The sequence below is a fragment of the Solanum verrucosum genome, unplaced genomic scaffold (assembly GCF_900185275.1).
Source record: "Solanum verrucosum unplaced genomic scaffold, falcon-dt-bn FXZP01000099.1, whole genome shotgun sequence".
Lineage (NCBI taxonomy): Eukaryota > Viridiplantae > Streptophyta > Magnoliopsida > Solanales > Solanaceae > Solanum > Solanum verrucosum.
The window spans coordinates 1-250,262 of record NW_026020338.1 but is presented as its reverse complement, the minus strand read 5'-3'; the positions used below and the strand labels follow the sequence as shown (position 1 = coordinate 250,262).

Sequence of the window (250,262 nt, the reverse complement as noted above, 5' to 3'; positions counted from 1 at the left end):
ATAGATGTACCCGAATTCATTAAATTCTAATATGAATACACCTAAATTAGAATTGTAGCAGAGAAAAATAATTCTGGAAAGATATAAATGTTTATGTGTTGTTGCGTACCTTATAATATTTCAAGCTAACAACCGAACCAATTTTTCCGATTTCACCTTCATGAATCTCAAAAATGCTTGACCCTACTAGGGCTTATTTGGGTAGATATGAGTATTAGTGTGAAAAAATATCATAAATCGATGTGTCCTCCACACTTCACCTCCAATGAAACAATCATTTTTGCCTTTCATACCCATATTGTCTTTTTTCTAGTAATAGCAATAAGTTGAGAAAATGTATAAAACTTATAGCTTTTATATATAGATGTTAATTAAAGAAGCTAACAATAAAAAATATTATCCACCACATATCTATATGACTATATCACATAGTGGCGGTGTTAATTCAATTATGTATAAGTAGGTTTTAGTTTGGTTATAAATTTATCATGATATTTTACATACTCATGATATTGAAATATGATGACAATACAAATATAAGTAATCAGGTATATTTATATTTATATGATCGCATCGGTCATGATATTCATAGCTTTGCTTTTTTTTGGATCAAATTCTAATTTCGTTTTGCTTCTCCCAATCGTCGAGCCTGATCGACTCGACTCTTTTCCCTGTCCCCGCCCTCCTCTCAATTCATTTGTTCTTCTTATGTACTGTCACTTGAATAAAAACATTTGATCAGCCCGACTTTCTCAAATATCCCCCACCGACCCTTTTCCTTTACGAGTTTAGATTAATTACTCCTGTAAAAATCATCTTTGCCAAACAAGTGAATAATGTTACAAACAAAAAATATGCATCATCAAATATATATTTCTTTGTCTTATTTTTGTTGCACACATAGGCATACAAAGATTTGTTATGGTGTTATATGCACTATACTTGTGCTAACCTAATTAAAGATTTGTTAGACAATTTTACAAAGTAAATGAGACTTTTTCAAAATCACGATGATAATTATTTCGTTATTATAACATTAAAATTTCAATAATATGTACATGTTCAAACATAATTAAATTTAATAATTAAACACAAAAATTAATATAAAATAAACCTAAAGAATGTTATACTTTGGTTAATTTTAAAATTTATCGATAACACACCTCAAATTCGAAGAAAACATAATTAAATTTAATAATTAAACACAAAATTAATATAAAATAAACCTAAAGAATGTTATACTTAGGTTAATTTTAAAATTTATCGATAACACACCTCAAATTTGAAGAAATTATAAGAGTTAAATTATTTTAAAATGTGAATATAAATAAATAAATTGATTGACATATTTCAGCAACACTTGATAATTGAATAACGATACACATTCAATTAAGCATTATTAAAGTTTGGAGCGATGTATTCAAAATCGTGAGAGACGAAGTCACAATTTTGAATACATCGCTCCAGACTTGATAATTTATGTAATATTATTTGACTTTTCAATTTGATAGTACAATTTTTTCGGTTTGATTTAAACACCTTCATGCTTAGCCTCAAATTTATAGGGTTACTCCTAATTTGTAATATATGGCACTATAGAACATAGAATAGCATGGGAAATTATAACCTCTACTCTTATTTATTTTTCTTCTGAGTTGTATCTATGAAACATCAAAATATTCAATGTAGGGGTCCATGTTGAATTGATCATTACTAGCCTTTTCTTTTTTTGGCTATTAATTTCTTCAATTTGTTGAGTTGTATCATCTTCATGTTATTAATGATGGTAAGTTGCACATAGTGAGATAACACATCTAATGTTGATGATGTTTATTACTTTCTTCGATTTATTTTATATGGTGTTTTTACTTTTTCATTTCTTATTTCTTAGGAGTGATGTTTTTCTTAAAGGGTGTGTCCAAATTAAAAATATCATATAATATGGACGGAAGGAATGAGTTAAGTCATGAAGTTTGAAACTCCTTACGAAGGTGAAACATGATTAAGGTGGCTAAGTTGTCGATAAACTAAATTAAGGTAAACCATAATAGGAGTGATGTTATTTATTATTTCTTTCTTGGCTAAATTAAAGTAAATATTTTAATGCTCATATTGATGGGAAGATCAACAATGACGCATATAATGAGGGAGGCTAACTCAATAGCAGATATATTAGCGGAATATGGAAGGAAAATTATGGATTCAAATATGTCTATGAACAAGTTGTTTATTTTTGAAGCATCTTCTTCCTTTACATCAAAAGCTCTTGAAAGAGATGCGAATAGAACTATATCGTTTAGGTCAGTTCCTTTTTGTATGGATGAACCTACTATTTAATAAATAAAATCCTTCCAGTTCCAAAGCAAAAAAAAAAAAAAAAACTTTCTTCTCCAATTTATATCTACTTGCTTAATTTCCTTTGCCTAATATCTAGATTGGACCATGCCTATTGCGTTAGCAGGAGATATATTGTGGAAGACATAATATCGTAGCCATATAATAGTGTCCTTTTGAAACATTTGTGTTTAACAAAATTGTAAATAATATAAAAAATCGAATTGTTAAGTCAGACATTTGTGTTTAACAAAATTGTAAGTAATATAAAAGTTTGAATCTATAGGTAGTTTCATGAAACTAACACTCTTAAGACAAGGGTTGGATACTGCTAGGGATGACAAAGGGGCGGTGTGGGTTGAGCTTAACCCGCTAAATTTTTAAGCCTCGCCCCGCTTCGCATAGCAATTTTTTTTTATTTTCAACCCGCCCTTCATAGACCCACCTCGCATTAATCTGCCCCTTATAATTTCTTTAATATTTTCTTTTTCTAGTTAAGTTTGATACTAAAAATATATTTCATAAAAATAAATTCATTTTTTCATTAAGTTGTATTAATTTAATAGGATAGTGACTTAAAAATTTATTTTTTAGAGGTCAATTAGAAAACATGTAAGAAATTGTATTATTTTTTATTGAATCATTTCATTTACTATCTTGAATATTTTAGCAGCTTTAAAGAAATTATCTTAATAAATAATGTTTTATCACTCTTATAACATGTAAAAAGTTAAAAAAAAAATTAAACCAACGTAAAACATATACCCGCAACCAGCACCGCATCCCACCCATCCCGACCCATTGTCATCCCTAGATAGTCTACAAGTTTGAATATAAGTACTTTGAATGAGAAAATACTAGAAATAGTCTATTATCTTTGGATTTGGATTTAAAATAATCCTATTTTTTTTCATAGATCACTAATACTCCACATTACACCAAAAAAAATCTTTAATGCGAGTATCACATTACACCAAAATGATCGAGAAATTTCTAACATAAGAAAAATTTCAGGCAGTTGATGGGTGGAACCGGTGGAGTTTATAAGGGACCATCTAGGCACTTGGATTGTAGGATTTTCTTGCAAAGTAAAAGTTGCTAATGCCCATCATGCGGAACTACTAGCTTTGCTCCATGGTTTGAAACTAGCACCGAAAATAAACATTAATCATTTGCTCGTGGAGACCGACTCTCATGTATTACTTAACACCTTAGAAAGTGCTAAACCAATACACTCACACATTTATTTGGATTGCAGGTCAATGCTCCTACTGATGGGAGGATCAACAATGAAGCATATAATGAGGGAGGCTAACTCAGTAGCAGACATATTAGCGGAATATGGAAGGAAGACTATGGATCCAAATATGCCTATGAACAAGTTGTTGTTTTGAAGCGTCTTTTTCCTTTACACTAAAAGCACTTGAAAGAGATGCGAATGGAACTATATCATTTAGATCAATTCCTTTTTGTATGGATGAACCTACTATTTAATAAATATAATCCTTCCAATTCCAAAGCAAAAAAAAAAAACATTACACAAAAAAAAAATCTTTAATGACAATAATTAACGGTAATAGCTTAATTGCCGCTAAATATATTCTTTAGAGACAATTAACACTCTTTGTAAATGTGCCTAAAGTCTAACAAAAAATTCAAGATTTAGTATATAAAAAATATATACATGTAACACCAGAAGAAATACCAATAACTGATGATATATAGAACAACTATATAAAGGGAAGCTGCAAATGATTCTAGCACAATAAAGAAAAAACATACATATGATCACATAACATAATTAAGTCTTAACATTTTAAGTTTTGGCAATGGTGGAAGTTCAGACTTTGGTAATGTTGGGATTTTGGGAAATTCGAGCTTTGGTAGAGTTGGTAGCTCGGGTTTTGGGATTTCAGGAAATAATTTGGGCTTAGGCAAAGCTGGGATTTTAGGTAAATGTGGCAATGCAGTCCTTGATAGAGTTGGTAGCTCGGGTTTTGAGATTTCAGGAAATAATTTGGGCTTAGGCAAAGTTGGGATTTTAGGTAAATATGGCAATGCAGGCCTTGATAGAGTTGGTAGCTCGGGTTTTGGGATTTCAGGAAATAGTTTGGGCTTAGGCAAAGCTGAGATTTCAGGTAAATGTAGCAATGCATGCCTTGATAGAGTTGGTAGCTCGGGTTTTGGAATTTCACGGAATTCAGGCATATATAGGCAAAGTTGGGATTTCAGGTAAATGTGGCAATTTAGGCTTAGGAAACTCAGGCAAAATTACTTCAAGAAGATGGCGCGCGTCTGCTAGATTTATGTAGTTGTTTGTTAAAACAAAGTGACAAATAATAACAAGTAAAAAAGATGGGTTGTTGTGATTATAAGCCATTGTTGAAAGGTGATAAATGCTTCAAGACTAGTAATTTATGTTTTGGTTGATTATGCTAATATGCTTTATGTTTCACTTCAAACAAGTTTATATATATGTGTGGTCGTGGAAAATAAAAATTAGAGTATTAGGCTTTAATAGGAAAATTAATTGTGTGTTAGTTCATCTTCTCAACAATAACCTCCTAATTTAATCTGACAATAAATTTCCTTGTGTAACATATTCAAGCACATAAGAAAAGTCTCCCCCATGTACCTAGTTATTGTCCTTGTCACACCCCAAAACCGGATGTGATGGCACGTGTCCAACCCCACCGGACACGTCAGCCTAACACCCAAAAACCCGACGATACGGAATTAATAAAACAAGAATAAGATAGAAAGATAAGCGGAAGTCTTTAAATAAACTCAACATAACCCCAGAATTGGTTGTCACATGTACAAACCTCTAATACGGAATCTGAATAAAATATACAAGTCTCATAGTAAAGTTCTAGAATAGAACAAACAATAAATATAGATAACTTGAGGGCACGTCTGGAATGAACCGCTACCTCTCAAGTAAGTCTGGAAGCTCTAATCTGAAGATGAGTAATAAGTCGGATCTGATAGAGCTGTCAACCTACACAACTGTGTAGAAGCAAGGGTGAGTACCAAAAGCAACAGGTACTCGCAAGTAACACTAAACTAAGCTAAACTAGCAGCTACAAACAACTCCTTTCAATCCCAACCGAACCACCGAAACTTCATTCTAACAGCGAACCAACAACCTATACTACACAATTCATAATCAACAGATATATCCAACAGTGTCTCAACATCAACCTCATATCCTCATGTAAGAGCAAATAGATCATATATCACATGAAGAGGGGCAAATAGGTAAAATCCACACACCACAGACAAAGATGAAGTCAAATGCGATGCAAATGCAATAATATGTCATGTAGTCATGATGCATGTCTGTCCTACGATACACATCTGTTGACGTAATCAGTCTGCGCTGAATACTCAAATCAGAACCCATGGGGGCCACACATGGACCATGTATCACCGCCGGAACCAGATCCCATCGGCATCCAAATCGCTAGCCGGAGCTAGTCCATCTCATATATCTCTAGCCGGAGCTAGTCTCAACTGTGTCTCATATCCATCCATCCTCATATCAGTGTCTCAGAACTCATGCAACAGATAGTTCACACATGGGATGAATAATGAATATGCACATGTCATCAATCACAATCATATCACGATCACATCATAGTATTACACATTATCTGTCTCAATCACAACCATATCACGACACATCATAGTATTACACATCGTCTGTCTCAATCACAACCATATCACGACCACATCATAGTATTACACATCATGTCTCAATCACAACCATATCACGACCACATCATAGTATTACACATCATCTGTCTCAACATCAATGTCTGTATCAATCATAGCTACTCATGCTCTTCTATCCCCTCAATATCAGTTATCACATGACTTATTCAACAAATTCAAGTCACATATAACACATTAGCTCGTTTTATTCCCCATCTTTCATTACAACAATTTCAATCAACAAATAAAACCATCCTCAATCCCCATTACTCCCCAACACAATTAGGAAAGTAGTCATGTGTAGTCTAAGAGTTTAACAAAGTTTAGAAGTCACTTGCCTCAAAACACTTCAACTAGTAACTCAAATTTGAGTTTTACCCTTCCGAGCACGCTCCAAATCACCACAATCTATTCATAAATGGAATCCACAATCAATACGAATCTAACAACACCAATATCGTGAAATTTGGAGAAAAGGGTAAAATGGTCAAAAAAATCTCGTTCCGGAAAATATTCTCGAAATCTGGAAATTTTTAGTGAAAAATGTTCCCCAAGAAATTTAGAATCCAATAGTGAAAACCGTTTCGAAAAAGGAGTTGAAATGAGTTCACAAACTCAAATTTTCTATTAAATTCGGATTAGGCAAAAACCCCCAAATTTTACAGTTGAGATCTCAAATTTTGATGTTAAAATCCATAAATAATCGATGGAAATCAAAGATATAAGTTGGAAATAACTTACCCAATGAATTCCTTGCGAAAACCCACTTGAAATCACCTATTTTCGAGCTCTCAAAGTCTAAAAATGGAGAAATGGGTATTTTTCAAGTTGGGGGAAAATGGCTACTGTTTTTTGACTTAAAAAGGACTGCTATTGCAGCTGAAACACAACAATAACACCAAAGTTTAAGTCCCCGTTGGACCCTCGGGATTCGTTCGGAATCTCGTGCACACAAACTAAATATGTACCCCCACTAAATTCGACGTTCCGGACTCAATGGAACCGTCGGAATTTGAATTCGAGGACTCCTTGACCCGAAATTCAATAAGATGCCAAGAAACTAGTTTAACGCCAAAAAAATTCGAAACTCAAACGGAGCGTCTAAAAATTCAACCAAGACTCATTCTAGACTTAGAATCGCCTCCCGAAACCAACGGTACTCTCGGAATTTCAATCTGAGCCTCGGAACCTCATATGTTGACCAAAGTCAACTCTTTATCAAAATTTCACAACTTTAGCAACTTAGGACCTCAATTCTTCGTTTCAACTCCAAATTCAACTCCGTAACTTCACACAGACCCGTTTCGACATTCTAAAACTGCCGGAATCGACGGAAATCCGATCCGAGTCCCGAAACTCCAAATGACTCGAAAAAGCACCTTTTAACCAACTTTAACTCATAAAAAACTCAACTTCTCAAAAACTCAACTTTTTACCAACTTTTCCTCAAACCGACTTTACAACCATAAAACATGGGACTCGGGGCAACTACCGAAAGGGCAAAATAGTCATTTCCACGAAAAATCACCAAAATGACCTTTCGGGTCATTACAGTCCTATACTACTGTTATGAACCAAGTTCATTCCAATATGAATACCAAGGTCACACAAATAGTTATTGGACTAACAAGAGTTATTGGGCTGAGAACGAGCAATAAGGCCAGGTTAATTTGGAATCCGGATTGAATAGTGGGCATGAGAACAGTTCCATAAAAAATGATAGTGATATGTGATTTCGAAATTATGCAAATTCTTAAGAAAAAGAGTCTGATTCTTCTTATCTCTGTTTTTAGTTAGAGCTTCTCATCCCCTTCTATCAATCTTTGGATTTGTCTTCCCCTTGATTAACATTCTCTGTTTCGTTTTAAGGATCATTAGTTGTTACTTGCTTGATATTTCCATTTCTAAATTGTATTTTGTGTTCTCAATGATTATAATACATATCATTATTGTGCCGTAACTTCAGTTGTTACACCTACTTTGGGGTCTCAGAAGGAACTCGTAAACTTTAAATTTTGAATTTACCTTTCACTTGAATCAAGAAAACAGGACACAAAATATCGTTTGTGTAGAGTACTTATCTAATGATGCGTATTAGAGCCTAAGCTAATAATTAATGGAATATCAGAGTTCTTAGAGTAAAAATAAAACTGTATAAAATGCTACTTGAATCACAAATATATATTCTTCAAACATGACATTATATATAGAGGCTGGCGTACATAGTATATATATATTATTCTTCAAATTAAACATAATATTATTTATTTTACACGCTAGTTAGCACTAGCCAATGTTTTCAAGTACTCATCACATAAGAACAAACACACAAACACATAGATATATGTATGTATAGGACCATTGAACATCGTAGATTTTTTAATTTTTGAGAAGGTGACCCTCTATATCCTTGATCACACCAATGAAAAAATCCAAGAAAGCAATGGGTTCTGGAGTATCTTCAGTTTTCTTCTCATACACAAGTGCATATGTAATCCATTGATGTTCAAAGGATGTAATAACATTGAAGGAATTATACAGATCTAACAAATTTCCTTCAATTGCATTCCAAGTGGTTGAATTCTTCTGAGGATCGATGGCTTCAATCACAGTCTTAGCAAACATTTCTTTTCCATCTATTCATTAAAGATCAGAAAATACAATAGATGTTACTCCCAATTCAAATGTTCAAATTCTTTAGTTTATTTTCCCTCTTTTATCATTTTCATTTTAATAAAAATGATCTATTGCTCGTGAAGATTAGAATGATGGCTGAAGTAATTTTCCATGAAAAAATACATCAAATATTATTCAAAGTTCTTATCGTTTGACTCCAAAAAAAAGGAAAACATGACAATTAAAAGTGGACGGAGGGAGTAATCAACACCATTAACTAACTTTTTCATGGAAAAGATTTTGATGGATAGGCGAATTACTTTCGAAATATGAAATACACCTAAATGTGGAAAATTGATGCAATAAATATTGCGAGAAAGAGAGGAGAGAAATGTGTGTGCTACCTTCGTAATATTTCCAGCTAGCAATCGAACCAATTTTTTCCTTTTTCACCTTCATGAATCTCAAAATGCTTGACTCTACTAGGGCTTATGTTGGGTAGATGATGGCTATTAGTGTTATTAATATCATGAACCGAATGTCCTCCACACTTCACTTCCAATGAAACAATCAACTTACCTTGTACGCCCATATTTTCTTTTCCTAGTAATATCAATGAGTTGCGAAAGGCAAGTGGTAAGAAAATGTATAAAACTTGTACCTCTTATATAGATTTTAATTCATGTAAGAAGTTAATCAATGAAAAATATTATTCACCACATATCTATATCACATAGTGGCGGTTAATTAAATTGTGCATAAGTAGGTTTTAGTTTAGTTATAAATTTATTATGATATTTTACCATGATAATTGAAATATGATGACAATATTATTATAAATAATGAGGTATATTTATTTTTGGGTAACCGTATTTTAATTTTCTTCTTTATTGATGGTGATCAGTTGTGGTATCAACAATCTTGCTTCTTTATTTTCAATCAAATCTTGATTTCATTTTGCTAGCTTCTCCCGATCGTAGAGCCTGATCGACTCAACTATTTTAATTCCCTGCCCCAGACCTCTCACTTCGTTTCGTTCTTCTTCTCATGTACCCTCGCTTGAATGGAGACACTCGATCAGCCCGTCTTTCCCAAGTGCCCCCATCGGCCCTTATCCTTTACGAGTCTGGATTAATTATCCCTGTAAAAATTACTCCCCTAAAAATCATCTTTGCCAAACAAGTGAATAATGTTACGAATAAAAAATATACCATTGGAAAGTTATATGCACATCGGAAGCATATCATAGTCATAACTCATACTGCTACATGAATAATAGATAACCAATATATGTTTATGCTAGAACATATGCAATCATGCTGGAACACATAAACTTTCTGAAATTTAATTCAAGAATTACCTTTTGAAGCGTGAGCAAACACCTTCAAGTGAATCTACATGGTAGACAACAGTTCAGTGGTCTTCTATAGTGATCCCAAGTTCACATTCAAACTCTCTCAATACTTGGGTGGGCAAGTGTGTATATATATATTTTGTTCTTTTAATTATTCCATCCAATGAGAAAATCACAATATTTCTTGACATATATATGTCACAATCGAATCAAACCAAACCACGTTTAGTTGGATTCTTTTATCGATTTAATTTGACTTTTCAATTTGATACTACGATTTTTTGATTTGATTTAAACACTTATGCCTAGCCTCAAATTTATAGGGTTACTCCTAACTTGTAATATAAGGCACTATGGAACGTAGAATAGCACGAGGAATTATAAACTTTAACCTTCTTTATTTTTCTTCTGAGTTATATGCTATGAAAATCAAAATATTCAAGGTAGGGGTCCATGTTGAATTGATCATTATTAAGTTCTTCTTTTTTAGCTATTTATTTCTTCAATTTATTATTGTATCATCTTCATGTTATTAATGATAAGTTATACATAGTGGAGGATGAACCAGTTTATCATGTCCACTTATTTAAATGAAAGAGAGATAACACTGCTAATGTTAATGGTGTTTATTTTCTAGGAGGTGAATGTTTTTCTTAAAGGGTGTGTCGAAACTAAAAATATTATATAATTAATATGGATGGAAGGTAGAAATAAGTTTTTGAGCCAAGTGCTAAAACCTTAATTAATTATTTGACTTTCTTGGCTAATTTAAAGAAAATAATTCAATTATTTAACTTTCTTCTCAAATTTATATCTACTTGCTTAATTTCCTTTACCTAACATCTATGTTGGAGCATGCCTATTGCGTGAGCAAGACGATTATGTGGAAGACATAATATCGTAATTCGTAGCCATATAATAATGTCCTTTCAAACATTTTTGTTTAACAAAATTGTAAATAATATAAAGGTTTGAATATATAGTTTCATAAAACTATATATATATATATATATATTTCTTTTGAAAAGGGAAGCTGCAAATGATTCTAGCACAATAAAGAAAAAAACATACATATGATCACATAACATAATTAAGTGTTAACATTTTAACAATATTGTTACTTCAATGAAGCAAAGAGGATTTTATACGCTCCCTGCTCAATGCTTTTTAGGCACTTGAGGGATTTCTGACTTTGGCAAAGTTGGTAATTCAGGTTTAGGAATGACAGATATCTCAAGTTTTGGCAATGCTAGAAGTTCAGGCGTTGATAATGTTGGGATTACGGGGATTTCTGGCTTTGGTAGAGTTGATAGCTCAGGTTTTGGGATTTCAGGAAATTTGGGCTTAATTAGGCAAAGTTGGGATTTCAGGTAAATGTGGCAATTCGGGCTTTGGTAGAGTTGGTAGCTCGGATTTTGGAATTTTAGGGAATTCAGGTAAATGTGGCAATTCAGGCTTAGGAAACTCAGGCAAAATTACTTCAAGAAGATGGCGCGACTCTGCTTGTTGCACGGAGTGCCGGTGTCCATTGTGTCTGACAGGGGTTCAGTATTCACTTCTCATTTCTGGAGAGCATTACAGCATGATTTGGGTACTAGACTCAACATGAGCACAGTTTTTCACCCTCAGACTGACGGTCAGTCTGAGAGGACTATTCAGGTGTTGGAGGATATGCGTCGGGCTTGCGTGATCGATTTTGGTACTAGATGGGATCAGCACTTGCCATTGGCAGAGTTCGCCTACAACAACAGTTATCATTCTAGCATTAGGATGGCACCTTTTGAGGCACTGTATGGTAGGCGGTGTAGATCACCTATTGGATGGTTTGATTCAGCGGAGGTGGACTCCCTTGGTACTGATATTCTTAGAGAGGATATGGTGCGTGTTCGTGTGATTCAGAGTAGGCTCTTGACTGCCCAGAGTAGGCAGAAGAGCTATGCTGACAGAAGGGTTTGACCCTTAGAGTTCATGGTGGGTGATCGAGTTTGGCTTCGGGTATCGCCCATGAAGGGGTGTGATGAGATTTGGGAAGAAGGGCAACCTCAGCCCTAGGTTCATTGGCCCATATGAGATTTTGGAGAGGATGGGAGAGGTGGCTTACAAGTTAGCTTTGCCACCTAGTTTGACAGCCGTGCATCCAGTTTTCCATGTTTCTATGCTCCGGAAGTATGTTCCGGATGAGTCTCACGCGATTTCGGTTGAGTCGGTGGAGTTGAGTCCAGATTTGACATTTGAGGAGGAGCCTATAGCTATTTTGGACAGGCAGGTTCGCAAGCTCCGGACCAAGGACATCGTTTCAGTGAAGGTTCAGTGGAGGCATCGATCAGATAGGGAGGCGACTTGGGAGTCCGAGGATGATATGCGGGTTCGATATCCCCAGTTTTTCGAGGCTTCAGGTACTTTCTTTTACTTTATGTTCGAGGACGAACATGGTTTTTAGTGGTGAATGATGTAATGACCCGAAAGGTCATTTTGGTAATTTTTCATGGAAATGACTATTTTGCCCTTTCGGTAGTTGCCCCGAGTCCCATGTTTTGTGGTTGTAAAGTTGGTTTGAGGAAAAGTTGGTAAAAAGTTGAGTTTTTGAGAAGTTGAGTTTTTATGAGTTAAAGTTGGTTAAAAAGTGCTTTTTCGAGTCATTTGGAGTTTCGGGACTCGGATCGGATTTCCGTCGATTCCGACAGTTTTAGAATGTCGAAACGGGTCTGTGTGAAGTTACGGAGTTGAATTTGGAGTTGAAACGAAGAATTGGGGTCCTAAGTTGCTAAAGTTGTGAAATTTTGATAAAGAGTTGACTTTGGTCAACATATGAGGTTCCGAGGCTCAGATTGAAATTCCGAGAGTACCGTTGGTTTCGGGAGGCGATTCTAAGTCTAGAATGAGTCTTGGTTGAATTTTTAGACGCTCCGTTTGAGTTTCGAATTTTTTTGGCGTTAAACTAGTTTCTTGGCATCTTATTAAATTTCGGGTCAAGGAGTCCTCGAATTCAAATTCCGACAGCTCCATTGAGTCCGGAACGTCGAATTTAGTGGGGGTACATATTTAGTTTGTGTGCACGAGATTCCGAACGAATCCCGAGGGTCCAACGGGGACTTAAACTTTGGTGTTATTGTTGTGTTTCAGCTGCAATTTCAGCTGCAATAGCAGTCTTTTTTAGTCAAAAACCAGTAACTATTTTTCCCCAACTTGAAAAATACCCATTTCTCCATTTTTAGACTTTGAGAGCTCGAAAATAGGTGATTTCAAGTGGGTTTTCGCAAGGAATTCATTGGGTAAGTTATTTCCAACTTATATCTTTGATTTCCATCGATTATTTATGGATTTTAACATCAAAATTTGAGATCTCAACTGAAAAATTTGGGGGTTTTTTTGCCTAATCCGAATTTAATAGAAAATTTGAGTTTTTGAACTCATTTCAACTCCTTTTTCGAAACGGTTTTCACTATTGGATTCTAAATTTCTTGGGGAACATTTTTCACTAAAAATTTCCAGATTTCAAGAATATTTTTCGGAACGAGATTTTTTTTGACCATTTTACCCTTTTCTCCAAATTTCACAATATTGGTGTTGTTAGATTCGTATTGATTGTGAGATTCCATTTATGAATAGATTGTGGTGATTTGGAGCGTGCTCGAAAGGGTAAAACTCAAATTTGAGTTACTAGTTGAAGTGTTTTGAGGCAAGTGTCTTCTAAACTTTGTTAAACTCTTAGACTACACATGACTACTTTTCTAATTGTGTTGGGGAGTAATGGGGATTGAGGATGAGTTTTATTTGTTGATTGAAATTGTTGTAATTGAAAGATGGGGAATAAAACGAGTTAAATGTGTTATATGTGACTTGAATTTGTTGAATAAGTCATGTGATAACTGATATTGAGGGGATAGAAGAGCATGAGTAGGCTATGATTGATACAGACGATGTGTAATACTATGATGTGTTTGATGTTGAGACAGATGATGTGTAATACTATGATGTGGTCGTGATATGGTTGTGATTGAGACAGACGATGTGTAATACTATGATGTGGTCGTGATATGATTGTGATTGAGACAGATAATGTGTAATACTATGATGTGATCGTGATATGATTGTGATTGATGACATGTGCTTATTCATTATTCATCCCATGTGTGAACTATCTATTGCATGAGTTCTGAGACACTGATATGATGATGGATGGATATGAGACACAGTTGAGACTAGCTCCGGCTAGAGATATATGAGATGGACTAGCTTCGGCTAGCGATTTGGATGCCGATGGGATCTGGTTTCGGCAGTGATACATGGTCCATGTGTGGCCCCCATGGGTTCTGATTTGAGTATTCAGCGCGGACTGATTACGTCAACAGATATGTATCGTAGGACAGACATGCATCATGACTACATGACATTATTATTGCATTTGCATCGCATTTGACTTCATCTTTGTCTGAGGTGTGTGGATTTTACCTATTTGCCCCTCTTCATGTGATATATGATCTATTTGCTCTTACATGAGGATATGAGGTTGATGTTGAGACACTGTTGGATATATCTGTTGATTATGAATTGTGTAGTATAGGTTGTTGGTTTGCTGTTAGAATGAAGTTTCAGTGGTTCGGTTGGGATTGAAAGAAGTTGTTTGTAGCTGCTAGTTTAGCTTAGTTTAGTGTTACTTGCGAGTACATGTTGCTTTTGGTACTCACCCTTGCTTCTACACAGTTGTGTAGGTCGACAGCTCTATCAGATCCGACTTATTACTCATCTTCAGATTAGAGCTTCCAGACTTACTTGAGAGGTAGCGGTTCATTCCAGACGTGCCCTCAAGTTATCTATATTTATTGTTTTGTTCTATTCTAGAACTTTACTATGAGACTTGTATTTTTTATTCAGATTCCGTATTAGAGGTTTGTACATGTGACAACCAATTCTGGGGTTATGTTGAGTTTATTTAAAGACTTCCGCTTATCTTTCTATCTTATTCTTGTTTTATTAATTCCGCATCGTTGGGTTTTTGGGTGTTAGGCTTACGTGTCCGGTGGGGTTTGGGCACGTGCCATCACATCCGGTTTTGGGGTGTGACATTGTGCCCTTTTTCGAAGGGTTGCAACATTTCCAAATAATTGTAACATTTACGATAAAGCACAATAAACAGTTATTAACACAATTCTTTGTTGTCTATAAATAGAGGGATTTCCTCTCATTTTAAAATAATAAAAATTCTGAAACTCTTCTTCTTCTTCTTCACAATTAAATATTTGTGTACTTTGCTCCTGTTGAGTGGCTCACTGACATCATTGCTTATGTTACAGATCCTGGTATATTTTTACAGTCATTAATTTATGCTTATGTTATTAAGGATAAATGATAAGATGTAATAATTTTCATTTCCCTTTACATTATTAATGTTTGTTACTACGTAATATTGTATGTAAGAGAATATAGTGTTTTAGTTTTAATTACTAATAGCTTTAAGTATTATTTTATAAATTTTATGCTATTAAAGTAATTTTACTAGTTTCCATATAAAGTAAAATCAAACAATTTCTCATTTCACACGTTGAGTTATAATATAAACATGTCGTCTACTATCATTCTCTCTGTGTTTTGAATAGCTGCAACAATTTCTGTCTCTACGAAGGATAGATCTAAGTTTCTCCAACAGCTTGAAGAGAACACCAGATTTCAAGGGGATGCCAAATTTGGAGTATTTGAATCTAGAGTGTTGTAGGAGTCTTGAAGAAGTTCATCCTTCCCTGAAGTATTGCGGAAAACTCATTGAGTTCAATTTGAGAGAATGTAAAAGCCTTGAGAGGTTTTCATATGTTAATGTGGAATCTCTTGAATATCTGGATCTAAAATACTGCTCTAGTTTACAGAAATTTCCAGAAATCCTTGGAATAAGGGAACTGCCATTATCTTTGAATCTAAAAGACTGCTCTAACCTTTTATCTCTTCCAAGCAGCATTTGTAAGTTCAAAGGTTTGGTGAAGCTATCTGTGAAAAGGTGCTCAAAGCTTGAAAGCTTGCCAGAAGAGATAGGTGATTTAGAAAACTTGGAGAAGCTTGATGCCAGTTATACTCTAATCTCATGTCCTCCGTATTCCATCGTCCGGTTGAACAAGCTTAAATCATTGACTTTTAAAATTGATAAATCAGAAGATAATGTGTACTTTGTGTTCCCTCTGGTGAATGAAGGGTTACTCTCATTAGACTATCTGGATCTCAGCTACTGCAATATAATAGATGGAGGACTTCCGGAAGACATTGGATCCTTATCCTCTTTGAAAAAGTTGTATCTCAGTGGAAATAATTTTGAGCATTTGCCTCAAAGCATATCCAAACTTGGTGCTCTTGAACACTTGGACTTATCAGATTGCAAGAGACTTACACAGCTGCCAGAATTTCCACAGCAATTAGAAACAATAAATTTAGATTGGAGCAATGCTTCGATCTGTAATTCGTTGTTTCAGAATATCTTGTCATTGCAGCATGACATCTGTTCTTCAGATTCCTCGTCACTAAGAACGTTTGGGAGTTGGCCGTACGATATCCCAAGTTGGTTCGACTATCAGGGAATGGGAAGAAGTGTATCAGTCAATTTGCGTAAGAATTGGTATGTAAGTGATAACTTCTTGGGATTTGCTGTATGTTATTATGGCAAACAAATTAATTACATCAAAGTTCATTTGATTCCCTTATCATGTGAGGATGGGATGTCGTCGATGACCCAGGAATTTGCCTTATCCAACCATTCAAAATATCGTGATGGTGTTATTTATTTTTTGTTGGTACCTTTTGGTGGCTTATGGGACGCATCTAATGCAAATGGAAAAACATTAAGTGACTATGGGTGCATTAAGTTAGATTTTATTAGTGAAATAGATGATGATTTTGGAGAAAAGTTGAAATTTGGAGTTCGTTTGTTGTATAAAGTTGAAGCTGAGCTTCAAATTGGGATAAGGAAGAGCAGATATGAAGAAGAGGCCACTTGCTCCTCTTCTAAGAAACAAAGGCAACTCTTGCAGCTCTTTCCCAGAAGATTCGGATTATAGATTAAATATAGGTAGGTATATACCTCATGAAATTGTGTTCTCTGTTTATATATAAATTATTTCTTCTCATTCTTTCCTCTATTGGCAATAGGTGATGTAGTATCAGTAATCAGCAGCGAGTTTGGGGACACTGCCTATGAAGGGAACATGTACGTACAATTTGGGTTGGCAAAAATTCATTCTTTTTATATTTCATTTCGAAATATAATCACATTTTCCATTTCCTGACAAATACATAAATTGCAGATGGATGAAAGAAGTTTTCGAATCCAATAATTTCTCCCCAACCATCAAGTTCTACTGAAGTTGCATAGTCTCCATTGATATCTACTGTAAAATGTTACATTCTTATTCTATTTTAATAAGTGCAAGAAACACATTTGATTAATCATCTCTGAAATTAATGTAATCTAATTGGCAAAGAAACACTGCTATATAATTGAACCCCTCCCTATTCTCATTTCTTGTTCAATGTATTGCCAATGTCGAGCACGAAACGATATTTCACCTCCGATTTCAGAACACGTTCCAACGCTGTGTTCACATAGTCCATTGGCACAACTTCAATATCTGGTGTTATGTTATGCTTTGCCGCAAAATCCAACATTTCTTCAGTCTCTTTCCTCCCTCCTATGATTTGACCGTGTTTCCATAAGTAGTGGAAACACGGGCAAATCCACCGTTTTCTTTGGTGCACCAACCATGACAAGATTTCAATAACATAAACAATAGAAGAATTCAAATGTAGTCTCTATTGATGCACTACTGTCAAATTTACACAGTAGAAGTAGTTTGTGAATAGGAATCACTGAAAATGGTTAATCTATTAGTGTGTGATCGATCGGGTGCTGAAGTATTCTATGACATCTTGCCACTTGCATCATATCTTGTAATTGCATCATATGAGAGGTATTCATCATGCTTAACTCTAGCAATATACTTTTGCGGAGGCCATTTTCATATTTGTACCAAGATAACTATCTTATTACATCGGTTAGGAAGTGTTACTCTCAATGTGAGACTTTAATTTCGATGCAATTAAGTCATGCCCCTATGCTGGTGAAGGATACCGAGTAGAATTAACTCGCAATAATTTGATTCAACGGAGTTATTTTCCAAGGTATAGTCTTTCTTTGTAGCTTCATCCACTTATATTTTGAGCTGTCCATTGTGCTCATATTATTGTGGACACCATACCAATAATTCAATTCAATTGGAGTAGACCCCATCTTCCACATTTTGCAAGTGTGGAGCTCAAATATTCTACTAATGAAGCATAATTTCTATTCATATTCATAATAGAAGCAACTTATGAATCGGAGTTAATCCAGAAGGCGGATTATTAAGTAATTCAGAGCATTGAGTTTAGAACAACGAAAAAAAAGACGTAGTAGTAATAGGAGTTTACGTATTGTTTGTTTCTTATTTTAGATATACATTTCTTATTAACATATATCTGACTTGATATCTGAAGGAGTAAGTATGACATAATACACTGGCGTTAGGCTCGAAAACTAAGTGATCTTTGAAAAATGCAAACGCTACTTAACTGTTATTTGGAATATGCTAATAGTAATTTTATAGTATATAGATATTTAATTACATGATGTTATAATCTCGATTTTCCAAAGTCTTTGTACGGTAAAGTTTTTTTATATCTTTTTTCTTTTCTTTTTCAAATTTTATGATAGTAGTATTATCATCTCGATTATTTTATTAATATTTCCACTTGAGTAAATCGTTTTAATCAAGATTTTTACAAAAAGAACTAAATCACCTAATGGTTATTGGTATTTGGACCTAAAATATCATACCGACTTTATTGATATCCATTAAAACTCACATTTGGAACAAAATATTATTTCTCAATCGAAATAGACTAAATTTATAACGATAATCTAAATAAAATGGTATAAAATGAAACTTTTACCTAACAAATTGTGGGCCTTTTTTATTTGAAATTGTAATGTAAGGTTATACCTTAGTAATTTTTTTGTGACTGATCGACAAAGTATGAAGACTAGACTTCAAAACTCCAATGTAATATGAAACTTTACCTAACAAATGTGGACCTTGTTTATTTGAAATTGTAAATTATTCCAAGCAATTTCTTTGTGACCGGCAAAGTATGAAGAGTAGACTTTAAAAACTCCAGTGTAATATGCACACAATGGACCACTATACAAGTGGATAATGAAAGGTGCAAAGAAAAAAGAAGGGTAATTTCTTTGTCACCGACAACACGACTTGACTTATTCCATTCATTGTGATGGAAGATACCAATCCATCAACGATAGTAAGAAAACTATTTATTTACACAAACATTTTACCATAAATACTAACAGATATATAACAGATATATAGGGAGAGAGGTGAGTGTCACAACCCGATTTCTCAAGTCATGATGACACCTACTATAACCCACCAGCAGGTAAGCCAACCCGTAACCCGGAACAACAAGTAATGGGTCTGAGGGTAGAAACTAAACAAGAGAAGACAAATAATAATATAAACAGGCGGAAGCAAACCAAAAACATATATACAAATAAAGATCCCTCCCAGAACTTGGAAGTCACTAGTACAGAGCTACTAACAAAATGAGTACAAGTCCCAAAAGTAGACAACAGAGACTGGGCTGTCTCGAAAGGTAAAAGACAAGTCGATATATACAGATGGAGACTGAAATAGTACAAAACGTCGTGTGCTCACTCCCGTCTCCGGATCAGTCTGCTCCAAGCTCGATCAACGATGGCTACTAGTGCCCGGACCTGCATCACGAAATAGATGCAGAGCGTAGCATGAGTACCAAAACAACAGGTACCCAGTAGGTATCATAGGCCGACTGAACTTGAAAAGTAAAGGCAATAGGAAAAGAAGGAATAATACAAACGAGGGTCAAGAGCGAAAATCTAAGTAACGATGGAATGCACACGAGTGTACAAAGAACTAACTAAAGTAATCTATAAGCTAACTACACCTAACTGGACTCCCATAAGCCCAGAAGGTACACTCGTGCGCAAGTTAAATAAAAACCCAAACGGACCCCCATAAGCCCGACGAGTACACAGAATAACTATAACTAAAGAGAATTGCATAAAAGAACCCAAGAACGAAGAACATCGAACTAGAACCTCAACCCTAATTAGTAGAATCTGACAGTACGGAGGCCGGACCTCGAATCGGATGCTCACCAGAAGTACCCAAGTAACCAATCACAAGTAACCAGTATAAGAGGCCGGAACTCTAACCGGATGCTCTATATAAGTATCTGAGCAATAGAGGCCGGACCTTAAACCGGATGCTCTATATAAGTATCTGAGCAATAGAGGCCGGACCTTAAACCAGATGCTCTATAAAGGTGCCAATGTAGCTGCTGAAAGAGTCCCAATCGATCCATACTCTTAAATGTCCGTGAAACGCCGTCCACACATAGCCAATCAATGTAAGTCCTTGGAACCAAATTGAAAACCAAATTCAAAACGTGAAGCAAAACTAGTGTCGCTGATGTAACTCGTGAAGCCGTAACATCGGGGAAAATAAGAATAACTAAAGTCGGAGCAAGCGTATCACCTAACTAAGGCCCAAACTATCAGACTCAAGTCTGCTACACCAGTCTACAGGGATCTAAGCCGGCCGAGCGACGTCGGGGCAAAACTAAGGCCTATCGGATCCGAATCATGTATTTCTAAGGCAAGCCCTAGTCAAACCTAAACTAAGGCCCAAAATGCTTCAAATAAACAGTAACTAAGCATGCAAGTGCTCCACATAGCGAGGAGGGTCCATTAATAACACAAAGCATGCTCACAGTTACCCGAAATAGGTCAAAAACATGATTTCTTAACACCTATGCAGGATTCAATAACTACCCAACCCAAATCCCAACTAATTAACATGCATTCACACTCTCAAGCTCAATCTAAGAGAGGGAAACCATAGCCTACCTGAAAGCCGATCACACGCGCTCCAAAATCACTTCTCCGGAGCTTTTCCTTTCCGAACGTCCTCGAAACACTGCCCCGCTATCAAAATAGAGTCACAACGTTAATACGGTCGTTTAGACACCAAAATCACAACAAACGGAGACGGGTCAATTTTGGAGTCAAAACGGGAATCGTGGGACCCGCGCAGAAAATTTCGGAATTACCCCAAAAGTGGGTCCTAACCAGTTCCCCCAGCTCATTTCCCATAATGAGACACAATTTGGGGCTCAGGAACAACACAATATCAACATGCAACTAAAACCCAAATTTTCTCAAAAAAATAGAATGGGACAGCAGTTGAATCAGCATATTTACCAAAAACGGGCGATCTACAGTAAAATCTGACGACACCACAACGTTCTCCTCGAAAAACCACTCAAGATAGCCTCAAAAATCACTGAAATCGGACTTAAAACGGCTAAGAAAACAAGTCTCAAAAATTTCCAAAATTAAGCTCACAAAAAGGGTGCGGTAGCAGGTGTTTTTCGAAAATTACCTCAAACGGGGACTATAAATCACTATCCGAGCTCACCAACACGTTGTCCTCGAAAAATCTCACAACTTAGCCTTTTGAATCACCCAAATCGGTTGAGAGATGAGAGAGAGATGAGGGTTTGAAATTTGGGAAAATTGGCTGATTTTCTGCAATTTATTGCAGAAAATCTGCAATTTCCTAAAACTTAAAATTCCGACGGGGTGCTCCGAACTCGTTCGGAACCCCATGCACGCAAACGAGATATGCAACCATACCAAATTCGATATTCCAGACTCAACGGCGCAGTCAAAATTTTCATCAGAGGTAATTTCGATAAAAAGTGGGTCCCACTTCCAAAAGTCATTTTAAGTCAAAACCCACAAAAGGGCTTGGAAAGATATCGAAAACCTCCAGACACAAAAGAAGGGTCAATCTAGACCAAACTCGACATTCCGGAGCTAACCACGCTGACGAAATTCTCATCCGAGCGTGTTTACTCAGAATGTTGACCAAAGTCAAACTTAAGCCAAATTTCAAAGGATAAAACGCCTAATCGCACCGACTCACACTGAAAACCTCGGGAGTCATGTCGACCATGCTACTAGCCTAAAATGACCCTTCCGGAGCTGATGAAATCGTCAAAATTGGATTCCAATGTCATCTTCTCAAACTTTTGATCGAAAATGATCGTTCAAGGTTCATAAACTCCAAAACACAAAAGCTCACACCAGGACCAAACGAACGACCAGGTGACCGAACTATCAGTCCCAGCAAGTCATAAATGACTTGGGGTCGCTATAGGAACGCTCTAAACGACACACAGAAGGCAAGACACAAAAATGACCAAGAGGGTCATTACAATATCCACTACTAAAAAGGACTTTCGTCCGCGAAAGAAAGGATCAAGAAGTACCTGAAGGCTCAAACAAGCTGGGAAACTGCTCTCGCATCTCCTGCTCGGTCTCCCAGGTAGCCTCCTTGACTGGACGATGCCTCCAATGGACCTTAACAACAGGAATGGCTCTCGAGCGCAATCTCCTCACATCTCTGGCTAGAATGATAATTGGCTCCTCTACAAATGTCAAACGATCATCCAACTCGACTGCATCATACTGGAGCACATGAGACTCATCAGGAACATACCGCCGCAGCATCGAAACATGAAACACTGGGTGGATGACTGAAAATGCTGGAGGTAGGGCCAACTCATAAGCAACATCCCCAACTGTCCGGAGTATCTCAAAAGGCCCAATGTACCTGGGGCTAAGCTTGCCCCGCCTCCCAAACCTCATCACGCCCTTCATGGGCGACACACGGAGGAATACCCGGTCACCAACAGAGAATCTCAAAGGTCGACGCCTCTGATCAGCATAACTCTGGTGCCTACTCTGAGCCGTCCTGAGCCTATCCTGAATCACCCTCACCTGATCCAGGGCCTCCTGAAGCAAATCTGTACCACGCGGCCTAGGCTTTGTAGACTCAAACCAACCAACTGGAGAGCGACAACACCTACCATATAAGGCCTCAAACGGGGCCATCTGAATACTAGAGTGGTAGCTGTTGTTGTACGCAAACTCCGCCAAAGGCAAGAACTGGTCCCACTGACCTCCAAAATCCATAACACAGGCCCGCAACATATCCTCAAAGACCTGAATAGTACGCTCTGACTGACCATCCGTCTGTGGGTGAAATGCTGTGCTAAGGTAGACACGGGTGCCCAACTCCTCCTGAAAAGCCCTCCAAAAGCTAGAAGTGAACTGTGAACCTCGGTCTGAAATGATAGCAACAGGCACGCCATGAAGACGGACCACCTCCCTAATGTAGATACGAACCAACCTCTCGGCACTGAAAGTAGTATGAACAGGAAGGAAGTGTGCTGACTTGGTCAATCGATCCACGATGACCCAAATGCTGTCAACACCTCTAGAAGTCCGAGGCAACCCCACAACGAAGTCAATAGTGATACGCTCCCACTTCCACTCTGGAATGGGTAATCTCTGGAACTCGCCACCAGGCCTCAAATGTTCGGCCTTTACCTGCTGGCAGCACAAGCAACGGGAAATAAAGTCAGCAATATCTCTCTTCATGCCACTCCACCAATAAAGGGCTCGGAAAGATATCGAAAACCTCCAGACACAAAAGAAGGGTCAATCTAGACCAAACTCGACATTCCGGAGCTAACCACGCTGACGAAATTCTCATCCGAGCGCGTTTACTCAGAATGTTGACCAAAGTCAAACTTAAGCCAAATTTCAAAGGCTAAAACGCCTAATCGCACCGACTCACACTGAAAACCTCGGGAGTCATGTCGACCATGCTACTAGCCTAAAATGACCCTTCCGGAGTTGATGAAATCGTCAGAATTGGATTCCAATGTCATCTTCTCGAACTTTTGATCGAAAATGATCGTTCAAGGTTTATAAGCTCCAAAACACAAAAGCTCACACCAGGACCAAACGAACGACCAGGTGACCGAACTATCAGTCCCAGCAAGTCATAAAATGACTTGGGGTCGCTATAGGAACGCTCTAAACGACACATAGAAGGCAAGACACAGAAATGACCAAGAGGGTCATTACAGTGAGCAAAAGAGTCAACATATATCTTTTGATACTATATATATATACACACACCAGATATATTTTAATATACAGATACATAGAGAGAGGGTGAGAAAGAGAGTCAGTGTATCTTATCTGGCGAAGTAAATATGATGAAAAATATACTTTCAAATTTGTATCTCAGTGGAAATAATTTTGAGCATTTGCCTCAAAGCATATTCCCCTCAAGAAAGGAATGATTTTGGAGTTCGTTTGTTGTATAAAGATAAGGAGGAGCAGATACGAAGAAGAGGGCCAGTGGCTCCTCTTCTAAGAAACAAAGGTCACAAGTATATTAAATATAGGTAATCAAATTGTGCTCTCTCTTTAACAAATTGCAGATGAATGGAAAGATATTTTTTATTTTAATTAATAACTGCCACACTCTTTTTCTATTTTAACAAGTGCAAGAAACACATTTCTGAAAATAATGTAATCTAAGCAAAGAAACACTGCTACATAATTGAACCTCCCTAATTAATATTCTCACTTCTTGTTCAATGTATTACCAATGTCGAGCACGAAACGATATTTCACATCCGATTTCAGAAGACGTTCCAACGTTGTGTTCACATAGTCCATTGGCACAACTTCAATATCTGGTGTTATGTTATGCTTTGCCGCAAAATCCAACATTTCTTGAGTCTCTTTCATCCCTCCTACGCAACTTCCAGCCACTAGCTTCCTTCCTGTTTTCCACATTATATATACAAACTTTAGTAAAGACTATCTGATGCACTAAACTTTCACTATGTGCGGGAAGGGCCACATTATATATACTTTAATCTAAACTTTATTATTGAAATCATGCATAAGAAATTATTGTCCGATGCTTACCCATAAGTAGTGGAAACACGGGCAACTCCACCAGTTTTTCTGGTGCACCAACCATAACAAGCTTACCATGAGATTTCATCAACATAAGCAATGGAAGAATAGGGTGCACCGCCGAAACAGTGTCGATAATCCCATCCAATGTGTTCATTGCAGCCTGTTCGTATATTAATAATACAACTAAACAAAAGGTTAGCCCCCATTCTCAAGTTTAAATTGTTAAACTGGCATAACAACTTAAGCTTTCAGATAAGATTGTCACACACTTCAACACGGAATCAGAGCAGGCGGAGGTCGTGAATTCAAAAACCTCAACACCACCATTGTCAAAAAAAAAAAAAATCACGTGCTTAACGAATTATTATATTAACATTCATCTGCTCAAGATCGCGACTGATCAAGAAAGAGTCTGCGCCTAAACGCTCAATTGCTTCTAGCTTCTTATTAGCAGATGTACTAATGACAGTCACTTTGGTTCCAAATGCCTTAGCGAACTTAACAGCCATATGTCCGAGCCCTCCAAGACCAACAACACCAATGTGCATTCCAGGCTTATCGAGTCCAAAATATTTCAAAGGACTATAAGTAGTAATTCCAGCACATAACAGGGAAGCAGCGTCTATCGACAAGTTTTCAGGCCAACGAACTGCAAAATGCTCATCGGATACCATCATGTCAGAGTAACCTCCAAACGTAAGGGTTCCATCTAAGCTATAGCCGTTGTATGTAGGAATCTGACGAGGGCAGTAATTCTCGAGATCAACGCTACAATTCTCACATTTTCGACATGATCTTACCATACATCCAACACCTACTTTGTCTCCAACCTTAAATTTCTCCACCTTGCTTCCCACCTCAGTTACAACACCAACAACCTCATGCCTGCAATTATATTTACAATTAGTTACACTCACGAGTAGATCGTATCGACACAAATTCCGCTAGTTTTTACTCTCTGTCGCAGTTTATATGACTTACTTTCCTTTTTAGTCTGTCCCAAATAAAATGACATATTTAACTTTAAAATGTCTATTTTATCCTTAATGAAATGATTTATAGTCACAGTAATTTCTATCATTCATTTTAGTCTTCAAGTTTTAAAAGTCTTTCTTTCTTTCTTAAATTCCGTGTCGAGTCAAACTAACTCTTATAAAATGGGACGGAGGGAGTACCATGTCCCATCAACTCAGGATTTACTGAGGTATCAAGAGCTCAAAATGGCCAATTATAGACTAAGAACCAAATCAGGATTGCTTTCAAATAAAAAATATACAGTAATGTGAAAAATTGAAAAGATACAGAGAACAGGAAAACTAGCTAGTAAATATTCTTCGCTGAAAAATTACTTATGTGTATATATAGTGGATGTTGAATTCCATTAACTTCTTTGTGCCTTAATATTTTTGAATCTCGTTAATGAAAATTCTGGTTAGTATTTTTGGATCTAACAATTAAAAAAAATCTGAATTTTTTTAAACCAAAAATAAAAGATCAAATCAATTTACCCAGGCACCATGGGGTACTTGCCATTTCCCCATTCATTCTTGAGTTGATGAAGATCAGAATGACAAATTCCACAATACATAACTTTAAATTGCACATCTTTTTCACCTGTCACCCTGTAACCATTAACACAAACTGATCATCATAAAATTTACAATAAAACAACAACAACAAATTCAGTATAATCATACAGGTGGGGTCCGAGAAACTGAGTGTCACTAGAAAAAAATGATTTTTCTTAGAGGCAGTTGCAAGTGACAATTACATTTTAGCACTCTTTGTAAATGTTGTCGGAGCCTATAACGACATTGGATCCAATAACAAATACGGGTAAAAATTTCAACACTCTTTGTTAATTGACATATTTATTGCCACTAAAAACCATTTTTATTATAGCATATGTACTCAGATGTTACCCTACCTCAGCTTATAGAGAGTTTGTTTCCGATTGAAATGAAAAACACATCATCAAAATTAAAAATAATAATTTGTACCTTCTTGAAAAATTGAAAGGAGAAAGAACTCCAGAAGTGTCTCTAGTTGCCCATCCAAATGCCTTAATTGGATGTTCATTTTCAAATGATTTTGCCATTTTTTTCGTTTGAAAAATAAAAATATTTATGTAACGTATACATAGTATAAATTATAATAGAGAAAAATGTAGAACAATATGAATGATACAAAAGTGCTTATGTTATGATCCATATTTATAGGATTTTGAGTGAAAAATATGTGACGTTATCGATGAGGTGTAACAACTAATGACTTAAACAAATTGGATTTTGACTTCTTTTTTGTGGTCGATAGCTGTAGAGTCCTACTTTGCAGGACTTTTAAAAAAAGGTTTCACACTTTTTTTTATTTCGAATCTATCTAGAGTTTGAAGTTTACGAGTTTTAAAAATATTCTTCTTTTTAATATTATAATGTATTTAGTGAAATCTTATAATGAGGTCCACGAAAGTCGAAAAATGGAGTGTATACAAATCAGCTTAATCTTAATTTCCATGTAGAGGTAGAGAGATTGTTTTTGAAGGATCATTGATTCAAAAGCTATATATCAGTAGGTATGAAAAAAAGAAAACAACAATTCTTCCGTTAAGGTGAGAGCTCTCTTCCCATGACAAGCACTACCTCACCCCTTGCTTTGCAACCATCGTCTTTTATCTGAATGTCAAAAATAGATGTGTGTGTACGCTACATGGAAAAAGTTGTAAAGCATTGAATGAAGGGAGTTGGGAGGGTCGGGAAAGGTTGTGTAAACAAAGCAGCTGCTATGAAAACAATGACAATTACAAAATAGTGCAATAACTTAAACACAATATGTACGTTAATTATTTTTTTTCCTTAAATTGCCCCAAAAAAAAGGTTCTTGAAAAGCTTTCCAAACGTGAAAAATTTAAAGTTAATATTAGTGGCTAAAGAATATCCACGTAGATAATGTGAAAGTATAATTTAAAGAAAATAAAAACATCAAAGTGTGAAATTTGGACCAATTAATAATTGCAATTTCCGACTTATTCCCACTACATTTTTATCGAGTTATTTTCCCCTTTTTTCCCACTACTTTTTGTTTTCTTTTTTCGTCATTTTATTTGAACGGTATAATTTTAAATATTAGATACAAATAAGTTTTTATCGTTGGGGCGCTACCACTCTCATGTTTGGTATTTAAAATGTACATTATTTACGCAAAAAAAAATTCTATAAGAAAACCTTTGTCTGCATTATTATTTACATCAAATCAAATTAATTAACTTTAGCAATTAAAAATTGAAGTGAGAACATATATTACGTAATCAGGATTAAAGATTAATTTGGTATATAATAAACGCTTAACTTTTACTCATTGATTTGTCAAGCACTACACAAATTTACCACATAATTATCTAAGTAATATGTATTTTTATCTTGTTTTTTAATAAATTAAAGTTAAAATAATTTATTGATTTGCTATAAAAACACAGTGCGGCTAAGTATTTACCATAATTTGGCCAAACTTAACAATTTGATATTTCTTATTCCTATTTTTTTTAAAAATCCATTGGCATTATAGATATTGATTATTGCATTTTGCTCTGCTCACTAAAGAATGAGTTAATATCTTAAAAGGTCACTGAAGTATGAGAAATTATCTAGCAAAGTCATTAAACTTTGTTTTGTATCAATAAAATCACTCCACTTAAAGCACTTATCTTCAAAAATCACTTGACTTTATTTATTATTAAAATAAATTTAAAATGACAAAATAAAATATTTTTCATGCCATGTAATCATAAATCCGTCAAATAAATAAAATTTATAGAGTTTATTTATTATCATACCAACCCACCCTGAAACCCATATACCCGATTCATGCTCTGATTTTCATTATTTCCTCTAGCAAATTGTATAGCTGAAAAAATTGAAGTTGTTGGCAAGTTACAATTGTTATTTCTGATTAGAGAAATTAAATCATCACATAAAAAAAATGAGAAATCAACTTCTTCATCTTTTTGTGGTCAAATTACATCCTTCATTGTAGATATTAACTTCTTAAAAAACATTCTCTAACTTCATTAAATTCATGTCCAATCTTTTTTTGTTTGGTAACAACTGTAAAAGATTACCATACCATCAAAACCAGTACAAATAAAGAGCACCTATACCTTGTAACAGGGATTAGGCCTCCTACAAAGCAAAAAACTTAATTACAAAGTAAAAATTGAACAAACTCCTACAACTCTGTGTTTTCTTTGAACTACTAAGAAATTGTAATCTCTCTACAATCTCCTTTTTTATCTGTGTTGCCGCCTCCTTTGTATGCACAGACTTGCCTTTGAACTTTTTCGAATTCATGGCTCTCCATATGTGATATACGATTGCTCCACAAGTAGCCGCAATAGTCTCCCTCTTAACTTTGTTCCAGTGTTTCAACATTATTCTTTCCAGTGTCTGCTTGATCCCATTGTTTTGTAATGCTATTCATGTCCATTGTTCCAGCTCTTTCCATATAGCCTGTGCCCACTCACACTTCACGAATAAGTGCATTGTAGTCTCCATGACCTTCTTATCACAAAGGCAGCAATCAGTGTCTTCCACCTGAATGTGTAATTTCAGTTTCCTCTCCTGCGTGAGTAATCTTCCTTGTACAGCCAACCACATTATGAATCTATGTTTAGGTATAGCCCTAGATGTCCACACTAGCTCAGCAGTTCTCATATGTGGTTGTTGGCCAGTTAGTGCTAAGTAACTGCTAGTGATGGAATATTTTCCAGTTTGTGTGAGCATGTATCTTCCTTGGTTATACCAACCCTGCATTTGGACCGACATTGCATTTAGCTTCCTCCAATACCATCTACAATCTACAGGTGTTCTATGATTCCATATTGTTGCTCCATCTTTCATAAATATCCCATGCATCCACTTTACCCATAGGGACTCCTTTTCCTCAATTATTTGCCATAGCAATTTCCCTACTGATGCAATATTCCAGATACTGCTACTTTTGATGTTTAATCCACATTGTCTCTTTGGATAACAGATTTTTTCCCAAGATACTAGAGCTACCTTTCTCTTATCATTAGCTTTGCCCCACAAGTAAGTCCTACAAATCTTGTCTACTTCTTTAAGTATGCTTTGGGGTAGGATAAACACTGCCCCCCAAAAGCTATGGATGGAAAATAATACTGCATTTATCACCTGCAGTCTACCAGCATAAGATAGTTGTTTTGAATAAGTCGCGGTAATTCTGTGAGTGATCTTATTAATCAGTGAGAAGCAATCAGCCTTATTCCACTTCCTTGGCGATAATGGAAGTCCCATAAATTTAATAGGAAATTCACCCCTCGAGAAACCAGCTCTATCCAAGATCTGATCCCTTGTTTCCTCATCCACCCTAGCCATAAAAACACTTGATTTTTCTATGTTAGCCACTAAACCTGTGGCAGCACTAAAGTGATCTAATGCCTCCATCACTCTATTTACTGAAGGCAAATTTCCTTTACAAAAAATCAATAAGTCATCAGCAAATATTAGATGAGTGAGTTTCAACTCTTTGCACATTGGATGGAGTCCAAAATCAGGCAACAAACTCATTGTTTTAAGTATTCTTGACAAGTACTCCATTACTAACACAAACAACAAAGGCGATATAGGATCTCCTTGCCTAAGACCTCTCTTACCAGCAAAGAACCCATGATTCCCTCCATTGACTTTTACTGAAAACATTGTAGTGGAAACACACAGCATAGTCCACTTAATAAACTTTTCTGGAAACCCAAAACCCCCAAGTACTTCCTCTAAAAACTCCCAACTTACCATGTCATAGGCTTTCTTCAAATCAATTTTCATAAGACACCTAAGTGAGGCATTCTTCCTATTGTAGTGTCTTAGAATATCATGACAAATCAAAACATTATGAATCATTGCTCTTCCCTGGACAAATGCTGATTGGTTTTTTGCTACTATCAGATTCACTGCTTGCTATGACTTAACCATGATAAATCAGTATAGTTTGATGTAAACGCCATATGCAAATAAGTATACTAGAAAATACAATATCATATTTATTCTCTCAACTCCTTATTCCTTTTGATACACAAAACATAAGAAATAAACCAAACAGCAAAAACGTACAGGCTTAATACAAAATCATAACCCTACAACACACTCATTTTCTTGACCAAGATGTCCCCTTCATCTCAATTTTTGTTCAATGTGTTGCCAATGTCAAGCACAAAACGATACTTCACGTCCGATTTCAAAAGGCGTTCCAACGCTGTATTCACGTAGTCCATTGGCACAACTTCAACATCTGGTGTTATGTTATGCTTTGCCGCAAAATCAACCATCTCTTGTGTCTCCTTCACCCCTCCTATCGCGCTCCCCGCCACTAGCTTCCTTCCTATTACACACATTATATTAAACATACGTATCAATATTAAAAAAATGTATATACAAAATCGTCGATTTAAGACCAAACGTACCTAAAAGCAGGGGTAATACAGGCAACTCTAGTGGTTTTTCAGGGGCACCAACCATCACAAGCTTCCCATGAGTTTTCAACAAATTAATCAATGGAAGAAGAGGGTGAATCGCGGATACAGTATCGATGATGCCATCTAGTGACCCCGCTGCACCCTGCTCGTATTTAACATACAAACGAAAATTAGTATTATTCGTAAGTCACACCTATGTTATAAATTTGAAATTGAAACAGAGTTGATTGATTGATCGACCTGCATTTGGTCAGGGTCACGACTGACCAAAAACGAGTCTGCCCCTAAACGATCAATTGCCTCGTCTTTCTTACTAACAGCTGTACTTATCACAGTAACTTTGGTTCCGAACGCCTTAGCAAATTTCACAGCCATATGTCCAAGACCACCAAGACCAACAACACCAATGTGCATTCCAGGTTTATCTAGTCCATAATATCTCAAAGGACTATAAGTTGTGATCCCTGCACATAACAGGGGAGCTGCTTCCATTGGTAAATTTTTGGGCCAATGAACCACGTAGTGTTCATTCGTTACCATTATATCCGAGTAACCACCATAGGTGGGGATTCCATCGGTGTAAACACCATTGTATGTCATGATCTGATCGCGACAATAATTTTCAAGATCGTTGTCACAGTTTTCACATTTTCTACATGATCCTACTAAACATCCAACTCCAACTTTGTCTCCAGTTTTGAATTTCTCAACTTTGCTACCAACTTCAGTTACTACACCAACAACTTCATGCCTGTAAGCAACAACATATTCAATGTAATCTCACAAGTCGAGTCAGAAGAGGATAAAATGTAAGCAGAACTTACCCCTAACTACGTTATGGAATCCTAAGCTAATTAATCCGATTTAGCTAGTTGTTTAGTAACATATTTCATCATCTTGATTATCAAATTTACAGTTTTGTTGTCCAAACAATTAGAGAAAAGGAAAAATTACCCAAACTAACTACATATGTTGCAATGATTATACTGTTCAAATCCTAGCTCTGCCTCTGTATCTACATATAATGCAATTATAAGAACACTCTTTTTGAAACTTGGTGAATAATAAGTCTGTCATCTACCATTTTCCACTTAAATTAAATCAGATATAACGATTTTTTGTCTACGACAAAGTTTTAATTAAAGAACACAGTAAAATAGATGGATCAAAATGAAACTTACCCTGGTACCATTGGATATATACTATTGCTCCATTCATTCTTGAGTTGATGAAGATCAGAATGACAAATTCCACAATACATAACTTTGAATTGCACATCTTTTTCACCAGTCACCCTTCACCATTCAACAATAAAAGTTACAGATATATACTGTTCGGTCAACTAGTTTATCAATATGTTCGAAATTAATATACACAATATATACAAGATAGTGTAGATATGTTGTAAATATCTAATTCATATAAAATATACACTATCTGTACTGTCAGTTTATATAACGTAAATCTGAAAAGATGGTACCTTCTTGAGAAGTTGAAAGGAGAAAGTACCCCAGAAGTATCTCTAGCTGCCCATCCAAATGACTTAACATTTTCATGTGATTTTTCCATTTTCTTGATTTTTGTTTATTTTTGGAGATACTATTATTATTATTATTAGAACAATTAATTTGAGTAAAGTTATAGTCCAATGTATTGATTTTTTCATTTGAATATATAGTTATTTGAGTTGATGGCTAATGACGTAGTCGATGAGGTATAAAAACAAATGTTATCGTCATGGCTTGTCTGTACAATTTGCCTTTTTAATTATTAATATAAGATAATATTATATCTTATATTATATGATGTTTCTAGGAAAATGGTTCAGTAGTACGTGGCCAAGGTCTAGCCGCTAATTTTAATCTAAAAAAATTGTCTTTATATTAGTTAAAAACTATGTGTAGACTGTAATGACATGCTTAGTAGAAATTGGTTTCAATGAAATGTTTTAATATGATTGTATGGATTCATAAAAGATTTTGAAAAAATAGAGAAAAAACTCGACTTTATTGATTTGGTTTGATTTATGAATATATAAAACAAATGCAATTGGTTTGATTTGGTAAATGATGAATCCGAATCAATTGGTCTATGTATATTCCCTCAACAGAATCCAATAATTTTGATTATGAATCAGATCATATATTTATGTTTGAAAATTAACTTTATATATAGATCATATTTGGTTTTTTGTATGTATTAGTTTATGGATCAGGCTCATTTGGGGCACCCGATTTTTTTCCTGAAAAAACTATATGAGGACTTCCGTAATGAATTGGGAAAACATTACGTATAGTTCCGCCGTTTTTTCCACGCATATTTTCGCATTTACAAGTCAACTTTTAGTATTTACCCAACTTTCTTGATTTTTCGTGTGTAATGCCCAAGGATCTGGCGCCTTTGGAGTACCCGAAATTTTTTTCTAAAAAAACTATATGTGAACCTCTGTATTGAGTGTGGAAGCATGACGTATAGTCTTGCCATTTTTTTTAACGCATATTTTTGCATTTACGAGTCAACTTTTAGGAATTACACAACTTTCTTGGTTTTTTGTGTGTATTAGCCCGTGGATCTGGCTTCTTTGGGGCACCCGAATTTTTTTTTCGAAAAAACTATATGAGGACCTCCGTTATGAATTGGGAAAACATTATGTATAGTCCCGTCGTTTTTTCATGCATATTTTCATATTTAGGAGCCAATTTTTAGGAATTACCCAACTTCTTAATCTTTCATGTGTATTAACCCATGGATCTGTCGGCTTTTGGGCATCCAAAAAAGTTTTCTGAAAAAATTATATGAGGACCTTCGTAATGAGTTTGGGAAGCATTGCGTATAGTCCCGCCAATTTTTTCACGCATAATTTTGCATCTACGAGCCAAGTTTTAGGAATTACCCGACTTTCTTGGTCTTTCGTGTGTATTAGCCCATGGATCTGGTGCATTTGGGCATCCGAATTTTTTTTGTCAAAACTATATGAGGACCTCCGTAATGAGTTGGGGAAGCATTACGTATAGTCTCGCCCTTTTTTTCACTCATATTTTTTGTTTTCGTATGTATTAGCTCATGGATCTGATGTCTTTCGGCATCCCGAAATATCAGGTGGAATGCTATAATTTAATGAGTGAAAAACACAATAATTTGAAAAAGATTTTGTAGTTAAGGGAGCATCTATAATTTAGCTGTCGAAAATGATTATTGCGTCACTTTAATTTCGTTCTACAATAATTAATTAGGATATATGGTTGGTGATTACCTTTCCAGTATAGCCATCAGAGAAGATGGTGAACAATAATTTGAAAAAAATATTAGTAAATTGTGTGTGTTTGGTGCAACAGAAAAATATTTTCTAATTTTTCTACGTTTGACTGGTCGAATATTTTTGAAATATACTTTTTGCAAAATCGTTAAAAATCAGGAGAATAAATTTCCGACACAATATAAAAAACAAGTTTCATAAATAACATTTCAGATAGATTATTTTCTTCTCACCCCACCCAACTCAACCACCAAATCTCACCCTTGATCCTACTATTTTGTTTGCTTTTTTGAATATTCACAAATTTGTAAAAAGAATAAGAATCTAATATTTTAATCAAGTTAATTTCAATCAAAATACTAAAAAGAAAGTTAAAGTTTAGGGGGGTCTAGTAGAAAAATCGGACCTCATCCATTCTATTAAAAGGATTAAATACAAAGCTTACCTTATTCTAATCATTTGGAGGACCATCGTCACTACGTGTAAAGGAGAATAATAAATACAACATTGAACCTACCACTTGAGAACAATATCTCAATTCATTATAATTGGGGATAAAAGATGTCGGTTCATCTTTTTTTTCAAGAGGAAAGACATAAAGACACCATCAAAGTTGTCCCGTATTTGCATAAAGACACCTTAACTTTCAAAGTGTCCTATCACTCCACAGAACTATTTAATATCTTTGTAAATGGGCCATTTTTACCCATTCCCTAGTCTATGTAGTCGCGCGTGTTGCTCACTCCCTGTGATATAATTCAACCCGACCCGACCCTATTCTTTGAAGAAAAGTCGCTTCGCTTCAAAGGTTTGTCTCCTTCATATCAAGCCTATGCATTTTCCTATTTGCTACATCTTGAATGCTTATAACAACTTCTTCAACACAATCCAGTATTCTTCACTGCAATGTGAACGTAAATTTAAATTATTAGAGGGCATGGGCTATGTGCAGGAACGCAAAAGAAGCGGAAAGGGAAGTGATAGAAATAGAGAGCAGCAACGTTGATTTTGCTATGGAAAAAACCATGAAATTGAAAAATTAGGCGACCAATTGCTATTTTGGGTTTAAATTTGGGGAAGATGACATAAATTAATTAAATAATTAATAATAAAGAAAGAAAATGACACATGACACTTTTAAACTGGTCCATGGCAGTGAAAACACTGCATGATGCGCCTCATGTGCGTGGTAACAATGCAGACGAGGGAATGGGTAAAAATGGCCCATTTACAAAGATATTAAATAGTTATGTGGGGTGATAGAACACTTTGAAAGTTAAGGTGTCTTTATGCAAATATGGGACAACTTTGATGGTGTCTTTATGTCTTTTCTCTTTTTTTCAAATATAACTTAGTATAAGTCATTTATTTGTTTAGATTAATGAAAAAGGAAATAATATGGGTCCTCTATTAGGTCAATTCAGAAAATAAAAAAGCAAAAAACAAAACAAAAAAAAAAACCTATTTGTAATATCTAGTTGTGTCATTTAAAAAAAAAAAATCATGTTTAAATAGTTTTTTTTATTTTCCTTTCAACGTGAATATATATTTTTTTAAGTTGGTATTGTTACTCCATATTTGAAAGGAATATAGTTTTATAAAAGTAGTTCAAATACAACATACTTCTTAGATAAAAAGATCAAACACATATTTAAAATCAGAATATACCTATAGTTTATGGACCAAAAATGCTCTTATTCCTACTTTATACAAGAATTTAAGTTATGACATCAACAAGGGTTGTGGTAGAGTACTAATAAGTACTCCTCCATTTTTAATCAAAAGTCTCGGATTCAAGTCTCCGATCTGATTACAAAGTTGCCTTTGTTAGAAAGAATGTGGAATTTTCCGACGTGAACGTGAATTTTCAAACTTGTCCCGCCTCCTTACTCAAAATATCATAGACAACTTCATACACTAATAACTTATAATAGACGAGCCCTATATCCTTATGTTTCGAACTTGCTTTTGGTACAAGGGGAGGGACGAAAAATTCTAGCTATAGTTCTTCTTCTGCCTAATCTTTCGTACATCTTTGTGATTTAATCTTTAGAACCATGTGCCCAAGAGGGTGAGGGCCTTTATAGCCATAATTCTTCCCCCGGTTCTACATCAAAAGCAAGTCTCTTTGATTGCCCCACCGACCTTTTCTAAAAGCACCTTGGGTCGGAGGCTGGTTGTAAAGTAAGAAGGGTGGTGTGCTTTTGAATTTGATTTATTTTGATAGAAAGAAGAACCAGAATTGATCTTGGGTCATATCGTTTTTCAATTGTACGGTGGTTGGGCCCCAAAACAGATATCAAAGACTAGAAAATTTTGGGTAGCAAACATGTCAAACTGAAGTTGGGCAGTAACTAAATTATAATGCTACTGAAAAAGAAAATGTTATAGCTACAGGGGTCGTGAGGGCAGGGAGTGAACCTGATACAACAAATGATAAGATTGGGCTTCAAGAAAAGACAACTAATTCAAAGGCTTTTGTTGTTGCGTCGCAAGGCAATTGACCAAAGATGTAGCCATTAACACAGCTGCTACTTTTGTGGCGCAAATAAAAGAACTTGGACAGTCTAATACAGTTGATAAAGCAGGGGTAACGATTGATATTTGACCTCAAATTGGTTCTCCACGAGCCTCTCAAATTGAGCCTCATATTGCTCTTAAGTTGAATATGGTTAACTCTCATGCTCTACCGATTGTTTCAGTCTCTCAAGTTACTTCGACAAATAATTTGATCACTTCTAGTGGGCAAAAAGGTGTTACAAGTGAGAGTCGATGGGCCGACCGGGTGGAAGAAGAGGATGAACATGTCACAACTCATAGAAAATTGAGCCCCGAAGCACCAATTTTTGTGCTTACCAGTGCTTCATCCCCATTACATATAGGGCAACAATTGGTTTTAACAGGTACTAATGTTCAAAATGTTTAAGTTGGTGACAAAAAGCTCCTTGATGCATTGATGAGTTCTAATGTTAAAAAGTTGAATTCTCTTACGCCTATAACACAAACAAACAACTACAAGATGTTGGTAGTAGTTCTTTCTCCACAAATAGATTTACTAACTTACAAGATAAGGACACCTTCGAGGGAAGTGAAGAAGAGGATAAGTTGAATTATTGTTTTGAAAATGCAACTAGGGATGCAGATATTTCTCCTAGGCAACAACGCAACAACAAAAAGAAGCATGGAAGAAAAAATAGTTGGGATGGTAAGATGACTGAGGAGTTTGTTCGAAGGCACCTACCGATGCTACTGGCAAAGCAAAATCATATGACAGTGTCAAAAACTTTAACAAGATCTAATAAATCTAAGAAGAATTGATGAACTATCAAGTATTGTTAGACAGATTTGAAGAGGAAGACAAAAGGAAAACACTCCAGGTTACTTTAGAAGGGCAATCTATCTTTTTTAGTTCATACTTTTGTAAAACGAAGTTTGAGTTTAATTACTCAAATCTCATCATGGCTTTTATACTTTTGTACTACTTAAGCATCCTCATTAGTAATATCATCATAGAGTGTATTATAAACTCTATGATGATCATAAAATACTTAGTTCTCTCTAGCTCTTATTTTCTTCATGCATGTTAATTATTAGAGGTATCGTACCTCATTAGAATTGGTAAGGTAAGGTCTAGCCCTCCTTGCTTGTACTTATCCCTGTTGAGGTTTTTCTTTTAATTATATTATTAATAAAAGGCTGCTAGACATTGTCTAGTGGTATAGATTTAAAAGAAGAAAAAATGAGATATCAAAGACCGGATGGAAAACAAAAAAAAAAAAATTGTTTACAAAAACTTATTATCATCATATAAAATAGAACATAAGAGTAGTAGAAAGGAATGTTTAGTAATTCCCACATAAACTCACACCATTCTTTCTTGCTTAAAATACAAACACACAACAAGAAGAACATGTCCCTATATTAACTCTTGTTCAAAGTATTGCCAATGTCAAGAACAAAACGATACTTAACGTCCGATTTCACGAGACGTTCCACCGCTGTATTCACATACTCCATTGGCACAACTTCAACATCTGGCGTTATGTTATGCTTCTCCGCGAAGCTTACCATCTCTTGTATCTCTTTCACCCCTCCTACCGCACTCCCTCCCACTAGCTTTCGTCCTGTTTTCCACATTATATACTTGAGTTATTAATTAAATCAAACGGACATGTTAGAACTTAAATGAAGAATAAGATACTACGCGAAATGTACCTGAAAGCAATGGAAATACAGGCAACTCTAGTGGTTTTTCAGGGGCACCAACCATCACTAGCTTCCCATTAGTTTTCAACAAATTAAGCAATGGAAAAATAGGATGAACCGCGGAAACAGTGTCAATGATTCCATCAAGTGAACCCCCTGCAGCCTGCTCGTATTTACACATGCAAACGAAAATTCATACTTATGTCACATGAATATCATTGTAAATTTGTGATTGAAGCTAAGTTGATTGATTGAACGAACCTGCATTTGTTCAGGATCACGACTAACCAAAAATGAGTCTGCTCCTAAACGCTCAATTGCCTCGTCTTTTTTACTAAGAGATGTACTAATGACAGTAACTTTGGTTCCAAACGCCTTGGCGAATTTCACAGCCATATGTCCAAGTCCACCGAGACCAACAACACCAATATGCATTCCAGGTTTATCTAGTCCGTAATATCTCAAAGGGCTATAAGTTGTGACCCCTGCACATAATAGGGGAGCTGCTTCCATTGGCAAATTATCAGGCCAACGAACGATAAAATGCTCGTTGACAACCATGAGATCGGAGTAACCACCGTGAGTGATGGTTCCATCAGAGTGAGTACCATTGGCTGTCAATACCTATCTAGGACAGTAATTCTCGAGATCATTGGTACAATTTTCACATTTGTTACATGATCCTACTAGATATCCAACGCCTATTTTGTCTCCGATTTTGAACTTGTCTACCTTGGTACCAACCTTAGTTACCACTCCAACAATTTCATGCCTGAAAAATCAATAGAGATTGACATAAATTTTGATCTCATAAACTTAAAAACTATATTGACCTTCAAGGGCATAACTTGTTAATCAATTTCACTATACATTTGGATTTTGACTACACATTTCTTAGTTGACTTAATCGAGTTGTCCAAATGATCATTCAACTAGTAGTTATTATCACAGAAAGTATATGACTTTCTAAGTGATCATATGAGAAATCAATCCGCCCTCTACCCCTTCCATCCAAGTATTTTTAAATTTTTTTGTTTGGTGTTAAAGACAACATCCACTTACATAATCTTCTTGAAGTTCAAAATTGTTTACCACATAGTGCAAATCTATGTTGTTCGGATTCTTCAAAAATATTGAAGCACCGTATCATATTTTGGAGGATCCAATACGTACCGAAAGGTATGTTAGAAGAGTCTGACCAACATAGTTCCATAGTTCCAAGCACATAAGAGAAGGAAATTGGAAGTAGCTCAGATTAGGATTTTTTTTTCCCCCAGAAATATCAATATGTTTGTAGTATCTCTGAAAGCAGTCAGAATTCTAGTAATGAATATTCTTGCAGATTTTAATGGAAAAATGGATATTTGTAAGTGGCGTAGCCAAGAATTCTAATAAAAATATATGGAGAGAAGTATTGAAAACAATTCTAAATTCGGCGTAAATTATTAGTTTTATTTTTGAACTATTGACAGCCTTAAAGAAACTCATTTACTTGACTAACTGAACTTAAATACACTCTCAATCTTGCAACATGGGTGAAATACACTCCTAAGTTCTCGCCAAGTTTAGGGGGGTTTCAACACTTCTCTCGGCTTTTTATTAAGAGTCACATACTCCTACAAGAGTTTGAGACCACTTGCTATGTCATGTGACAGATCGTAGGTGTATCGAGAGTGTATCTAAGTTTAGTTAGTCAGGTAGAAGGATATTTTTAAGACTGACAATATGTTAGAGATGAAACTAATAATTTGATTGATTCAACACTTATTACATAAATAGGTACAAATTTTTGTTATCAATATACACAGGAAAATTAGTAAAACTTTCCGACGAATGCAAATATAAAACATTAAATTTTAAAAAAGAAATAAAGATAAGTAAACTTGCCCAGGTATAATAGGATATTTGGTGATGCCCCATTCATTCTTGATTTGATGAAGATCAGTATGACAAATTCCACAATACATAACTTTGAATTGCACATTTTTTTCACCTGTCTCCCTGCATCCATTTCAAAATCCAAATTAAACCTCAATAACAACGTATTCAGTATAATTTCACAAGTCGAAGAAATTAATAAAATTTGTACCTTCTTGAAAAATTGAGAGGAAAAAGTATCCCAGAAGTGTCTCTAGCTGCCCATCAAATGCCTTAATTGGGTGTTCATTTTCATGTGATTTTTCCATATTATTTTTTTTGCTGATTCTTGATTTTTTTGAGTAATGTATACTATACTATGTAGCATATAATATGTAAGAAAGAGAAAGCAATATTATTGGAGAGGAAAAAGAAGTGGTTGTCATTTCCTCATTTAAAGTATATCCTTTTTTGATTTTCGACTCGATTTTTAGAGTTCGCACTAGAGCTCTGACTAAACTTGAATTACGCACCATAAGGCTGAGGGTTGTTGGAGTAGAAAAGAAGTGATTGTCATTTCCTCATTTAAAGTGTATCCCTTTTTCTTATTTCCGGTTTAATTTTTAGAGTTCGCATTAAAGTCCTGATTAAATTTGAATTACGAATCATAAGTGTCACACCCCAAAACCAGATATGATGGCACGTGCCCAAACCCCACCGGACACGTCAGCCTAACACCCAAAAACCCGACGATACAGAATTTATAAAACAAGAATAAGATAGAAAGATAAGCGGAAGTCTTTAAATAAACTCAACATAACCCCAAAATTGGTTGTCACATGTACAAACCTCTAATACAGAATCTGAATAAAATATACAAGTCTCATAGTAAAGTTCTAGAATAGAACAGAACAGTAAATATAGATAACTTGAGGGCACGTCTGGAATGAACCGCTACCTCTCAAGTAAGTCTGGAAGCTCTAATCTGAAGATGAGTATGAAGTCGGATCTGATAGAGCTGTCAACCTACACAACTGTGTAGAAGCAAGGGTGAGTACCAAAAGCAACAGGTACTCGCAAGTAACACTAAACTAAGCTAAACTAGCAGCTACAAACAACTCCTTTCAATCCCAACCAAACCACCGAAACTTCATTTTAACAGCGAACCAACAACCTATACTACACAATTCATAATCAACAGATATATCCAACAGTGTCTCAACATCAACCTCATATCCTCATGTAAGAGCAAATAGATCATATATCACATGAAGAGGGACAAATAGGAAAAATCCACACACCACAGACAAAGATGAAGTCAAATGCGATGCAAATGCAATAATGATGTCATGTAGTCATGATGCATGTCTGTCCTAAGATACACATCTGTTGACGTAATCAGACCGCGCTGAATACTCAAATCAGAACCCATGGGGGCTACACATGGACCATGTATCACCGCCGGAACCAGATCCCATCGGCATCCAAATCGCTAGCCGGAGCTAGTCCATCTCATATATCTCTAGCCGGAGCTAGTCTCAACTGTGTCTCATATCCATCCATCCTCATATCAGTGTCTCAGAACTCATGCAACAGATAGTTCACACATGGGATGAATAATGAATATGCACATGTCATCAATCACAATCATATCACGATCACATCACAGTATTACACATCATCTGTCTCAATCACAACCATATCACGATCACATCATAGTATTACACATCATCTGTCTCAATCACAGCCATATCACGACCACATCATAGTATTACACATCGTCTGTCTCAATCACAACCATATCACGACCACATCATAGTATTACACATCATCTGTTTCAACATCATTGTCTGTATCAATCATAGCCTACTCATGCTCTTCTATCCGCTCAATATCAGTTATCACATGACTTATTCAACAAATTCAAGTCACATATAACACATTTAGCTCGTTTTATTCCCCATCTTTCAATTACAACAATTTCAATCAACAAATAAAACTCATCCTCAATCCCCATTACTCCCCAACACAATTAGGAAAGTAGTCATGTGTAGTCTAAGAGTTTAACAAAGTTTAGAAGTCACTTGCCTCAAAACACTTCAACTAGTAACTCAAATTTGAGTTTTACCCTTCCGAGCACGCTCCAAATCACCACAATCTATTCATAAATGGAATCTCACAATCAATACGAATCTAACAACACCAATATCGTGAAATTTGGAGAAAAGGGTAAAATGGTCAAAAAAATCTCGTTCCGGAAAATATTCTCGAAATCTGGAAATTTTTAGTGAAAAATGTTCCCCAAGAAATTTAGAATCCAATAGTGAAAACCGTTTCGAAAAAGGAGTTGAAATGAGTTCACAAACTCAAATTTTCTATTAAATTTGGATTAGGCAAAAACCCCCAAATTTTACAGTTGAGATCTCAAATTTTGATGTTAAAATCCATAAATAATCGATGGAAATCAAAGATATAAGTTGGAAATAACTTACCCAATGAATTCCTTGCGAAAACCCACTTGAAATCACCTATTTTCGAGCTCTCAAAGTCTAAAAATGGAGAAATGGGTATTTTTCAAGTTGGGGGAAAATGGCTACTGTTTTTTTGACTTAAAAAGGACTGTTATTGCAGCTGAAACACAACAATAACACCAAAGTTTAAGTCTCCGTTGGACCCTCGGGATTCGTTCGGAATCTCGTGCACACAAACTAAATATGTACCCCCACTAAATTCGACGTTCCGGACTCAATGGAACCGTCGGAATTTGAATTCGAGGACTCCTTGACCCGAAATTCAATAAGATGCCAAGAAACTAGTTTAACGCCAAAAAAATTCGAAACTCAAACGGAGCGTCTAAAAATTCAACCAAGACTCATTCTAGACTTAGAATCGCCTCCCGAAACCAACCGTACTCTCGGAATTTCAATCTGAGCCTCGGAACCTCATATGTTGACCAAACTCAACTCTTTATCAAAATTTCACAACTTTAGCAACTTAGGACCTCAATTCGTTTCAACTCCAAATTCGACTCCGTAACTTCACACAGACCCGTTTCGACATTCTAGAACTGCCGGAATCGACGGAAATCCGATCCGAGTCCCGAAACTCCAAATGACTCGACAAAGCACTTTTTAACCAACTTTAACTCATAAAAACTCAACTTCTCAAAAACTCAACTTTTTACCAACTTTTCCTCAAACCAACTTTACAACCACAAAACATGGGACTCGGGGCAACTACCGAAAGGACAAAATAGTCATTTTCACGAAAAATTACCAAAATGACCTTTCGGGTCATTACAATAAGGCTGAGGGTTGTTGGAGTAGAAAAGAAGTGGTTGTTATTTTTCCTGACCAAACAGAAAAAACTTTAGTATATTTGTAAGGCTGTTTTTTTGTCTTATATTATACTCCCACCATTCATAAAAGAATGTTTTTTTTCTGTTTTAGTCTGATTTATAAATGAACAAGCCTTTTCCTTTTTTAGAAATATTTTAATCTCAATTTTCACGTGATATGTTTAAAGTCACATAATTAAAGAACATTGTGATACATTTGACATAATTTTAATTTATGACCACAAAAATAAAAAAAGCTTCTTTATTTTCTTAAACTTCATGTCAAATCAAACTAGGTCATTCGTTTATAAACGGAAAGAATATATATTATGTGAGGTATAAAATGATTATTTTGTTTAAACGAAGAGAATTTTACCAAAATAGTGTACTTGTACTATTTACTGTAAATATACCCTTTTTGTTCCATATCAGTTGGTTGTATTTCGCTTTGTAATATATAGTATTTTTACATGAAATTGACAGGTAAAAAATTGTAACTTGCAATATTTTTAGTATAGTTTTAAAAAAATTGCAACTCGCGTAGTAATTTATTGACTTCACCACATAATTCCAAAAATAATCATAGATTAATATATACAACAAATAATAATGTGAAAACAAGAATATTTTAGCTCTTTCCATACAACTGTAAATAGGATGGTTGACAATAAATGGATCATCGACCCTACCAATTAAAAATAATATCTTTATTAATTGTATAATACATATAAAAATAAAAAAAAATACAAAATTAGGTATAATTGATTTGATTATTCAGATTTTTGTTGTATTAAATTTATTAAGAGGAAACCCATCCAATAAATTCATTAAGTATTTTATTTGATATTCTTATTCTTGATAGGTAATCCCACACGTCATTCGACAGAATCAATTTTGTCAAATATTATAGAATAACAATATTGCTTAAAATAATCACAATAAACAATAAAAAGAACATCAATCACTAGGTAATGTCATTCTTTGAATATGATTTTTTCTTTTTTAAAAAAAAACTAAGATAAAATATACATATGTGTCGATTCAAAGGCGGCTCAAGGGTGAAGACAGTAAAATATAGAGTTAATAGTTAAAAATGTGTTTAAACGATTATAACTATTTGATATTTCATTTATCTATCTAAACTATTATCTTTTTTATATTAAAATATACTTTAATATTGAATTGATCTGCTCACATTTATTATCGATTAAAAATAAATATTTGATCAACTTAACGTCAAGATTTGTTTTTAGCACAAATTTAGTAATAATTTAAATAGGTAAATAATACAATGTATCATTTTTCTTTGAAGTCTTCTTGTTCATACGTACTCCATTTCTTTGTTAAAACTTGTCTCACTTTAAGCATCTCATTTCAAACTATTTAAATTTCATATAGGAGTTGTAGTTTGTTTATATTCTCTGGTCTTATTATTTTTTAATAGAGTTGGTGAAAGAGTTGGTGATTTGGTGGTCTAAAGATATATATATATATATATATAACTTTGAGAATTTGAATTTTTTTTTATTAATTATAAATTACTTAAATCAAACACACGTGAGAATCAGAAGTAGAGGTGGACCTAAGATATGAAATTTACCATAATTCAATAGTGAACAGAACAATACACACAATAAATAATACAATAACTGAGTCAAGATGATGCTAAAATTGAAGAATAAGATAGTAGGAGAATGATTAAAAAACACAATACTAGTAAGAAAAACTAGATAACACTCGACAATTTACTAACCTTCTATCCTAATTTTCAACCTCTAAATCTTCCTATCTATAATCATATTGATCATGTCCTCGATAAACCAGCAAGCTAGTATAAGATAATGGCTAGTTATTAATTATAGAGATAATAAATTAAATTTAAGACAGACAAACAAATAAACAAACGAAACCAAAATACCAATATGAAGAAAGAAAATTTTATTAGAGTATGATGATAAAAATATTATTCTCTAGAACAATATTCATTCTATTAAAAAAAAATGACTATGAAAACTAAAAAAAAAATATGACTACCTACAAAATTAAATATAATCCCTTTTTTTTATTTTGTTGAAGGTCCTTCGAGACGAATATAATCATACATGAGTCCAGTAAAAGGACCATAAACTGATGCTTGCTTCACATATATTATATTTTCACCAATATAAAGTTGTGTCCCTGGAAATTCAATATCGAAAGTCATATATAATCCATGAATTCCATGTCTTGCTATTGCATTACTCATCCCAATTGGTGAACTATCAAACCATGGTCTTGGTTTGGATGGAGTATTTATCCACACCTATAAATATAAAAATTCAACAAAAAAGTTAGAACGACAATTAAAATAAGATTTTTGTCATGTATATTATTATTCAATACGTGTAACATAAAGCTATACGTAAGGGTAAATAACATGTTTGTTCCTTCTATTGTTAGTAAATTTGAATTATAATTTTGGTAATACGTGATTAGTTACTTTGAAATGTGCATTTTTGACCATTCCCTTACTTGAGAATATTCACAATTTTTCAAAATTATTAACTTTTATACCATTTACATGAGGGTAATATATACATGTAAAAGTAGTCCAAATATAATATACACAATCGATATTTGATTCTCTTTAATTTTTTAATTGGTGTTTTCCTCATAAATTTTATAAACTAAAATATGTTGAGTATTGAGAGTAGAGACGAAGATTCCATACTAGTAAATGAGCATAAGATGCAGAAGCCAAAGCTATATGAAGATGATAAGTGCCACTAGAATCCACATTTTTAACATCAAATACAATTTGCCATGTTGTTGCTGAAAAACTCCTATCCTTATTTCTCCTGCAATTAATATTTAAAAAAAATAAAAAAATATTATAAGTAATTATTAAAAAAAAATAGACAAATAAATAATTAAAAAGACATTATAAACAATTACCTATTTACATGGGCAAAGAACCAATCTTTTCTAAAATCACTAACACCAATTTTGTACACTAAATCTCCATTAGGATATAAATCAGTGTAACGATCCCATAAACCATATTGTCTAAACCTGTAATTAGCAACGTATCATGATAATCAAATTAGAAAAAAACACAGTCTAGTGCATAAAACATCTCACGTTCACGAAAGGTCTGAGGAAGGGTCACAGATGTAAACAGTCTACCCTAATACAAATATTAGTGACTGATCGACCCGTAGTACTTACTTATGTATAGTAGTGTTAGTGTACAAATAATTTTGAAGACCAGGCAATGGATCAGGTATAAAAAATTCATTAGCAGTTCTATCTGGAAATCCAATTTCCCATAATGTTGGACCATTTCTTGGAGCTTCAAAAATAATTTGACCTAAGTTTGTGTCCTTTCCTGCAAAAATTAAATTATATAAGTTAGAATTTTTATTATACTATAGTGTTTTATTAGTTTTGTATTATATGACACTTTTTCTTTTTAATTGATTAAGAAAAGACATTGCATATTTAAGTTCAAAAATTCTAAAGATACTATTGGTACATGTCAAAAGTACTTTTTTTTAAAAATAAGTTTATTCATTTAATGAAATATTATCGTATAAAATGAAACGGACAGAATACCTTGTGTAACGGTTATATAAGAAGAGAATTTGTAATCTCCCATAACTCCAGGGACCCAAGAATATACTCCATAAATTCCAGGTCTAACATTATTTATCTTAAAATTACCAGAATCATCCGTTTGAGTCCAAAATTGATAACCCTGTCAATAATAAATAAATAACATAATTAATTAATGATTTTTTAAATTTAACCATACATAATATATAATAAAATAAAAATATAGACAAACAAAAGTACATTACCTTGGTTTCACTTTGCCAAGATCCAACAAGTCCAGGTTCAGCAAGTCCAATAAATGCATTTAATGCAGGCAAAGCATCTACATTTATAGACCTAAAAAAAAGACATTTATTAAGTTATAAATAGTCTAATTAATTTATATACACTGATTATATAAAAAAACATACGTACAAATGCGATAATTTGAAGCATGCAAGTCCAAATATACCCACGGTTAGTACAAAGGGCATATTTGGAACTTTTATATTATTTATAGGTAAATTTGAGACAAAAGATAACGATGGAGGATTCTATGAGCTAGACGTCAGACTAACGAATGACAAATATAAGTCAAATCCAATAAGTTAAGGGTATTTCTTACTCTTTTTCCTTTTTTATATTGCTAGTGTATACACATTAAACTCGATTTTAGTTAAATCACTCACTAATTATAGAATTTTAAGAATTTTAAGAAAATAATTACCAGTCATGAACCATTAATTGACCACTAACTGAGCCACGTTGATTTGCATGAAGATAATCTATTGATGCAGGAAAATCATAAGGCCATTTATTTGTTTCTTCATTCATCTGCAAAAATTAACAAAATATTAGTTTTCACTCATAGAAAATATTTTTAAAAAAAAAACTAATTAAGTTAAATTAAAAATTAATTAATTAATTACCTGTCTTTTAGCATCTTCCCAAAGTATGGTATGATCATTGGTAGAATCTGAATTAACATAGAAAAATACAGGCCCAAAAACCTTAGTCCATGCTTCTCCATTTGTTAATGAAACTCCCAATTGTGGCCCAGCATAATGCCCACTGAAAAATATCTGTAAAAAAAATAATATATATGTAAATTACTCAAACATTTATAATAATTTATAATTTCGTTCACAAAACGTTTTCATTAGACTTTTCATCGAAAATCTCATATTTCTGATAGGACCATTGATCGAAACTTGAAAACTCACTCATTTTTAGTAGTAGTATCTAGTATGTATATCGTTTTCATAGAGTTTAACTTCTATACATTATTACAATAACTATAGCATACCCAATGTGACTCCACAAGTAGGGTCTAAAAAGGAAGATCGATGTATGCAGATCTTATCTCTACCTTTGTAAGTGACATTAGAGAGTGTTTTTGATGAAGTAAATCAAAATAGGATTGAAAAAAATAACAACATAACAACAAGTTGAACATAAAGCAAAATTTCATATTTCCAACAAGAACGTTAACAAAGTAAAAAATTGTTACACTGTCATTGTATATAAGTTTCATATTTCCGACAAGAATGTTCACTCCTTTTTAGTGGTACTAGTAAAATATACATGTCAATTCTAATTTCATAGAGTTTGACTTCTGTATATTAACAGTATAAAAATTTGATAAACTATCGATGTATACAAGTTAAACGTGTTTTTATCATTATATATATAAGATAATTGTAGCTAAAAGGATATATATACTTACAGCCATAGATGTTGGACCAACATGAGAGGTAAGATCTTGCTTCATAGGTCCACCATTACAATATTCATAACTTGGTGAAATTACCCAAAACCCCATGTGTGGAGTATCACTTATCCACCCATGAACTTTAATATTTTTAATCTCATCTGTATATTGGTACTTGTCATCAACCTAAAAGATTAAAAATTACTTAAAATTAGCAAAACATTTAACTTATATATATTGATAGTTTAAAAATAACACTATTCATACAAAATATTATCATATCAGACTTGACACAAAATAAAGACTATATTTCGAATATTTTATTAACTTGTATACACTAACAGTATAAAACGCTATTCATACAAAACTTTATCATATCAGATTTGACACAAGATAACTACTCCGAACATTTTATATTATCAGTGTACAAAACTTAAGCTTGATAAAATATTGTTACCTCATCTTTGAGTCTAGGGTTGGATGGATTTGTAATTTTAACAGCTTCTCTATAATCTAGTGTTTGACCACTAGCACGATCCTCTTCTGTTGGCATTATCCTTTGTCTATCGTCTGATATTGCCATAAAATGAAACCTAACAATAAAAATTAGAAAGAAAAAAAATTATACACACAAATTTAATATCCAAGATAGTAATTATCCTTTTAATTTATATTCGAATTTTCGGAAAAAATAAAATAAAAATTGTTTGTGGAAAACGTTTATGATAATTTAACGGCTCTAAAAATGTTGGTCGTTATAATGAAATTGTTATATGGAAAAATAATCCTCAAATATTTTAAGCACAGTCAAACCTCTTATATAGCAACAACATTTATTTGAATATTTTCTTATTGCTATAATAAATATTGTTATTTAAATTATATAACATTACATGAAAACCAGATTCCAAAAAATTGAATAAACTTACAGTGATTTGCTGAGCTTAATAGCAATTCTAGCTTCATCCAAATTTACAGCTGGCCATCCTTTTAAATGTTGAAATATTCCATATGAATAAAATCCAGAACTCCCACGTAGCATCACATACCTATATACATTTATTTTTGCTTTCATATAATTCACGACAGTTCAGTGCACAAAGCATTAAGCGTTATGATGCAGGATTCAAGGAAAGGGTCACACTCCAAGGGGTGTGATGTCTGGTCACACGAAAATAACTTTACAGTTGTTCCAAGGCTCTCGACCTTTCTATGTTTTTCATATAATTTCAATATACTATATTATAAAATCTCACCTTTTGTCAACATTTAGAGGAGGATTGTTACCATTCAAAGGATCATATATTTTTTGGAAAGAAACTTCAACTTTGTTATCATCTTGTGCTATCACACTAAATTTTGATGCTAAAAGCCTGCCAAAAAAATCAAGAAAAAATGTACATAATTTTTTTTTAAAAATATGTAACAAATAGAAGAAAAGAAAATTAAATTAATTAAAAATCTTACGTGTCAAATTTACCATTCCACATAGTATCCCAATATCTGCATGAGTTGTAATTAATAAATCAAATAAATTAATTTAATTAATTACCGCAATATATTTATTAATCTAAAATTATTTTAAAAAATTAGCTTACCCTCTTTGTGTTTCTTGTAAAGGTTCAAGGAGATTATCAATACCATTATATTTAACTCCAAACATAGAGCCAGTAGGATTAGTTAAAGAAAGTTGAACAATGCCATTATCAATTACCACCTGATAAAATAAGTTAATAAAAAAAAATTAGCTCATAAAGTAAAAAAAAAACTCGTTTAACTATCGAAATAGTATATAAAGTACTGAAACAGTCGAACAGAAAGAACATATAAAGAGATTTTTTACGTATTGACTTGTGACCGTCAGTGTGACGGGAGGAGAAACTTGTTGCAATTTTGGATTCTCTTTTGTTGAAGTATTCCTGTAATTTAATTACAAGAGGAAATTACAAAAATAAATATATGTATATATAATATAATAAATAAATAAATATTTTTAGTCGTTAATTATAATAATTATTATTATATTTTATAGTACGCACCGATTATCATGATGGTGCACCCTTGAACCATTGACGAGCAAGAAAAATTGGAAAATAATAGCAAAGCAATACAAAACTATTTTGTTTTGCATTTTGAAACCCATTTTTCAACACTGCAATTAATAGAAAAAAAAAACATCAATGTTAGAGAATATCCAAAAAATATTATCGTATATCCTTCATGCATGCAAAAAAAAAAAAAACCAATAGTTCTAAAATACGGATTCGAGCTTTGTATTGAATATGAAATCATCTTTATTAAATAACGTTTTACTCTCAATTAATTCGAATTTAATCAGGAGTGGGGTTCTATTATCGGGTGGCAAAAAAACCAAATAAAGGACAATATGGAGAATTTATACATCAATGTAATTCACTTTAACCACCTATATAAACATGATTTACTTTTTCAATTACCTACTATTGTAAATCAACTTAATCAAGGGTATGAAGTAGCGTGATTAGAATAATCCAAGAATAATTATATTATGCATACAGAAAATAATATTATGTATTCAGATTGAAAACAACTTTTTAAAAAATGTATACTAAAGTTTTGAACATCCTAGCTTCACTACTGATTATTTAATTTGTATGCTATACAAAATTTATACATTGTAGTTTAAATGCTAAACAAAATCCAATAACATTGAGAGAAAAAAGTGTGTGAACCTTAAGACAAAACAAGAACTTGTTTTCTAAATTCTAAGGAGAAGAATTACTATATAATTAGTAAAAAAAAAACAGGTACAATTTCTATGGGTATATATAGGAGCTTACTTGCCCTTAATATGTAATTAATAAATTGCTAAGTATACTACGGACATATTCCTTATTTAATTTCTCCAAATTTAACTTAAGGTAATATGGAAAGTTTAATTATTATTCTTTACAGTAAAATGGAAAGTTGAACTTTATTTATTTATTTATTTTTAGGAAGAAAAAAAAACACACACAGATTAGTACTCCTTTTTCAACCACAAGGCGGTTTCATGAAGAAGAAAAAAACTTACCATAAATGTCAATTTATTTATGTGAGAGAATATTTGTATTTAATAAGTAGAATAATTGTACATTTTATAATTAAAAGTCAAATATTAAAAAAAAAAATATACCAGAAGTACCATAAAGATTCAACGTTTTTTAATTTTGATTTGATGAAAAAAGTACATTTTAAAATGTCCATCAAAGTTTACATAATTTAACTCTTGAAATTAAGTAAACCATGATAATTAATTTCGGACGGCGAGCATCAAAAAATTACACCAAACAAGGAAAGATTTGTTCTATTAATTTATTTTTCCTTAGTTTTTTTTTTTTTACGTAACCAACATAATACTTTGTAGTTCCCAAAATACAATATAGACAAACTTTGTTCCAAACAACAAAAAGTTGGTTTAATTGGAGATTTTGACTTCAAACAATGTGGATGAAGAATTTCTCAGTATTATATGCTTTTTAAACCTTTGGTCGTCCTACTCGGTGCTAATTTTAATTAGTTGAACATGATAACTTAAACAGACAGGAAAAACTTTAATAATTATTTTGATTTTAACAGTTCAAGATTAGTAGATTAAGAAATAAATATCACTTTTTTTTTTGTTCTTCTTGATAATTCAAATTCTATCAGCATGTGCATCCAAAAAATTTGTCGTTCTATATCATCTAAAAGTTTAAGTCAAACATTAATTCCTTCAGACTAATCGCTTTCATCTGAAGGACCTTCGAGACGAATATAATCATACATAAGTCCTCTAAAAGGCCTATCACCTCTACTTTGCTTGAGATACATAATATTTGTTCCAAAACCAAGGAGAGAGCCAGGAACATTTATAGTATATAATCTGTATATTCCATGTATACCATGTCTTGCTATCGCGTTATCCTTCCCTATCAACCCTGTCGAATAGTGAGGAGCATCGATTTCTGGATCATTGAATCGAACCTAAAACGTTGGAACAAACATGCAATTATAAGTCAACAAAAGCTATGTAGAAATAGCGTTCACAGACCATTTTTAGGCCTTGTCTTTGAAATGTAGCCTATGTCATGATGTTACAAATTCTATAGACGAGACTTCATGACAATGACTATTTTTCAATTACATGACCAAAAAGTGGCTATTTGTTAGTCACAAATAAAATGATTGATAAAGATTATTTGTACATACTTGCAATTCAGCTTCATGTGCTGAGGCCAATGCTAGTTGAAGAGTATAGTTTGATGACTGATCAACATCTTCAAGATCAAATAGAACTTGCCATGTTGTTGGTGCATAAGTCTTGTTCCCATCATCACTATATACATCACCAAAGTCATAATCAAGATTCTATAAAGTCAGCGTTTGATACGACAAAAAATATTTTCTAGTATTTGGTTATGAGAATTTTTATTTTTTTTAAAATCATTTTTGATGAATATTGACTAATTGTATTATTCTAAGCACATTAAGAATTTTCACTTATTACGCAAAGGGAAAATTTTAGTGATAAAAGCTATATCGATTCAGACTCTTCAAAAATGTTGTAAGATACATAGTGGATCATACAAATATATTCATTTTTAGAGGATTTGATATATAGGTGTGACATCATTTTCGAAGGGTCTGAGCAACATAGGATAATAGATGCTAAAGCATGTAAAGATATAAAATATATCTATGATAAAAAATTATGTTGTTCGGATTCTCCAAAAAGTATCACCGGCTACATGTCGGATCGTACATTTTTGGAGGATCTAATATACAGGTGTGACAACATTTTTATAGAGTCTAGCAATATAACTACATAAGATTATATTAAAAAAAAATGCTAAAGGGTGTAAAGGAGTTGTGAACATACTTGTAAAAATATCTATTGAGATGAGCAAAGAACCAATCTGTTTGATAGTTACTTAATCCAATAGTAAACACCAAATCATCATCAGGGTATATCTCTGTATACCTATCCCATAATCCATATTGCCTATACCTGAAAAAACCAACAAATTACATTTCTCGACAACAATAACATATTCAGTATAGTAGGGTCTACGTAGACCTTACACGTACCTTAATGAGGTAGAGAGGATGTTTCCGACACTCAAATTACATTTTTCAACAACAATCACATATCTAGTATAGTAGAGTCTACGTAGACCTTACACATACCTTCTGTTAGGTAGAGAGGTTGTTTCCGACCCTCAAACTACATTTCTCAACAACAATAACATATTCAGTATAGTATGGTCTACGTAGACCTTACATGTACCTTGTGTGAGATAGAAAGGTTGTTTTCGACCCTCAGCTCAAGAAACCAATAAGAAATTGACACAAAAGTTAGATATTTAAATGGGATTTTTCTAACCTTTCTTGATTATGTACAACATATAATTGGTTCAAGAGTTTTGGTTGTGCATCAGGGATGAAGAATTCAGCAGCTGTTCTATCAGGAATTCCAATTTCCCACAATGTTGGACCATTTCTTGGAGCATCATATATAAGAGTTTCTACCCTTTTTCTTGATCCTGTTTTATACATAAACATACTAGATATGTAGATAAAGAATTTAATATTGCTTACAACCAATCAATAAAAATTTCAATAGACACAAAGATCTCAGAAAGGGGAGTCTTGAAGCAACAGTAAAGTTTGTGACATGGAATCAACAAGCAATTTACATCATGACACCCTTTAGGTATGGCCTCTCCATGACCTTACATGAATACGAGTTGCTTCGTACACTAGACAAGACTTGTTTTAGGTACTAATTAGATTTGAACCCATAATTGTTGAAAGCATTGAATTTAAATCATCATGGACTCTACTTTTCACCTATGTTGCTAGGGACTCTCCAAAAATTATGTCTCACAGTGTCAGATCCTCAAAAAATGCACTACTTTTGGAGGATCCGGTATGCAATCAAGGTAAAAATAACGGACTTAAGATATCACCTAACTATTTGATGTAAATGGAAGAGTAGATATAACATTACTCCCTCCATTTTGATTTACCAACTTTGAGAAGCTTACTACATATTTAACCCCACAAGTTTTTTTTAAAAAAAATTATTTTTTTTCTTGAACTCTATGTCAATTCAAACATAGAATGAATGACGTATTTCCTGACCTAGGGTGACAATAATGTACGCATCGTACATGTAATCTCCAACAAATCCAGGCACCCAAGCATATAAACTATAGTTCCCAGGAATAACATTCTTGATCAAGAAATATCCCTCACTATCAGTTTGAGTCCAAAATTGATAAGCCTAAAGAACAAAGATACAAAATGGTTAATTTTGCAATTCAACTAACAAGTACCAATTCACAAAAATGACCTAAAATAGATAAAAATTTGCAAAAATAGCCTAAAAAGAGATAGCAATTTGCAAAATAGAACCTTATTTACTAATTGCCAAGATCCAACATTTCCAGGAGCAGCCAGTCCAATAAAAGCTGAATTTGCAATCATAAGACTTTGGCTAACATATCTACAAAAAAGGGGTAAAATTTTTGTTAACAAATCACTCATTTTTACCAACATAAAATGGGCAAATTTATGGTAAATGTACCTATCTCGAACGAGCAATCTGCCACTTACAATACCACGTTGATCAGCTCGAGCATAATCCTCCGAAAGAGGGAAATTATACGGCCAATTTTCAGTCTCAACGAACATTTGTTCTTTTGCATCGGTCCAAAGTGTGAGAGTGTCTGGCTCATCAGGTGAAAGTGAGTTCATGTAGACAAAAACGGGGCCAAAAACTTTTTTCCAGGGCTCTCCATTTCTAAATTTTAGTCCCAATACTTCTCCAGCATAATGTGTACTAAAGAACATCTGTTACATAATTTAATAAGTTGATCCATTGATCGGTCAAGTCATATACATTGACCAAATAAGAAGATATCGCATTAAGAGAGTTAATGTCCATCATTATGGACTCGCATTTAGGCCAGCCACGGGCTAGTGGAACACGAGTGCCCATGACATCACAATGTTCCCAAAAATTTGGGCACAGTATGAGTCATTCTCATTGAAAAAATTTAAAAGCATACACGTGTCATACATCTATTGATTTGATGTGAACATAGGTACTTACATTTAGATTTACTGGGCCGGTATGAGAAGTAAGGTCTTGTTTGACGGGCCCACCAGTTCTGAACTCATCGGTTGGTGTAATCATCCAAAACCCGGTTCGTGGAGTCGGGCTGATCCATCCATGGACCCGGTTATCCTTGTTTTCACAAGAATATTGATATTTGTCATCAACCTAAAACAAATAAATAAAATTTAGGGCACAAGAAATAGGGATAATAACGGTTTTGCATGCTTCGGCCATCTAGTATACAAAATATACATATAATATTCATATATTATAATGTATATATTGTGTATATTTCAATCATACTGATAAACTGGTAGGCCGAACGGTATATATATTCGTAACTTCCCAATGTATCATGAATTTACCTCTCCTTTGATGAAAGAATTGTTTGGGTTTGTAAGAAGAACAGCTTCACTATAATCAAGTTTTTGGCCCACTTCACGATCATGGGCCGTTGGCATAATCCTTTGTCTTTCATCTGAAATTGCCATATATTGGAACCTGGCCCAACAATGAAAATTATCAACTTCAATTATTTTCAAAAACAAAAATTATAAATCATAACCCCACATCCCTTCTTTTTAAAAAAAATAATAATCAAGAAACCCAAATAGGGGGGGAGGGGGGATGGGTTGATAGGTTCGCAAAATATCTCGTGTTAGCAGGGTTTGGCGAAGGGCCCTCACTCTATTAGGAGTGTCATGTAGGCAGTCTAATGAAAACATTAGAGGCGTACCTACATTGATCCAAGGATGATCATTTGAACACTTATCATCGAAAAATTCATATTGTGCCTATAGGAAATAATATTGTACATATAAGTCAAAAACAACTTTTTATAAGAGATATATACTAAAGTTTTGAATATTCTTATCATTTCCTAACGTCGCAATTAGTGACTACTTTCACGGCGCGAACACGACAAATAGAATAGAATTTTAACAATAGGATAAGGAAATACATACAATTTTTCCTTGAGCTTGAAGACAATTCTTCCTTGATAAACATCAATATCTGGCCATCCTTCTAAACGTTCCAAAATTCCATAACAATAAAATCCAGAAATTCCTCTTAATATTATAAACCTACAAAAAATGGTGAAAATCAAATATTACATATCTTAAATAAATTATAAATGCTTAAAACTATAATTAAATAAAAGATTAGAACAAAAATTAGCACCTTTTGTCAATATTCATGGAAAGTTGTTTGGAATTTAAAGAATCCCAAGTCCTTGTAAATGAAAGCTCCACTTGATTTTCATCTTCCATAATAACCTTAAAATCCGTTGCATGAAGTCTGTATACACATGACATAAATAGTTTAGTTTTATCCTTCGTTATACTTCAAAATTACTAATAATTTTATTGTTACCAATCGTCTAGTATTTTTTTCCTGCCACTAATTAACGAAATTCTAATGTGAAATGAATTGACAAAATGCATCAAAATAAAAAGACATGAACTTATCCTAATTATGTTTGGATCAGCTCGACTAATTTTATTTTACTCTTTTCCAATTACATTTAAGAGTCAAAATTTGTAGAAATTAAATTAAAAAATATATACATATAGAGAACAAGAAAACTTACTTGTCAAATATCCCTTTTTCATCTGGTTTGTTCCAAACAATATCCCAATACCTAATTTTATTTTCAAGTATACAAAATTAAGTGAATATTATAACTAAGAAAAAATATTTAAAATGAAATAAATAAAAGGTTTTAAAAAAAAAAACTTACCCTCTGTTATCATCTTTATTTCCATTTTCCAATAAATTATCAATTCCATTATATTGTATTCCAGTGACCATTCCACCAGGAACAGAAAAAGTAATATTAAATATTCCATATCCACCACAACCTTCAAAAGAAAAAAAAATTAAATAAGAAATAAATAAGAATATCATATCAATATTTTATATTTCAACTTATGTTGTTTGGACTTTTGAAAAAATCTCATTAAATGTATATCGAATTCTTCAAAAGTACAGTAGCACATTTTTAAAGGATCTATACAAATATGATAATATTTTTGAAAAGTCTATACAACGTAAAAAGGTTTAAAAAGAGGAAAAAGAAGATTTTACATAATCATCATCCAGTCTTAGAATTTGCACTGGTGGAAAAGCTTGCTGGTCTTGTTGACTATTTTTCTTTAATACATTCCTGCAAAACAAATACCAAAAAGAAAGAAAAAACACAAAAAATTAAGAACCAAGTAAATATAGGAAACCTTAAAATTGGTCGCGACACCATCAAAGGATGTGATACAGTAGATGAGATTGTTTTTTTCTTAACTAAAGTCTCAGATTCGAGTCCTGAGTATGAAAAAAACTTTAAAAGAAAGTGTTTCCCTCAAATGGGATTCTACGCAACGTGAATCCTGAATAATCAAACTCCAATATAGATATCAGATATCAAATAGAAAACCCCAATAAAAAATTATCACGATAAATATGATAGAATGAATGAGATTCTTCTAGCTTTGATAAAAAATGTCAATTTCAAACTTTGAGTAGAAAACGCATCCCGACTAACCCACCACCCCATCTCAATTGGTAATGATATAATTATGTAAAAATAATTTTTATTTATATATCAAGCGTAAGAAAATAAAATAAGTAATAAAATAAAATAACTTATTTTTCATGAAAATATTTTCCGTTTCATAATATAGGTCAAAAGTTGGTAACATAGAGTCACAAGTACCAAAGAAAAGTTAGATTCCTTATTCACGGGTTCTCATTTAACTTCTACCACTTTCTTCTTTGTCTTTTAACCAAAAAGCACCTGGTTGTGTTGATTGAACAAATTCCTAAATTAGCAACAGAGTTAGAATTTTTATTATAATAAATTAAAATACAAATATATATATATAAACAATACCAACGAAATTTAACATAAAATATTGATAATTTTTAAAATTTATATACATCATGAAATTTTTTAGGGAACGAAATTATTTTCTAAAAATGTTTTTTTTCTTCTTTTTTAAATGTTTTTTAAAAAGATATGTTCACGAGATCATATTGTGTGGTGTGAAAAGTAAAACAAAAAGATAGGAATTTGGATGAATCTTTTTCATTAATGGAAAGTTGACAAAGTTAGCTCATATCATGAGAACGAAAAAATATGTGTGTGAAATATAATGGGAAATTCTTAGAGCATTTTTTTGTTTTTTTCCATCACATACAAACTTGACATGTGTCATTTACTCAATTTTTTAAATTATTTTCAACAACAATAATATCATACTTCGATATAATCTTACGAGTCGAGTCTCAATAGCATTGAGCCACAAATGATATGAAGAAAATGCAGAAGAGTATTTAAAAAGGTTAGTATATGTAAATTCACCCAAAAAAGATTTAAAAAAATTTCAGTTATCAATCATTCTAACTAGTGAGTTGCCAATTAAGATTAATGGCTTAGTGATAAACGAAGCGGGATAAAATTATAAAAAAACACAATTAAATTTCATCAAAACATTTTAGCGTTTAATTTTCCCATCTGTCTAAAGTCTTGATAACTGAGTCATAAAAATTTTATAGTAGCAAAAAAAAACCAATGAGATAGTCAAAAAAAAAAAACAACAATGAGATAGTTGATATGCACCAGCTAATTCAGACACCATAATTATATAAAATACAAAAAAATATCAGCTCAACTAAGACATGAACAAACATTAATTAAACATACAAATAAATCTTAGTCAATTCTTAAATTAAATGCAGGTCAACTAACAGAATACTAATTAAAATTAAAGTAAATAAAAGTAAAGAACACTAACTGTTTTGTTAATGAAGATTCAGCCAGCAAAAATAGTTGAAGCAGAATTCCCAATAATCCAAGAACAAAGCTCCATTCTTTCTTCATTTTCTCAACTTCTAAGCAAATTTTACACAAAAAAAGACATATATATATAAACATTATTTATAAAAGAATCATTTTCTCGTATATAACGAAAAATAAAATCGTAAGAAGAAACAGAAATATATATATATATATATAAGACAATGCATATACTTCTTGTGTTGTGTATATAATGTGAAGAAAGCAAGACAAGAAGAAGCAAAATATTTTTTTAAAAATAAAATAAAATAATTTTGTTTTTTTTTTTTGGTCTTTTTTTTTTACTAGGGGGTGGGAGTGGGGTGGGTGGGTAGGAAGAAGTATATGTGAAAGATTTAGTGTGAAATTCAAAAGAGTAGTAAAAGCGTTATAACTTACAAGATTTGTTTTGAGAGTAAAATTAGAGCTCATTTCTTGGGTTTATATAGAGATAATTATGGCATGTATTTCATGTTATAATTTGTGTTCTGCGTGGTATCTCACGTGTATTATGTCACATAGGATATGTGTTTACTTGTTTAATTTTAGAGATGAGTTTAATTAATATTTATTTGTTCACACCCAAAATTGAAAGAGGTAAATGTTAGTTGAAATCAAATTAAGCACCTGTTTGGATTGATTTTAAAAAGTAGATTTTAAATCAAAAATAAAAAGTCAAACTTAAATAACTTTTAAGTCAAAAAAAAAAAATAGGGGGGACTACTTTTGGCTTTTGACTTATTTTAAGTCATTTTTTACTTATTTTAAGTTATTTTTAACCTTGCCAAACACTTACTAATAACTTTTACTTTAAGTCATTTTTTTTACTTATTTTAAGTTATTTTTATGTTTGTCAAGCACAGAAGAAGTTAAAAACTGACTTAAAAGTAGGTTTGACCAAATCTTAAGTCAATCTAAATGACACATTTATGCATTATGTCTTAAATGTACTTATGTTCTAATTGATTAATTCCATTAAAATTTTCTTCTCTTGGAAGACTATCCCCCAACTTTCCTACCCCGTTATCATTAATTTAGCTTCACACCGCGTAAAACCTAGCTAAGTATTTTAGAGAAGGGCGTTTTTAATTGGGAATTTACTCAAATTCCAGACTTTTTATTAAGGATAAATGAATTTTATTTATCTCATCACATTCTAATTAGTGATAACGAAATGTAAAGGCAGATAGGAATCTCATTAGATATGTTAGGGATCGATTTCTTCTGGTAATGTTTTTTCAATTGAGTTCATCGCATCAAACTTACATATTGTAATTTACATCTAGCTCCTATGTAGTTTGGTAGTTATTACCATGAATGAATTTATCCAGTGCGTATCTAAAGTTAAAATAGCGGCTACAATTTTTTATGAGATCCAAAAAAAAATCTTTTCTATAGAAGTTTCGTTTGTGTAGATATCTACCTTTTGATTACTATAAAGAACATGTATTTTATTATAAAAAAAAAAAAACTAATTATTATAGTTAAATGTTATGAGTATCTAAGTTAAGTCCTTAAAGAAACTTTTATCTCGTCAGATTAATATTTATCTGATAAACTCTCCTTTTTTTTAGCTTAAATTAACTTTCCTAAAAGGAGATTAATGATATTAATTGAGCAATTTATGAATATTAAGTTATATATATATATAAAATAAATATTCAGAAGTGTAACCAATCCCTTTAAATCTTTGATCAAAGTCTATTTTTTGTGTTAATTATAAGAATGAGTATTTTGTCATGATTTAAGCTCATGATACTTATTGTTCATTTTGAATTAAGGCTCACATAAATTTTTCTTTGAAAGTGTGTACCATGTGAACTTACTTATGACATCTAAAACTTTTTACTTTCTTCTCTCATTTCGATATGAGATTAATCTAAGATATCATATGCATTTTATTATCAGAAGTTTGTAATTAACTTAGAAATTTAACAATCCTAATTGACCCGCCCTCTAACATCACTGGTTCACTTTTGGTTGTTAATTCTACTTATATTTAATTTGGCCATTCAATTATTTTGTCAAATACTGGAAGTTTGGGGTAGTTGGCCTTGTGGCTTAAACATTTGACTAAATTCACCTAATATTATGAGTTAGGACAACTAGCATAGGGACCAACATAAGAATATTTAGTATTGTCAAACTATGAAAGAAAATTAAACTATTACTCTCTCGTTTTAAAATATTTATCGTTCTTAATAAAAGTATTTATTTCAAATTACTTGTTATTTAAAAATGTAAAGTAAAATTAATTATTTTTTCCTACTTTACCCATAGGCCTTAAAGACTACAAATATTTCAATTATGACTCATAAATAGAGTATTCCGTGAAGACAAATATCTATTATAATTAATAGTATTTTTTTAAGAAATGTGTAATTAAAAAATATACATTTTTTCAACCATATTTTACGTCTAGAATTAGTAGGATTTTATCTCCATAAAGACAACTCAACGTTAAAATAGGCTTTTCTTGATTTTGTCAACCTAAACATTAATGTGTATTAATCTACTTATAAATATTGGTATTTTTAAAACAAAATTAAGTAGTCATTTATATCTCTTTCTGTTTCAAATTTATCCATTTTTTGTTTCATTTAATTACTTGGAGCACCAATTAAATGAGATCTCTAAGAAAAAAAAAATAACCGTGTGATTAAGATTATTAAATGTCTTTTGATGAGAAGGGGGTTTAACCAACAGTTCAACATATTCATTTAAATACAAAACATAAATAAAAATATAAAAATTCAATAATATTTGATAAGAAAATTGTGATTAGTTGTAAGACGAATATATTAGTTTAGTTTAAATTCTATATTCAGTTTTGTTAAAAAGTGTGTGAAAGTTGTAAAAGACAGATAATATGAACGGAAAAGAATAATTACCATGGGAAAAGGGACTTTAATTTTTTTGTCACTATTAAAAAACGGAATTTGTTGGTTTCGAAGCCAGTTCTTGGTTTTGTAACAAACTAATTTGTGATTATTATGCATATTAATTACAGATAATGCCATATTTAAGAGGTTAAGATTAGCATGGTCCATCGGTGAAAGCAAATTCAAAATTTAAATTGTACGTGGGTTCAATCTTTTAAGAACCTTAGCAACTAATTTATTATATTTTTAAAGTCACAGGTCACAATTTTAGTAAGTTTTAATACATAAACTAATTCTATAAAGAAATGATAAATATCTATAATTGAACATTTATATCAAACTAATTCAACTTATTTTGAATTTCACTTTTTAGTAAGTTTTATTTTTATAGGTACCATATAGAACCCCCACCTCCACCTTGAAAAAGATAAAATAAAAATAAAAAGAATGGACCCTTACAAGAATTAAAAATAATAAGAAAACTCAAATTTGCTAAATATGAAAAAAATTATACAACTCAATTGACAAAAATTGATAATCAAGAAGAGCATTTTTGAACTATTTAATACAAATTGATAATCATATAAAAAAGGAAAATCATCAAATGACGATATAAAAAACATTTTTTCTTCAAAAATTGAATTAATTTACGAAAATTTGCAATCACGAACAAGAATTTTATACTGTTTAATATTCATTAAATAAAAGAAATCAATTATTAGGGATGATTTATAATCTGTTAAAATGACTAGAGCCTAAATTTCATTGATATTGACTATAAATTCTGGGGAAATCTATCATTATTTCAAATAGTTTTCGAGTAAAATTCATTCTTTTTTGTTAAACCTGGAGCAATCGTTAGTAGGAATGACATTTTAAAACTACTTCGTTAACGTGGAGGATATTTTTAAGCTACGTAGTTCGAATAATATACAAGGCTCTCATTTTGAATAATTCAAAATTATTTGTAACCTCATTAACTCTTTTCAACTTCTATACCAAATATAGGTCATAGGAGGCTCTTTCTGACGTTCAATTTTCAGAAAAGTCAAACTCTATAGGTTATAATTAGGTCAAGAAACTTTGTTGTCATTCTCCTTGATTAAAAAAATTCGAAAAGTGACTCCTATTGATATAACTTATCTCTTAAGAAAACTTTGATTAGAATTAAAATAACTATTTTTAGTATGAGGATCAAATAATATGAAACAAAAGGCGCATTTTCATTGTCTAGTGACTTTAATATGAAATTACTTTTTATAGAAGTATTCAAAAAGTGAATATAAAATGCACTTTTGTTGCTAGAATTCTGAGGGATCAAAAGTGCTAAAATAAAAAAGTTATGATGAAGATGTGGACGTTTTTATATTTTTTGGGATCACAATTACTCGTGACTTTTAATTAAACTTATTATGATCCATAATAAAATAAAATAAAAAATTTAGAACCTTTTTGTGTTGCAAAGTTTTCACACAAGAAAAGAATTATGAAATGTTTTACAAAGGTTAGGCTGGAAAGAGAATAGAGTTATTAGATACCTATACTTGTAAAATAAAATTGGTATTCTGCAAAATTAGTTGAGGTGCACATAAGATAGACCCGAGACCACGATTATAAGGGTAAAAAGGGAAAAACAACCGATATTTGTGTTGTGCAAATGTACATGAAAATGAATAAATATAATGTTACTCACAATTGAAATAAAGAAATTACTCACTTTTAACACCAATAGTGGAAAATATATTTACTTATGTCACATAACGTAAATATAGGCAAAATTTTATGATAAACATTAATTGGTAACTTGGTAGAAGAATTTTTACGTTGTCAATGTATATACATATTTATCACTCTCCAAAACTCATTAATGAAATCACATTGAATATGTTGTCGTTGAATGATCATTTTATCATTGATGAGATCCTTCTAAACGAAGATAATCATACATTACTCCCTGAAAGGGGTTAGTAGCTATTGCTTGTGTAAGAAAAATTGTGTTTGTTCCATTTACAAGTAGATTGCCCTTTACTTCGATACTATAAAGAAAATATAATCCATGAATACCATGTCTCGCGATTGCATTATCTCCCCCTATTTTCCCTGTCGTAAAATGAGGTTCAACAACTTTTTCATCGTTGAAACGAACCTTAAAAAGAAAGAAAAAACAACAACAAAAGTCAATTTTTCATGTATCATTTAAACATAAACAAAAGGAATAGAAATATTAACTTGATTGAAATGAAACATACTTGTAGTTCAGCTCTTTGAGCTGCTGCAAGAGCCATTTGGAGAGTGTAATTTGATGCATTGTCAACAATTTCAAGGTTAAATATAATTTTCCATGTGGTAGATATATAGGTCTTGTTTCCTATGTTCCTGCACAAGGAAGTGACATAGTTATTCAACAACAATAACAACAATTCAGTATAATCTCAAGGCCTTATATTTTTTCTTATATATTTAGCTTATGGTTAGAGAATGATGCCTATATATATGTGTGTATGTCAATACATACATACTATGCCTTGATGGGTAATTTACAAAAAATAAATAAAAAATAAGTGGCATTCTGGAACACTGAGCTCACACTATGTGCGAAGGCCGTTTTCATGGCTTGAAAGTGACCTCTTGGTCACATGACGGCACTTCTTACCGTTACGCCAGATTCCCCTTCGTTACAAATTGTCTAGGAATTGACGACTTACACATTCAGTGACTTTGGCACTAGAAGTTCTCAAATTGAGACTATAGGGTAAATTCAATATAATAGAAAAGAGGTTAATTCACAAAAAAAAAGAGTAAAATAGCAGTCTGACGCACTAAGTTCCCACTATGCATGGGATCAGGAAAGGGAAACAACTTGAACTCGTGACCTCTTGGTCACACGGCAACACATCTTACTGACGCACCAAATTAAATCTCCCCTTACTTACAAAAATGAAAATAACTTCAAAAACAAGAATTATAGGAAACTCTAAGGAGTATAATACATACCTAGTAACATGAACAAAAAACCAATCTTTTGAATAATTGCTAGTCCCAACATTGTAGACAAGATCATTTTCAGGATATAAAACACTATATTGTTTCCACAAACCATATTGTCTAAATCTGCAAACCAAAAATAAAGTGAATGAGCTACAATATTTTCAGTATAACAAGAAAATATTCAGAATAGCCATTGAACATTTTTCGATCTTACATTGATTCAAAATTGTTTTGGTATATGTGTACGTTAAATTCTAGAGGTGGCGTTGGAACGAAGAACTCAGCAGCTATTCGATCTGGTACACCGATTTCCCAAAGTGTAGCTCCATTTCTTGGAGGATTATAAACCAAACTCCCTAATTCAATACTAGAACCTACATTTCGATACACATGAAAATTGAAAGAAAACGAAAATGAGTTCATAAGAGCATTGAAATTAACAAATATGAGTAGTACAATAGTCTCATTCTAAACAAACATCGAATCAACAACAACAACATATCCAGTATGATCCCATAAGTACTGTAGTCTAGAGCTAAACTTTGAATTAACAAATAACATAAGGGCTAAGTAAGAAATCAAAACCTGGAGTAACTTGTACATCAAAAGTGTATTTGTAATCCCCAATTATTCCTGGGACGGTTGCATACAAGTTATAAGTACCGGATATGACATTTTCTATGGTGAAATTCCCCATAGCATCTGTTTTAGTCCAAAACTGATAACCCTGAAAACAAAACGAAATAAAGTTACTATATTAATAATCTATATAATTAAAAAAATTCTTTAAATAATTTTATGAATCATGCAACTTTACTTTGTTTTCTCTTTGCCAAGATCCAACATCTCCTGGTGGTGCTAACCCTATATAACCGTTGGATGCGGGTATTAAAGTCGTAGTGCTGAAAATACAAATTATAGATGTTAAATATTAGTGAAATTTTATTTAATTACACGGGATAATGCACAAGTATCCTAGACTATGACCGAAATTTTAGAAACATATTTTAACTAAACTAAGGTCATATTACCTCCGAACTCATTTGTTTTGTAAATTTATACACCTTTTGGCTTACATAAGCACAAACCATGACTCCACATAGTTGAGGCGCGTGTGAGATGTTTGGATGCCAGTAAGTCAAAAAAGTGTACAAAATTACAAAAAAAAAAAAAAATGGGTTCAGGATATAAACACTAGACATAACTACCTGTCGTTAACAAGAAGTTGGCCTCGAATAATTCCTCTTTGATTAGATTTGATGTACTCTTCCGAAACTGGAAAATCATAAGGCCAGTTTGCAACTTCTTGATTCATCTGTAAATTCAACGTGGAACGTAAAAAGAATAACACATTTTTCTATCTTTAGAAATTATTTAGCTTTAAAATGTTCATTTTATCCTGAGATGATTTATAGTCAGACAAACATCTATAACTTGTTTTAGACTATAAGTTTACAAAAGTTTTTTCTTTCTTTCTTGAATTCCGTGTCAAGTCAAACAACATCACGTAAATTGAGATGGCAGGAGTAGCAAATAGTAAAAGATTAAATCATTACCCTTCTCTTAGCATCATCCCAGAGTATGGTGGGATTGTCCATAGCTGAAGAATTTGAGTTAAGATACAAAAATACAGGGCCAATAACCTTTTTCCATGGCTCTCCTTGTTGAAATTTGATAACAAGATCATCTCCAGCAAAATGTCTACTTACAAATATCTGAGATTATGAAGAAATATTAATAACAACTACTACTATTACTAGTACGTCTGAGTTTCAAACAAGTCGTATATAATTAATTCAAATGTACTTACAGATAGCACAGTTGGACCAACATGTGAAGTGAGATCTTGTTTGTAAGGTCCTCCAGTACGAAATTCATCATTCGGAATTATCATCCAAAATCCTACTGGAGGATTAGTGGAACTCACCCATCCATGAACTCTATCGTCTTTGTTATCAGTTGCATAAAAGTATTTGTCATCCACCTACAAATTTGTAGATTTAAAAACTTGTGACTTCCTAGTAAGTCACATGTTCAAGCTGTGGAAACAGACTCGTGCAGAAACAGACACTTGTGGTACGACCCTTCTCTGACCATGTGCATAGCAGGAGCTTAGTAAATCGAGCTGCCCTTACTGTTATTAATTTTATATAGCTTGCACTTCTCTATTTAGGACGAAGGACAACATGTTCATATGATAAACAGCTTCAATCTCCTCCTTAACATAGGTATTGCTGAAGATATAATTAAGTAAATAAAAGCGTCTCATATAACATATTAAGCTTTTAGATGATCTGGTCACACGTTCAACAAATACATGGTTTAGAATACGATGGATCTTACCTCTCCTTTTAGATCTAGATTAGTTGGATTTGTCAGAAGAACAGCTTCTTTGTAGTCGAGCACCTTCCCCGTCTCTTGATCCACTGGCATTGGCATGATCCTCTGCCTCTCGTCCGAGATAGCCATGTAATGAAACCTATAAATGCAGCTACATATCCAGTGTATTTTCACTGGTGGAGTCTGAGGAGGGTAGAGTGTACGCAGACCTTACCCCTACCTCGTGAAGATAGAGAGGTTGTTGCCCTCGGTTCAAAAACAAATGTACATCTTAAGTTAATGATGAAAAAACTTCAGACTAGTACATGTCCTGTTGAAGCTTGAAGACAACTCTTAAATTTTCGATATATACAAGGGGCCATCCTTCTAAACGTTCAACGATAGCATACGTATAAAATCCAGGTGTGTCTCGTAACATCACAAACCTGAAAATTCATCGATTTAGCATACGTATACAAAATTGAGATTTCTGAAAACAAAAATACGAAAAAATTGAGCTTTTACAGTACACTTCACCTTAAGTCACTGTTTAATGGAAGTTCATCAGATTGAGAAGCATTCCATGTACTCTTAAACGAAATTTCTGCCTGGTTTTCTGTATCCATAATGACCTCGAAACTATTTCCCAAGAACCTGGATTTTACGCGAAAAATGGACTTATAATTTTAGATGATCGAATTTCATGTATCTTAATTTGTGACTAGAAGGTAATGGATTACTTTTTTCGAGCTCTTTTAGACGTTGTACGATTCCAAAAAATATCCCAATACCTGAAAAATGCCATAAGTTAAGCCAAACAAGTTGAAATACAGGGAGTAAGATGTTTACAGGTTATATACCCTCTGTTTATTTCAACATTTTGAGTCACGAGTAAGTTGTTGACTCCACCATATGATATGCTCGTAACAAGACCATATGGTATTGATAATGTAACATTGACAATGCCATTGCTCATCGTCACCTAAAGGGTACAATAGTTAAACATGATGTACAATTAGACATATACTGTCTAGTTTAGGTAGGTAAACAAAACGATGAATAGTTAGAGGTATAAATTTACTTGGTTAGTTTGTATATCCAATCTAACAATCGGCGTTTCAATCAATCTTCGCCTGTTTTCAGAACAATAGACAGCAAATCAGTATGCAAATCTTCATAGGACTAAAATGCAGAAAGTACCTTACTTCAGATTTATACTAGAAGAAATATCTCACATAATCAAAATCACAACTTTTGTGATATTTCAACTTTATTTAGACAAGTTGTTTACGTCAAGTCAATGAATATATGACGAGTGTATTCTACAGGGATGTACCTTGGCTCTAATACCAAGTAAGAATAAAATAGATTGATTTATGATCTGCATTTTAGCTTATTTCAATCTAATCAATTTAAATTGAAGTAACTTTTGGACGGGTAATAACCCGCCCATTTATTAATTTGTTGATGAGTAAGTTATATGGATCAACTTACTCGCACCTCAATTATATCTTCGGATATATTCACTACCAAGTACATTGCTACCTCTTACGATAGTGTTTGGCTCAACTTGTAAGCATATTAAGAATTTACTCGACTATTCCACTCGATATCTACTATTTGTACACCTCATCATACTTGTTGCCACAATTGGATTTTCCCACTAAATCACACTAAGTTGTGAAAAAAAATTATTATAACACGTTAAAATACACTGATAGATTAAGAGTTAAATAAAAGAAATAGAGACTTACCCATCAACTCTCAACAACAATGTAAAAGCAACCACAGTAAACTCCACAACACATAATAAGCTTAGTTGCATATTCTTCCCCATGTTCTGCATTTTCACAATATAAATATTAATTGAGTAAGATAAATTAATTAATTAAATATATATGGTACATCTGTTAATTTGATGTAAATATAAGGTACGAATAATAATTTACTTAATTCATCTACTATGGTTGCTGAAGCCATTAAATTAATTAAATGTCACAACATGAGTTGCAAAAATTAGGAGTTAGTCACGGACGTATGTAGCATAAGGACAGAAAATGCAGTTAATTATGTTCCAACTCTTTTGACTTATACCTATATATAATTATTTAAACAAGTGATATTAGTTGTAATTATTTAAATAGTAAAGTACAATATTGTAAATAACGAAATTTTGTGGGGTTCTATTAGACAAGTTCAATTTTAGTTAGGATTCTTAGAGATTACTCTGTCATAAACTCTAGTTCAGGTATAAAGAAAAGGTAATATGTTTTCATGAAGAAGCATCTCGAATATTCCGTAAATTTTTGAAATATTCATTAAGAGATCAAGACATAATTCATTAATATGCCTATGAATTATGTGAAATAAAATAAATTTGCCCTTATTTTTTTAGGAGAGGAAGCTTAGAATTCAATGATATCATGTGTTACACAAACAAGGTCTAAGGATTTAAAATTCTAAATAGAGGGTAAATTGAATTTTTCACAAAATTCAAAAACAAATATGACTCTTTCAACAATCACCGTCTCTCTCTGTCACTACTATCATCATCACCTCTATCATCATCCCACCATAGAAGGAAATGTATTGTAAACGACTTTAACATGCAATATAAAATACTATTTTAATGTAAATGTATAACCTCACAAAAGTCAAAGAAAATAAGAAAAAAAGGGTGATTGATTATAGAAATAGTGGCACGAAAAGATAAAAGATGAATAAAATAATCCTATAGCGCCAAACAAAATGAACAAAGAAAAAAGAAACACAAACAAAATACCTCTTTGTGGATTTTTTGTTTCTTTGTTTCTTCAAAGTCTCATTTGTTTCTTTGTTTCTTCAAAGTCTCATATGTTTCTCTTGTGGCAAAAAATTGGGAGAGACTATTTCTCATACGTTTATATAATAATATCATATCATTTATTTAAAAGAGACTATAGAAGGAAAACTACATCTAACCAAAAAAAAAAAAAAAAAAAGGAAAACTACTAATTAAGTAAATTTTAAAGGTAAATATATTGTGATTTATATATATGATTTTTGCACGTATCTATGAGGAAGAAAATTAATCATTAAGCTATCGTAGCAAAAGTCATCTATTTTATAATCAAGATGCTAAATCTTTCTTTTTTCTTCAATTAGAATTATACCTTCCTTATTTGTCCTGCATTTTAAAAGGTATATATATATATACACACTCATTCAGGTCCATTTTAGTTGTCATGCTTATTTAAAAAAACGTTATTTTAAAATAATTGTTATTTTAGAAAATTCAAATATAATTAATTTTTGTTTCCTCCTTTACTCTAGAGATTGATATTATTAAATAATGTGGTGAAAAAAGATAGTAGTATAAATTTAAGCAAAGAGTAATCAAGGATAATTTAGTCAAATTACTAGTATTTTTAAAAAGGGCGTACATGGGAAAATATGACCAGTACAATGAATTGAAGGGAGTACTTTTGTTGTAGAGTTTTTTTTATACCTTATATATGTGTATTTCAATTTAATTCTAATTAATGGTGTATCCAATTATAAAAGGTATCTTTCAAATTAGTTATCAGTGTTCCCAAGTTAAACTCTTTCTTTATATTACACCTATTTTCTAAATAGGTAGTCAAACTTTATATTATACTATATTGTTTTCAAATGAAGAAAGAAGTAAGAAACAATTTTTTAATATTTTTGGTAGTTGAGTTGTTGGTTGGCTTGCAAGTTTTGAATGGTAAATTAGCTAACAATTTGTTGTGACATGCTTTAGGCCTTTTTTCTTTTGCTTTCAGTTTTAGTTATATCACTTTTTTTTTACTTTATTAAAATGCCGCATCAATTTAATTATCTCAAGTGATTTACTATTGTCCTTCTCCTCAACAAAATAATCAAGTTTAAATATTTCTAATGGATCTTATCGTTTTTACTTTTAAATATAACGTCTATAACCAAAAACAAAGAGATAATGAATCAAAAATAATAATTTTTTTATTACTGATGAGGTCCTTCAAAACGAAGATAATCATACATTACACCTTGAAATGGGTTAAGAGCCAGTATTTGTGTAAGAAAAATTGTGTTTACTCCATTGATAAGCAATTTGCCTTGTATTCCAATGCTATAAATCCAATATAATCCATGAATTCCATGTCTTGCAATCGCATTACTTCCCCCTATATGTCCTGTTGTAAAATGAGGCGTTTGCACTTTTTCATCGTTGACACGAACCTTAAGAAAAAAAAAGATCTATGTAAGTCATAACGAATAAAATTTATCTTGTCACGTTAGGCTAATTAGAGTTATAGTATTTCGTGTATTATATTATATGACATACACACATGTGTTGCTTGCACTATTCGAAAATATTGTCACACTCTTGTCAGATTCTCCAGAACTATATAACTTTTGAAGAATCCGATACAAATCAGATACTATTTTTAAAGAGTTCAAGCAGCATAACATATATTCGAAATAATAAGTCAAGCTAAGTAATCAAAAAGGGTATATAAATACATACTTGTAGTTCAGCTTGTGAAGCTGCAGCAATAGCCAATTGGAGAGTGTAATTTGAGGCATTACTAACATTGGCAAGGTTAAATATAATTTTCCATGTAGTACCTTTATATGTGTTGTTTCCTATGTTCCTGAAGAAAAAAAAAATCCACCAATTTTCTTGTGAAATCGATCTTTCATGTTATGTTCTATATAGATAATTTACTATAGCAATCAAAACATATCAAAGAGAATGTCATTATTATAAAGAAATTAGACCGTATAAACGAGCTTACCTAGTAACATGAGCATAAAACCAATCTCTTGAATATTTGCTAGTCTCAACATTGTAGACAAGATCAAGTTTAGGATACAAAACACTGTATTGTTTCCACAAACCATATTGTTTAAATCTGCAAACCAAAATAGATTAAATAAACAACAATCATTTTACAATTTATTTAAAAAATATAAAATATATAACAAGTAAATTTTTGAAACTTACCTTGATTCATAATTATTTTTGTATTTGTGAACTTTGAATTGTGGTGGATTTGGAATAAAAAATTCAGCAGCAGTTCTATCTGGTACACCAATTTCCCATATTGTAGCTCCATTTCTTGGAGGATTATACAACAAAACACCTAATTTAATAATTGAACCTATATATAGGTACACACAAAAAAAATTTTAAAAAAAGATTAGAAAATATTGTTTTGAATTAGGAAAAAAAAACAAGTGAGTAATTAAGTAAGAAAGTAAAATTAACCTGGAGTAACATTTACAATTGAAGTGTATTTGTAATCTCCGAGAATTCCTAGGACTGTTGCATACAAGTTATATGTACCGAATATGACCTTTTCTATGATGAAGTTTCCATTACCGTGGGTTTTTGTCCAAAATTGATAACCCTGGAGATTATAAAACGAAATGAAATTTAAAAGATTAATAAATATATATAATTAAAATATTCTTCATATTTTTTTTATAAATAATATAATTAATTAACCTTACTTTGTTTTCTCTTTGCCAAGATCCAGCTTCTCCTAGTGGTGCTAATCCTATATAAGCATTGGATGCTGGCACAATATGTTTACTGATAAACCCATAAAACAAAAACACAAAAATAAATAATCGATCAACTATGCTTCAATCTCAAATTAATTAAATCAATTATATGAATCATTTATTCTGATATTAAGTATTCTAAATATAGATAACTACCTTTAATCTCAATTAGTCAGAACTCGTTTTACTATAGATATGTGTATGGCAATATATTATGTCAAAAGAATCCTAGGTCTTATCGACACTCCTCGTATTATGGATATTGGCTATATATTATACAAATCAACCTAGTATGGGACGGCCATTAAGAGGCCGAAGCAGAACTACCATAGGAAAGCCTGTCCCCGCTATATATATATATATATATATATATATGGAAAAAGATGTACCTGTCATTAACAAATAGCTTGCCACTAACAGATCCTCTTTGATTAGATTTGATGTAGTCTTTTGAAACTGCAAATTCATTAGGCCAACTTGCAGCTTCTTGATTCATCTGAAAATTTTGTTAATGTGATTGGGCACAAAGTTTACGAAATATGTATAATGCATTAAAGTGTGACGTCCATGACAAAACACAAACCTCTAAAGAAAGAGTCCACGTTATACCTTAAGCAAATCTCACATCAGAATGAAAAAGAAAAGTTATTAAGAACCTTATTATAAAAACGAGTTCAGAATTAACAGTTCAGACTATCTTTTGGGTTAAAATCCAAGGGTCAAATCTAGGTGGAACTAGTCCAAAAGAGGACAATACCTGAACAGTTGGACCACAATCGTTACATATATATAAACATGTCATGTTTAATGTTGAGGTTAAAAAGAGTACTAATTACAGATAGTCGATTTTTTTCATAAAAAGATGGACCAGAAAAGAAAGTAAGACACGTAAACTGAAATCAATACATACTCTTTTCTTTGCATCATGCCAAAGTATAGAAGGATTTGCCTTGGCTGCAGCATTTGAATTTAGATACACAAAAACAGGACCAATAACTTTTTTCCATGGTTCTCCTTGTTCAAATTTAATTGCTAAATCCTCTCCAGCATAATGTGTACTCACAAATATCTTGCAATTAGGAATAAATAAAAAAATTAATAACAAGTTTCATATCATATAATATAATTTAATTTATTAATTAATTAATGACTTACACTAAGTACAGTTGGGCCAACATGTGTAGTAAGGTCTTGTCTAAAAGGTCCTCCAGTACGATATTCATTACTTGGATTAATCATCCAAAATCCTAATGGTGGATTAGTAGAACTAACCCATCCATAAACTTGACCATCTTTATTATCACTTGCATAGAAATACTTGTCATCCACCTGCATAATTAGGTGAAAAATATCATCATAAAAGTCTTATTAATTATATTGTTATCGACTATCGTTATGTACCTCAAAAATTGTGACAGGATGAATATGATCATATCTCTCCATCCTTAATATGAAGTTTAGGAATTTGGCATTTGGTTGTAGTTTTGAAAATTATAAGTTCTGAATTTGAAGTTCGGATTCTGAAATGGATCATATGTACATATTCAATTAATTTCTCAATAAACATATTGAATTCTGTCGAACATGTACTTTCCATGCTAGCTAGCTTTAGACTTGCATATAGTACTAGCTAGCTAGGGATTTAGTCAAACCTTGTAGCTTCGGATCAATAACCCTATATGTGTGTGAAAAAACGACTTGGTCGGGTATATAAATTTATACTAATTATAGAGTCGTACCTCTCCTTTTAAATCTGGATTAGTCGGATCAGCGAGAAGAACAGCTTCTTTATAGTCAAGCACTTGGCCTTTCTTTCGATCCATTTCTGTTGGCATGACACGTTGCCTCTCATCAGAAACAGCCATATAATGAAACCTATATACATAAATATACAGTTTCAATATACTATATATTTATTTTTATCCAATTCAAAATTAAAATAAATATTTTAAAAGAAATATCTTTCTAATTAATGATAAGAAATTATTTTAAATATACAATAAAAAAAAAAAATACGTACATGTTTCCTTGAAGCTTGAACACAAGCCTGAGATTTTGTATATACGAAATTGGCCATCCTTTTAAACGTTCAACGATCAAATATGTATAAAATCCAGATGTATTGCGTAGCATTATAAATCTGAAATTAATTCTCTATATATCAGTACATTGTTATAACAACCAAAAGATAGCTAGAGAAACAACGTCATTATAAAGAAGTTTGATCGTATGTTCGGACAATGTAACATTATTTTCGGCGCTATCAGAATCGCATAAAATATAATTTTGGTAAAATAAAATACTTACCTTTTATCAATGTTCAAGGGAGGTTCACTTGATTGAGAAACATTCCATGTTCTTTTAAATGAATCTTCTGTCTGATTTTCATTATTAATTATTACCTCAAAACTTGTTCCTGAAAGCCTGCAAAACCAAAAGTATATTGAACTTAATTTTCATTTTTTTACTATTATCTTCTATCCTTAATCATTATAAGTGTCGGGTTCAATATTAATGTCATGTGAATGATAAACCCCTGGTAGAGACTCTACGCAACATGAATCTAAACTAATAGTGTCAATATGTATCACAAAAAAATAGTACTACAATACTAACAAACACAAATTCTCAGTAGATTCCGTAGAAATAGAGTTATTGAAAATGTTCGTCGTTCTTGTATAACGTCCGTTGGAAATTCACATTTTTTTAATAGTGAAAACATATTCAAAAATACAGATAATAATGACTTTCAATTGTCCAAGACGTCAAGGATTCAAGCTATGAAACAATCAAGAATTTAAGCTATGAAACAGACTCTTGCAGAAATGCAGAACAAAACTGTATCAATAGATCCCTAATAAAACTTAGTACATCGAATTGTCCTTTAATAATTAATTCATCAATAATTAATTTGAGACAAGAAAGATAAAACTTACTTTGCTCGAGTTGTACGAGGTCCAATGTTATTCCAAATAATATCCCAATACCTGAAATAAACATAATAAAGTATTATAAGCAATTAATTTCTACGTAGATTAGATAAAAATCTAAAGTATTAATCGAAGTTTAAAGATAAATTAATTTACCCTCTATTGGTTTCTAAATTGTGGGTGGTAGTAGATTTTGGACCCCACCATATGATATACCAATGACATCACCATGTGGTTTTGATAAAGTTATATTGAAGATGTCATTGCTTATCGTCACCTGTAAAATTTAAATTCTGAATTAATATTGACTACCAGTAGGGAATGACAAAATTAATTAGCGTATTTAATACTAAGTATCTTATCTTATACTAAGATATAATTAAAAGGTGTAAACTTATACTTGTTTAGATTGTATGTCCAATTTGAGTGTTGGTGTTGTTGTCGATCTTCGTCTGTTTTTAGAACAAAGAAATAACAAAGTTAGGTAAATGCTTATGATTTGATTGAATCACTCGACTCAAGTGTCCTAACAATAGATCTTTATGTAACTATGCGTGGGAAGGAGTGTCACAACTATTATTAGGGTCCAATTTTGAGATCAATTTCGCAATTGATCTCCTACATTGCACATTATACTAAAAGGGGTTATGTAACTCTTGAAAGTCATCTTTTATATTGTACCAAGATTGCCCCTACTTTTGCCCTACATTAGATATTGGGAAATTTTATGCCCTTGTTGTGACAAAAGTAGGGCATTTATGCCTTCTTTCAGATTTCAACTAACAAAACTCTAAAAAAAACATTTATGTCATGTGTCAACATCACAAACAAACAAAAGATCTTATTTAAAACCCCTCAATTTTTAACGAAGAATAAAAATATTCATCGATACATAGCACAGGAGCAATTTTGACCATTTTCCATCGAATAAAAGCAACATAGACTTACCCATTGTGTGGATGACAATCAGCTACAAGGAAGAACAACAAAGCAACCATAGTCACCTCCAACACATGTACAGTTAATAATTGCTTATATCTCTCCATTTTCAGCATTTTCACTATTAAAAAGAAATTTAATAGATTCAATTAAAAATATAGAATTTGATAACATGCAAAAAAAAAAAAACTAGGTAATTGTTTTGTCTATCAAATCCTTAATGAACATAGTTATATCCGATACTGATGTAATAATCGAGATGTATAAAAATTAGTCCAGATCTCGCCGTCATGAGGAAAAAAACATGAAAATTGATCCATATAATAACAAAAGGAAAGAAAAAAATTAGAAAAGAAGTTGCATACCTCTAATTTGCTAATCTTCTGTATATGTAAATATAATATTTGTACTGTATTATGCTTTTATATAAGTTTTGAAATCGGTCATTAAATTAAATAATTTTCATTTAAAGCTAAATCTTAGAGGAGATAATATTTGGCCAATAATAATGAAAGAACAAGTCATATATTTTCTTAAGGAAAGTCAAGTAATTATAGTAGACAATAAATTAGCTTTAAAACAAAATAAATACTAAATAGTATTCCAATAAAATCCCAAATCAATTTTTTTTATTAGATTTCCTTTCCAATATGTTCTGCATTCCAAGAAAAAAAATATATTGCCAGTTCATGGATTTCAAAAGGGGAAATTTCATAAATAAGGAGTAAAATCAGAGGTGTCAAATGAGCGGATCGTGCTGAATTTAAGAAGGAATGGGTTAAAAACTTAAAATGGACCGAATTAATAAGTGGGCGGGTCAATTGTAACTTGGTCTGATATACAACTCATAATCTAACTTGGTTAATTCTTACTAAATTTTACGGGAATTTTACACAAACCTTATAGTGTTAAAAGCTAATTATATCTTCTCTCTGCTCTTTTCCAAATTACAAAAATCCTTTAAATTTGGTGCATGGAATTTAACTACATCCCAAAACAACCTGATACATCGCGTCCCGGCTTCGATACATCCCTCAACGTCCTGATATATTGCATCTCGATTTTCGGATACATCACTCAACGTCCCGATTATCGTGTAAAGTGATGTATCTGACCGATACATCACGTAAAGTAATGTATCCTAGAATAGGAAAGAGTAGGAATTTTTGTAATTTTTTTAAATGGTAGGAAATTTTAGAAAATATGATAAAACAAGTTATGTATTTAAGTAATTTTTTTAATTTTAAATTTCTTTGTTTCTACTTTTATATTTTTTTAAGTACATAATAAAAACTATTTTTTATTACAGCTCGATATAACATGTCAAAACAAAAAAATGAAAATAATTTAATGAAATATCTTATGTGTCAATTTGGGCTAGCACATCAAGCTAATTTCAATGAGCTTAAATGACCTAATTAAGGTGATAAAGGAACGAATTAATAACCCATCCAAATTTAAATGGGAAAATTGTATATAATAGCAAACTATTAATTCAAATTAAATGCTATAAATATAGTTTGATTTAATTGTACCCCATAGCAAACTATTGTTATTTAACCTCTCCTGGTGAATCTCGCTCGCCACTCTCGTTCTCTCCCTCGCCTCTCTTGTTTTTTATACAAACGCAAGTGTATAAAGTGCGTTTGTGTTTGTATAAAGCGAGAGAAAATTGTATATATACATATATTTTCGTTCCCCTCTCTCCCCTCTCCCAGATCTCGCTCGCCACTCTTCCAGATCTTGCTCTCTCACTCGCCTCTCTCACTTTATACAAAAACCGCAAATTGTATAAAATGCGTTTGTGTTTGTATAAAGCGAGAGAAAATTGTATATATACATATATTCTCGTTCCCCTCTCTCCCTCTCCTAGATCTCGCTCGCCACTCTCCCAGATCTCACTCTCTCACTTCCCTCTCTCACTTTATACAAAAACGCAAATGTATAAAATGCATGAAAATTGTATATATACATATATTTTCGTTCTCCTCTCTCCCCTCTCCCAGATCTCACTCGTCACTCTCCCAGATGTCACTCGCCACTCTCCCAGATCTCGCTCGCTAACTCGCCTCTCTCACTTTATACAATTGATATTTTTGTATATGTATACCAAAGTAGATTATACAACTGCTTTCTTTTGTATATGTATAGCGAAATATACATATTTATGTTTGTTATGGAGCGCAATTATGCAAAGTTTGCTATAACATACAAATATGAATTTTGTGTTTGCTATATGTGAAAGTTGCTCAATTTAAATAGCTTAAACAAATTATATTTTTATGAGCTAAAAATAATAACTATGCAAAATGTTGTGATTGAAGTTAGTTGATGATCTTAGAGAAATTTATATTATATGATAACTATTAGGAGTTGTGAGTTATTAGAATGGTGGTTGTATCATCATTATTTTATATATTGAAGGCTAAAATTATTCCAATAAATTTCCAATGGAATGTCCGTTAGGAATTGCCATTTTTTTCAATATAAGGTACACAAATGTTATATATTTTTGGGGCTAATTACATTTTATTTCGAAAGTTTTTTCAATTTCAAAAAATTCAGATTTTTCATTGATTTTGAATACATTCCTTGGTTGTCCGATACATTGTAAATGATACATTACTTAATGGGAGGATATATCTGAGAGGGGATAGGGTTGTATCCGAGAGGGGATTTTTGTAATTCTTTTAAATGGTAAGAATTTTAGAGATTATGATTAAGTTATAATTTTATATAATTTTTCTTTTTTTTTTATAATGACATTGTATAAATTTGAATTAATCGAACTAGTAAATTTCAGACTCCAAATAAGTAACAAAAAAAAAAGTTAGATTCTCAAAGGCCCGAAAAAAGTTGAATTGAAAAAGTATTCATCTTTATAGTAAATATTTATATATATATATATATATATATATTGGATGCTACTTGTCACATTTTTTATTTTAACTGATCTTATGGATCTTATCATTCTTTCACTTCTAAATATAGCGTTTATAATAAACAAATTTAAAAAAAGACAAATGAATCCAAGAAAATAACCATCTAATTATTGATGAGGTCCTTCAAAACGAATATAATCATACATTACACCTTCAAAAGGGGAGAGACCGCTTGATTGTACAAGAAAAATTGTGTTTGTTCCTTTGACAAGCAATTTGCCTTGTATTCCAATGCTATAAAGCCAATATAATCCATGAATTCCATGTCTTGCGATCGCATTACTTCCTCCTATATGTCCTGTCGAAAAATGAGGTTTTTGTATTTTTTCATCGTTGACATAAACCTTAAGAAAAAAACAACCAAAAATAAACTTTAGTTAGTTAAAGACATAATATGTTCTAGACTGCTCGAATTCTCTAATAATAATATCGTACTTATATTTATAAAAATATTATCATATCGATAATATTTTTAAAAATCCGAACAACATCACACATATTCGAAATAATAAGTCAAGAAATTAAAGGGAATATAAATACATACATGTAGGTCAGCTTCATGAGCTGCAGCAAGAGCCAATTGGAGAGTGTAATTTGAGGCAATATTAACATTGGCAAGGTTAAATATAATCTTCCATGAAGTACCTTTATATGTCTTATTTCCTATTTTCCTGCAAAAAAAAAACATCAATTAATTTTTTATTAAAATATTTTATCTAATGACTGTAAAAGAAAAAATGGTCGATATATATATATATATACACAGTCGGACCTTCTTATTATTAATTAATAATCATTCGTGTTAGGCTTTCTATGGAACTGATCTTTCATGTTATGTTCTATGTACATAACAACAATTTACCAGTCTATAGCAACCAAAACATATTGAAGCAAATGACGTTATTATAAAGAGATTTGACTGTATAAACAAATTTACCTAGTAACTTGAGCATAAAACCAATCTCTTGAGTAATTGCTAGTCCCAACATTGTAGACAAGATCATTTTTAGGATATAAAACACCATATTGTTCCCACAAACCATATTGTCTAAATCTGCAAACCAAAATATAGAGTAAATAAACAACAACAAAAAATTACAATTAATTAAAATTTTAATATATATAAAAAAATTATTTTTGAAACTTACTTTGATTCAGAATTATTTTTGTATTTGTGAACTTTGAATTGTGAAGGTGGATTTGGAATAAAAAATTCAGCAGCAGTTCTATCTGGTATACCAATTTCCCAAATTGTAGCTCCATTTCTTGGAGGTTTATAAATCAAAGTACCTAATTTAATATTTGAACCTATATTTTTGTTCAAAAAAAAAATTAAAAACTATTGTTTAGAATTAAGAAATAATAACAAATGAGTAATTAAGTAAGAAAGTAGAATTACCTGAAGTAACTTTTATATTTGAAGTGTATTTGTAATCCCCGATAAAACCTGGAACTGTTGCATACAAGTTATATGTACCGAATATGACATTTTCTATGATGAAGTTTCCTTTACCATCGGTTTTAATCCAGAACTGATAACCCTGGAGATTATAAAACATAATGAAATAAAAAAAGATTAATAAATTATATAATTAAAATATTCTTCATTATTTTTTTTATAAATCATATAATTAACCTTACTTTATTTTCTCTTTGCCAAGATCCAGCTTCTCCTGGTGGCCCTAATCCTATATAAGCATTGGATGCTGCCACATTTTGTTTACTGATAAACCTTATAAAATAAAAACACAAAAAAATTATTAATCGGTTAACAAATAGATATTATTATAACAATAATAACATGGTCAGTATAATCTCGTAAGTGAAAAAGACATACCTGTCATTAACAAATAGTTGACCTCTAACAGTTCCTCTTTGATCAGATTTGATGTAGTCTTTTGAAAGTGCAAATTCATAAGGCCAACTTGCAACTTCTTGATTCATCTGTATATATTTGGTTAATGTGATTTGACACGAAGTTTACAAAATATGTATAATATATAAAAATGTGACGCTCGGAATAGAAAATAAGCCTTTGAAGAAAGAGTGCACATCACATCTTAATTGAATCACACATCAAAATAAAGTTAGGAACCTTATTATAAAAATGAGTTCAGAATTAACTGCTGAACTAGGTTGTCTTTAGGGTCAAAACCCAAGGCACAAATCTGAATAAGACGTCTAGGCTCAAAGCAGACAATATCTTAACAGTTGGATCGTACCAAAATATAGATAATCGATTTTTTTATAAAAAGATAAACTAGAAAAGAAAGTAAGACACATAAACTGAAACCAATACATACTCTTTTCTTTGCATCATTCCAAAGTATGGAAGGATTTGCCTTAGCTGCAGCATTTGAATTTAGATACACAAAAACAGGACCTAAAACTTTTTTCCATGATTCTCCTTGTTGAAATTTAATTGCTAAATCCTCTCCAGCATAATGTGTACTACAAAATACCTTGCAATTATAAATAAATAAATAAAAGTTAATTAATATAATTCTACACTAAAAAAAACATTATAGAAATTAATTGAGTAATTAATTAATTAATGACTTACAGTAAGTACAGTTGGACCAACATGTGTAGTAAGATCTTGTTTAAGAGGTCCTCCAATACGATATTCATTACTTGGATTAATCATCCAAAATCCTAATGGAGGATTAGTAGTACTAATCCATCCATAAACTTTACCATCTTTATCATCATTTGAATAGAAATACTTGTCATCCACCTATATAATTATGTGGAAAAAAATCATGTTATCGACTATCGTTATCATCAGAAATTGTGACGGGATGAATATGATCATATCTCTCCACGTGCCTTGATCAAAGGCAATGGTCATGAATATATAGTCAAAAACAAAATCAGTATTTAAAGTTTATGAATTCTAAATTTGAAGGTCGAGTTATGAATTGGATCATATATACTTATTGAGTTAATTTGCATGATACGAATATAAATTAGTCGATTTATAAGTTTATTTTAATTACAGAATCGTACCTCTCCTTTTAAATCTGGATTAGTCGGATTAGTGAGAAGAACAGCTTCTTTATAGCCAAGCACTTGGCCTTTGTTTCGATCCACGTCTGTTGGCATGACACGTTGCCTCTCATCAGAAACAACCATGTAATTAAACCTATATACATAGATATACAATGTCAATATACTATAGTATTTATTTTTTGAAAAAAATATTTTATCGATGATTGAGAAAATTTAGATTAAAAAAAATACATACATGTTTGTTTGAAGCCTAAACACAAGCCTGATGTTTTGTATTGACGAAATTGGCCATCCTTTTAAACGTTCAACGATCGAATACGTATAAAATCCTGGTGTATCGCGTAATATTATAAACCTGAAATTAATTCTCTATATATCAGTATATTGCTATAACGGTCAAAAGATATTTAGAGAAATTAAACAACGAAGTTATTATAAAGAAGTTTGATCATATGTTCTGATAATGTAACATTATTTTCGCGCTATCAGAGTCGCCTAAAATATAATTTTAAAAAAAGAAATACTTACCTTTTATCAATGTTTAAGGGAGGTTGATTTGATTGAGAAGCATTCCATTTTCTTTTAAATGAAAGTTCTGTCTGGTTTTCATTGTGAATTATTACCTCAAAACTTGTTCCTATAAATCTGCAAAACCAAAAGTATATTGGACTTAATTTCAATTTTTTACTTTCACACAGATAGAATTATTCCATTCTTAATCATTATAAGTCTCGGGAACAAGTCTTGTGAATAACAAAACCCTTGATAGAGAACATTTCTTCCTTTAATAAGATCTACGCAACACAAATCTGAATGTATAGTGTCAGTGAGTATCTGACAATTAAAAAATACTATAGTAATAACAAACACAAATTTTCAATAGATTCCATAACAAATTGGCTTATTAGAAATGTTTTCGGTGGAATTTTCTACTATAACGTTCATTGGAAATTCACATTTTATAATAGTGAAAATCTATCCCAAAAAAGAGATAACAATAATTTTCAATTATCCATGATGTTACGTACGGATTCAAACTATGAAACTAAACTCTCGTAGAAATGCAAGATAAGACAACATACAGATACAATAAATCATTACATTGTGGTTCGTTCTTTCATCATACCCCAACATAACGAAAGCTTAGTGTATCGAGTTGTTGTTTTTAATTGTTTTGTCAAACATTAATTCGAGACAAGAAGATAAAACATTACTTTTGTGAAAAACTTGAACGAGGGTTAGTGTTACACCAAACAGTATCCCAATACCTGAAATAGTTATAATTAAGTATTATTAGTAATTAATTTCTACATTAAACAAATATTTAAATAATTAATCAAAGTTTATAGATTAATTAATTACCCTCTATTGGTTTCATCATTTTGGATGGATAATATATTTTGAACCCCACCATATGATATGCCAATGACTTGGCCATCTGGCGTTGATAAAGTAATATTAATGAATCTATTACTTATCGTCACCTGTAAAATTTAAATTCTGAATTTATTTCTGCTACGAGTAGGGGTCACAAAATTAATTAGCACATAATTAAAAGGTGTAAACATTTAGAAAAAAAATATATTTGCTAAACATAGGTTTTTACTTGTTTAGGTTGTTTGTCCAATTTGACTGGGGGCATTGTTGTCAATCTTCGTCTGTTTTAACAACAAAGAAATAATAAAGTTAGGTGAATGCTCGTGATTTAATTAAATCTACTTCATACGAAAAGTATAACATATAAATAAATCACATTATACTAAAAAGGTCATGTAACTCTCAAAAATCATATATCTTGTATATAGTGTCAAGAACATGGATTAAGAAATCGAAACGAAAAAAGGTCAAGGACAATTTTGACCATTTTCCATTTCTATTGGGGGACAAAAATGCTCCTTGGTCAATTTCTAACGAGAGACAAAAATACTTTTCGATAAATATTATAAGGATAATTTTGACCATTTTCCGTTGAATAAAAATTTAGAGACTTACCCATTGTGAGGATGACAATCAGCTACTATGAACAACAACAAAGCAACCATATATCTCCACATTTTCTGCATTTTCACTTTTAAAAAATTCAATACATACAATTAAAAATATCGGATTTGAATCATTTATCTAATAATATCACAAAAAGAAAAAACTACTAGGTGATTTTTATAATCTATCAAATTTTTTAGTGAACAAAGTCACTCGATACTGTAGGTTACATACCTCTAATTTGCTAATCTTTTGTATATGTAATAATATGATATGTTTACTGTATTAAGCTTATATATAAGTTTTGAAATTGCTCATTAAATTAGATAATTTTCCTTAAATGTAAATCTTAAAAGAGATTATAGTTGACTAATGAAAAGAAAAGAAGCAAAAGTAATTTATTTTCTAAATAAAAGTCAATTAATAGTAATTTACCTAAAAACATAACAGGAAATACTATTACAATAAAGATGTCAAATTATTTTTTTCATTAGACAATTTACCTTCTTATATGTTCTACATTTCAAGAAAAATAAAATATTGCAAGTTCATATATAATATCGCGATAAATTGAGGTTTAGTAATAGATACGCGCAAATACACTTATTATCTGCACAGATACACTTATACAAAGATATTGTATATGCAAAAATATAGTTATACATACGACATTACACGAAGCGAGAGTGCATGGTCAACACACACCTAAAGCGCCTACGTTCCGCTTGCAGCCAATACAACCACAACCTAACTTGCACGAGATTCAACAACCGAAGCTAAGTGCATGAATATAACGCGGGAATAATGTATATATTCACAGATACACTTATTATCTGCACAAATACAATTACCCAAAGATATTATATACATGAAAATACAGTTATTAAGTACACAGATACAACACGCGAATAATGTATATTTCCGCTATATATATATATATATAAATACTATATACCGCTTGATACAATGTATTCCTCTACATTTTAGAATCAAAATACTACTACGTTTCGTAATTAGTAAGATATCGAAAAAAAAAAAATCGAAAATCTAAATGCAAAAAAAAAAAATTCAAAAATAATTCTGACAATGGAGGTCTTGTCATACAAAGTGCAGGCCTGTGGATGAAAGGGCCTGAGCAAATTGGGCCCTATTCTAATGGCCCATTTTTATTTGTTGTTATTAAATCTGCAATCCATTAGATTATGAATATAAATAGATTGGACATTTTGACATGACACTCACTCATTAGCAGCCAAGTATTTAAAAGGTTCCAACTGACACACTTATCTTTTAAAAAAGGAAATCGACGAAAAGGAAATTCATAATCGTTATTCTTCAAGTGTACACAAGGTAAATCGTGTTTTTATGGTTAGTTTGTAAATTACATAGGAGAAGAAAAAGGTATTAGACAAGTCACGTGTGATGAATTTGATTCAGAAAACCAAAATTCTTAATATCGTAAGCAAGGGGTTTTAAACTTGAGATCTCCAAGGAGGAAAAATAGTAGTTTGCATTTTATAGAAGTGACGATAGTTTGTGTGAGGTCTTTTTTTATTTCATGAGTAGCTAGATCTGAATTTATACTATTGAATTCACATATACCGACTTTATTAACTTGTGAAATAAAATTTTAAAAAATATAGTAAAACACGGCTTTCATTTAGTCGAAACTTTAATATAGATATCGAATATTCGTCAAAAAAAAAAAGTTGTGACTAGCTCCTTGCATATGGACAATTAACTTGTGATGAGGATTGCGGTGGTTATATAACATTATTATTATTATTAATATTATTTATTATATGTTTTCGGTTGTAGGTGATGAATTAAAGTGATATGATGTATAGTAATATTATTTGTTGGCCATAACATAACAACAAACAAATTAATATAATGACGCTTTCACCCATAAGACTTTTTGGAATAGTGACGAAATGCTTCATGAAAAAATGATAACGATAAGGTTTGGTAGTAGTAATATCTTTGAATTTTATATAACTTCTTTTCTAAAAATAGAAAAGAAAAAAAATAACAAGAAACAATAAAGGTTAAGAAGGTAGGATTATATATAAATATATAAATCATATATTTAAAAACTATCGTAATTTATAAAGATCAAAATAATCATATTTCATAGAGTACAAAATTTTTCGAAAGAATAAGATGCTATGAGGTGAGAAGGAAGCTAAAATCCTCAATTTACAGAAATTCCAAATCTTTTTTTTTCCTACAAATAAATAATTAGTTAAATATAAAAAGATTTATATTTCTTTATTTATGATTTTGTTATTAGAATATGAGCTTCAATTAATTTTTTACTAAGAGCGAAAGAAATTGTTATCATTCTATAGTTTTACCACATTACTTATTTTAGTATTGTTTTTCACCTAATTAATACGTTTTATTTTGGATTCTGATCAACTATGAATAACAATACATTAGTTCATATAATCTCTTTCGATTTTTTATTTTTTTTTGACATGGATAACTAATTTTCTCCAAATAAATAATATAAAGTCAGCTACATTTTCTTTAATAAAAGTTTGGCCCCGCTACAATAGAAAATCCCTATTCTACGCTAACAATTTATCATAAATATTCTTTCCCTTAACATTTGGCAATGTATTAATAATAAAATAATTCAAACAAGAAACTATGTTTTATGATCAATTAAAAGATTCTTATATTTGTCACAGAATCTAGTCAAACTTTTGCTAGTGAAAATCAATGAAGGTTTCAAAGTGAAAGTGGCATTTTTTTATCTCGGGTTCGAGTTTTTGGGTATGAAATAATTCACCTCTCTTTGAACGGAGCCTTACGCTCTGCGAATACAAAATAATCGGACTTCAATACAGATACAGGACATCAAGTGGAAAAAAGAGACATTTAGGTTTTATTCTATTTTTTAGAATTGGTGTAAATATAGTCCTCGAGAAATTATTCTTTCGAACTGCGGTAAAACTGCTTCTTGTATTTACTCGTATATTAATCAACAATACTAATTTATTGCTTATAGACTATAATTGAATATTTGAAAATAACTTACAAAATTATAGATAATTGTCCAATGTTTACTCAAGAAACTATTAGTATGTTGAAAGCGAATTTTTAAGTCGCAATTTAAAAGGTTCATAAATTAAAATATAATTATTTCACCAAAAGGAATAGTCGATGAATATTTCACAAGTGAAAAGGATATAAAAAGAAAAATAGGAAACAAATATTTAATTAATTTAAATTTATGAAAAGGTCCTTAATATTTTCTTTTTAGAGGATTTAGTCACTAATGTTTTCAAGTAGTGCATGGAAAATGACGTTGTGATGGAATCCAATATTTGAAAATTGGAATGTTCGTCATATCATAGTCTAAATTAATAAGTGATTTGTAGACGTTCCACTCATAATTAATGAGTGTCACAATGAAATTATTTTTTAAAACTAAAAAATAAAAATGGGCCCCCTTTGTCCTTTCAGGAAAAATGAACAGTCTGATGTACAAATCATTCCATGTTATTAAAATTCAAAAAGAGCCGCATCTATGGTGTGCGATGAGTCGATGAAGACAACCTATCGTAATTCAAGTATAAATAGTTGCTTCCACGAGTCAAATTTGTCACCTATAAATCACACAGAGACAACTTTACTGTTCAACCAAATTTTTTTAAATTTAAATCGCTATCACTTCCATTTTCTTGTGGGTCAACTTCCCTATTATTTTCAAGGTGATTTCCTCAATCATGTCAATTTGGTATGTAAGACTAATTCATATATATTAAGTTATATACTAATCTAACATTATTTAATTTAATTAAATACCGTTTATATAGTTTAATTAATTTATTCACCACTTATACATTTGGTGGGGTAATCTCCTATTTATTATTTTATTTATAGAAGGCCCTGCCGGCAAAAATATTATTAATGGAACAAATTAATTATTAACAAGTAGGTTAATAAAATAGAATAAAGTAATTATTAAATTATAAAAGTCACATTATTAAATGATATGGACGTATACGTAGTTACGTGCATTAAGGCTTTTAAGCTAAGATGGTGATTAAAATTCTATTTTAAAGGGTTAATTAATAATTGATCAAATATACTTTTTTTAAAATTTATTTATTGAGTTATAAAAGGGACATCATGATACTTTCTCTAATTAAATTCTATTTAATTTCCATTAATAAGTTTATTTATAGGACGACAACAAAAAGGTAGAGTAAATTTAATTAGTAGTTAATTAAATTGATTAATCTAATTAATGTGGTTTGCCGTCCAGGTTAGGCCTGCTTTAGTACAAGAAACTATTTTTTTTCTACATATTTAAACATAAGTTTGTGTTGTATTTTTCAAGGAAGTTTGTAATTTCCATAAGATTTTTGCCTTTCATAGTTCAAATTTTAAAGAAAATATTATTGAATCGGATTCACTCATTAGGGTACCAATTAGGCAATTAGTTAGTTAATCACCTAAGTAACGTATTAGATTAATATTTATAAATATATCAGTATAGGTGTTGAGAAAAAAATATGTTTTTATCAATAGATGACGGATAACTAGGATTTACAAGAGAGAAGATTACCTGCATTTCTTAAAATGAATTTAAGTTGTGAAAACCAAGGATTTACTTTGTTTTTTTATTTTAAAAGAAGGCTCGACGAAGGGAAGGAGGTGTGACAGACAATGGAAAAGAAAGATGCTTTGAAAGATTGAGATATTTTTTCATCGAAAATAAAGAAGATCAAGGATGGCCTATATTGAGTGATATCCGAAGAAAATACACTTTTTAACTGCCTCAGTATAATTGTGGGGTCCAATGAGAGCTTGGGCCCACTATAGAAAAAGTACCTCTAGGCTTTCACGAATAATTGGAATAATTGAAGAAGCTCTTTATACGAGAGTAGTATCTTCATTAGTCAGAAGGAACTAATCTCCTCTAGTGTTAATCAAAGAATGAACAGTAAAAAGGTTATTGTGCAGGATAGATAGATATAGCCTAATGACTTTAATTTTATGATCGATAACTTAAGTCGCGATTGAAAAGTATTCGCTTCTGCATGAAGAAACAAGTAAATCTCCTAAACCAACAATTATGTTGAAATACTTCACCTTCCATAGAGGATTGTGTCTATGTATAACTTATAATCGGATCTTGAAATATTGCCTATGTTTAAAAAAAATTGTGACGCCCATGACATGACAGAGGGCAAATCTCTGAAGAAGGATACATGATATTTCGCCTTAAGGTAAATTCGGAATCTCACATCGAATCATGAGAAGAAAGTTATAAACAATCAAATATGAATGAGGTAAGAATCATTTGTTGAAATATCCAAGAAATAAATTTATACGGACTCATGTTCAAAGTAAACAATATCTTAACAGTTGAACCAGAATCGTTACGGGGGAGTTTCACTAATTTAGTCAAAGAATTAATAATGGAAAAGAAAAATAAAATAAAATTTATGACCAGCCTGGACTTAGACTTTGTGAGTCTTTGCTGGCAAAATAGACAACTCATGAAGAAATCATGGCTAACAAAAATTGGATAACGAAAATAATTTACACCATAAAGTTAACTTTATGAAAAACGAGGTCAAAGGGAAAATCGATTTTTTTGTTTGAAATTTCTTCGTTTGTACTGAATCGTTTGCCTAATTAAATTAAATCATGTTTCACAAAAACCTATATGAATTATACTATCATAGTATTATTATTATTATTACAACACAAATTGGTCAACTCATGTGAAAATTCAACATTTTTTTTCGTACAAAGTACAAATTTTATTGATTCTTAACTAATTTCACAATCATTAAATAGAAAGTTACACGTTCAAATATCCTTTAACACATTTTGGCGACTCAAGTCAAAGATTATTTAATTTAATTCTCTAATTAATTTCCTTTAATGAGTCATCTTTTATTCATAAATAAAAATAATTAATAACTTGTTTGGATGGTTATTATCTATTGTACTGTGTTGTTAGTTTAAATATGTTATTTGTTGTGATTGTTCTTTAAATTTTATTGAATCATATCATTTTTTAATTATTTAAATATCTAGTCAAATATACTATAATTTTGCTAGGAGGAAAGTGTAACGTCCATGACGGAGGACAAACATTATAGAAGGGGTATCATATAATTGGAGTTTTGAATCAAACAATCTTTTAATTTTTCATTTTAAAAAAAAATTCATATTGAACAATCGAGTCATTTTCCTGCCAAACCTTTTTAATTGATACATATTACACCATAAGCAATTTCCACATTCAATTGAACAAAAAAAAAGTTAGAAACCTTATAAGAATAAGTTCAGAATCAACTTTTAAGATGTCTTTTGAGTTAAACTAAGGGACAAGTCCGTGTGAATCTAAACTCAAAACAAATAATATCTTAACAGTTAGATCAGAATCGCTGCAGAAGAAACATAATATATATATATGAACTTCATAAAACGTTACTACTATTTAAGTGTCACATTCTAGTTGAAGTGAGATGAGCCATAACTTGAAGAAAGGTGAGGTGTCAAAATAATTATTCTTTTGTACTACTTTTAATAGATTCCTTTTATGTCATTTTCAAAATACGTATAAATTTATCGGTTCATATAAATATTATATGGAGTATATATTCTATTTATATATTTTCATTTTGATCATCATTACACTTTCATGCTTTAGCCAGCCTGTTATTTCAAAAAAATAAATTAGACTTTATTTTATTTTATATAACATTCTTTTATTTTAATTTAAAAGAAAAATAATTTTCTATTATTTAAAAAACTTTTGTAATTTAATATCCATTTTTATCCTAAAAGACATATTCTTAAAGTCACAAAAAATTTCATGAAATGTGTACAACGTCGGTTCTAAAACTATACTATCTTCATGTATATATTGAGTTCATTTTTTCATAAATTTGATTTTCCGTTAAATATCGTTATATAAAATTATTAACTGTATGAGAAAATCTCATATTTATAATTAAAAAGCTACATATTAGATGTAAGGATTTTATTAATAACGAGAGATTTTTGAGAAAAATTATGTGAACTTAGTCTGAAAAGAATTTTGATTGAATTTGCCTTAACAACTATTATTAGATCCAATAATAATTTATGTAACGAATAAAAACATGACAGATCGGTATTTGGGGGGATAATTCACTTGGTTTGGAGGGTGGTTATCCATATAAATGATTTGAAATATACTTTTTGAGTCAAGCTTGTCATATGAGGCTTGTTTCGTACCGTTTACATTCGTTGAATACACAATGGGGGGTTTGCCCAGTATGTCCAGACTATACCGGGGTTCCAAAAATAAATGACAAACTAATCGCATGTGATTTGCTTTTACCGTGAAAAAGTTTGACTAAAGACTCTATAATATTAGAAAAAACTATCTCTAAACTTCGATGGACTAAGATGCTCGATCATACAGATAGAACACAAAAATCTCAATAACAGACTCGTAAAAAATGATAACAACTATATGAAACTCAATTCGAATTAAAAGTAATATCACACTATATTAAAAGTATTTTCGATCTAATTTATTATTAAAAAACTATTTTTTATTTTTTAATATTATTTTATATTTTATATTTTATTTTAGGATAGTATTATGAAATTTAGGAGAGTAACATGGGAAGGAGGGACCAGAATGAAAGGGAAAATGGGAAAATAGCAGAATCAATCACATGGCTAAATGGACCAATATAGTGCTAGACGTGTCAGTACGGCGTCGTTCCCTTACTGTATTTTTCAGTGGGTAGTGGGATGTGGCCCCCACACCTTTTTTTCTTCTAAAAAAATTGATACGTCGTATAGTCGTCCATCGAAATAATACTGCTTCCGCTTTACTTTGTTTGTTTGATTTACGAATATAACAAAAATATCTTAAATTTTGTGGTATTTGGTATGTCGTATAAGAAAATTGAAATTAACGAATTGTTAAGAAGGGAAAAAAATTATTCTTATTGAGAGTGATTGTGAGAAGAACAAATTGAAACGAAATGAATAACTGATAAATATGACTGAATAGACCAATATGTATATGTGATACTGATTGATTTAATAAAAAAAGAAATAGTAAAATTTGTAATCTAAAATATTCTTTTGTCATTGTATTAAGTGAAAAAAGATTTTATTTTTTCTCTTAAAATGATTTTAAAAAAATATGTTACGTAAATTGAAACGAATATTTTTTTTAATGTACTATTCCAATAATATACAAGTTCACCGCCCTTGTCCAAAGGCTCAGCCGCAGGCCTAGGCTTTTTTATATTTTTGTGTTCATTAATTTTCTTTTTTCCTTCTTATATAGTATAGTACTATGTGGCCGACGTTATTTATATGAGAGATATATAAATGAAAATATCATAAAAATTGTTTTAAGGTGTTATTTTTAAAATTATGATATTAAAAATCAGATTAAACTCAATTCGTTATTAGTTCGATGTTGAGGTTTCATCATCTATTGTCCATGCTAAAAATGTCGAATTTTGAATATTCAGAGTGTTCAAATCTCACATTACAGCTCTTAGAGAGAGATAATATTTTTATATGATTTTGATCAGTTACTATCTCATGAAATAGTTTTTGTACGAAGAATTTTAGTAACTGAGTTAGTTGACTTAGCAGTGGCGGAATCAACATTTTTAATAAGAGGGTTCAAAATCTAAAGAAATAAACACACGAAATAATTGAAGGGGGTTCGACATCTACAATATACACCTAAAATATTATTTTAATTATATATAAATGCTATAATTTTCCGTCAAAGGAGGTTCGGATGAACCTCTTTACTGTTTAAGCTTTCACCAAGTCAATAAGAATAAGAATTTGATTTCTCTATCTTCTAATCCACCCTCTACACCCCCCCCCCCCACCCCCCGCCCGCCCGCCTTTTTTTCTTTCAACTTTCGACCTTAAATAACAAAAAATAAAGAGAGAATTATTGAAAATACTCATAAACTCAATGTAAATTATTAATGTTATCTTTAAATTATTGATAACTTTAAAAATATTTCTTTTTATTTGACTAATTATATTTAAATACACCTCCAATTTTGCAATATGAGTGCTATACACTCCTAAATTCTCATCAAATTTAGAAGTGTTTTTCAACACTTTCTCCGATTTTTATTAAAAACCCCCATATTTCTATAAAAAATTGAAATCACATGTCATGTCATCTAGCAATTCAAGAGTATATCTACATTTAATTAATCAAAGGAAAAAGTATTATTAAAACTGTCAATAGTTTAGAACGAAACTAGTAACATTTATGCTAAGTCAAGTTTTACTAAATCAAAGTCATCATAATAAACTGATTATCAAACGATCCTATTCGATCAAATACCTGGTCCATTTGATTGTGTAGTTTGTTAAGTGGTTGTAAAAAAGGTGGTGAATTGGGGGGTCAACAAACATAAAAGTAGGAAAATAGGCGTGGCAACACTGGAAATAAGCTTAAAAAAGGAGTTCACACCCCACAAATAGGTGCATGTACTTAACACACATCAAAGACAACTCATGGGTTCACTATTACTATTGTCTTAAATACCACACAATTTGTGGCCCCCTATATTACCTCATATATCATTTTATACTTTTTTTTTAAAACTTATATTTATATTAAAACTCAATTAAAATTAGATTATGTTAAAATATAATAAAATGATCTAGTTATGAGAATTCAAATTTGATAAAGAAGTATTTGTCATTTCACTATAATTTTCATTAGTTCATCATTTTATACTCTTCTTTTGAATTTTCTGTTCAGTATCTAATATTTAAGTTAGAGTTAGATTAAATGTAAATTCGTATTGAAAGTTTCAGATTGATAGATAAAATGAATCATAATAAAAATGATTTTATATTTAGTAGGGTTCGTAAAAATGTTGATGTTAAGGATAATTTTTTTTTATATTTGTTAAATTGGACAAATAGGTGAAAAGTTATTTTTAACTTAATGGGCAAGTATAAGTAAATGAAGGGGGTATTGTCTTAATTACATAAAAATCTACTCATTTGAATAGAGAAAAAATTGTTAGACAATAATTAATATTTTTTGACTATGTGAAGTATCACTTACTCATTTAAAATAGAGATAAATTTGAAAGAAAATAATTAATATTTTGTTGACTCACATATCACTTATTTAAAATTATTAAAATAATAAATAAAATAACTTATTATTAAATTAAATTGGGAGAGTAATTGTAATATTGAATAAAGATATTTGTAAAAGTTGTTCTTCAACTTTTTGAACCAAACTCCATTGAGACATTTGAGTGGGGAAACTGTTAAAAAGCTTTTCATAAAATTCTTTTTTTGTGAAAAAATTTCCATCACTTTATTATCCAAATGTTTCATAAAATAATATAATCAAGAGTAGTATATAGTAAAATTAGTACCATATTAACCGACTTAGATTGTAATGATATAATTACAATTCTTCTAATTTTAATAAGAAATTTTGTATTCGATTTTTGAAAATGATTTATTTTTAGTTGGAATTGTCGCTTTCATAAATAGATATCTAAAATAACTAAATTGTAAAACGAATATCAATTATCGGGCAAGAAATAAAAAGGTATTTCCTCTAATTCATATTAAGTGAATTGTTAATTTTGTTATAATTCGAAAGAAGGAAAATATTCAAAGTTCAACAAAATCATTGAAATCTTTTTTTATATTTCCACTTCATTCAATAAGATTCTTAACTATTTTTTTATTTTTTAAGAAATTAACTTGAAAATAATCAAAAAAATAATAGTGAAAAATAGCCTTTAATTTGTACCATACCCAATCAATTCACTTAAGTGGACAACTTTCGTTTTAATTTATTTATCCTACTCTTTTTTTTAATTCATTCCAAAAAATGATCTTGTTTGTTTTTTTAACAACTATTTTATTTTAACTAGACACATTTAAAATCACAAGATTAAAAAATCTTTTTTATTTTCTTAAACTATATGTCATGTATCATGTGTGAGTTATCACGTGGCACGTCAAAACAAGATAAACAAATTGCAACACAGATAGTACTATATTTTTGCAAATAAATCCTAAAAAAAGGCTAACTATTTAATTTTAACTTTTCACGTGACATTTCGATACATTTCACTATAACCACAAAACTTAGTATCATGTGTCATATAATACATGTCACGTTAAAATAAGACAAACAAATTGAAACAAGGATAGTACAGTATTATATATTTTTTTTTGTAAAACTAAAAAAAAAAGTGAATATTATTGCTGGCCTGTTTGCTCTTCCTTATCTTCTCCAGTTCCCCTCTGTGCCTCCATTCTTGAAGCTCGCGCCCATCTTCACGAGCACTTCTTCTTCCCTCACAATCCCCCAAAAAAGATATATTTCAAAAATAATTCAATAAAATAAACAGTCCCTAAAAATCTGAAACCTTTGATGCAAAAAACCAAGCAAAAATATCAGACTTTTTCCTTTCAAACTCCCCCATTGATGCAAAAATAATTCAGCTTTCTTGCTTCTCAAAATCCAGCTCTTGTCACTCTTACCCAATAATCTTTAATCTTGAAAAAACCCCATTTGTTAAAAATGAAGAGAGATCGAGATCGAGAAAGAGAGAAAAAATCCTTTAATGGTGGTGTCTCTAATGGCGGTTTTTCAGGTAAAGGTAAGATTTGGGAAGAAGATGAAGAAGAAACACCAGATGCAGGAATGGATGAGCTTTTAGCTGTTTTGGGTTATAAAGTTAAGTCATCTGATATGGCTGACGTTGCTCAAAAACTTGAACAACTTGAGATGGCTATGGGTACAACTATGGAAGATGGTATCACTCATCTTTCTACTGATACTGTTCATAAAAACCCATCTGATATGGCTGGTTGGGTACAAAGTATGTTATCTTCCATTTCAACAAACTTTGATATGTGTAATCAAGAAAATGAATTAGTCCTTTCTGGTTGTGGTTCTTCTTCTTCCATAATCGATTTCTCCAGAAACGAACAAAATCATCGAACAACCACCATTTCTGATGATGATTTGAGAGCTATACCTGGTGGTGCTGTTTTCAATTCAGATAGCAATAAAAGACAGAGATCAAGTTCAAGTTTTTCAACCTCTATGTTAACAGATTCATCAGCAGCTAGACCTGTTGTACTAGTTGATTCACAAGAAACTGGTGTTCGTCTTGTTCATACTTTAATGGCTTGTGCTGAAGCTGTACAACAAGAAAATCTAACTCTAGCTGATCAACTGGTTAGACATATTGGTATTCTTGCTGTTTCACAATCTGGTGCTATGAGAAAAGTTGCTACTTACTTTGCTGAAGCATTAGCAAGAAGAATCTACAAAATTTATCCACAAGATTCAATTGAATCATCATATACAGATGTTTTACAAATGCATTTCTACGAAACTTGCCCTTATCTCAAATTCGCGCATTTTACTGCAAATCAAGCGATTCTTGAAGCGTTTACAGGTTGTAACAAAGTTCATGTCATTGATTTCAGCTTAAAACAGGGTATGCAATGGCCTGCACTTATGCAAGCTTTAGCTTTACGCCCCGGTGGACCGCCTGCATTTAGACTCACCGGAATAGGCCCTCCACAACCGGATAATACAGATGCGTTGCAACAAGTTGGATGGAAGTTGGCTCAGTTAGCTGAAACAATCGGAGTTGAATTCGAATTCAGGGGATTTGTTGCTAATTCATTAGCAGATCTTGATGCAACTATACTTGATATAAGGCCAAGTGAAACTGAAGCAGTAGCTATAAACTCTGTTTTTGAGCTTCATCGATTGCTATCCCGGCCGGGAGCAATCGAAAAAGTGTTAAATTCTATTAAACAGATTAACCCGAAGATCGTTACTCTTGTTGAACAAGAAGCGAATCATAACGCAGGGGTTTTCATTGATAGATTTAACGAAGCTTTGCATTATTACTCAACCATGTTTGATTCGTTAGAAAGCTCTGGGTCTTCGTCTTCAGCTTCACCAACTGGGATTCTTCCTCAACCTCCGGTGAACAATCAGGATTTGGTGATGTCGGAGGTTTATTTAGGGAGACAGATTTGTAACGTGGTGGCTTGTGAAGGTTCAGATCGAGTTGAACGGCATGAAACACTGAATCAATGGAGGGTTAGGATGAACTCATCTGGGTTCGATCCGGTTCATCTGGGTTCAAATGCGTTCAAACAAGCTTCCATGCTTTTAGCTCTGTTCGCCGGCGGCGATGGTTACAGAGTGGAGGAAAACGATGGGTGTCTTATGTTGGGGTGGCATACACGGCCACTTATAGCAACCTCCGCCTGGAAGCTCTCGCCGGACTCCGGCACCGGCGCCGGAGAAGTTGAGATGTGACTGAGTTAAACTCGAGTGGTTGGGTGGGTGGGTGGAAGAGACAATGAGAGAGATGTGCCTAAAAGGGTCAAATCAATGTTTTTTACTTTTTAACCTGTTTATTTATAAGTCAGCCTCTTTATTTACTTTTTAACCACTTCTTATATTTTGTTCTAGTTTATTTTATTTTATTTATCTTATGGTTTATTTTGTGGTTGGTTGGATTTTTTTTCCTCCACTCATTTTGTATGTCAAGGTGTATCTAGAGAGTGATTTGGTGTTTGGGGAAAAAAAAAACTTTTATTTTATATTTTGGCTGATTGGGAGTTGTGAAATAAATAATTTATTTTCTAAGTTTTTTTTTCTCCTTTTATTTTAGTACTAGTGTTATTTACTTTTCTTGTTTTAATAATTTGAATATGTAACATACATAATGGATATTCACTATTTAAAGTTTGGTAAAACCGTAAAATAAACACATAGTATTATTATGTTCGATATATATTAAAATTTTAAAGAACTTGAACTTTAAAATCTTAAATTGAAATATTTTTTTTCTAACTATCCCACTACGATCCATGTCGATATGAAAGGATATATTCACTTGACTATATATACAGTAACAAGGAAGTTAGAAAGAAGTCAAATAAGGAGTAATATATTCCAAGTCTTGTATAGTTTGGTTGTTATTTATACTTCATTTAATATTACCTTTGTCAACTTAAATGTACTTATTTTCATGGAATCGTAGAAAACTTTATGGCTTATCAAAATCACACAAACACGCGCAAGAATGATATTATTTTATTTGATTATATTTTGCCTTAATTGTCAAACTTTATACAATTCTTAAAGTCCTTCATCAATCATATATAAACAGTAAGTCTTACCTTTCATCTTATTCTTTTCTATACGTCTAATCATTTGATATTCGGAATTTATTAGCTAAATTAATTATAATTGACATTGCTTAGATTTATTCAAGCAGATATACCTTTTTTTATTTATATCGTAAGCCAAATTCAAAGTCTCTAATTAAGATTGAAGGACTCTCATCTATTCATCGATATGTTTAACAATCAGTGGTAATACAAATGTGATAGTAGTGGAGTCTGAATTTTTATTTAAAATAATAATAAAATATATGAAGAAACTACCCCTACTCTGCCTTGATAGGTAGACATTCGATTTATCGAAACTCAATACTTTGAACATGAAACATGATTATTTTATGTATAAGAAATCACTAAAATTGCATCATATAGTAGGTTTGAACCCATAATTTTTAATATAACAAGTTCAATACTAACAAACTTAATAATTAAATCCATAAAATTCACCTTTATGTTCCCTTTTGTTGTATCTACTCACAAGTAAAAATATTTCACTACCAAAAGATGTACGTGATATGAGGCTGTACGATCAAAGTGTCGGATTTGAGCTATTGGTATTAAAAAAATCTTGTTAGAAAGCTCTACCTTTCGAATGGGCTTCTACACGGCACAAATTTGAACTAGTCAAACTCTAATGAGAATATTAGACATTGCGTTGAATACCAAAAAAATTTTATGAAAAAAATATGTCTCAAAGTTTTGTTTAAAAATTGAGAAAATATCATTTTGAGTTGAAAAATGAGAACCATTAAATTTGTCTGCCATTACATCTTGTATAATTATTGACATGTGACTTGCTTAATATAGAAAAATAACCTTGAAGATAAATAAAATTTCCATTTGTGTCATCAAGACAGAGAAATGTTCAGTATTATTGTTCAAAAAAATAACCATATTGGGTAATTTTTTTGTGATTAACAAAAGGCATTTAAACTAATTTTAGTTCCTTTTTTCATATTAGTACATCTGCAAATCTTGTTAAACTAAGAGCTTGATTCACTTGGTACTTCTAAAAGTAGTAAGTTTGTACCTAACAAAAGTGGAATATAATCACTTTTTCTTTTAATATAAAATAATTAATTAATTAAAAAAATAGACCTTTTTTTATAGTGTGCTAGTGCTACTATATATTCATTTTTCCTTTTTTTTTCATTTACTTTTGGACAAATAATATGATGAATTAAATCAAATACATAATTTGCAGAGTTATTGAATTGGTTTCAATAGTCAAATAGTGCATTAATTAATCTCAAATACAAATTATATTATACAAAATTATAATCTATAAAGATGCTGAAAGCTAGACGAGATATCAATTTATTTCTTTTTGTCATGCCATTGTGACATCGATAGCGTGTGATGGGTCAAATACAAGGATCGAAACACTTTTAAACTAACAAATTTCTGAAAAAAGGGTATGCTTGAAATATGAAACTAAAAATCTTTATAAGACATATACAACACACATTTATTTGGCACACATTTTTAGACTTGATAATATAATATCTCAAGAGAAAAATTTATAAGATCTATTAATAAACTAAAGCAAACAATACGTATTATGTGCCTAGACAGTAACAATCATGATATTAACTTTAGTTCTTGATAGGAAGAACTCTTTTTAGGTTTAGAGAGTTTGGTATTAATATTATCAAAATCACTTTTGCTTTTTTTTTGCAAGTTACTTTAGTCAATATCTTTCATTCATAGTTGAGAAATAAGATGATCATCTCTGTTTCATATTGATTTGATATAATTTATAAAAAATAATTAATTACAAACATATTTTACTAAACTAACCTTATTAATAATTATTTGAAACACTATACTTGTATGGTGGGTTTACATTATTTCACAAAATGAATTTTCACAATTGAAGAAAAAGAAAAGTAAGATGAAAGAGAAATAAAGTATGATATGACCTCATTTATACTATTTAGGTGTAACATGCCCTCCCAATAGGAATCTTCAAGGGCAATGAACCATGCTCTTCCCATGTGCACTATGTTTCCTTTGAGATAATTTATTGTTGAGACATCAAAGTTGAACATAAAAGGCATTTATTTCCATTTCTTTCTTTGTAATGTGACTTTTGAGGGCCCCTTCCAACAACAATAACAAGAGGTGGTGGGGTGGGAAGGGGGCACACATTTGAGTGTTGGACACTTGTAAAATAGTTTTTCACTTTTTAACTTGTTTTTGCCTTTTAAAAAATTTAGAGTATATAATCATTTCATTTTATGTGATATTATTTTTAAAATTTTAAACATCTTATTTTACTATTAATCGCATGTTTTTATAGCGAAATATATCTCATAGCATGTTTAGTATTATAAATTTTTAAAAAAATTCTATTAAACTTCAATTTCAGACATACATACTTCACATAAATTGAAATATAGAGAAAAAAATTTCCACATCACTTTAAAGTGGTAAGGGGTGAAGAATTTATTTTAGACAAGATAAGGGATGAAAGATCACCAACAAAATGTATAAGAGGTTTTTTGAGTCAAAACTTAGGGGAGGAGGAAAATATGTATTCTCCCTTAAAGATTAATTATTAGGTATTTTTTTTCTTTCTTTCATATTTCTCATCTGCGTTAGAGATCGACTAATTAGGTTTTGATTTGAAAAGTCTGATATTGAAGATAAAACGCTCTCTACGAAAGATATTGTTACCGTTTGATTAAGTATGAAGGACTATTTATTACTCTATCACAACTTTTGATAAGTCTGATGTTGAAGATGAAGCGTTCTTTACTAAAGATAATTTTCTTATTCGATGAGTCTCAAATGAAACCTCTGATTACATATCGAGAACTACTTACCACTCTACCTTGGAACCAATAATTTCAAAAAAAAAATTCCTTTGTATATGTGTCCCTTTTAATTTGAGGGTCCTCCTCCAACAAAAAAGAAAGGGGGTGGTGGGAGGGGGCACATACTTGAGTGTTCACTGTTGTCCAGGCAACATTTAGCCATATCAATAAAGAAGAATAAAAAGATATAATATAATGTGGAATGTGGGGCTCTATAATACTATTTTGGGTACAAAATTTGGGATATCCCCACATTAAAAAAAAAATTTGCACATGGTTCTACTTGTGTGATTTTGGACATTTGGGTCCTACTAACACACTATTCAAGATCTACATGATATATTTTGTTGCCTCCAAAAAAGTTTACCTTGATATGATGATTTTTGCCTACTTACAATAGGTAACAAGTCACATCTTGATTCACATTATTTGAAATTGTTCAAATACTTTGATATGATGAAATGTGAGTCATAATACATAGTTTATGTTATTTATCTAAAAATTAAGAAATGGATTGTCAAATATCACATTTAAGATTCTTATCAACTTGACCTTTGTTGAAATTTTTAATAATTTTCTATATATATATACCTATGTGTTGCGGTAAAAATATTGAATTCAGTTCAATTCATTTACATGAGCTTCATCCACGTGTTGTTAGCGAGTCATTTGGTTTTTTAATTGAATGCGTGAAATTATAATGTTAGAATTATTTCTTGTGATATATAAGCCTATAGATCTATGGATTCAAGACATGAAATCAACTACTGATGTTTACAATATTAAATAAACTGTTTATATCACACCTTTTTGCGATGTGGAGTTCAATTTTTTTTTCCAGATAAAACACAAAATACTTCATATGCTGAATTGTCCTTATTTTTATCATTCTTGAACATTCAAAGTAAAATTTGCATCCTGTAGTTACTGTGTTGGATCCAAAGTAGTTCTGAATTTGGACCTTTCAATCAAGTGGCTTGAGTTAGAAATTTTATTTAAAAATATTAAAATAACAAAAAGATATGCATAAAAATTAAGAGGAGTCAACATATAACATTTATATAAACAAAAAATTTAATTTGATTAAATAGTAGAGTATAATTTTTCGATGAAGAAACCCTCAACATAACACATAAGATGGCTTCACTACTGTCTTTCATTTACTTTTACCAAACCACCACTATCATCACACTCAACATAATCTTGCAAAATAATTTTTTTTAAAAAGTAGAATATATATATATATATATATATACTTTATTTTTATATCGAAGATAAAGAAAATTATTTTCGATAAACTTTATACTGTTTTTACCAAACGGAATTGCTAAATTCTTTTAAACTGTTGATGGTATGATAGGTAAACGATGAATGAATGAAAGTTGTCAGGAAAGTATAAAACTTTTACTCAAGTAAATTTTTTTAACTTCATGAAGTGTCAAAATTTTAGTGAAGTCACTTCTTTTCAAACTTAATTCTATGCCCCATCATACTTATTGACTTTAGACTTTGGACTAAGGGTGGCAACGGAACCGGTAACGGAACTACCGGACCGGGACGTTCCGGAACCGGAACGGAACCGGGCACCACGGGCCGGAACCGAACCGGAACCGGGACGGACCGGAACCGGTAATTCCGGAAAAAAATACCCGAACCCGTCCCGGACCGGTAACGGACCGGTAACGGACCGGACCGGACCGGACCGGAAACCGGGTCCAACCGTTATAAATTATATTTTTTTATTAAAATTAAAAAATTAGGAATATTACACTTAAAAATTTATACTTTTAAAGTTTTAAATACAAACTTTCAAACTTTTAAAAGTATAAAAGTTTAAATTTCACAATTTAAAACTTTGAAAATTTAAATTCAAACTTTAAAACTATAAAAGTTTAAATTTCACCCTTTAAAAGTTTGAAAATTTAAATTCAAATTTCAAACTTTAAAACTATAAAAAGTTTAAATTTCACAATTCACACTTTAAAAGTTAGAAATTTTAAATTTGAATTATAAACTTTAAAACTATAAAATTATAAAAATTTAAATTTCACACTTTAAAGTTTAAATTTTAAAAGTTTGAAAATTTAAATTCAAACTTTAAAACTATAAAAGTTTAAATTTCACACTTTAAAAATTTGAAAATTTAAAACTTTAAAACTATAAAAGTTTAAATTTCACACATTAAAAGTTAAATTTAAACTTTTGAAGACAATAATAAAAAAAAATTAAGGCGAATAGCCTATACTTTTATTAATATTAATTAAATAGTACAAGTTGAGTTACAAAATATTAGTAGAGTATTAAAAAATCTAATCTACACAGCCACCTTCTAGGAAGGGTTCTGTTTGAATTAGACCTCGAATTATTATACTCATACTAATAGACATTTAAATTTAATAGTTCATGCTACCAAGGAAATCTTTTTTTAAATCATTTAACATTTCTCTAGTAACATGCTCTGGAATTGGTTGATTAGCTAGTTCTTCCATTGCATCAATGCCATCATCACTAAAATCTAGCATTATTTCATCAACGTCATTTTCAAATTTGGTCGGTAGAGGTGGACGACCATAACTCCTTCTCTCGCCATTAATCCAATCTCTAAATAGTACGGATATCTCCAAGCTATCTGCTGCTAATGAATATCTATGCTCTCCAATTTGAAATCTTGCTGCACTAAAAGCGCCTTCCGAAGCTACTGAAGATGCTTGAATAGCTAACACATCTCGAGCAACCGGTTGTAGTTTTGGAAATCCTTTGCCGCGATTGCTCCACCATTCTAGAAGATCAATAGTAGTAGGTTCTGTATTTTGATTAATATATGCATCAAAATCATTTCTATCATTATGAGAAAGTTCAATAATACAATCTATCATATCATCAATTTCATCTTCATTATTATATCTACTCCTAGAACTTTGAGGCTCTTCGTTATGTACTACATTCCTTATATTAGAATTATTATACAAGTCGTACAATTTTCTAGCTTCAATTTTTATACTATCTTTAACATCTTGACAACTAGGTGTTTCATCATCTTCACTATCAATACCCAAATTAAAATATATTTTATCAACCATTCGTGCTGCACCTTCATCTTTGTAATGTGGGTTTAACAAACAAGCAGTTAAATAAATTTGAGGAATAGGAATAAAATATTTTTTAAATTTTTCAATCATTTTCTTAACAGATTGTTCAAATCTTGGTTTATTTTTAAATTTATAAAATTTATTAGAAATAGCACAAATATTAGGTAAAACAGAGCAAATAGTTGGATAATAAAGTGCAGATATTTTTTTTGTAGTTAAATAAAAAACTTTTAAGAATTCTATAAGTTCTTTTATGTCATTCCAATCATTATCATCAAGTCTATATGTCATATTTGAATTATGAGCATTCCAAACCATTTGTAAAGGTTTCCTATATTCATAAGCAACTTCAAGCATTTCAAATAAAGAATTCCATCTTGTACACACTGATTTTGGAATTTTTCTAGGTGGAAGATTAAATTCACGACAACGATTTTCAAAATCTCTACGTCTAGACTTAACTTGACATTTAAAAATAAAATGACATGCAGTTTCAACTTTTGTGCAACCATCGTCATATATTGCTATACCATCTCTAACAATCAAATTATATATGTGTGCAGCACACCTAATATGAAAACCATCAATATAAATAGGGCAAAGAGACGGTTTTAGTATTTCAACAGCATTACTATTATTAGAAGCATTATCTAATGTGACACTACTTATTTTATCACAAATTCCATAGTTTTGCAAAACATCTATAATTGTTTGAGCTATATAACTACCGGTTTTATGCATTTCACAACATTTATAACCTAAAATTCTTTTTTGCAAAGTCCAATTTTCATCAATCCAATGCGCAGTAATTGTGAAATAATCATTACCATTTACACTATGGCCCATATCAGAAGTAATAGCTATTTTACAATTGTTATAATAAAATAAACAACGAAGATATTGAAAATGTTGAGCTTGATAATCAAAGATAGCCTTTTTAATTGTATTTCTAGTAAAACCTTTAAAATGTGGATTATACACAATTTGAATATAATGAATAAAACCGGGATTTTCAGCAAAACTAAATGGCAAACCCATAACAACAATCATTTTAGCTAATTCTTCAAGATCTTTTTCTCTACTATATGACCGTTGTATACTAGAACCAGAAACATTAGAAGGATTTAATTGTGTTTGGACCATATTAGAGCCATCTACTCCTACATTTTCAGGAAGGGTGGTACCATTTTTTTTAGCTTCGGCTACAGCTTTAGCATGCAAAAATTCATTTTTACAACATGACATTAAATGATTACTCAAATGTCCCGTCCCACCCTGTTTTCCTACAGTTTTATGATTCATTCTATGTTTACATTTATTACAAATAGCTTGTGTTTTATCTTCATTCTGAGTCATAAATTGCCACACAACTGATTTTTTAGCGCGTTCTACCTTAGTCCTAGGATGCACGGGGGGAATGGGAGCAGGACAACGAAAGGGAGCGGGAGCCGGGGAAGAGGGATTGGGAGGGGGACTAGTAGCCGACGGTGGCTCAGTTTCATCATCATCATATTCATCAACATTATTATCAAAACTATCAACATAATCATTAACATCATGTTCATCATCTTCAGGTAATTCCTCTTCAAAATTACCAAATCTTCTTTGTAAATGTTCATGATAAGGATCTAATCCACTATTACTATCAATATTAAAAACAGTTTCATCAACATGCGTATAATCATCCGTATTTATTCTTAATTGAGAAGTTTTTTTAGTTTTAGATTGAGAAGTACTACCGGTTTTTTTATTTTTCTTGGATTTTGAGCTAGATAAATTAGTGAACGAATTAACTATGGTTGTTTTACCCTTTTCAATAATGTTTTTTCCAAAATCCATATTCAAAATATAAAAAGTGAGCAAATTATATATAATACGAAAATGATTAGCAAAGTTTTAAACAAATAAACAACTAAATAAGTAGAGACTAGAGATTAATTACTCACAAAATAAATAATTAAATGTAAACAAATAAATAACTAAATGAAAAGTGAGTTGGAACGAATGTACCAAACGTCTACTTAAAAAAGTAGACGTGTATGACCGGAAGGCGAAAATTGAAAGTTGAATTTTGAAGCTCCAATTTCCAAAGTTCAAATTCGTAATTTTAACGAGAAGTCGAGAATAAGAGAATTTAGAGAGTAGAGACTAGAGAGTAGAGAGATTATAAGATATTTTTGTGAGTGAAAAGAATGAAAGATTAGGGGAATTTATAGTTAAAAAAAAGGTTGAAAATGTAGTTTTAAGAAGTTTGGGGTATTAAAAAAAGTTTGGGGGGTAGGGAGGTGTAAATGGGGGGTTATGGGGTGAAAGAGCCGTTGGTGGGGCCCAAAACCCGTTGCCCAACGGCTCTCAACGGCTATTTTTTAAATTTTCTGATTTAAAAAAAAAAAAAAAAAAAAAAGTTCCGAACCGGACCGGAACCGGACCGGACCGGGACGGAACCGGGACTAACCGGACCGGGACGGACCGGTAAAATCCCGGTTTCCGTCCCGTTACCCCTCCCGGACCGGAACAAGTCCGGAATTAACCGGCACTATCCGGAACCGAGACGGAACCGGTAACGGACCGGAACGGACCGGAACCGGAACCGGAACCTCCCGGTTCCGTTGCCACCCTTACTTTGGACTAAAAAGTTGGTTTAGGCCATAATTAATACTCCATCTATCTATCTATCTATTGTAATTTATGTGATATAATTTAATTTCATATAAAATTTTATAAAAAGAAAGATATTTGTTTATAAATTATTTCATTAAGATAAAATATATATTTAAAAGTTAAATTATCACTACTAAATATAAAATCTCATTTAAAAATATATATTTCAAAAAATGAATCATATAAATTGAAATGGAGGAGAACTGCTTTGTTAAAAGTACACTACCCTATTAAGATGTGCATGTGTAGTTTAATTAAGTAGTTTCTTAGCATGCTAATCAAAGAACTTACAACTTTAATTATGGCCTAAGTTATCATAGGATAAGATCAATGCATCTCATCTTTATCTTATTTTATATCCTATTTAATTAATTGTGGTCATGGAGTAAAGTCTTTTTTCTTACTTGAATAGAGTGTTGAAAAAGTTTTTTTCATATTCAAAGTGAGATTACTTTTAAGGTTTCCAAGCTTGAAATAATTATCCTATACAATGAATCTTCAAAATTATCCAAAACTCATAATCACATGTTTAATAAAAATCAATTGATTTGAATGTGTGATATTTGTTGTTGCTTCATTTTCTTTGTATCTTATTATTTTGTTGTCGTATTTTTTTCGTAACCTTGAGTAAAAAAATATATTCTTTTAAGTTGAAGGTCTATCGAAACAGTCTCTCTATCCATCCCACATCTCCTAAGGTAGAAGTAAGACCTGCGTACATCTTATCATCAAGTTCAACATTTTAATCCAAATACGTAATAATTTATTGGGAAAATTGTATAAAATAGCAAACTATTAATTCAAATTAAATGTTATAACCACAATTTGATTTAATTGTAACCCGTAACAAACTGTTGTCATTCGCCGCTCTCCCTGAAATTCTCGCTCACCACTCTCGTTTTCTCGCTAGTAGTCTCTCCCTCGCCTCTCTCACTTTCATACAAACACAAATGTATAAAATGTGTTTATATATATATCTTTTCGTTCGTCTCTCTCCCCAGAGAATCTCGCTTGCCACTCTCCCAGATCTCACTCGCCACTCTCACTCGCCTCTTTCACTCTATACAAGCACAAATGTATAAATTACGTTTATGTTTGTATAAAGCGAAAGAAAATTGTATATAAAATACATATATTTTCATCCTATACACTTATAATTATACAAATACAAATCTTCCTCTGTCCAGTTTTCTTTTGTCTTTCTCTCTTCCTCGCTTTATACAAACACAAATTATATAATTGATTCTTTTGTATATGTATACCGAAACAAATTATACACTTGCTTCTTTTCTATATGTATACCGAAACAGATTATACAATTGCTTCTTTTGTATATGTATACCGAAATATACATATTAATAGCCATAACAAACATAAAATTTGTTATGAAACGCAATTATACAAACTATAGCTATAATATATAAATATGATTTTTATGTTTGTTAAACCTAAAATTTACTCTAATTCATTTATAAAAGAGAAAATTGATTTCAACATTTATCAAATGGGCTCATAATGGCGGCCCAAAAAAACTATTGGGTAGATAAAGAGATCAAAACATGATTGCCAGAGTGGACACAAAAATGAAAATGGACCTTTCGTATTAAGATGCCCAACATTCTAGAAATTCATTTTGTAGTTTGATACAAATTCTTTTACACAAGTTTTACCTTCAAATATTATTTTTTTCTTATTCGATATTCAATATCTGCTTTCGATTTCAATAAACCTGAATACATGAAAAAAAAAATTCTTTGAAGATAAAACACTTTATATAAAAAAGTTTTCAAATCGAAACACAAACATCTCTAGGTGGAATAATTGATAATCATGATGGTATATTTGTAAATATTCACAAGCAAGGAAAAATGCATGTGTTACTTAATTGAAAGTTAAATATATTTGATAGGCGTTTAACCATAAGTTTTAAATATTTTTCATTTTATGTAATAATTATGAAGTTAGATTTGATGATGAAACTGTCTATGATTCAAATTCAACAAGAGACAATTTTTTCTCATATATCCTAATCTTGGTCTTTTACTTGTTGGAAGGTGGGGAATTAGAAGAATTTAGAGAATGTTGGATCCAGAAAGGCTTAATTGAAATCGATCTACATCTTGTAACATTAGTCGAGATGCATGGAAGCTGATATTCGTGAAACACGTCGAAACTTAAATCTTAAAAGGCTTAATTGAAACCGATCAACATCCCGTGAAATTAGTTAAAATGCATGCTAGCCAGCTGATATCACATGAAATCAATCAAGATGCACCAGGATACCGCGGTTATCAAAGAAAGACGAAAATGCCCTTATAGAGATAAAATTGAATTCCACACCATATCTTGCACTCTCACCTACCATTTGCTAATTGCCACTCATCAAAAACAAGAGTGTCACCATGTCGACAGTAAAGATAACACCATCAGCTGCTTCATTTGCGACTTCTATCAAACACCTTGCGGGCATTCAACTACCTCGACTCCAAAACACCATTTTTAGCTCCAATTCCACTAAGTTTAGAGCACCCAGAAGAGCATTTACTGTATCAATGGCGGCTTCACTCGACACCCCTCTTGAAGTTTGCGTCAAACAATCAATCACAACACCTAACAAGCTCGGCGACTGTAAGTCTCTCCTTTTGAAAATTTGCGCAATTACTTAGCTTTTATGTCTTTGATATCTTTATATGTGCTGATATTCTTGGAGTACATTGTTTGATGCTTGTTCATTTGGGATTGTAGAGGCAGAGTAGCATTTCATGATTATACTAAAAGTTAGTGTTTTTTAGAATATTATCATTCATAAAGATCAATTTTTTACCCGTCAATTTCACCAAGTTTAGAGCACCCAGAGGAGCTTTCACTGTATCAGTGGTTTCAGTCGACACCTCTTTTGAAGTTTGTGTCAAACAATCAATTACAACCCCAAATAAGCTCGGTGATATCTCTATTAGTGCTGACATTCTTGAAGTTCATGTTTGATGCATGTTCATTTTGCACTAAAATTTAGTGTTTTTATGAGAATATTTTCATTCCCAAGAAAATTTTTGCTACTGATAATTTTTTTGGCTACCCTTCATAGGTTGTTTGGATGGTTGTTACATGTTTTATAACATATCCTATTTCCGTCCTTGCATAATGTCACATACCAGTAATATGACGCATAAACTTACAAAATTATAAAGAAAAGTAGTGTACGAGGTAGAGTTATTATAAAAAAGTAGTGCAAAGGATAAGTAGGATTATTAAATAATAAGCAAAGGTAAAATGAGAAAAAATATTAAGGTAACGAGATCATACCGAATCAATTGTTACACAAAATGAGACTTCATAATGATAAATGTAGTGATACAATGCAATAAAGTTAAAGTAATAATCAAAATAAATATTGTATTTAAAGTAATAATACTACACAATACTATGGGTAGCAACACCACTCAATCAATTAAGCCTTATTCCCTAACTAGTTGGGGTTGGATTTGAAATTTTGAATTGTCCGTATCCATTTAGCTTTATTCAAACGAGTATTCAATGATCTGTATCCATTTCACTTTATACTAGTCATTAGCCTACACAATTCTCCTCCTATATCTGGGTTTGAGAATGGGTATGCTTTGTGAAGCTCAACATAGATGGAGTTGGACCTGTGCAAGAAGAGGGAAATGAAATAGGAACTTCAAACAATTTTTCTGTTAGAATAACTCTTGCCGGTGGCAAGTGTAGTACATGAAGTGCTTATTGGGGGAATTGTAGTTTGAACATGTCAGTTAATTAACCTTTTCTATGAACTTGCCTATTAAATCATAGGTACAAATTATTGCACTGGTGGCATTAGTAAAAGAACAACATTTTAAGTGGAGATTTTGGAGTCACAATGCTTTCTTTTTCTCATTCAGGCCCATTCACTCAGAGGGTTTTACTTACGTTGGAGGAAAAGCACCTTCCATATGACATGAAGTTTGTTGATTTAAGTAACAAGCCTGACTGGTTGGTTTTAATACCCGCTCATCTTAGTCTGTTGTTGCTACAAGTGATGATAAATTAGTATTATTTTCAAGCTGCAATTTTTTTGAGTAATTGACATTCTTTTGATAACAACTTATCTAGGTTTTTGAAGATAAGCCCAGAAGGTAAAGTTCCACTTATTAAGCTTGACGAGAAATGGGTTCCAGATTCAGATGTCATCACACAGGCACTGGAGGAGAAGTTCCCTGAACCTCCGCTGACAACTCCTCCTGAGAAGGCTTCTGTGTAGGTTTTACCTGTTGCGATCATTGACATACAGTTTTCTCATTCAAATAGGAATGCATGGTTATATATAACTTCTTCTTGCTGAAATTTATTCTACAGTTTGATTTTGAAAATCCTTTCAGAATCAAGTCTTTTCTGTTCATTTCTAGCTGTTATATGATTATTTTAATCAATAACAGGAGTTGAACGTTTTCTGAATTTTTCATCATTCTTTCAAGTCTTTTGACCCTTTAAGTGACATATTTGTGTTTTTGTTCCATTATGTACCACACATTTTAAAAGCATTGATCTTTTAAAAAAGAAAAGAAAAAAAGAACTAGGTTGGGCACTTCTATAGATATGAAAGTATGCTTACGAAAGAAGAGGGGGGACTTTGCCTTGCCTCTTGTCATATCTGAGGATTTACTAGATAATTTCTTTACAGAAGTGTGCCTAACAAAGCTATACCAAAACTAAGTCCTTCTATACATATAATTTAATCTTTGAAGTTTTCATAGAAAGAGCTATCCTATCCTCTGGGCTATGTTAGCTTTCAAGGTACATGCAAGTTGTAATTCAAGCATAGCTGTCAAACAGGCCCTTCCTTGCTTTGGCTTAGAGACATGGCATCCCCTTCTCATCATTCTTGACAGAAGTTTTAATGTTCATCCACAGTCAAAAGCATTGTTCTTATTACATTGAATCGTTTTCCTGAATAAATAGGTTGCAAAATAACGTTTTTACTTCCACTGTTCCCAACCGAGATGTATGTATCTGTGATCAGCTTTCACTTTGTAGCCATAGTTATGCTGCTAATTCATTTTGTTTTTGCCTATGAAAAATCTAATTACTAATCATTTGCCAATATAGTGCACAACTGTTTCTCATTATCTTCCATATTCTTGTAGTGGATCAAAGATCTTCCCCAAGTTTGTTGCTTTTCTGAAAAGCAAAGACCCCAGTGATGGAACAGAGCAGGCTTTACTTGATGAGCTGACAGTTTTCAATGATTACCTTAAAGAAAATGTAAGTGATTGTTTTTGGGTTTTAACCTAATTTAATTGCCTTTGCCAAGATTCACAAATTGATCACTGCTTGGATCCGAGGAAAATGTGCATTGTAGTGATAAGCAAAGAAGTGTTGCGAAACAATGGGTTTGTCGCTTTATGTGTGAAGATACGTGGCGAACATTTAAATGAGAAACGGTCAATTCTAGAATCTCACTTTGAGGAGTTAGGTTAAATTATTATATTAAATGTTAAATTAGTTAATTTAATTGAAACTTGACTATTGTAGTACTAAATTCAAATATGTATGGGACTTCAAATTTTCTGTTGATTACGTGCTTCACTTTTAAGAGTCGCACACTTTACTTCTCGCTTTTCACTTCAAGCCTCACGGACCTTGTCACTGTGTTATGCTTTTTGCTTCTAAAACATTGCTGCTGAAGTTAGATAAAAGTGGTTTTCGCTCTTGTTTTAGTTGCAATTTGTTGGGTTTACTTGGATCGGGCAAATCTTAGATCTGCTTCGGCCTACTTTGACATTGCAGGAAATCAATAAATCAGTATGCCTGAAGAAATTGTGCTGAGACACACATTTCATTTTTCTTACCTCAATTTTTTTTCTTTCTTTTAATCCTCTCCAAATCAAAACAAAGCTGGCATCAACACTGCTAGTATCTCTAATAGTAGTATTGCAGGAAGAAAATAAGGAGAAAGATCAAAGACGAATAAAAGAACCCAAATTAACCTTGAGTTGATTGATCAGTACTTGACAAGATGGTGGCCACAACCTTCAACTATACTTGATGTTTTATTTTCTCCCTTTCGTGTGAAAGGCAAAACATCCTTTATTGAAGCCCTTGTTTTTGATGAAAAAGAATCTTTATTTAAAAATCTGAAAAGGAGAAACAAGTGTCTTGGTTTGTGGGAATTGTGAATTTGCTGAATTACACAAATGTGAAAATCCACCTTATGCATATCTTTCTCAAACAGTTTAATTTTAGATTTTTTTTTCCTTCCAGCTTCTAGCTACTGTTGACGAAGTTATTCTTTGTTTTCAACTGAAGGGTTCATTTATCAATGGAAATGAGGTATCTGCTGCTGATTTGTCGCTTGGACCAAAGCTATATCATTTAGAAATAGCTTTGGGGCACTTTAAGAATTGGTCTATTCCAGATTCACTTTCCTACGTGAAATCATACATGAAGGTATCCGAAGCTTATGCAGTTCCTTCTTTAGGTTATCTTTATTTGTTTATTCATTTATTGTTCTTATAACTATTCCGTACATAGAGATCCTTGTTCAGTTTATGCAGCAATTGCTTGCTGTGTCAGCTTTAGGATCCTTAACTTAGCTTCGTCTCCCAGTAATTCCTAAATAGTCTCTGTTACCCATGATTGAAAGATGATCAATCTATAGATATTTGAATCTTGACTTTGTTAGTTTCTTTTATTTATCAGTCTCAAAAGTTGAGATTTATGGCCTTCCTCAAAATTGTTGTCATCTCTCTTTATATCCTAAGAACTAGTTTCAATGTCTTGGTTCATAGATTTAAAAAACAAACAACAGGCAGTTGTCATAGTAGAAAATTGACCCCTCAGCTTCAGTTTTATGTAGTTTCTTTCATTTTTATTGGCTATGAATAATATCAAGTTCTTAACCTTCTGATATATCTGTGCATGTGCAACATTCATTAGACTTAGATGAGGATTTTCTATCTTATTGGAGATCCTAAAGGCCCACTTAAACCTAAAATTTGCTTCAGCTTTGACGAGTCAATGGAATTCTTTTTTGGTAGATAATAGTATACATGCACTTATCGGTCTGTTGAGATAGTTGCCAACTGGATAGTTTCTTATACCTGAACTTGTTTTGTGCTCAGAGTATATTCTCCAGGGAATCATTCATCAACACGCGGGCACTAAAAGAGGATGTCATTGAGGGTTGGCGACCAAAAGTCATGGGTTAGATAAACTATATCATCTTTTGCATTTCTGAGGATTAGGTTTTTGTCGCAAGGTATAGTAAGCTAGCATTTGGAAGGCTGTATATGACAGTTCTTTGCTATGCATATTGTTGTTAATACACATACTCATCCTTGTTTGCTGAATGATAGCCTGAGTTATATATGTAATACATACTCTTCCTAATGCTTGTGTGTAGCCAAAAGTTCTTATTTTTTCAGATCTGGAATGTTAATAGCAAAACATTAATGTTAATCACTTGGTGTAGTGCGATATTTTCGTGCTGCATAAGGTTTGTTTGCCAAGGGTAGTTTTGTGCGCTGCCATATTTTCTATATCGCTTGGGGTGCAGCCCTTTGCATGAATGCGGGATGCTTTGTGCACCTGACTACCCTTTTTATTTTTTATAATTATAGAAAAGAATTTAGAACAGATTAAGTAGTAAAAACCTCTTGTGTTTTATTTATTTTATATGTTGTAGTCATAGTTAATGTGCAATTCTATTGGGCGGAAATACTTCTGTTACAAGCTTTCGAGCTGATGATCCATGTTATTGGAATTACATAGATGTTTGAAAAAACTGGTGACTAACCTATAGTTGTTAATTAATATAGCAATGATAAAGGATACCTACATGATCCAACTTGATGAACTTACCCTATTTATATGGCATTTTTCATATTCTTTTACCTGTTCCCATAAGAAGAAATACGACACGAAGTTCAGTTCCATCACACTTACCTTTACTTATACAGACAGTTCAATAAGGTATATACATCGTCTTCGTCCTATTCAGCCTATCAATTCTGTCGATTTGCAATATAACTAGCAATATGATAAAGAGGTGCTGCCTTGGCAGAATCAAAGTAGCTTAGCTCATTCATGGCCTTAGCCATCAGCTCACTGGCATATCGCCGAGCCTTTTCTAGCCCCATCAACTTAGGATATGTTGCCTTATCAGTTATTAGGTCCTTACCAGCTGTCTTTCCCAACTCATCTGATGACTTAGTAACATCAAGAATGTCATCTACCACTTGAAACAACAGTCCAATGCACCTAGCATAGCTCCTCATTCTCTCCACATCAACCTCATTTCCTCCCCCCATTATTGCCCCACAAACCACAGCAGCCTCCAAAAGCTTCGCCGTCTTATGGTGGTGAATGTACTCGAGTTCAGTTAGGCTAACTTGTTTTCCCTCGCTCGCCAAGTCCACAATCTGCCCTGCCACGAGTCCTTCTGAGCCAACGGCTGAACCCAATTCCCCAATGGCTTGAACCACTCTTTGGGGTGTCACATTCTGAGTCTTGGTAGCCACATGTTCAAAGGCCAAAGACAAAAGTGCATCCCCTGCAAGAACTGCAGTGTTTTCCCCGAAAACCTTATGGTTTGTGGGCTTGCCACGACGTAGATCATCGTTGTCCATGCAGGGAAGATCATCATGGATGAGTGACATGGTATGGATCATCTCAACCGCGCAAGCTGCAGGTATAGCTAAAGATTCATCCCCTCCTACAACTTCACAAGAAGCCATGCAGAGGATCGGCCGGACACGTTTTCCTCCAGCTAGAAGTGAGTACCTCATGGCTTCATGAACTTTTATAGGCTCTTGCATTGGTATTGCTTCATCTAGTGCTTTGTTTACCTTGATTGCCTTCATTACCATGTATTCTTGAAACTCAAACTTAGGCAAGATGAATTTCTCTGCCTTGGATGAAACTTCTTGTTCCTTGACTTGAAAAGCTCGGAATGAGTTCGCGACATTGCTAGCCTGGATTTTCTTGTGAAGGAAACTGTAAGACTGGCTAGGTGGGAGCTTTCTACTGAAAGCAAAGTTATTGTTTAGGGTATTGGAAAGGAACAGATTGTCAAGGCCAGAAATGGTAGCTAAAAATGCCATTGTTATGAATTTTTAGGAATTTTGAAGAATATTATTATGGCAATGGTGTTGGTGGTGCAGGAACAAGCTCATTCTTATATAATATTTTTATATAGGTAAGTGATGCTTTTATTCCTCTTGCATAAGGTTTACAATTATTCCTTTAATTAAAGACTTGGACTTTAGTGAGTTCTATGCAGAAATACATTTCTTCCTACCTGTCCTAGTCTTAGCCTTGGTGTACAGAGTTATTTGGTACCTATTGGAATTAGTCGAGGTGCAAGAAAGCTGGTCCGGACACCACAATCATAAAAAATAATAATATATATTTCTATGAAGTTTCAACACAATTTACAACAGTCCATATTCTATATTCAAAGTTTGTTAAAAAGTTGGTGACTACTGCACCATTTAATATGATGGGACCAAAAACTTCAGTCTACTTGAATTTGTGTTTATATGTACCCAATTTGGCAGTGAATCTGGTGTTATACTTGTGGCCTGTGGGTCAAAAATTTACGGCCGCTATTGTATCCATTTTAAAATTCTTCTTGCACGTTTACCAACTTCAGAACGACTTCAGACCGGTGGTGTTTGAAGTTATATATAGCTGAAGTTCAGATAAAAATGGACGAACTTTAATAAATAAAAAAAAGGATTGAATCCAACCACATGAGTGAAGTCCATGCAAAAATGATTGAACTTTGATTATATATGTTTGAGTTTCAGCAAAAGCACAACTTCAAATATCACATGTCTGGAATTGTTTCGAAGTGGATAGACTTCAACTTTAATGATGGATGTTTACACTAACTCGATGAATATATAGCATGTCTTTATATATACTAGCATTATTATAACTCATATCGAATCGCTCCTTAATAATGATTAATATTAATATGATTTGATGTAAATATCGAATGCGTTTTTGTATGCAGCAAATTCCAAAGAGATTCCATAGCCTGCAGAGACAAACTAAATAAAGAATAGATTTAAATTTACAAACTCCCAAACTACAAAGATATTCCTTTGGAAGCATCAAATTTTAGAATCATATAAACAAGACAACATGAAAAATTAAGCATTTTTTTAAAATTAAAAACAAAGCAGAAAAAAAAGAAGATATTGTTATAATAATATGAATTGTAAGAAGTTCTTTTTCTGTCATTATCTCATATGAAGACAGACAACTTTGTTGGTATTGGGTACGTTGTTAAGAGGGAAATTCGAGTTGTCAGCAAAACACTATCGTCTATGAAGTTAAAATTTAATTTTTTAATTCGTTTTTTTATGATATTCTACTCCTCAAAGTAGGGATAAGGTATGCATGTATTCTACTTTCTTCAGATTTGATCACACTTATGGGATCATACTGATCGTTGTTGTTGTTTTTTTAAGTCATTCGAGTGATAATAATTCAAAGGTGTGAAATGAATCAAGTACTTTTAGTTATTTTACCTGCTTTTTATTATGAAAATTGTATTTTTCGTAGTGAAAATTAATGAAGGACGAGATGTGTGTGCTATTTTAGATTGATTTAATAGATAATCTAAATACTTACTTGACTTGTCCCCTTCTTTAAAAAAAATAAAGAGGAAGTCTTGCAAGCAAGCGAAAAGGAATCTATTAGAATAATATTGTGTGGTAGATCGATTATGTTTGCTAATATGCTTTACTTGATTCATGCATGGTCTATCGGAAACTACCTCTTAAAAAGATTGTGTACACTTCATTCTTTTCAGACTTTATTTGTGAAATTATACTCGATATGTTATTGTTGTTGTTGGATATCCAAAGAGATGGAGAAAGAATGGGGTGGGGGACCTCAAGAACAAGGGGGGAGGAATTTGGACTTTAGAAAATATTATTCATGAGTTTGATTTGATATGAATTTGTACAAGTAAACTGCATAATATAAAGTGAGGAACACATTATATTGAAAATTCAAAACTTGAATAATATTTAATCAAACTTTATGCACTATCAATATCAACTTGACTTTGTAACGTTGATCAAGATTTGTGGACAATAATAATCCACAATAGTATATATGTTTGTACAAAACTAGAATAATACTTGGAAGTTGGAACACATAAAACTAAAATATGAAAAAATAATAATAATATAACGATATGATAGATATATTTTTCCTTTTTTTGGATCAATAATGGGTCTGGCCCTTAATATTAAAAAGAAAAACAAATCTCTCAGACAAAAGCATCTCTCATATGGATATTTGAAATTCACTTATCTGATTAATTCGAATTTGTTATTGTGTATAATCTAGTAAAGGAAAACACTCTAGACATTATCATTCTTAACTAGAACTCAAACGCGATATCTTTTGATTAAAGAAGAAGAGATTTCATCTGTCATACTACACGTCTACACCATTTGATTTAGCGTTTATATTATTTCTCTGAGTTTTTTATTAATCATTGTTAGTGTATACATGAGGATGTGTTATCCAATTGGTTGATCTTATGGCATCTCCAACCCTACACTCTATTTTACTCTCTAAATATAGAATTTTTTATTTTTCCAGACAATCAACTCCAATCCAATTCTCTATTTTTCGCTCTAAAAAAGAATTTTTTTTCTCTCTCCTCAATATTATATTATTATTTCTATTTCATTCTTATTTTCTTATTTCATAATATAAATTTTTTATTTCTTTTTCTCAATATTACTTTATATAATTTTCTTGTGATATAAAATTTTATTTTTTCAATTTTTGTTATTTTAATATAAAATTATTTTTTATTCTAAATTTTAAATAACATAAATTGCAAGAAAATATTATATAATATACAAATTAATGGACAAATTCAAATAAAAGTGAAATACAATTACATAAACACTCAATTTTTGAAATTATTACGTTGCTCCCATAAATGCTCTATTTATGCATAATGGAGTTCAAAATGAGCATTTTTGTCCTTAATTTTCTCATGTCTAGCTAAAAGTTGTTCAAATCGGAGATTTTCATCTACCTCCATTTTTGTCGTTGTAGTTGGAGCCTCTACGACATCTTGAATTGGTGCATTAAGATCACGTTCATCCTCAATTATCATGTTGTGCAGTATAATACATGTAATTATTATATCATGTAGCACTTCATTTCTCCAAAAATGTGACGGTCCTGCAAATATTGCAAAACGTGATTGCAAAACTCTGAATGCACGTTTAACATCTTTTCGACATGATTCTTGTTTCATCGCGAATTAATTATTATGTTATGTATTGTATTTTAATTATTATGTTATGTATTGTATTGTTATCTTATATTTAAAATATCATATTTAAAATATCATATTATGTGTTGTATTTTTAAATTAAAATTTTCATCTTATCATTTTAATTATGTGTATTTTTTATAGTGAAAATTAATAATAAAATCAAATTATATTGTCGACGAAAATTAGAAAAAATTAAAATACTATTAATTCTGAATGAAAGTAGTATATATTAAATAATATATTTTTTAAATATTATATTACATTTAAAAAGAAGTAGGAATATTAGATATTTAATTAATGACATTATATGTAAAATAATATGTTAATTAGAAAGTAATAAAAAATAATAATAAAATTATTCAAAAAGTGAAATAGAGAGTGTGAATAGTAGTTCTCCAAATTTGGAGAACTCCTATTCACCTCTCTATAAATGGAGTATAGAGAATGATATGGAGAGGGATTGAAGAGTGCATTCTCTATTTTACTCTCCAAATATAAAGAATGGAGAGTAAAATAGAGGTGAGTTGGAGATGATTTAGAATATGCTTCTACTTGTTTATTAAGTTCTCATTGTATTTGTCGTAATATAATGATTAACATTAAATTATTCAGATACTTTTCATATATGTTAATTTTACCTATGATCATCAAACTTTGTCTACTTCATAGCTAAATAAAAATATTTTGTTACATTAAAGTAATTAAACTTCATTGAGATTTCGAATAACATGTCTAAGTTCAAGTTAATTCTATTTCGACTCTTCCTCATAAAATGACAATCACAACTCCTCCACGAAACATATGCTATATAAAATGGTGAGGACAAAGGGTCGCGATTCTCCAAAGGTGAGTTAACTCAATATTACTACTTGTTGGAACAATCTGAGACTAATAATCGAGTAAAGTTCAGTGATCATACGTGAAAGTAATGGCCCAAACTAATGTGGCTATTGGCCCAAAAACACTTTACAGCATTGGCAACTAGTAACACTTAACAATCTGGCTTCATATGTTTCCCACAACCTCCTACCTTCTCTGTTCAAAACAACAACAATAACATATCCAGCGAAATACAACAAACATAGTTTGGAGAAAGTAAAGAGTACACAAACCTTATCCCTACGTCGTGAAGGTAGAGAGGCTTGTTTCCGGAGGAAACTCAGCTGCCTTCTTTGTTCAAAAACACAAGGAAATTAGACAACTATCAGGAAAGTTGTATAGCACAACAATCTGTACAAGAGTGACAAGAATCTTAACTAGCAATATAGACAATGGTATGAAAAAAATAACACTTTATGCTAAACCATCAGACATCCTATTTCTCAATAGCTAGTGCAACTTGAATCAGAAGTAGAATACAAAGAAATATAGCAAAAGACATCTAGTCATATCAAACACATTGACGCATGCTGAGCATCAAAAACATCTAGTGAAGAACATATGCACAAAGGTACCACACATTTTTTACAAAATTTGCCAATTCATCCCTTGTTTTAACAAAACTAATTGACAACGGATAAGCATCAGTCTGCCTTCCAACACTCAAATCACAGAGTTATCCGAGAATAGAATAGCTCTGCCCTCGGAGAAGCCCTGGGGAAACGCATCAATTCTAAGGCAATATCAACGTCTATGTCTGCAACCTGGTCAATGCACATCTTTAAAAGAGATGGAGTGCGAGAAAGCAATAGCTTTACAAAAAGCAGTTCAGTTTTTGATCTCCTAAAAAAGTTGATGAAAATGTGCTCTAGCTTGTCGAGTGGTTGTTCCAGGCAGGATGGCGTATCAAGATTGCTTCAGCATTGTCACTTGTAGCATGGACCTAATATGCATATGAAGAAAATACCAAGCTATTTTAGATTCTCATGTTCACAAATATGAAGTGCAAAAAGGAACCAGATCGTGCATATATTTTCTTTTCTTACCGAAATACGGAGTTTCCTCAAATTGGGGGAACTCTTAATTAACTGCAGAACATTAGAAATCTGACCCATTTTGCTGAAGTCTACATCTAAATATAGATGCCACAAGCAGTTGAGTGTAGAAGGTTGCCCATTCGGAACAATGCGTGCACGCTTTGAAGAAAACACAATAATTAGAATCATACGAAATTGCCATCACTATAAGATATCAAGAGAAACAGGTAGTCAATATCTTACCTCAACAAAGAATGAATCTAAACGGAGTACCTCAAGTGAAGGAGAGCTAATAAGAAGCTTCTCCAAAGTTGATATTTTATCATTTGTTGGATCATCAACCACTCTGTTAAATTCAAGTTTTAACAGTCTTATATTCTTGCAGTTCATAAAGCAATCTAGCACGAGATATGAGTGACTGTCCCGAATGTACAAGAACTTCAGCCCTGGTGAAACAATGTTTAGGTATTGCGTACCACGACACAAGATCAAATCCAATCTGGCAAGAAGGGGAGCCTTGATAACACAAAATGATGTGGCTGGCACAAAGGTTGTCCCTTCCAGATGAAGGGTAATAAGATTCTGAAAACCAAGAAAGGGATTGGGTGGTTTGAAGACACAGTTGGAGAGGAGTTCCAAATATGTCAAAGTTGAACAATTAAAAATAGAAGAGGGCAGAGTATAGGTATCATCATTTGAAGTGCGAAGGGTTAGTATCTTGACTCCATTTCTGGTGACATAGAGAATCCATCTATCGATAATTGCATAGGAAGAATTTGCAGAAAAAATTCCTCTAGTATGAAGAACAAACTTCACAATGTCCCCCATATGCATTAACAGAATACAATCTACCGCTTCTTTGAAGTTGAATTCCAACTTTCCTTCAAAATTACGACAGAAGCGGTAATCCAGCACAAGATTTGGAAATGTTGCCCAAATATATCTCCAGTTTCGAGACAAAATACTAGTTCTTGCTGCATCTTCAACTGGTATGAGCTCAAGGATACGATCGATAACATTTCTTGGTAAACCACTGATTCTATCTTCACTATCCCCTTCAATGACACATCTTGTTCCATCTGTTAGAAGAATATGGAGAAAAAAAAATCAAATTAGTCCCTTAAGTTAAGCGGTGTCTTATCTTTAACGACCGTGATGTCCGAGCCATCTTGCGTGCACATCGAATATTACACTAAATACGTCGTACCTAATTAGTCCCTTAAGTTAAGCGGTGTCTTATCTTTAACGACCGTGATGTCCGAGCCATCTTGCGTGCACATCGAATATTACACTAAATACGTCATACCTACCACCAACACATGTATAATGTAATTCTGCGTCTCTGCCCACCAAATCCTAGGCAGATAGATAGAAATTACCTAGCATTTTCTTAACCTCATGATTCTCCTACTACTTCATTGACCACTAAGTCACATCCTATTGTGCAAAAAATGAACAAACTAAAGGTGCTTCTACAAGTGTTATCAAAAAACAAAAAGCACAACATGCTTTAAGCGTAAAGTGCAAATAAAGCATAGGCTTTAATGAAAAAAGGCGCAACGGAAGAAAAAATACAAACACTTATAATTATAAGCACGAATGCCAAATACATGGACAAAAAAATTGATTTTCTTTTAGTATAAATTTTAGGAATCACGTAGTTTTAATATGAAATTACAATCTATCCCTATTTAGTTTGTAATTACATTAATCCCTGAAAAAGTAAAACAAACCGGATACATAACAGTTAGTTCAGATACATTAAAAACTAGCTCGAATACATTATAAAATAAACCGGATACATAATAATATGTAGCTCGGATACATTAAAAACTAGCTCAGATACATTATAAAATAATTTAGAATTAGGAGAGAAATAAGGGATTTTAGAGGTTTTTAGAAATAAAAGGGAATATTAGAAATAAGGGAAATATAAGACTCTCTTAGCTTAGTCAATATCGTAGTATGAAAAAAAGGAAAATCCTTCATCTTATTTGATCTTTTAAGCTCTTTCTCAGATAATGATGATATTCTTAGTGTGTGAAGTCGATTCTTGCTTGACTTCTGAGTGTATTTTAGTAATTTTTCCTTTTTTTTTTAACCATAAAGTGAAATATCAATTGTCAATTGTTTAGTGGCGCCTCTTCGAAAAAGTATGTGTTAGAACATTAAGCTAGGTGAAGTGCTCAACACATTTTGAGCCTCACTTCAGGGCTCAAGTAAAGCATATTTTTTTCTTCTTTAGTGTCTTGTTCTTCCACTACATAATAGGAGTAAAATTAAACTTTTTTGGGATCAATTGACAGACACAACTCATAAAATGATGAATCTAAGTTACTTTATCAAATTTTAAGACTTCAAATTTCATGTATGAATAGTAATATTTCCACTTCAGGTTAGTAAATAACTGGAAGTATAGACACAAATCCACTTTCATAATCCAAAAAAAACAACAAAAGAGAGCATTTGCATACCTTGAGTCATGTTGATTGGGAAAATTAGAGAATTTTTTGCTGCAATGTGTGAAATTTTAGCAAAACTTAGGAAGGAGGAAAGCTTTTTTCTGTTTTTTTTTTTTTTTTTGTACTATTTTTATAATGAAGGAAGAGAGAGCTAAGTATGGGCTGGGCCTTAAAAATGGCCCATTTGGAGGTTATAATCAAAATTTATAGGGAAAATTGTGGAGAATAACAAACATTTAAATCATATTAAACGTTATAGCTATTGTTTAGGGAAATTTTCATTCGCAGGTATAGTTTCGCACAGTCTTGAATTTTGATATTCACCTGATTTGTATAAATCCAGAATGTGTATAATTCGATTCCTGATTGTATAAATTCAGAATTTTGTATTTGCTTATCGTAGCTATTTGTATACGATTTATGAAAAAATCATAACAAATTACTTTGTTGGTATATTGGCAAGAGAAATATACAAACAAAGTTTTAAAAAAATCGTAAATGTATAAATACAAAATTTGTAAATATTTACCCTATTTGTATATTCGCAAGCGAAATATACAAAGAGATAGAAATATACATCTGCAACCTGCATCGCAAAAGGAACTATAGTTATGTAGCATAAGTAACAATTTAAATTTGTAAAAAATTTAACAAGTACACACACGTACTACTTGGTATAATACACGTAGAACGCCACATAGAATACAAAATTGTCATGTATGACGTCACATAGGACGAATGTATCTATTTGTTCGATTTTATATAACTTTAAGTGTCTACTTGTACACACTCAAAATTGGAGGGCATAGATGCAAGTTGAAGCCAAGGTGAAAGACATATTTATGTACCATCAGAGGCGAACCCAAGATTTGAAGATATGGGGTACTACTAAGAGTGACTCAAGGGTAAGGCTAGGAGTGGCACAAGGGTAACGGTAACATTTTTTGGAGAAGTCATCATAGCATTTTTTTTAGCATGTTTTAAAATAACATTGTTCATATTCGGAAGCATTTTTTCAAGCCAATCCAAAAAACCTAAAAAATGGCCTTTATTTTTTGAGGACTCACTTTCATCATGACCTCAAAAAGACGATCCAAATTCCAAGAGGAACCTTGCCACATAGTAGAAGCCTCTAAATGTATTTGATGCCCACTTCTTGTTTTCTCAGATTGCTTGTTAAAAGCAACTTGAATGGATTGAGATTGATTCTCAAAATTTAGCATCTTGTTGAAACATCTATTGTGGACGCTATTTACTTCACCATAATGTAAATTGAATCGTTCCAAACTAAGATTTCAAGTCTTAAAACCAGTTTTCGTGAAAAAATCACATGCATTTCTCTTTACATAGTCTATCCGTCTCAAATCACAAGAAACAACAACAAATTCTTACAAAAAAAAAACGCTTAAAAAGAAGAGCTTACCAATTTATGCAGAGATGATAGGAGTAGACTTTAATTGTGTAGTGAAAAATACTTATAAGTTGTAGATTTTCTAGCATTCTTATATTTTGTTTAGAATTGTCAAGTGGTAGATTTTCTAGCTATCTTATATTTTATTTAGAATTGTGACAGGGCTTTTATTTGTGTTTAGATAAGGAAGTGGGTGGGACCAGATGAGGTGGCAAAATGAGTTTTAATAAAAGAAATTTTTAAAAAGGTTTAACTCTAAAGAAAAAATTGATTTTAAAGTTAAAAAAACATTACCTTCCACGGGAATCAAAATCGCGCAGCCGCGCTATGAGTGGGCAACTTCGACCAATTCACCCAAGTGACTTTTAGTTTTAAGAGTGCATAATTAAATATATAATCGTTTTATCAACTATTTTTTAAAAAAGTTATCGGGTGTATGTGAGTCCGCCCCTGTGTACTATACCAGAGGCGTATCCAGGATTCTGGTTAGATAGGTGCACGATTACGAAAAATGTATCTTAAATATAAATTTGATCGATTTGACTTTTAGTTCTTAATATGAACCATTAAATTTTAAAAATTATAGGTCCAAAATATATAATACTACTAGTTTTAAATTTTAATATACACATTTGATTTAATTATATAAAAAATTTACAGTGCTAAATTTTTTAGGAATTTTCAATGTAACACACTTGATATTTTTGAAAGATTAAAGAAAAAACAAAAGCAAAATTAGTTGAAACGTCAAAAGTGTAACCGATAACCACTTGGAAAAGTGTTGCTCAAAAAGACAAGATAGATATAAGATTTAAATTTCTATCCACACTCAGAGATGTGCACCCAATCATCATCGTATCATCGTATTATTATATGATACTTTGAACATGGGTTCACACATCTATATTTAATTTTTTTTTATAAAAAATATAACACAACTATATATGGCCTAGAGGGGGGAACATGGGTTCACATGAACCCACGGCTCCCCTCTAGATACGCCTCTGTACTATACCTTATAATAAAGTGGACAATTAATAGGAGACAAGGAGAATATTCTCTTAACTAGGGAAAGTGCACCGATAGCCATTTTGGGACTCATTTAAATCATAATCGAAGTTTATAATTTCTTTGTTGGAGGTTTAACCACTCATTCAGCAAAACTGGTGATTAGTTTTTGAACTTTCAGAGGAAGGAGAATTTTTTTTTAATGAAAGGATTATATTAAAGAATAACTAATTATCATTATTATTAAAGAGTGGATCGTTATAAAATTTGGTGTATTTGAAAAATTTTAAACGCAAATATTTATTTATAAAAGGAACACAAAGATTAGTGATTTAGCAATGCGGCGTCTTAGGATATTTCAATATCCTGATTATGAACTATAATTTGCTCATTTGGTAAGATTGACAAAAAAAATTGATTATTTCCACAACTTATGAAATTTTTATGTTTACAAGAAAAAATAGAACTTAAAATATTTAAATTGTATGTCTAAACAACACTTTAACTTTGTATAAATCATCCATCTTACCAAGATATGTGCGCCACAAACCAATGTGGCTATTGGCCCAAGAATGCTTTATGGCATTGGCAAAATAACAACACACCTAATGAAGTCCCACAAGTAAAATTTGGAGATGATAGAATGTAGGTAGACTTTACCCGTGCCTCATGGAGGTAGAGAAATTGTCTCTAAAAGACACTCAGAGGCCTTCTTTGTCCAAAACAACGGCAACAACATACCCAGTAAAATCCCACAAGTGTGGTTTGGAGATAGTAAAGTGAACACAGACATTACCCTACCTCGTGAAGGTAGAGAGACTTGTTTCAGAAGGAAACTAGGCTGCTTTCTTTGTTAAAAAACTCAAGGAAATTAGACCACTAGCAGGAAAGTTGTATAGCACCACAATCTGTACAACAATGACAAGAATCCTAACTAGCAATATAGACAATGTTGTGAACAAAATAGCACTTTCTGCTAAACCATCAAACATCCTATTTCTCAATAGCCAATGCAAGTTGAATCAGAAGTAGAATACAGAGAAATGTAGCAAAAGATTGCTCAAGTACTAATCATATCAAACTCATCGACGGAGACTGAGCTTCCAAAACATCTATTAATAAAGGAACGCCAACTTTTTACAGAATACGTTTAGAGCGTTGCAAGATAATGTATTTCAAGATGTTTCAATTCTAAGCTTTCCTTGATCAGCATATTCACATATCAACCTTATGTCAAGAATAGAATAGCTCTGCCCTGGGAGAAGCTCTGGGGAAACGCATCAATTCTAAGGCACTATCACTGTCAATGTTTGAAAACTGAACAATGCACATCTTTAAAAGAGATGGAGTGCGAGAAAGCAATAGCTTTACAAAAAGTAGTTCAGGTTTTGAACTCTTAAAAAAGTTGATGGCAATGTGCTCTAGCTTGTGGAGTGGTCGTTCCAAGAAGGATGGTGTGTCCAGATACTTCAAAGTTGCTTCGGCATTGTCCTGGTATCATGAACCTAATAATGGTATAGACAGACACCTAGGTCATTTTAGATTCTCATGTTCACAAATATGAAGTGCAAAAGTGAAACAGACCATACACATATCAAGTGCAAGACCACATAATTTTCCATTACTTACCAAAGTTGATATTTTATCATTTGTTGGATTATAAACCACTCCGTTAAATTCAAGTTTTAACAGTCTTATATTCTTGCAGTTCATAAAGCAATCTAGCATGAGATATGAGTGACTATCACGAAAGAACAAGAACTCCAGCCCTGGTGAAACAATGTTTAGGTATTGTGTACCACGACACAAGATCAAATGCAATTCAGCAAGAAGGGGGGCCTTGATAACACAAAATGATGTGGCTGGCACAAAGGTTGTCCCTTCCAGATGAAGGGTAACAAGATTCTGAAAACCAAGAAAGGGATCGGGTGGTTTGAAAACACAGTTGGAGAGTTTCAAATGTGTCAATGTTGAACAATTAAAAATAGAAGAAGGCAATGTATAGGTATCATCATTTGAAACGCGAAGAGTTAGCTTCTTGACACCATTTCTGGATACATAAAGCATCCATCTATCGATAACTGCATATGAAATATATGCAGTAAGAGCTCCTCTAATGTCAAGAACAAACTTCACAATGTCCCCCATATACAGTAACAGAATACAATCTACCAACACATGAATCATGTAACTCTGCGTCTCTGCCCACCAAATTCTAGGCAGATAAATAGAAATTACCTAGCATTTTCTTAACCTCACGATTCTCCTACTACTTCATCGATCACTAAGTCACATCCTATTGTGCAATAAATGAACAAACTAAAGGTGCTTCTACAAGTGTGCACAACGGACTTTAAGCTTAAAGTTCAAATAAAGAATAGGCTTTAATGAAAAAAGACGCAACGGAAGAAAAAATACAAACATTAATAATTATAAGCACAAATGCCAAATATATGAACAGAGAAAATGATTTTTTTTTTTACCTGAAATATCAATTGTCAATTGTTTAGTGGCGCCTTTTCGAAAAAGTATGCATTTTTAGCCTTACTTCAGGGCTTATAGCCTTGAAACCTAATTCTCAAAGCATCTTTTTTTTTCTTTCTTTAGTGTCTTGTTCTTCCACTACATAATAGGAGTAGAATTAAACTTTTTTGGGATCAATTGACAGACACAAATAATTTCACTATATACCCCTTTACATTCATATCCCACTAAATAATTTCACTATATACCCCTAACTAATTTCGCTTAACTGATGGTATCATTGAGGCTGGAACAAGAAACTATATATATAATACACACACTCTTATTATATTATTGACTAATGAGTAATTTTTGAACAAGAAGCCTTAATGATACCACAACAATATACATATACTCTTATAGTATCATTGACTAATGAATAATTTCATAACAAGAAACCTTAATAATAGCAATACAATATATATATATATTGATTTTGTATCAGTTAAGCGAAATTATCAGCTTTAATGATATCAATATTATATATGATATTGATTTAATATCAATTAAGCAAAAAATTATCAACCTTAATGAATGAGGGTATGGGCTGTAACTTTTTTTTTTTGAGATAATGGATATTTCATGAATTATTTTGGATTATGTTATGAACATGTAATTATTTTGAGCTTTATGACACAAATAGGATAATTACAAATATTTATGTTCTAAGTTACAAAATTAATTTGAAACTTGACATATTACTTGTTTAAGAAAATTTAATTTGTACTATTCAATGAGCGATGGCATAAATTATGCACGTGCATGATTCACGTTTGAAATTCATTTGTAGATTTTACCTATACTTTGAAAAATAGTACTTAATGTTTTCATATAGAAAAATTAAGAACTTTGCCGCTATTTCAATGACTATTTCTCAATGTCAACTTTCTTTTCCATACTATCCATCTCTTATTCTCCTTTGTTCTTGACAAATATCATATTTATATTCATTTTTTTTGTAAAGGTATTTTTGGGCTAAACTATTAATGGTAAGGGTATTTTTGGATCATGTATTGAAGGCAAAGATATTTTTAGATCAAACCATAAATGTAAAATAGAGTATTATTTATCTCACATAATTTAAGGACATTTTTTTTTTATCTTTTTCCGTTAATTGAAAGATCGACTCTAAATTCTGTTGAGGAAAAAGATGAAATAAAACAGAAAAAAAAGGACAGAAAACACTTTTTTGGCTAAATATTTATATTCAGTGCCTCACTTTCTGTTACTAGGTAGCACGACATTATTGTTAAAGCAAAAAAGTATAGTTTCTTTTAATTAGGACTTTTTTTTTCCTTTTATAGTTCGATCCGATATATACCATAAATTACAGTAATTCAATAACATATTAAAGAGAAAAATATGTTGACAAGATAAGTTGATAATTCATCCAATATTTAGCATGTTATTAGATAAATCAAACTAGAGGTCAGATCTCCATTCTCAAACTCTAATATAACATCATGAATTTAGTGTCACAACTCACATGTCAATCGAAACATCTAAATCACTCGTTCACTTGTTAATATTACCCATATATACATATGATAAACAATATATTTAGTAGGATTGATCGTTCGATAAGCTTAATTTTAATAATTTGAGTACCATATGAAACTTTTGAAGAAAAGATAAATCAGTTTGATATAATTCAATTTTCAATGTTTATACCTACCCTATTCTTAGATTCCATGCACTAGGAAAATGGAGAATAAATCAAGAATCCATAGGCCAAAGTGTTTGGACTTGATGTCATCATTACTTGTAGCTCACTTTCTTTTGTAGCCTTTTACTAACTTTATTATATATATCACATCATATTGTGGATGCACTTATGAGTTTTTTTTTTCATGAAATAATTTAGAATTTTGGTATAAAGTAAAATTTGAGTTATCATTTGTGATATTGTTCTTTTCATGTAAAATAGATTGGTCTGATTGACACATGATTTTTAATTCGCGAATTAAACGATTCGTAAAATTAAATTAAAGAAAGTACAACCTATAGTCTAATAATAATGCAATAAGAGATTAATATGAATTGTGATGCAATAGTGAAACTGTTTCGCCCTTAATCAAAAATATTGAATTTGACCCCAAGAAAATTCAATTTTAATCGAGACTTCGAACACTCAATAGAAAAAAAATAATGCAATAAGAGGAATGACCACTCTAAAATCTATGTGCTCTTTCATAAATCATATGGTCCAAAATAGTATTGGCATGATTGTCACATCTACATCCGAATTCAAAAGTACACTAACAAAAAGAAAGCGACTCATATAGTTGCAAATTAAAAGATCCATTCGATTCGTAGTATGTATTGAAGCTTCGAGCCTCTAACTAAATTTAATCATACGTTACAAAGTTTATTTGGAGATAACGCTTTCAGTAAAAAGAATTTCATATTTAAAGTTTGAACCTGCATTGCACTCCATATTTATAACAAGTCTAAATACATCAACAACCTCTCAACTTACTGACAAACCTCATTTAGACACTCACATTATAGAATTATTTATATATATATATATATATATATATATATATATATATATATATATATATATATAAAAAAAATAACTTTCTTTTTCTTTTTGACTATCAATGTAGAAATTTATTCAAACTCACACATCCATTACATTCAAGCAACTATTACATATAGGATGGGAATATAATAATATTATATTATAATTTACTTATATAGTATAGTATTCCTCCTCAAAAGTTTTAATTGTTTTTTGGTCTTTGGATTCCCTTAGATCCTCTTTTTGTAAAAGAGAACCCCGTATTGCTTAACTAATGTGTATATTTTTTGTTAACTTTTTACTGGATAGATATTATGAATTTTCAACTATTGTGATCATAGTTATTGTATATTTTATATAGATTTAGTGTGATTTCATAAGTGAGATATGAGGAAAGATAGAGAAATTCTATAAGATACCTCGATCGATTTAAGTAAAGTATAATAACAAGAAGTATTCAAATTATCTTACGTAATTTTTAAATAGATAAATTTATAATTAAAAAAACATATTTTTGACAATAATTACTAGGAAATGCCAATATGAAAGACTTATTTGAATTCTTTTGTTTCTGTTTTTGTTTTAAATTTGTCCTTTTCCCAATATTAGTATACTTGACAAATTTCTTTTTTTTTTCTTTTGAAAAAAAGAAAAATTCATTTATTAAAATTATATTAATCTCCCCCCCATCCCCAATTACAAACGGACACATTTCATTATTTTCCTAAATAGTTATGATGTGCATATCCACATCAAATAGAATTAAAACAAATTTTCCCTTTTAGGATTTTGTTTGAACAAATATTAATTACTCTTTTCCATTAAAATTGGTCAATTTAAAATTTCAAAATTCAAACAAACTTTAAATATGAAATTACTTCATCATAATACTACAAAATTCTAGTCACCTAACCATTAAATTCAAATCTATCTCAAAAGTAATTGTAGTCAAACTTTTTATTCAATTGATATAAGTGATATCAAAATATATGATTTACGAGAAAAAAAGAAGTTAAATAAAAGAATAACAACAATTTATTTAGAGCAGTAAATATTTTGGAGAAAGGTGAATAAAAAATATAAAATTAATATGATATGACACTATCAAATAAAATAAATGTAAATATATATCGACTAAATTTAGTTATATATTACGAGTAAATTACATAAAATCGCTTTCAATTTCTTTATTCTTTCCAAAATTTCCTTTTTTCTTAAAAAGAGAAAAGTCCATTGAATAAAAATTGAGAAAAAAAATATCACCTTTTTCCTTTTTTTTAATATATAAAAGGACCACTTCCTTATTTTCCTAAACAATTATGATGTCATGTCTACATCATTAATAAAGCTAATTTCTCTTTATAGAAATTTAGGCAATCTTTACTATTAATTACTCTTATTATTTTCCCTTAAATAGTAGACTTTTTATGTCATTTTCTTTATTTAATAAATTGCTAATATCATGAGATTTAATGAATTTATTTGCAAAAATTACTAAAATACCCTCACCAAACAATTAATTTCAAATTTATCTCAAAACTACTTCCCATTACTAAGGCCCCACAAGAGATGGGAAAAAAGTCTTTGCAAGTATCGAACTTTTGATCTTCCTGTTTTGTCCTTGTAATTTAGATTTATTAACAGAAATGCCATGGATCTTGAATTAGCCTTTGACTTTATTTTTACTAATTATTATTTATTAAAAAAATACAGAAAGTGGAGTGAAAGTGGAGATATGATATGCTGTTGAAGTACATTGTATGGTGCATGTGGAATAACTAAAAAAATGTGAGTTTTGTCCCTAATTATTGGATTTATTAAGACTCTAATCATGTAGATAACTAGTACAACTTTGCAATTTTGCATGGCCACTTGGCTAGGAATAAAAAAAAACATGATAGAAATTGAGAAGATGTTAGAAATTGAAATCAAGATATAAGAATTGTCGTTGTTGTTGTTAAATGTATTTTTAAGATTTCTTAACTATTTTTAGCGATTGTATTTAAAGACTCTATTGATATGGATTTTTAATATTAATTTAGCATCACACATAGAGATAACAAAGTGAAAGAAGAAGGGTTCATATCTTTATCACATGAAGTGTAAGATTTTGCTATAGGAGGTATTCAATATGATATGATCGTACTTCAAATAAACAATTCAAATTTATTTATTGAGGCATATGATTTTAATTATCAATAAGACACCCATTTGATTAGCGATCTAACACAAGATGTAATTTATTCATTTAAGAAGCATCGAGAAACAAATGAAGATGGGAAGAGGAACATGACGGAAACAAAATTGCAGCATAGAAAAAAAGGTAAAGACATAACGACCAACAGAGTCATTATCTCTCTACAGGGCCGGGGGAAGAAATAGGCGTGGGGAAGAGTCTGCAACAAAATCAATTGAATAGACAGAGAAGCCTGGTAAGTCTATCGATTCAAGCAAGTCCGACTAGTTTAGGTGCCGCCTTCCAGACTTCTAAAAACGGGTGGTTTTAAGTCCAGAGCCCTATTCTGGTTACAGAGTGCGGGTAGCCGACAAGTAGGTTAGCAAACTAGTGAATCAATAGGCTTTGCTCCTGCCTTCGCTTCCAGGAGGAATTCTATTATCCATGGCGAAGATATCGTATAATAAGAAAGGGCTTACTTTTCAGAGTGATCTTTCTCGATTTCGGAACGGAAAGGCTTGGTTGAAGGCAAAATACTGAGGGTGAGCAGTCTCACATTCTCGAGGAAAAGCAGATGGTGAAAGGCCTAGCAAGTACATAAGCTCGATCGGGCCTTACTCACTCAACAAGGGCAAAAACTTCACTCGCCGAAGAAAGAAAATAAGGAATTTTTAGGGAGAAGGATTTGGCCCTGACTGATAAACTAACAAAAGGAAAACGAAATGCAACTCATCTGAATAAGACCAATTGGCATTAACACAAAAAGAAGAATATTATGGTCTTTAAAGGAATGAAAAAAAGGAGAGACTGGTAGAGCTCCTCTTTGTCAACGGCATTCTACCTTCTATCTATTAACCATTTCATTATGAAACTTTCTCCCGACAACAATCATTTTGAAAATAATGTGCAATTCATAGCCCTCGATGATCAGGCAATTAATGTGATAGCAAATTTCTGCGATCAAGTATCTAGAAACATGGATGCAACTGGTCTTCAGTTGCCTCCATTCAGTCATTATCTCTCTCTTGCTTTGAAAGAAACTTGAGAAGAAAAATCAATGAATGAATTTTTTTCCTATAAAACTTATGTCTTTAAATATAATTTAGCACGGACAAAATAGTAAAAGACATTTGGGTCGGTCTCAAGGCCTCATCGATGAGTCCAGTATGGATAACAGAACTATAAGATTGCCTAATTAATAACCTTGCAGTAAAATCATATTCAACTTGTTATTAATTATCTGTCTTATCTAATTCATTATATTGTTGTTATCTTTACTACTTTTCAATTGGGTCGGTTTCAAGGCCTCATCGATGAGTCCAATATAGATAACAAAACTATAAGATTGTCTAATTAATAACCTTGCAGTAAAATCATATTCAACTTGTTATCAATTATCCGTCTTATCTAACTCATTATATTAGTGTTATCTTTTCTACTTTCAATTGACCTTTTCAATGAAATGATCCTAATTGACTACAAGAGTTAGGTTTTATGGTATATCAATAACTATGTCAATATTTATGTAACCTTCTCATTATCAATACATTTCATGATAGCTTTTCAATTCTTTTGATTCTTTCTTGAAAATTAAAGTCGTAAAGTGAGATTATTCTACATCATCTTAACCTAATTAAAGTTTTCATATTAAGTATGATTATGATAATTTGTGTTGTATATATCTAAAGCGAATCAATATTAGCAATGACATCATAAGTTGAATTTGGAGAGGATGATAGAATCTAGACAGACTTTATTCTTATCTTGAGAGGTAATTAAAGAGATTGTTTGCGCTAGAAGTCAACTCATTTTTGACATTTCAAAAAAAAAAAAAAACTACATAAATCTCATGATAAACCGTGAAATAAACGACAACTCATGTTTTCTATAATTAAAAACTTATATTATATTATTCCTATTAACATGTCAACAAATGTATCATCAAAATACATCAAAATTATTACAAACAAATGTGGTGCAGTTGATGAGGCTGCTCCTTTCTTAATGATAGATCTTAGATTCGAGCTCTGATATGGAAAAATCCTCGTACAGAGTGCTTCTCCCAGAATAGAGCCCTACGTGGTGCCAATTCAAAATAGTTGAGCTCCAATGTAGATACCGAACATAGGGCCGAAAAAGAAAACATCGAACTTTAACGGCATTGATTAGTTGGCGATGACAGCTTATTATGAGTGTCGCAGCAGCAAATCAAAACCACACTGCTAAAACCCAGCCTGACATATAATGACAAATAATGTAATTCAGCAAACAATCTAAGGGTAAAACAGGTAATGAACAAGAGGTGTCAATCGTCCACGTGTGAACTCTTTTCTTCTCACTGCCTCTTCTTGTCCACTTCTTAACCCGACCCGATTCAACACCCCCCCTATATAAACACCTCCTCCTCCGATCACTCTCCCCGTGATCTTTCTCCCGCCGGCGAAAATTCCGACGACCTTTTTTGGCCGTTTTCCTTTTAGAATTATCAAAGAGGAAAACGGAAAATTGATTTTCTGTTTTCCGCTTAATTTTCCGGTTTTCATTTGGTTTGTGCATTTTCACCATGGAGGACTATGAAACTTTTCTGATTGAACCTGAACAGGAATGGAAAACGGTGTCGTATCATAAGAAGAACAAAAAACAGTCAGGTAAGTCGAAGCAGGGAGAGGAGTTCTCCGGTAACTGGAACAACGGGGAGAGCTCAGGTGGTGTTTTCCGATCGATCGAACAACATGCGGAGGAGAGAAGGAAGCGTATAGTTGAGTCTCAGAAGCTCTATGAAGCTGCTTCCGGTGAAAGTTCTGCCGTCATTGATAAAAACGAGCAGGATAGCGATGGAGAAGATGCCGCTGGTGGTGCAATTGAGAATGACGGTGTTGTGGAGAAGAAGAGTAAGCCGAAGAAGGTGAAGAAACCTAAGGTTACTGTTGCTGAAGCTGCTGCGAAGATCGATAATTCTGATCTAGTTGTTTATCTCGTTGATATATCAGTGAGTTTTCAATTGGAAAAATCTGATCTGTTGTTTTTATTGGTGAATTCTGAATGTGTAATTGTGGAATTCCTTTTTTGAAATTTGCAGACATCGTTTGATAAGCAGGAAGATATACAGCTAATGCGATTTGCAGATTACTTTGGACGAGCATTCGCGAAAGTGAGTTCATCTCAGTTCCCATGGATGAAGATTCTTAGGGAATCTTCAGTTGAGAAGATGATTGATGTGAGTTTTTCTCTTTTTTTTTTTTTAATGTTCAATTAGATTTGATTGACTTGTTAGATGCATAAATGTGTAGAAAGCTAAAATTTGAGTCTTTGTACTTGAATGTTGAATGTTCCGGTCATGGAATAGATGAAATAAATTGAAACAATGAATTTTTATTCGAGAATGAAAATCGAGATCAATGCAGTCAAATTTTGTCTCTCTTAGATATTCGTTAGCTACCTATCATTTTGTTCTAGGACTCTTCTTCTTCAAATCCTACTTGGGGAGATTTGATTGATTCTGTATTCTTTTAATTCAGAATAAAGGGGATCTTGTACTTTTGTTTACACTATTCTATTGTGTGATATAGAAACTAGAAAGTATATAATTCTGCAAGGTTCCGTTTTTATAATTTCCGAATAGATTTTATATCAGTTGATGGATGTCCTTGAAGTGGGAATGCCATACATGTTATATAAAATGTTCTTGATCTTTAATTTGATTGTCTGAATGCTATCGCCTGCACATTTCAATTTTTGAGTAATCAATTTATTGTCTTATTGGTAATGCTGTTTCTTTTATTGTGTTGATTCTCTTGTTATTGAACAGATCCCTGTTTCTCAAATTTCTGAGGATGTTTATAAGACATCGGTTGACTGGCTTAACCAGCGATCATTTGATGCACTTGGTTCCTTTGTGTTATGGTCGTTGGATAGCATTATTGCTGATCTTGTACAGCATGAAGGAGCTTCGAAGGGATCCAAAAAGGTGGTTCAGCAAGTATCTTCAAAATCTCAGGTAATAACATTCACTTTCTGTGTGTACTTTGTCTTTTCTGCATGTTATTTTGAAAGTTTGTGGCATGTGTAGTGTAACTCCAATGATTGTCTTTTTGTGGTGATAGAAGGAAGAATCAGTTGCATGTACTATATTTTTGAAGAATGATCCACCATAAAGGAGAAAGGAAAAAGGTTGACTGGGAAGGGGGCAGAGGCGGAGCTAGGTGGGGGTTCATGGGTTCGGACGAACCCACTAGCTTTTTCGTAGACCCTATATTTGTATTAGAAAATTAAATAAATATATGTATATTAATAGGTGAACCCCCAAACAAAATTGATTTAGAACCCCCAAACTCCTAACCTTGGCTCCGCCTCTGGAAGGGGGCATGGATATCTGAACCTTTCATGTGTGGTTAAAGCTTCCCTGTATATGTATATCCGGGTTTAATACAATCTTGAATTTGAATCCCTAACTAGTTAGCACGTCTAATTGGAACCCATCCGTGATAAATGCGATCGTTAGTGAATTTTGTATTCTGTCCTTATCTAACTAAAATCTTTGTTAAGTGGTGATCCCGAGTAGCTCATGTTTCTTTGTTTTAGGAGTTGCCTTATGTGGAGTGGCGTTTCTAGAAACCTTGATTTGCATGTTTACATTCAACCCTTGTGATGAGTTAGTCTGGAGACCTGTCGTTTATAAACAAAAGAAAATCCGTCTAGACACATTTATTGAACTTTGAGTACCATCACTTTACAAGTGCAGAAACATGTGTTTCTGATAGAAGTGTACTGATATAATGAGAGACCCACCTATATGATTGTTGTCAGATTCAAGAAATATTTTTATAAAAAAATAGCATACAGCTGCCTGCATAAACATCGTCTCCAGGGAAGGGGGTTGGTAAAACACAGTTTGCCTTTAGTTCAAAAACTTTGTAGGTTGTAGTTTTTTCCCACATCTATACATTTGTGTCGTTCATGGACTGGTTCTGCTATATGATTGTTTATTTAAATGGTTTGGGGTTGTCCTGCAGCTGTAAATTTTGTCTTTTCATGTCAATAGATCTTCTTTTTGGGCTAGAACAATAATCTGATCCATTCTTCTTAAGAAATTTGGTCAGTTATGTTAATTGCAGAACATTGTAAACAGTGTATTTACTTTGTTTGTCTACATGTTCTCCATATCAACTTATTATCATGTTTTCAAATTTGATGTCAGCCCAAACATTTCGGAATATTTACCTTGATCATTGTGTACTTCAACCTTTTCTCTTGGGAGCTTCCTCTAATGTTCTTTCTGAACTCTCTAAATGAAATTTCAGTGGAGAAGAAATGTTTTTAACTCTGTCATTGTTTCATGAATCTGAATAACTAATTTATTCATTTCCTCTGTTCTGTTTCCTAAGGATACACCAAGTGCAGTTTTACATTTGTTTGCATCTGCTTTCAACATATGAAAAGGAAAATATCATGCCGATATGCTATTGCTTATTAGAAGACTGGTTTAAGTCAAACTTTATTCTGGGACAGTTTTTTTTTTCTTTTTGCTGTATATTAATCATTCAAAATCTGCCAAGAATTGATAAACTTGGAAATTAAGGATCTCAATAGCTGATACTTGTGACTTTATATGATAACGTAGTTGATATATGTCATTGAACTGCAGGTTGCCATGTTTGTGGTTCTAGCAATGGTATTGAGACGGAAACCTGATGTTTTAATCAGTCTCTTACCAATACTGAATGAAAATGGGAAATACCAAGGACAAGATAAGCTTCCAGTCATGATTTGGGCAGTCACTCAGGTAATAATCATCATTCATTCTAGATAATCTTTGGGATATTGCCATCATCTATCATTTCAATGCTCCCTCACTTATTGTTGTCTCTTGCACTAACTTGTCTCAATTCCTATAGGCTTGCCAAGCTGATTTAATCGTGGGATTGTTCATGTGGGTACATTTTCTCTTACCATTGTTAAGCAGTAAATTGAACAGTAACCCACAGTCGAGAGACTTAATCTTACAGTTGGCTGAGAGGTACATATACTCTTCTCAAGCTTACTGAAAAAGTGTTAGATCAGCCCGTCAAGTACTAATGTGGGCTCAATGTTCTTTCAGGATTGTATCCTCACCAAAAGCCCGTGCTATACTCATAAATGGTGCAGTAAGAAAGGGAGAACGTGTTGTGCCTCCATCAGCTCTTGAGGTTTTGATGAGGATCACCTTCCCAGCACCTTCTGCTCGAATTAAGGTGATTTTTACTGCTGTTATTATGTGTTCCATCAATATTCTAATTATAAGTTACTATAAAATATATATATTCTATATCGTAGTAGTTTGTGATGCTTGTTATGTTCAGGCCACTGAAAGGTTTGAAGCTGTCTACCCTACACTGAAAGAGGTAGCTCTTGTTGCTGCCCCTGGGAGCAAAGCAATGAAGCAGCTAACCCAGCGGATACTGCCTTTTGCTATCAAAGCTGTTGGGGAAGGTAAAGCAAAAAGTTCGACTCTATGTTGACCCTGAAGCTCCTTTGTTTTTGCATCTGATTTGTTAGTGATTGCTTATTCAGCTATATAGTCCTAAATATTACATGTTTTATAGGTGTTCCTGATCTATCAAAGGAAGCTACTGAGCTATCTGTTTGGTGTTTGACTCAGAACCCCGACTGTTACAAGCTGTGGGTAAGAAATCTAAGTTCTTGATTTTCTCTTTCCAAACTCGTCCCTTTTTTCTTTAAATTTCTAGTGACTGATCTGTTATCTTTCCCTTGTGATTGTAACAGGACAATGTTTATCTGGACAATGTTGAAGCAAGTCTGATAATAATAAAGAAGCTGTCTACAGAGTTCAAGGTGCATTCTGCTAAGGGACCTGGACTTGATCCATTGAAGGTGACCTTAAACAGTCTCAGACTTAAGGTATATTAATCTTTCTGTAGTTGAACATATCAGAATGATATCTATTGAACAAAAGATGAAGTCTATCAACTTTTACAAGTTATTGGTTACTCTTGTTATAGGCCTGTTCCAGTTATGGCTCAGTTTCCCTTTTGGACTTCTGTTATTGGTGGGGCGGCATTTGCATTAGAAAAAGAGCCAACAAGGCCAGACATCATTGTTCTTCTTTCCACATTTATATCAATGTTGTATTATCCCTGTGTTTATCATTCGGTCACTAATTGGTATACCTCAAGGGATGTGTGTCTTTGGCATGAACTATGACACATGAAAGTCCTCGTATTAATCTTTCCAGATTAGTCAATCAAAAAAAATCAATCCATCATATATGGAGTAGTAAGCTGTTGCTAATTCAGCTAATTTGTTTTTCTTTATGATACTGTAGAGTGAGAAGGCATTGGCCAGTGTGGATAATGCTGCCCATCAAGCATCCTTGAAGGAAGTGCAGAAGTACTGCAAGATTCTACTTGGACGTTTATCCCATGGTAACGGATGCATGAAAGCTTTCTTTGTCATCGGTCTAACAATGGCTGTGGGTGTTGCTTTTGTCTCCAAGGAGTCCCCGGAGGTCAAGAAACTGTTGGCAGATCGCTTCAATGACTTGCAGTCCCTGGACTTCAAGAAACTGTTGACAGATCTCTCCAACGACGTGCAGTCCCTGGATTTCAAGAAACTGTTATCAGATTTCAACTTGGCTTGAAACTTCCCCTCTCACTTAGAGGGTTGTAAGTTAAATCACCTACCTTTGTTATATGTTTAAATTATGTCCCGGCACAGAGAAGCTAGCACAGCCCAGAACAAAAAATGGGTAGAGAATGAGTTGTTTTAGAAAGGAAAAAAAAAATAGGTACAGTAGATATGATGCCAAGTTTCTGGCCTCAGTTTACAGTGTTTGTGTTTGTTTAGTTTTTTTTTATGAAACAGAACTATTTAAGTAATCGAGTTTCGTTTGGCTGAATTATGTTTGTTTTTTCAAACCATTTTCATCTGATTTGAAATGGTTTATAACTTTATATATGTAGTATATGGAAGGAATTGTAAGATATGACTATGGTTGAATAGCTTTCCCTTGACTCTGGTCTCTGGTCTATAATAGCTTGCAGGTTTGTTCGGAAATTACACTTATCGACCTTGGAAATGAATGGTCTTGACCTTCAGGTGCAAACCTTCGAAGGTCAAAAGTCAAAACTTAGTAAACGTGAAGTTTTGCTCATAGGGCAAACGGGGTCAAAAGTTGGCCACTCACCTCCAAGGCCAAAGTTGGACCATGCTAGAGAATGGTACTCTGATAATGAAATTTTGGTTCTTTGGTCCATAGTCAATATAGGAGCCTTTTAGGCTTTTTTGTTAGGGATAAAAGGGAAAATCTATTTCTTGGGTTAAATTATTACTTAGTATATATAATATATAATCTAAGGTACGAGTGTCAAATAGGTAGATTTGAGTTGGTCAAAATGAGTCTACTGAAAAAAAATAAGCAAGTCAAGTTACTTTGTGTTAAGATTTTAAAATATATATTTTTATCAAACCAACATGAAGAAAGTTGCATCTGTAATACTGATTGAATAACTTTTGAATATTGATATGATGTAACTTCAAAAATGAAAATATGATAATTAATTTAAGACGGGGGAAGTAGTTTCCATGAATAGGATAAGGAAGAAAAAGAAGCAAGTAAAAAATATACTAGTTGTATTTATTAATTCTTTGTGCCAATAGATATAAATTTGTGTTTTTCAAACAAGATGTTAATTAAGCATGTTACTCAATAGTTTAATTAATTAACAAGATATATGTAGACGTACTGATGGCTTTTGCTTCTGAAAGTATCATATTATATACACTTTATCACAATGATTGCTAAATGATCAAGATATGATTTTACGGATACTACCAATCTTACTAAGTTTAGGGGAAAAAAATATTGTCCAATATATATTACTATATAACTACATATATAAAAAAGAGTTCTACTAAATTCAGTAACTTTAAATTAAGTAATAACATCCCACATTAGAAATTAGTTCAAGGAAATAATGAATTTACTTCACATGATAAACGGTTATAGATTTATAATTTGATATAAATATCGAGTACCAATAAATATTTATCGTCTTTGAATCTGATATTATACTCAACATATATGCAATAAATGCATCAACATGGGGTTTCCTTTTTTTCTTAAGGCATGACGTCCGTACAGTGCATGTAGTTTATAATTATGTGACAATGCACGTTATATCAACTTCTACTTGTACTATGGTATAAAAGTTGTGATATATTTTCAACCCTTTCGTTCATCGAATTCAGACTCGAAATCTTTAATTAAATATGTAAATCTTTTATTCATTTGATCATCAAATATTATTTAATTATAAATAGTAGTTTCTTTTTTTCTTTGATATTCAATATCTGCTATAGGACCCTACTAATTTAAATGTGTGTACTGCCGCCTAAGCTTATAAAAGAGGAAGACACTCTCTATCAAAAAAATTCATCTTCAACATGCAAACTTGAACCTTCTAGTTGAGTGTAAAGGGCATTTGTAATTCTTCGAAGACCCGCAACTCTTATCACTACAAAAAATAAAGGTTTTTTTCCACAACGAATATTAGTTTATAATACATGATTTTTTCATTCACTTTTACTGAATGATCCAATTCACGGATAAAATGCACAGTGAAAAACAAATTATCACTGAAATAGTGAAAAACTTTCTTATTTTTTCATATGAAAACATTTAAAACTATTTTTTCTTTTCTCACTGATTCAATCAAAATGTTTGTAGTTATAATCACCATAGATTTTATAGTGAAAAATTCAGGAGAAATATAGTGATGTTTTAGTAGCTAGTTTACTTTTGGATGTGTGTACACCGGATAAAGCTCTTGTGTAATAGCTTTCGAACCACACACGAGATGAAAATTGAACTAGACAAATCTGGTACAATGAGCTCAACTAAAAAGACATTAATAAAGAAGAATTAATCCATGGTCCCCCCAATAAGATACCATCTATTACATCGACTCAGTTATCTTTACGGTTACAATAAAGGTCATTTATCCCATACAATTTTTGATGGTCAGTAGAAATAAAGAAACAAAAAAAAAAAGACTTAATGCCTAAGGGCCATGTTACCTCATGTGACCACTAGAATTTTTTATATTATTTTTATATCGTCTATATAATCGTTGCATGTGATAAATATTTAAAGTCAATGAAATAATTTAAAACAGATCTATCCTTTTTCCAATATATAATTAACTTTTTAACACAATCATTCCAATTTATACTTCATTTTCAAGTATAAATTTGACGAAGAATGTAATGAAGTGATTAAAATGTTTTTATTCTTAATCTGATATTATGGATTTAAATTCGAACAATGTATAACTTTTTGATAGAAATCTTTTTTCTTTCTTTCTTGATAAATTTATAATCTTATCATTATAAACTTTACAAATCAAATAATTAAATAAAAAATAAAATAAAATTATAGGCAATTAATTTGGACAAATATCATCATTTTTTTTTGGCAGTATTGAGAAAAAAGAGAAAATGAAACAACAGAATAGTACTTCCTTTTTTGTCTTTAAAATTTCAAGATCCAAGAAAACTACTCAACTAAAACAACAACAACAAAACAATATGCTCTTCGAAACAACTCAGTTGATTTGCAGGGTGATTATTTACACAAATAATTTAAGATCGATCTCTTCTTTATGTCTTTTAAACCGAGCCAAACCTAGGATGTGGCAAAGGTTATATAACAACAAATCTTATTATTTTCTTAAAACTTAGATCGATAAATTATTTTCGATAGACTAACATGTTAGATAAAGTTGACAACAATTTTATTTATTTAAAAAAATTAAATTAAAACAAAAAATAAAAATAAAAATTATAATTCACCGCAAACACGGCGTTATCACCGCTCACTTTATTTCATAATTTTCAATCAACTAAATGGACTTTTCTTGTGCATTGGTCCCATTTTTACGCCCTAATATACGCCCAATTTTATTTTATTTATTTATTATTTTTATCTACCTCCAAATTAATAGAGATAATTACACTTTTAGTCCTTTTAATAAATTATAGTTTTAACCTTCAAGTAAATATAATATGTATTTTTAGTCACTTTATAATGTAAGTATATCCTTGAGTTAAGGTCTATCGGAAACAGTCTTTCTATCTTTTAGAATATGAGTAAAGTTTGCATAGACACTATCCTTTTCAAACTTTACTTGAAGCAGTACACTCGTATGTTATTGTTTTTGTTGTTTTATATCGAAAATATGTGATATTAAGACTATTTTTAGAATTATATCCTCAAGTATGGAGTGACATTAGAAGTTAATGTGTAATACATCAATGATTGAATAGTTTAGCGTTGAGCTTCTTCATTTCAATTTATGTGATAATGTTTTATTCGATTTATAGTTTAAGAATAAAATGAAAACTTTTGGAATTTGTGGTCTAGAGTAAGAGGTTGTTTGAATTGACTTTAATATTTTGTTTGTAAGCGAAAAGCTTGTTATGACTTATTTTTGTCATTTTAGCTTAAAATTAAGTGCTTATAAGCATTTTAAAAAAAACTTACCATACACTATAAAACTGCTTAAACGTTATTTTAGCTTAAAAACACTTAACATAAATTGATCCAAACAGACTCTAAGTCATAGTATTTGTGTGAGATAAATCGTCTCATTAGGAGGCTGCAAAATGAGAAGTTTAAAAAATAAATTATTAATAAATACAAAAGATATCATTTTTTAACTAACTAAAAATAAAAGAGTGTCGCATAATTGAGATATATGAAGAAATAATTTGTAAATCTTCACAATCAAAAGGATCAAAATTGTTTCATATCTATTAATTAAAGGTTAAATTTACTTAATAAAAATCATCAGGATTAAAATAAAAATTTATTGATATTTGAGGGACTAAAAGTGCTAATATCACAAATTAAAATTAGTCTATAAATATTCTCACTTTACTCTTCTACTTCCATCAAATATTTCCATTTATCTTCTCTTCTTCTTAAATATTTTATTTTTCTTCAAACTATATAGTAATTTCACTTCCATTTGAAGAGAAGAAAATGGCAAAGAGTGGTTACAATGCTAGCTTCTTGTTGCTCCTCTCAATGTTCTTGATTTTGCTCACTTTCTCTAATGTGGTCGAGGTAAATACTCACACGCTAAGAGCGTTTAAGATTTAACGTATAAACACATTATTTTTCTATACAATATAACTTTCAGACAAAGAATGTTGATCAACTGGTCACTCTTCAATTTACGTGGCTACACACCATTTAATATTAATCTCGATTAATTATTAGATAAAAATATAATATACCTTCTTTTTTTTTTTGACAAACCCTTTTAATTTTATGTGTCTTTTTCTTCATTTTTGCAGGGTTACAACAAGCTCCGCCCAAGAGGTATATTAAATATTGTCCTTTTTCTTGTAAAAATACTTGTAAATTTATATTTTTCGAAAAAGAATTTTTAAGGATAACATTTTAGTCATTTTAACAAAAAAAATAAAAATTCATTACAGTGGCTTATTATCAATTTTAGCACTTATATATACATAAATCATTTATTTCAACTTTCAACACGAAATGTTTATCAACTATTTTTTAGTTATAAAAAAATAACAAGATCTAGTGTTTTGACAGTAGATGGAAACATACTTACCACTTTGGCTGAATAATACAAAAAAAAAAACTCTTTTACCTAGGGATGAACAATAATTTCATCTACTAAAATAAAAAAAATCACTTATTTTTAATTTTTTTTTGTTTTCGCTAGAATTTGAACCTGATTCTTTTTTATTTAATTTTATTTTGATATATGGTGTGTTTGATTTATTTTTTTATTATATAGATTGCAAGCCAAAATGTACTTATAGATGCTCAGCAACATCACACAAGAAGCCATGTATGTTCTTTTGTCAAAAATGTTGTGCAACATGTTTATGTGTTCCTAAAGGAGTTTATGGCAACAAACAATCATGTCCTTGTTACAACAATTGGAAGACTCAAGAAGGAAAACCTAAATGCCCTTAATTAATTAGGGAAATTAATCTTTTAATTTTTTCCAATAATTAATGGAAAAGATTAAAAGTACTATAGCTATATTGTATTGCATTAAATTGATTTCTATTTTGGAGTACTTTTGATGTAATGTTTTAAGTATTTTGTATTTCTCTACTTATGTTATAATGTTGTCGTAGTCTAAGATGAGTTGTAGTACTGGAGCGACATATGATCTATGTATTAGGATTCATATAGCCGTCCTCAACTTGCTTGAAGATGAAGTGTTATTGTAATCTTTCTTTTTTTACAACGAGAATATAATAATAACTTATTTATTGAATCGAGTTTGTTTACTTATGGAGTATTTTTCATTTCTCTTCTCTGTTATTGAAATGTAAAATGAATTGTAATACTAGAGCAATATGACTATAGTCAATATTTGTATAGTTGACTTCAACTTATTTATATCGAAGTATTGTTATAATATGTTTTTACCGACCATGAGCATGTAATAATTTATTTATTGACTTAGTTTATTTCATTATAGTAAATTTTACTTTTATGATATTCTTTTCTCCTTTTTGACCCTTGAGTTGGGGCTTGTTTCATCTAACAAATTTTTAACTAGTTTCTAATTTATTACCTAAGTATATATTTTCTTTGTTCATTTTTAATTGTTTACTTTGGAGTATTTTTTACTTCTCTTCTCTGTTATTGAAATTTAAAATGAGTTGTAATATTGGAGCAATATGACTATAGTCAATATTAGTATAGTTGACTTCAACTTGTTTATATCGAAATATTGTTATAATATGTTTTTACCGACCATGAGCATGTAATAATTTATTTATTGACTTAGTTTATTTCATTATAGTAAATTTTACTTTTATGATATTCTTTTCTCCTTTTTTACCCTTGAGTTGTGGCTTGTTTCATGTATTTAACTAGTTTGTACTTTATCACCTAAAAATATATTTCATTCGTTCATTTTTAATTGTCATAATTTCTTTTTATAGAGCCAAATGATAAGAACGTTGACTAACATTTTACAATATATTCTTTCATCATATTGATATGTAAAAAATTGCAATTTATAGTACTTTTCATATAATTTTTGAACATTTAAATTTTTTGTTTAAAATATCGAATTAATGTAATCTAATTTAATTTTGAAAATTAATCAAAATGACTTTCGAAAAGCACATCATGACAATGAAATGAACGGAGGGAGTATATATAAAAAAACTAGTTTCTAATTTAGTTGTACCAAACCTTGTTTGAATTGGAGAAAAATAAAAGAGATCCAAATATATTAAGTTTCTATATTTATATAACATATACTAAAAACATTGTGTGAAAGAGAGAAAACAAAAGAGAACCAAGTTTTTTCTGTTACACACTGCCTTTTCAAATATATGGTCCATACATATGGTAGTTCGTACATACTATAAAAATATATTTAGTGTAATTTATAAGTGATATTTAAAAAATATGTTTTGATAATTATTTAATGATAGTTCACGTAGAAAACTTAAAAGTTTTAAAAAAATAATTAATGTATTTTTAATCCTTCACTCTCAGTCTCTCACAATAATAATTATTATGCCCAAATTCCAAGCAACGTGAATCTGCTATATCGATCGTCACTGTATATAACTTTACTTGGTACAAAATGACTAAATTTATGTTGATAGTTAAATGAATTGGTCTTTTATATTTTGCATTTATATGAATTGAATATATATTTAGGCGGCATAAGTTTTTTTTATAGGCGCGAGACATAACTTGTGAAATATTATGATGCAGATAAAAATTAGTTTACACACTCAACAATAACCCATCACATCGCCAAGGAATTTTATTAACGAATTTGGCTTTGCACCAAGTTTGGTTTTTATTTTTATTTTTATATCAACCTAATAATTTTAGAATACAAAATTCATAAATTAAAAATTTAGATTCACCCCTACTCATGGCTGGTTAACACTACATGAATATATTATCGAGAAAAAACAAATCTTGACTCTGACGTTTATTAATTTTTACAGCGACCTCAATTACTAAAATATGAACTTTTAATTCCTATGAATGTTTACAATTTTTTTGAAATTATCAACCTTTTATTTGTTTTGACCCTTAAAATTTATTGAATATATTATTCTTATATTTACCGTTCTATTGTTTAATTAATCACATCTTATATTAAAACTAGTGCACTTGATCGCGCTTCGCGCGATTATTAAAAAAAAGTCAACATATAATTGAATATTAATTTCATATTTTATTGAAGAAAAATATTTTTTTTAATCAATTAAACATTTGTTTAAAACTGCATCTTGCTTATAATTCTTTTAGTATCTTATATATGAAGTTCTTTAATTTGACAAAGGATATGTGAGTAACATTCCAAGCTAAATAAAGAAGTATCAATTTATGAAATATAAAATATGAACAAATATTAATATTACAATCTTTGTAATATATATTAATCAAACATCTTTTCGTTATTTTATTATTTTTTTGATTCGTGATTCTTTATATAATTTATAAAATATGTGTGAACATCAAGATTAAATATGAATCTATTTATTTAAATCAATATATATTAACTGAAATGAAAAAAGAATAAGATAATGTAAAAACTGATAATGCAAACTTAAGAAATAGAATGTTTCATTTAAGTATTCATAAACAACAAATTTTAAAAGTACTAAATTATTTCAATGATTTTCTTAAAAAAAAACACAGATTATTAAAAAGGATATTCATGTCAAGTGGCCGGTAATTATAATACTGAAACTCTCTCCATAATAATTTTCTAGTCTTCTTCTCATTTTTACACTATTTGATGTATCTCTTAACTCCTGAAAGAAGCAATACATTACAAAAATTGATGCACTACAAAGTGAGAATTATAAGAAAGTAAATTAAAATTTCACATATTACATTCTTGCTCAGAATCAATGTAAAATATCATTTTTTTTTAATGAATATTTAATGTATGAGGTCTTTTTAAATCCAATTGAATAATAAATAATTTAGAAAAAATGTCCAAAAAAATGAGTCAGGAATATATTTAGATATTTTTAAGGAAGAAAAAGAAGTATATAACCTTTTCTATGCCTAAATTTAATTAACACTTCATATAGAATAAAAATTTTATAACAACGAAGTTTATATTTGATTTAGCATCTAAATTGTATATTTGATCGATAATTTTAGTTTAAAACGTAGAAGCCCTCCTCCCCTAACGACTTTCTCATTCTTTTCTTATGCAACAATAATTTCATCCATTCAATCACAAGTCAGTCTTTTGATGTGATGAGTTCTGTTTTACACTATTTCATGAGAAAATTGATCAACAACTTTCAACAAAGGGAATATATCACAAATACATAGTAAATTTATTGTTTTGATAAATCAAATGAAGAAAATAACTTTTGAAATAAAAGATTAACCATATAAATAATAAGAAAAATTAATCTATTTATGTATACTCATACACACAGATTGAGAAGCACATATATAAAATGAGCGGAGGAAATAAAATAAAAATATTGTGATAAGAAAGTATGGTGAAAGACAACGGAAATTATAATACCTTGACAAATCGGCTTACTCTATCAAAAACTCATATTCTTTGAAGAACAAAATAAAAATTTCACTTCCGAGTCCTGAATCAAAATGAACAAAAAGAAACATATTTATCCATCATAACAACACAAAATCACCAAAAGAAATATAATCTACCAAATAAAATTACATTCACCAAATCTGAAACATAGAAATTATCAAGAATATTTAAACAAATTCTTAACATGCAAATATAATACATCAATAAATTACTAAAAACAAAATAAGGTAAATAAGATTACATCAGAGCAAAAAAATATAATTATGAGACAAATGAAGAATAGATAAAAATTGTGAATGGGTTGTTGGAATGACTACGATATTATATATGTATATGAGTTAGAACTAAGAACAAAAAAATAGAATTTGTAGGTTGGTGTATTTTTCAAACGGAAATGAAAATGATTTCAAAGGTTTCTAAATGGAGTGAAACACAATAAGTGATAGTTATGATTTGAGTAAATGCAAGAAATCAGTAACGTAGATTGATTTGAAGAATTACTACTGTAAAAACAATAATTAATAATTAAGAAAATGTAATTAATAAACATTTTAAAGATTTTCTGATACATCATATAATAAATGGAAATAATTGGGAAAAGTGTCAAAATTTTGAGAAAAAAAGAAGATAAATGTGATTCTTGACTTTAGAAGCATGCCACGTCACCTCCTCTACATTCAGCTTTATTATATATATAGATATAGATATAGATTGTACTATCTTCATAAATAAGAGTTGCAAAAGAACTCATCACACATATTATAATTGATCAAAATATAAATATATCTAATTATATATCATAAAGATCAAAATCATAATTAATAACCAAAAATGATTTATTTTTTCAAATAAAAGGCTTTGCTGCATTGGCACATGCTTTTTTTCTCTTCTTTCCTCACTTGCTTTGGATTCTCCTCTCCTTTTGCCATAAAAATTAGTGAATTGAAGAATGTTGAATCTCTTTGCTATTTGATAAACAAATTTGAGTACCCCTTTGTGAATCTAACAAGGTAATTTGCTTGTCTAACCCTTTATTTTCTTCCAAACATTCAATTTCAAATGTAAAAATCAAATCTTGGAGCCTTTTTCTATATGGGTTTTGGAGTTAAAAATCAAATCTTGGAGCCTTTTTTCTATCTGGGGTTTGGAGATAGAAATTAGTTTACTTAATTTGTTAGATTATATGTAAGATATGAGATTAAAGATTTGATTTTTTACCAATTTTGTGATATCAGATGGCAGATTGTTATTGGATCACTTTCTTGGTAGTTTTATTTTGTCTTGTTGGAGCTTTTGATGCTAGTGCTGGAGATGCTGACCCTTTATACAGGTAAAATTTTCTGATAATTTTGCCTTATGCTTAAACGAGGTGGTAAAGTGTGCGTAATACTCTCCCCTTTTCAGACCCCACTAGTGGGATTCCACTGTATGTTGTTGTTGTTTTATCTTATGCTTAGTATTTTGTGAAAGCTTTTCCATTTTCTACTTTTGATTTTTAGTAGTTTAGGCCAAAAGTGTAAAGATATAATATAGATTGATTTGAATGATTTGGAATCACAATTTATATGTGCAGTAGTTTTTCTTGTTTTGAGAAAGGTAAATGTAATGTATTATAGAAGAAGCACTAAGAAAGTCAATGGTATGTAAAAGTGAGCAAAATCAAGAACCTATGGATGAATCCCATTTTAATCTTGTAGGATTGTAGGAAACTAAGTATGAACTCGACTTCATTCATGAGTTCCTCTTTACACCAAAAAAATGAACAAAGGTGTGCTGTTGAACTTGATCTGTTGAATCGAGTTAGCTTTGTCTTTGAAGCATCTAGTATTCCTTTTCCTTCCACATGGTCCACCAAATGCATGTTGGAATGGTATTCCACTAGATTGTCTTCCCTTTCTTCCTTCTCGTTTTGTACTACAATCGCAGCAAATATGTTGAGTTTTTGGGCATCCAGGGACGGCTATTGTCTGTAGCTTATCGATTGATCTGAATCCAGTAGCTTTGGCTTGAACCCTGTATATGTGTTAAAAAATCTACAAGATAAGTACAAATAGTAGATTTTGACCCCCGTAAATTAAATAGGATGGTAGAATCCGGAACTCGAATCCAAAATGTTCAAATCCTAGATCCACCTCTATGGCCATCATCTCTCCAAGACCCACTACGTTGAGAAATAGATGTGAAAGCTGGCAGTCACCTTACAAATGAACAGATGCCTCCCACTTTGCAATTCAATCCTGCAACATTAACACGTGCTGCTTAACTTGAAACACCTTCTTTGAAGATGTTCCTGTGTTAGACTTATGAAAAATAAGCTACTTTGTAAGGAGCTTGAGTTTCCAGATCGTGAATTCAAGGATGGTTGTTTTCTGTTCCAGCTTGTGTCTAAGCTATGTAGAGGGACTGAACCATGAAGATGCCATTACTGGGAGATTTCCATATCATTCTGGCAGAATTACTGTTGGAGTTTTGGAAAGGTTCCCGTTCCAGTGCAGTAACATTGACTTGGGGGAATCCTTTTCAGTGCTCTTTTGATACTTCTTTTTGACTTATAGTTCGTTGTGGAAAAGAGTTGATCTTTTTCATACCTGGATGGCATCATTGAGGAAGGAACTGGTTAGTGACTTTAAGAATGATATACATTAGTATATTTGGGAGATTGGGTCGAGTAGGTTCCCAGTTAGAGTGTTTTAAGGTTTCATCATATCAATCAATTAAGCATCCGTCCCAATTAGTTAGGGTCTCCTGTATGAATCATATGTATCTATTTCGTTCTTCAGGCCCATTTTTGTCCAATACTAAGTCTTTAACCAAATGAGGGGTTCTCTAAAACTAGAAGTTTGTTAGTCTCATACTTATCTGAACATAGAAATACTAGTATCTGATTAGAATAAAATGGCTCATTACAAACACCAGATGTAATGGAAGTGTAACATCAACTGCTACGATTTGGTATAACTTGCATAGAAGGTTTGCTACCGTTCTGTTTTGTTCTTAGTCAAGTCCCTATATATTTTGAGAGATTGTAGGTCTCTTGAGATAGTCTTACTCTAGGTAACTTTTGGTTTGTCTTAACCCTTCTACCACATTCATTCCTCATAGTGTCTCATTTATGGACCGGTTGTATTGAGGTTTACATAAAATATGATAAATCTTCTCAGACAACCTTCTCTGAACTCTTATATGTTTTACTTATGCCCTCTGTTGGATATGACCATTTTTAATCTTGTTTTACTTCATCAATCTTAGCATCCATTTTTCATACAAGATCCATCTTTAAAGGCCCAACAATCACAATTACAATACAGTATTTGTCTCTCAATCGATCTACAGAACTTGCCTTTTACAGAACTTGGAGAAATTCCTTTTTTTTTCTTTAAAGTTGAAATATCTACAATGACATAAGTTATACCTAATTACAACTATGCAAACATTATCTTTTTGTAAAGAGAAGGAAAATGCACTTATTATATGCACATTTTCTTATCAGAATGCCAAAGTAGTGGTACTATCCCATTGTACCTTATCACGATTATGCAAACTTAAAAAAAATTGGGGTCTGCAGAGTAGGTTAGTTGGGATGTGGAGAATAGGGAGCAAACTTGCAAGCATTTAGAAAGACTTAAAAAGTGAAAGTAATGAAAACTGTCGTTGGAGGAGGTGAGATATATATAGTGTGGGAGATTGAGGAAAATGTTAGGGATGGGAAAAAGAGTAAGAAGAGCATAGACAAGAATCTGTCAAGTTCTTGGTGTTAAAGGTCGAAGGCATAAAGACACTGGATTAAGCTCTTTCCAGTTTGTGATCATGAAATTTTTGGTGTAAGCTCATTTATACAAAGGAAACAAAAGAAAAAAACGAGGTCCTTACACACAAATGCAGTTCATCACGTGGGATATTGTGAATGATTGTGAAAAACTGGTCTTTTTTGTTTCTACTTCAATTCAGAAAAGTTCTACTTCCTTTTCTCCCGCACTTAACAATCCGACATGATATTTTTGAAATATCCCATGATTTAGGGCTTGTTTTGGCCAATGTAAAGAGACCGGATGTGCTGGAGAAACATGCTTCGCGCATTGCAATACTCCTTTAAATGGTTCTTCTTCTGATGACAACTGGTACTTGAAAGAGCCTCTATACCTGTGGTTGAAACAAGCGAACTGCCTAAGTGATTGCCAGTATCACTGCATGCTTCAAAGAGAAACAGAACGAGCAACACATGGATTTGGGCCTGTGAAATATCATGGGAAATGGCCATTCAAACGCGTGTTTGGGCTTCAGGTATGTTAATTAATGGCCCCGTCCTAAGTTCCAACAGCTTCAAGAATGGTTCTCTCGCTTATGTATTCATATAGATGGAGTATTAATCCGGAGTAACATCTTAATCTCTCAGGAGCCTGTTTCTGTTGCTTTCTCTGCACTTAACCTTGCAATGCATCTTCATGGATGGCTGTCCTTTTTCACGCTTATTTACTACAAGTTACAATCAAATGCTGATGAGACGACCTGCTACAATTACACCAGTTTGTGGCACATCTACGCGTTCTTGTCTATTAATTCATGGTTATGGAGTGCTATCTTCCACGGTCGGTAAGTTTATGATATGGCAGTCTTGATAATGCTGATTTTGGCAGTTAGAATTTGTTGGCAGTGCCTGCCTATCCGGCTTGACGTTTATCTAGTTTCTTGCAAATTAGTTCAGCATACCAATTAAATTGTATTAAATTGTTTTTCATTTATTTATTGTAGAGACATGGATTTTACAGAAAAGCTGGACTACTCATCTGCTGTGTTATTACTTGGATTTTCCCTGATTGTATCAGTACTAAGAAGTTTCAGTGTAAAGAATGAGGCTACGAGAGTTCTGGTTGCTGCTCCGTTGCTTGCCTTCACCATCACTCATATATTGTACCTGAACTACTATCAAATGGACTACGGTAATGTCATTATCTCTCTTTTTTAAAATTTACGGCAAAATGTGCTTCCCTTGACAATAGGATGTCGAGTGTATTTCTGGAAAAAACAAGCACCAAAATACTTTTTAAGTCGCGCAAGAAAGGATAAAATGCAATATTGATTTTGGGTCGAGTTATTTGCATTTTGGTGTACAAGTTGACGTAATTGCCGATGGGAAATCGTAGTAGTTCAGTTGATTGGGTACGTAAACTTCCACTTGTTGGTAAGGGTTCAATTCTCCTCCTTTTATTCACCTCCCCCATTTCCCCTTCCCCTAACCCCATGTTTTATTTTAAAAGATCATAATTGCAGACTCTCGAAGTCATGTGCGTTAAGCAATACCAAATCAAATATGACGAGTAGTGGGGTCCTGAACTAAGCCTTGGAAATCGTAATGCCATAATGCTTTTCAAAATTCTCTTGATCAATATCACTATCCTATTCCAATAATTCGTGCTAAGATGAATCTTTATATTGTGGATGCTTACGACTCTCAGCTATTGTTGTTTGGCATGATTTGTGTCTTAGAAACGGTTGGAAAGTGTAAGAAGCTATTTCTTGTAGTCATGACTTTTTCTGGTGTTTATATCTGATGATAATTACTGTGATAATTTCTCAGGATGGAACATGAAAGTTTGTGTTGTGATAGCTGTTTCTCAACTTCTAATTTGGTCAATCTGGGCTGGAATAAGCCATCATCCTTCCCGGTGGAAGTTATGGACGGTGGTTGTTGGAGGTGGCCTCGCGATGCTCCTAGAGATCTATGACTTCCCTCCATATCAAGGACTCGTAGATGCTCATGCACTTTGGCATGCCACCACAATCCCTCTGACCTATATCTGGTGGAGTTTCATCAAGGATGACGCGAAGTATGGAACTTCCAACTTGAGTAAAAAAGACGAGTAGTGTTTTCAACATGGTTTTTGAAGTTTTATATCGCTCGATCAGTTTTGACATAGAGAGCTATAGCAAGTACTCAAATAGTAACTCCTCTTATGTTCCTTCTTGCAAGTAAAGGATGCTTGTTTGTGCTAGAAAAACTAGAAATCGAGGTTTTTCATCCTATAGAAGAGTGTGTCATATTGCTCAGAGACAGATTCAGGATTTTAATTTGACTTGACGGGTTCAACCTTTAGATTAGATTGTAATGTTATAGTTGCAATGTTAACATTACTCATTTCTATCACATGATTTGCACCATTTTCTTGCTTTTGGTCTTAGCCATCTCTATTTCGAAAATAAAAATAAAAATAAGAGATAAGCTAAGAAATCAACGTAACATAATGTATAAATAAATACTTAAATTTGGTCATTGTATCAAGTTAAATTAGGAAATTGAATATACCCCTTTTTTTAAAAGACACTAGAAAAAAAAAAATTATACACATTCTCATATACCCCACTCAAGTTGCTAATAATCTTAAACTATAGACTATAACTAAAATTTAATTAGACGGATAATTCAAGATGATGCAATTGAAAGCTAGGAACTTTTCTTTTGCAACTTTTAATTATTCAAAGGTCACTTTCCCATATACACAGAGAAAATTAAAAGAGCCTAAAGTTGACCAATTAAAATTATAACACAACAAAATGTATCATACCTTCCAATTTCCAATTCCAACATTGATATTCCAACAACCCCTATATTCCAAACACTTAGTATAAGGTATTCGATTGATCGAACAGACACGAAAGTTAATCATAGTAATTCAGGAGTTAGTTTGGTGTGGAAGGATTCTCGCTCAACGGAGAAATGGCAACTTTCACTTTCTCATTGTGTTTTTTACTCAGCTTCACCTTCCTCTTTGTCTTAGTTCATCCATCTTCATCTTCATCTTCGCCTTATCTATATCCATCAACATTTACGAAGAATTACAATAATATGCTTACGAGTTTCAAAATTTTCATCTATCCAACGACTCAAGGAATTACTTTTTTTACTCCGTCAGCTTCAAATTTCTATGATTCCCTTCTTAACAGCGCGTTTATCACTCAGGAACCGGAAGAAGCTCATCTGTTCTTCGTGGTTTTCTCTCCTGAGTTATCTACTCGTTCTCAGGCGCGGCTTGTTCGTGAGCTGAGAACGAAGTATCCTTACTGGAACCGGACGTTAGGAGCTGATCATTTCTTCATCTCACCGGAAGGAATTGATTTTTCTTCTGATAGAAATGCACTCGAGCTGAAGAAAAATTCAGTTCAGATTTCGGTTTTTCCGACTGTTTCAGGTAAGTTTATACCTCATAAGGATATCAGTTTGTCTCCGGTGAGTAAATCCTCACTTGTACTCTCCCACGCGCCGGTGAATATGGATCGTTCGTTTCTAGGTTATCTGAAATGGGATGGGAAGACGGAGGTGGAGTTGGTGGAGGAGTTGAGGTTGGATTCGGAGTTCGTTGTTGAAACTGAGTCGTTGGATCAATTAGGAAGAGTGAGGAGTAGTAAGTTCTGTTTGTTCTTCTACGAAGCTGAATCGACGGCGGCTATGACGGAAGCAATGGCGGCGGGATGTGTTCCGGTGGTGATTGTTGACCGTCCGGTTCAGGATTTTCCGTTGATGGACGTACTGAGGTGGTCGGAAATGGCATTTTTGATCGGAAACCGCCGTGGAGCTCAGGGATTGAAGGCGGTCCTGGGCGGTGTGCCGGAGGATCGATATGAGCGGATGAGGGGATTGTGTGTAGCGGCGGCTCACCATATGGTGTGGAATGCGGAACCTCAACCGTATGATGCATTTCATATGGTGATTTATCAACTGTGGATGAGACGGCATACAATTAGATACACTCGGAGGGAAGAATTTTAGAGTTGAAAAATTCAATTTCTTTGCTTGTAGAATTAGTGCATGATTAATAATACTATAATCCTAATTAATGGGTCAATAAATTGTATGCTTTTTAGAATGATTGTTTACGACATGTTTAATAGATTCTTTTGCTATGTTCTGATAGTTGATATATTCTACTCGATTGAAATGATCTTTGGAATATAACAAAATGTGTTTACATATTTCAATCCTTTACTAAATTTGTTCCCTTCATCGAGTTAGTTTGATTTGACATAGAGTTCAAGAAAAAAAAAGAATTTTGAAACTTGCGATCTAAAATAAGTTACAGATAGTTGTGTAATTATAAATCATTTCATTAAGGTAAAAATAAATATTTCAAAGTTAAATGGTTACTTAATATAAAAAAGTGTTTTTCTTTTTGGACAAACTAAAAAGAAAAGTAAGTCATATAAAGTGAAACAAAGGGAATACTAGATTTGCTCAAAAGAAAGTGTTAAGTTTAACTTTAGTAAATATATATTAACAAAATTTCCAAAATTCTTCAATGCAATTAGGGTCGTTTGGTAGTTAGATAGAGTTATGCAGGTATTAGTAAATCAAAAGAAATGTATTACAATAAGTGGTAAGAGAATCACTTGTTCATTGCGTAATGTAGGTGCAAGAAAATCGAAGTTTGTCTCTGATGGTGATGTCAACTTGTCAAGGTCCTTCCATTTTCGAATTCTTCTTTTCCAGCTCACTTTCAATCAATCAATTTCCAAGCAACAAGTTGATGCAAATTACAAGGAAATATTGTGTTTAGTAGTGTTTTTGTTAGGTAGGTTGTCTACATCACACTGCTGAGGTGTAGCCCTTCTTTGGACCCTGTTAACACGGGATGTTTTGTGCACTAGGTTGCCCTTTTTAATTCCTGCGCCAAGAAACTCATTATCTTTTTAAATAGATTACTTATCTCTGGTGTCGTAAAGAGGATTGTTTGAATATATTTAATATGACTAATAGCAAGATTTATTGGTGGTTGCTGGTCTTGTTCATGGTAAATGGATGGAGATGTTGTTATTGTTGTTGGATAGAAGAAAGGACTATGTTCCATTGATCATAAGTGTTAGTAACTATGACTATGCTCCAAAAAGGACTGAAGTAGTTATACATATCAGCAAGAATGTTAAATTCAAAATTTAATCTATTTGACTCGCGAAAACTTAACTGTTTAGCATGTCTGATTTTAAGTTTCTTCGTGATTTGTTTACAGGTTTCGAGAAACTGAGACAACTGAGGAAACTAGAAATACTTGATTTGCCATCGAACTACTTGAACCGCAGCATCTTTCAGTCTCTTAGTCAACTTTCATCTCTCAAGGCGTTGGGCCTCGCGGAAAACAACTTTGAATCAGGTGCTAACATTGGGTTCATCTGTTTTCCCCTTTGCACTATTAGTCTTCCTCTTTTTACAGAACTGTGCTAAAAATAATCCATTTCCTTTTAACATTTCAGGTTCTGAGAGATTATCAGGGTTAGACAAGCTGGAAATCCTAGATTTGAGCGACAACGCACTAAATGCTGAAAACGTTCTCTCTGTTCTAGGTAATTAAACTTATAGTTTCTTTTGTGAAAAGCCGTTTTTCCTCAGTAGCTTCCTACATAATTATTCTGAATTCCTCGACAGATCTAAATGTATCTAGAACGACGTTGAAGAAACTTGATATAAGGTACAACAGATTCCGGAGTTCTATACCAAATGAAGGTATATATACAATTACTCAAGTTTTTCTTCTTTCAATTGATTTTATTCTACCTCCTTGTACATCTTGCTATGTAAATATATCTTATTGGTACCCAATCGAAATCACAAACTTAGAACTGAAAAGTCACAAATCATTCACAAACTCCACAGGCTCCATTTGGATTTGATGAAATGTGTATAAATCCATAGACTTACCTGCAAAGATGTTATTTTAATAACTCTCTTTGTCAAACACTTTGGTTAAAAATATGACATTCCATCATTTTAGGCGTCATTTGCAAGTCGCTATTGCCATTTTAGTTCAAACATTTACAGTTTAAAGCATACTTTTAATGTTTCTTTTGCATGTAAGAGTTGGGAGCTTTAAGAAATATTGAGTGGTTACTGTTGGATGGAAACACATTGGATGAGAACTTTCTCAGGAGTACTGGTGCAATGTCATCTCTTACAGTGTTATCAGTAGCTAATTGCAACCTCAGTGGAGTCCTACCTCTTCAAGGTAATTTCAGACATACGTCAATAGAACAATGAATAATTTCAGAACAATCCGTGTTTCTAATATTTTCTGCATAACAACTATATAAGAACATGAATAACAATCATTTATTTGTTCATTTTGCAGGCTTGTGTGATCTAAAATATCTTGAAGAACTAAGTCTCCACCTAAACTACTTCACTGGAGAAGTCCCTGCATGTCTTGGAAACTTAACATCTCTTCGGGTAATAGATCTCAGTTAAAATTACTTTACTGGAAATATTGCCTTATCTCCACTTCCAAGTCTCTTGTCCCTTGAATATCTCTTGTTAGCAAACAACAAGTTTGAAATACCAATTTCATTCAAGCCATTTGCTAACCATTCAAAACTTAAGTTTGTCATTGCTGACCACAACTCGATAATTGTACAAGCTTATTCTAAAAGCTGGACTCCAAAGTTCCAATTGGAAGCCTTGTCTTTATCCAATTGCTCTCAAATGCCAAGTTTCCTTCAGTATCAACATCATTTACGGATTCTTTGTCTCTCGAAATGTAACATTGGTGGAAACTTCCCAAATTGGTTGTTAGAAAACAATCCCAGACTAGGAGAAGTTTATTTGGATGGAAATGCATTCAATGGATCTCTTGAATTTCTGTTCCTTCCTAATCTGAAAGCTTTTGATATCTCCAGCAACAAAATTCAAGGACAACTTCCTCCTAACATTGGGTCCATTTATCCGAAACTCATGATATTCAAAATGTCCAACAATATGCTTGAAGGCTTGTTGCCTTCAAGTTTTGGTGACATGAAAGACCTTCAATGCTTGGATTTGTCAGGCAATAAGCTAACAGGTGATCTACCTATTGGATTGGCTCGTAAAGGATCCAAGTTAAATTTTCTGAGATTATCGAATAACATGTTGAAAGGGGAAATATTTCCAGTTTTGACTAACATCAACAATTTTGCATATCTGTTCTTGGATGGAAATAACTTCTCAGGCCCAATTCCGCAGGCGTTATCCACTGCTTCATTATTTTCACTGGATTTAAGTTACAATAACTTGTCAGGAAACTTATCAGTGTGGCTTGGTGACATATCCTCCTTACATTCCCTCGCACTGTCCGGAAACCATCTAAGAGGTCATATTCCACCTGATTATTGTAAACTTGAAATACTTGAGGTGTTAGATCTCTCTGAAAACAACCTTGTTGGCGCAATTCCATCATGTTTTAGTGCTTTACGAGCCTTAAGACGTGTGTATTTGAGCAAAAACATGTTACAAGGGGAATTTAATATGTTCTCAAATTCCCATCTACAAATGTTGGATCTTGGAGATAACAACTTCAGTGGTTCAATTCCAAAATGGTTGGACGAAACTTCTGAGTTAACTGCCTTACTCTTGAAAGGAAATCGTCTTCAAGGCACCATTCCTCCACAGTTATGTAAGTTACTTAAGAATATTGGATCTTTCTCACAATAATATCTCAGGACCTATACCTCATTGCTTGGGAAACATAATGCAGAATCCATGGGACACAAATGTATACTACAGTCCATCATTTGGATATGGAGACTTCGAGATGTTTGGAGGAAATACCTTGATAGACGTAGATGACTCATTCGAGACAACATCAACAATTTCATTTCCAAATAGCTTTGGTGCGTTGGTTGGAGTAGAGTTCACAACCAAATATAATACTTATTCATATGAAGGTAGCATTCTTAGTTACATGTTTGGTGTTCATTTAACAGGTATGACTCCACAGCGTACAGCGCAGTAATTTGCAACTTTTGATGAAAACAGTTATGAGGGAAATCCTTTTCTTTTTGGTCCTCCATTGCACATCAGTTGCACAGAGGCAAAAGAGATTCCAACATACCTTCCTGCACTAAATTTCTCTGAAGATGATGCTTCTTTTTTAGCTATGGAGTGGTTCTGTATTTCATTTCTTGTAGCATATGCAAATGTGGTGGTTGCAGTGGTTGTAGTACTTTGCGTAAACCCCTCCTGGAGAAATGTCTGGTTTTATTATATCAAGTCTTTGATGTATTCATGTTACGATTACTTTGCTTCCAAAAGTTCAAGACTTTAATAATTATGTAATATTTCATTATGTAAATTAGGGGTGTACAAAATCGAACCAAACCCCAAACCGAAAAAAAAAACACGACTAGTGGTTTGGTTTGACTTGGTTTGGTATTGGGAAAAAAAACTGATTATATTTGGGTTGGTTTGGTTTAACTTAAAAAAAATAACCCGAGGCCAAACCAACCTAACATTATATATGTAATTTTAAAATTTTATTTTATACATAAAAATATTTACTTTGATATAATTTAAAAATATTTTTTATACTATTTCATAGTTTTTATCTTTTAATATATTATTTCAAGTTTAAAACATAGAATTCGGAATAGTCCAATAAAGATTATAGTTCATAGATGTTGATAATTATAATAAAACTTAAATCAAAATCAAATTAATACTAATACAAAAAGAAAATCAATTCAACACTAAGAATGACAATAATATTGAATATTTGTTCTTTAGTTTTACATTGGTTTAGACAATTAAAATACATAATCTAATTTTAATTTTCCTTAAATATTTAGTAATGTAACTAATACTTATTAAACTTATTTTAGCATGATTTAGTTTTTTAAATTATGATCATTTTCATTATGAATTTGTAATATTTATTTTATATGATGATTTCATTATTATTTTTTATTGAATATTTTAGTGTCATCGGCACTCATACCATATTTTGTGTTATTTTTTTAAGAAACACCTTAGATAATTGTATTTTGGTTGGACTAAATAAATATTTGAAGCACAAGTTAATTATATGTTTGTATGCAAACTTTACCGAAAAAATCTGAGATTTATTAGTTTGCTCTGATTTATAAATTTAAAAATTCGACACAATGGTTTGGTTTGGTATTTGAAAAACCCGAACCAACCCGAGGTTGAAAAACCCAAAAAAAATCCAAATTTTATTAGTTTGGTTTGGTTTATAAATTTAAATTTTTTACACAAATGGTTTGGTTTGATATTTAAAAAACCTGAACCAACCCGGTCATGTATACCCCTAATGTAAATGTAGGGATGGCAATGAGGCGGGGTGGGTGTGGAGCGGAGCGGGCTTAGGCCTATGTGGGGAGGGGCGGGGGACATGATTGCGGGTGCAGGTGGATACGGGGGGGTTGAAATATGGTTTTTCCAATTCTTAGCGGGGCGGGGCGGGTGCGGGTTTACAGTGTAAGTGTTGATGTTCTAGCTTAATCACTCTAGCCTCTACTTTACTGTGTAATTGTTGATTTTTTTTAATTTTTTATTTTTATCTTTTTGTTAAATTGCAGCATATGTTAAATTTTTAATTGTGTTTCATATATAATTAGAATTTATAAATTGAATATTCAAAAAAAATTATAGTCGAATGTTAAAGCTAAATAACAAAGTGAAAGAAAATAATAAGAGAACTTATGCGGGGCGGGGTGGGGAGGGTTGAAAAGGTAAATTAGTCTATGTGGGGCAGTGCGGGATGGATTAAAGTCTCCGCGGATTTATGCGGGTTTGCCCCTGCAACTGCCTCGCCCCGCTCCATTGCCATTCCTATGTAAATGTATGTGTGAGTTGTTCTTGGAATGTTGGTGCCTATCAAGTTCATTAATACTAGTGAATGTTGTGTTGATTTGCTTGTGCCTTCTTTAAGCATTTGCCAGATTAATTAAATTATTTCAAAATATAAAAATGTGTCATATTTTTTTAAAACAGTCGAATAGCCAAAATTCTTCAGTGCAATTAATGGTTTGAAAAATATGTATACTGCTCAATGAGCCATTTCTTCTATATGGTCCACTGAAATAAGTGCTAAAGACTTGGTAAACCCCTAAAGTAGCTGAATTTTTTTGACATTAGCACACAAAAATTATAACTAAAAAAAAAAAAAAAAAGAAGAAGAAAATGGCTAAGGAATTAATTTTTGCTGACTAGTTAAGCACAATAATTATCAAAATTTACTCACCGTTTCAATTTGTTTGTCTTACTTTCCTTTTTAGTCTGTTTCAAAACGAATGTCTCTTTTCTTTTTTGCAACTCTTTACATCAAACTTTTCACGTGACATGTTTAAGACCATATGATTCAAAAGTCTTCTTTACTCTCCTAAATTCCGTATCAGGTCAAAATCAAAAAAACAAATTGAAACGGAGGGAGTATATAGCAAGAGAAGTGTTTGAATGAAACTTCTATACAAGTGATACTAGTGGGAAATGTTTCCTCATGAGTAAGTGTCTCAAGTCAAGTCAATGATGGTGCTAGTCAACTCAAATCCAACTCAAAATTGCAAGCAATGTTTTGATGAAAATTAGAGAAAAATATAGAGATAGAAGAACAACAAGACATATTAAAGAGTAAAATACAGAAGTTGAAAGGGACATAACAAGAAAAGTAGTTGCACAAAATTCCACTCTAGTCTACATCAATTATTGCACTATTCCTTAAGATGCCTGCTACCTCTCACCAGCACAGATAACGAACAAGCTTCTTTTTCTTATATATAGTTCGGATATATCTTATAGTGTTGTCAACTTGTAGGTAAAGAAGCAAAACATGGCTAATAGCAAGATAGTACATTGGTGGTTGTTGATTTTGTTCATGGCAAATGGATGGTTGTGTTGTTATTGTTGTTTGAATGAAGAAAAGACTGCTCTTTTGCAACTCAAGGCAAACATAAACTACAGTATAGGCAACGATTACTTGTCATCGTGGGGGGCTAATGAAACCTCGGATTGTTGTCAATGGGAGGGAATTGTTTGCAGCAACATCACTAGAAGAGTCGTAGAATTGTCCATTATTGCTAAGCAAATTAGTCGAGAAGAACAACTAAGAAATGTTACAGATAGAGATGATATGTTGAGGAACTGGCTTTTTAATGCATCTCTATTTATTCCCTTCAAAAATCTCAAAGCTTTGATCATACCTGGACATTCATTAGCAGGCTGGGTGAAGAATGAAGGTATGTTCTCTCTATATACGCTCCCATAATATAGAACGAAAGAGATTATACTACTCCCTCCGTTTTATATTATATGGCCATGTTTGACTAGGCACAAAGGAATGATTTTTGGTACCTTGAAGCTTGTGGTTGTAAACATGTAATGATAATTCTATTGTGTTGTACTTTTTTTAAACAGACTAAAACAGAAAGAATGTCATATAAAATGAAGCAGATAGAGTACTACATATCTGAAAAATGGTTCTAAAGATCCATTTCTAAATACAAAAAGGTGTCATTCTTTTTAAGTGGGATAAAACAGAAATGTTGAAGTTTGCTTTTAGTTACTGCAGTAACTTTTAGCAAAATAAGTTATTTAGTTTGAATAAATTTGAATTTTGAATTTTAGTTAGTTTGTTTATGTTATTGAGATATTTTTGGTTGTTTTAAATTTCAAATTATGCAGATTATGTGTTTTATGTTGGCTATTTAAAGCCTCTCAATGCTTAATAAAATTATTGAAAGTCATTTCAATCCATTGAGAGACATTTTCAATCTTTTTGTGCTGCCCCATTTTTAAAAAACACCAACAGTGGTATCAAGAGCTTCATTGATCTTAAGGGATCTGTGAAATCTTCCAAAGAACTACCATATATATTTAACCCGTAAGGGCTACCTTTTTAACCCATCAAGGCTACCCATTTTAACCCATCAAGACTACCTTTTCAACCGGTGCTTTTTTCAACGCACAGGCTTTGCTAAATCATTTTTAACCAAAATAATGGTAAGCAACAGTCTCTCTTTGAATTCCCCACAAATTTTCACAGACGAAAACTATCAAATTTGGTCTGTGAGAATAAAACCATACTTTGAAACCTATGTGATATGTGAGGTTGTGATGGAAGAAAAACCCTTACAATATCTCTCTATGAAGTTCAGATTAAAGCACTTTCAAAAAAACTTCTACACAATGCAATGTCATCACATGTGTTTTTGAAGAACAAAATCAAAAGAAGAAAAAGAAAAAAGAAGAAATTTTGCAAGTTCATAATTAATGAAAAAATTCCAGCATCAACTACCAAAGCAAAAATTGAGGAGGAACATTTTTTTCAATTGAAGTAACTAAAGCAAAGGAGGAGTGTTGAAGTTTGCTTTTAGTTACTGCAATAACTTTTAGCAAAATAAGTTATTTAGTTTGAATAAATTTGAATTTTGAATTTTAGTTAGTTTGTTTATGTTGTTGAGATATTTTAGGTTGTTTTAAATTTCAAATTATGCAGATTATGTGTTTTATGATGGTTATTTAAAGCCCCTCAATGCTTAATAAAATTATTGAAAGCTATTGAAAGTTCAATCCATGGAGAGACATTTTCAATCTTTTTGTGTTGCCCCATTTTTAAAAAACACCAACAAGAAAGAATGTCACATAAAATGAAACGGAGGGAGTATGATCACAATACAAACTTGAATTACAGCTTCCAAAGGTTTAACTATATATGTTAGGGTTTTGCCCTGATTTTCTTATCATAATTTAAGATTTATTTTTCCTTAAAGAAAAGACAAAACATTACCATAAATGTTTTTACTTTTCTTGAAAGGAAAATATAATATTCTTTCATGTTTGGTTTATTCTCTCCTTTTAGGACTCTTTTTCTAGTAAGAAAAGGTTTTAGGACTCTATAAATATAGGTTTGTTTCTTCTAACACAAACACAATAACATCCACAATGTAGACATTTAAAGAGTTTAGTTTATGTGGAGATTTATTCTCTCAACAGTTATAATGTTTTCTTTTAAATTAGTTTTCATATTAATAATATTATGTTTTAGTATCGCTTTATTTGTCATCTAATTTATCACCGTCTTGATTGCAATTGTAAGCTTCCACATGACGCCCTAATCACCCTTCAGAAACCAACAATATACTGGTTTAAGAATGTTAAGTTCATTGTACAATCTACTTGACTCTGTCACATAATTTAGCATGTCCATTTTAAGTTTCTTGTTAATTTGGTAACAGGTTTCGAGAAACTGAGACCACTGAGGAAACTAGAAAGACTTGACTTGTCAGGGAATCAGTTCAATCGCAGCATCTTTCAGTCTCTTAGTCAGCTTTCATCTCTCAAGTCACTGAACCTCTCAAGTAACAACATTGCATCACGTTCAGAGATGTGGTTCACAGACAACAAAATTGGATCAGGTTCTGAGAGATTGTCAGGGTTAGACAAGCTGGAGATCCTAGATTTGAGCAATAATAATCTAGAGGATGAAAATGTTCTCTCTGCTCTAGGTAAGTAAACTTATGAAAATGTTCTAGAAAAGCTCTTCTTCTTTTTTTATCCGTACCTTCCTAACATTATTATTATGAATATCTGGACAGAGTTGAATACATCTAGTACGACATTGAAGAAGCTTGATATAAGGTACAACAGATTCCAGAGTTTTATACCAAATGAAGGTACTTAAAGTTTCTTCTTTCAGTTGATTTTATTGTTAGAAAAACCATAGATAACACGCGGAGATATTATTCTATATGTCTCAGTATCAGTGTCTTGGTTAAAAATATGTTGTTCCACCATTTTAGGTGTCATTTGCTAGTTACTATTACTTCATGCGTCTACGCTGCACTTTTGTAACACCTATGGCTACATGTTGATGATTCTTTTATGTTTCTTTTGCACGAAAGAGTTGGGAGCTTTAAGAAATATAGAGTATTTATTGCTGGATGGAATCACATTGGATAAGAACTTTCTGCGGAGCAGTGGTGTCATGTCATCTCTTAAAGTATTATCAGTAGCTTACTGTAACCTCAATGGAACTCAACCACTTCAAGGTAATTTCAGACATAGCATCGATCCTTTAAATTTTCGTGTTTCTAGATGGTGCTACGTAGGACTACTGTCATGTTAATCTTGTATTTTCTGCATAACAGAATTGAACATGTTTAACAATTATATACTTGTTCATTTTATAGGCTTGTGTGATCTAAAATATCTTGAAGAACTAAGTCTCAGCGGAAACAGCCTCATTGGAAAACTCCCTACATGTCTTGGAAATTTAGCGTTTCTTCGAGTAATTGATCTCACTCAAAATCAGTTTACTGGAAACATTGCTTTATCTCCACTTTCAAGTCTCTTGTCCCTTGAATACCTCTTGATAGCAAACAACAACTTTGAAGTACCAATTTCCTTCGAGTCATTTGCTAACCATTCAAAACTTAAGTTTGTCATTGCTGACTACAACTCGGTAATTGTACAAACTACTTCTAAAAGTTGGATCCCAAAGTTTCAATTAGAAGCCTTATCTTTATTCAACTGCTCTCAAATGCCAAACTTTCTTCATTCTCAACATCACTTGAGACTTCTTCATCTCTCGAAATGCAACATTGGTGGAGACTTTCCAAATTGGTTATTAGAAAACAATCCTAAACTTGGAGAAGTTTACTTGGATGGAAATGCATTCACTGGATCTCTTCAATTGCCATTACTTCCTAATCTGAAAGCTTTCGATATCTCAAACAACAAGATTCGGGGGCAACTTCCTGCTAACATTGGGTCCATTTTCCCAAATCTCGTGATATCAACAATGTCCAGCAATATGCTTGAAGGCATGTTGCCTTCAAGTTTTGCTGACATGAAAAACCTTGAATGCTTGGATTTGTCATACAATAAGTTAAAAGGAGAGCTACCGATAGGATTGGCTCGTAAAGGATCCAAGTTATTTTTACTGAGATTGTCGAATAACATGTTGAAAGGGGAAATATTTCCAGTTTCAGCCAACATTAACAATCTCCGATACTTATACTTGGATGGGAACAACTTCTCCGGCCCAATTCCACAGACGTTATCCACTGCTCCTTTACATACATTGGACTTAAGTTACAACAGATTGTCAGGAAACATACCGTCCTGGCTTGGTAATATCTCCTCCTTAACCTCCCTTGCATTGTCCAAAAACCATCTAAATGGTCATATTCCACCTGATTTCTGTAGACTTGAAGGACTTGAGGTGTTAGATATCTCTGAAAACAACCTTGTTGGTGTGATTCCATCATGTTTTAGTAGTTTCCGACACTTAAAACATGTGTATTTGAGTAAAAACAAGCTACAAGGGGAATTCAACATGTTCTCAAACTCAGATTTAAGAGTGTTGGATCTCGGAGATAACAACTTCAGTGGTTCCATTCCAAAATGGTGGAATAGTTCTGGTATAACCACCTTACTTTTGAAAGGAAATCATCTTCAAGGCACCATTCCCACAGAATTGTGTCATGCTAGTGACTTGAGAATTATGGATCTTTCTCACAATAATCTCTCGGGACCTATTCCTCGTTGCATTGGGAACATAATGCAACAAGAAGGTGTCATAGTAGCATACCCATACAGTCCATCATTTGGATATTCAGTATTCCAGACGTTTGGAGGAGACGCTGCGATAGAGGTAAAATTCTCGATCCAGTATTCATCGGCAATCATGTTTCTAGATAACTATGTATGGGTTGGAGCAGAATTTATGACCAAACACATTACATACTCCTATGAAGGTAGCATTGTTGATTATATGTCCGGAATTGATCTTTCTTGCAACCAGTTAAGTGGTCACATACCTAAGGAGCTCAGTAATCTTGCTCAAATTCGTGCGTTGAACTTGTCACATAACCACATAACTGGAACAATACTATCAGCATTCTCGAAACTCCTGAATATCGAGAGTTTGGACTTGTCATACAACAACTTGACTGGGAGTATTCCTACTCAACTTGTAGAATTGACAACTCTAGCAGTGTTTAGTGTGGCACACAATAATTTAACAGGTATGACTCCACAGCGTATTGCACAGTTTGGAACTTTTAATGAAAGCAGTTATGAAGGAAATCCTTTTCTTTGTGGTCCTCCACTGCTCATCAGTTGCTCAGAGCCTAAAGAGATACCGAAATCACCTCTTGAACCAGATTGTTGTGAAGACGATACTGGTTTTCTAGATATAGAGTCATTCTATATTTCATTTCTTGTGGCATTTGCAAATGTGGTGCTCGTAACGGTTGTAGTCCTCTGGGTGAACCCCTACTGGAGAAATGTTTGGTTTTATTATGTTGAGTATTACATGTATTCTTGCTATTACTTTTTTGCTTCCAAAATGTAAACCTTACATATTAAGGCCACTTTCAAGTAAATCATACAAATGAGTTCTGTTCCTTATACCTTCTTGTTTCTTGATACTAAGTATCTGCTTTCATTAACACATTCAAAATCATCAGAAACACATGATCAATGTATCTGCTAAAGAACATTCTTCAGCAAAATTAAGGAAAAGAATAAATTTCTAACAGTTTTTCATTTGCTTGTATCTGTTTTCATAACACGTATTCGAAATCAACATAACTGATTTCACAAATCATCAGCAAACACAAATTTTTCCTGCACTAGCACACAAAGACATGATAAATGTAACTGTTAGAAGAACATTCTTCATCATATCTAAGCAAAAGGGCAAACTTTCTAACAAATTTCTAAAGATTTTTCAGTTGCTAGTATCTGTTTTTATAACATGTATTCAAAATCAACACCGCCAACTTCACAAGATTTTTCAGTTGCTAGTATCTGTTTTTATAACATGTATTCAAAATCAACACAGCCAACTTCACAAATCTTTGTTACACTAGCGCACAAACACATGATGAATATAATTGTGAAAAGCACTCATGGGTGTAGCGTAATGGTCGATGAAAAGGGTTAAGAACTACAAAATCTTGGGTTCAAATCTCAGTAGATACAAAACCATTAGGGTGATTTCTTCTCATTTATCGTAGGTTACTTGTTACCTGTAATAAGTATAGGTAACACTGTCCACCAAAACTAAAACATGGACAAAACTAAAACAGAAAAAATCACCTAGTATTTTATGTCTCGAGACCTCAATTCTTCAGCAGTAACTATAAGTTAAGATGAAATACATACTAGTACTACTATTTACCTATAACTAAAGGACAACATCTATATACAAGACAATTATCTAGAACTTCTCAAGCAAATCCTCCAATTGCAAATGAGTGTTTCTCTTATTCCAACTACTATACCCCAGTAGTTAATTTTCTGTTGTAAGGTAGTGTTGGACAATAAGAGGCCATATGCTAAGCTTGTGGCCACAAATTCTCCAATTTTGCAATGCTTACTCTTTTCTTCACCATTCACTACATCCAATTTCAGCAAGGACCCCTTCTTCCCTTTAGCCAAATATACTTCCACCAACCCCACCCCCTTTCTCTCTCTCTGTACTCTGTAGCAAAGGTAAAGTCTTTTTCTTTAATGTGCTACTTACTTGATTCCTTCATCTCTATCTTTCTTGTTACTAGATGAAATTATGTAGTTGCTTTGCTTTATTTAGCTTATTTTCCCATGTGGGTGTCCATCAATTCTTCCAAGATTTCATCTTTACTAACACCCCCCCCCCCCCCCACGACACACACACACCTCTCTCCTTCTCTCTGTGCTGGGTAGCAAAGGTAAGTCTTTTCCTTAGTGTGCTATTGACTTACTTCATTCATCTGTCTTTCTTATTCTAAGGTGAAATTGTTTAGTTTCTTTGCTTTGTTTTCCATGTGGGTGTCCATCAAATTCTTCCAATATTTCATCTTTATTGTACCCTCACTCTGTTTATAAGGTGTAGCTCTTGATTGCTGAAACTGAGGATTTTTCTGCTTGCTTAGCTTTAGTTTGACTGGTTTCCATGTGGGTGTCTATCAGATTCTTCCAAGATTTCATCTTTATTGTACCCCCACTCTGTTAATAAAGTTGTACCTCTTGGTTGCTGAAACTACGGATTTTTCTGCTTGTTTAGCTTTAGTTTGACTGAGTTCCATGTGGGTGTCTATCAAATTCTTCCAAGATTTCATCTTTATTGTAACCTCACTCTGTTCATAAGTTGTACCTCTTGGTTGCTGAAACTGAAGAAATTTCTGCTTGTTTAGCTTTAATTTGATTGGTTTCCATGTGAGTATCCATCAAAATCTTCCCAGATTTCATTTGGATTGTCCCCTCACTCTGTTAATAAGTTGTACCTCTTGGTTGCTGAAACTGAGGATTTTTCAGTGTTGCTTAGCTTTATTTTAATTGATTGCCATAAGGATGTCTTTCAATTTCTTCCAAGATTTCATCTTTATTATCCCCTCAGTCTGTTCATAATTGCTACCTCTTGGTTGCTGAAACTGATGATTTTTCTGTTTTGCTTAGCTTTATTTTGATTGATTTCCATGTGGGTGTCCATCAAATTCTTCCAAGATTTCATCTTGAGAATCTCTTGCTGGAAAAGAGTAAAGAAAGAACATAGATAACTAACAACATTTTTCGATGACTGGTGGAACCTATTCTAGATTAGATAGAAATGAATGGTGTCGATGATTTTCTGAAATCCCGAGAAAGTGTCATATGAATTGGCATGGAGGGGTACTCATAGGTACTTAAATGGTTTCCTTATTGGCAACTAAGTTCACTTACCCTTCGATTGAATCTTTGGTTAAGAAAGGGAGATTTGAGGGGACATCACTAATTGTGGTCAAATCGTTAGTACTGAACTTCTGAGGGTCTTGTGAAGGCTAGGGTGCTTTGAAGTTACTAGTTATTATGCATTCATAGGTGCTTTTTTCGGTGATCCTGATTGCCATTAATGATTGAGAACTATATGATTAATCTAGGATCCAAATTTGTTGTATAACAATCCGTGTATTCTGCTCAAGTATATGTATGAACTGTTGGCAACGAGGACCAAGAAATGCAAAGCAGTAAAAAAAAAAACTTTTAATTTGAATCACAAAAAGGCAGTTGCCAAATCTGAGCACAAACTTGAGGGAAAGCTATAGAGTACAGATGACAACACTGAAGGACAGCTAAGCGAGGCAAAGCACTCAACATGCTTTGCGCTTTGTTCAGGGCTTAAGTGCTCTTTAAGCACTCCTTTGGCAGCACTACTTTTGCAATAATACTTAATACTTTGGAATTTGATTATCTTTTTTAATTTGTGGTACACTCTACCAATGAGGTCATTGTAGAGTAACCTTTGTCTTTATTCATGTCAGTAACCATTTTGATACTAGACAATTATTTATAGTTTAAACTAAAGAATCTTATTTTGTTAGAATTTGCTTTGCCTTTCAGGTTTTCGGTTAACGCTTTGTTAAATATTTTTTGGTCTCTCCGGATACAGCTGGGAATTTTGCTTTTGGCTTGTACGATCTTGTAGATAACCATGGCTACCCCAAATGGAATCATTTATTATTCTGCCAAATCACCTCAACACCCAAAGGTTCACACCCACAGTCAAGGGACTGAACATAGCAAACACAATGGATATTCTAATATGCCAAGACTGAAGTTTTCTAATAAGATGTTCTGGGAGGCATGTGGAAAACTAAGCAACCGTGTCATCTTCAGGGGATCTCCTGTGTTATGTCGCTCAACAGAAACACGCGACACTGAGACAGAGTGTGCCAGAAACAGTGGTGATTATTCCAATATCTCTAGGTAAGCATTGTTCAACAACAAATGGTCGATCAATGCATACCACCAAAAATATGAAAAGAACTGTCTATAAATGAAAATTTAAGACTGTCATTATTATTAGTTTTAGTTCGAAAATACAACACTATTATAATGTTGCTTCTTCGATTTCTTGTGTTGATATTATTGTAATTTTAGTTCATATCTGGACTATATTTTTGCAGTGTACAAGAAAATGATCAAGCAACCACAGTCGGGAAAGTTATTCCTTCAAGTCAGGCAATTGCGGAAGCTTGTAAATTTGCTTACAACGATGCCAAATTTGTGAACGAAAGGGCGAAGAATGATATTGTGCTGCTTTCTCGGTACAATATATGCCTGACATTTTATGCATTATTTATTCAAGTCTTGTATCAGTTTAAAATAATTACTGAGGCTAAAAAGACATTCCATTAAGGGTAAAATGAGAAAGTTCAAGAATCTAAATTATTTCCAAATGTAGAAAGCTGTCATTCTTTGAAACAAAAATAGTGTCACGTAAAATGGAATAGAGGGAGTACTTTATACACCCCAGAAAAACCTCAGAGAGGTCTAAAACTTGATTATAGTCCTCACCAGCCTTTTTCCCATTGAAAAAAGAAATAACATTTTGTCATTTGTTGTATATTTAGCTTTGAATTGGGGTCAAGGTATGAGGAGATAATTTGTGAGCCTCCACTTAGGTAGAAGAAAGAGGACTGACTCGTTATTAGAAATGAGATTTTGATACAGTTGACTATACTGTAGAATCAATCTGAATGTCCTGCAATTGTCTAAATGTTCTCTTTATGTCTCTACCTAGCAAATTTTAAAGACTATATAATTCGTTTAACAATCGAACACTGAGAGATAATTGGTGATCACAACACATTGAGATAGTGTTTGTTTGATTTTTGCTACCTCAAACTGTTCTTCTCATCGGCTCCATCATCATATATTCCAGTATTTGTCAAATACCTCTATACATCATCTTCGAAAACTACTTTATCAAATGAAATATGATACATTAGCTTCATGTCAAATATCTTCCTAATTTTGCTTTTACCCAACAGGGAAATAATGAGAATGGATGCCCGTGCGCGCCAAGATGTTGCATTTCTTGGTTCAGAGTTTCTTAAGCTTGATGGTAAATTCTTTGCCCGATTCTCAAGCTTTGACACTATGATAAAAGAATCATATTCAACTGGCTATTTGCAATTTTCATGCTGGGAACCAAAGTTCAGTACTTTGATGAATGTTGCTTGGATAGTAGTATTCGTGAAGGAGATAGTTGACAATAGCATTTGGATAATAACTTTTGTCATTTGATGTTGGTGATACACTCCTGAAATTCTGATTGATCCGTTTTCTTTTCTTTCTTCAATTAGCTCGGGCACGGGAAGACACTGAGAAAGTTGATCATGATGTCAAGAAAAGAGCCGAAAGAATCCATCATGTTGCCACTGTAAGAGAGTTTGTAATATAATTATCTACCATAAGATATTCCATCACCATCTTTTTATTGTGAATGCTTATTAATTGTGCTTGGCAGATTCTTAAAAACATAGCTCAAACGAGACTGAAGAAAGCTGCTGATCGACACTGGAGCGATGGTGCCTTGGAGGTGAATTTTTTCATTTGTGCCGTATAAATTCGTGCATTGCATTTCTTCACTTGTTCCCTAAGGTAGCTGGAGGCAAAGTGGAGCGAATCATTTTCTTGAAGAATTAAAATAAATAATTTTGCCATGTTGTAATTTAACTTGGCTAAGATGAAGCATTTTAATGGCTCCACCAAGTAGACGGCCCATTAGAGAGGTAATTGCATAATTCCAGTCTCCAGATAGATAGGGGCTTCTTATTGGAGATACAAAATGCACCAAAAGGTTATAAACTTTGGAGTACAGACAAATTGCAAGTTTTTAAGCCTTATCTATTAGTAGTATTAAATTCCAAAATGAACGTATTGAAGCTGAGGTACATGTGATCAAAGATGTAATGCGTCGAGCAGCACATGAAACCGAAGATCTAATTTATGAGTCAGGGGACCTAAACTGAGTGTGGAAGTGATGTTCGATACAATCAGGCTAAAACTAGCAGAACATGTTTTCACCTCAAAATGCTGCAACTTTTCCTAGTACAAGGCACATTGTGTTCAACAAGGTTATTAATGGATTAGACATGTATTGTGTTTAGCATTTTCATTGATAACTCGAAAGTTCAAATCTTTGTTGATCTGCTTGGCTTCTGCTACTGATTCGGAACTTCAAGAGCAGATAGCAGCTTGTTGACGACATCACTGTCTTTGCTATAAATTTACATTGCTTTGCACGCACATAGGTTCATTAAAATTATTTGGTGGCTAATATAGATAATCTAAAAGCAGCTGTTTTTTCCCAATAATCAGGCTGATTTAAGACGTGCCGACTTTGTGGCAAAACAGCGCGCAATGGAGGATTCTCTGATGGCTCTGGAGGTATGGTTATTGCACAAAATGGATTTGATCTTTCATATTATGTGTTGTATGAAGATATGTTTATTTACTTCCTCCGTTCTTTCAATGACTGCACTCATTACTCTATATTTCTTTTTTCTTCATGGTTTCTTGTGTTTGTTTTGTGGTTTTGCAGTTTGTCAAGAACATTCATGATAGGATGGTGAGCAAGATGTGCAAATTGTAAGTTCATTTTGCATCCTAGCAGTAATAACGGGAAAAAATAACACAATTGATCTGACTTTTATTCTTCATCTCTGCTCCGTACTGGTATCCGTCCTCTGTTCAGGAAAAGAAGTTCCATAGATACAGAGAAAACAAGGCATATTACACTTGAGAAGAATGGGAAAACTCTGGAGTTTCTTCCCGGGGAAGTTTCATCTGATCGCCTCACTGCTATCCAGGTATCGAGCGTTGTCTACTTTCAAAGTTCTAATGAAGTAAATGAATACTTCCGATATGTATAATTATATGTTAATACCTGCAGGAAGCATATTGGGATATAGCATCTGCACTTTCCGAAGCAGATGGAATTGACTATACTGATCCAGAAGAGGTCCCTACTTAAAAAAAACTTAAATTGATAATAATGACTACATCTGATTACCTTTGATGTATTAATGCTCTCTTCCACATCTCATTTCTTTTATAAATCTCCTGATTCGAGCAGCTCGAGTTGTTGGTAGCAACACTTATAGATCTTGATGCAATGGACGGTAAAAGTAGTGTATCCTTACTGGCTGAGTGTTCCAGTTCTCCTGATGTAAATACAAGGTTAGCTTTTTCACCCTCTTTTGACATTTCTATGAAACGAATTAGACCCCGTTGTATTCTATTTCGCACTTGCATTTCTAATCTGTGCAATTAAACCTCACGTATTTCGTACTCAAGGTTCCCAAAATAATGTTTCTACTCCTTAAAATCGACTGCACTTTGTTTTGGATGATACTGAGACATTTCAATTTGTTTGTATGGTTTTGACTTGGCACGGCGTTTAAGAAAGCAAAGAAAACTTTTGAATCTTGTGTCTTAAACTAAAGATTCGTAGTAGAATGTACCAAAATGTCCTTTAATCTTGCGCTCTTAAACATGTCATGTGGAACGTTGAAATCAAAGAGTTGCGAATAAAAAGGAAAGAGGCATTCTTTTTTAAACGGACTGAAAAGTAAAGTAAGACAAACAAATTGAAACGAAGGGAGTATAACTGTTATTTCCAGCTTAAATTCAACCTTACTTTTTATTAGTTAAGAAATTATTAAACTTCCGAGGCTCCTAAAGATCGGATCTGTATCATCTTGAGACGAAGATGAAGGCGTTTTACTATCCTCATTTGTTTTATTTGTCTTTTACTTGTTTTGATTGATACAGTAATAGTCATTTTATATCTATCTATGACTCGAACACCCGTAAATTTCATCGTGTAGGAAAGCATTGGCAAATGCACTCTCAGCTGCACCGTCCATGTGGAGTTTAGGAAACGCTGGCATGGGAGCGTTACAGGTAATTTGTACAGAGAACTGATGTCTTATCATGCCATTTCCATGAACTGCACTTTCTCTTATTGATGCTATTCAACCCTAAAGATAACAGAAGCCTTTGTTTTTGTCCATAGAGACTAGCAGAAGATGACAACCCTGCGATTGCAGCTGCTGCATCGAAAACCATTCTTGAATTGAAAAGACAATGGGAAATAGGAGAGGGAGATAGCTGGAGGTTCATGGTGGACGAAGTGTCACCCAGGGATGTAGGGAGCCAAGATGACAACAACGGGACATATTAGAAGGTGCCTGTAACTCAATACTGTAGATATCTAGATGAAGGGACTAATCGATATTCGTCCTGTGAAAAAAAATAGTTCATAAGCTCTACTTACATTAGAAAAAAAATCTCAAAATGATTTTCATCCTTTCATGCTATGTAACTTGTTTGTATCTTTGGATCATTGATATTTTTATGAATGTATAAAAAGTCTTAAAGCAACACTTTATTCTTCTTATACAAAGCAGATTTCTGATAAATATATTGTTACTTAGTCCTATGACAGATAAAACTCAGTTCAATGCTACAACAGATGAATTTTTGTCCAATGCATGAATCTTAAGCCTCTCATCATCGCCTTCTAAAAATTACTTACATTTTTTTCCTTTTCTATACTTCCTCCGTCTCAATTTAAGTGTCTTAATTTTACTGAACACGAAATTTAAAAGCTTATATTCAGAAAAATGAATCCTGTGATGTAATCATTTAAATTGTGGTATTAAACTTATTAGGTAGAATATTAAAACTATGGAGGGGGCCAGGATTGGGCTGGATTCATCACAAAACTGGACCCACAGAGTCTTAGTTGGACTACCCGTGGTCCGGTCCAATCCAATAGTGTCACGTCACTCCTGAACCGGTTACCTGGACCACCCCGCTCGGACCCCTCCCCACCAAAAAAACTTGGTAACCAATCGGAATTGGTTAGACTCGACCCCATATAAAAATTTTATGACCGATCAAGAAAAAGTAAGACAATTAAATTGAAACGAAGGGTATTTTTTTATTTGAATTTCTTTGTGGATAAGCTCTTTCTATTTTTTAAATTTCTTTAGTACTAGTATAGTAGCAAATTATTCACTGTGCTTTTGAAGCTGACATTGTCCTCACTCTCTCTCTCTCTCTCTCTCTCCATCTCTTTGTGGGGACATTTCTTTCTCTCTCTCTCTGCAAGTTTCAATGGCTACTGAATTTGTCAACAAGATTCATCCTGAATACCCTCAGGTAAAAAAAAATACCAACTTTTCATATTTTCACTTTGACCCCTTTTATTTTCTTTAAATTTTTTTCTGCTAAAAATCATGTTCTAAGTTCATTCTTTTCTCAAAAATTTGACTCGTTTTCACATTATATCAGATGGGGTGTTGTTTTTTTTTCTTGGTTTTAGTAGAAAGATTTGAACTTTTGAAGAAATTGGAGAAAAAAACATTTTTTTTAATGTTTTCTTCATGAATTCTGATCCTTTCTTTGTTTAGTTTTACATGAAGTATGCATGCTTCAGAAACTTAAGTACTAGTATAAAAAGAATGTTTTTTTCCCTGTTTTGACAACTTCTTTAATTTTAATTTTTTACGCCGTATATTTGAGACATTCTACTATCTTTAGTTTAAGACTATAAAATTCGAAAGTTTTTTAATTTTTTAAAATTTCATGTCAAATCAAAATAAACAAATAAAGATTCGAAAGTTTTTTTAAATATTTTTTTTGTGTCAAATCAAAACCATACAAATAAATTGAAATTGAGATAGTACAAAGTTTCTTGCTTTCTAGCAAGTTTTTGTTTTTTTTAGCTCAAATTGATTCCTTTTTAGTGTTTCACTTAAGGCTTCTGTTGGTTTTAGAAGAAAGATTTAATCTTTGACAACTAAGAAGGAAGAAAAACAAGAAGTGTTCATTTTTCTTCAAGCAAAATTGTAACTTTTTGTGCAGTACAACTGGATTTTTCTTGAATTTTGGCTTTTCAAAATTTTAGATTATTGCATTTGTTAGTGCCAAAAATGAAATTTGGAATCCCAAGAAAACTTTGGAAAAAGAGAATAAAGAACAGTTTATTAAAGAAACAGGAACAACTTTTGTCTAGTTAATTTTTTGCTTTTTTACTTCTTTAATGGCTCCCACATGATCACATGATCATCAAGAATGCTTTTTTTTTTTAAAAAAAAAAAAAAATCTGCATGTCTGTCTTTTTTTTTAATTGTTTATTTCATTACAAAAAAAAAAATTCAACTTTTGGGATGTTGGTTTTAATTATCAGATGATTTATGAAGCCCTTGATGCATTGCAACAAAAAGAAGGCTCAAACAAGTCATCAATATCAAAGTACATTGAATCTAAGTATGGAAACATGAATGATGCACACTCAAAGTTACTAACTTACCATTTGGATAGAATGAAACAAACTGGTGAACTTATTTTCCTAAAAAACAACTACATTAAACCTGGTCCAGATGCACCCCCTAAGCGTGGCCGCGGCCGACCACCAAAACCCAAAACTACATTGCCACAAGGAACAGAAATTGCAGCTCCAAAGCCAAGAGGTCGGCCGAAAAAAGACCCCAATGCACCACCTACTCCCAAGAAACCAAAACTAACAAGTGTCCCTAGTGACTTAGCTCCTGTTTCGAAAACAGGAAGGCCTAGAGGTAGGCCTAGGAAGATTAGGCCACAGCCACCACAAAATGGTTTAGAGTGAAGCTGAAAAATTCGCGGACTTGGTTGATGGTGATGACTTTTATAACTCTGTTATGTTTTAAGATTTCTTGGTTGATGTTGTAGTTGTAACGAGTTGTGTTTCTTTTAGCTGTGCAATGTAGATTGTTAGGAGAGTCTGTACTTGTTTTAATGCTTGATGATTCAAGATTCGCAGTAGATAGGAAAGTTAAGCCACAGCCAGCACAAAATGGTGTAGAGTGAAGCTGAAGATTTGTGGACTTTGTTGATGGTGATGACTCTTTATGACTCTGTTATATCTTGAGTTTTTCTTAGTTGATGTTGTATTTGTAGTGATTTGTGTGTAGTTCTTGTAGCTGAGAAATATAGATTGTTAGAAGAGTGTGTACTTGTTTAATGCTTGTTGATTCAAGATTCATACTGAAAATTTGTGGGATGTTATTACTTCATCTGACTTTGTTATGTTGTGTTAGTCTTCTTTTTTTCTTGGTTGGTATTTTATTTGTATTTCTTGTTAGAAGAGGATGTACTTGTTGTTCAATGCTTAATTCTATTATCATCCATTGAAGTGTCCTACATTGGTTAAGGGAATGGATTGTTGTCTTTTTATATATAGTCCGGACAATCTTCATTTTACGAGCTAACTTTCAAAGTTGAGTAAGATCTAGTTTATTTTCTTGATTGGGTATTAGAACCACACTCAATTCTTATTCTTAGTTCAACTATATTGGCCCCCATGTTGTTGTCAACTCTCCAAATAGATTGTTGTCTTCTCATATAGTTGTCAACAATTCTAATTCTATGAGCTAGCTTTTGAGGTTGAGACAAGTCATTTATTTTATTAACAAAATTATACAAGTGAACCTTTTCTTTATATTGATAAATTCAGTTGTGGTGTTTGATGGTGACTGATAAAGTGAGTGTGTGCTGGAAGTGAAGGTGAAAGTGGGTAAGGGATTGATATATAAATGGAGACAGTGGGAAAGTGGATTTGTGACATGTTATGTGAACCAAAAACATCACATGTACAAAAAAAAAATCTAGATAGTCTTTGTCCAAGACATTATCTCTTTTATCTTCTAAAATTTCCTATGAATTGGTAATGTCTTTATCAAAGGTGCTTAAGGTCCCCACTTGAGTTTGGAATCTTGATTTATTACAACAAATTCATGGTTGTAACTTCTTGTTGGAATGTCTACATTGTTGTAAGAGTTACTTATTCCAAAAAGTATTTCTTTTACTTTTATCCTTCCCATAAAAGGATAATATTTGGTTGAAGTTGAAACAATAAGTAACTGAAACTGCAAAAAAATTGTCCTTTTTAGGACAATAGTAGGAAGCATACACATGGTTCATACACAATGACGATGTCTCGATTCAAAGTAAGTCGAGGTCAGTTATATGAATCTTCACTTACTAGTTAAGCTCATCCCAAACCGATATTATACAAAAGACAGATTGTTGTCATGATCTGATGTTACATACAATCATACATTAGTATTTCTATCAACTTCAACTTACAACCCAACTTTGCATGAGATAAAATAAGAGAATAAAAAGTTCTCTAACTTCTCATACTAAAATTGAGAGATTAAAAGCTCTACAACTCCTCATATTGAACTGAAAAACCACAAAGACATCGTTTCGTCCTTGTTGAACTTTCTTCATCAACAGTCTGATCTTCTACTAGGAAAACATGCTCATGGTTTTCTGCAAGTACAAATGATGGACTATTAGATTTGGCAATCTCAGATTTTTCTTGATGAGCGCTCCTCGTGTTCTCACTGCCACCAGCTAGAAAGGAGGATTTATCGTTGGACGTTGCAATATTGACTGCTGATTGTGAGGATGCCCCGTCTACGTAACGATTATGCAACCTCTGTCGAGTAATAAGCGATGAAAGAAGCTGATACCACCTAGAAAGAGCTTCTGCTTCAGTCCTCCTCCGCTCTTTGGCCTCTCTTCTCACCTCTTCTTCTGCATATGCCTGATAACATCTCAACGAATTCAACATTAGTTCTACCGGATTGCTTCAAATGTAGTAATGGCTTTGGAATTATTTGATAGCATTTGAACGAAAAAGTTTTGAGGAATGAAGAATGAAAACATGATTGGTGGGGGAGACCTCAAAGATATGTAACCAAGCAATGGAAATATATTACAGGTATGCAATTTAATTACCTCAAGAATTGCATCCTTGAACTCGGTACATACCACAATCCCCTCATAAACAGGTAGAGATCGACCATTCCGGAATTCAAATCCAACCATAGCAGGTGAAAAATCTATTTGCAGCCTTTTAGCAATAGGAACCAACCTTGGCAATCTCAAATGGACTGTACCAGGTGGAAGGCACTTCTCAGACCAGACATCCACTTGACCACGCTCATTCTAGGAAAAAAACAGCAACTGTCACGTTCTAGCCAAAAACAACCATAAAGACAAGATCGGCAAACAAATCAAAAACTGAGCTAAATGTTGTAACCAATTATTCCATCTGCTACATATATGAAAAGAAGCACATATAAACATAACATGTAGAATGTGTGAACAGGGACAAATAACCTTCTCAAGCAACTGCTCTGTAAAACCATCTCAAGAAGCCAACAAACGAACCTAAGATCGGTTTAATTAACATTTCTAGCAAGAAGAGATTTCAAAGGTCTGAATTGCAAATGAACAATTGGAGTAATTAAGCACACCTAAAGGATGTTAACATATTGCCTTTAACTATAAACAAATTACTGAAATTCTATAAAAAAAATTCTCTTATATGGGCACAATAACTTATCCATGTCATTTAAGTGTTTAATCTCCAAAGTCCTGAAGTTGTTTTTCATCATGTTTATAAGGTCAAGAAGCAAAGGGAAAAAGAAATTATCTTAGCTGGGAGAGAAATCCCAAGGCACAGGGAATAATGATAATGGAACTACCAGTAGCTAAGACATAAGATCATGGAAAGTTCAGCAGACATTAAATCTGTCCCAACTCAAATAATGGCAGATGCCTCTGTCTGTAACGCGTAATTGAAAACGAAATATTCTTAAGCGGGAGAGAATACAGAGATATGAGAATTAGCTATATGAAAGATGCATAAACTAGATGGATAAACAAGGTTTACATGCTATGGATCTGTCAAAAGAAATCCAGAGCTTTACATGATGTTGTGAAAGGGTTAAAGGGATCCTTACTGGAGAGGCTCTGAACCCGAAATAGGATTGATGCAGCTCTGGGCTTTTGGAAAGTTGAAGATGCAAAGGGAAAATAGACAATCTTTTGAACAATCAAACTATCATAAGATTCTAGCATGCACCCACTTAGAGCAGATCGAGATTCTCAGATGGGAAAAGCGGAAAAGAGTCTATCTAAACATGGTTCCAAACAAATATTGATCTTATTTTCTTATAGCTTATAATTTAGCATAAAATGTCAAATCCCAAATAAATCTCAACTTTATCAATATGTGTATCACTTAGAAGGCTTCACCTTAGGTACAATGCCATTTACTGCAGGAGGAAGAAACAGTGGTTCAGTTTGCCACTGTCCATAGAGAGCGACAGTTCCTTCACTATCTCCCTCGCCATAATCATCATCTTCAACATCCCGTCCTTTGTTTTGCTTTCCGGAACGCTTCAGAACCTGAGCGTAAACTCGCAGATTATGGTACTTGCAGAGTTGAGGACAATCAAAAATAATAATGTAGACACACAAAAGATTTATGTGCAAATAAAACCTTTGCGGGTATCTCATTAGCTTTCACTTGGAGCCCCTCGCGAAGCCATCTTTCCTTTCTTTGGAGTGTTCGTACACAGGATCGTGGGTATACTGGATGACCAGAACAAAAACCTAATACAGGTCCTTTGGGGTAGAGTATCTGATTTCTGTTAAGCCATCTTTCAATTATGTATAGGTGATGGCTTCTGTAAGCCTGCAGAAAAAAATAGTTCAAACCAAATCTATTGGCCGTACAACGTAGTCACATTTTAGCAAATATTTGTGTTTGTTATACCTGTTGATTTGTTGGAAGAGGTTCAGTCAGTTCCCTAGTTTCCAACTCCATATCTTCGAGAGAGCTCCTGGTTGCTGTAAAAGAATTCCGTATAAAGAATTTTTCAAGAGTTCTCTATCACTATGTTCACGCATATCCAGCAGGCAATCATTACCTCCTTGTGCAAAATGAACTACATCACTGGTGGCAACTGACTCCAACTTCTTTAATGGTGCCAATACTGCATCCCACCAAATTGAGTTGACTCGTTCAGATGCTATCTTGTACCACTTTGTACAGTACCTGGCAGGAAAATTGAAAGACATATTAGGCAGAAGTATCTCCCAGTTAATCTCCTCCTTACAGACTCTTCCAATTAATTTAAAAGCTTCTGATTGATCCAATGTCATCAAAGGTGAAAAGCGTTAAAAAGTGCACCGGGTCTATCAGAGTTTTCAGAGCAAAGAAAAAATGAAGTGTAATGATAATAATAAGAGTACTTTAGGTCATAAGAAAAATGATGAGGACTATAATGATTCAACAACAACATACCCAGAACTCATGGTTTGCATCTCGTCTATGTAGGGAAGGGGTAAAACAAGGAAAAATGACAAGGGAAAGACACAAATGGTTTAAGATTCTGTGTGTGAAACAATGATGGTATGAAAAAAGTAATTATAATATTATATAGTAATGAAACCAAGGAGTAAATCAAGATGGACAAACCATAAAAAATGAAAGCATAAATGCTGCAGATAAAATGATTAAGATTATACATAAAACGATGTCTAACAGAACTAAACCTAAGAGAAACTAAAGCACTCAATGAAATTCGTAACACCAAAGCAGCGAGAACTAGAAACCTGCGTGTCACATCTTTAGCTCCATTTCCAGCAAAAGCAACAACGTATCTTAAAGGCAACTTGCATGCAGCTGCTGCAGCTTCCACATTTTGCTCTCCATCAGTGATTGCATTTACGACATCAACATGCACCCACTTCCCAGTCAGGTTCTCACCACTGCAGTAGACCTCTGCCCAGTATAGAGGTGCCCCTACTTTCCTAGATCCAACAGCAGTTGATATTCCATGAGAGGAAGTTGAACACTCTTCTGCTTTAATTTTCTTCTTTTTGAACGGTGATACATTTGATGAAGTACTTCCTACATCCTTCACATCTGAGATCATAGTGTTCCTAGCAATTTCAACTGCAGTCGTAGAAAGAGCCATTTCCAACTGCATCTCAAATTCAAGGTCCCCTTTTCTCTTTGGCCGCTCTTTTTTTATAATACATGCATCATTAGAATCATCCTGAGCATCTGATGTTGATGCTGACATTCTTTTATTAGACTTATCTGTAATAGTTTCTCTAGACTTGTCACTGGTAGCTTGGCCAGCAGATGTTGAAGTCTTATCGGAAACATTATGCTTGCCATAAGCCATAGATTTAGCAGGAGAGAGAGGAGAACACTTTGGTCCAGCCACCATCAATGTTGAAGAGCTAAATATCCCGCTACCAGCCCTACTAGGGCCTTTACCAGAGGGATATGATTTCTCAATTTCAGGCTTCAAAGAAGCCACATCCAAGATTGATACAAACCTGCAAAGAATATCTTCAGATATCTTGAAGGTAATTTGTCATGAGATTAAAAACTTGCAATCTTTGGGGCTTTCTTAATGCTTGCAAGATCGAGAATAGAAAAAATAAGCAGCTTAAATTGTCCTTTTGGTATACATACCACCAGGGGGTTTTCATGTTTGAAATGCAGTAAAGAACCTGTACAAGAGAAGTTCTAATGCAAGATTGTCACCTAACTTCCTAGACCATGCTGCTTGTTACCAAAATAGAAGACTGCAGAAAGGGACTTCCACAAATGTGTCAAAAACCAGGGAAACTTGAATTGTCAGCACTTAGCTAGGGTATATTTATGCACTTCCTTACTCCAACAATAGTCAATTCGTTGACAAATGTGTTAACATCACGATGCAATAGCTCTAGCAACTAACTAAATATGTACAGAAAAATGAGAAACAGAACTCACTTAATATGAACTGGGGAACACAAGTCATAAAAATAAGTCAACTGACTTGAGACAGTTTCAGAGTTTAAATGCTCTACACAGCTTAACTCCCTCCCTTTGACTTACACATTGACATGAATCCTCATGGTCAACAAGTTAGGACTTAGAGCATTTGCGCATAATCGTCATTAAGAAGCCAGAGTAACGGATAATAAAACAGTCAGTAGAAGAACAATAGAGGCTATTTAGCTGTAAATAAGAATAGGAAAAGTAGCAGCTTACCTGGTAGTAAGATTCAAGGCCCTAAACAGGGCAACAGATAATGCAGCAACCTGTAATATCAAAAAAAAGGGCTTGTTCTAAGATAAATGGGCAAAATACTAAACACTGTATCTTCAATCAAGATGTAGAGGCCTGCACAGCCTCCAACTCTGTTTTTAAATAGGTAGGTTCCAAAGTTTAAGCAATTAACCATGATATTACACCATATCTAAATGACCATAGTTTCTTTAATTTCTTTTTTTTCAAGACAAAAAGGGCAAATAACAAACTTAAGAACTATCTAATTGAACAAACACAAAAACAGGTTAGGTTGTACAACTTGTTGTCTGAGAAACTTCCACAAGCGGATCTGCAATGAATAACTGTGTCTGAATTACAAGAAATTGCAAGCTAAATTTGGTGACTTTAGCAGAAAAGCATAAGTTAAACCATTTTCTTCAGCAGCAACCATCATTATCTATTACCATCTCCTGTCACTATAAGACTACTTATGTCTATGCAACCTAGTCTCCGACCATCTGATTCATATCTAGGGGAGGACATTCGGAATTTTGTTCAGTATTTTCAAAGTTCATTTTTGATAATCGGTAATTGATAGTCGATACCAAATACCCAACTTTCAAAGTTCAGTCCAGTACAGTAAATCAAACCTCGGTATGGTAAATCACGGTACAGTAAGTTGGTAATTACTTATAGACTTCACCTTTACAAGGCCACAACTCTTTTTTACTACTCCGGTACTCCCCCCACTTTTTTGGTTGGCCTAATTTTTTACACTCACATTAACTCTTCTAAACACCCAATTAGTCCTGCTTTAAAGTCTGATTTACCCCTACCACCGTCCATTAATTATATTTCTGCCCACAGCTTGTTTTACCCTCAAAAAATTTCTATATTTAATTGGCACTCAGAGAGTATAGAAAGGTTTAAATGGAAAGTAATAGCTATGAGGTTACTGACTGATTTGAATAGGACAGTGACCTTGAATAAACAACTAGCATTTCAACTCTCTGAAGCATTAAAATTTAACTTGTTGATCACTGTGCTGCTGGCTCCTTAATTAGAGACTATTTTCTAAATAGAAAGTGAAAATTCTTGAACATTGTACACAAGATTAGAGCGAGAGAACTTGATCGGTTATAATCACAAACAAAAAAAATGACATGTTATCAAAGTCATTTGACTGTGAATCTTTAGTTTATTTAAGGCATCATGCCACCACTAGAGCTAAATAGATAATCCAACATAAGAGTAAGGCGATGTCTATAATTGGAAAACTGTAATAGATTAACATACTGTGGTATTCGGTAGTACTGACTTGTCTGGAACCGGGTACCAAAACCGATTACCAAAATTCTGAAATTTACTCCCAAATACAGTACCAGTTAGTGAATCACCAAATTTCTCGGTTCTGCTCGGTAATTCGGTTTACGGTGAACTATGCCCACCCCTATTCATATCCTAAAGCAAGAAGATGCAAATATATGATGGGGCAGAGAAGTAAACATGTGATGTAGAGGAAACATGTCAAATGTCAGGGTAGCCTTAATCCATTACACAGGAACTTCCCAAGAGAGCACGCAATGTTACAGAAAAAGCTATGCTCAGAACAAGCAAAACAAGGAGGAAACACTTATAAAGGAAAACATACCTCTTCTGGGGTCCCTTCCTGGGACTCGAGAGTTGATGCCAAAGCTGAATGAAATGGCTTCTCCGTATCATTTGCACCTCTAACACGGAAATGACTGTGGCACTGCATCCAGTGGTAAAAGGTGAAATAAGAGATTGAAACTTCTATATCAAAGGGTAGTTATAATGATAACATGTAACACATACCCAATTGACAAGAGGAGCTAGTGCATTTGCAGTAAGTTTTGGAGCATCGGTCAACTTCAGCAGATGTGCAGGCAGCAGTGAAAGTAAAGAAGCCTGGCAAAAGTAAGTAATTTCTTATATAGTATAAGTATCAGTACTTGGAGCAAACGATTAAAAGTCAAAAGCTCGTCAGTATTTCCATATCATGCACACAGAAGAGGTATAGCATGCTAAGTCAAATATTAATGTTTTTTGGGGAAAAAAAAAAAAAGAAACCATAGATTAATTTCATAATAAATGAGAGTTGCTAAAAAAACATATCATAATTGAAATTATCTGAGAGTATGTAAGCATAGGCACAAAGTTCCCAGTGATCATGTGTTGTAGAATTATATAGAGATTTTAAATTTACATAATTTCTAAGTTCAACACATGTAACAACCATAAGTCCATAACAGCAAGAAAGGTGAGAGATGATTAATCTAGTTAGAATATCAAACTACAGGCATAAGAAAGAACCTGGATAAGAGGATCATTGCAAGCTCTATCTACCAACCTGCCCCTTGCTAGTAAACAAAGCAAGTTAACCTTATGCACAAGCTCAGCCAATTCCTGTAATTTAAGGAGGAAAAGTATAACTCGATGCACTTTCAACAAGGGACTAAAATCTTAGATCATGGTATTCATATATTTATCATATTCAAACCACCTTTTCTTCAGCAGTTGCTCGCCGTACTGTCTTCTGTTTACTAGGATCAGGCGGAGCATCAAACTCAACAGTCACACCATTGATTGTATCTTCCTTAACATTGCTTTCGGACTTCAAAGTATCGACTGGCCCATCTTCCCAATCAATACCATCAAGTTCATCTTCCCTCTCAATACTCTGACACTGAACATCTGTACTTCCATTTTCCAGTTCCGATGGCACATTTTGTAACACATCTGTAGTGCAGCATTTAGCATCTAATGTAGTCCTTACAACTGTAGTACCAGTAAGCTGCTTTTCTGCCTCACTTGATCCATTCTCTGGCTAAACATATAAAACATAATAGAAATTAAGAAATCCATTACAAAAATGCAGTTCATACCTAAATCATCATCCAAAACACGTGCAAACCACATCTGATTATTCAGCACTATGAAACAAATAGATACTTCTTCCTGGAGGAAATGTTTCACTCAATACATTGCCTAACTGAAGCGATAGAGCAAGAAAGAAACAAACCTCGCCCATGGTATCCTGTTTGCATAGGTAACTATCATCTGTTTTCAGACCCCGAGAGCCACGTGACTTGTTGACTCGTTTCAAAAGTTTCCCCACTGCACCTCGAGATATGTTTGCAAGAGTTTCTGAAATCAAGCATTCTATTCTTAACATAGTTTCAACCTTAAAGTACTCAAATCTCTACTATTATTGTCAATCCATATTAAATTACTTATTAAGATTTTTAAAAATATTAATTAATAATGAACAATTGCAATGGAACAAACCATTGCCACTGGCTTCGTCTTTGCAACCGCTTAGGCTCTCCATCTCACCATAGTGTTTCAAAGAGTCTTCATTTGCTGTCCAAAATGGAACACATAAGTTAACCAGACCTCAGTGTGCTCCGGTAATGGAACAAACAAACTTAGCACATAACACAAGTCCATGCATAAGCATATTGATCTTCTCCCTTTTGATCAGTGGTCACTAGTCATTTGCAAAGCTTGTGAATGTTCGTTTCAAGTAAGACACCACTCAGGCAGACAAACAGAAATTACTTATCATCAAAATACACACGTTATCAATTGAAAATAAAGAAACATGCCTCAGATGGTCGGCTATTGAGAACTCACTCATTTTTTCACTTCAACCACAAGATTTTTCAAAGCTATAACCCAAACCAAGAAAACGCTACCAACAAAAAAAAATGAATCCCAGAAATAACTTGCAAAGAAAGATGAAAAGATCCCATAGAGGGATAGATGAAGAGGGAGACCAGTTAAAAGAATAAGTGCAAGAATCCAAGATTGAATTGTATGCATTCTTCCTTATGTTTTGGTGTCGTGATGTTGGTTAAAGAAAAAATACCACTTGATAAACAGAAAGCCAAAGATATCTACCAAAGAAAGATGAATGAACCTGAAAAGAGGATTGTAAGAAGGACTAGAGAAGCAAATAAATGTGAAACAAATTCTAAAAATTGAAACTTTATGCAGTCTGGTTGTGTTTTTGGTGGCATGTTGTGTGGTTAACGAAAACATACCAGTTGATGAACTGACTACCATTGGCAACTAGCAAACAAAGATGAAATAATCCTATAAAGGGGTAGTCAAAGAATAGGATCAAATTAACCAAAAACGAGAAACAATAATCAAAGATTGAACTTCCTATGCTTGGTTATGTTTTGCTGTAATGTTGTGTAGTTAAACATTTGCTAAACTGAAACCCAAATAAAAACATGGAAAAAATAATCCTTTAAACCGATAGTTAAAGAATAGGATAAATAAACTAAAAGGCCCCCAAGGCCTAGCTCAAGTGGCAGAAGGTGGAGGATTTGTGGCTTAGGTCGCAGGTTCAAGCCCCACACCATGCAAAGCGAAGCCCGGTATTTAAGTGGAGAAGGGTAGAGGGGCGGGCCCATTATCCACCGAGTTTAGAAGGCTGTGATTGGTCCAAAGGGCGGGTCACAGACGGATTTCTCGGTTATCAAAAAAAAAAAAAACTAAAAGGGCATAACACATAGATAAACCCTCAAACTTGTCCTCAATTGGCAAGTAAATGCTCCAACTTTGAGTATGGACATCTCAACTCATCTCCACTAGGTCAGTTAAAGACTCCAACTTACAAAGACACCTCCAAAATCTATATGCCACGTCAACATCCGGTTCCAAAAGACGGAGGATGAGTTGAAGTATTTAGTTACCCGTTGAAACCAAATTGAGGTGTCTAGATGTACACTCTCAAAGTTAGAACACTTACTAGCCAGTTGAGGTCAAGTGTTAGTGTATGTTTATGTCTTAAGCCAATTAAAAATGAGAAACAATAATCAAAGATTGATTTTTTATGCATTCTTTGTTATGTTTAGCTCTGGTTAATAAGATGCTAAACTGAATCATAAAGAACCTAGCAAACAAATGTAACATAAACCGATAAAGGGTGGTTAAATAAGACACAGAAGCAAACAAAAAAGGAGAAACAATAATCAAAAATAGAATTTTTATCCATTCTTGGTTATGTTTTGGTGTGGTCAATCAATTGCTAAACTGAAATCACAAAGAAAACTTGCAAACAAATGTGAAATAATCCGATAAAAGGGTGCATACTTAAAGAAGACACAAAAGCAAACAAAAATAAACAACAACATAGCGAGACTGTTTCAAATAGACCTCAGCTTTTAAAAAAAGAGGATTACAGATATGGAGCCGTAACAAGAATGAAATAATACGAAATGGAGAGCACTACACATCATAAAAAGAAAGAACGGTAACCACAATGAAATAATGTCATAACGGGATAACAAAAACACTGGTGATAACCGAAATTAAAGAACAAGAAACTACGAGAACAGTGCTAATACTACAAAATGAGAAACAAAACTCAAAAAAAAAATGAACTTTTATGCATTCTTGATTGTGGAAACATACCAGTTGATTGATTCTGTCGCTTTGCCTGATTTCTGGTTCGCATTTTTTTCGATGAATTTAGCTAAAGGAGAAGAAGAAGAAGAGGCGCGAGCTATTTGGTACGGTTGAAACCTATGAAATTCCCAAAACCCGGGAAGGAGGAGCAGAATTGTGCTTCTTTTTTCTCTCCCTTTTTAGTTATTTTGAGATAAAATTGTTGTTAGTTGTTTTTACGTGTCATTGTAAAATCTGAGACCTCGTGACTCTCAATTATTTTGTTGATCACGGATCACACCATTGGATGCTAAATTGTTTGTTTTCTACTTAGTCATTACAAGGTCTTTCGGAAATAATTCTTTTGTCTCTCCGTGAGATAAGGGTTAAGATATGTATATAGTATATACTCGACTTTCTGCATTCATTTATACTAAAAATTATTAGCATATATATTATTAATCATGTGTTTAGACATAATATTTTAACAATTTTCAAGATTAAATATCTAAGTGGGAGATTGTTGGGATATATACTATTAACCATATGTTAAGATATACAGTAATATTTATTATAGAATAAATATTTATTCAATTTTAATAGATCATATATTCGTTTGTGATGTTTGTTTATTTATATAGTGGAATATGGTATAGTGTATAGAGTTTAAGTTTATACACGGATGATTAAATCATCGGTTCTTATAAGTACAAAGTTTTTTGTTCACAATCTAAGATGAAAATTGGATATGCCATTGGTACAGTTGTAGCACAAGATTATATATAGTTTATCTTGATTATGGGAAAGGTAAGTTCCAACTTCATGTGCTAGTGCATTTTATATGTATTGAACGCAATCGAGTAGAGATAGTTGCTTTAGACTGACTGACAAAAACATATTCTCTAAACTATTAAATGTACTTATATTTGCATATATTAATTATCATTTTGATCTATTAAAAGGTGAGATTTTAAGATGGGTCAATATACGTGGTAGATTGGATGATAATAATATATATTGGTGAAATAATAAGTTAGTTGGTAGGAATTCATGTCTCGTTATAGAGATTGATGATATGTCCTTTTGAGAAGCTTATAAGTTTTTATCGTGTCAAACCTTGCAAGTTGATTTTTGAATTCGAAGCATGAAATAAGTTAAGTAGTGCTCTTATTCAGAAATAACAATATTTTACGTTTTTATTATCAATTATAGTTACAGTTTATCTAAGTGTTAAATAGTAACACCCTCTCCAATCTTATGTATACTTGTAATCCCATATTGTTTTATATTAACATCGGCATTGAAGCTTTATCAATCTTATAATGAAATCCAAAGAAATTAATAGAAGTATCGACATTTAGATAATTTGATATCAATTAAATGAATCCATTGATTTTTTTTTTCAATTCGATGTAAACGTGTAATCTCATAGTACTGCGTATCAATATCTGTGTTGAATCATTATTAATCTAAATGAAATTTAAAGGAATTGATGAAAGTATCGACATTTAGATGGGTTGAAATCTAAATGTTGCTACTAGTTGTTTATAGGACAAATTACAGAAATCACATACTTTTAAGGCAAAATTACAATCTATCCCTTAAAAATTTATAATTACATAAATCCCTCAAACGGATACAATAATATAAGCGCCGATACATTAATATGATGCGCGAGATACATTAATCGTTAAGTAAGATACATTACATTTTATACACGATACACTAATCTGATGTACATTTTATATATGATACACTAATCTGATGCGTGAAAATGAGGGATTTTGGAGATTTATAAAATTTATAGGAGATAATGATAATAAGTAAACTAAAATGTGAGATTTCTGTAATTTTTTCTTGTTTATATATGTCATTTCCTCTTATTGGGCCTACCACCATGCCTATAGACAAACTTTAGAGAGGCCCAAAGAAGTCGTCTAGTCCAACCCGGAACAAAAAACAAATCTTCTCCAATTCCCTTTTTTTCTCTGAAACCCTAACACACATTTTCTTCTCTCCCGATCAAAAATCTTCTCATCAATGGAGATCCTCTCTTAAAACCTGAAAGTATCTTCATACTTAGTCATTTTTCTCTCTTCCTCTCCTGCATTTCTGCGAAAAGTTACAGATTTGTACGTCCCTGGCGTGTTTCTGCATATATTGGTAAGGTTTTATTGCTTTTTTTAACATAATTTTGCTGTTGTTGCTGCGGATTGCTCATTTTTTAGCTGTATTTCCTGATTTTTTTGTTTTTGCTGGTTTTTTAATTGTTTGATTTGCTTCTCTGTTTGTATCATCTGTTTCTATATATATTGGTAAGCTTTTGTTATTTTTAATCGTTTTTTGCTGTTGTAGCTGCGGAAATTTCATGTTTTAGCGTTACCTTTTAGTGTACTGCTGTGTTCTTCATTCTACCTTATACTATGTAACTGTGTGCATTGACCCTAATTGAATACTAAGATATTACCTTCAATAAAAGAACTTCACTAAATATTTGCCATTAGATGTCTGGCTAGGGAATTCGTTATGTATGTTTGTATGTGACTCCCTATTTAATACACGGTTTAAGATGGTTTATCTGTTCATTTTTTCAATACTCCTTTTCCTTTAAGGAAATCCCGCGCTGGAAACAGCAAATGTCGTAGACCTGGGAGGACTTTATGAGGGTATATGCAGTTTGAAGTTTAGATTGTTTAGCTGGTGCCTGCATTCTCCATCCTTTTAAATGAAAAGAACCTTTGGAATGATGATTATGGAGTAATCCATCTGATTTCAAGCTGATGCGTTACAAGAAAACATAATGATTATTTTATCCTATTTTACTAAATTGGCAATAAGATAGTATAACGATTGCCTTGTAGTATGACTTGCTGCTAATAGTCTTTCTATAAAATGACAACCTGTTATCATTTTCTAATAATTTATCTCACCTGCTGTATCTGTATACTCGTATTGGTGGGTAATGCTTTCTGTCAAGTGACTGACTGCTTTAGCCAACTGTGAAACTGACTTGATTAGTTTAATTGGAAAGCCTTGGTGGTTACCAGTATTCGGAAGTTAGTCACCAAATTCTGTATCTTATATTTGCGTTAGCACGATGATGAAGATTGAATTAATCGGAGTCCGTAGATGATCCCCTGATCGTCTTGCCTGTGAATTGGATAAGCTGACTGCCCTACGCAGGAAGTTTTGTGAAATTTGAGGGAAAGGAAAACAAAGTCTAAATATTCAAAACAGCCAGAACTATTCAATGATTTTTCTTTTTGCTGTTATTTGGATTGTTTGATTTGTTCATCTATTTCTACATATATTGGTAAGGCTTTATTGCTTTTTAATCATGATTTTGCTAGTGTAGCCGTGGAAAGCTCAGGTTTTAGCATTTGTCCTATGTAGATTCCCTGGATAGTTTTTCAAATTTTATTGGCTCCTTAGTTTTAGCATAATTGTACTTGAGCCAGCAGACCAACTGTTTTTGCTTCTACTTTTGTAACTAATTTGCATCTTCTTGATGCCTTCAATGGAACATTTACTTCATCAAAAAAAAAAAGCTCAGGTTTTAGCTTTATTTAGTGATTTTTTCTTTTGCTGGCTTTGGAATTGTTTGATTTGTTAATCTGTTTGTAACATCTGTTTGTACATGTATTGGTAATCTTTTGTTATTTTAATAATTTTTTGCTGTTGTAGCTGCGGAAAGCTCATGTTTTTGTATTCAATTATTTTTGTTTTTGCTGGTTTTTGAGTTGTTTGATTTGTTCATCTGCTTGTATCATGTGTAAAATTGAGTGTACTATTTTGATTCTTTTTTAATTAATTTTTTCCATTGATTTACATGTTTTTGTTTTTTATTAAACAGTCGAATATACAATGCACATTCGTTTTTGTCCACTTTGGACCTTTTCTTGCCATATGTTTTGGTGTGGTTCAATTACTGCTCAAGTATATCTCTCTGTATCATTTGTATATTTTGTATTTTTGTTGCTAAAAGATTTCTAATGTAGGTAGTTTGTATCATTGTGATGGGGAGTAGATTGGGAAGAAGAGTTGTGAACTTCGCAAATCTTCCGATTAAACTTCTCATGCCTTCCTCTTTCTCCAACATCACTGAGATCTCCCTCAAAACCATCCCCTCTGCTTCCAAGGTAACATATCTTAATAATATTTATTAAACTACAACAAGAACTACCCTTCAATCTCAAACTAGTCGTCGATATTTTAAGTGTTAGAGCAAGTAAAATTTTGGGACCTTCCATCTTTAGGTTTTATTGCCCTTTGAAAGATTAATGTGCTTAAAATTTTCAAAGTATGTATTCCAACTTGGCATTTTTATAAAGAAGGATCTTGAGACTTCCATAACTTATTGGATCTGATCTGCCTGTCTAGTTTTTATGTTACGTTGTGGTTGTTCGAATTGTTCATTTTGAATCTGTTGCTGTATGAAATGATTCCATTTATTTTAGTGTTACTTTGAGGTTGTTCAAATTGCTTATTTCAAATCTGTTGCTGTATGAATAATGACGGGTTGGATAGGAACTGGCAAGTGATGAATTGTTTGTTTGCATTTCCTTTGTGCTTCTTCCTGTTGTTTGATGTTTCTCTAAGCCCATCTGCGAAGCTGCTTAATATACTGCCCAATGTGCTGTCATCCTTTTGTTAATTCTAATTCGCCTGATTTGGGTCTTAGGATCGTGCAATAGTTATATAGATCTTACCAGTTAATTGTTTGCATAGATGATTAGTTCTGCTTGTAGTATGAATTCAGATATCTGCCTGCGAAGTCTTGCATTTCTTGGTTACTGCAAAAATGAACAGAAATTTTTGCATATTGCTCGGAGGGGATCTACATTGCACACCAAGTAGTATTGGAAATTGTTCTCGTGAAAATAAATTGCTCTCTGATCTCTGCTCTTTTATTCTTAGGAGCTTTCTTGTTTTTTAGAATAAGAAGTGATGGTGAAATGTGTGTTTTTGGAGTCGTAGGTGAACTAACTTTAGGTCACATGGTGATTTGGGTTAATCACTCATTGTCTCTCATGCTTTTTTCTCAAATAATTAGACTCCTATCATGAAATCTTTCAGTGAAAAATGTATATATTTCCCTCCTGGTGCGAGTAAATAATTTCTACATTTGATGCTAGAAATGCGTAATCTTGCTAGTTGGTGTTGAGTGCATCAGCTATATGAATTATTCTTGAACTTTTATGTATAGATTGAGATAAAAAGGGTTTTGGAGTCCCTCTACGGCTTTGAAGTTGAAAAGGTCCAAACCCTTAACATGGATGGAAAGAAGAAAAAGAGAGGTGGGCTGTTAATTGCTAAACCAGACTACAAAAAAGCTTATGTTACTCTTAGGAATCCATTATCTATATCGCCGGACCTTTTCCCTATCGGAGTGATCCAAGAGGAAAAGAAGAATATGAGCAAGAAATCTAAGTCTAGCATTGTTGAGGATGATGAACCTAAGAAGATGCATTGGCTTGACGAGAAGAATGATGGAAGGAATCGGTCAGAGATGAGATTCGGTCGTGGCCGTGACCACCGTAGTGGACAACGTTCAAACGTTGGCCGCGATCGTGGTGGAGAACGTCGTGATGTTGGCGCTGCAGCAGCAAAGTTTCCTTGGAGCAGTATGAGGTCTTATGCTTCTAGGTAGATCATTATTTTTGCTGCGTCTAGGTATATTATCTTTCTCTTCGGAATAATTGAATTTGTATCAATGTATGCTTGCATCATTGGCATTGTGTTTAGTACAATTATAATCGGATGTTGCCAGTTTAATTCCAACAAGTTGCATGGAGTTTTATCGGTTTTTCTTAAAGCAAAATTGATGCACTCTTGAATAATCGTTTTTCTTAAGCCAAGGCGCTATTGGAAATAACCTCTACCGTACCTTTGTGAGGTAAGGTCGGTCTGCATATACTCCACCCTCCCCAGTCTCCGCTTATGTTTGTTGTTGTAAATTAAAAATGAGAAGCAACAATCAAAAGATTGAATCCCTAAAATTTTGCACAAAATTGTAAAACCAATGATCTAATCTATGCTATTATTTTAACAACACCCCTAATTCAAGAAAATTTAAAATTAACAGCATTTTGCGTTCTTATTATTAATTATTATCATAATGACAGTTTATCTAATTATCAATTATAACAATAATTTACTTAAAATATTCGTGATATAGTTATAGTGTATCGATTTACTCTATATCAATGTAAATAGATATAGAGTGAGTTGATACACGGGTACAAAGCAAATTGATACAGTTCTTAGAGAACATATATGTTACAAATAAATAAACCCTTAATTCTCATTATGTATTGTACTTTTTAAAACCTCTCGCCTTTTCAAATAACGAGGGTTTCACTCGTTATAGGACTTGACCAAACATCTCACGACACGAGCTGACGACACCACACAACACCTATATATACAAAGTACAGAAACCTCAATAATTTGGGCGCTAATGACATTCTATCCTGAAAATTTCTCAAATTACAATAATTTTGAATTTTTCAGAATTTGCGGATACATAATTTATATATCATATACATAACTATAAATCAGATTAAATCTGATTTAAGTTTAAAATAATTGAGGTTATGTATCAACAATAATATTTATATCAGATATATTGTACACAAACAAAGTTATAATATATCTGATAGATATAAAGTGATGTATTCCAATGTTAAAGAGAGAAATAAGAGAAAATGAGATTTTCGTACTTAATTCAAATGGTAATTTTAAAATAAAATTATGTTATCTTACGTCGTATAATTACGTATTTGGGCCTACCAACAAGCCTCTAGGCCTATAGACAAACCTTAAAAGAGGCCCAAATAGACTTTCTTAAACAGGAAGTCGTCGATCCGTTGACTCCAAGTACTATTTAACACCCCCAGCGTTCAATACACGAAACAAAAAAAACAAATTGCCCTAGCTAGAAATTCTTCTCCAATTCCCTTTGTTTCTCTGAAACCCTAACAACACTTTTTCTTCTCTCCCGATCAAAAATTAACTCATCAATGGAGATTCTCTCTTAAAACCTGAATATATCTTCATAATTGCTCATTCTCCTCTCTTCCTGTCCTGTATTTCTCAACATATCCAGCGAAAAGTTGCAGATTTGTCCGTTCCTGGCGTGTTTCTGCATATATTGGTATTATTTGTTACTTTTTTTGGAAGTTTTTTGCTGTTGTAGCTGCGGAAAGCTCATGTTTTAGCTGTATTCAATGATTTTTGTTTTTGCTGTTTTTTAGAATTGTTTGTCTGTTTGTATCATCTGTTTCTATATATATTGGTAAGCTTTTGTTATTTTTAATCGTTTTTTGCTGTTGTATCTGCGGAAATTTCACGTTTTAGCTTTATTTAATGATTTTTGTTTTTGCTGGTTTTTGAATTGTTTGATTCGTTCATCTGTTTGTATCATCTATTTCTGTATATATTGGTAAGCTTTTGCTGTTTTGTATCCTTTTTGCTATTGTAGCTGCGGAAAGATCATGTTTTAGCGGTACTCAATGATTTGTGTTTTTGCTGGTTTTTGAATTGTTTGATTTGTATATCTGTTTGTATCATGTAAACTTGATTGTATCATCTGTTTCTACAAATATTGGTAAACTTTTGTTGATTTTAATTGTTTTTTGCTATTGTAGCTGCGGAAAGTTCATGTTTTGGCTGTATTCAATGATTTTTTGTTTTTGCTGTTTTTTTTCCTGGTAAATATTTCACGTGGACACAGCCATATGTCTATATGCCACTTCTTTCTATAGACTTTAGATCCTTGTTTGTTAGTAATTCCTTTGAGATGTGACATTTATTTGTTTAATAGTTGGAACATTTTCTAGTTTAAATGTCATTGTAAGATTCTACCCTTAGTTGGAACATTTCTAGAACATTTTCGTATTTGTAGTGGGTTTTTTCTTGCATTGCTTTTGTTAAACATGGTTTTAACAATCATTGTTGATGTGATTTGTTTCCTTTCTTACAGATTGGCTTTAGCTGAAGTTTTCCCAGTCTGCTTTACCTCATCATGGCTTCACTGGATATGACCCTGGATGATATGATAAAAAGTAGGAGAAATACCGAGAGGGGTGGCAGGGGTCAAGGCAGGGCCCGGCGTGGAAGAGGGGCAGGGGGATCATTTAGAGGTGGATTATTTAGAGGTGGAAGGACAACGGGAGCTCCTCGTAGAGGGCCACTCGGCGTTAATGCTCGGCCATCAGCCTACACCATTGCCAAGGCAAGCTCAAAACTATTGGAAATCTTATGATTTCATAGACACATCTGATATGCTTTATGAACCCAACTGAAGGTTCTCTGCTTTTGTTTAGTTGACGTACAAGCAACTCTTGATTTTTTTGGTTCCAAGGAGAAGTCCACTTTGGTTCAGCCATAATAAGCTGTTCAACTGTAGTGCAATTGTTGATGATCTTTGAACTTTCTCCTTACTAGAGGATTTCTGATGGATTCTGTTTTAAGTGGGAGATTCAGGTGGCCCTATTCAGGCAAATCACTTCTTTGTAGCATGCTTCTTGGGGAGATCCATTAACTGAAAATTTAAGAGCCTTCACACAATTTAAACATCCCTAACCCTAAATGTGTAGAGATTAGAGGGAACTTTCTTAACAGTCTGTTATCCTTATGGTTCCAAGGAGAAGTCCACTTTGGTTCAGCCATAATAAGCTGTTCAACTGTAGTGCAGTTGTTGATGATCTTTGAACTTTCTCCTTACTAGAGGTTTTCTGATGGATTTTGATTTAAGTGGGAGATTCAGGTGGCCCTATTCAGGCAAATCACTTCTTTGTAGCATGCTTCTTGGGGAGATTCATTAACTGAAAATTTAATAGCCTTCACACCATTTAAACATCCCTAACCCCTAAATGTATAGAGATTAGAGGGAACTTTCTCAACCGTCTGTTATCCTTATTGTCTAGTAGCAATCGCTCTAGTTTCTCATTATTGGTTTAAAGAGGGAGTTTGTGGCTGTCTTCATGAATTCTACTTGCATTTTGTGGAATTGCTAAGGGACAAGATCTTCTGTTACCATCTCATTTCAAGGCGTTTTTGCAAAGGTGGCTTCATTTGAACATCAGAACTGGAGCTCTTACCTTTTTGCTTAAGTACCTGATGTGCAGTGGGTCAAATACTTTAACTCTCATCTACACTTAATTCTGCATCGTTGACTTCTCTGTTGCTATTAGATTGCATTTTTTGAGCAATTCAACTTAACTGGAAACTACTGCTAGTGCGATGGAACTTTGATGAATTGATCTACTGTCGAAGAATGGTGAATTTATCTAATTGTTTGGTAGCATGCTGACTTTTACTTTCACACCTGTTAATTTTTCCGGCATGCTTGCTTCAGACTTTCCGCAGAACCAAGAATTTGCCATGGCAGAATGGTTTGTTTGAAGATAGCCTTAGAGCTGCAGGACTGTCATCAGTATTGGAGAGTGGCACAAAGTTATATGTTTCTAATTTAGACATTGGAGTGACTAATGAAGATATAAGGGTACACCTTGAGCTTGTCTTTTCACATTATACACTCCTTTGCAATAGATGTCTTTGAAGATTTGTTAAAACCAGTCTTGAAACACAGGAACTCTTTTCGGAGATGGGAGAACTAGTACGATTTGCAATCCACTATGACAAAAATGGACGTCCAAGTGTAAGTTATTCTGCTCTTCATTTTATATTATAATGTTTTCACGGTCTTTTTACTTGCTAAGTTGCTATATGCTTATTAATACAAATGAATCTGTTTATTTGCTGTTTAAAGATAATACTATAGGAATTTGTGTGTATTATTATTTAATGTGGTGGAAAGAAACATGATTGAATTATAACAAGATGAGAGGAGGAGAATGAAAAGGAAGAATATCACCAGCAGTTCGCTGATGACTTCTTCTAAGAAAGTTAAAGTTGTGCGAAGCTTGGCATGGCTGTGAAAGGCTTAGAAGAATAGATCTACTTTAAGATGTCAAAAATTTTGAACCCTGCACTACTGGCTCTTGGGAGATTTGGTTGAAAGAATTTGATATAATAGAAGATCTATAATTAATTGCTATGTCTCTGTAAATTTTAATGGACCCTTTGTCTCCTGTTATTTGTTTCAAGACCTTCAGTTGTGGTTAATTGAATATACTAATTCTTAGTCGCATGCTGCTGGTTTACTCTTGGTAGGTCTTTCATTGTTATATTACCTCTGCAGAAAATAAAATAGGCACTATCTCAATAGAACCACATATTCTCACATATAGATTTGCAGCAGTAAGCTAATTTGGTAGTAGCATTTGTCTGTAGAGATTTGTCTTGAGTTCATAGTAGTAGTTTGGTTTTACAAACTGCATATCTCCTTCCTTTATGGGTGGAAATTTCCTAGTATCTGACTTGTAAACATGTTATGAAACGACGCAAGAAGACAGTTAAAGTTCTTTAGCCTTTAACGCTCTAGTATTGTATGAAATCACATTTACTAGTCGAAATCAAGATTTGAAGACCCATGAAAAATATATTCTCTGATTAACTTGGTAGTATTAAATTATAGTTAATAAGGGGGTTTGAAGGTATCCCAAAGGCTGTCAAATTGATTATGGATATAATTGCAAGCGGTTTTAGCAGAGTGGGACCATTGAAAATGGCCTACAAGTCCCTGTCTCTGGTTTTCTAGAAAGTGCTGCTCTCTACTCTTTAATATATGTGTTCACATTTATTTTTGAAGGTTCTTTTTTTCCTTGATATAATAGTGTCAAATCAATTTTTTATCCTTTTTCGATATCATGTAGTATTCAGAAAAAAGAAGTAGAAGATATTAAACATCTAGTAGCACATGTCCGTAGTTGCATACATATGCAGATATGTGTATTTGTTGCTTAGGTCTGTTGCTTGTGAGTCTAGCAAATATGTTTTCAATATTTGGACTCAATGTTTCTGAATTTTATAATGCTAGTCTGTGTGGTTTCTTTTTCCTCAAATGTGAAGTTGATCTTATCGTAACTTTCAGGGCGCTGCTGAGGTGGTCTTTGCCAGAAGAAGTGATGCATTCCAAGCTCTTAAGAGATACAACAATGTGCAGTTGGATGGGAAGCCTATGAAGATTGAAATAGTTGGTTCCAACCCAGAAATTCCTTTGTCAGCTCGTGTAAATGTAGGTGGAGGAACCAACCGGAGGAGGACTGTTGTTATGGCGTATGTTAATCTATTAACCATCTCTTTCTTTGGCCTGAGAATTTTGTTGTTTCATGTTTGTGTATGTTTGAATGCTGACCGTGTGCTCTTACATACTCAAAGCTCTTTTGTGTATAATCATCTTACCAAAGGTTTTGTGCAAATGTTTGTTCTTTCTTTGAGAGTTGAATTTGTACTTCGATTTCTGCAGGCCGGGTGGTCCAGCTCGTGGAAGAGGAGGTGCTACTAGTCGTGGTTCTAGGTAAATTTCTGATGTGGTTTTACTTGTTAGACGAGCTGTACCTGTGTTCCTATTATAAAGTCAAAGATACATGTATTTTTCTTTTAAACATCAAAAAACAAAGAAAAAAACATGTATAAATACAGACCGGTAGAGATGTTCAGTGTGAGCTGCTTTTCATGGTTGCATGTTAATAGCATGTGTGTAACCTGGATTTCATTTTTCTATACAGTCAAAGGGGCCGTGGTGGTTTTAGAAATGCACCTGGACGTGGTCGAGGTGGCGGTGGCGGTCGTGGTTGGGGTAGAGGTCGTGGCCGCGGTGGTAGGGGAAGTAACAGGGCCGCTGATAAGTCAGCTGAGGATCTTGACAAGGAGCTGGACAGCTACCACGCCAACGCTGACGCCATGCAAACTTAGATGTGTCACTGCTATAACTTGCGACTTAACTAGAAGAACCGAAGAACCGATCAAGTCTACTATCTCTGTGTATCCCGTCACCAAAATCATGCTTTCCAGTTGTAGTTTCTTACCGTTTATGATTGTACGATAAAGGGATTGTTTGATGAATGCTTTCTAATCCCCTAATGAACGAATCGTAAATAGAGTGGTTTATTTGTCTTCCCATCTTCCTTTACAATTGAAGCTCTGCTTGAATTATGCTTAAGGTAATTAGATTGTTCAATTGTACTTTTATACCTCTATATTTGAATGAGCATTGAGTGAACACTTATTTTACACAAACACTTTTATACCTTCGTCTAGTAGTGTTTCCATATGAAATTACAACAATAATGTATTCATATCGATAATTTATTACATTCATAAGACCACTAATCCTCCCCCCCCCACAACCAAAAAAAAAAAAAGAACACACACAAACTCCACACAACCAATTAAAGAAACACTTACTGATCCTATAAGGAAATGAGCAATAAAAAATTAGCATGTCGTATCAACGGAAAGTTCTGAGAATATTTCATTGATCCTAGACGGATATATTCTTCTCCTTCTCCTCCTCGTCCTCCTTATTGACTTCCTCTTTCTTTTCTTCTTCCTCCAACTCGAACGCGGATACTGGAAACGACTTTTTAATACCACTAGGGATAGCAAATGTAATTTTTTTCGATTGAGGATCCTCCAAAAAGCTAGCTCCTTAGTTTTAACCCCGGTTATATTTTTCAGTCGATGATTTTCGACGAATGAACGACGTGACCTCAGCAGCATACGTCACGGTTTTTTAATCTTTCATGCATATTAATGGGTCAGTGTATACTTCAGCATTTTCACGATGATGATCATAAGTCAATGACATTATGAGAAGTTTGGGAAAGGAAAAATGTGAGAGATGAAAATTTTAAGTGTGTGATGGAAGTTGTTGTTGAGTGAGGGGTTTGGGAATTGATGGGGGATACTTATAGGCACGAAGGAACGAGTCAAGATTTGAAGTTTAATAATTTTGAATTTCAAAGAGAGAGAGTAATAATTGAGTTCACAATAAAAACATTAAAAAATAGTGTAAAAGTTATTGAGTTCATCTTCACTGTTGAAGATACTGATGCCTTTATTTTAGTAAGGTGTAAGTTGGAGAGCTCTTGATTTTAAATAATCACACTCTTGAATTTCTAAATTTTCCATGTATACAACGTCAATTGCTTTTTGGGTACTCTTATGTTGGTTTATTGTGTGTATATATTTTGATATTATGAGTTAACTAACAACTTGTTTGGATGGTTGTTACCTATAGTTTTATATAGTTTTATAACGTATCGTATCATTTTTCCGTCGTTACTTAATGTCACACATCAAGAATGACCTTGTAATATTATTAACAAAGTAGGATATGGGATACAAATTATTATATATAAAAAAAGGTGAGGTAAGGATAACATATTGTAATAAGCAAAGTCCAATGAAAAAAAAAAGGTACACAACCACACTAGATTAGTCGTCACATAGAATGAGACTTTTTGGAGTTACATAACGATGAATTTAACAATTGACCGATGAAAAATGTCAAGCAATTGACAAAGTGAAGAGGATATGATCAGTCAAAAATTCAAACACATCATCATAGGAGCAAAAACTATACAAAAACATTTCACAAATAAAAATGCAATTACAACCACTTATCATTTCTTTCTGTTTCTATATTCCCCTCTTTGGGGCTTTAGAATTGTACATTCTAATTCAGATATATTGTTTTACATAAGAAAAATGTACAAATAATTGAACAAGAATAATACTTTTCTTCAATCATCACAAAAAAATTGAAGAAAAAAAAAATAAGAAGAGAGAGAGCACCTTCAAAGGGAGTTGTCATTCAGTACTACAACTTGCTTCTTTGTTCAATGTCAACTTCCCTGTTTCATCTTGCGCGAAAAGCTTTTCAACTACATCGTTCCAGTTAGTTCTTGCATCGGTGGAATGGCTTGTACTTGTGGATGCATCTTCGATAAGAGAAGCCGTCTCTGTTACTCCTCGCGCTGATTCTTCCTCTTTATGTACTGATAGTTCCTCATCTGTGTCTGTTGGCACGGCATGTGGAATATTTAAAGTGACAGCTCTTTCTAATGCCTTCTTGTGTTCTTTTTCTAGTGTGTGCTGCCTTTCAATTTTCTGCACCGGTGGTGGAGCTGTCGGTGCCTCAGCACTTGTAGCCTCCTTGAGTCTCTACAGGGAAACATATATTTCTTCAACAAACATTTTCAAGTAAATCAAAATGACTTTCTAGGAAGCGGAAACATAGCAGCGTTTGGCACACTTATTCTGCTCCTTTGGGATCTTAGGAATTGAATCAAATTCACGGAAACTTAGCTCATAGACAGTCTAGTTTCACCTACATATGGAACAGTCATGGAGTGGGGTGTGTTTCTATTGTTCAAACTTGATAAGGCAAGACCAACACAAAGAATGAAATTCTCGAACTAATACCAAATAAAGCCGTGCAGTGAAAACTAGATAGCTGCTATGCAGTTAAGCTACTAGGTGAATTTAGAGATAAGCGGGCATTGTTTTGTTGGCCGTGGGAGAAATGCTATTATACCCCAAAAAAATTAAAAAAATTATGACTTTATAACAAGGAGGACACCCTGGATAACCATGAAGTTCATTACGCCTTAGAGGCTCACATGTCAATGTCCCCTTTTTCCCTTAAATGTTATCATATTTACTTGTGAAAAACTGATATTTGAAGGGGGAAAAGACGCAACTCGCTTCTTTTCTGATTCGTTAAAAAATGCCTAACATTAGGCTAGTCTCTTTTGAACTCTTCAGGCTTGCAGTGAAGGTAAGACATTTAACTCACATGTTTGATCAAAATGAAATCATTAATGATGATGTTGTTCCCTTTTCAAATGGAAAAATATCCAGAAGTCACTTACCGCTAACGCCTTCTCTGATTCTCTTTGTATCCAAATAATTCCATGATCAGATGTTGCATTGCATGACAGCACAATATGCTCAAATCTTCCATCAACTGGGATGGCAGTTCTAACATCTGGAGGGAATCTCCCACATCTGTCGAGAAACAAAACGTGATTAAGAAAAAGTAATGAAGCATCAATGTCACAACATCAGCGAATTGATCTTAGTGCCAGGGTAAATCAATTATAAACTGGCTTTCTAAAATTTTACCCAAGAGCTCAGCTTCCAAAGAAGTTGCAAAAAAAAAAGATCTCTTTTTCTTTTTGCTTAGAATAGAACAAGCAGCAGTCAACACCAGGTAGCCCCAAGATTTTGTTATGAATGAGATACACAATAGCAGTAAACAATCTGTTCAATAACTCTGAATCTAAGCATGCATAGTATCAAATGCTCCCTCCGTTTCAGTGAAGGTGTTTGACTGGGCACCGAGTTTAAGAATAAAAGGAAGACTTTTGAAACTTGTAGTCTAAAAAAAGTCATAGATGTTGGTGTGTGTGACTATCAATCATCTCATTAAGCGTAAAATGGGAGATTAAAGTTAAATTTGTTAGTAAATATAGAAAGGTGTCATTTTTTTTATTTTTTTTTAACATGTAATGAGAAAGGTGTCTTTCTTTTGGGACCGACTAAAAGAAAAGAGTGCCCCATAAATTGGGATAGGGGAGTACAGCACAATGGGCCATCAAGTTCAGTAAGTATTGATCTCAGATCTCAGCATGAGAAAAATAAGAGACTTTCGCTCCACTCTCGGGCAATTAATGCACTTGAGAAGAAGACGGTAAACACGTACTAATTAAAAAGTTTAAGTTAAAACTTTTGGAACATAAACAATCAGGTCTGGTAAAGTACTTAAGTCTGTTAACAGAACGGCTTTGTGTTCAATCATTACCCTCCATATATGACACAATTAAGAAAATCACATCAGGTGATTTCTAGTTGAACTAAAACTAAAAGCTTCTGAACGATGGGAATTTAAAGGCAGCATTCATCAGTAGAAAATGGCAATCATGGTAGGCAATAGCAATACAAGAACTCTGTCTGACCAGTAATTTGGATGCTTAGATGGTGTATATCAGTTAGCTAGCGTAAGTGATTTGACTTGTGTGAACTTCTCTGCTTGTTGACTTAGTAAAAGGTTTACAACTACACCTCCATGCCTACAACAACAATAATATATAGTGTAATGCCACAAAGTGGGGCCTGGGGAGGGTATAGAGTATGCAGACCTCACCCCTATCTTGGGAGGTAGAGAGGTTTCCAATAGATCCTCAGCTCAATGAAAAAACAGTCCAAAGCAGCACGATAAAAAGAAATAATAGAAGTGAAGAAGTCATGGCAAAATTCTATAGACAACATGACAAATCATCATGAACAGTAATCACAAGTAAATAATATGATAATCAAAGTACATAAAACAACAGATAGCAACCAAACTCAAAGTACAAGAAACTACAAATGTAATATTACGAGTAATAGTATGGAAGGATAAGCGAACACCTTCCATGCCTCTTCTACGAATATAAGATCTGAATCAAGCAAAGATGAATATCAGCAGTTAATTACTTTGTTGCATGCCCTAGTAACTGTATATGACTACAAGTTCTTCTTGGTGTCTTTAGTCCAGAAGCGTCATTAGCCTTTCTTTTCTAGAATTTCAATCGGTGAGAGGAGCATCAAATTTTGATGCAAGGCTAAATCAATTCTAGTCTGCATTGCTCTATTAGCTTGGAAATAGCAACAGGAACTAACATAGTAACATATTTCAAATATGAAAAAGTTTCAGTAACATCTTGAATAGTTCAAAAATGCTTCTTAGTCCAAGACGTCAGGTGGTATGTTGCCAAAGTCACTAAGTGAGGCCATATGTCTGAACCTATTGATGCGAAATTCTAAAATTTTATCCTTGGAGCAACGGAGAAGCGCTCCGCGTTTCGACGTGTGACAGGGTTGGAATCTTGGAACCAGCCACTCCAATGAGGAGGTAAGGGTGTCTAAAAAGTAAATCCTCTTCAGAGATCATAAAAGTAAAAACTGCCTGAAAATAGTGCAGAATAGTAATATCAATATTTGAATGTCATTTACCTGCAAAATCTTCTTTCAACGACGTGATACATTCGACCAGGGGCATATAATCTTCTTGGATCTCTGAGCTTCCTACCTTCCGGTATGAAGGTATCTCTCAAGCACACCAAAAATAACAAGCATGGTAAACTGTTGAAAGCATCAACGCCCAGTGTAAGAGATACTTAAAACAATTCATCCATAGCAAAAAAGGTATGAAGGAATTTAGGAAACTCAAGGGCTTCGCTCTGCACCCAAAGAGTGTAGGATAATTGAACTAACCAGAAGACAGACTTGAATATATCTTCCAGTGGGGTGGGTGTTCGTGGTAAGAAATCATCCTGAAGAAGAAGAAGCCAGAATAGACGTGTTAATTCAGAGAACAAGATTGTGTCATGAAGTTCCATTTAGCAATAAGGAACAAATCAACGCCTCGTTTATTGCCTTCATGGCGTTAAGCCAGCAATATTTAAATTCCCAGATAAAAACAGCACAAACATCGTTTGGGTAATTATTTTACTGCAATATCCTTAAAGTGTGACAGCCCCATCAATTAAATCTAAAATATCCAGTAGCTGACAGAAATGAATGAGCATGACACCGATAATGGTTGGGTCCATCTTAGTAAGCAGCCTGAATCAGCAGTGTTTGGTCTGAGGCAAAGAGCAGAGGCTGTTCCAATTCTGGTCAGTGGATTGACCAAAATTTCCCTTGCTATAATACCATTTTGTTGATTCATTTTTTCTTAGAATGGATTTTAACTAACAACTGCTCTGGTCCACCAGAATAAGAAGTTGAAGCGCACTAAACACATGAAAAGCACATACAACTGTCCCTTCTTCCACTCTAATGGCTTCAAATTCCCCCTCGTTATCGAAAGTTGAAATATTTAGATCCAATTCTTTATTCTGTATTATCTTAACGATATGAGTTGTAAGAGAAAACTTCAACTGGTATAACCAACTGAACAGAACAAGATAGGATTTAGACAGAATGAATTGAAATGAGCTAGTTTTTGGGACAAGAGGAACTTTATGCTAATTCGACAAAAAAACTGACCATTTGGAAGTGTCAAATGGTCTGACTTTGCATTTCGGACTATGTCCCAAGTCATGGTACCTGTAATATATTTGTTATAAGCTTATTATGCAAACTTTAATCTACATTAAGTTGGTCGCTGTATAGAAGAACTAAAAACTGCCATAGGATAGTGCATCTGTCTCCTAAAGTTCATCTAATGACTATCATACACAACTCCTGCCCTATAAAATCCTGTAAAAACAAGGGATCAATGATGGACCCTCGGCTCAAAAGAAGTGCAGACATAACAGGATAAAAAGGAAAACAGAGACAACATAATAACAAAATAAAAAGAGCTAGTGAGAATAAGATACTACGCTAATGCAAAATACTACTACTAAAGGGATGCAAGACCAGGACTTCCCAGGGGATCACCCATCCTACTACCACTATATATACATGCCAACACATCTTGACACAAAGACAAACTATAAACAAATGACCACATTTATCTGCAATAAATATAAGGACAGGATGATAGTCAAGGCAGTCTCAACGCATTTTCACCATCCCCTCATCACAAGGTGATTGCGATAAATTCCTAAAGGAATCAGACATTCAAAAAAATTCAATCCGCTTCTACATTTTAGGACTTATAAGTTATCAGCATCAAATTTCGATCTCTTCCTCTAGCCTCCTAATGCCCAAAATTATTACTAGCTGAATCAACAGACCAAACATACATTTTGGTCTAAATTACACTAAACAGCATATCCAACATTTCCAATCACAAGCTAATGTACAAAATATTAATCAAGCAGTAATATTTTCCTGAATATGTTGCTAAAGCATGATTGTAACAAATCAGAACAGGCAAATCAATGACGACTAAACCAACTCACCTGTAAAACCACTGATTGGATAACATCAGCATATTTAACAGCCAAATTGAGTGACATACACCTAGCAGGAGCAACAGCATAGCAACGGAGTAAACTCCTTGGAATACCCCCTAATCTATCCCCGTGATTCGCCACAATTATTGCCAACAATGATGCAACTCCAGAACCCAAAGAATGTCCAACAAATATCATCCTGTAACTCTTCCCATTCTCAACCCAAAGCCTTTTCAAAGTATCGGATTCTTTATTCAACATCCAAATTGCTGCTTTCAACAACCCATGATGCACATACCCACCATCAAACATCTGCTTCCCAAGCTTATTATCCATCAAGACTTTATAATCACTTTCTTTAACCAAATTTAAACCCCTAATGGCTACAACAATCTCATGGTGCTCATGATCAAGGTAAATCAAATAAGGTGGAGCATTACCTGTGGGAAAAATAAACAATATTAAATGAAAATATTGTTGGAAATAAATGGAAAGAAGCAATATAATTTTTTATGAGTAAATGCACCCAGTGGCGGAGCAAGATTCAGAAATACTAAAATATCACACCACCTATGATTTGAACCTGCAACTTAAACTAATTTTTGAACCCCCTTTAACACTATAGAAAAAATTTCTCTAACATTTTTTTCCCTTTTTGCACAATATCATTTTCCAGCAAAGGGATTCAATTGAACCCCCTTGTAACTAGCTCCTACCCTACATGTATCATTTTCCCCTACTGTATTGTACTGTTTTGATGCTTACAACGTTTGTATAGATTGTATTGTTTTCTGTCATTACATAATGCCACACTTTGAAGAATCAACTTACAGTATCATGAATAAAAGTAGGATAAGGGGAAAAGTTATTACAGAAAATGGAGGGAAAAGGATAAAATAGGTCTGTTAAATAATAAACAAAGACAAAATAAGAAAAAAAAACAAGGTAACAACACGATCACACCAAAATGGAACTTTTTATCTAACTTATCAACGATGGAATTAATGATACAATACAATAAAACTTACGCATCAATCAAAACAAACATTGTATTCAAACTAACAACACAATATGATACGATAGGTAACAACCATCCAAATAAGGTGTTAATGATGGATTTAATGATATGATTAAGTAACAATCCAAACAAACATGGTAGTTAAACAAAACACAATACAATAGGTAACAACCATCCAAACAAGCTGTTAACGAAGGGATCAATGATACGATACGATTAAGTAACAGTCAAAACAAACATTATATTTATACTAACAATACAATACAATAGGTAACAACTATCCAAACAAGTTGAGTTGTGTTAGACACTGTCCTAAGAAACTAATTCAGCAATGCGAATAAAAAATTTACCAAGTGTTTCTCGATATGCCACACGCTTCACCACCCAATTGGGGTTAAGCCTATATCCTCCTTCAGGTGGAAACTTTGGGTTATGAAGATCATCTTCATAAACAGCAAGAATTGTACGGCAAAGACGAGGAATAGGTTCAAATTCATCATAGGTTGCTGGAGGCCACGTGGCACTGTCATCATTGCCTATGTAAGTACAACGTTTCCATACCCAACGCATACATCCTAAAACCACCACACACTCAAATCCACAAGCAACTGACATTAATTAAGTTTAAAGTAGAAAAAAAATCAACAATTTCTACTACTAAAGATTGTGTTTTTTGAGGTTTGTAAGTGGAAATTTCAAATGGGGTTGCAATAATTTACAAGAAAATGTGATGGTTTAAGATTTTTTGGTTTTTTTTCACAGATTGTATGAAACTGGGAAAAAAAATCAAGAATGTATTAAAAATCTCAAATTTTTACATGGGTATACAAAAGATTGTGTTTTTTGAGATTTATAAGTGGAAATTTCAAGTGGGGTTGCAATAATTTACAAGAATATGTGATATATTTAGGAGTTTTTTGAGTTATTTTTCCCAGACTGAATGAAACTGGAAAAATAAATCAAGATGTATTAATTTTATGAATGGGGATGCTAAAGATTGAGTCTTTGAAGTTTATAAGTGAAAATTTCTAGTGGGGTTGAAATAATTTACAAGAATATGTGATGGATTTAGGATTTTTTGACTTTTTTTTTTCCAGATTGAATGAAAAAGTGAAAAAAAATTAATCAAGAATGTATTTAGAACTATTAAAAAAACCACTTATAATATTTGTATGGGGATGCTAAAGATTGATTCTTTAAGCTTTACAAGTGGAAATTTCAAGTGGGGTTGTGAGGATTTACAAGAATATCTATAAATATATTTTTTTTGGTTTTTTTTTTTTAATTGATTAAGAAGGGGAAAATGAAGAACATAATAGAGCTAAATGTGTTGTTTGGGTTGGAGTGGGGGGCTATGTGGAAATGTCACATGGATTTAAGAAATATTATGACATCAAAGATTATTTTATTTTATTTTTTCAAGGTTGAATACAGAGGGGATTGATTTGATTCTATTTTGGGTTTTGGCTTAAGGTCTAAGTATGTGGTTTGTGTTCCACTTTTTGTGCTAATGATGGAATGGTCAATTGAATTGTTCTTTGTACTAATTCAGGATTAATTAGGGGCTTAGACATATACATTTGATGATTTGAAGTTGAAAGTTGATAATGGTATTTAAAAATTAAAGCGGTATTTGATTATGTATTTTAATAATAATAGAGTATATTTAGCATAATTTTTCAAGTGAATTCTGAAGAGCTGTATACAGACTTTATTTCTATTTTAAATGGTACATAAACTATTTGCATAGACTCGTCTTAAGGATATTTTAAGAATGAAAATGATTTTTTTACTTATTTGAAAAACTTATTTTCGAAAACTAACATGATAATTAGTCCAATACATCGAAATAATATTTTAAAAAATAATTTATTTATTTTCTCATGTGTGTAACTTTTTAGCTTTTGGTTCAATGGCTTTGGGGGCTGCGTGGAAGCATTTGAATAATTGAGTGGGAACAAGGGAAGGGACAAATGCGCCGTGTGGTGTTTGATTTCTTCGCTAATTTTCCACGCTATCAAAGTTGTATACTTCTTTTCAACAAAGTGAATATCTTTGTATATAACGTGAATTGCTATAAGACAGTTGAGATTCTTCCATCTAAAATTAGAGATTTCGGGTTTAAATTTTTAAAAATGAAAAAGATTTTGTATTTATCGTGGATTATCATTCGAGGAAATGTGTTAGCGTAGTCTTCTATAAGTTGATGCTTATAATTGTATATCGTTGGTCTGAGTGATAATTTGTTTCGTCATATAGTTTTGGACATTCTTCTTTTTTTGAGATGGCTTTTAAATTTATCAAGCAAGTACTTCTAAGTTCTTGTTTCGCTCTATATTAGGCCTTCACTATTACCTTGTTCATATTTTAATTGTCAAAACTAGGCGTGTTAGAAATGTCAAGAGTTTCACATCGTTAAACAAGATTTTGATTTGTCTCCTTATATAAGTCTTTGAAATTAAATGGACAAAAATGATCCATGACCAAAAAAAATTGTGTATTCATTTTATATTTATCTTTTAGATAAAATAGATACAAGTAATACCCAATTTTTAAGCAATTGAGGCTAGTCAAGATATAATTGTATGAAATTTAATTAAACACATAGTCAATGTCTGATTTTGGTGATATTTCCATTGCTAATTCCACAATTATTCTTTTAATCTGACCATTCAACAAGTTTGAGAAGGTATTTGACTATCTTCTTTTCCTATGGCCTAGGAGAAAGGGGCATTTGATATGCATACATGAATATATTTGGTAAATAAATATTTAATTACGAATGTTTTATAGACATTTCAACTCATCTTTCATATGTTCATTAAACATTCCAAATTACAAAATAATGATCTATACAAACATAAAATTTATATGTTACATTAGCCTCGAGTATTTATGAAATGCAGTAGGGATGAGCTGGAGTGTTTAATTGCCGATTGAGATTAAGTTAAGTTGTCTAAATGGGCACTCTCAAAATTGAAGTATTTATTAACTCCCTGTCAAGGCTAAACTTGGTTTGTGTTTTTTTATTTATAAATTTCACTATTAAAGTGTGAAAAATAGTTTTTAAAGTCTAATATAGCAAACATTATAAAAGGATTAAGAAATAAGAAGAAAAGATTACCTACCCCACTTAATCTAGATTTCAAATTAGATGTCTTTAAGTTCTTTGGCAATCATCTAGAACTTTTCAAATGCTACATTAATTTATTTCTTTGGTAAAAAATTAGATTATTTACTTATATAATTAATAGAAAAGGAAAATACATTTGTATTGAAGATTAATATATATAATTAAATAAATAGTTGTATGTCATTCTTTAAAAACTCAAGTTTTTAAATGAAATGATCGCGTATTTTAACATAATATCTAAATGAATAAAGGTCTTATGGTTCAACTTTTGCCATCACTATTATAGAAAAAACATACTTTTATGTTTCAACAATGAAATTATAGAATTAAGCTCACATGTGACAAAGTGTGTTGAAGACATAATTGATTAAATAAAAGTAATTTTTTTTTCTAACGATTAAACTTTAGATAAGATAGTTTCATAATTCAATAATTCGATCTTCATTGCCTGAAATTAAAATAAAAGCATAATAAACCGGAAAATATGGATCAAGAACCCTTGGAAAATATGGATAGGATTTTTCTTCTAAGGTTTTAGCTCATTTCTCTTCTACCTCATCTAACTAACTCAAAATTCTAGAAGAATGTTTTTTTTTATTAAAAACATGAATAAGTTTTATTATAATATGTCATTTTGTCGATCTCAATTTAGTGACAGTATCTAGAACCACATTATTTTCATTGTCTTTCCGGCAGGATTTCTATACTTATCACTCGTCTACACTTTTGCAACAATGCCCTCTTTAAATAATATTAAAGTCTCATAACTAATTCAGTACCAATAAAGTCATTAAACTATATATCAGTTACTCATAAAATATAAATCACCGAAAAATCAATTTTTTGACACCAAAGAATGACATGTCATTGCCATATCATCATTTTTGCATCGTGTATATGCCACGTGGAACTTTAAAATATAGTGAATGTACAATTATTTTTTGGTATATATAATGATGGTACCATTATAGTCTAACAAGTTGAGACCCTTTTCTTCCTGCCTAAATCAAAAGCAAAAACAAATACATGTAATGATCTAAAATCAGTTGGCCAAATCAAGAAAAATTTCAACCATTAAGAAGAAACTCCCAACTACCAACAAACTAAACTTTTTTAATTAACCAATAAGGGTCGTGATGGAGTGGTAAGTACTCCTTCATTTCTAATCAGAGGTCTCGGTTTTGAGTTTCCTCGAGCCCGATGTCATCTTTGTTAGGGAGTGTTTTACTCCTAATGTGGGATTTTTCGTAGCAAATCCGGATTTAATCGGAATCTAATATGGATACTGAACGACAAATGTAAAACAAAAAAAAACTTTGTGATTAAATTTAGCACTCAAAATTCTGAGATTTTCCCATTAACAAGACAAAAATCAAATCCATCACCTACTATGACTAAACTTGAAGTACATGACATAGACTAAAAAACATGTAATGCAAATTAAATTCACCACATACTTATTATAAATTCTCACCATCAATTGCAACATTTCTCAAGCACTATCTCAAAGTATCCATTCAATCGAAATTAATTTCTCTACTTTTTGTAAGTTAGAACAAGCTTTTTCGAGTAGTTTAAAATGGCGAATTTAGGTCAAGTAATTGTTGGATTCTTGATTATTGGAATTGTTGCATGTGTGGATTCAGCTGAAGAACAAGTTGTTACATATGTATTTGGTGACTCATTGACTGAAGTTGGGAACAATAATTATTTGCAATCATTAGCCAAATCTAATTTCCCATTTTATGGAATTGATTATGAAGGTGGAAAAGCTACTGGTAGATTCACTAATGGAAGGACAATTGGTGATATTATATGTAATTTCTATGAACTTTCCTTCATGATCTTGAGTAAACTTATTCATTTTCTACTATTTTCAGGTTGCGATTATGTAGGTTGGGTTAAACTATGTTGCATGTTGCTTGATTTTTCAAAAATATTTTTGTGCTTATGTCAGATCCTCCAAAATACACTAGTTTTAGAGGATCTGCATGAGGTAGCATTTGAAAAATCCGAACAACATATATTAGCACGGATTGAATCAATTAAGTGATCATGATAGGTTGCGTCAAGTAGGGTTAAATTACGGGTCATAACCTAACTCACACACACCATGAGCCAACCTCGCCACCTCTTTTAATTTTTAATTTTTAAAATAAAAAAATGAAAATTAATAGATTAGTTCTTTACATTACATATTTACATAATTCACAATCTTCAGGTTCTATTTTACTCTCTCTTTTTTTGGTGGATTTGTACCCCGCAGATAATTTGATGAGTCATTTCGAGTTCAACATGTAATCATAACTCAATTACTAAAAAATTCTGAGAGACGTCTCTAACATAGTTCATTAAAAATTCATCAAACATTATCAACAAGTCAAATTTTGATGAATTTTCAACTAATATTCGTCGGGTACTAAAAAATGGGTTGCTTTTAACATATTTTTTTCCTCTTCAATTTTCAGCTGCAAAACTTGGGGTTCAATCACCACCTCCATATCTTTCTTTAGCACCAAATGATGATGCAATTTTGAAAGGAGTGAATTATGCATCTGGTGGAGCTGGAATTCTTAATGACACTGGACTTTATTTTGTAATAATTATTTCATTTTTAAAAAAAAAATCTAAATTTTTCTAATTAATTCATTTCAAATTGATTCTAAATTTGTTATATGTACAAAATTACAGATTCAAAGAATGACATTTGATGATCAAATAAAAAGCTTTGAGAAGACAAAAGAAGCAATCAAGGCTAAAATTGGACAAGAGGCTGCAGAAAAACATGTTAATCAAGCTGTCTACTTTATTGGAATGGGTATGTTTGTTCATTAATTACGTTGCTCAGACTCTCCTAAAATACTATCACGTGCATCCATGTCAGATTTCCCAAAAAGCACTATCTTTGAAAGATCTAACATGCACCCGGCGATACTTTTAAGGAGTCTGAGCAACATAATTAACACAAGTGAATAAGTGTTTTTTTCTCTACTGCTCTGATACCAAGTTTGGAATCTTTTCAGGTAGCAACGATTATGTCAATAACTTCTTGCAACCCTTCTTAGCTGCGGGGCAACAATACACACACGATGAGTTTGTAGAGCTTCTAACCTCAACCTTAGGCGAACAATTCACGGTAAGTTATAGCGAATTTAATACTATATTATCAGTAATGCAAGATTTTATATCGAAAATCAAAGATTAAATTTTCTTATACTTCAAACCAAACGACTACTTATTTTTTTTTATATATTTTCTTGAATTTTAGAGACTTCATCAACTTGGAGCAAGAAAGATGATTTTTCATGGACTTGGACCATTAGGTTGTATTCCATCACAAAGGGTGAAGTCCACAAGGAGAATATGTTTGAAACAAGTTAATTTATGGGTACAAGAATTCAACTCAAAAGTGGAAAAATTGGTTGCCACTCTGAATAAACATCTACCATATGCACAAATATCATTTGCAGATACTTATCCAATTGTTCTTGACTTAATTGAGAACCCCACTTCTTATGGTAAGCTCAAATCATACATTTTTTTATACACTAGTTTTTGCTTAAACAACTAATATTCTTACTTAAGTACAAAGGTTAATGGAAAAAGACTTCTTTCCATATAAAGCAAGGTGTAGGCAATTTTCTTTGTAACCGAGAGGGGAGGAAGGTATCAGAGAGGGGATAGGACATCCGACGGATACATCACTAGACATCCGAATACATAGGTGAGGGATATATCAGAGAAGGGGAGGGATGTATCCGAGAGGAGGATAAGGATGCATTAGCGAGGGGAGAGTATTGTATCGGAGAGGGGATTTTTGAATTTTTTTTAAAAAGTAACGAATTTTAGAGATTGTGATAACTAAAATGTGTATTTAGGTAATTTTCTTCCTCAAAACTTCTAATTAAAGATGAAAAATACTTATATCGGACATATTCATTATTGATCTTTCCTCTTTTCAATGTCCAATAACCAATTTTGGACACACTTTTTTTTTGGTTTTTTTTAGGTTTCAAGATATCAAATACATCATGTTGCAATGTAGACACAAGTGTTGGAGGATTATGTTTGCCAAATTCAAAAGTATGTAATAATAGAACAGAATATGTATTTTGGGATGCATTTCATCCAACAGATGCAGCAAATGCAGTGCTTGCAGATAAAATTTTCACCACATTGTTTCATCAATCCTCATCTAGCCCCGCACCAGCACCAGCACCAACACCAACTCCTCGAAAGTTTCTTGTGACATCGATAAATCTCAATTAAAAAAGCAAATATTGCTTCAAGAACAAATATAATTCTGTTTTTGTAATGCAAAAACAAGACCAAAAAATTACTTGATTTGTCAATCGAAAGATCCAAATTGTTATTTATTGAACACATTATCTATATATGGTTATGATTAACTTTTAGCATTATGGATATTCAATAAGTTTCTTAGTATGTGTTAATTAATATAATTTGGTTATTTAGTGATGATATATATGATTAATAAACTAACTGTCCCATAATTTACCTGGAAATCATAATCACTTATCTAACAACTAAATGATATATTTTTCTTTTAATTACTATTTTGATTTGCTTGAGCGAAGATACTCAATACACACTATCTCACTAGATTTCATTTTCATTTAGTTGAATCAAGAGTCTTTCGAAAGCAGTACATTCTATCTAACTATGTTTGATGCTGTATCAAAGAAACAAAAACAATCACTAAATTATTAACATTATGCTTATTTCAATCAGTTTCCCAAATTCATAAAAAAAATTATTTATTTCATTCTAATCTAATCTGTTTTAATGATACCAAATTACTATCTTCGTTCACTTTTAATTATTATGATTTCCTAAGAACATGTTTTTCCATAAGATTGATACTAAAACAATGCAATTTATAGTACTTTTCATACCATTTTTAAATATCTTATCTTTTGTTTAAAATATCAAATTAATGTAATCTAATTTAATTAGAAAAATTAATCAAATTAACTTTTAAAAAGAAAATATATAATATAATTTCGTGATAACATTCCAATAAACTATAACAAAAATACACAAATCAAAACAAAATTCATTAAAAAAAAAGAAGATAAAATCAAAAAATTATTTATTTGCTCTCAGACCAGGGCCAAAGTTTGTCCACATGAAAAAGTTTGATAAAGAAATTGACTGACCAAATTAAGGATTTTAAGCTGAAGAATTAAATAAATAAATCCCCACTCAATTTTAATTCTCTGTAAAATGCTTTCATCTTTTACACCAAAATAAATTGGATCAAAAAGATTCATAAAGCCTTTAAACAAAGATTAAAAAAATTGAGTAAACAATCTTCAACTAAAAATCCCAAAAGGTCTTATCCAAATCCTCATCAAACTTTTTTATTTCAGTGTGGTTAAAGCAAAATCAATCATCACTGAGCAAAATACAAAATAAAAAACTTGAATTTATCAACAAAAAAAAATGTTGAACTTACGAGAAAACGCATAAATTCATGAGCAAAAGATTCAAATTTGCGTGTCCATAAGTACGAAAAAATAAATTAATTTAGCATTTTTTTCGTATTTTCTCTGTTGTTATTAATCAAAACACAGAGAAAATCATAGTAAATGCTATTTTTAAAAAAATTACAAGCAAAATTGAAAAGAGAAAGTAGATCTAAAATGAAAAATTGAATTAATTTTAACAGTAGATCTTGTGTATTTATAGGATACATAGCTAGGGTTTTTTGATGGGTTTGGGCTTTGGCATTTGGGCTTTTATTTCAGCCCATTATGGTTTGGATTTATCTGAATCTCTTAAATTACGGTAGCTAAATCTTATCCACAACTATTATTTAATCCATAACAACAATTTTATATTAATAGTTAAAAATTTAAAAATATATATGTAAAAATTAATTACGGTTAAGCACGGAAGGTAAAAAAATAAACAAATTATAAAGTTGTAACAAGAGTTGCTCGGTAAGCACCTTTTACTTTCAACTTTAAGGTTTTGTTCCTTCGGAGACATTTGATAAAATTGGAACGATACAGAAAAGATTAGCATGGCCCTACGAAAGGATGACACGCATAAATAGAATTTGTAAAGTTGATGCAATATCGAGGAATTGAAATTTTGTGGTGTAAATATCGGATTGATAAATTTTTACATTAGATTATTGACATGTTAGCTAAGAAAAAGAAAAGATAAACTAAGTAATTCTCAATTTCATAATCGATAAGAATAGTTTAGTTTAGCTCAATATTATACCTATTAACCATTGAAAACGAACAACAACATTATCCATTTAAATTTACAAGTGAAGTCTGAAGACGGTAATGTTTATATGATCTTGTTCTTATGTGAAAATAGAGAGATTATTTCAACAACTCAAACAATAAAAAATATATATATATATATATATCAAGGGAAGAATATTAAACAGCAAAGAAAAAGGAAATCATAAAATTGGAACTTAGTTCATAAACTAAATTAATTTACATTTCATTACTATGCATGTACTACATGATTTTTATGGAAAAAAAAGAGTTTATCTACATCATATGAAATTCAAGAAGCATAATATTTAAATTATTTCCACACTAATTCCAATTTCCACTTTTCTAAAAAAAAAATTCTCCCTTTTACTAACTATATGTTAGTATGGCTACGATCACCAACACCACTAGTTACGCAATTAGGCAATTGCCAATTCTAACACCACTATCATCGCAACCATCACTAGCATGGACACCACCAGGGCCATGCCATCACTAACTATAATAACATCTTTTGCACCATCTGAGCCATCATGCACAACTTCGCTTTCATCGCCGTTAGAGAGCCTACATTCAATCGATTCAACTAAATTAGTATCCTCAACACCAAACAAACATGTATATGTGTATATGTGATAGAAAATTACTAAAATTTCAATAAATTTTTTAAAAAGTTAAGTACTAAGATTTAAGAACCTTCGAGTTCGTTAACTTTAAATCTTGAATCTGTCTCTGATCTTCGGAAGATGAAGCAACAACATTAGGGGTTTCTCTCTATCATTAGTGCACTCCGATAATAAGATTAAAATGAGTACAATGAAAATGATGTCAGAGTCCATTTTTCTAGCCAATTTTTTTTTAATTGATTTTTTCTTGTTTTGTGAAGAATTGATCCTGTTTTTTTTTATTAGTATAAAGTTTCAAACAAGTTATTTTCCATTTTCTATAAATGTTTGGAGTAAATTACACCTTCTGCAAAATGCAAATACCCTTTTTGTTCAAGAGTTTGCAGAGCTATTTATTATGATAGGCATGTGATTCTTCTAGGTAACTTCTTTGTATTTTCATCAAGAAAATGACATTTGGTAAAAAAAAAAAATTAGTAATAAAATGGTCCTTTGCTTTAGTTTGTGTTATTGTGAACTTTAATTATATTTAATAAAATGGTCATTATGGCCACAATATTAAACCAATTTATTTTTTTAAAAAAAATAGTAATTTATTTTGCTTACAACGCATGGACCTTTTAAAATACCATCTAAGTTTTTTTATAAGTTATTGCAAACGAACGATAATTTAATGTTTCTTGTTGTAAGATATTAGACCTAAATATAACATTCTTCCAAACGCTAGTTTGCCAAAGACCATATTTGCACAACTAAATGGTAAGTTAAAAAAAAAGAACATTTGTGTTCCAAAATGTATTTAAGAAAATAAAATTTATATATTACTAAAAGAAATTAAAATTTAAGTTAATAGACGAGTTTCAAAATTATCTTTTAAAATACTTTTCTCTATACTCGTGAAATTATATTTGGTACTATGTTTTTATTGTTGTCAGACTTGTCACTAGCGGCCAAAATTTGTTAGGGCGTTTCTGTCAATTACCTTAATTGACCCTAGAGTATTTTGCAGTGAAGTCAAAAGTTTCTAAACAACACTCAATCCCAAATGTTGAATAAAATAGTAATAAAAACGATTTATGTTTAATTACATAATATGCATTTGTTTTTAGCTTCATCTATTGGTCACATAAAAGTAAAATACCAAAACTATAAGAAATGATAAAAATGGTCTCTTTTAAGTTTCATTAGAGAAGTTTTGGTTCTTTTAAAAGTTGATATCCTAATACGAAGGTAAAAAGGTTGCTTCATAGACCATCTATTCAAATAAATAATTAATAATACGATAATTGAAGCAAAGTAGATAACAAGTAATAATAATAAAATCGAACAATAAGATAGCAGAAGAACAATAGTAATAATATAAGATAGATATCATTCCCCAACACACACACAACACTATTAATTGTCTTTTTTGCTAGCTTAGCTACTAGTACTATTACTTATTTTAACATGGCTAGCACCACCGGTTGCATCAACTCCATCATCACCACCACCATCACCATTAGCACGGATACCATTGTTCGCGGAAACGGACTCCAACGTAACCGCCTTTTTGCAGATACCACATTTATTATTCTCAACATAGCTAGTTGATGATGATGAGTAAACACTAGTAGTAGTAGTAGTATTTACCTTACCATTTATGCCATCACGTATAACTATAGTAACATCTTTTGCACCACCACTTTTGGCGGCCCCACCGCCTACTCGAGCAGCAGTGGCAGCCTGCAAGTTGTTCTGGCTGCCACCGTAGACGTTGACATTGACAAAAGACGGTGAAGCGACAACGCGACACGTGCCTCGTGTGATTTCATCAGCTCCAATACCATTAGTGCAACATTCTACGATGAAAATAAATACACCAACAAAGGAAGAAATCAATAATATGATGCTTAACACGTACAATGTGTCCATATTTTCTAGCTAATTAATCAAGTTAGTTGTGAACTTTTTTTCCTAGAGAACTTATCAAGCCTTCTCTTTTTATACTTGTAATAATAATTAGTTGCACAAAACAGAATTCCATTATTTAATTTAGATACAAAACGCAATTACCATATTTGGTTACTTCGATTCTTGTAAGCAACTTGTGAGTAATTTCATTAACATTTTGATAAAAATAGCTTCATGCCATTAATGTTAGTTAAAATCCCTCAACTTACAAGTAGTTTTTTTGGGGGGGAATTTTATTTAGACACTTGAACTTGGTCTAGTTCAATTGGAACAAGCCTGAGTTCATGTGTCTAAATGAGATATCCGCGCAAGTTTTTGTACATGTATTTGGCCTTGTAACATCTTTTGAGCCATCATACATAACTTTACTACCACCTCAGAACCACCACTTTTAGGAGCTCGAGCAACGGAAACAGTCTGGTTTGTTCTGGCTGCTACAACCATAGACATTATAACATGGACAAACGACGTTGAAGCAACCACAACACACGGGTGCATGCCTCTTTATGTAATTTGGATGAAACTTGAAATTGAAAACAACAGAATCTATATAGGCCATATAAGAAAATCACATAAGAATTGGTATTCCAATGATCATATAAGGAAAACCAATAGAACAAATATAAAGAATTTCTAAATTGGTTCAATTTTTCACCCTAAACTGCCAAAAGAAACAGGTTCTATCCTCCCATGGATTTGTACAAAATTATGTGGCTTCTGAAGATCAGTAACCTCACTTCCTTTTTCCGAAAAGGTAAATGGAATCCACGATAACTAATTAGTCTCGTTTCTTGGAAAAGAAAAATGTGCAATGGGCACCATCCATCGCGAGTAAATAATGATGAAGGAGATTACCATACTACAAAAGAACCAAACTCAATCCTAGAGTTCCCAGAATCATCATCAGTGTTGTTGAAAAGACGTTATAATACCAGACAGGATAGGCTGATGAGCTCGTGGAATCCATAGCTGGAGCTGTGCCATTTAGGAAAGTTCCATTTTTGCCAGTACTGCTGCACCACAAACATTCAACAAAATAGTTTAGTTGTGAAATTAAAGTGGAGTGATTTCGTTAGAAATAAACACTGATAAAGATTAGTTGATTAAAAGGTTTAAAAAGGCGCGTTGTTTTCATAACTAATACATTATGATAGGAAAGTTACCTTGAAAATAGACAAGTACCATGACCTGAAATATGCAAATATTAGAATAATTAGTCTCTTAAGTTTCATCCTGTTAAAAGGAAATGACATAATTTTGGTTAGATGGACAAAATGCTTACTAGGATTAGTTGTGGTGATTGTAGCCACCCCGGTGAAGTCACAAGTCCCGGGAGCCTTCCCCATCATGTGATAGTAAGCATCAAAAGCATAGGTAGCATGTGCAGCCACGTTATCTGGGTCATAACACGGTCCTCCCTGCATCAATGGTGCACAATTTACCTTACCAGTTCCGCAAGCCCAATCCAAACCAGCCTGTAGCATTTTAGTATCCGCCCCTTCTTTTGCAACGCAGTAAGTCTGGTTAGAAGTATTGTTTGCAAAAAGAGATCCTGATTCAGTCAACCGTAGAATATAAACTGGCGTGCCGTTGTTGCTAAATAGTCCCCAATTCTTCTCTGACAAAGGCCCTGCCTTAACATCTTCATTGTATAGCTCATAGATGTAAGTACTAACAGCAATACCCGGATGCTTAGGAGTTCCGGTTTTGTTTAGCACATGCTTTATCAGATTGCTGTTGTAAGTGTTGGCATTGTCTACAGTAGCATCAGGTTCGTTCGATTCACCCATTGATGGCCAGCCTGATTCAGTCACCATAACAGGAATATTGGTGAAATTGACGTCAAGCATCGCAAAGTAAGCGGCATCAATCATTGCATCAAAGACGTTAGTATAATGCAAAAGTGTGTTGGAGTCCACAGCTTCTTTATTTGCAGCTAGAGGCTTGAAGAGAGCATAATCTAGCGGAATAACACCGTTCGATTGCATGTAGTCGTAATAAGGATAGACATTTAGCATGAAATAAGAATTAGTGGACTGAAGGAATTTGAGCAGTGGTATTAATACTGGTTTCACAGTGTGATTGAAGAAGGCTTGAGACGGAGGGAACGAGTCAAGGATGATGGTAGAAGCTAGAGGTGTTGAAACTTTTATTTGCCTGTCCAGGTTTGACGCCAAAAGGGCTGAATGAATGAATTTAAGGGCGTTGACGAGGATCGGTGCAGCATTTGGAAGGGCTGATAGAACCTCAGAACCAACACATATGGTTGTGATATTAGTAGCTGGATAATGTGAGATAACATTTTGGGTAACCCAATTAGCAGCAGTGGTATTTGATTGACCAACACCAAGGATCTGTTCATTAGGCACAGAAACAGCGACTTTGATGCCTGTATTTGCAAGTGCAAGGAGCATGCCGCGGTCAGCATTGAAGAGGCGAACATGTCGAATTTGCTGTGCTTTAAGAAGTGCAACTACTTGAGTTGGATGTGGCATGTCCGAGAGCTCCGTTCCAATGTTTACTCCAATAAAGACATCTGCATGGAAGACAGAAAAATTGAACTTTATTGTTCTCCCCTCACTATATCCAAGTTCAAGTAAAAGGTCATATCTACATCTAATAATCAACAATCAATTTAATTCATCTCTATATTTCCACATGATAGTTCGACAAGATACAGAAAAATGAGCTTGGACATCTACCTATTAATCTACTTGAAAATCTTGCTTTTAACTTAATCATAACAACTACTTGGTATAAATAAAGCAACTTATTTAAATATGCATCAATATTATGTATTTTATGACTGTTGTGGCCAGACTAACTTGTGTGCACACCTCTCGACTATTCCGTATGGTACCTAATACCTCCAATTTGCACGGACACCAAATAACTGGTCACCAAAGTAGGTAAATTAGAAGAAATCACCTAGAGCTTTTTGTCTTGGTTTTAACACATTTTATTGACCTCTAAGCCACACCTCGAGTGCTGTTTATGCATCAATTATTGAGGACTAGAAGCACAATATTCCACATCAGAATCACAACAAAGAGAAAATAACTTGAGAATGGAAAGCTGGGACCATGTACTTGGCCAACTTGTTGGTAATTTGGGAGCATGCCAATGTGGACTAGTATAAAAAAGCACATGAAATTAGTTGTACATCAGGTTCTTCCTGCTTTTTTTTACATCTGAGATGTTTGTTCTATTCTTTGTTCTTTGTCTCATGCATGATTATAAATCTCAAAGATCTGGTTTTGGTTGCCTAACACATATATTCACTCTTTACTTGAGAAAAAGCAAAACTTTAACACAAGTGAGGTCGGAAGAGGGTAAGATATACGCAGACCTTACCTACCCCTTAGTAAAATTCTTTTTATTTCTACTTGCTATCTCCCACCAACACAAGTATGAGATAACTCTGATTACCAATGCTTAGATAAATGGGAAGAACTCAACCAACACCTTATTGTCTATGGAAATTCGGACGCCACACATAGTTTTCAACCACTTCATTAACCACCACTACATCAGATGACACACTGTAGTATGAGTTTCTCTTCTCTTTTTTCCCCTCTTTTGGTGGCAGGTGGCCAAACTAGATACCGTGCACCAAAAGCGGTGCCGGATAACTCTGTCCATCAATACTAAGGCAAATGGGAAGAACTCACCTAGTCACCTTAACTCCTTTCTCTATGGAGATTTGAACCTCACCCGTATTTTTCACCCACCTCATTGACCACTAGATCAGGTGACACACCCTAATTAAAAAGTTGTACATTCAGCTCTATAGTTTGTACATGATTTTTTGATTTAGGCCAAAACCCCACCTCCCAATAAAGATTGTCAAGTCATTCACATAAATGACCAAGCAACTAAACAACATACAGTAAAAGACAAAAGGAATAGGAAAGTTGGAAACTTTACTCTTTAAACTTCTTCCTTCTCACCATATCTCTTCTCAAGAATCCCTAATTCATACTCCATCTCTTACATACTCAACATTAAAAAATTCCATTAAAAAACTATAATACTTACCTAACCCCTCTTAAAATGAAAGAAATGAACAAAATCTTTAAGTTTTAAGAAGGGTCCAACACATGAACAATAAAGAACAAGTTTTTATATCTTATCACATTAAAATAAAGACATTACCAACTAAAACAACACTTTCCATTTCAAAAACTATAAAAATAGCTCACCTTCATCAGCAAGAACTGCAGAAACTGCTAAAAACAGCAAGAAAAGAAAAGGTTTGTTAGTTTCCATTAAACCCCACTTGAGAAAAATGAAGAGATTAGAGAAGAAGAAAGAAAAAAGATGCTATCTTTGAACAAAGGGCAAGAAGTTAAAGTGTATATAGTGGAAAGATGAGAATATTGAAATGTAAAACAGAATCTCCAGAGAGATAAAAAAGAGGAAAACAGAGAGTGGGGGCAAGAGTGAGGCGAAAAGGTATTTAATTTGTAGTAGAAAGATATAGAGAAGAAGAAGAAGAAGAAGAGAGAGTATTTTTTTTGTATAATTTTTTTTTTTTTTGTATCAATCACATGGATGTCTTGTCAGAAATTGAAATATCTTCCCTTTTTTGTTTTTAAAAAAAAATAATATTTATCTGTTTTATATCTCGATTAATTTAGATTAACATATAAAGTTTATTGTGTAAAGTCTTTAGATGAAAAAGAAATAAGTGATCTCGTTATATAAATTTGAATAATAAAGTACTCATCTCTTGAGCTAATTTTTAAGTATTGAATTAGGCTCAAACTTCATTTCTTTACATGTAAAACTCGCCCGTTTGTGTGTCAATATTGAATTTCATGTCAAGTCATGAATATAAGATGGGGGCATTGAAGAATCTCATAACTAGATAGAATGAAATATGAATATTTTCATTTTATGAATTTGAACAATCTTTACTTTGTAAGTTAACGTTTGAGGATGAGTTACATTAAAAATCTACTTATCTTATTATTCATTTAAGAAAAAAATGTTCTTTAACATAAATCTTTTCCTACTCAACATTTGAATACGAACTCTTTACTTAAGAATGGAGATATTTTATCTATTTCACCGTGACCCACGGAATCCAACATATAATCACTTCATATTACTGTATCTTTGTTTTTGTTTTTGTTTTTATTTTACTATGCTTTTAAGTTTGAATTGGAGTTAGATTCATTAATTGAATGTTGTAGTACTATTGATAATTTATTAACTGTACAAAACAATCAGTACTTCAAGATTTTTTTTATCATATCAGAATATTGAAAACGAAATTTTCCAATTTACTATTAAGTCATGCCATTATTATTATTAATTAACATAGAGAATTATTGTTCCAGAACAATATGAAAATGGCAAATCAGTGTGACCTGGTCACCAGTCAAATAATAAAACAATCAAAAAAAAAAAATTAAGGTTTTTAAATACACGCATAGCTTAAAGAAGAAAAGGACATAATAGCTTACTAGTTTTTGAGTAAATTATTTATGTATATTTTAAGTGATTCTTTTTAATATATAATAATGCAAGGTTAGAGCCTACTTGGGTCAAATATTTATATCAAATTATATTTATTATGATTAAATAAATTTAATATATGTCATTAAACTTTGAGAAAAAACTTGTTTATCCTATTCGTTAAAAATTTGGTTTATCTATGTCATTGTCGTTTGAGAAAAGACTCATCCATATCATTATTTATTAACTAAAAATATTTTTGATTGTGCAAAATCATTTTTAACACATGATCAATTATGATTAGACCACGTCATTAACTATATCATTTTTAAAAAGGGAAAATGTTTATATATGTCATCGAACATTGAGAAAAGGCTCATATGTCATTCGTTAAAAGTTTTGTTCATTTATGTTATTTTAGTTAACAAATTATGACATGGATAAGCCTTTTTCTCAAACAAAAATAGCATTGATGAGCCAAACTTTTAACAGATGAAATATTTGAACATTTCTCAATGTTCAATGGTATATTTGAGCATTTTCCCTTAATTTTATACATAAAGAGTTTATCTTCTAACAAAACTACTAAACGTGATATTACTTATACAAATTTTAATATTTACATAACTCATCTCCAAATCAGCTATCGAACGATCTCAGATGAATAAAAAAATGTTTGCATAGAAACAAACAAAAACACTTTGTATAGGTAGCCGTTACAACTAGCTAGTAAATTTATCATGTTGTGCATGTTTGTTTGTTCGTGTTTATTAATGCATTTTTTTTACATGTAAATGCTCTAGTACATCAGACTTCTTTAAGACCAAAAAACAGACATAGACAGTGCAAAGTAAAATAAAAATTGTACTTTGTAGAAAAAATAAATTAATATTAAAATATACAGCTGGTTCCCAACGGTCATATTTATTTAATCTTTTAAATAAAATATTTTAAGACAATTACATATGTAACTGCAAAAAAAAATTTCCTTTTTTCTCGTAGGATGTAACTAATGTTAACTTTCTTCGAGGTGTAGGGGACTATGGGTCAGAACTTTTCATGGGAAATTTATTTACTATTAGAAAAGAATTTAGAATTTGAAGAATTTACTCGAGTCGAGGATTATCGAAAACAATTTTTATTATTTTCTTGAGATAGTGATAAAATCTCGTATATTTTATCTTTTTCAAATTCTATTTTTGAGATTATACTGATTTTTTTTTTGTTATTGAAGTTTACTCGACTTTTAAGATTTATTGGATTTATTGTTATTGCATTATTATTGTTATTGAAGTTAGATCAAATTCAATAGACTCTCGATTCATTCTAACTTATTACATTAAAACGGAGAGAGTGTTAAATACCATTACGTAAACATCCAAAATCTAACTAGCTAGTAATGTCTGTCAAAACCCTACACCCACCATATTAAAATCTCAAGAGATATTTCCACTTCATTTGATATGGTCAAGTAATGAGAGTTCGGAATATTGAGTGATTAAGAAGGTGATAATAATTTTGAAATAAGATATATGAAAAAAAAAATTATTAAAAAAAATCTTACGTTTAAGAAACTAACCCACTCTAAATTAGCTCCAACAAATGGTCGTTTGATTAGAAGTATACGATTTTTTTAATTGCTAAGTGACATAAATATAATATAAAATAAGTCGATATCACAATAATAAGATACACATTTTAAGCTAACCTACCCTGCCTCCTATGCCTCTACAATAAAATTAATTGTAATTATCACTTTAGTTTCATGTTCCAACTCTCTTTTTTCCCTTTTATATTATTATTATTATTATTATTATTATTATTTCCCTCACTAACTTTCAAATCCTGAATTTATCATTTAGTTTTTGAATTTGGTAAGAAAATCAGGATTCATTAATAAACTTTAGATTTGGATGACATTTTATGCTTCATAGAGAAATGAAGAAGAAGAAAGAGGAAGAAAATCTAAGAAATGAAGAAGTAGAAAGGGGAAGAAAATATTAGAAATAATGCAAAAGTGATGGATAAAAAAAAGGGAAGAAGAGAAGAATTTAAAGGAAAATAGAAAAAGGAATTTCTTCTTAAATTAGATGTTGCATGAATCGATTTATATGACTTCTTTAAGCCTCTACGCACTTATTGTCGATTGAGTTTAAATATTTGAGTCCGGAGCTAAAATGACAACTTTTTTCTTTAAAAAAATTAAAACGGCACATCAAAAAAAAAAAAAATCAAAAGGGCAAAATCGCTCCGTCAGGAGCGATTTTCTTCTGACAAAACAAAAATAAAAAATCGCTGCCTTAGCAACGATTTTCTCAAAAAAAGAAAACTTTTTTTCCGATTTTGGTTAAGAATTTTTTTTATTTTTTTTTATTTTTTTTTTAAGATTCTTTTATTATTATTTATGATATAGAATTCAGCTTTCTTCATGCTTCAACGATTTTATTGAGTATATTGTCGTCTTGTTTATCATTTTTATATTATTAATAATTAACAATAGGCATGAAAATAATAGCATTAGACATGAAAAACGCTGTCTCTGCAGCAATGTGTAAGAAAAAAAAAACTGACAACAACGATTTTTAATTAAATTTTTTTATTTTACAAAATCGCTGCCACAACAACAATTTTTAATTAATTTTTTTTAGGGCAGCGATTTTTAATAATAATAAAAAATACAAAATTGCTGCCCTAGCAACGATTTTTAATTAAAAAAAAAAGGAAAAAAAGTTTTTAGACGAAATCGTTGCTAGGGCAGCGATTTTTCATCATTTTGTCAGAGGAAAATCGCTTCGTCAAGACCGATTTTGCCCTTTTGGTTTTGAAAAAATTTGATGTGCCCTTTTGAAATTTTTGACAATTTTTTTTTGCCCTTTTGGCTGTGGACTCTTAAATATTTGGATAATTCAAAATCAAAATGTGTTTTATTATATAGAGAATGATAATTTAGATAAAAAATTTAAAAATAGATAACTAATGTATAATACCCAAAAAAATATAGTATGATAATTTAGATACGTTTTAAATTTTTAACTGATAAAACATGTTAAAAGCCTAAAACCTTAAGGACGCGTTTGGTGTGATGAATAAATGAAGATAATGTTAAGTTCAATTTTAGTAACTTTCAATTCTTTGCTTGTTTACAAAGTTTGGAATAACTTATCCTAGAACTAATAATTAGCGATAAGTTGTGTCTGTCTTTGGATGTGGATGGAATAATAATTTTGCGGTAATTTATCCAAGATAAACTAGTTAAAATAACAAAAATACTTCCTCAAATTCTTTTTAAACATCACTTTTCACATCATTTAGACTTATGGAATAACGACTTATACTTATAAATTATGTGGTGCATATTATTTTTAATACAACACACAAAATCTTCACTAAAAATTAATATCAAAATAACTAATCTCATCGCATTATAACTTGTCTTCACACCAAACAACCCCTAAAAGTAGTGATGTTCAAAATTGATAATCCGAATCGAAGAAAATTATTGGTTTAGTGGTTTCCTTAACGATTTTGATTTTTTTTTAATTATCGGGTTGTCAATTCTTAACGATTTGAGGTTTTTTCTTAATGGATTAATCGATAACGCAGTAGTAAATTAAATAATTATATTTATTCATTTGGTATAGAAGAAGTTTCATACTTTTATTTCTGGTTGTCTCAAACTCTTAGTTATTCTACAATGTGACGGTGTTTGTTTTTTAGCAAGATGCATTATGTCAACTCATGTTCATAATTCATTTGGTTTGTCAACTTGTTTTTAAGTGATTCTCATTATTTTTTGTGCCAAATCTTAGTTGTTAAATCGAAATAATTAATAACTGAAAAATAAATAACTTATAAATCAATATCTTAACGGTTCTATAACGATTTTACATATTTACAAATTGATAATCCATAAGTCAAATCAATAAACTTCATACCAAATCAAATCGAACCGAACCGACCGATTCACAGCTCTTATTAAAAGAGAGATTAAGGACCCATTTGACCCCAAATAAAAACTTGGCCAGTGGTGTTTGGCTATATAACTTGGCAAATATATTTGCCAAGAATCCCAAGTTTCCAAATACTTGAAAAAAATTAGTTTTTGGGCCAAGTTCTAGTATTTGAGAATTTTAAAAAATTTAAAAATTACCTCAAACTTTTATATATTATAAAAAATACCCATAATATTTATCTACCATATCTATCTACTACTAATAATAAATAACCAGGTTACTACTCTATCTATCAAACAACATGCTCACCAACCATATTAATCATCTCTGTTTATTAAATAACAATGAAATGCGATATCATTTGTAGGACTATAGGAAAAGTGAAAGAGAGCCTATACGATTAATGTATTGCTTTTGCATATATTGTTATTTTTTTGTTGTTGATTGTTATCAGTTATGTTATAAGATTATTATTTTTAAAGGAACATATTCACTATAAATAGATAATACAAATTTATGAGTATTTTTAATAGTTTTTAGAACTTAGGAATAATCATATTTTTATTGAAATAGTCAAATATTCTTGGGAAACTTGGGGCCAAACACATGATGTAATTTCACCAAAAACTTGGCCTAAATATTACTCCCCCTGTCCCTAATTACTTGTTCACTTTTGAATTATCACACCTATTAAGAAAATAATAATTGACATATTGAGTTTACTATTTTACCCCTATTAATTATGAAGTGGATGAATTAAACAAATTTATAAGATTTTCAAGAAGTTCAAATTTTTTCAAAATAATTAATTGAGGTTATAATAGGTAAAATAAATTGTTTTTTCTTAATTATCAAAATGAACAAGTAACAACTAAAAAAAAGTGGACAAGTAATTACGGATATAGCGAGTATTTGCCAAGAATATTTGGAAACTTAGGACCAAACACTAGCTAAAATGAAAGGGAATTTCTTCTTTCTCCCCAACTTCCTAATTTGTAGCTTAATGTGCTTGTACTTTTAGCTCACAGTGGTGTTCTTTTTATTAGAACTTCAGGGAAATTTCCTACCACATGTTATAGATAAGTATAGTTGACTGGAGTATAAGCCATTGAAGCATCAATTGATCTCTTTACCACAACCATAATCTATTGATTCTATTCTTCGACTAATTAACTGAATCCATGGCATCTTCTTCATCTTCTTCTGCTGCTGCTAGATCGTCGCAGTTGACTGGATCGAAGTACGATGTCTTTCTAAGTTTTCGAGGCGAAGATACTCTCAGAAATTTCACAAGTTACTTGTACCAAGGTTTAAAAAACAAGGGAATACTCACGTTTCTAGATGATAACAGGCTAGAGAATGGTGATTCCCTGTCGAAAGAACTAGTGAAAGCTATAGAAGAGTCTCGAGTTGCTGTAATCATTTTCTCAAAAAATTATGCTACGAGGTGGTGTTTGAATGAATTAGTGAAGATCATGGAATGCACGGAAAAAAATGGACAATTAGTCATGCCAGTCTTCTATGATGTGGAACCATCAGATGTTCGGAATCAAACGGGGAGCTTTGCAGAAGCCTTTGCCGAACACGAAAAGATGTATAATAATGATATTGAAGGAATGCAGAAGGTGAAAGGATGGAGATCTGCTTTAACTGCTGCTGCAAATATAGTAGGATATTATATCCGTGATGAGTGAGTTAAATTTATATGCTTTGTCCCTTTATTCATAATTATGCAGAACTCTAACTCTACAATGTGAAGTACTTCTCTTGTCGAATTTTTGAACTGTATATATATCAACAATCTTCTTCTTACTTTTTTATAGGATTGAATCAAAATATATTCCGGATATTGTTAATAAAATTTCATCCTTATTTTGCAACGCTTCTTTAAGATCTTGTTTGCAAGATATTATTGGAATAGATACTCATCTGGAGAATGTAAAATCACTGCTAGAGATGGAAAGTAATGATGTTCGGATTGTGGGGATCTGGGGAATGGGGGGAGTCGGCAAAACGACAATAGCAAGAGCTGTTTTTGATACATTCTCATCTCAATTTAAAGCTGCTTGTTTTCTCGAGGATGTTAAAGAAAATGCCAAAAAGAATCAACTGCATTATTTACAAAATACTCTTCTCTCTGAACTGTTAGGAGAGACAGATGATTACGTCAACAATAAGAAAGAGGGGAAGTGCATGATTCCGAGCAGACTTTCTTCTATGAAGGTGCTAATTGTGCTTGATGACATTGATGAAAGAGATCATTTGGAGTATTTAGCAGGTGATGTTGGTTGGTTTGGTGATGGTAGCAGAGTTGTTGTAACAACTAGAAATAGAGATTTGATAGGGAAGGATGCTGCTGCAATAAATGAAGTGCCTACACTACGTAATCTTGAAGATTTGCGACTGTTCAATCAGTATGCTTTCAGAAAAGAAGTTCCAGATGAGCGTTTTAAGAATTTCTCGTTGGAGGTAGTACATCATGCTAAAGGCTTTCCTTTTCCTTTAACAACCTTCAAGGTGCGGGGTCCTTTGTTGCCTAGGGAAGGCCTAACTCAGTGGAGAAGAACTGTTGACAAAATAAAGGAAAACTCTAGCTCAGAAATTGTTGAAAAACTCAAAATTTGTTTTGATGCCCTCAAGGTGTGGGGTTCTTTGTTGCATAGGAAAGGCCTAACTCAGTGGAGAAGAACTGTTGACAAAATAAAGGAAAACTCTAGCTCAGAAATTGTTGAAAAACTCAAAATTTGTTATGATGGGTTGGAGCCCATAGAACAACAAATATTTCTAGATATAGCTTGTTTTTTCCGAGGAGATGAAAAAAAGAAAGTCATGCAAATCCTTAAGAGCTGTGATTTTGGAGCTGAGTATGGATTGGATGTCCTAATTGAAAAATCTCTCGTGTTCTTAACTGAAGATGATACAATTGAAATGCATGACTTAATACAAGATATGGGTAAATATATTGTGAAAATTCAGAAGGATGCGGGCAAATGTAGCAGAATATGGGACTATGAAGATTTTAAAGAAATGATGGACAACAATAAAGTAAGTAGACTAAACAATACAATAATATTCAATTTCTAGTTTTCATATTCCAAAGACATAGGGTCAATTCCATTATTTGTTCTTCTTACTTCATATTTCCGCACTTGAGTCACATCAGTTTCTTACTTTAGTAGTACAAGCAAGTAACATTAACTGTCTAACACTGCCTAGTTCGTCAAGTAGCCACTTTAATTACCACTGCCTAATTTGTTTTTTCTTATGTTACTAAGCCATGATTTAGGGTGTGTTTGGTATGAAGGAAAATGTTTTCCTGGAAAACAATAAATTTTTGACTTATTTTCTCATGTTTTGTTGGTGAGTAGAAAGTATTTTTCGGAAAAGATTTTTTAGTGTTTGATTTATTAATGAAAATTATTTTGGAGAAAATATCTTTTATTTTTACTAGAGAGTAGAAAATAATTTTTGAATTGAAATTGAAAATATTTTTTAAAAATAAACTTAATTTTTTTTTTTGGGAAGGTTGGGGTGGTGGTGGTGGTGGGGGGGGGGTGAGATGGGGTAAAACAAATAAAAATTTGAAATTAAAAAATATTTTTTAAAAACAAATTTAAATTTTTTTTGGAGAGGGGTTGGGGGCTGATGGGGGGGGTCACGGGTGGGGGTGGGGGTGGGAGTGAAAAAATAAAAATTTGAAATATTTTTTAAAAACAAACTTTAATTTTTTGGGGGGTGGGGGGCTGGTAGTGGGGCTGGCGAGGGAGAGTGTAGGGGGTGGGGTGGGGTGAAAATAAAAATTTGAAATTGAAAATATTTTTTAAAAACAAACTTTAATTTTTTTATTTTTTTTGGGGGGAGGGGTAGGGGGCTGGCGGGAGGGGGGACGAGGTGAGGGTGGGGTAAAAAAATAAAAAAATTGAAGTTCAAAAATATTTTTTAAAAATGAGCTTTAAATTTATTTTTTCAACAAAAAAAATTGTAATTTGAAGTTGGAGGAAAGTTTTGGAAAATGTTTTCCTTAATTTTTGAAGGGAAGTCATTTTCCTTGAATTTGAAGAAAATAAGTTGATTTGAAAAATATTTTACCCAACCAAATATGAGAAAATTGGAAAGCATATGTTTTCCTCCATACCAAACAAACACACCCTTAGTCTAGTAGCCACTTACTCTGTTTAAGCCAACTTCTTTTTTTGAACTAACTTGAATTTTGTTTGAGATTTTATATATACTAACTCAATCAGGTTGAAATTACAAGTTATTGGCACTACTACTTTACAATTTTATTCTGTCACTGCATGAAAAAACTCTCAGACTTGACTCTAAAGCACTTCTCAGAAAATGTGCAACTCCATAGAATATAGAACTGTTGAACTAATTGCACAAAGTATACTTCTCTTAAGCAACATATTTCATTTAAAAGACCTAACAAATATTGTACGCTAATTTGGCACTGGGAGGATTGAGGAAGTAATCATATTGGCAATTGAATTTTATACGACATTTGAAGTTATACTTTTGTAAAGAAATGATCATTTTTACCAGGGGACCAAGGAAATGGAAGCAATCTGGTTTCATTATGATGGGAAAATATGCTTTAGCAAAGAGGCCATGAAAAATATGAAAATACTTAGGATATTATACATATGGTCCCAAGATTGCTCCCCTTGCCATGATGGCTCCATTGAGTACCTGCCCAACAGCTTGCGTTGGTTTGTCTGGAATCACTTTCCTTGGGAGTCATTGCCAGAAAATTTTGAACCCAAAAGGCTTGTTCATCTTCAACTCCGCTTCAGTTCACTGCGTTATTTATGGACGGGAATAAAGGTACAATAATTAAATTCTTGTTTATTTTTATTTTCTCTCTAACTATCTTTGTCCTTCAGTGATGCACAGATACTATTTCTTTCAGCCTGTTTTATTTGATATACTTATTATTTTGGCTTGTTCTGAAATTATGATGCGTGTCTTTAAATGACATAAACTCAAATTAATATATTTTATATAACTAGTTTTGACGCACGTGCGTTGCATGTGAAAATCAAACCATGTACCACACTATTTTTAAAAATAATATGAATATTGCTAAATAAAAAATTAGTCACTCTTAAAATCTCTTAGTTACACCTCTTAAATAAACTTTCTACTCCCTTCCCCATAGTGCATTACTTTGTTATTATTGTTTTGTAGGTGTTCTTACTTTTAATATAATAAAATATAAATAAATATTGATATCAAATATAGAAGATATACTAAATTGGATGTTTAGCTGGAGTATTAGATTAATTTAACATTCATGTTATGGAGTGTTCTAGTTTCACTGAACTTTGAGATTGTCAACGTTTGTAAATCAAACTTGAGGTTTTAAGAAGAGAAGAATAGAATAGAAAACATAAAAAACCGTAGTTTGAAAATGTGAGGAAACCCGTCCATTTATAGTTGAAAATGTGTGGTAGTAGTATGTGCATATTGTTTCTTATCATAAAAATATAGAAGTGATGAAGCCCCTTTTTTTTACGGCCAACAAAGGATAGTGTATGAAAAACTGCTCATGGTGCCTTATCAAAAAGAAGTAACAACCCTTTAGAAAAGTCACAACCCTTTAGAAAGGTCAAAAACTCATCGGAAAAGTCATAAATCTTCGAAAAAGTCGCAATCCTTCAGAAAAGTCACAACTCATTAGAAATGTTATAACTCTTCGAAAATGTCACAACCCTTCAATGTGTAAAGTTGTCTGACTATAATATAATATAATATAATATAATATAATATACACAAATAAATATAATACAATATAAAATATAGAAGATATACTACATTTGGTGTTTTAAGTTGGGGGTATTATAATAATTTACCATTTAAGTTATTAGTTCATTCTTTTAAGGTAGTATAGATTTTTAAAAAAGGGAAAAGGTCAAATATACCCCCGAACTTTCAAAAATGGTATGTATATATCCTCCGTTATACTTTTGGGCCATTTATACTCTTACCGTCATAATTTTGGATCATATATACCCTTTTATCAAACGGAAAAACACATGCCATGTTCTCAAATATTTGCCTTATTTTATTTTATTTTTTTATCTAAAATTTATTTTTTATCCAATTATTTTTTTTAAATCCATTTATTGACTTTTGGCTAGAGCTGTCAATATGGGCTGGCCCACCCCATCCGGGCTAACCCATACAGGCTTTGAAATTTGACGGGTCAGGCCGGGATAGCCCATTTTTGGTGTGGGCCGGAAAATGGTCGGCCCAGCCCACAAGTACGTGGGCTACGGGCTTGCCGGGTCAGCCCTCTTTTCGTAAAAGTATATTTTTATAATAATTTAAAAATATTATCATAAATATCGACAAGATAATATTACATGGTGTTTGTGTTACTACTTGTTAATCAAATCCACAAATAAAATTATCTTTATAATATTTATTAAGTTTGATTTCAAGTAAAACCATAAATAGCTAAATAAAAATATTAATCTAATTGTTTTCCAATGATCATAATAAAACACAACAACTATGACAATATTCCATAGGCTACGGCCTATATAGTGATTCTTAGAAATTTTAGGAAATTTTTATTTTATGTAATACATATTTTATAAACATAATTTGTATTTAAATTGTAATATTTCAAACTTTAAACTGATTTGGAGTTTAGACTCTTGTTATTTTTGATACTCTATTTTTTTTTTTTAATTAATTTTTATTTGGCCCACGGGCCGACCCTATCCATATTTCTCAAGCCCCACAAATCGGCAGGCTTATTCAGGCCGGGCTAAAAAACCTTTTTCTTAAATGGGCTCCAAAAATCGTAGCCCAACCCTATCAAATCACGGATTAGGCCAGGCCTGCCCAACGGGCCTAGCCCATATTGACGACTCTACTTTTGGCTGATCTCTGTTGATTTCCATTATCAATGCATCTAATTTCAACACGATCCAACACCCATCTCCAGAGCTTGATCAACATCCATTTCCAATTATATTAATCATTATTGACAAGATCCTTCTCAACTTTTGATGCCAATAATTCAACAATGATCAATTTTCAAGCTCTCTAGATTTTCATCACTCCCCTCCCATAAATCTCCAATCAATGGTGAAAATCTGCAATTTCAAGCTCTGTAGATCTGCAATTTCAAGCTCTGTAGACCAAAATACGTTGGAGAAAAATTCGACACTCACAATTCAAAAACAAAAAAAGTGAGCAGATCAAGCTGCTCAAATCTGAGCACCAAGAGAAAAGAGGACGGAATTTGATCCTTCACAAATGTAATAAAAACTTAAACAATTAGATCTTTCAGAAAGTGTTTTCCAAAATAACATCATAAAACCTAAATCTCAAACACATTAGGAAAAAAATCAATCAAAAGTTCAATCTTTGGCTAAGAAACAGATACGAGCCCTAACTGATAATTTAGTTTTCTTTCCTTATGGATGAGGGATCAATTAAAATTATATATAAAAATGTGGAATGTGTTGAAGATTGAGAGAATTTTCCGGCGATACATCGACGTTTCTTGTGCCGCTGGCGACGAGAGAGGGAAATCAGTATGACGTTTCTGGTGCCGCCGGCGATGAGAGAGGGAAAAACAGGATCGACATTTTTGGTGCCGCCGGCGACGAGAGAGGGAAAAACAGGATCGACATTTTTGGTGCCGCTGGCGATGAGAGAGGGAAAAACATTATCAACGTTTCTGGTGCCGCTGGCGATGAGAGAGGGAAAAACAGTATCGACGTTTCTGGTGCCGCCGGCGCCGAGAGAGGGAGAAATAGAATATGAACATGGAGAGTGAAAGAAAAGAGAGATTAAATTTTTGGATGAAAAAATAAAATAAGATAAAATAGGGCAAATATTTGAGATCATGCCACGTGTTTTTCCGTTTGATCAAAGGGTATATATGATCCAAAATTATGACGGTAAGGGTATGTATGGCCTAAAAGTATAACGAAGGATATACACATACCATTTTTGAAAGTTCGGGGGTATATTTGACCTTTTTCCCTTAAAAAAATGATAGATATGGATTGGTCTAATTTTAATTTGATATGAAGTTTTAAAAAATAAAGAAGACTTTTAATTTAAGGATCATATGTAGAATATATAAAAATGTCTTCTAACCCTGTGGTCTTAAAGATGTGTCCTCACTCCCAATAAAAAAAGAACATTCTATATGAAGTTGAATAAAAATAAAAGTACAACAAATAAATTGAAAACGAAAGAGTACTTATTAAATGTAGTTAGGATTCTTCAAACAAGTTTTTGATCAAATACTTTTTCTCCAACAGTTCGAGACTTTTCAGATTCTAAACACCAAGTTGTAGTTTGTGCAACGGAAAATCATTGAACTTCTTGTCAAGGAAGAGTTTCTGCAAAAATATATTTTATGGCTATGAAAATGAGTGCATATTAATTATTACGATACTTTTCTCGTTTGAAGTTGAGTTATTTCATTCTCCTTTTTGCATCAATTTTTATTGATCTATCTAATTTACCCACAAAAAAATATTGTAATTGCATAATTGAACAACTCTCACAATCTTCCTTGTTTTAAGTAGAAGAATAGAAGACTTACAAAATTTGTAGTTTTAAAGTGTGAGAAACCCCCTCTATTTATAGACAACAAAGGATAATATGAAAATTTGCATATCGTGTCTTTTTAGATAAGTCACAACCCTTCAGAAAAATCACAACTTTTTGGAAATGTCATAACTCATCGAAAAGTCACAACTCTATAAAAAAATGTCACAACCTTTTGAAAAAGTCATTACCCATCAATGTAAAAAGGTGTATGCATTTAATATAATATAGTGTATATAAATATAATATTAAATATAGAATATATAATAAATTGGGTGTTTTAAGTTGGGAGTATTATAGTAATTTAACATTAAGTTAGGGAGTTCATGCTTTTAAGGTAGTATAGATATAGATAGATAGATAGATAGATAGATTTTGGGTTATTCTCATATCTATTACTGGAAGATCTTTATGTCGTTTTTCTCCCAAATCTTCCTATCATATATTAACTTATAAGAAGCTAAGTGGTTCAAACATTTCCCTAGCAAGATATGAATCTCATCCTAAGATTGCATGTAGTGGGACAGACATGAAGGGTAACTTATGTTCAACTATTTTATAGAAAAATACAATGTTGAAATAAATAGTCATTGCATCTAAAGAGAGTATAAAAAGAAAACACTGTTGGAACTCTACTTCCTTGGCTATTTTTTTTTTAAATTTGGATAAACGTACTGAAACCTTAGCCAATCTTTTTTTTACAGATTCTTTTACCTGTCTGTTCTTGTTTTCCTTTCTCATCCTTTTTGTGTTCTGAATACCAGCATTTTCAGTATCTACGGACGCTAGATCTCAGCCGCTCTAGAGACCTGGCGCAAACACCAGATTTCACGGAGATGTCAAATTTGGAGTATTTGGATTTGGGCAATTGTATTAATCTTGAAGAGGTTCACCATTCCCTGGGATGTCGCACAAAACTCAAGAGGTTGAATTTGATATATTGTAGACGCCTCAAGAGGTTTCCATGTGTTAACGTGGAATCTCTTGAATATCTGGATCTAAAGTTCTGCTCCCGTTTAGAGAAATTTCCAGAAATCCGTGGAAGAACGAAGCAGAACTTACAGATTAAGATGTGGGACTCTGAGAAAAGGGAACTGCCATCATATATTGTTCAGTGCCTAACTCTGAGACATTTGGATAATCTTGTAGCTCTTCCGAGCAGCATTGGCATGTTGGAAGGTTTGGTTATTCTTGATGTGTTGAATTGCTATAAACTTGAAAGCTTGCCGAAAGATCTAGGCGATTTAGTAAACTTGGAGAAGATTGACGCATCAGGGACTCTAATTTCACTACCTCCGTCTTCCATCGTCTGCTTGAACAAGCTTACATTCATGAGTTTTGCGAAACAAAGATATAACGTAAGTCTCGAAGGGGGAGTGTACTTTGAGTTCCCTCAAGTGAATGAAGGGTTACACTCATTAGAAGATCTGGATCTCAGTTACTGCAATTTAAAAGATGGAGGACTTCCGGAAGACATTGGATCCTTATCCTCTTTGGAACACTTGAATCTCCAGGGAAATAATTTTGATCATTTGCCTCAAAGCATATCCGAACTTGGTGCTCTTCGATCCTTGAACTTATCAAATTGCAAGAGGCTTACACAGCTGCCAGACTTCATGGGGATGCCAAACTTGATGACCCTGAATCTCAGTATAATTAACATTGAGCATTTGCCTCAAAGCATAGAACAACTTGGTGCTCTTCGATCCTTGGACTTGTCATATTGTGAGAGGCTTAAAGAGTTGCCAAGAAGCATCATGGGAATGCAAAACTTGGAGACTTTGAATTTGTCAAATTGTATAAATCTTGAAGAGGTTCATCGTTCCCTGGGACTTCTCAAAAAGCTCTGTACATTAAAAATGACTAATTGTAAACAGCTTAAAAGGTTTCCAGCTCTGTGCATTGATTCTCTTGTCTATCTGTGTCTACGGGATTGCTCTAGTTTAGAAAAAATTCCAGAAATCCTCGGAAACATGAAAGCTGAGTTAGAGATTCACATGCTCGACAGTGTAATAAGGGATCTAGGTTTTAGAGGTTTTGAAAACCTTGCAACACTTCCGAGCAGCATTTGTAAGTTGAAAAGTTTGGTCAGCCTAAATGTGTCGGATTGCTCTAAGCTTAAAAGCTTTCCAGAAGAAATAGGAGATTTAGAAAACTTGGAAAATCTTGATGCTAGAGGTACTCTAATTTCACAACCTCCATCTTCCATTGTCCAGTTGAAAAAGCTTAAATTTTTGAGTTTTGCAAAACAAAATTCTGGAGGAGGTCTCGTAGATGGAGTGTACTTTAGTTTCCCTGTGGTGTCGGATGGATTACACTTGTTGGAGATTCTGAATCTCAGTTACTGCAATCTAATAGGTCTTCCGGAAGACATTGGATCCTTATCCTCTCTGAACGAGTTATATCTCTCTGGAAATAATTTTGAGCATTTGCCTCAAAGCATAGCCCAACTTGGTGCTCTTCGGTCTTTGGACCTATCAGATTGCAAGAAGCTTAAAGAGTTGCCAGGTTTCGAAGGGATGCAAAACTTGGCGACTTTGAATCTGTCAAATTGTATGAATCTTGAAGAGGTTCATCATTCCCTGAAATGTCTCGAAAATCTATGTACATTAAAGTTGACTAATTGTAAAAGGCTCAAGAGGTTTCCAGTTCTGTGCATTAATTCCCTTGAATATCTGAATCTAGAGGGGTGCTCTAGTTTAGAAATGTTTCCAGAAATCCTCGGAAGCATGGATTTGAAGTTAAAGAGTGGGTTAAAGTGCCTAGACTTGAGAGGTTTAGAAAACCTTGTAACACTTCCGAGCAGTATTTGTAAGTTGAAAAATTTGGTGGAGCTAAATGTGTCGGCATGCTCAAAACTTGAAAGCTTACCAAAAGAGATAGGTGATTTAGAGAACTTGGAGTGGCTTGATGCCAAAAATACTCTAATTTTGCAACCTCCGCCTTCCATTGTCTGTTTGAACAAGCTTCAATTCTTGCGGTTCGCAAAACAAAAATCAGAAGTAGGCCTTAAAGATGGAGTGTACTTTGTTTTCCCTGCGGTGTCTGACGGATTACGCTTGTTGGAGATTCTGAATCTCAGTTACTGCAATCTAATAGGTCTTCCGGAAGACATTGGATCCTTATCCTCTCTGAATGAGTTATATCTCTCTGGAAATAATTTTGAGCATTTGCCTCAAAGCATAGCCCAACTTGGTGCTCTTCGGTCTTTGGACCTATCAGATTGCAAGAAGCTTAAAGAGTTGCTAGGTTTCGAAGGGATGCAAAACTTGGCGACTTTGAATCTGTCAAATTGTATAAATCTTGAAGAGGTTCATCATTCCCTGGGACGTCTCAAAAAACTCTGTACATTAAAGTTGACTAATTGTAAATGTCTCAAGAGGCTTCCAGTTCTGTGCATCGATTCCCTTGAATATCTGAATCTAGAGGGGTGCTCTAGTTTAGAAAATTTTCCGGAAATCCTTGGAAGCATGAATGTGAAGTCGGATATTCACATGTTAGACAGTGTGATGAGGGATCTAAATTCCATGTATATCTCACTTCCACGTTCCTTGTCTCAGGACATCGTTTCCTTGCTGAATGACATCTCTGCTTCAGATTCCTTGTCACAAAGAGTGTTTACCATTGTGCATGATGAGAATAAGATCCCATGTTGGTTCCACCATCAAGGAAAGGATGAAAGTGTATCGATCAATTTGCCTGAAAATTGGTATGTATCGGATAACTTCTTGGGATTAGTTGTATGTTACTCTGGCAACCTAGTTGACACCACAGTTGACTTGATTCCCTTATGTGATGATGGGATGACCCAGAAACTAGAATTATCCTTCCTTCCATATTATGATACAGAATCATCCGACGATTCAGAATGTGATACTGAACCTACGATTCATTTTTTCTTGGTATCTCTTGCTGGCTTATGGGAAACATCTAAGGCAAATGGAAAAACACCAAATGACTATGGGCTTATTACATTATCGTTCTCCGGAGAAACGAAGGAGTTTGGATTCCGTTTGTTGTATAAAGATGAACCAACAGAACATTGCATTGGGACACCATGATGAAGCCAGTTGCTCCTCTTCTAAGAAACAAAGCTCTTATTTCTAATATTCATTGGAGCTGTCTTTGAGAATCTGCAGCAACAACCAGTCTCTTCAGAAACTTTGCAGCTCTCTCCCCCAAGCCCAGAATTTTGGCTTAAATATAGGTATTATACCTCATGATTTGTTTTTCCCCTAGTTGGTAGTGAAATTCTGTTCAACTCTCTTTTTATGTAATTCTCTCCTATTAGCTACAAAGTCTTCTTCCAATTCTGTTAATAACTTTTTCACTTCTTTTCCTTTTTTCTTCTTTATTCTTTCCCGTACTGACAGGAGCTCATCAATGGTGATGTATGTCTCAACAGTGAGTTTTGTTGATTGATTCTCCATCTTGTGTTAAGCCATGATTAACCATGGTGAGTTAAAGGATGTGAGCAAGTTTTTTTTCGATACTCAAATCAGATCCTGGAATCATTCAATCTTCATAAATTCTTACCTTAAAATGTGCTCACAAGTGAATAGAATAATCCTGCATTTTATCCTGGTATTTTTATCACTTATCCCTCATACCAAATAACCCTTAGGGTCATTTGGTTGGGAACAAGTTATCCTGGTTATAATTATCCTGGGATAAGTTATTCTACTATGTATATGGAATAACTTATCCCATCAATATAGTATATAATTATAAATGGTGGGATAAATAATTCAAAGACTACCTAATACCTCCAACCAAACACATGATAAAATTATCCTGCATTTATCCCGAGAATATTATACCTTATACCTCACACCAAACGACTCCATAGAGTATTGGAAACAAATTTCTCTTAAGTTCTATATTATACTCAATTTTTTTTTTCGACTTGTTCATTTGTGGTTCTTTTTACGATTCAATTGGCTCTAAAGTGATTTTCTGAAATCAAGTATTTTTTGTTTCTTTAATTAGTTCACGCACCTTTTTCAGTGAGAATGAAGGACTAGGATTTCTCCTTAGAATCAATTATCATATTCATTTTGAAGTATCATTTCAGATGAATACTTCAATTGCTATTTCCATTGTTCAAATTGGGTGATCCGCAATCGGAGTCTTTGATAAGGATGTATATCTAAACCTCTTTGGTTTGCTGTGTGATGTTTGAGCATCAATCCCCTACATTTGGAAAAAAAATGGAATAGTTCTCAACTAATCTGTAGATGCTTATATATCATATTACTTCCTCAAGTAAGGGAAACATTCTCTTAGTTCTTCATTTAATTATGTGCTGTATTAGTTACAGAACTAGTTTTTCCTCCATGCAGTAAATTTTAGTGGGGTTTTCAAGCCTGTGCAACTGCTGAGGAGTTTATGTGGCAGTTGCCACAGTTAACTAAGCAGGAGCAAGAGACTGAACTCTGAAGATGTTGATGAAGTGAGCATCTGAATTTCATTTCTAGAACTTAACTCGAATTTTAATTTATAGAACTAAACTTGAATGCCGCAGATGCTTACTATTGTGATGGCTATCCAACCAGAAAGAAACTACTCTTGTATGCTCTTCATCAGAAATTGATGTTCACCATTTTACTTGCAAAATACATTTCATTTTGGAAAAACCAGAAGTTTCTTAAACATTACATAACTTTAAAAGCTTTAGGTGGGACGAATCAGTTTGGCACTTCATCCCTCTATCCTAAATTGAACCTTCGCATTTAACTTGTTACTAAGAGTGTTTATCATTGAGCATCCTGAGAAGAAGATCCCAAGTTGGTTCCACCATCAGGGAATGGATAACTTCTTGGGATTTGCTGTATGTTACAGTGCTTTGTCAAGTTTGGAAACATGGTTTTGAAATTCAGTGTTTGCAAAGCCTTGAGGCTGCTTGACATATACGTCCTCCTTTAGAATCCATTCAGGAAGACACTTTGCACATCCATTTGATGGAGTGTGAATTCCATATAGGCAGCAACTGTTGCCTTGTTACAAATGAGAGAAAATAATGATGAACCAACAGAGCATCTTGTTATGACAGGTACGAGCAGCTATGGAAATTGTGAACAACATTACTCCGTGACCAATGAAGCCAGTTAAAATGTCAAATACTCAATCACATTAGAAACAAAGGTCATATTTCTTAAATATAGGTAATATACCTCATGATTTTCTTTTTCCAGTTTGTCATGGAACTGTGTTCTCTCGCTCCTATTTATCTACAAACTCTTGTAATACTGAAAAAATACCATGATGATGGAAACTACATTATTCGTTGGGATTCGGTATTGCTTGATGAGAATCTGTCTTATGAGGAGGAGCCTGTAGCTATACTAAATAGGGAGGTCCGCAAGTTGAGGTCAAAGGAGATTGCATCTATCAAGGTTCAGTGGAAAAATCGGCCAGTTGAAGAGTCCACTTGGGAGAGTGAGGTGGATATGCAAGAAAGATATCCACATCTTTTTGTTGATTCAGGTACTCTTTCTTACCCTCACCTTCTATTGATCGTTCGAGGACGAACGATGGGTAAATTGGTATCTAATGTAACGATCCATTTGCTCGTTTTGAGTACTAGAGCTTTTTATTTCGTAAAAGACTTTTCGATAGATTTTAAATGGGTATTTTAGACTATTCGTAACTACTATTATAAATTTAGTGGGGTGGTTTTCATTGTTTTTATTTGTGGTAGTTAATGGACCAAGTCCATAATTTAGTTAATTAAATTATGGCCCATGAATAAGAATAAATTAGAGGGTTTAGTAATTATTTAATTATTAGTTGATAATTATTTACCCTAAATAATTAAAAGACTAGACAAGAAGATTTACGGTAGAGGAAAACCTTATCTGCGGCGTCTACCAGTGAAAACCGACACCCAGGTAACTTCATTCTTCAATTGCCTTAATTTATATTTGATGGTTTAGAGTTACCATTAGGCGTTTGCATG

The 250,262-nt window shown here is 32.6% G+C and overlaps 25 protein-coding genes, 1 non-coding gene and 6 pseudogenes across 30 annotated transcripts in view; 18 read left to right on the top strand and 14 right to left on the bottom strand.

Moving 5' to 3' along the window:
- The window catches only part of LOC125836929 (TMV resistance protein N-like), a 30,800-nt gene extending 13,742 nt beyond the window's left edge, over nucleotides 1–17,058 (top strand). Inside the window, exon 4 of the mRNA XM_049516081.1 lies at nucleotides 15,619–17,058. Within this exon, the coding sequence (XP_049372038.1) occupies nucleotides 15,619–17,058 (1,440 nt within the window). The remainder of the gene's footprint in view (nucleotides 1–15,618) is intronic.
- The window catches only part of LOC125836870 (TMV resistance protein N-like), a 170,749-nt pseudogene extending 153,598 nt beyond the window's left edge, over nucleotides 1–17,151 (top strand).
- LOC125836903 (kirola-like) lies at nucleotides 8,431–9,259 on the bottom strand (annotated as a pseudogene).
- A 159-nt stretch (nucleotides 17,152–17,310) lies between the features above and the next one.
- Nucleotides 17,311–27,104, bottom strand: LOC125836893 (8-hydroxygeraniol dehydrogenase-like). Its single transcript, XM_049516051.1, has 6 exons — nucleotides 26,945–27,104; nucleotides 26,453–26,566; nucleotides 25,319–25,829; nucleotides 24,951–25,104; nucleotides 24,651–24,802; nucleotides 17,311–17,566 (listed from the first exon to the last, which is right to left on the bottom strand). The coding sequence occupies exons 1-6, from the start codon at nucleotides 27,040–27,042 to the stop codon at nucleotides 17,516–17,518; spliced, it is 1,080 nt and encodes a 359-aa protein (XP_049372008.1). The 5' UTR covers nucleotides 27,043–27,104; the 3' UTR covers nucleotides 17,311–17,515.
- A 3,872-nt stretch (nucleotides 27,105–30,976) lies between these two features.
- On the bottom strand, nucleotides 30,977–33,077 carry LOC125836894 (8-hydroxygeraniol dehydrogenase-like). The gene is made up of 5 exons (XM_049516052.1): nucleotides 32,909–33,077; nucleotides 32,610–32,723; nucleotides 31,669–32,179; nucleotides 31,417–31,570; nucleotides 30,977–31,334 (listed from the first exon to the last, which is right to left on the bottom strand). Exons 1-5 carry the CDS (start codon nucleotides 32,995–32,997, stop codon nucleotides 31,132–31,134), a joined length of 1,071 nt encoding a protein of 356 aa, XP_049372009.1. The 5' UTR covers nucleotides 32,998–33,077; the 3' UTR covers nucleotides 30,977–31,131.
- Nucleotides 33,078–47,014: 13,937 nt separating this feature from the next.
- Nucleotides 47,015–51,511, bottom strand: LOC125836882 (uncharacterized). Its single transcript, XM_049516036.1, has 14 exons — nucleotides 51,408–51,511; nucleotides 51,212–51,287; nucleotides 50,967–51,085; nucleotides 50,836–50,871; nucleotides 50,625–50,741; nucleotides 50,298–50,417; nucleotides 49,826–49,961; nucleotides 49,384–49,554; nucleotides 48,587–48,739; nucleotides 48,385–48,491; nucleotides 47,924–48,014; nucleotides 47,679–47,820; nucleotides 47,292–47,451; nucleotides 47,015–47,135 (listed from the first exon to the last, which is right to left on the bottom strand). Exons 1-14 carry the CDS (start codon nucleotides 51,509–51,511, stop codon nucleotides 47,015–47,017), a joined length of 1,653 nt encoding a protein of 550 aa, XP_049371993.1.
- A 1,532-nt stretch (nucleotides 51,512–53,043) lies between these two features.
- LOC125836904 (probable rhamnogalacturonate lyase B) lies at nucleotides 53,044–60,368 on the bottom strand (annotated as a pseudogene).
- A 4,733-nt stretch (nucleotides 60,369–65,101) lies between these two features.
- LOC125836906 (probable rhamnogalacturonate lyase B) lies at nucleotides 65,102–69,640 on the bottom strand. The gene is made up of 15 exons (XM_049516062.1): nucleotides 69,594–69,640; nucleotides 69,373–69,494; nucleotides 69,253–69,303; nucleotides 69,050–69,166; nucleotides 68,839–68,958; nucleotides 68,537–68,672; nucleotides 68,004–68,177; nucleotides 67,750–67,908; nucleotides 67,402–67,508; nucleotides 67,011–67,095; nucleotides 66,779–66,920; nucleotides 66,408–66,567; nucleotides 66,200–66,316; nucleotides 65,455–65,581; nucleotides 65,102–65,351 (listed from the first exon to the last, which is right to left on the bottom strand). Exons 2-15 carry the CDS (start codon nucleotides 69,486–69,488, stop codon nucleotides 65,115–65,117), a joined length of 1,848 nt encoding a protein of 615 aa, XP_049372019.1. The 5' UTR covers nucleotides 69,489–69,494; nucleotides 69,594–69,640; the 3' UTR covers nucleotides 65,102–65,114.
- Nucleotides 69,641–72,496: 2,856 nt separating this feature from the next.
- On the bottom strand, nucleotides 72,497–78,041 carry LOC125836928 (probable rhamnogalacturonate lyase B; annotated as a pseudogene).
- A 2,942-nt stretch (nucleotides 78,042–80,983) lies between these two features.
- On the bottom strand, nucleotides 80,984–85,951 carry LOC125836927 (probable rhamnogalacturonate lyase B). The gene is made up of 13 exons (XM_049516080.1): nucleotides 85,881–85,951; nucleotides 84,417–84,533; nucleotides 84,124–84,243; nucleotides 83,886–84,021; nucleotides 83,440–83,613; nucleotides 83,180–83,338; nucleotides 82,714–82,820; nucleotides 82,518–82,608; nucleotides 82,276–82,417; nucleotides 82,025–82,184; nucleotides 81,814–81,930; nucleotides 81,421–81,547; nucleotides 80,984–81,220 (listed from the first exon to the last, which is right to left on the bottom strand). Exons 1-13 carry the CDS (start codon nucleotides 85,949–85,951, stop codon nucleotides 80,984–80,986), a joined length of 1,758 nt encoding a protein of 585 aa, XP_049372037.1.
- An 11,169-nt stretch (nucleotides 85,952–97,120) lies between these two features.
- On the top strand, nucleotides 97,121–99,561 carry LOC125836880 (DELLA protein GAI). Its single transcript, XM_049516035.1, has one exon. It carries the CDS (start codon nucleotides 97,462–97,464, stop codon nucleotides 99,226–99,228), a length of 1,767 nt encoding a protein of 588 aa, XP_049371992.1. The 5' UTR covers nucleotides 97,121–97,461; the 3' UTR covers nucleotides 99,229–99,561.
- An 11,484-nt stretch (nucleotides 99,562–111,045) lies between these two features.
- Nucleotides 111,046–116,063, top strand: LOC125836900 (glutathione S-transferase DHAR3, chloroplastic-like). Its single transcript, XM_049516058.1, has 6 exons — nucleotides 111,046–111,297; nucleotides 112,569–112,659; nucleotides 112,780–112,923; nucleotides 113,811–113,928; nucleotides 114,973–115,113; nucleotides 115,788–116,063. The coding sequence occupies exons 1-6, from the start codon at nucleotides 111,072–111,074 to the stop codon at nucleotides 115,872–115,874; spliced, it is 807 nt and encodes a 268-aa protein (XP_049372015.1). The 5' UTR covers nucleotides 111,046–111,071; the 3' UTR covers nucleotides 115,875–116,063.
- Nucleotides 116,064–116,327: 264 nt separating this feature from the next.
- LOC125836914 (geranylgeranyl pyrophosphate synthase 7, chloroplastic-like) lies at nucleotides 116,328–117,810 on the bottom strand. Its single transcript, XM_049516068.1, has one exon. It carries the CDS (start codon nucleotides 117,765–117,767, stop codon nucleotides 116,670–116,672), a length of 1,098 nt encoding a protein of 365 aa, XP_049372025.1. The 5' UTR covers nucleotides 117,768–117,810; the 3' UTR covers nucleotides 116,328–116,669.
- A 4,722-nt stretch (nucleotides 117,811–122,532) lies between these two features.
- LOC125836926 (F-box/FBD/LRR-repeat protein At1g13570-like) lies at nucleotides 122,533–125,442 on the bottom strand (annotated as a pseudogene). Its single transcript, XR_007443493.1, has 4 exons — nucleotides 125,376–125,442; nucleotides 123,145–123,980; nucleotides 122,911–123,060; nucleotides 122,533–122,807 (listed from the first exon to the last, which is right to left on the bottom strand). The product of XR_007443493.1 is annotated as an F-box/FBD/LRR-repeat protein At1g13570-like (transcript).
- Nucleotides 125,443–129,015: 3,573 nt separating this feature from the next.
- On the bottom strand, nucleotides 129,016–129,969 carry LOC125836925 (F-box/FBD/LRR-repeat protein At1g13570-like). The gene is made up of 2 exons (XM_049516079.1): nucleotides 129,412–129,969; nucleotides 129,016–129,273 (listed from the first exon to the last, which is right to left on the bottom strand). The coding sequence occupies exons 1-2, from the start codon at nucleotides 129,967–129,969 to the stop codon at nucleotides 129,016–129,018; spliced, it is 816 nt and encodes a 271-aa protein (XP_049372036.1).
- A 7,456-nt stretch (nucleotides 129,970–137,425) lies between these two features.
- On the top strand, nucleotides 137,426–143,017 carry LOC125836912 (uncharacterized). The gene is made up of 10 exons (XM_049516065.1): nucleotides 137,426–137,997; nucleotides 138,088–138,225; nucleotides 138,817–139,005; nucleotides 140,653–140,790; nucleotides 140,903–141,024; nucleotides 141,106–141,238; nucleotides 141,347–141,476; nucleotides 141,590–141,669; nucleotides 141,771–141,905; nucleotides 142,330–143,017. The coding sequence occupies exons 1-10, from the start codon at nucleotides 137,572–137,574 to the stop codon at nucleotides 142,642–142,644; spliced, it is 1,806 nt and encodes a 601-aa protein (XP_049372022.1). The 5' UTR covers nucleotides 137,426–137,571; the 3' UTR covers nucleotides 142,645–143,017.
- Nucleotides 143,018–146,956: 3,939 nt separating this feature from the next.
- On the top strand, nucleotides 146,957–148,330 carry LOC125836911 (protein RSI-1). The gene is made up of 3 exons (XM_049516064.1): nucleotides 146,957–147,132; nucleotides 147,366–147,390; nucleotides 147,839–148,330. Exons 1-3 carry the CDS (start codon nucleotides 147,049–147,051, stop codon nucleotides 148,018–148,020), a joined length of 291 nt encoding a protein of 96 aa, XP_049372021.1. The 5' UTR covers nucleotides 146,957–147,048; the 3' UTR covers nucleotides 148,021–148,330.
- A 4,196-nt stretch (nucleotides 148,331–152,526) lies between these two features.
- On the top strand, nucleotides 152,527–157,766 carry LOC125836943 (uncharacterized). The gene is made up of 6 exons (XM_049516085.1): nucleotides 152,527–152,634; nucleotides 152,860–152,954; nucleotides 155,644–155,905; nucleotides 156,018–156,214; nucleotides 156,374–156,561; nucleotides 157,200–157,766. The coding sequence occupies exons 2-6, from the start codon at nucleotides 152,860–152,862 to the stop codon at nucleotides 157,484–157,486; spliced, it is 1,029 nt and encodes a 342-aa protein (XP_049372042.1). The 5' UTR covers nucleotides 152,527–152,634; the 3' UTR covers nucleotides 157,487–157,766.
- Nucleotides 157,767–158,224: 458 nt separating this feature from the next.
- Nucleotides 158,225–159,475, top strand: LOC125836915 (probable glycosyltransferase At5g11130). The gene has a single exon (XM_049516069.1). The coding sequence runs from the start codon at nucleotides 158,337–158,339 to the stop codon at nucleotides 159,384–159,386; it is 1,050 nt and encodes a 349-aa protein (XP_049372026.1). The 5' UTR covers nucleotides 158,225–158,336; the 3' UTR covers nucleotides 159,387–159,475.
- A 1,066-nt stretch (nucleotides 159,476–160,541) lies between these two features.
- Nucleotides 160,542–163,368, top strand: LOC125836924 (receptor-like protein 14; annotated as a pseudogene).
- A 2,784-nt stretch (nucleotides 163,369–166,152) lies between these two features.
- On the top strand, nucleotides 166,153–171,071 carry LOC125836923 (receptor-like protein 15). Its single transcript, XM_049516077.1, has 6 exons — nucleotides 166,153–166,606; nucleotides 168,605–168,874; nucleotides 168,965–169,042; nucleotides 169,271–169,417; nucleotides 169,559–170,999; nucleotides 171,068–171,071. Exons 1-6 carry the CDS (start codon nucleotides 166,201–166,203, stop codon nucleotides 171,069–171,071), a joined length of 2,346 nt encoding a protein of 781 aa, XP_049372034.1. The 5' UTR covers nucleotides 166,153–166,200.
- Nucleotides 171,064–171,828, top strand: LOC125836919 (receptor-like protein 13). The gene has a single exon (XM_049516074.1). The coding sequence runs from the start codon at nucleotides 171,097–171,099 to the stop codon at nucleotides 171,724–171,726; it is 630 nt and encodes a 209-aa protein (XP_049372031.1). The 5' UTR covers nucleotides 171,064–171,096; the 3' UTR covers nucleotides 171,727–171,828.
- Nucleotides 171,829–172,761: 933 nt separating this feature from the next.
- On the top strand, nucleotides 172,762–179,605 carry LOC125836916 (senescence-associated protein SPA15, chloroplastic). 2 transcript variants are annotated; one of them, XM_049516071.1, is made up of 13 exons: nucleotides 172,762–172,871; nucleotides 174,735–175,100; nucleotides 175,301–175,441; nucleotides 176,168–176,241; nucleotides 176,483–176,559; nucleotides 176,647–176,718; nucleotides 177,501–177,569; nucleotides 177,724–177,770; nucleotides 177,877–177,991; nucleotides 178,075–178,143; nucleotides 178,258–178,361; nucleotides 179,012–179,087; nucleotides 179,200–179,605. In XM_049516071.1, exons 2-13 carry the CDS (start codon nucleotides 174,826–174,828, stop codon nucleotides 179,365–179,367), a joined length of 1,287 nt encoding a protein of 428 aa, XP_049372028.1. In that variant the 5' UTR covers nucleotides 172,762–172,871; nucleotides 174,735–174,825; the 3' UTR covers nucleotides 179,368–179,605. The 2 variants fall into 2 exon arrangements, with proteins under 2 accessions (XP_049372028.1, XP_049372027.1); XM_049516070.1 differs by lacking the exon at nucleotides 172,762–172,871 and adding an exon at nucleotides 172,924–173,086.
- Nucleotides 179,606–180,178: 573 nt separating this feature from the next.
- On the top strand, nucleotides 180,179–182,258 carry LOC125836913 (HMG-Y-related protein A-like). Its single transcript, XM_049516066.1, has 2 exons — nucleotides 180,179–180,350; nucleotides 181,381–182,258. Exons 1-2 carry the CDS (start codon nucleotides 180,306–180,308, stop codon nucleotides 181,816–181,818), a joined length of 483 nt encoding a protein of 160 aa, XP_049372023.1. The 5' UTR covers nucleotides 180,179–180,305; the 3' UTR covers nucleotides 181,819–182,258.
- A 958-nt stretch (nucleotides 182,259–183,216) lies between these two features.
- LOC125836918 (DNA repair protein RAD4) lies at nucleotides 183,217–193,672 on the bottom strand. Its single transcript, XM_049516073.1, is given in 15 exon segments — nucleotides 183,217–183,783; nucleotides 183,978–184,187; nucleotides 185,283–185,435; nucleotides 185,530–185,724; nucleotides 185,806–185,886; nucleotides 185,889–186,087; nucleotides 186,648–187,382; nucleotides 188,086–188,135; nucleotides 189,737–189,838; nucleotides 189,922–190,014; nucleotides 190,420–190,512; nucleotides 190,610–190,933; nucleotides 191,129–191,253; nucleotides 191,395–191,469; nucleotides 193,534–193,672. Coding segments are annotated over 15 exon segments (2,865 nt in total). The 5' UTR covers nucleotides 193,577–193,672; the 3' UTR covers nucleotides 183,217–183,396.
- Nucleotides 193,673–195,620: 1,948 nt separating this feature from the next.
- On the top strand, nucleotides 195,621–205,536 carry LOC125836868 (THO complex subunit 4D-like). 2 transcript variants are annotated; one of them, XM_049516023.1, is made up of 7 exons: nucleotides 195,621–195,669; nucleotides 201,491–201,742; nucleotides 202,868–203,014; nucleotides 203,102–203,170; nucleotides 204,506–204,690; nucleotides 204,881–204,931; nucleotides 205,143–205,536. In XM_049516023.1, exons 2-7 carry the CDS (start codon nucleotides 201,533–201,535, stop codon nucleotides 205,327–205,329), a joined length of 849 nt encoding a protein of 282 aa, XP_049371980.1. In that variant the 5' UTR covers nucleotides 195,621–195,669; nucleotides 201,491–201,532; the 3' UTR covers nucleotides 205,330–205,536. The 2 variants fall into 2 exon arrangements, with proteins under 2 accessions (XP_049371980.1, XP_049371979.1); XM_049516022.1 differs by lacking the exon at nucleotides 195,621–195,669 and adding an exon at nucleotides 200,432–200,662.
- Nucleotides 197,375–199,327, top strand: LOC125836869 (uncharacterized). The gene is made up of 2 exons (XM_049516024.1): nucleotides 197,375–197,645; nucleotides 198,713–199,327. The coding sequence occupies exons 1-2, from the start codon at nucleotides 197,523–197,525 to the stop codon at nucleotides 199,154–199,156; spliced, it is 567 nt and encodes a 188-aa protein (XP_049371981.1). The 5' UTR covers nucleotides 197,375–197,522; the 3' UTR covers nucleotides 199,157–199,327.
- A 1,481-nt stretch (nucleotides 205,537–207,017) lies between the features above and the next one.
- LOC125836945 (uncharacterized) lies at nucleotides 207,018–214,611 on the bottom strand. The gene is made up of 6 exons (XM_049516089.1): nucleotides 213,681–214,611; nucleotides 212,319–212,752; nucleotides 210,679–210,737; nucleotides 210,418–210,546; nucleotides 208,293–208,428; nucleotides 207,018–207,582 (listed from the first exon to the last, which is right to left on the bottom strand). The coding sequence occupies exons 1-6, from the start codon at nucleotides 213,943–213,945 to the stop codon at nucleotides 207,229–207,231; spliced, it is 1,377 nt and encodes a 458-aa protein (XP_049372046.1). The 5' UTR covers nucleotides 213,946–214,611; the 3' UTR covers nucleotides 207,018–207,228.
- Nucleotides 214,612–217,957: 3,346 nt separating this feature from the next.
- On the top strand, nucleotides 217,958–220,814 carry LOC125836917 (GDSL esterase/lipase At5g37690). Its single transcript, XM_049516072.1, has 6 exons — nucleotides 217,958–218,280; nucleotides 218,932–219,059; nucleotides 219,155–219,281; nucleotides 219,487–219,599; nucleotides 219,732–219,981; nucleotides 220,473–220,814. The coding sequence occupies exons 1-6, from the start codon at nucleotides 218,043–218,045 to the stop codon at nucleotides 220,730–220,732; spliced, it is 1,116 nt and encodes a 371-aa protein (XP_049372029.1). The 5' UTR covers nucleotides 217,958–218,042; the 3' UTR covers nucleotides 220,733–220,814.
- A 1,648-nt stretch (nucleotides 220,815–222,462) lies between these two features.
- Nucleotides 222,463–222,561, top strand: LOC125836947 (U6 spliceosomal RNA). The gene has a single exon (XR_007443494.1). It is a non-coding gene; the product is annotated as a U6 spliceosomal RNA (small nuclear RNA).
- A 3,274-nt stretch (nucleotides 222,562–225,835) lies between these two features.
- On the bottom strand, nucleotides 225,836–229,746 carry LOC125836944 (glucan endo-1,3-beta-glucosidase 2). Of its 2 annotated transcripts, none has more exons than XM_049516087.1 (4): nucleotides 229,508–229,746; nucleotides 226,588–227,841; nucleotides 226,469–226,493; nucleotides 225,836–226,318 (listed from the first exon to the last, which is right to left on the bottom strand). In XM_049516087.1, exons 1-4 carry the CDS (start codon nucleotides 229,572–229,574, stop codon nucleotides 226,165–226,167), a joined length of 1,500 nt encoding a protein of 499 aa, XP_049372044.1. In that variant the 5' UTR covers nucleotides 229,575–229,746; the 3' UTR covers nucleotides 225,836–226,164. The 2 variants fall into 2 exon arrangements, with proteins under 2 accessions (XP_049372044.1, XP_049372045.1); XM_049516088.1 differs by having other exon boundaries at nucleotides 225,836–226,315.
- Nucleotides 229,747–235,902: 6,156 nt separating this feature from the next.
- Nucleotides 235,903–247,478, top strand: LOC125836946 (TMV resistance protein N-like). The gene is made up of 6 exons (XM_049516090.1): nucleotides 235,903–236,411; nucleotides 236,545–237,238; nucleotides 237,362–237,766; nucleotides 239,267–239,548; nucleotides 244,069–244,418; nucleotides 245,313–247,478. Exons 1-6 carry the CDS (start codon nucleotides 235,903–235,905, stop codon nucleotides 247,363–247,365), a joined length of 4,293 nt encoding a protein of 1,430 aa, XP_049372047.1. The 3' UTR covers nucleotides 247,366–247,478.
- The last annotated feature ends 2,784 nt before the right edge of the window (nucleotides 247,479–250,262 follow it).

What these genes read in the sequence shown, in the direction of transcription:
- LOC125836893 (XM_049516051.1), bottom strand. Translation starts at nt 27,042, where the DNA reads ATGGCAAAATCATTTGAAAATGAACATCCAATTAAGGCATTTGGATGG. An exon ending in CCTTTCAATTTTTCAAGAAG is followed by an intron (nt 26,567 to 26,944) that starts GTACAAATTATT and finishes TAATGGTTACAG; the next exon opens with GGTGACAGGTGAAAAAGATG. An exon ending in GCGATCTTGAGCAGATGAAT is followed by an intron (nt 25,105 to 25,318) that starts GTTAATATAATA and finishes ATATACGAACAG; the next exon opens with GCTGCAATGAACACATTGGA.
- LOC125836913 (XM_049516066.1), top strand. Translation starts at nt 180,306, where the DNA reads ATGGCTACTGAATTTGTCAACAAGATTCATCCTGAATACCCTCAG. An exon ending in TTCATCCTGAATACCCTCAG is followed by an intron (nt 180,351 to 181,380) that starts GTAAAAAAAAAT and finishes TTTAATTATCAG; the next exon opens with ATGATTTATGAAGCCCTTGA.
- LOC125836923 (XM_049516077.1), top strand. Translation starts at nt 166,201, where the DNA reads ATGGCTAATAGCAAGATAGTACATTGGTGGTTGTTGATTTTGTTCATG. An exon ending in AGGCTGGGTGAAGAATGAAG is followed by an intron (nt 166,607 to 168,604) that starts GTATGTTCTCTC and finishes ATTTGGTAACAG; the next exon opens with GTTTCGAGAAACTGAGACCA. An exon ending in AAATGTTCTCTCTGCTCTAG is followed by an intron (nt 168,875 to 168,964) that starts GTAAGTAAACTT and finishes ATATCTGGACAG; the next exon opens with AGTTGAATACATCTAGTACG.
- LOC125836912 (XM_049516065.1), top strand. Translation starts at nt 137,572, where the DNA reads ATGGAGGACTATGAAACTTTTCTGATTGAACCTGAACAGGAATGGAAA. An exon ending in CACCTTCTGCTCGAATTAAG is followed by an intron (nt 141,239 to 141,346) that starts GTGATTTTTACT and finishes TGTTATGTTCAG; the next exon opens with GCCACTGAAAGGTTTGAAGC. An exon ending in TATCAAAGCTGTTGGGGAAG is followed by an intron (nt 141,477 to 141,589) that starts GTAAAGCAAAAA and finishes CATGTTTTATAG; the next exon opens with GTGTTCCTGATCTATCAAAG.
- LOC125836882 (XM_049516036.1), bottom strand. Translation starts at nt 51,511, where the DNA reads ATGGGTTTCAAAATGCAAAACAAAATAGTTTTGTATTGCTTTGCTATT. An exon ending in TTACAAGAAACACAAAGAGG is followed by an intron (nt 50,872 to 50,966) that starts GTAAGCTAATTT and finishes CAACTCATGCAG; the next exon opens with ATATTGGGATACTATGTGGA. An exon ending in CCTCTAAATGTTGACAAAAG is followed by an intron (nt 50,418 to 50,624) that starts GTGAGATTTTAT and finishes AAATGTATATAG; the next exon opens with GTATGTGATGCTACGTGGGA.
- LOC125836946 (XM_049516090.1), top strand. Translation starts at nt 235,903, where the DNA reads ATGGCATCTTCTTCATCTTCTTCTGCTGCTGCTAGATCGTCGCAGTTG. An exon ending in TTCCTTTAACAACCTTCAAG is followed by an intron (nt 237,239 to 237,361) that starts GTGCGGGGTCCT and finishes GATGCCCTCAAG; the next exon opens with GTGTGGGGTTCTTTGTTGCA. An exon ending in AAATGATGGACAACAATAAA is followed by an intron (nt 237,767 to 239,266) that starts GTAAGTAGACTA and finishes CATTTTTACCAG; the next exon opens with GGGACCAAGGAAATGGAAGC.
- LOC125836944 (XM_049516087.1), bottom strand. Translation starts at nt 229,574, where the DNA reads ATGGAAACTAACAAACCTTTTCTTTTCTTGCTGTTTTTAGCAGTTTCT. An exon ending in AATCACCACAACTAATCCTA is followed by an intron (nt 226,494 to 226,587) that starts GTAAGCATTTTG and finishes TGCATATTTCAG; the next exon opens with GTCATGGTACTTGTCTATTT. An exon ending in GGTACTTGTCTATTTTCAAG is followed by an intron (nt 226,319 to 226,468) that starts GTAACTTTCCTA and finishes TTTGTGGTGCAG; the next exon opens with CAGTACTGGCAAAAATGGAA.
- LOC125836945 (XM_049516089.1), bottom strand. Translation starts at nt 213,945, where the DNA reads ATGTCAGTTGCTTGTGGATTTGAGTGTGTGGTGGTTTTAGGATGTATG. An exon ending in TCCAATCAGTGGTTTTACAG is followed by an intron (nt 210,738 to 212,318) that starts GTGAGTTGGTTT and finishes CTTCTTCTTCAG; the next exon opens with GATGATTTCTTACCACGAAC. An exon ending in AATCAGAGAAGGCGTTAGCG is followed by an intron (nt 207,583 to 208,292) that starts GTAAGTGACTTC and finishes GTTTCCCTGTAG; the next exon opens with AGACTCAAGGAGGCTACAAG.
- LOC125836919 (XM_049516074.1), top strand. Translation starts at nt 171,097, where the DNA reads ATGACCAAACACATTACATACTCCTATGAAGGTAGCATTGTTGATTAT.
- LOC125836925 (XM_049516079.1), bottom strand. Translation starts at nt 129,969, where the DNA reads ATGATTCATGTGTTGGTAGATTGTATTCTGTTACTGTATATGGGGGAC. An exon ending in ATGATAAAATATCAACTTTG is followed by an intron (nt 129,274 to 129,411) that starts GTAAGTAATGGA and finishes TCATGATACCAG; the next exon opens with GACAATGCCGAAGCAACTTT.
- LOC125836869 (XM_049516024.1), top strand. Translation starts at nt 197,523, where the DNA reads ATGGGGAGTAGATTGGGAAGAAGAGTTGTGAACTTCGCAAATCTTCCG. An exon ending in CCATCCCCTCTGCTTCCAAG is followed by an intron (nt 197,646 to 198,712) that starts GTAACATATCTT and finishes TTTTATGTATAG; the next exon opens with ATTGAGATAAAAAGGGTTTT.
- LOC125836916 (XM_049516071.1), top strand. Translation starts at nt 174,826, where the DNA reads ATGGCTACCCCAAATGGAATCATTTATTATTCTGCCAAATCACCTCAA. An exon ending in GATTATTCCAATATCTCTAG is followed by an intron (nt 175,101 to 175,300) that starts GTAAGCATTGTT and finishes ATATTTTTGCAG; the next exon opens with TGTACAAGAAAATGATCAAG. An exon ending in TCTCCTGATGTAAATACAAG is followed by an intron (nt 178,362 to 179,011) that starts GTTAGCTTTTTC and finishes TTCATCGTGTAG; the next exon opens with GAAAGCATTGGCAAATGCAC.
- LOC125836943 (XM_049516085.1), top strand. Translation starts at nt 152,860, where the DNA reads ATGGCAGATTGTTATTGGATCACTTTCTTGGTAGTTTTATTTTGTCTT. An exon ending in GATGCTGACCCTTTATACAG is followed by an intron (nt 152,955 to 155,643) that starts GTAAAATTTTCT and finishes CCCATGATTTAG; the next exon opens with GGCTTGTTTTGGCCAATGTA. An exon ending in CTACTATCAAATGGACTACG is followed by an intron (nt 156,562 to 157,199) that starts GTAATGTCATTA and finishes ATAATTTCTCAG; the next exon opens with GATGGAACATGAAAGTTTGT.
- LOC125836900 (XM_049516058.1), top strand. Translation starts at nt 111,072, where the DNA reads ATGTCGACAGTAAAGATAACACCATCAGCTGCTTCATTTGCGACTTCT. An exon ending in ACCTAACAAGCTCGGCGACT is followed by an intron (nt 111,298 to 112,568) that starts GTAAGTCTCTCC and finishes TTTCTCATTCAG; the next exon opens with GCCCATTCACTCAGAGGGTT. An exon ending in TTAAGTAACAAGCCTGACTG is followed by an intron (nt 112,660 to 112,779) that starts GTTGGTTTTAAT and finishes CAACTTATCTAG; the next exon opens with GTTTTTGAAGATAAGCCCAG.
- LOC125836906 (XM_049516062.1), bottom strand. Translation starts at nt 69,488, where the DNA reads ATGAGCAATGGCATTGTCAATGTTACATTATCAATACCATATGGTCTT. An exon ending in AATGTTGAAATAAACAGAGG is followed by an intron (nt 69,304 to 69,372) that starts GTATATAACCTG and finishes GGCATTTTTCAG; the next exon opens with GTATTGGGATATTTTTTGGA. An exon ending in ATCTAGATCTAAAAGGAGAG is followed by an intron (nt 68,178 to 68,536) that starts GTAAGATCCATC and finishes ACAAATTTGTAG; the next exon opens with GTGGATGACAAATACTTTTA.
- LOC125836868 (XM_049516023.1), top strand. Translation starts at nt 201,533, where the DNA reads ATGGCTTCACTGGATATGACCCTGGATGATATGATAAAAAGTAGGAGA. An exon ending in CAGCCTACACCATTGCCAAG is followed by an intron (nt 201,743 to 202,867) that starts GCAAGCTCAAAA and finishes TGCTTGCTTCAG; the next exon opens with ACTTTCCGCAGAACCAAGAA. An exon ending in AGGAGGACTGTTGTTATGGC is followed by an intron (nt 204,691 to 204,880) that starts GTATGTTAATCT and finishes CGATTTCTGCAG; the next exon opens with GCCGGGTGGTCCAGCTCGTG.
- LOC125836917 (XM_049516072.1), top strand. Translation starts at nt 218,043, where the DNA reads ATGGCGAATTTAGGTCAAGTAATTGTTGGATTCTTGATTATTGGAATT. An exon ending in GACAATTGGTGATATTATAT is followed by an intron (nt 218,281 to 218,931) that starts GTAATTTCTATG and finishes TTCAATTTTCAG; the next exon opens with CTGCAAAACTTGGGGTTCAA. An exon ending in TGAGAACCCCACTTCTTATG is followed by an intron (nt 219,982 to 220,472) that starts GTAAGCTCAAAT and finishes GGTTTTTTTTAG; the next exon opens with GTTTCAAGATATCAAATACA.
- LOC125836880 (XM_049516035.1), top strand. Translation starts at nt 97,462, where the DNA reads ATGAAGAGAGATCGAGATCGAGAAAGAGAGAAAAAATCCTTTAATGGT.
- LOC125836914 (XM_049516068.1), bottom strand. Translation starts at nt 117,767, where the DNA reads ATGGCATTTTTAGCTACCATTTCTGGCCTTGACAATCTGTTCCTTTCC.
- LOC125836911 (XM_049516064.1), top strand. Translation starts at nt 147,049, where the DNA reads ATGGCAAAGAGTGGTTACAATGCTAGCTTCTTGTTGCTCCTCTCAATG. An exon ending in CTTTCTCTAATGTGGTCGAG is followed by an intron (nt 147,133 to 147,365) that starts GTAAATACTCAC and finishes TCATTTTTGCAG; the next exon opens with GGTTACAACAAGCTCCGCCC. An exon ending in CAACAAGCTCCGCCCAAGAG is followed by an intron (nt 147,391 to 147,838) that starts GTATATTAAATA and finishes TTTATTATATAG; the next exon opens with ATTGCAAGCCAAAATGTACT.
- LOC125836927 (XM_049516080.1), bottom strand. Translation starts at nt 85,951, where the DNA reads ATGCAGAAAATGTGGAGATATATGGTTGCTTTGTTGTTGTTCATAGTA. An exon ending in CAACTATTTGTTAATGACAG is followed by an intron (nt 82,609 to 82,713) that starts GTATGTCTTTTT and finishes TTATTTTATAAG; the next exon opens with GTTTATCAGTAAACAAAATG. An exon ending in TTTTATGCTCAAGTTACTAG is followed by an intron (nt 81,548 to 81,813) that starts GTAAATTTGTTT and finishes TTTTTTTTGCAG; the next exon opens with GAAAATAGGAAATAAGACAT.
- LOC125836894 (XM_049516052.1), bottom strand. Translation starts at nt 32,997, where the DNA reads ATGGAAAAATCACATGAAAATGTTAAGTCATTTGGATGGGCAGCTAGA. An exon ending in ATATATCCAATGGTACCAGG is followed by an intron (nt 32,180 to 32,609) that starts GTAAGTTTCATT and finishes TGTTGCTTACAG; the next exon opens with GCATGAAGTTGTTGGTGTAG. An exon ending in TGTATTACCCCTGCTTTTAG is followed by an intron (nt 31,335 to 31,416) that starts GTACGTTTGGTC and finishes TGTGTGTAATAG; the next exon opens with GAAGGAAGCTAGTGGCGGGG.
- LOC125836915 (XM_049516069.1), top strand. Translation starts at nt 158,337, where the DNA reads ATGGCAACTTTCACTTTCTCATTGTGTTTTTTACTCAGCTTCACCTTC.